Here is a 288,358-nt window from a genome sequence, read left to right as displayed (position 1 = left end):
TGATTTTGGTAACACTTGCTTTTTCTGAATAATGTTCGGTTCTGACTGCTGGATGTGGTAGTTGGTTTTTCCGTTGGCTCCTTTGGGCCACCGGCTTTATGGGGGGAGGTGTGACGGCCCTTGTGTGATCTGGTGGCTTGAATTCCCAGCCCAAATACAGCCAAAGCATAGCTTTAATCGGACGTTTAAGCCTTGAACTTTAATATCCTGGATCGGAAGGGTCCGATATTGGCCAGTGACAGACCGGCATGTGTACGGTATCACCCTGAGGTGAAATGAGTCTGACTTAACAGGACGATTGGTTTTTAGAGCAGCTGGAAAAAGAGTCCCAAAATGGCTTGAATTCCCAGCCCAAATAAAGGCAAAGCATAGCTTTATTCGGATGTTTAAACCTTGAATTTTTATAATCCTGGATCGGAAGGGTCCGATATTGGCCAGTGACAGACCGGGATGATTACGGTATCACCCTGAGGTGAAAAGAGTCTGACTTAACAGGACGTTTGGTTTTTAGAGCAGCCGGAAAAAGAGTCCCAACATGGCTTGAATTCCCAGCCCAAATACAGCCAAAGCATAGCTTTAATCGCACGTTTAAGCCTTGAATTTTAATATCTTGGATCGGAAGGGTCCGATATTGGACAGTGACAGACCTGGATGTGTAGGGTATCACCCTGAGGTGAAAAGAGTCTGACTTAACAGGACGTTTGGTTTTTAGAGCAGCCGGAAAAAGAGTCCCAACATGGCTTGAATTCCCAGCCCTAATACAGCCAAAGCATAGCTTTAATCGCACGTTTAAGCCTTGAATTTTTAAAATCCTCAATCGGAAGGGTCCGATATTGGACAGTGACAGACCTGGATGTGTACAGTATCACCCTGAGGTGAAAAGAGTCTGACTTAACAGGACGTTTGGATTTTAGAGCAGCCGGAAAAAGAGTCCCAACATGGCTTGAATTCCCAGCCCTAATACAGCCAAAGCATAGCTTTAATCGCACGTTTAAGCCTTGAATTTTTAAAATCCTCGATCGGAAGGGTCCGATATTGGCCAGTGACAGACCTGGATGTGTACGGTATCACCCTGAGGTGAAAAGAGTCTGACTTAACAGGACGTTTGGTTTTTAGAGCAGCCGGAAAAAGAGTCCCAACATGGCTTGAATTCCCAGCCCAAATACAGCCAAAGCATAGCTTTAATCGGACGTTTAAGCCTTGAATTTTAATATCCTGGATCGGAAGGGTCCGATATTGGCCAGTGACAGACCTGGATGTGTACGGTATCACCCTGAGGTGAAAAGAGTCTCACTTAACAGGACGTTTGGTTTTTAGAGCAGCCGGAAAAAGAGTCCCAACATGGCTTGAATTCCCAGCCCTAATACAGCCAAAGCATAGCTTTAATCACACGTTTAAGCCTTGAATTTTTAAAATCCTCAATCGGAAGGGTCCGATATTGGACAGTGACAGACCTGGATGTGTACGGTATCACCCTGAGGTGAAAAGAGTCTGACTTAACAGGACGTTTGGTTTTTAGAGCAGCCGGAAAAAGAGTCCCAACATGGCTTGAATTCCCAGCCCAAATACAGCCAAAGCATAGCTTTAATCGGACGTTTAAGCCTTGAATTTTAATATCCTGGATCGGAAGGGTCCGATATTGGCCAGTGACAGACCTGGATGTGTACGGTATCACCCTGAGGTGAAAAGAGTCTGACTTAACAGGACGTTTGGTTTTTAGAGCAGCCGGAAAAAGAGTCCCAACATGGCTTGAATTCCCAGCCCTAATACAGCCAAAGCATAGCTTTAATCAGACGTTTAAGCCTTGAATTTTTAAAATCCTCGATCGGAAGGGTCCGATATTGACCAGTGACAGACCTGGATGTGTATGGTATCACCCTGAGGTGAAAAGAGTCTGACTTAACAGGAAGTTTGGTTTTTAGAGCAGCCGGAAAAAGAGTCCCAACATGGCTTGAATTCCCAGCACTAATACAGCCAAAGCATAGCTTTAATCGCACGTTTAAGCCTTTAATTTTTAAAATCCTGGATCGGAAGGGTCCGATATTGGCCAGTGACAGACCTGGATGTGTACGGTATCACCCTGAGGTGAAAAGAGTCTGACTTAACAGGACGTTTGGTTTTTAGAGCAGCCGGAATAAGAGTCCCAACATGGCTTGAATTCCCAGCCCAAATACAGCCAAAGCATAGCTTTAATCGGACGTTTAAGCCTTGAATTTTAATATCCTGGATCGGAAGGGTCCGATATTGGCCAGTGACAGACCTGGATGTTTACGGTATCACCCTGAGGTGAAAAGAGTCTGACTTAACAGGACGTTTGGTTTTTAGAGCAGCCGGAAAAAGAGTCCCAACATGGCTTGAATTCCCAGCCCTAATACAGCCAAAGCATAGCTTTAATCGCACGTTTAAGCCTTGAATTTTTAAAATCCTCAATCGGAAGGGTCCGATATTGGACAGTGACAGACCTGGATGTGTACGGTATCACCCTGAGGTGAAAAGAGTCTGACTTAACAGGACGTTTGGTTTTTAGAGCAGCCGGAAAAAGAGTCCCAACATGGCTTGAATTCCCAGCCCAAATACAGCCAAAGCATAGCTTTAATCGGACGTTTAAGCCTTGAATTTTAATATCCTGGATCGGAAGGGTCCGATATTGGCCAGTGACAGACCTGGATGTGTACGGTATCACCCTGAGGTGAAAAGAGTCTGACTTAACAGGACGTTTGGTTTTTAGAGCAGCCGGAAAAAGAGTCCCAACATGGCTTGAATTCCCAGCCCTAATACAGCCAAAGCATAGCTTTAATCGCACGTTTAAGCCTTGAATTTTTAAAATCCTCGATCGGAAGGGTCCGATATTGGCCAGTGACAGACCTGGATGTGTACGGTATCACCCTAAGGTGAAAAGAGTCTGACTTAACAGGACGTTTGGTTTTTAGAGCAGCCGGAATAAGAGTCCCAACATGGCTTGAATTCCCAGCCCAAATACAGCCAAAGCATAGCTTTAATCGGACGTTTAAGCCTTGAATTTTAATATCCTGGATCGGAAGGGTCCGATATTGGCCAGTGACAGACCTGGATGTGTACGGTATCACCCTGAGGTGAAAAGAGTCTGACTTAACAGGACGTTTGGTTTTTAGAGCAGCAGGAAAAAGAGTCCCAACATGGCTTGAATTCCCAGCCCTAATACAGCCAAAGCATAGCTTTAATCGCACGTTTAAGCCTTGAAATTTTAAAATCCTGGATCGGAAGGGTCCGATATTGGCCAGTGACAGACCTGGATGTGTACGGTATCACCCTGAGGTGAAAAGAGTCTGACTTAACAGGACGTTTGGTTTTTAGAGCAGCCGGAAAAAGAGTCCCAACATGGCTTGAATTCCCAGCCCAAATACAGCCAAAGCATAGCTTTAATCGGACGTTTAAGCCTTGAATTTTAATATCCTGGATCGGAAGGGTCCGATATTGGCCAGTGACAGACCTGGATGTGTACGGTATCACCCTGAGGTGAAAAGAGTCTGACTTAACAGGACGTTTGGTTTTTAGAGCAGCCGGAAAAAGAGTCCCAACATGGCTTGAATTCCCAGCCCAAATACAGCCAATGCATAGCTTTAATCGGACGTTTAAGCCTTGAATTTAAATATCCTGGATCGGAAGGGTCCGATATTGGCCAGTGACAGCCTGGGATGTGTACAGTGTCGCCCTGAGGTGAAATGAGTCTGACTTAACAGGACGTTTGGTTTTTAGAGCAGCAGGAAAAAGAGTCCCAACATGGCTTGAATTCCCAGCCCAAATACAGCCAAAGCATAGCTTTATTCGGATGCGCCAAAGTCGCAAAATTGCGACATGACGGCGTACTGAATCAAACAGCTGTTTTTTACACAAAATAATTAGGGACAGGACGCGGTACTGAATCAAACTGCTGTTTTCTCCGAGAAAAAGTTATACGAGGAGCGGGTGCTGCCGTGAGCCCCTCCCCCGTCCAAAAGCCCTCACAGGCGGTCAGTGTCTCAGTAGCCTCGCACAGCAGTCACAGCCTGCCGTAAGAGCAGAGAGGAGACACACACCACTCCACGTCCAGGCTGCACATGAACAGCTTTCTGTTTACATGTATATGCTACTATATGGCACAGTAGTCATAATTTTGAACTGTTGGTTTTACCATATACAGTTTTCCTGTCCATTTGTTAGGCTTTGTGGTTGGGTGGGGGGGGGGTCTCAATATTGTTCATATTGTCTCTGTACTGTATAATAATAATGATAATAATGAAGAAGAGAAGAAAAAAGAAAAGAAAAAGTGTCCTCCATTAGCGTGGTGGTGGGTAAAAAAAACAACTAAAAAAATTAAATAACGCCTACTGTTTACATGAGTTTTGTGGTGTAGTAATAGTTCTAGTTTACGACTGTTGGCTTACAATTTACTTTTTCCCTGTTCATTTGATATGTGGACAACATAACAAATGAATGGAGGGCGGTAAATCTGATGAAATAAGTTCAACTATCTTCTAAAATATCAGGTATTTCATGGAAATTACATAATCCAATATGGCCGCCGCCATATGACGTCATAATATGCAAATTAGATGGGAAAATTTACTCCCGAGATAAACGTTAGGTCATTCTCAATATTTGTCTCATTTACACTTTGTCTCTATCTCAAACCACTTTCAAGCCAGAGCCTTCTGAAATTTAGGTGTCAAAATCTATTTTTTTCATTGTTTTAGGTTTCACAATTCTTATTTACTTTTAAACAAGACATAGTTATGTTTCCTCTCTGACCTTATTATAACCTAATATGATAAGTATTCAAGTGGTAACCCTTCACTTTGACACAAACTGGCCTTACACCTTTGATGAAAATGTCTAGTAATACCACAATGAAGCATGTAATGCTTCACTATAACTAATAGTCTTCCATTCTAAACTTTACTTGAGTAAAATAAATTAATAAAGTGTTACCAGTACAATATACTTTAAGTATATAAAATAGTCAATTATTGTTATTACATTAACATGTAAGCAGCATGTTAACATCTTAATGGAGCTGTCGAGGTGGAGCTCATTTTAACTGCTTTACTGTGTATATTACTGTTGGAGAATTTAAAGGCCTCCACTGACCACCCACACAGGTCCTTTGCTCCGGCGTCCTCTCAGGACTGTGTTAGTGTGTACGTGACAAACAAAATGAGCAAACAGCTCCATAGTGCTGCTAGAGGTCCAAAACTCCACAGGGAACCTTTAATCATTCTCATTTTTATGTGATTTGAATATTTTATTACATTTTCTATGGCTTCATTTACAGTTACACTTTGACACAGTGGAGAATGAGAAGAAAACATTACATAAATAGTCAATGAAAAATCAATATTCATATACAGCTACATAAAACAGTTATCCTAGGTAAAACAAATACAATTACACTTATCCCTTTAGAATTCATGGATTACAGGTCTGTGAAAACTACTTGAGTAAATAGACAGTATTTAGCTACTTTCCACCATTGCTAATTATTCAGTCAATCAAGAAAAAGAAACAAAGACAGACCATAATGCAGAGACATTTTATTGCTGAATGTACAGTTCAGGGCATATCGAGATAAGACACACCTGTCAGCCTGTAGATATTGTTCAGATATGAAGTGAATGTTTTTTGTTTTGTTTTTTTGGTGCCAGAGGGACGTACTGGTGAGATCCACACCCATCCTTTCTGTTGCACTTGTACTACGAATGATGTCATCTTTGACCGGTGAGGGGAGGAGGACCTGGGTGAATTCAGCGCCTGCAGCAGCTCCGTCAAGTTGGTTAGAAGTAACCATAACAGCCCCGGAAATACAGGCAGTGGCCTTCAAAATAATAGTGTAAACTTTTTGTCACTTCAGGGAAAACATTGTTTAAGTATATGAGTGTACAACGCTAAATTATTCATATTAACTACTAATATAACCAATGATTAATAAATTAATCAATTTTGTCACAGCAGCTGTTTTTTTCTTCCTTTTGACAGCTGATATAAAAGTTCTGTGACATCAATCATAGGGGTGTGGCCACAGAAGTGCAACATCATGCTTGAAGGTTTTGTGAGTCATTTCTAATTTAAATGTTTATTTATGTGTATATTGATGGACTGTAACACGGGGGGGAGTATTTGTAAGTTTGTTTGTTTTTTTACTGAATAGATGTTTATAGAAAAAAAACAGGAGATTGGCACATAAACAATCACTGTGTGACACAATACATACTATACTAGTTATACAACCAATTTTCCTGTACTTGTTTACTTACTTACCCCAGGTTTTCTGTGAGATTGTGAAACACAATTGTATGTAGGGAAATGCAATGTGATCACAATATATGGCCCAAGATTATTTATCCTAATGATCGAGAACCCTGTTGATATTATACTTTAGTGGTACCAATTTGCAAGTAAGTATCAAATTACAAAGGAATATTATTATTATTATTATTATTATTATTATTATTATTATTATTATTATTGTTGTTGTTGTAATGACTGGAGGCTCTGAACTACTCTCTTGTTAAGAAGACTGTGATGGATTCTAACTTTAACGACCTGCCCCTTTTATTTTGAAAGTCCTAAACGGAAGCACGGTTATTTAGCCTAGCCTTGCATGTCGCTGGTGTCGGTGGGAGGATCTTGCTCGTCTGCCCCGTTTCTCAGCACCCTCTCCGTAAAAAATAGCGAATACTGCAGCAAGAAGTAAGTGTATGAGTGTGTATGTGTGCGTATGTGTTTGCCAGGATTAAGAGGAAAAGCGGGGATTAATATATAAAAACCTCTCATCGGGTTGCTGACAGGTAATTATGAAACGGAAGCTGTAGTTTGACTAAATGTTCTCATTTGACACAACTTAGCAGTCTAATTATGGCTCACGTTACTTGGGTAAGAGAACAAGGTGGTGGCTTGTCCTCACAACGTTACTGACATTCGCCTTTTTCCTGCTTTGGTAGTAGTTTAATTCCTGACTATAATTAAGTATATATCCAGTGTGAGTGTAGCTGTCAGGGCGTGTTTCTGTACAACTGTTGATAGCTTCATTGCTGGTAGTTTCAAAGTCGAAGCAGCAGATCAGATCCGGTTGGTACGTCTGTCCAACTGCTGCGACCTCAATAAGCAATTCCACATGGCAGCTCTCCTAATGAGCCTTTTCTATTCCTGGGAACACTTCATTTCCTCATTATTAAGACTCTCATCACTTAGAGGGCGTTGTTTGAACTGCCCACAATGATTTGCAAACACACAACAAAACCTGCGGAGGGTGACATTTGGTGAGTTATACTGAAACGCCCAAATCGGCTTAATTATAGTATGTTGAAGAAAGAGCTTTTAATGTGATTTAAATATGAAGGTCCCATTCATGATAACTTAAAATCCACATAATGACAATAGGCTATGTTATCCTCATCCTCCATAATGTTTATTGAAAAATCAACCTACATGTGGCATTCATGCAAAATATATTCTTTATACCATTGCAGATATATGTTGACAGCAGAACTGTGAGTGATAGAACAATTAAGTCAATTCATTGGTTAGTGATTGGCAGAAAATGAATAACAATTTTGGTAATGGAGTTATTGTTAAATAACTTATCAAGCAAAATTACATCATTCTTCGGTTCCAGCTTTTTAAATGTGAATATTTGCTGCTTTTCTCTGTTTTGCATAATTATAAAAATGAATATATTTGGGGTTTGCACTGGACAGAAGAAGAAATTTGAAGATGTCAAAATGGGCTTTGGAAATATTTTAATGCACATTTTTCACTGTTCCTTTGACATTTTAAAGACTTCATTAATGATTCGACTGGATAATCAATAATGATCATAGTTGCATTACCGAAAACTGCTAAATTGTGTTTTCAAATGCTCAAAATATGTTTTGAAATACATTTCATCACCATGTTCAACTACACAATTGTGCATTAGTCTTGTCTAAATGTTTTGCTGCTGTATATTAGAGCTACATCTAACAATTGTTATCATTATCGATGTTAATATTAGATTTTTTTGTCTATAAAATGTCAGAAAGTAGTGACAAATGTACATTTCACAGAGCATACAGTGACATCTTCAAATCGCTTGGTTGAAATGAATCATTAGTTTCAGCACTTGTGCTTGTCCCTGGAGGAACAGACGTGTATTCGGGCTGAGGAGATTTGTCTGCTGCTTATGACCTGAGTTATTGAACAGAAGTTAGTCATAAGGTGTCGGTTTTCACAAACCCACGCGTTGTATCCTCTGCCTCCTGTCTTTGAGTTTGGTCATCATCATGCTCCGGCTGCCACCAGCTGACTCCACTCTCTTGTCTTGCCCTACTTCCTCTCAGTAGGCTTTAAGAGCAGGAGTATTTGTGGCTGTATTCCTGTGGTGTACTGTATTTATAAATTGCTGCTTGACGGAAGCTATGAAAGTGACCAGGCAGGCGGTCAGTAAATAATAAAAAAAAATAGCCAGCCAATACATTGATTAGATAAGCTCTAGTTGTGACCCGTCTAGTTGTGGATACCACCATAACCACATGAATTTAAAGGAATAGTTTGCCATTTTCGGAAATACGCCTATTTGCTTTCTTGTGGGGAGGGATGAGAAGATTGTCCGCAGGTCTATACATGACATGTAAAGCTTAGCTTAGCATAAATACTGTAAACCGGGGTAAACTAGCCTGGCTCTCCTCAAAAGTAACAGAATTCACCCACCATCAATATGTAAAACTCATTCATTTACATTTTATATTTCGTCTGTTCAGTCCATTTAAACCTGAAACGACAAGTTGCAGTTTCAGGGCAGCCTTGCTGCCAATTTGTGCCAGCTGCCACTCGCAGTATACTGGCCCAAAAACATTGTCCCCTAGACCAGTGGTTCTCAACCTTTTTGAGTTGCGACCTCCTAGAATAATGAGGTTGGTGTTCGTGACCCCCACCTCCTCGACAACGAGAAAAAGAGCTGCAAATCGGTGTAAACAGCTGTGTCTACGTGTCTCCCCCTGCTGATTTTGAATGATTATTATGAATGCCGTGATTAATACATGGAAACAAAAAATGCTTTGCTTTAATGACAGTTTAGTTTAGTTTTAGCAGCCAGCACCTATCCTTGTCCAATGTTTGTGACTTTTTCTCCCCCCCCCCCCCCCGACCCCTTTCTGTGTTTCAGAATCTTCTGATTTACAAATGAAGTTCTGAATATAACACATGAAATGTACTAAACTTCACACAGTAAAAATCATACCCCAGTCTAGAATATGTTATAAGTTTTCTCCACAACCATCTGGCGACCCGACCCCCAGGTTGAGAGCCACTGCCCTAGACCACCATTGTAAAAGAGACGTCTGTAAAACAAGTTGACTTTGTACTATGAATTTTTAATCCATTAAAATGTTTTGTTTGTAAAACTTTCCCAGAGCCTAGAGAAGAGATTTTTTAAAGTGAGTGATGTCATCCCAGAGTCTATGAACTGAGTGGGAATGCTCGGCCGGGGCTTGTGAGATAAACACTAATGCACTTAAACGCTTAAGATAAAAAAGACATTTTCATTCAGTTGAATAGGCGCCGCCATCTTTAAGTCCGGTATCCAGTTCTTATAATACATACAGTACATGTGGGTTATTTGCTTGGCTATTTCTTGGCTGGGAGCAGTGACTTCCTGGAGTCAGCTGAGACTTCTTTATGCTAAGCTAAGCTAACTGGCTGTGGCCTTATACTGTATTTACTGAACATATATGAGAGTGGTATTGATTTTCTAATCTAACTCTCGTCAATAATACAAATGTAAAATGTATTTCCCAAATGTCAATATATTTCTTTAACATGAAAATCGTATTTAATATAGAAACATCTAAATTATTTATCTATGTAGGACTGCACGATATGAGGAAAATATGCGATAACGTTGAATACGCGATAATAATAAGACATTACTTGCGATCAATAAACCGATATTAAATTGTACTTAGTTCTGCATTTCTGCTGCTTTCAGTATTTTGCTAAAATTCAACAAATTGCTTGTTGAATATAAAACAAATGAAAGGAAATCATTTCCAACATTCTTTTATTGAACACATTGAACATTGAATTGAATAAAAAAGGCACCACTGAAAAAGAATGAGTTAAATTTTTTTAATTTCTTTTTTAAGATTATTTTTTGGGCATTTTCAGCCTTTATTTTTGACAGGACAGCTGAAGGGGAGAGAGAGGGGGAATGACATGCAGCAAAGGGCCGCAGGTCGGAGTCGAACCCTGGCCCACTGCGTCGAGGAGTAAACCTCTATATATGGGCGCCCGCTCTACCAACTGAGCTATCCGGGCGCCGAGAGTTAAATTTTAAATTTTAAAGTGCACTTTTCAACTGATGTTTTTTATTTTCAACTAACACAAAAATCTCAGTGTCGCAGCCTTTCGCGATATGTCGCAGCCGCGATGGGTTTATTGCGCAAGTTCATATCGCGATAACGATAAAAAAAAAAACCGATATATTGTGTAGCCCTAATTTTAAGTACCTTTTTATTATCAATTTAGAGTCCGATTGTTTTTCTTCATATGGATAAATAGGTAATTATCCTTAGGAGGTCTCAAGGGAAATGTCATACCTGGTTTTATTTCATGGGCTGGCTAACCTTTGGTCATTTCCATGGGTGTACCAGTAAAGTCATGACTCAGTGTAAGAAGCTGGTGTGTTTGTAACATACGCCCAAAGAATGTAAGAGGCTGACCTGATCCTCTGTTTATACTCCTGCTGTTGTTTAAGAAAGCTCAGCACTTACATTTCACTTTCATGCACTTGAGTCCACAGCTTATACTCAGGAATCTCCACATTGTATCCATCAATGCCTGATCTGAAACAGGCTAAAGCTTTTTTGTAAGATTATTTGTTGAGTAGTCACCCAACATCTGATGCTGCATGTGATTCGATGTGCTTCCTGTCAGATTCAGTCAGATAAGATTTGTAGTTAATGGTGATGTAGACAGCCGGTGTCGCAGGATGTCTGCTCTGTCTCAGCCACAACCTCGGCCAGTTTATGGACTTTAGCCCATTTCTCAGACAGACAGACAGACAGACTCGCAGAGGTGAGGCAAATTCTTGCGTGCCTTCATATCTTAAAGCGTCTTTCTTTTTTTAAAACAGCCAGTTAGCTTGTGTCTCTTGAGAAAGATAATTGTACAAACACTTATTTCATATTAGAAATAAGTTGTAGTTAGGTAGCCAAAGATTCTGGAGGACATTCCTGTAAAAATCATGTCCCTGAAGTACTTTAAAAGTCCTTTTTTTTTATTCTGTAGTAAAATAAGTTTTACATTGTTGTTCCATAGAGAGTTAGGCTCTCTGGGTGAATGTTTATCTGTCAAACAGTCAAAATCCAGCCTTGTTTTTATTGCTTATGTTAGTTATGAAGCCAGAGTTTGACTGAGCTCCTTGACAACTCCTAATGGCAACACAAAAAAAACAAACAGGAAATAACTTTTCAATGTTGATGTCAGCTGATCTGTAACTCCAGGCTCTCTGAGTTTAGTTTAGTGTAGTGTATAAAAGAAAGAGGTGCAGCCCTGGAATGCCTGTTAGAGGAGCAAAACTATCCTACTCGGACTCATTTCCTGTAATATGTTTGCTTGTTTGCAGGACCTCAGAAGTGAAAAAGTCATCATCTCAGGAACAACAGGCCTTTTATTGGTTGGATATTTGTCTATGTTCAGCATTGTTGTTGATTTAAAAGTCATATGAGGATTGAAAGGTAGCTCTACCTCATTGGTCAGGGTCACGCTCTGCTCTGGGCTAACTCTGCTCAGCTTGTTGCATAACTCCTGTTGGGCCCTATAAGCCTCAGGAAACCTTAGAGAAAGAGAGAGGTGGTGTGTTCATTAACCCGGACCATTGCTCAAACAGTTGTAGGAAGTAAGGGTGCTATGCTTTATGTATTTTAACGGCTCCTTATGTTGTTTTGGATCAAGTTTTATGTTTCCAGTCAGAGAGAGTCTGCTTTATTGCTAGTGACACAGTGAACTCACACGTACTACGACGGCTTCCATACTTAATTTGTTTGTATACTTTTGGTCTGCAACTATTGTTTACAATTTTCATTATTAATTATTCTGCGGATTACTTTTCGATGAATTGTTCAATCAATAAAACACCCCAAAATAGTGAAAAATGTTCACGACTTGACGTCTACAATTTACTTTTGTCTGACCAACAGTTCAAAAAGTACTCAAAGTACTTCCAAAATACTACTATTATACTACTATACTACTACTATTATTTTTATATATATATATATATATATATATCTATCTCTGTCTCAAGTCTTTGAGGGGCAAGTTCAAGTCAAGTCTCAAGTCTTTTGCCAAGAGTCCAAGTCAAGTCTCAAGTCTCTGGCTATCTGATCTGTCCCTAACACTGTATTGTTAAATCTTATGAATTCAAAGCATGTCCTGTAGCTGTCACATCATATGGATACAACTATAAAGATACTATTTGCCTGTTCCCAGCATTAGCACAACACTTTGCAATGGTTAGCTTGTTACCTGTGACGATATATATGCTAAATGTAACGTCTCTTTCACATTAGTGTGTGAGTGACTGTCCTATTTGGAGACGTGTTTTGAGACGCCTGATAAAGTCCGACGACGTTGATCCGGCATTATTTATCTTGGTGCCACACACCTTGCATGTAGCTGTTCTCTTACTGCCACTGTTTATGAAGTTATTGAAAGCAAAACTAATGACAAAAGGCACAACTCCAGGAGGACTTGGTATTGCCATCTGCAATGCATTTTTTGATATGTGCGCGCACATAGGCGCATGCGTTACGTTGCACATTATGGCAAAGGGCAGGGGACATACAGCTCGTCATACGTTTCCCCGTATATGCGCCAATAAAAGAAAATAGAAATACATTAATACATTTAGATTTAAAAAGCAATAATTGTATGAAAACAGGTTGTTGACGAGTCTCGAAGCTCGAGTCCGAGTCAAGTCTGAAGTCTTTTGGGTCGAGTCGCAAGTCAAGTCTGAAGTCAGCTGTTAGTGCAACTTAAGTGCGACTCGAGTCCGAGTCTCAGACTCGAGTCCCCATCTCTGATATATATATATATATATATATATATATATATATATATATATATATATATATATATATATATATACTTTTTATGATAGAAGAGGAAAACAACAAATCCTTCTCATTTAGAAGCTGGAACCAGCAAATGTGGCAAGTTTGCTTCATAAATTACATGATTAATAAATTATCACAATTGTTGGTGATTGATTTTCTGGTCAACACTTTTTTGTTAACCTTAATCTTTGTACAAATTAAACAAGCAAAATAAAAGGTGGTAATCTGGGAGCTTTGGGTGTGCTGGTGTGTGGATTTTTAATAACTTTGGACAGTGTCAAGGCTTGCTATATGTTTTCCCCCCCAAAATGTTTTTCTTTATGCTAAGCTAAGCTAACCAGCTGCTTGAGGTAGCTTCATATTTACTGTACAGCCTTGAGAGTGGTATTGATCTTCTCGTCTAACTCTGGGCAAGAAAGCAAGAAAGTGTGTTTCAAACTAAACCTAACCCGTTTTTACCCAAATCTAACCCTATCCAATACGAGAAAGGAAAATAACTCCTTGGTTGAACTACACACCATATAGACAAATGCAGTATACAAACCCTGTGTTTAAACAACGCAGAGGGTTGCGTTGGTCGGTGTTGCCTATCAGTGAGACATGAAATACAATCCAGAAAGTTTCAGTAAGAGATCTTGCCAAAACACTGCACAGCGGTTTATAAAATATTTTACAACTTTGAAAAGTTATTGCGGCAGGAATTATCTTTCGTCACAAGCTAAAAATGTTGGAACCACTGCTCGAAGATATATCACTAAGAATAGATCACTAATATAAGTAGCTCATATCACTGTATCAGGTTGCATATTTGTTCTTCAGCTTTTGTTATAACTTTGTGCAGATAAAACATAAAATGCAGGCTTTTATTACAATAAAAATTAACTTGACTAAAAAAGACCAGTTAAAGTGTCTATTTGTAACTTTCAGTTTGTGTTGATTCTGACGGCCGCTTCGGACAAAAGCGATACCTGCTGTCGTAAAGATCTTTTCTTTACGGTGCTGTATTACCCACTGTAGATTACTGAGTTAGCGTTACCGGGAGGTCGTATAGTTGCAATGCATGTTTTTCAGAAAATCCTTCATTTACAATAAGAGAGTACGTTACAGATAGTCAAGTGTTGCATACGGTAACTTTGTTACGTGTCGTGAGTTAAACCGGGTGACGTTACCACTGTCACTGTGTCACGAGCCAAAGCATTAAGAGTTTGTTGTAGCAACCAACGTAAAAATAATAGCTTATAGCGCATTTCATGAAACCCAAGGACACTTTACACAAGTACAGGGGGACAAGGGAAAAGAAAATAGTAGGCCAACACAAACACGGAATAAAACGTCTGCGCTAAATGAAAGGGGGACGTAATTTAATGCCGGCTACTGACATACAACCACATTGCGCAATCTAAAGTTATTTTATGAATGAAATAGACATATTACATACCTGAGGGTCAATTCGGGTTTGGTTTTGAGTAATTTACATTCCCATAATTGTCTCCATATGTTGAAAGCCAGACCGAGTGTGACTCGGGGTTTGATGGTCCTGCCCCAGTATCAGCCATAACTACAACAGATCAGAACTTATTCAATTAAAATACAATTAGGCCTATATAAAGAAATCGCCTGCTACCTTTTACCTGCATACTCACTAACACAGGCTTTTCCGGTGTTAGGCCGAAATCTGTGGCCCGTCAGAATGTGTGCTCTGTAGCGCCGTCTACCTGCCATTATTCATTTTGTTACTTTGCGGAAAAAATCGGATCCGGGAAAAGGCATTAATAAAAACTATATAACAATAGCGTTCTTTTCACTTGGTCTCGTTTGCTGTTACAGGTGATTTATGATCACCAGATTAAAAATTACACAGTTTCAGAAACATTTAAAAGTTACATATAATCACTTTAACTAAAGGGTAGCTCAGCATTATTCTGTATGATTTTGTTATATTTGCTTACAGTATGTCTCTTTGATGTTTTAACCAGCAAGTAACACAGTGTTCTAGTTGTCTCACAGTTATAGACTATAGTTGGTCCTCCGTCAACCTCAGAATGATTGAAGACTTTATGAATATGTTGTAGCATACCTCTTTGCACCACTGGATAAATCTCAGTTGTGTTGTATAGAGTCACAGTGACAGGTAAATGAAAATGTCTGCACCCTGAACTGAGTGATGGTTATGGAGAGCTGATGGAATGATGTTGAACCATTCCTGCTCTTTTGTCACAGCTTTCACAAGGACGGTTAATCTCTCAGTGACACCTTTGCTTTCATTCAGTAGCGTCAAGGTCAAAGGTCAGCCAGCTGATACTGGTTGCAGATAAGTGGTGCCCAGGCCCCGATATACAGCGCTTAGCCCCTCTGCTGATTTTGTCTAGTGGCCACTTGTGGCGGTATTGCAACGAAAAATCCCTCTGTGACCCAGAAAGGATTTTAACCATAGACCACCATTGCAAAAGAGACTAAAACTGCTGCCAGAACACCTCCAACTACAAACAAGGTCTGGTGTGGCTCTTTGTATTTTGTAGTTTTAATCCATGGACTTTTTATGTTTGAAAAACTTCCCTAGAGCTGAGAAAAGCGATTTAAAAACATGTAACGTCACCACGCAGTGGGTTGCATATCAAGTAAACCCGGAAGCTAAGAAACTTTTTTGGCGGATGCGCCACAGAGCAACTCTCAAAGAAATGAACAGGGCTCTGCCAATAACGTTCATCCAGGTCTTATAAGACATCCATGGTGGTGCCCATTTACATGTTGTGATAGCATCAGGGTGAGATCAGGCTTTGATATGAATGTGGAGAGGATGAATGCTGGCTGAGACATGATAAACAGGCTTGATCTGGATGACATCACTTGTGAAATCGTTGACTGGCAACCGCATAAACTTCATCCTCAGTGGTCGCTGTCATTAGTATGCATTAGCGCTTAAGTTTGGGGCCATCAGTCATAGACAGTCTGGGTATTGGGCACAGTTTGTGACTATATGGTACATTTTCACGCATAATTTCCTATTGTCAATGTGTCGAGATGTTCCTTCGTCGTCTCCCAATATCTCTGCCAGAAAGGACAAGCTATCATTGTGCAGTGCAGAGAGAGCCTGTGTGTGTGTGTGTGTGTGTGTGTGTGTGTGTGTGTGTGTGTGTGTGTGTGTGTGTAAGCATGCTTGCGTGCTTGCATGTGTTGCGTTGCCTCTGGCAGCCCTCTCCCTGTCCCGGCTCTGCTGAGGCCTGTCCAAACAGAACTGCAGCCAAAAGCTCCTCCCAGGCTGCACAGAACAGGAAGTGGATTGTTTTTTTTTTTTTTTCAAAGGGTGAGCCTGTGAGGCCTTGGTGCTGCTGTCTCCCACTTGTTTTGGTTTTGATCCCATCATTTCCCTGGAAATCTAAAGATACTGTGTAGTTTCTCTGAAAGCAGTCTCTGTTCAAATGAAATATTCTGTTTTTTGTTGAATATAATCTCATAATAGTTGAATATAATCTCATAATAGTTGAAGCTTTGCAACGGCAGCTGAAGTAAATGATGATGATGATTTGTGGTCGACATTGTACAGTATATTTAGGGGATTTGCTTAACTGTCTTTCAATACATATTTAACATGTAGAAACAACAGAAGTGCGCACACTACCAGTATTTGCTAAATCTGCCTAAATTAAAATTGAGTCTTTGGCATATTTTGGCAAAACTTGTGCAGCTGTAACTCAACACACTGCACCAGAGGGAGTGGGCCTTTGGACCAAAGTGAGAAAATGGGAACAAACCATGACCAGAATTCCCAGAAGAAGGAATAGACTCAAGATATTAATAAAACTGCCAAACAAGCAAACACACCCACAATTTCCAGTATGGCTACTGGTTATGCCAAGTGTAAATATCCATGGAAACATGGCTGGGTAGCAATTTCTTCTCTTATATCACCCCCCCCCCCCTTCACTTTGCGATTCAACTCATTTTTTATTTATATATTTTGTTTTAATAATATATATATATATATATATATATATATATATTGTTTTAGAATATGTATAAATGTACACATGTATGTGCTTTTGTATCTTATTCTGTTATTATGGCACTACAGAGACAATTCATAAGTCAAATATTTCCCTGCTAATGTGTGCAAGGACTTTTCTTATTCAACAGTTTTCAGTGTTTTTTTCTTATCCTTACAGTTTGGAGTTGAGTTTAAAATCCATAACAATTTGAGTGTAGTAGTTAACTTCAAAATGTTAAGTAGAGCTGCAACAGTTAGTCCATAGGTCGATCTTTTGAATCGTTGTTTAGGAAAGTTTTTGTTTGTTTACTCATTCACTGCCAGCACTCTCCCCGTTTCCAGTCTTTGTGCTAAGCTAACTGGCTGCTGGCGGCAGCTTCATATTTACTGTACAGACAAGAGTGGTATCAATCTTATCAATTAATTCTCTGCAAGAAAGGATATATGCATATTTTCCAAAATGGCAAACACTTCCTTTCATAAAATCCATGTCATATATGGTGTCCTTTTTATTTCTTCATAAATTTAATCTCAGTTGGATGATTTAAGACTTTGCAAATGTTGACAGGTATTAGCTTTAAAATGTCAGAAGATTTTGCACAAATCCCCCAGCCCTGCATGGAAGAAATGATGTTTTGCAAGTCAGCTAACTAATCCACTGATGTGTTATGAAACCAATCAAACAATAGTTTGACTAATAACTTCAGTCCGTATTCTTGATGAGTCTTTATGGTTTGATGCTACTTACTGACAGTTTTGGTGTTGCTATGCATCCAAGCAGAGTGGGTGTTGGGGCAGACTCAATTTAAAAGTTATGCCAGCAGCACTGAAAGATCCATTTCCCCTGATAAGTGGGTGCCCTCATGAAGAGGATTGCTGTCAAGACTGTCTGGCAGAAAGTGGATGAGGTGAGCAGCCAAATGACTATATGCACAGCTGCTCCCAGGCAGCAGGGCTCCAGCTCATCCATCAGCTGCACTGCTAACTCATCCCCACGCAGCCTGCACTAACTACAGCAGTCCTCATCTGGCATTATTGCAGAAATGTTTCTTGGTTTTATGGATTGTATTTTTGTGCACAGGAAACCTGCAAAGCTACATCCTTGCAGGCCTGAAGTGTAGTTGTGAAATTGAACCCTGTATCCATCTTTGTTTGACATGGTTTTGTTTTGGTGGTAAATACTTGCCTGGTATTTTCTTTCTTCTGCAGTTTGTGCACATGCTTACAACTCTGTAAACCCCATGTAAGCAATTACAGCGTAACACTGGAACAACATATGTGCGGCAGGTTTAGCTGTTGTTCCTCTTTAATGCAATGTCATTTTGAGAGAATTAGTATAATGTCTACAGAGTGTTCCTGAAGAAGCATCTGGAGAGATCAAAAGCAGGGCAGTGTTTTGTCTGCTTTAGGACACCACCAGTACTTTAGCAGCTGCTCTGATTTCCTGGACGCTTTTCTTTTCCACACACGTTGCAGAGGGAAACAAACAGGGCGGAGCAGGAGCATGATAGCACATTCCTTCATGTCCCAGCTTGTCTCACCAACATCCCCACACACACACACACACACACACACACACACACACACACACACACACACACACTCGCTCTTTCTCTCTCTCTTTCTCTTCCCCATCACTCCACTATCTTCCCCCTCCTCCTCTGTTTTTTATGTAGATTTATAGACTAGATTCGTCATCGGGGATTCAACGTCTGTGACTGCAGTTGTCTGTGACAACGTGCAGATCAGAGAGCACTCCCTTTGGCATAATGTGATGCAGTACTACTGAAGTCAGAGATGTCAGTGGTCGCTTTGGAGCCACACAGCATGAGCAGAAAGTTTTTGTACAGCATTGTGTTCCTGTTTTATCTTGTGTTCCTGTGATCTTTTACAAATAACTTAAATATCTGAAACGTACAAAACGAGACAACAAAGTGTGACTTTGATGTTGACAGGTGAAATCTCCCTTGACGGGGAAAAGTTTCTTTTGTAGTGATGGTTTTGACACGCAACTTTTTATTTAAATTTTTTTTGACTTCCTGTAAAAACCCTTCTCTTGTTTCCCAGCAGAGATGGCAACCATTCGGAAGAAGCTGGTGATTGTCGGGGATGGAGCATGTGGGAAAACATGTCTTCTCATTGTTTTCAGTAAAGACCAGTTTCCTGAAGTCTACGTCCCGACAGTGTTTGAGAACTACATCGCTGATATCGAGGTTGACGGAAAACAGGTTTGTAGATTTGAGCAGTCTAGAAGAAGTTGTCTGTTCCATAGGAAGTCTTTCCGTTTGTGTCAGAAACCAGCACTGTCCTTAAAGTAATAACATGAATGACCTATCTGACCATTTGCTTTAAATGAAGGATCTTGTAAAAGAGGTCATAAATGTGAACTTGCTGGCTCCATACAGTACGTGATATTTTGCTGAAAGACTGAGGCTAAAGTTGTTTGTCCCAGCCGCCAAAGAAATCAGTATCTTGTGTCAGTAACATTTGATGATCCATGTAGAAGACGTGAAATTACAGAAACACCATTGTTGCAGTGTAGCGCTAGTTAGTCCCAGTATTAATAGTCTGATACTACATACTTTATTGTTGTACTGTATTTTAACATTTACATATAAGTGTAAAAGAAACTCCCAAATCCAGCCCCATGAACACCTCTTTAACGTGCATAATTCCGAAGTTGGACAGACCTGCTGGGCCAAGTTACGGTGCTCAGCTCTGATTGGACAATCACTGCTCAGGGGAGGGGTTTAGCAAACGGTCAGTTACATGTGGTGTGTCCGAGCCGAGGTCACTCTTGTGTTCACTGATTCACTACTTTCTAGATGAAAGAGTAGTTTACTTTACAGCCATTTGAGATGTGTAGCTCAAATACAATGGTTGAGGGTAAATAAAATGCATTATTATTTCAGACACACTTATGAATCCAACTATGTTGTTTGTGTGTTTGTGTGACATCTTAAATCTGAGTCACAGGGAGTTGGTCAGCGAGGGCTGAGTCTGAGCTGCAGATGGCTTGTTATGTCAAAGGGTTTTGTTCTCTTGAGCTGACCACCGCTGCAGGATCACCACTTGGCAAAACAGGAAATGACTCTACTTCCCAGCTTCCTGTTCAGACAGGGAACAGGGATGTCTCCTGGCAATCCCTCTCCTCCCGCTAGGACCCTCCTGCCAGATAAACGACTCTCATTTCCTGTCCTGGTCGCACTCGGATGGGGGGAGGAAAAATAAAGTTAGGGATCCATGATGGACATCGGTCTAGCGGGGGATAATTTGGGAAGAATTAGCCCGTTATACAACCAGCTGGATTAGGTTTGTTTCTCAGACCCTAAATTTGAGTGTCCCTTCCCCTCGAGGACAAAAACATTTTCTTTCTCTCACCTTCAGTGGATTGAGCAGTCTCTAAAAATAGCTGTTTTTCCCCTCGTTCTTTTCCTCCCCAAAGTCTGCAGCTTACAACAAGTCCAGTGGGAACATAACCGCTCTGGTTGCTCATGCAGTCTCAACAGTGTGCAGCCACCTCCCACCCTCTGCCTCTGCGAACTTCTATTTCGGGCTGATGCTTGCACTCTCTGTGGGCATAACCAGAATCTATTGTCATTCAGTAAAAGTTCCAGTATTTAAAAGTTTTCACATAAAAAAATGCCTTCCCCCTCCTGAACACAGTGAGTCAGCTAAAGAGTGGAGTCGGGTAAAGACCGACTGTTAATGCCCCTACAGGGACAGAAGGTATCTGCTTTGATGCTTGCTAATGTCCCACTTTCCCTAAATGAATGAATCAGTGGTGTGATGGGATGAGGTCAGTCCCTGAGATCATTTCCACAACGCTGAGAACATAACAGACTTATGAAGCTGATGAGGTCAGAGCTGCAGTAAATATCTAAACAAGGAATGCAGCTGGGGTAAAACATACCAATCGCAAGTTATGATCAGGATGAAATGTATTTGTGACAGGAGGAGATAAATGTCCCAAGGTTAAACAATCTTAACATTATTTACTTGCTGGTATTTAAAGCATTGGCCTTTTGGTGGGGGGGGGGACTAAAGACGCACCACATGTCTCAATGTTCAAACGTCATTCTCCAAATAGTCACGGCTCTCTGACGATGAGAAGAAAAAAAAAACTTCATCACTAATGATGTCGTGACTGGTTAAATGTTTGTGTATTCATCCGGAACAATGAGCAACATTACTCTGGGTAGACCACTAATTTTAATTTTTAGCCCTTAAGAATGGTTCAAATTACAAAACTTTGAACAAAATGACATGAATGAATGAATCGTGGAGATAAAAAGGAGTATGAGGAGAATCACTCCGTTTCTAAAACCAAGATAAATCCACCGTTCTGTACAGTGTGTGTATTTTGTTTGCCTACTACTTCTTACAATGTTTTTCTTGTGATTTCTCCCAGGTGGAGTTGGCGCTGTGGGATACTGCGGGCCAAGAGGACTACGACAGGTTGAGGCCTCTCTCTTACCCTGACACAGATGTCATCCTCATGTGCTTCTCCATCGACAGCCCAGACAGTTTAGGTAAGGAACTGCTGACATACAGTAGCCTATATTAAAACATTTGTATATTTAAACAAGTCTTAATTAGATACGCCTGGCTGAGACGGCAGCAGCACAGAAAGCTGTCTGTGTCAAAATTATAAAATACATGACTTTATACTGTATAAAAGTGCTATTGTTATCGTGTTTATCTTCACAGAATAAAGGCAGCTCATATCAGCTAAGCAAGCTGTTTGTTAAATGCCTTAATTGACTTGATGGAAAGTAGGATTAGTGCAGCTAAAAACATCTTTGCCTCGAGCAGTCTGCAGAGCAATCCATCATGAGAAGTGTTCTGTGCTGTGACTCTGCACTGCCTCTCTCTCTGCACTGCCTCTCTCTCTCTCTCTCTCTCTCTCTCTCTCTCTCTCTCTCTCTCTCTCTCTCTCTCTCTCTCTCTCTCTCTCTCTCTCTCCCCCTCCCTCCCTCCCTCCCTCCCTCCCTCTCCCTCTCCCTCTCTCTGTGCCTGTCTATCTGTCTCTGTCTGTTTCTTCTCACTTCTTGTCTCTCTCCCGGGACAGAAAATATCCCTGAGAAGTGGACGCCTGAGGTGAAGCACTTCTGTCCCAATGTTCCTATCATCCTGGTGGGGAACAAGAAGGACCTGAGGAATGATGAGCACACACGGAGAGAGCTGGCCAAGATGAAGCAGGTACAAATGCCCCGGAGGGTCAATGAGCTGTGGATTGGGGTAACCAGGCACAAGTACGCACCTCTTGAATACTCAGGCACCAACGGCCTGGGGATATGTGCAGGGTTGAAACATTTCATCAGGTTCAAGTTGTGAAGCTTTTATCTGAATTATTTATGTTCATATTCATGACAAATATTGCTTCACCGGGAGTTCAGAGTGACAAAAGCACTGCATTAAAAAACAAGGGCTGCTTTGTTGACATGTTGCCTCAGGTACTGGTAAAAGTGTGGTCACACACACACACACAACTCTATATATATATATATATATATATATATATATATATTATTTTTTTATTTATTTTTTTTGTCTATATATGTATATTATTTAGTCTATATATGTATATTTATTTTGAAAAGCAGAATGTCAATATTACGTTGATAAAGTAAAATCATATGAAAACTATTGGTCCGAGAAGGTGTTTTTCTAAAAAGCCAAAAGAAAGATGGAACATTAATTGAATACTATCTCCCTTTTCATTTTTGTTAACCTGTCTGTTCCCAGAGGAAAGTTACCTTTCAGTGACAAACAGTGACAGCACTCTGAAAAGGCTGCTAGTGGCCTTTCACTCTTACTATAATGACAGCAGCATGTTGGTTTATTGTGTCACAGCATGCAACTATGGCCCGTTCTCTGTCTCCAGGTCCAGCTAATATATATAATAATAGCAACATGTTGACAAAGCTCTCCAGCTCTTTTAAACGCCACCGTCAGCTTTTCATTTCTGTTGAAACTAAGAGCTGTTTGACAAAGAGTAGCAGTAAGTCATTAGTTCTGTGTTTTGGAGTTTACATGGTTCACACAGACAACAGAATGATGTGGCTGGGAGGGTTATTGAAGTAGTGTGTATAGCTCTGATTTCAAGGTTTACCTGTTTGATAAATTTGTCATTATTTGGAGAAGGTGTGGACGGGCATAAAAACACAGGTGCATCACATTCAGCTTATTTGGTTTTATAAGGGACTGTACAAAAAATATTGGGTTGGGTAGGTAGACTGAACATGTTTAGGGCTGATACTAACAACATTTTAATTATCGATGAATTTGTCAATTATTTTAGTGATTAATTGTATGGTTTATAAGTGTATATTGTATAAACGGAGTTAAAAACTGCCATTTACAATTTTTCAAGTCCAAAAATCAAAGATATTCAATTTACTGTTGTATATGACAAAGAAAAGCACCAGCTCCTCTCATGTAAGAACTAGAGAATATTTGGCATTTTTGCTCGGGAAAATACCTCGAACGATTAATCACAATAGTTGCTGATTCAGCTTCTGACTTATTGAATAGACTAATTGTTGCAGCTCTTTTCTTTTCACAAAAATAAAAGTTCACAAAGATTTTAAGATATACTCCCATTTAAAGCTATAGTGCGTAGTTTCTGTCTCCCCCATGAGGAATTCTAAGTAATGAAAACAATACTGTCGGCGGGTCCACATGATACAGCCTTCCATGATCGCGGACGCACCCCCACCCCTCCTCTACGCAGTTGCTAGTAGCCAAGGAGAACACAGAGGATTAAAAAAAAAATGATGGACTCTTCAGAAGAGGTTATCTTCTTCACTCGAGCTTCTGCGCGGGAAAGTCACCGGACGACACAATCTTCTGAACATAGCCATACTGAGAAATACAGAGAGAGTTGTGTGGAGCTGATAGTCTTAATTAGCTTTGTAGCAACTCATTTGGCAATGACTTGAATGTAACGGATGTTCATTAATATCAAAAAGTTACGCACTAAAGCTTTAAACCTTAAAATATTAATATTGTTTGCATATCCACAGTAGTTAAATTAGAAGCAGTGATTGCCAAAATTGTGGCAAACAGAAAAATATTTTCTAGTTTACTGAATATTAGTCATTTTCTAAACTTTTGAACCAAAAGCTACTGTCTACTACCTACTGTCGTTCAGCTTTTTGTTGAGATGCAGAATAAAGTGGTGGGAGCTGCTATAGGAGACTGATAAATGACGTTTAATCACACCCAAAAATGTAAGATTATCTTTGCTTCAGCAGAAAAACATAACTCAACCCCCTTTTCTGAACACCCCTCCATACTAATACTAATAATACTTTTTGTACAGTTCTTAACGATCTCTGTTCTAACCATGCAGGAGCCGGTGAAGACTGAAGAAGGCAGAGACATGGCCGGCAGGATCAGTGCTTTTGGCTACTTGGAGTGCTCTGCCAAGACCAAGGATGGCGTGCGGGAAGTGTTTGAGATGGCCACTAGAGCAGCGCTGCAGGTCCGCAAGCGCAAAAAGAGAGGCGGCTGCACGCTGCTGTGAGCAGTCGACGCGCCATAAAATCCACTGACCAATAGGAGAGAGAAAAAAAAATCACTTGAAAAGGACTGACCTTTTACCAAATTGCATCTTTGTACTGTATCTCACATTTCACAATAACAGGCAGGCAGATGAATCGAATGCAAACAAACCGAATACAGGAAATTTACTTATTCTATATTACAACCGTGGTTAGAAATTGATGTTTAAAGTTGCTCGTTGATTTGCATTTTTTCCCCTCCCAAACTCTGTCTTTACACAATGTTTTCCTATTTAGTTTTTCTTTATTTGTAACATAACGAGGCAGTGACAGATGCACATATTTGTTTGCAATATTATTCTTCACGAGCTTGAGCAAGCATTATCCTTCCTAGCTTGTATAAAGTCTTCATGAGTAAGGTCCAGACTGTCCTGTTAGTATCACTTCTGTTTATCATGGTAGTCCTGATCTTTGGATCATAAGAGCTAGTGCCTTTTTCTTTCTTTCTTTTAAGTTTGTACGACACTGTACTTCTCATGCTTGTCAGCTAGCTTACGTTTCAGCTGAGGGGCTCTCCATTGTACTGTAGCTAGTGCTGTCATTGTGAAACCTGAGCAAAGCCATAACTAGGGTTTTCAGTAGCTGCCTCATGTAAAAGTAATTAGAGATAAAATCGGATTATTCACATGCATCCTTCATAACTATTGTTAATCTGTGCAGTGGAATTAGATGGGGGGTGAGAACTGGCCAATCGAGACACAAAACCAACATGACTCAACTATGCACAATGGCTGTTAGGACCGACAGGGAGCTGAAACAGAAATAAAAGCCAAAGCCTGGTGAAACTTCCCTTGTTTTTTATTGCGGTAGTCTGAGTTCAGATCTTTTTCTGCTACGATTCAAGTGAAGCGCTCACGCCCGCTGTTGGAATCCGTGTGTTAGACGGGTTAGAGCTGATAGCTTCGCGTGTGGATGTTTCCAGTCGGACGACATTCTCTACATGTTTGAGAGGAGCCGAGTTGTTTGAGAGTTTGTGTGGGGGAGTTTGTTTTTTCCCCGGTGCCTTCTCTGTTGTGTGCCTTTTGGTTGTTCTCTCCCAGACCAGATGGACCAGCTGCTCCATGCCAACCTGATACTGACTGACAAGGTCAGGAGTGACCCGACATGTTTCACAAAGCTCAGTTCTTTGAATGGCTTCAAACATAGGCTTGATTCCACATGTCATTAGGTTCCTAATCTTTCAGTCCTCATAAATGTTAAGATTTAATCTAATAATGCAGTCTCGCCTTGAGTATCTTGGCAGATATAAGATAGATTACACCAATTTACGTTATGTTACTTTACGTGAAGAATGAATCATGGGAAAATGACGTAACTTTTATAATGTGTTTCTTCAACATCACTGGAAAAACATCAGTCTGCAGCCATAAAATAGTCTTTGATGATTTAGAGTAATGTATTACAAAAAAAAAAGTCAGTACAACTGTGGGAAAATAGAAAATGGGTTTATTTATCTTGTCTACATTGGTCTTGATCTTCGCTTCCTGGCAAGATCCATTTGATATTTCACATCCCAAGTCAGCAGAATATTAAGGGTACACACTGAATTGTTAAAGCAGCCTTTGGAGACATGCAGAGACCGTCCACTTGTCCTCTCTTAATACTTGATTGTGATTTTCTCCTATAAAATATAACGGCGTGTTATACAATGCTTAAAAGGCCCAGCAACCATCCTTGGGCACAGACTCTTCACGGCATTCCTTTTCTTCTGCCTCTGTTGCTCATTCATGTACTGTACATGTCCCTTGGTTGCATGTTGCTATCGGTCTAGAAAGAGGTGTGACATGTGACGTGTGATATCTTTGATGTTGCATGCAACCTTCTTACAATGCCAGACAACTAACCTACCCAGCTGGCAGGACCTGTATCGGTTATATTGTAATGCAACGTTATACCCTCTACTGGCCAAGCACATAATAATATAATACACTTTTAAAAAAGCACTTTTCAAAACAGAGTTACAAAGTGCTGTACATAGTTGAACCAGGATTAAAACATTTCAGGACTTAGGCAATTTTAGTAATACAGAAATTACATGGAAAATACAGAAATAAAAGAATAAAATGTCCAATGATGATATAAGACAAAAACAAACAAATAAGACATGTTGAAAATAAAACTGAGGTTAAATTAGTAAGTCTTTTTGGAAAAAAACAACTAAGAAGTGATTTAAAAGATGTCAATGATTCTGCAAGTCTCAGACCCACGTGTGCTTTAACTGAATGATCTAATCGAGACTAATAAAACTAGTTTATATATATATATATATATATATATATATATATATATATATATATATATATATATATATATATATATATATATATATGTATGTATATATATATATATATATATATATATATATGTATATGTATATATATATGTATATGTATATATATATGTATATATATATATGTGTATATATATATATATATATATATATATGTATATGTATATATATATGTATATATATATATGTGTATATATATATATATGTGTGTATATATATATATGTGTATGTGTGTGTGTATATATATATATATATATATATATATATACATACATATATATATATATATATACATACACACACACACACACACACACACACACACACACTAGTATATTCCACAGCTCAACTGAGGCGTTGTTTCCTGAGGGACAGGGCATTGATTACAATTACACAAGCACCATATTAATGTTACCTCAAATCTTACTAGAGTGGATCCTATGTTTTACTCTGGACTTTGTGGAATTCAATATAAGCACACTAACATGACAAGAGTAAACTGATTCAGATCCTTTACGACTAAGAGTTTTTAATCAATGAAAACATGGGCCTGAGTTACTCGATTAATAGTGGCATGATGTGCACGAGTCTCAACAAGGTTAACGCCGAGGAGTTCTTGGCAATTGGAGGTTGGCGGAGATGGTCAAATAAGTTGCACAATTGGAAGCGCAGCATCATGATGAAAGCATAAAATATCACTAAGAGCATGTAGAATACTGCTGTTAATGTGTATACATGTTGCGCTATATCAAACGTCCTTATGATGCATGCATGAGAAAACCATGGGTCTGTGCAACACACACGTCTTTGGAAACAGCTTTTGCTCAGTGTTGTGCAACTTTTTCTTTCTTTCTCTGAAAGTATTTGAAACAAAGGATCCAGATTTATATAAAAGCTCATTGTAATAATGCTTTGTAAACAGAAAGTGGTGTAGTGAATGTTTGATCTGAAGTAAACATGAACAATGTTAATAAACTATTTTTGAGACAAGACTGACGTGCCCTCCATGGTCAATTCTTCTCAGATATGGTTTATTGCATGATGCCATTGAAGGTGAAGATTAATCAAAAGGGAAAGTTATGACATGAAAATGTGCAGTACTCTGCTCCTCATTTTCTCACGCAGAAAATGAATTGCTTGTGTGCAGTGAGGTTCATGCTGATTGAACTTGCTGCTAAGTGACAGCTCTATTAAAAAAGCCACTGAAGAGAGGAAAAAGTTCACTGGTTCATTTTGGCATTGTCATCACAAACCGAGCGGTTTTATTGCACCAAAATATGAACACTGCTCTTAGAAAAGTTAATAAAAGTGTTATATTCTTAAATAATAGACACCAATGTTGTGTTTAAAACTAATAGAGAGGAAAAATGAAATGCTGATACTTGATACGCATCTTTAAGTGCTTACATTTAATAATGTTTTAAGGATGTCACTGCAATGGTTCTTTGTTTTATGTTGGTTGTCTAAGGGAGGTGTTAATGCTCATGTTTCCACTCAGGGTCCAGATACTGCTGGAGGGCACTCTCCTCTTCTACAGGATCTATGACAAATGCAGGAAGACAACATTTTAGAATATTTCATGACTGCTTTGTGCAAGTGATATTAGCTTGAATAGATGATAGATTTTTTTTTATAGATGCAATTATAACCATTTCAGCTATAGCTGGTGATGATGTAGCCAAGTATCACTTGAAGATTTAAGTTAAACTGAGGTATAGCTGCACTTACTGTCAGAATCCACGTTGATTTTCAGGGTTGCCAGTCTTGACACAATATCATCCTCTCCTTCTGCGTCTTCAAAGTCAAATCCAGTGTAACCCTGCTCCTCCACACAGTAGCTGATGAACCTGCAGATGGAAAATCACAAGGTTAGCAAACAAAGGAAACTTAGACATCTAAAACAAAATGGCAACTGGGTAAACTGAGGCAAAAGTGTGTGTTAAACTCCAGTATAGCAATGAAATAAACCTTGTGGTGAGATTGTTTTGTCAACTACAATCACATTTCCATACAAGGCACTTAAATCAGTGTCTGTAACTGAAAGAATACTCTTGTTGTATTTTCAGACAACACTGTGCCTCCCAACACTGCTACAACATCTCCTGTGGTCTGCTTTGCCTTACTTCTCCCAGTGGGGGTCCTTGTTGAGGATCACAGGGTTTCCCACAACTATCAACAGGGACCTGGCTCTGGTCAGGGCCACGTTGAATCTCTGCAGTAGATGAATACATATAGAAAGAGAAAAGAAGAAGAGATAAACATGTCAAAGATCCTGCTGGTTTTATCATTATTACAGCCGGCAAGGGTGTTTTTTTCGGCTCGGTTTGTTTGTTAGCAAAATTACAGAAAAACTACTGGTCCGATTTAAATTAAATTGGTGGAAGGATGTAGTATAGACCAAGGAAGAATCTACTGAATTTTGGAGCAGATCCAAATCCCGGGGCAGATACACAAATTATTTCTTAGTTTAACCAGTGAAGTGGAATGACTTATACACTAGGCGGGCTACGGCTTTATGGGTAGCTCTGTGTATTTTGTCCGTCACCGCTATGCTAACGTTTGCAGCTGCAACCCGGGACGCCACAGACAGACACTCAGTGGCGACGTTTAGATAGTGAGTTTCATTTTATATTTGTGTGATTGATTATCACGTTATATTTATAGTATTAGCGTTACACAGTGTCACCCTTGAATCGTGCAATATGCAACATAAGTTTAATAGTTAGGAGTCACAATAATGGTAACCTGTGGCTGTCTGTGAGTAATTAACTCCTCGCTGTACAATGGTTGATAATATGGAGGTCATATTATGTGCTGTGTGTGGTTTGCCTGCACTACAGCAGCCATGTTCATGATGTGATTTCAGTCTAAGCATTTTCATATGTGTACACATGTACATAATGATAAAGTGTTTTCTGGTTTTCACAAATGGATGTTAAGTATGTGAAATATTTCCAATTTAGAAGTACATAATACATACACAGTTGAGATGATGAGGCTTTAGCTAAGCACAACCATATTTTGACATATTTCTATGGTGGCTTACAGGTTTGCAAATTATAGAAGACTGGAATATTGGCCTTGGCGGAGGTCTGCGCTCTCAGAGTGCCCTTTGAGTTACTTTATATGAAGGAAGGGATATAACACACCTTTTCATTCGACAGGAATCCAATGTTGAAGTCTTTGTCCATCTTGACATAGTTGATGCTGCTGCGGACGGTAGAGACTATGATGATCTTCCTCTCTTGTCCCTGAAACTCCTCCACAGACCCCACCTGATACCGTGAAGAGAAACAGCCAAAGTACAAAATGTGATTTCAAATAACACAGTTGTGAATGAACAGAATGAATGTATTTGTGAATGTATTTAATTCCACTTGTGCGTGGAAGCAAACAAATATTTTTGAATGTCCTTGTATTGATTCTGTGCAGAAGAGACTTTGAATGAGCATCCTTGTATTTCTTTCCGAGCACCAAACAAGATGAACTGGTACAGGCTGATGTGTTTACGGCAACATCGCTAACCTTGAGCTCTGTGAGATCACTCCATCGCTTCAGAGCTGAGACGGACTTCAGGGCTTTTTGGATTTTCTCGACCTATTGAGAAGTGAAAAGCAAACATGTTATGGATGACTAGTTTTACCTGTTCATCCACAATTCTAAAAACAAAAATAAACACCGCACAGACTCACTTGTTTCCTGTAGGGGGCGATTATGCCGATGTCTTTTGCAGAGAGTTTGGGGAGACCCTTCTTCCCTTGTGTTTCAATCAGCTTGGTGAGGTAGTCAACCAGAACTTCAATCTCAGACACGTTGAAGAAAGACGGACTGTTGGCCTCTCTCTCGTCTTTCCCCATCACCCCGTGGAAGATCAGTGGGAAACCCTGTGGTGGTGCGAGTGTAAGCATTTGTCAGTTATCCAAGTTATCCCTGTGGTGTGCATGCTATTTGATGATGTCAGTGATCTGTATACTTTGTTTACACTGTGTTCCGTTTAGTTTGTTTTCATCTCTGCTCAGTTTGGCTTTTGTTTCATGCTCGACTGAGAAAGATGCATTCCTCTTTAAACGGCGCCTTTCCCTTTTATCCTAATGAGAGTTTAGATTTTTTCTATGATTTCATTTCTGCCCCACTTTGTTTCCAAACGAGATTTTTTTTCCTCTAAGATCTAATTTGTCATAATGAATGACAACGAATGATTTGTGTCTTGTTTTCTGTCACAGTCCAAGGCTGGTTTCTGTGTTCAATCCATTAAGATAGTATGTTGTTGACACTTGAAACTAAGAATCATTAAAGGGACACTCATGCAATTGATTATCAACAGATTGGAAAAACATTAGTGCAACAGAGGCAGACATATCTGGACTTTAACTCCCTGGAATGTATTAAGTGTCAAAAACCTGGATCCTACACTAGAGTTGTAATCGGGCCTTAAAAGTTCGGCCCGACAAGGCCCAAGCCCGACAAGTACATTTTGATTTGACAGCTTTTTATAAGCCCGAACCCATTTACAGCCCGACGTTATTCAAATGTGCGCACGCACACAGCTCTTTTGCCAAGAATGAGTCATTTATAAAAAAAATTCACATAATTTATTCATGACTAACGTAGGCTATAGGCCACTTGGAAGAGTCAAATGTTTTCCACACCTCAGACTTTGCTTTCTTTGCCGGTGCAACCAAAACGTAATCGCCAGAGGCCAGCCTCCGTTTCACCTCCTCAGCATTCATTTTCGCGCTAATCGAAACGCATCACCTGACCGCTCATTTACCGCACAACCTGGAGCGCAAGCCTGAGCCCGGCCCGAGCCCGTGTAAAATGATAGAAATTAAGACTGAACCCGTTGGGTTCGGGCAAAGATCTTCAGCTCTATCCTACACTTCCCATAATGCAACTCAATAGCATCGTTTGTATTCTCTCAGTGACTAGTAAATTAACTTTGACCACCAATCAACTTTGGTGGAGTTTCCAATGGATATATAAACTGTAGTTGGTCAGAAATATGGCCAGCTATTTTACATGTAACCACTGTAACACTTACTTGCTGCGTATCAGGAGGATATCGGTATTGAAATCAGTTCAGAAGTTTTGAGAAATAAAAAATGTCTTTGCGGACACACCTTTTTGGGAAGGTGTTCCCAGTTGCAGTAGATCTCCCGCTCCCACTGGTCAGCAAACACCTGCAGTTCATTCTCATAGAACAGCTCATTGGGGATTTTCAGAATGGCAGCATGAGACCTGAGTAAAGAAAGCGGAATAATTATATTCTAAACAAGTAACTACAACACGCAAAACGGAGGTGAAAACTGAAAGACGTACCTGTAGTTTCGCAGCAGTTTGGTGACAAAGCGGGTGTCAAAGTGTCCGGAGTCTGTACTTTTCTGATATAAAGTGTTGTGTCTCATCAGTCTCTCAAGCAGAGAAAGCCCTGAAGGATATCATTGTCACAGCATTACATTTATATATCCTTAAATCATGTGGAGACACAATGAAAAGAAAACCCAGCAGAAGTGACGGTTTAAGTTATTCTTACACTTTTAGCAGTAAAAACACTGAAATAATAATTACTATCATAGTGTGCGATAGACTGCATCAAGACAAAATAAGGTAATCCTCCTCGTCTCACCGAGTCCATACTGCAGTGCGTAAGGTGATCGAAGGATCGGTCCCAGCTGCTTGGGATCTCCTGCCAACACCAGCTGACCATTCTCTGCACTAAGGAGACCTGTGACACAAAGTCCAACCAATCAGTAACAAGATGCATCCCTTCCACCACTGCTGTAGCTCTTACAAATGGTTACATTTTGACCTTTAATCATAAGACCACCTTAACTAAAACAGTGCAATGCGTAAGGACAGGTGGTCTAGCCTCGTTAAGGTTGATATATACTCTCTGAGAAGGGCCGTATGGAGTCTGGAAGCAGTGAAAAGCTTCTCTCAGACTTCTGGCCAATGCGTGTCCTAATTCAGACTTTTTTTTATTTAAATTTTTTTATTTAAAGCAACACCAAAGCACTTTTCCTCTTCCGTCCCCCTACAGGCTGGAATTGTCCATTACTGTTCTCATTTGAACTACAGATCCGCTACCCGATCTGGCAAACTTGCATAGTGTGGTTTTAGCCGATAGAGGGCCGCAAAGCGAATGCAGAAGTGCTGTTCATCCTGTTATGAGTTGATCAACCACTGAAACATTATTTTAAGGTACAAAAGAATCTTTCAATCTCATGCTCAGTTTCTGTGGCTGTTGTGAAAAAAACAGCTACAAATGCTAAAATAATGATAAAATAATAATAAGAAAGAAAGAAAGAAAGAAAGAAAGAAAGAAAGAAAGAAAGAAAGAAAGAAAGAAAGAAAGAAAGAAAGAAAGAAAGAAAGAAAGAAAGAAAGTAAGTAAGTAAGTAAGTAAGTATGTATGTATGTATGTATGTATGGGAGGAGGAGTGCAACTGACATCTGGATCAGGTTCTGTAAAATGACTGAGGAGAAATCTGTTCAACTCTTCCTCTTCTCGATCACAAGGCCAGTATACTCTGTTCTTTAAAGTGTGACAGAAATTGGGCGATATACACTAGATTATGATGCAGAGATGAAATATCCTTCAAATTTGATCAACATTAGACCCAGAACAAATCATGCTTGATTGATGAATGGAAGCCAAGATTATGTACTGTGCCTCAGTTTTTGACTCTTTCAACAGGATTTCTCCTAAAAATACTTGTTGTATTATGCTGATAATTCAGGAGTTTAACATCAGCATATACCTGCAATGGCAATGACGCACTCTGGCTCCACTGCCTGGCCTCCTTCATCCAAAAAGACATGGGAAAAATGGCCAACTGGGATTCCTCCAGACACCAGTCTATAAACAGAAACACACAGCAGATATTGTGCAGGCGCAACATGGCTCATGGTGTGTACCACTAAATAATGATGCCAAAGCGTCAAATCGTGTCAAATACTGATTATTTACTGTATACACAAGCAACCTACCTGCCGGCTGTGACCAAAGTTGTAACTATGATTGTGTATTTCATCAGAATTTGTTTCCCTGGAAACACAAAGGCCTCTTGTTTCTGGTCCCAGTTACAATATTTCTGGAAGAGCCAAAATATGAAACAGGTAAGAAAAATAATGTTTTAGTAAACAGGCAACACTTACACAACAATCACTGACTAAGTGCAGAAAAGATTCTGATCTTTACTCGGTTAAGTCAAGTCACCAACTTCTGGATCAACAACACATCAGGAATTGTTCCAACCAAACTGGTAAACTCACGGATTTTACGCACTCTAATGAGGAGTTACTGTGACATGTACAGTAAACATTTCAATTTCAGTTTTATTTTGAAACTCAAAATGTTATTATTCCAATATACACAGGGTTACACATTTAGTTAATTAGATCATTAGGGTTCATAAGTGTACTGAATCACAGGATATCCAAAGCTTTGTTTGTAGAGAATTTAACAGCAATAAGAGCTACGGCCAGTAACCAGATTATCCTGTGGATGTAAAAATGCCGGCTGCTCACCAGCAGGTTCTTGGGGACACTGTTTGGGTTTCGGCTGCTGGCGTACACACGGTAAATCCGATGAGGATCCATGTGTACCATCAGTCTCTCACAGAGGAGGTCACATGCACTGTTTGAAGGTGCACAGGCGAGGATGCGGGCTGACTTGTCTGCCCTGCTGACCTGTTGATGGAAGCAAAGTCAAATTCATCACTTATAATAATTGACACATCATTTTGACACTTTGCTTTTTTTAATTTTTTTATCAACAACAGTGTCGGATAAGGTAGCAATTTGTGCGTCTTGGAAGCAACACTGAAACTTAAAATTAAAGTTGTGCAATACTAAAAAACAAGTTGTGCATTACTAAATTTGACCAGTTATAGTCAATTATGATACCTGCGCTGTTAAAATCCGATTAGAAGGTGGATATAAATGGCATCACCTTTTTTCCAACAAGACTAAGAACTTTGTTTTATCTAATTTGTACTAAGGTCAACAGAATGGACTTTAGCCTATGAATGAGTGGAAGACTGCTCCACCCTTAAAATACCCTGGCTTTGAATAGATTAAAGTCATGGATCATAAGGACCTTTATGATTTGAAAAAGACAATCATGGACACAAACAACCCACAGACCTTGATACTGCAATGTAACCTGGTTTCTTTTCATTTCCTGTTTTTCATGATGTCCAGCATTTCACCTTACCTATGATGGCCCTGTCTGTTATCTTTTTTGTCTTTTTTGTTCTTGTCAAAATAACAATAAAAACATCAGAAAACAGTAAAAACGGACATCACAATATCCTAGTATCCAACGTCATCAAATGTCTTGTTTTGTCCGAGAAACAGTCCAAAACCTAAAATGACTGCCCCGTTGCGCATTGTAAGAGGCTGGTTAAGTTAATTAGTTGTCAGTTGGGGTCTTACTGCAGACTAATAACAGCACATCCTCATCACCTTATACCTGATTCATAGCTTCAACCAGAGTGATTGTCTTTCCAGTTCCAGGAGGCCCAAACACAAGATGAGGAGCGGGCTTTGATGATCCGGCTACAATGCGCTGGACCGCAGCATGTTGCTCCGGGTTGTTCTCCAGCTGACAGTTGAACATCCTGGAGAGTATGTGAGAAGCGATCTTTACACCTTGCACATTGATGAAACACTTGAATGTTCAAATGTGGAGCAGAGGTTACAAATAGGGTTGAATTAAGAAAAACATTCAAAATGAGTAGATAAAAAAATATATATATATATATTTTTCATACGAGTTTGTTACAATTCTATTGTTAAGTCTAAGCAGATAACAGTGAACTTTGTCCGGTGTGTGTCCTCAGTCAACATAGTCTACTTTGGGCAAGTGTATTGCATTAAACCAAAGAGCAGCCTGTTCACACAATATGATGGATGAATGCCCAGAGAGAGCTGAGGAGAAGGCTGCTGAGCACACTCACTCATCATTAGGAGTTCATACGCTCTTATCACCAATGCCAGACAGTTTTAAGCTTCTCTGCACTACAAGTACATGAGACATAGCCCTTTAAGTTGGTTAGGTTTGCGTGTTTGTAGATGATACTACATCTATGAGTGTTTTTGGTGTTCTGTACGCATGAACTGTATGTGTATAGGCACTGAACCTGAGTTTAGGCATGGAGAGATTAGCCACTGCTGCACCAGATGGGAACAGCACCTCTTCGAGCTTATGTGTTACTGCCAAGTCCACCGCCCGATGCTGCAGCTTCAAGGAGTACCGGTTGATTGTAAACTCCACGTCAAACTTCATATTGCTGATGAAAATCTGCAACAACCTGAAACAGGGGCGGAAAGTGAGAGCAGTTCTTCATTCACCGTCGGAGACATAAACTGGGTTTCAACCAGACAAGTATCTGTAGTCCAGCTCTTACCTCTTCGAGAAGCCCAGCTTCACACTATCCAGCTCCACTCTGTGAACATATCCGGTGTACACGGTCATGGGCCGGGCCGGGTCTCCAGATTTGGACACCCTCAGACAATCTCCTCGTAGTACAGATGGTCGATTCTCAGCAACACCAGGCACCTGTTGGAGAATATTAACGTTGGCCTGTTTTCTGCCATGTGTTTATATTCATTTCAGACACTGAGCTTGCAGTGGTTCAGCAAGCTTCCAGAGGACAACAACAAAATATAGAAACAATATAACATCATACAAAGCCAGCAAAGAGAAAAGATAGTAGCTGATTGGATCAAGGAAACACCTGTTCAAGACGAACAAGGAATTGACTTCTTGTTGCTGCTATTTTAAAACAGTAGATGTGTGCTGTGAGAATTCCTTACTCTGAGTGTAAGCAGTTTTTTGCTGCTTTGGTTTTGAGTCATGGTTTGATTGTGGAGGTCATACTTCCTGATGTCCACTTCCATCTGTATCTCTTCCAGGTGCAGCAGGAGGTGAAATCGATGAGAGTACGTCTTCATCTTTAAGGGGGAGTTGAGGAGACCCCTGGACAAACAGTACAAACACAAACATTGTGATGATGAGGGAGTTAAGTCCAGAAAAAAAAACATGGTCAGCTGTAAAAATTAGGTCTTTCCCGCACTTCACTGATGGCAGTTTCTGCCTGGCAGCTGAAGAGAGGTACTCAGAGTCCTCCATCCTTTGTTTTGCCAGTTCCTTTAGGTACTTAGGGTAACTATAATCTCCTAATTTCACTTCCATCTTTAGAGGCTGGACAGAACTGCAGAGGAAAAAAACACAAACACATCATGCATGAATTAAACCCAATTTCAGTAACTATTCTGGGTCAATTTTAATTACAACTGAAGAAAATTGCTTCAACTAGCTCCTAATCAAATTGTACTGAAATCTGTATTAATAAATGTTCATGCTGCTGGGGAAAAATGTCTGCACTCATTCTATTTGGAGATGGTAAGACAGTGTGCTCTGTGTATATGTTACTCTCTACAACAGTGCTGACACCAGCATGATTTTAGCACCACACTCATTGTAGCACTCACAATGGACAGTTAACAAGTATTAAAATTGAGGCAGAACCAGAGATATCATATTTTTTATTCCACACCTTATTTGTCAAAAGCTGGCGTCTACATTACCCACAATGCAACTCAACCATCGACAGTGTTGGTTGCAAATTCTGGTGTTATGTTAGTAGCGGCTAATGTAGCCTTGGGTCACTAGCCCCAAGGGTCTTCAGCGCACTGCATTTATCAGGCTTCACACATCCCTCTGGAGCAACAACAGACTTGTGCTGCTGTAGCACTCTCCAAGATGTGTAAAATCTATGGAGTTCCCCTTTAATAACCAGGCATAAATGTGCATTTCTATTTTGAGTCTTGAACTGGTTAACAATCAGTTCTTAATAACTTACCTCTCAGGAGGCACTCCGTCCACTATCACGCTTTCGACACGCTTGAATATGACCTCCTTAGATGGATTGTAAGGAGACACGGGCCCCAGCTCCACAGCCAGCGGGGTCCTGGCTGTTGCTTCCATCTCCCTCACAATGCAAAAGGGCACCGCTCCTTGCAGATCCTCACAGAACTCAAAGTACATTGTGGCAGGGAAATATCCATAGTGGTTCAGCGTGTACCGAACCACAACCTCATAGCTTTCTCCTGTGAAAGAAAGAAGGACGCAGAGAAGAAGCTGTGAGCATTAATTATTTCTCTTCAGTGTTTTTGTTAATGAAAACAGAGCAGAGGAGTGTTAGTACTCTCACCAGGACAGAGGAACAGCGGACAAGCTCTGGTCACTCTCCTCTCATCCTCCAGAGTGAAACAGCGGATCTTGTGCAAGGCAGTGTAGTAGGTGAAATGGATGCAGTTTGTGCCCTTGTTTACTATGTGGAACCGGAGGATGAACAACTCCTTCAGGCGATCCACAGTGAACTGAACCTTTCTGCCGCTCGCTGCGGGGTCTGAGGTGATCTCAATGCCCCCTTTGTCAGCTGTCAACTCTTTCCTGTTTGAGAGAGAGAAAGAGACCAGATCAGGCTGCAGTTTACAACTGTAAGGCTTGTAACTGTAAGAGGGTGTAAAATACTGCAAAGTGAGTGCATCTTGTAACTTTCCCAGTTTGATATTGGTCGTGGACCTATGCATGTCAACACTTGGAAAACTGCCATTCAAATAATAAACATTTCATTGAGTATCTTCAAACTCAGAGTGTTCTTAGTGGAAACAGTGATATCATTGGGTAGAGCATTTATCTGAGTTCCATTATTTCTCTCTAAGGGTTAAAAGAGAGAGGGGGAATGCCATGGTACAAAGGTCTCCGGCAGGATGCAAACTTGGGACACAGTTCATGTTTGGTGCCTTGACCCCAAATCCAACAAGACACCCCGACACAGGTTACCAGTCTATCACAGGGCTGACACATATAGACAGACAACCATTGACTCTCGGATTCACTCCTATGGGCAATGTAGCCTGCTCGTCTTTGAGGAAACTGACACAGACAGGAGAACATGCAAACTCTGGGCAGAAAGGCCAGGTTTGAACCCAGAACCTTCTTACGACAATGCCAACCTCTGCACCACCATACCACCTGTATCATAAACACTGCATGTGAAAAGTCTAAACGATTACCTCCCTGTTAGGACATCACATATTTCCACCCTGATAAAGAAGGATCAGCAACAGCCATACTTTCTAAGGAAACTTAAGAAGGCAAAATTCCTAAAGTTATTGTTAACTTTTACAAAGGAGCTATAGAAAGCATCCTGACTGGAAACATCAAACACTGGCTTGGAATGTGCACGGCCCAGGACAGGAGGGCTCTGCAGCGGGTGTTTTAAACCGCCCAGAACACCATTGGTACCCATCTACCGAGCATCGGTGAGATGAGGTGCCTGTGAAGAGCCCAAATGTTATTGAAAGATGATACCCACCTAAGCCACAGTCTGTTCACACTGCTGCCGCCAGGCAAGCGATACAAAAGTATCTGCTGCAGTACCACCAGAATACAGAGCAGCTTCTTTCCTCAGGCTGTAAATGAGACTCCCCAATTTCACCTCATCCTCCGCACACCACCGGGAATAAATGATTCTTCTCATAAGCTTTACATGGTATACCTGTTTCTAGATGGCACACTAAATTCTTCATTGCACTGAATCTGTGAATTTTACATGGAACTACTCTGTATGTATGTTGGTCTTCTTATGCACATTACCATACCATTAAGTTGTTTGCACTATAACTTGCATATTTCATATATATGTTTGTATACATTACTGTGTATCTTCCTTGTGAATACAATTTAGTTTTCCTTTTTTCTTTCTTCCTTCAGTGCTACATTTATATACTTTGTTCTATTTTACAGCATATTTTATTTTAATCTATTCTAATTTATAATATTTGAGAATGTGTTTACATATTGTTTGTGTGCGTAGCAGGGAGGGGGCTACAACAGCATTTCATTATGCAATCCTGTATTGCCTAATGAAATGCCGGTACAGCTTGTTCCTTAATGCAGTCAGACTCAACACATGGTTTCCTCCCAATATTCACATACAGTGGTGCTCATAAGTTTATGAACCCATACTAAAGTTGACTAAAAAGAGGAATAAAAAAAATCATCTTTTGGAAATTGATCTTACTGCCTTAATTAAAAACAATTAGGAAAAATCCAACCTTTAAGGACACCAATTTTCTTTGTGAATGAATAATGTATCGTAAATAAATAAATGTTATTCCTTAAAATACAGGGGGCATAAGTAAGTACACCCCTATGTTAAATTCCCATAGAGGCAGGCAGATTTAATTTTAAAGGCCAGTTATTTCATGGATCCAGGATACTATGCATCCTGATAAAGTTCCCTTGGCCTTTAGAATTAAAATAGCCCCACATCATCGCATACCCTTCACCATACCTAGAGATTGACATGGTTTTATTTCAGTTAGCCTAATAGCTGGTTTGATTTGCATTGAGAGATGATTTTATGGAAAGTACCCCATGCCAATCTCTAGGTATGGTGAAGGGTATGTGATGATGTGGGGCTATTTTAATTCCAAAGGCCAAGGGAACTTTATCAGGATGCATAAGGGGCTTTCCGACCAGAGGGATTTTTGCAGTTCTTAGAACTAAACGTTCCTAGAACACTTTTTTCGTCGTGTTCCGACAGGAAAAAGTTTGGGATTTTTAAGTTCCTCTGGCCGCAGTAGCGTACTTTTTTAGCTCCTACTTCAGAACAGGGTCTTTTCCCTTTTCCCTTTTCCTAGGTGTACTTGATTGGTCGAACTTATAAGTCCCGCCGCCCACTGCCAACTCGGAATTTGCAACAACCAACAAGGGGGCATTTTTAACAATTATCACCATCTTATTCATCATTAAATTCACTTCTGACAACGTTTTAGGCGAGAAATTAACTGTTTAGATTTCTAATATAGGCAGTCTTGTGAAAATTGATGCCAAATTGACAATTTGCTTCAAAGTTTTCGGAGTTGAGGAGCTCCATGAAGTGAGGCGACAGCCAGCAAGCGCCTGCCCCAGCCTCTAGCTCGTCGCTCGGCCAGTCATGCTGCGAGACACCTCGCGGTAAGCTGGAGGTCTCTCAGACCGCTCTCGTAAATAAGAGGCTTTTATTTCACCGTTGACGGTTCGTTTGTTTAAATATCGCAACACATGTCCATCATAAGATTAACGGGAACCTGTGGTTAACTGTCTTTTCGGAGTTAAACTCCACAAGTGTGTCCTGCGGCTCACAGGCCTTCTCACACACACACACACACGTCCACAGCGCAGCAGGCAGAGGCGGGGTCTGTTCCGAGTATAATAAAGCCCCGTCTGTGTTAAGCAAAACATTACGTTACAAATATACTCGTAGTTTGTTTGCACATACGTGCACTTGCTAAAAGTTCATACTTCCTCCATGCTGCTTTGTTGTATGTGGCGCTAAGGTCTAGTGACGATGCTATAAAGACCGTTGCCGTGCTTGCATCGCTCCCTTACCCCTCCTACCAGTCCCTATGGCCACTTGGCCAGTGGGAATGCAAACGGAAAAAAAGATTTTGGGGGAGAGTAGTTCTTAGAACTGCTTAGAAGTGTACTTTCCCTCTAAAAAGTACAAGTACTATCCGGTCGGAAAGCACCTATAGTATCCTGGATCCATGAAATAACTGGCCTTTAAAAATAAAATCTGCCTGCCTCTATGGGAATTTAAAATAGGGGTGTGTTATGCCCCCTGTATTTTAAGGAAGAACATTTATTTATTTATGATACATTATTCATTCACAAAGAAATTCGGTGTCCTTAAAGGTTGGATATTTCCTAATTTTTTGAATTAAGGCATTCAGATCAATTTCCAAAAGATGATTTTTTAAATTCCTCTTTTTAGTCAACTTTAGCATGGTTTCATAAACTTATGAGCACCACTGTAACTGCACCTATTGTTGCATGTTATAAACTTGAACATGTTTTGTTATTGTCACATGGTCCTGGTCGAATAAATGTAATGTCTCTGCATATAGACGGGCTGACAATAAAAAATGTACTTTACTTGACTCAACTTGTCAAAATTTGTCACATAACTAAGTGAAATATTTTACAGCAGTGTACAAAAGGCATACTAAATCAAACCTACCAGTTCACTTTTAACTTGCGAAGGATTTCTGTAGCCAGCTTTTTCTTGGGGGTCAGCACAGGGGTCACGGGGGTAGAGGGGACAGAGGAGTCTGACTTCTGAGGGCTAGCGCTGGGAGGCGACTGAGGGGCCCGGGGCCTCCTCCACTGGTCACAGTAGACTCGAACCTACATCAGGGATAAAAAAAACAACATGATACTCATTTTATTTCTGCATTTTCACAAAAAATGCCCAGTCTTGTTCCCTCACAGCATTAGAGAAATGACAGCTCATCTTACCTGAGGTTTGACATTTATGTAGATGTTCCCTTGTCTTATGCGGGCTTTGTTGAACTTCACTAGGGCATAGAGAACACTGGAAAAGGAAGGGTCCTTTATTTCTTTTCTGTGAACATAAACATGCAGAGAGGGAGTGGTATTATACACAGCCTGGAATTAAAAAAAAGGGAATTAACTGGTGATATACAGTATTTGTGTGTTACACCCTTCGAGTGCAGACAGACTCAAGGGGGTGACTTAGTTTTAAGTTTTCTTATTCTGAAAAGAATAATAAAAAAATGTATCGGTCTGTTGGCTGGTCTTTAGTGGCCAAACGTTCATTTAGATGTTCCGCCAGCTGTACTTAGTTGGAACAATACCAGATCTGGGCAATACGGATACATCAAATACTACGATATTTTTGACCAAATACCTCAATGTCAATATTGGGATGATATTATAGGGCTGACTAGTGGTGCTTTCCCAAAATATTTACACAATGTGATTTTTTATAAATAATCATCAGTACCATAACTACATTGGTAAAGGCAAATAATAGAACAGCTAGAACAGTCTGGTAAGTTCAGAAGATGTCATCACTTTACTGTAATGTATAGCCTTTAAAACCAGGAAAAGACAACACTTGTCATATAACGATAAACTGACGATATCCAGCCTCATACATCGACATAATACAGATATATTGCCCAGCCCTAATATATACAACAATACAAAATATAATATTGTTATATTGAAAAGCATTGTTAGAATACATTGTAAAGCTATCAGTGGTGGAAGAACTATTCAGATACTTTACTGAAGTAAAAGTATGAATACCACACTGTGAAAATACTCCACTGCAAGTAAAGGCCCTGCATTCAAAACCTTAGATATGCAAGTATGAACCTTAAAGTATGTAAGTATTATTATCAGCACAAAGTACGTATAGTATGAAAGTAAAATTATTTATTGTGCAGTAAAATGTTCCCTGTTAGTGTTTTACTATTATATCTTAAAGTTTGTGCTAATTTTAACTTCTTTACTGTTGGGTAGTTTAATCTTTAGTAATGCATCATATTCTATAAAATCATTAAGTCCGTAGCATCGTTGTCCTGTGAGAACTTTTAATGGCGTCATAAAAACAGCCCCGTTTTCAACTTTGTAACGATGCATTTTCCAGCTGATCCAACAGGCTTTTTAAATACTTTATTTAGCTTAAAAAGTGGGAGGATTATCTTAACACATACTGACAAACTTAATCCTTCAGTTTATCAGAAATATAAAATCAACATCTGTTTTCACTGGACAGGAAGCGAATTAAAAAAATCTAATCTGAAAAGTACCTCAAACTTTCAGATCATTTTGATAATAAAAGTGGAGTAACAAGTACAATGTTTACTATTGAAATGTAATGGAGTAGAGGTATAAGTAGCATTCAATGGAAATACTCAAGTAGGCTTTAACAATAGGCCTACACTGAATATGTAATTAAGTAGCCTAGAGTAACGTTACTTGAGTATAGAGAAAATGTTCCTGTTTTTCTGTCTAGACCAAAATAAATGTCCCAGCAAACCCGTTCCTGTAATGTCTCAAAAGATACAGACAAATGGATGTGATATCAGAATGTTTATTTCCTGGTTACGTTAGTTAACGGCCACGACTCGGCTGTCTCACAAATATTTTGCACACCGGGCGAACAATTACATGTGACACAGTAGCCTACCTGCCCTTAAATTCAGAGTTGTAGATTTCCCGAAGTTCCGTTTTGCTGGTGTTAGATGTTCTGTCTCCCAGAAATTCAATGAAGTCAAGTCCGGATTCAAGAGCGTCTTTAAGCGACATGTTGACGTGCCGATGCTGCTGACTATCGACTGACTCATATGAGGAAGTTCATCGGCTCCCCAACTATCACCTGAAGTAATGCAGCTGTTGAATGCGCTGGACATTTCCACATGCTAACGTTACGTATTTTGCGCGACATGTGCGTATACAGCATACAGAAACTAAACTTTTACCTGCATCAAATGATCATTATTTTTTATGTTAAAACGCCGATCATGTGATATATTAATCAGCTACTTCGCGCAGTTTAGCGCAAAATTTGAGCTGGTGAACGGTTTCCAGCATCTACCGGAAGGGAGCGTCTACAATTGTTGTACACAAGAAAAGCGAAAACACCTCAGCTACAGAACAAAATACATAGACAAAAACGAACAACTTTAGCTTATTCTGTCTTTAAGCGTTCTGTCTTTATATATCTTACACAGTTTAGCCGAAGTTTAAATTTCCCTCCCCAACTTTTATGACGAATACTTATCCGCAGAGATTCTTTTTTGTTGACACTCCCTAGGCTGTTTTTTTTTTTAGGCTGTAGTTACTTCATGTATTCATAGACTGTTGAGTCATGTGAGTGGGTGTTTCCATCGATTTCAAGTATAGGCCTATAAAATATTTTATAATACAATATTTTTGTCCACAATCCTCAAATACACCTAACTGTATAATGATTCATTAAAGTTTTAATGAATATTGACGACTGGTAATCTTGGAAATCTCATGCCAAAGGATAAATGATTTGTGAAAAATGACTTGAACAAGTAAGCGATTATCAATGAAGCTTCTGTCGAATAATTATCTATGAATCATGTCATCGATAAATCAACTAATTATGTCAGCTCTAATTAAAATTAAATAGGGATAGAATCTTCATAATTCCAAGTTCACAATAGATACTAAGTCCACAGTGCACATAGAAATGGCAGAATATTTTTCACTTACATACAGTTATTGACATGAAACATGAAATGTAAAGCAAATACAGATGTAATTTACCAAATGCAGTGCATACTGTGCTTCATTATAATGAATGGAATTTGGTCTGCAACACACAGCTGAATTTACATATTTTGATAATGCCACCGCCAAATATATTTTTACAAAATGTATGCATCCAGGATTGAGGTAATTGGTCTAAATTACCCCAGCACCACCCCAAGCTCCTAAGAACATTCTGACAAGCTGCCAAACAAACTCAGTGAGAGTTTCTATTAAATTCACAAATATTATTTATGAATCTAACATTTTAAATACACATTCTGGAAATTGTATCTCACTACATTATTATCTGGTGTCAGGTATGTAATTTTAGTGGGAATACTAAATTTAATTTCAATTCAGTTTGTTTTTCCTAAAAGCAGCCAACTTTAGTCTAAAGAAAGAGAATGTGTTAGACTGTAAACTTCTCCTCATGTCAATAACCCCCTCAAATTTCCAGAAGAAACATGATGTAAAACACAAATTATCACCATTGCTTGAAGATCACAGTTTTATTTCATGAATAATAAATGTACTTACAGTTTGTATAAAAAATATAGCAAAAGCTAAAGGCAAAGAGCGGGCACATCAATACTTTATCAGTCCAGGGGGGTAAAGAAGAATTATCACCGGAAATGTCTCTCAACAACAAAGAAAAGTGGAAGAACTAAACTTCAAGAGGGAAGACAAAACGTGAATGGGAAAAGAAAAAACATTTATGCTTTGGCTACAACCCTGGGTCAAGAGGGATGCATACATATAAACAGATTGTGTCTCTCAGTCATCGAATTGCATATAGTATTTGCCCTCTGTTAATAAAAAACTATAGGAGGTATTGAAAGCTCTTAAAGAATATCAGTTATGTTATATAGAGAGTGTAAATTAGTTGCTACATAAAAGTCAAGGGGTTTTGTGAGGATGTGTCCATTTTAAAGCACTGAGGGATCAGAAACTGTGGGTTTAACATGCGACTGAGAATTTGAATAGCAGGGATGACCCAAGCTCTCACAGTGTTACTAAAGGCATTATTTGTTAAAAAATAATATGTTTGCAAATGAGCGACAGTTACATCACTCAATGTCATTGTCAATTGAAGGCATCCCCTCGTAGTGCATAACGGAAACTGTCATTCTCTGTAAAAACCCCAAACAAATGTCTCTTTTAGAAGGACATACAGTACGTTACGTTGCATCACACGTGTTAGCGCGAGCATCGGCTTCTCCCCGATTTGTTTGTCGTAACAGCCTCTGTTCTCTAAGAATTCTGCATCTCCTTGCCAATCTTGTAGCTGAGGATTTTATTCCAGTCAATCTTGGTGCGGGTGACTGGGAGCTGTCTGCGTAAGGCTTTGAACGTGGTGTCCGACATGGTCTGATAGTTCTCACTGATGGCCACCTGAAAGACAACAAAGATAAGTACGTCAGTCATGCTTTCTGTGCCATGATGTCATCTGTCAGTGCCTGTTAGTTGGATGTGTTGTTTGTGATGTTGAATGTTTCCTGTTATTGTTTACTCTGGAAGTATTGATGTTACTATTATGGAAATGGTAGAGTAACATTTTTAGTGATGAGCAAGGTATGCTGTCATGCTGATTTTAATCACATTCTAAATGTCTAGTTGACCAATCACATTGCCTGGTCGGATCAACTTGTTGTATAATTTGAATGAAGTTTGCCAAATTTGACTCAAAAACCTGAAAAAAAAGGCAATTGATCAATGAATTACTTTTCATTCTGATTTTCCTGTATCATACAGGACATGTTTTGCCAGTGATTTATGAGTTTTATTGTTGACATGTACAGTAGGGTCTAAAAAAATCTGATTGTGAGAATGATTAAAATGTTTGTTTCTTTTTGTGATATTGTTTGAAAATGTATTCACAGTAATCTGGATCACAATAGTAAAAACTTTTTATTGACATATGGGAGCCAATCTCGTTAGTCTTAACTCCCACGTACCTGGTATTCATTCTCTGCATCCTCAATAATTTTCACAAGGTCCTTTGCAGTCTGGCTCTCATTCTGCCAAAACATACATTTGTGGGTTAATTAAACAACTTAGACACACATAAATACTCCATCTATAAGTCCATTTCATTATTTACTACTTGCTTCTGGATTATCAATGCCACTTAGTGTTGTCTGACACAAACCATGGTTACAGAAGAATATTCAGCTTCCCAGAGTTTAAAATAGAAAAAAGGGAACATGTTAAATATACTTACAGACACAATCAGTGCTTCCTGTACATCTTTATGGCTCACCAGTTGCACATTTCCATCCTCATAATAATGTACCTGGAAATAAAGACAGAGGAGATGCACACAATAATGAAACAACAACTAATAATTTCACGGCTAAGCTCATACCACACCCGTTAATTACTTAACACACCTGTATTTTCAAGACTCCAACCACCTGTGCTGTAGATTGCGAGACACTGAACTTCCATTCAGACCGGCAGCGACCGTTCCTGGAAACAGAAAAAGCAGAGGAGTACACCTGAAAATCAATCCCAAACACACCTAACACAGTAACACATGACTGCCTCTACGCTGCACCAATATAACTGTCTAAATGAATTTGATTAGAAAGTTTAAAATGAGATCCGTATCCTCTCTCAACTGACCAGAAGTTTTTAGGCTCAAATTGATGACTCTCAATACAAGCGATAATGGTCTGCTGGCCATCAATTGTTTTCCCATAAACCTAAAGCAGATAAAACAGGATGAGTGGGTGATTCATTGTGTGTAGTGCTGAACATGGTGGTGCAGGCTGGGAGAGTGATCTCACAGTGCAAACTCCACTGGGGTAATGCTCCTTGACGTAGGCCCTCAGGGCAGAATCACAGGCATCTCTCCATGACCTGAGGGCTGCCTCGCCCTCATGGGGCTTGGGGTCGCTGGCTTCCTTTCTCAGGTGGTCAAATTTGAAGGAAATCTTGTTGTGAGGGTCAAAAAAGCGGCCATTACCCAGGTCTCCATGCTCTGTTATCAGAACCTTCAGGAGAAACAGAGAAACCTGCCGTTACTATACCTGTTTGGTCAGGCATGGTCGTAAATAATAAATAATTGAATAAGGATAAAATCTTGGTGGGTTCAATGAGAAACATAAATGATCTACATTTTTTTTTTTTTTTAAGAAAAAGCTTACCTGATCTTCATATCCATCAATTTTGGCAAGGGTGAACTGATCCATGTTGTACTGGGCAAAGGCACTGTATATTAAAAAAAGAATACACCCACAATTTGCATGTACATCCAGAATATCATAATTTTATTACATAAAAACATAATAATGAAACTTACTGAGCCGCGCCCTCTCTGAGAAGGTTATCATTGTTGAGCAGTATTCGCACATCTGAAAAGAAGAGTTAACGTTCAAAAAAGAAAAGCATTGACAAATTGTTTCCATGTACATCACAAATTAGGCTCACCATTGAAGACTTCATTGAACTCTCCAGGAGGAGAGTGTATCACAAAATTAGCTGCAATACGGACCTAGAAATAGACAAAATATCTTAGTAAGAGGCATCACATTATCACTAAGTACAGAGTACTTATTGGTTCAGTTCCCTTCATATTAAAAGAAATTGTGTTAAGGCAGAATAACAACAGTCTGCTCTAACACTAGCCGAATCTGCTGTATGTTTTTTTTTCTGAAAATCTAGCCAATTTTACTCTCCTTTGAGATACTGCAGGTGGTGTATATGAGAAGTGAAAACCCTGCAAGCAGCCACTAGAGTGAAGCAGAGAGCAGTCTGCTAACTTTCTTGGCCGCTTGTTCGGCTTGTTAGATCTATTTTGGCCACTCCTTAGATGGCAGGCAGGGTATGTCGCCCAAGGGCTTTTCTTAGCAGCCAGTATGCGAGTGTAAGCATGTGGTGTCAAAGCCACAGGGTGAAGAGGTTGTGGCAGGTACTAGTGCTCTCATAAGGTAAAATACTCAGTAAGGACTGTTAGGTAGCGGAGAGTTAAAAACAATCAGGCAGAACATAGAAAGGTGGAAGCAAAGTTTAATATCAATAGAGAAGTAGGAATAACCTTTAACCAGTCCTACATCCTAATGTCTCTGCCACATTATCGTGTTGCTGTGCCAGTGATGCTGTCTGTCAGGCAGACAGGCCTCCAGGCTGCAGCTGGCAGTGACCTACAAATGGGCTGTACAGCTGAAAGGGCAGAGGGGCATAACAATGAGTAACCTAGTTTAACTACACTCCCAAATAGTCGCTTCATTCAGAGCTCAGAAAGCACTCCCAGGCTCAAACTCTGATTCTCCACGATGCAGTTCAACAATCTGAGCTTGTGTCTGATAAAGAAATAGATATCTAATAAAGGTTAAAATGGTGGGTTTCAATGCTTTCAATGCACTGACTTGTTTATGTGTATTTCAAAGGTTCACCGTAGTAATGCTGGGAGGTGTAGGCTCATGTCACACCATCCGTTTTAAGAATGCAAAGCATTATTTTACAACATGTTGCAACATGAGGCAGGGGGAGCAACACCAGTCATTGAAAGCCCCACTAACACTGCAGGAAGACTGCTTCTGCCCCATGAATCTAGTGCAAAAAGTTGCAGGCATACAAGTTAAATACAAAATACCTGCAAACTCGACTAACGTGAGTAACTTCAGCTTGATATCAAGACAAGTATACGCAGCTACATTAAGTTATAGTAAACTGGGTGTGGGTGGTGTTATGCTGTCATCCTTACTGTAAATGCAGGAAGTAGCTCGACTTCCTTCCATTTAGCATTAGCTTATCATTTTCAATTATTCTAAACTCAATATTCATGTTAAATCAGACATCCAGCTCAACCGTACGCATGTCATTTTTAATCACATGGGCCGGACTCACATAAGTTAGCTAACTTACATTATGTATTTGTGCACAAGAACAACATGCAAGCTCTTAACTGTCAAATACAACACTGCCTTGGTTTAGCTCCACCAACAGCCACCTTATACGGTCCGTTTGGCGATTCATGCTGCAGGAACTAAGTGTTTCATAAAGCACTAATATGTTCAAAGAACAAATGTTAAGGCTCATAGAGTATATCACAGTATGAATTTATAAAGTAATACCTTCTCTTCATTGCTGAGCTCTTCGAAATCTGCCATCTTGGCTCACTGAAGTGTTAACAAAGCGACTCTCGGTGTTGCCAGGTATGTGTAACTCCTCCCAGCTCAACCAGACGCCCAACAAGGCAAACTGCCCTGTGGTGGGGGGGGGGGAGTTGTCCTGAATATACAATACATTTAATGAAATAGAAACGACTTAGATGAATGTTCGAATGCTTGATGACGAAAACATGTGTTATAACATGAATGCACTCATAATTTATATTATACAATTGAATACTTTTACATACAAACTAAGCTAGTCTCGCTTGCCAGACCTATCTCCACAGCACTGCGAAATAAAAATACGGTTGACAATATCCCAACCTGGCAACCCTAACGCATTCAAGTAATGTGGGATAAATGGGATGGTCGGGAATGACTTGCGAGTGACTATTCAAGACAGTTGTAGATGAACGTAGAGTATGTCGTGTGAGGGTTAGAAATACTGAATGCCATTGATAATATAGCACTATATATCCATTCAATTCGGGTGTAATTATCTTGACAAATGGAGTTCCGACCCCAACCTTTACAGTTTATGGTCGCGACTCACGTGATTTATCCATGTTTGTTTGGTTTTACGACACACACTGTGTTGATATGAATATGTAGGAACTTTTAAAAATGTGATATTTTCGTAGTCGTAAAAACGACTTGGATGTTGGGACATGAACTCTATTTACAGATGAAACTCTTAAATACGACAACTCCTAAAAGACGTGAATGTGTATGATGCTCTGGACTGATGGATCAGGTGATACACATGATGTAGCATAGCCTAGGCATGGGGAGGGCAATGCTGCTGCTCCTCCTACTTTTTATTTATCTTTGCACTTAGCCTTTCCACTGGAATAAACAAAGGTTTCTCAATACCATTATGTATTGAGGTTGAGGTCATCCAATCAAATATATTGTTTGTTTTTTTTTCTAAGAAAAGGAATTTATTTTGCAACCTAGTCATAATTTAGATGTTATGTAGGCCTATAGGAAAACCTACCAAGATACCAAGGAACCTTAACAAATATTGTTTTTCCAAATTGTATTGACCTCAGACATACACTTCAATTGTAGTTATGCCAATTAAATAAGTATATTTAATTGTATATGTATAGTGAGTTTACAATAATAAATATTTGCAATGAATCACTTCAGTATGGATGAAGACCTAGGAGAGAACATAATAAAATCTGAATTCTTTGGGTTACCTCTACACTGTGAGTTTTTGTGTCCCCCTGATGAGCAGGATTTTAACAGATGAATGTGAAACCTCAATAGAACCACAGTTGAAAGGTGGTGATAAACACTGGATGTCTGTAGAGCCTGAGGCAGAAGATCCCACCTGTGGAAAACACAGACTGTGGATTTGAGAAAAGGATGATAGAATATAGGGGTGGGGGGAAAAATCGATACAGCATAGTATCGCAATATTTCTCGTGGCGATACTGTGTCGATACACAGACGCCAAGTATTGATCTATTATTATATATGTGTTGGTCAGTTTGTCTGCTTGACAATCCCATTTTACAGCAATAAAATTGAAGTGAGATGAACAAAACAGAAATGTATCTTTTTAGATAAAACAGATGTTGACAAAGTTTCCTTTTGGGGACATAATTTGAAATTGGAAAAAAATAAATATAAAAACAAATAAAAAAAAAAAAATGCAATACATCGCAGAATATTGCAATATGTTTAAAATCGCAATAATATCGTATCGTGACATAAGTATTGTGATGATATTGTATCGTGAGGCCTCTGGTGATTCCCACCCCTAATAGAATAGTGATGCTATACGCTATTGCAAAAGAAAGGCTTGAGAAATACAAATTAGAGAGAGTGAAACTAAATCATACTTAGAACATTGAAAAAGTCTTCAAAGCCAATCGAATGGTGAGACCATGGACACTCCACATGTGGAGTTTAAGGACACATGTTGTGCAGAATCAACTCTGCTATTGTTAGGAAGTCTGAATGAGAAGGATGACCCCAAAGAAGAACAGAAGATTTGAGCAGGGTGCTGCTGCAGTTGAACAGGCTGCCACTGTATGAGCAGATTGTTGACAAGCCAATTGGCATAAATGCTCCCTGTGTGGTTATGCAGTAGAGCTGGTTACTAGTCATTCATGCAAGGCACAAGTGGCTCCACAGTTTCAAAATCTGTCCGCCTGCCTGCAGCATAACTGTCCACGCTACCAGTCAGTACAAGTTTGACATGTGATTATGCTTTGGTTGAGGGGATAATACTTTAACACAAGCTTAAGGAATTCCCTCAACTACTTCATATGGCAAACACAGATGTCGGAGAATGTCAAAATGCATTATGCACACTGTTTTAAACAATGTAGGGCCTATTTATTTCTTTGCCTTAAAAGAAGGTGTGTTCAGTAAATCGTGTGTATACATACTGTATGTGTGCTACTGTTTATATTTGCATAAACAATGATAGCAGAAATACATAATACTTGTAGCAGAAACAGTGTATGTATGAAATGTTTTTTAGGCATGCCGTGTAATTTAAGAAATTAGAATGTGGGGCAAAAGGAAACAGTATCGACAGGGTTTAACACACCAAGTGTGCGATGCCTACGTTCAATAATAGTTGTGTGCGCAGAAGAAGAGCTTATTTAAATATGTAATGAAACAGGTTTAATATCCAGAATATAACTTCTTTATAAAGTTTTTTTTAAATTGGTGTTGGTTGTGATGATCATGATGTTACACACGCATGATTTTTGCAGGATGGTAGGGGAAGAACCCGCCCTACTCTCCCTCTGAATGGCTAGTACTCGTTGCCTGCTCTGGTGGGATTGGTTATGTTCAGAGCCATGTCTTTCTCTATCACTCTGGTTATGTTTAGGCAAGAGGAGTGGGATTGGTTATGGTTAGGGTATAGATTGTCAGGGTTAGCCAATCAGGGATGAGTTCCCTAATGAATATTCATGAGTCTTTCCCTACCATCCTGCAAATAAAAAAAAAACTCGCCGCCGGCACAGTAGGTGCCGGCAAGCACAACCCGCCAATGAGAGAGAGAGAGAAGAAGAAGAAGAAGAAGAAGAAGAAGAAGAAGAAGATGGTACCCCTCAAGGTAGCGTTATAAGTCCGGTTCTTTTTAATATACTAGTTAATGGTATGTTTAGCAGAGTGGGGAAAGAATTTCGGTTTTCATTGTTTGCAGATGATGGGGCCCTCTGGAAGCGAGGGAGGAACCTTTCCTATATTTTTGGTCAAACTCAAACTGCTTTGGAGAGGGTATCTGAATGGGCTAATGAATGGGGTTTTAAAATATCAATAGAAAAAACAAAATACATGGTATTTGGACATAAGAAGAAAATGCCAACACGGCTGTTACAAATATATAATACAACTATTGAAAGAGTTAAACATTTTAAATTTTTGGGGATGTGGTTAGATGAAAGACTGACATGGAGGAAACATATTGAGATGGTTTCGTCTAAATGTGGGAAAATAATTAATGTTTTAAGGTGTGTGGCTGGGTCTGATTGGGGGGCTGATAGTGATTCTATGATGATGATGATATACAGAGCAATGATAAGATCAACTATTGATTATGGTTGTATGGTATATGGGTCAGCAGCCCCTTCAGTGATTAGTCAACTTGATATAGTCCAAGCAAAAGCCCTTAGAGTGTGTAGTGGGGCGTTTCGTACAACTCCAATACCAGCGCTATTAATAGAAACAGGGGAGATGCCGTTAGATATAAGAAGACGTAAACTGGGGTTGAAGTATTTAATGAAACTAAAAGGACAGACTGGAAAATTACCAACAAAAAACCTGTTGAGTCAGCATTGGGAGTTTATGGGAACAGCAAGATTGGTCAAAACAAACTTTACAGAAACACTTAAATCTATGGCAGATGAAATTGGTATTGTGAATTTTAATGTGTGTCCACCAATATGTCGTTCAGATGTACCTTTGTGGTTGATTCCAGATCCCATTGTTGATTTATATTTTTTGAAAACAAGCAAAAGAAAGATGTCAGAGGGGGTAGTGGAGGAGATAAAAGCCCGTCAGTGTCAAATGTGGGGAGGCTACTTACAAATTTATACTGACGGGTCGAAGGATCCTGAGAGCGGAAAAGTGGCTTTTGGTATTAGTATACCTGAAATAGGTTATAAAAAAGGCTGTAGGATTCCAGATCACTTATCAGTATTTACTGCAGAGTTGGTGGCAGTTCTATGGGCAGTAAGGTGGGTTGAAGATAACAAACAGGAACATTCTGTCATATGTAGTGATTCAGCTGCATCCCTAATTACAATTAAAGGTACCAAATCTAAGTCCAGACCTGATTTGCTTGTTGAAATTATGCAAGTGTTGTATAGAATTCATAAAGCAGGGTATGAGGTGGGGTTTATGTGGGTTCCTGCGCACATGGGTGTGGAGGGTAATGAGGAGGCAGATGAGGTGGCAAAGAAAGCAGTGCAGGAGGAAAGAGTTCAAATCAATGTGCAGTATGGGTCACCAGATTATGCAGAAATAATTAATAGGTCAGTAAAAGAAATGTGGCAAAATTTATGGGATTGTGAAAGGAAGGGGAGAACGTATTATTCAGTACAAAGAATGGTAGAGAAAGAAAGATGTGCTTATAGATGTAAGAGAAGAGATGCAGTAGTTTTATCCAGATTGAGGCTTGGGCATTGTGGGCTGAGGAGTGGGCTGGCTCTGATTAGTAAACATCCTGATGGAAAGTGTGAATGTGGAGACAAGGAAACAGTGAAGCATGTATTAGTGCAGTGCAGGAAGTACTCTCCTCAGAGGAAGAAACTGCTCAGAGAACTGGGTGCAACTGGAGAAACTGTTTTTACTTTATGCACTTTATTGAATTTGGACAGTTGGAACAAATTGAAGAAACTGATGGAGTACTTGCGACGTATTGGAGTATATAAAAATATATAGATAATTATTTTTAAGCAAGTTGTGAATAGTGATTAGTGAACGGCGGAGGGCAGCAATACGCCATAGATGCGTCTAGTCTGCCGGAAATAAAAAGAAGAAGAAGAAGAAGAAGAAGAAGAAGAAGAAGAAGAAGAAGAAGAAGAAGAGATGCCTATTGTGAGAGGAGGATAGCCGAGTCGACAGGACCGGTCTGTGGCGTTGAGAGGCTGTAAACGGAGATAAAATCCACGTTGAAGGTTAGTAAAGAGTTACTCTGCTGTATGTAATATAACGACACGCGCTGAGAAATCGTATAACGTTACGTTACCTCCGTGTAGTTGGTTCTGTCGCTAGAAAGCTAGCTGTGCGGTTTCAAGATAACAGGTATGCTAATGTTAGCTAACGTTTCTAGCTAGCTAGCTAGCTAACAGCCAACTTCAACCTGGCTACGTGTAGCTACATCGTAACCACATATGTTAGCGCACCAAGGGAAAACTAAAACTAAACATACATTATGTGATCTCTTATCACAGATCACATCATGTGATGATCTGTTACCACAACCGGTGCTGTAAAGTGAGCGAGATGCACGCCATTTGCAGCGCGACCGGTGTGAGTTCCGCCCGCCGAGAACAGCGTGGACGCTCACAGCAAAGCGAAAACCAACAGACATTGTAATTGTAATTTGTTGTATTGGGCGAATTAAGCTTAGGGGCCTTCTTGCTATTTGGGGCTTCAAACGCAGCAACCAAAGTGACATGGTGGCTTGTAAAACTTCTAGCTGTCCTTCAGACCACCTCTGATTTTTGAATGGTTTTAGTCTCAAATGTGCAATCCTGCGTGGTATAATCAAATCTGTAATGCTTCTGATCAGAAGTGCTGCAGTTAATGTAGAATAGGTATTGTGCAATATGGTACTGTAAATGAATGAATGAATTATCCAAAAAGCCTAAACATTTGACCTTTTTTATATACAGTCTATGGTTTTTACCTTAATTTATCTTATTGGTCTATTTAAGCTCATTGTCATGTGATGTGTTGTTTGTTTTTTATGCCTCCAAAACAAAAAAAAATTGTTTTTGCTTTGTGACAGTAATTAGTGAAGCTACTACAGACATCTTAGGGCATTTGAGGTGATTAATTTCCTAAACTGTTAATTGGATATTGATATTTTTTCTTTCTCCCTTTTCAGAGCTTGGGGGTTTTAAATTCTGTGGATACAGATTCCAGAGCATCCAGGTTCAAGTTAAGGTATGTAAAGGGCAGCTCCCTAAAAAGCATAATGTAAATTACCTCGGACCTTAAATGTAATGTAGGCTAACACCAATGCCTTCACTTTCTAATGTCAGTTTTTAATGTCATGTGTGTTGGGACTGAAAACATCTAGAGATTCTCTTTTGCATGTTGTATTGCAACCCGGTCTCACGGCAGTTATTTATCTTTAATCTATTGATTCGTGTTAACGGGGACGTTTTTCTCTTTTTTTTTTCGTGGTGGCCAGCACGAAAATCTAAAGTAATGTATTTCAGTGGGAAGCATATTTCGTGATCACAGCATGAATACGGTATGAGTAGTATGAAAAGCCGAAAATCTGCGCAGGGAGGTTGGTCGGGGTGGTGGATGGGTCAAACAATACGGTCAATACAGATTTTCACCCGGGAGACAGGGGATCACGTCCTGCGTGTGGCGTTTTGTTTTCCCGTTGTTTTCCTAATCACAACCGTCCCGTTATTGTCATGCGGCCATCTCCCGGCGTGTGAGGCATCCTTTCCCCGTTGTTTTTTTCCCGAAAACCAACCTCTGTATAGATGGTTTCCATCCCAAAAAACGAGATAAACGTGTTATTGTACACAAATCAATAGATTAAAAATAACATGACAATTACACGTACTGCCGTGAGACTGTGTTGTTTATATTGTGCCATGTTGGCCACTTAAAGACCTCAACTTATCCTGAAGACTTTTAAGATCGTTGATTTCTTTGAACAAAAGAAAACCTTTTGTGTTTTGGCATTTTCAAGGTGATTTTAAGCCCATGGTTTCATTTCATCACTGCGAAATTTCCTCAAGATGTTTTTACCATTTCAAGAGAAGAGGATGAAATGCCTCACTTCGATTTGTAGGAAACACTGTTGGAGAGTTGTCTGCACTGCTATTTAGTGAAATCATGCAGACCATTTTAACGTTGTGGAGGCAAGAATTTCATAACTGTTCATCACGCTGCACAGTTGACGCACTGTGGGTATCTGTGCAATTTGCTCCACTCTTTCACAACTTCAGTATAACATTTTAGATTTTGTTTTGCGTGAAATGTTCGCTGCTTTTTGTTGCATACCGTGAAATGTGTGTTTTCAACAACTTAAAGCGATTCTTTAATGGTTTCGAGGGGCATAAAATGGAAGCGTATGCTCGCTGGTTTAACATGTAAAGAGTCATGGTGCATTTAATGTCATAGTAAATCTAGTCTATACTAAAACAAATGATATAGCCAATTTAGCATGGCACAGTCTCTTGTGTGCCATTTATACAGGGTATACCACCTAACCCTAGGACAAAACATGTTGAAAGCCCAGCAAGTGCACATTTGGTCGATCAGTTGCAGGAATGGCTCATCTGCGATACTTTATGAACTTTCATCCGCGTCAAGCTAAAGACCTTGCCAAACCACAATGGGTGTAGTTAAATTGTGGACTAGTTATGCAAGGCTTTCACATCCCTGCCCACTGGAAAATCGAGACGGAAGTCCATTGCATCTCCAAATTTGCGTGGTGGATTTACATTTGCGTTTGTTAATATGCTCCGCATTAATCATACACTGATGTCCTGCTGTCCTTTGTCCCATAATTCAAGGCACACTCTCACATAGTACGTGAAGGTCCAGTTCAACGGTATATCCAATAAAAGTGCAAGTGAGCAACAGAGAAACGCAGGACACATTCAAAAAGTGTTTTTTTAACACAAGGTTTCGGATGAATTTGCGATTCACCAGCGCGATTTGTTTCAAATTTGATTTGCAACATTTGTGAATGATTTTCCCACAGCATTTCCATTGTCTGAACTGATATGATTTTGCAACTTCTGCTCTGCTAAAACTTTTCATCTTTCCAAGGGATTTGATCTCTTCTCTTAACTCACTGACATGTTTCAGGATTGTGGACGACAATTTAAAGACGCTTATTAACGAACAACCAAACTTTTTTTGAAGCATTTGAGACGCACAAAGAAAGAAACCAGTAAACCCTCTGGATCGAGTCATGTCTCGCCGAAGAAGCCGCAGCGCATCACCGGGGCGTTTTTCTCGCACTTGCAGCAGTAATGATCCGAGAGAAATGGAGAGACGAATTTTTGTTGGGAATTTGCCGACCTCGGACATGGAAAAGAAGGATTTGGAAGACCTGTTCAGCCCATATGGGAAGATAGTCGGTCAGTAAAACACCATACAAGCAATACGTTTAATTCATGACAATTTCAATCATGTCTGGCATTAAGCATCACAAGTCGTGTTTTTTTTCATGAAATGCAAGCATGTAAAATGCGTAATAATGTCCCTACTGATAATTTTGTGGGTAAATGGGTAGGTATCCAAAATGTTCTTCAAAATGATCCTAAGTCTGTACCACTTAAAATGTTCCTCTTCCAGGCGTGTCCATGTTTCGTGGGTTTGGATTTGTACAATTTGAACGTGTTGAGGAAGCCGAAGCTGCAAAGTCTGCCCAAAAGGGTCGAATATATAAAGGTTATAAAATAGGTAAGCCTTAACTGCAGTGGGTGTGATTGTATGGCCAAAGAGGATAGGATGTTATTGGTTTACAGCGAGCAACAAAACCAAGTTACTGAAAGATTGTTTTTTTTGTTTATTTTTTTTGTGGAAACTTTTGATAATTGAGCATGATAGTTGAAGTGTTAATCCTGAAGATCATCTGGATTTGTTTAATTAAAAATTCCAGCAAAGACAAAGTAGCAAATATGCAATCTTAATTAATAATCCTTACAAGTGTTTTTTTCTGTTTAGCCCTATGCTTGCTCACAAGTAACCTCCCAAAGTGCAGGTTGTGTGATACAACAAATCAAAATGAATGATTTTTCTACTTAACCTTTCTTTTTGTAGACCTGTTACATTATTGGCATACAAAGCAAATAAACAGTGCATTATTAAATGTTGGCAAAGCCTGAATCTCTGAAATCTTTTATTTGCAAAACCTGTCGGAATTTTCTTCAACATGGATTTAAATGCGTCCCTAAAGTCGAGCACTTGTAGTTTCTGAAGTCTGAATTTCAAGTTGAAATTTTACTTTAAACGTTCAAGCTTTGCTAGTGTTTAGCCAACTTTTAAGGTTAGGAAAGAACTCCCTTCATTTCTTCGTCTTAAACTCAATTCGACAGATTTGGCAACAGGATTTGCTGCATTTTGACTCTCGTCCAATTTGGATTTTCGAGCTTGGATATTGGAGCGCAGTTTCATTTGGATCGTGGAAGTATTGACGCGGCCACTCCATTTTGCGTGAAAACTTAAGCTGGTTTACATGTCACTGTTATGTTCAACGTTTGGATTGATTTATTTTCAGATGTAAATATGGCAGTGGAGCGACGACAAGCTAAACTTCAATCCCAGCAGAGCCCTCCACGAAGGTAAAGTAACGTGAAATAGGTGTGAAGAACTACCATCACCTCTGAGGTGTCCGTAAACAAAAAAACTAAAGCGTATCTTTTCCTCAACTGTGATTTCCACGAGTGGTGAAGTCTGCTTAATGGAAGCTGTCGTACCATTAGATGGGCTTAAGATCGTTCATGGGACAGTCAATATTTCACCCGTAATTTACATTTCCAGATGTTGAAATAAAGAAAATGGCCACATGAATGTAATTTAAAGTGTCTGTCTCAAAGATTCTTGCCATATGCTTTTTCAACGCTCATGTTCTTGGTGTGGTTTTGTCCCGCATTTCCTAGCTAAAATATGCAACTTTCCAGCTGAAGGAAACCTAATGTTAGTCCCACCTTGCCCCATATCTATTAGGCACATTAATGGTCTTTTAACTAATTGGGTGTGTACATGAAACTGTATTTAGTCCATGGAACAGACGGATGCAACGCTTATCCACAACGGATGATTAAGTACACGACACAAAACATCCCACACATCATTGGGAAGTTTATTTCGGGGAGTTTTGGGTATGGGGTCGGGCATTCACACACAGGATCACAGACCAATGCAAACAGTGTCACATTATGTGTATGATCCTCATTTTAATATGATTCAGTTGCATTATGTATTATGATTTGTTATGCAACACCTTAAACTGCTGAGAGGTCCATTCTTAGTTTGAATTCTGCTAGATCAAACAGTTGTGCGAGAGCATATTGAATAATGGCCTTGTGTATCCAAGCCTAAAGGCAACAGAAGAGTGAGCACCCATCCACCTTTTTTCTTAACATGAAAACTTCAAACGACACTTAACATGACTGCCACTTGGATACACCTCGGCCACTTTGCATTGTTAGGAACTCTGGTCAAAGTCTCAAGTTTTCCATTTCTACAGTTTGCTTAGAAATGTCTTTGATATGTAGAAACAGTTGAATTGTCTATGCAATTTACAAAGGTGAGATTAATAACTTGTACTAGACCTCTACTGTCAAACTTTCGTTCTATTTTCTTGAGACAATGTCAACCAAACATTATTGTAGCATTTTTCTAACCCCATAGTTGTAGCATGGAAATGTGGCTTACTGAAGAACCAACTGCTAATTATCACAAGCAAATTGTGCTAAATGCCCAAAATAAACCACCTTGTTCAAAAAAGTTAAACAGCCAAGGTACTTGTGTATTTTTAGAGCTGGATTTATGGTCAATGAAGCTCAAATGGTCGACAAATCAATACTGTTGCGTACGCGGAGCGCTGGACGTTTTCAAAAGATCGTTGTTGAAAAGACTTATCGGAATCACCTCCTGGATTGAATTTCTGTTAGTTCTCTTTGCGAACACAATAGCAGCCTTCACTTTGCTCTGCTTTGGTTGTGTGAATATTATATATTCCATCTTTTTAATATTCAATAAATACAGGGATTTTACAGTACCAACTGTAGTAGGCCTGTCCTCACCAGTCATGGACAGAGGTTCCCATTACCCTTTTGTGTGATTTTAATAGGCAGGATAAACTCCAATCGTCCTTGCACTAATTGAGAACCTTTCTCTCAGGGCCCCGTATGGCAGTTATGGGGACAGCAAAGAACCCCGACCTCGGTCACGCTCACCGGTTTATGGACGGGAGAGCCGTGAAGGGCGTGAGCCTCGGGAGAGCCGTGATGGGCGGGAGTCTCGGGACAGCCGTGATGGGAGGGACCCGGGTAGAGAGTCGAGGCCAGGTGGCCACTCTCGTGACCATGATTACCGGTACCGTAGCTCAGAGAGCAGAGACAAAGACCCCAGAGGCCCAGAACCCAGAGGCCCAGACCCCAGAGGCCCAGAGTCACGTGATCCTGCATACAGGTGACTACTGACAGCCCATTAGTTGGAAGTCCCGGGTTAAGTGCTTACATTTTTATCTGAACCTGAAATGTTGCCATACAGCAGAGATGACTATGACCGATACTACCGCAGTGGCAGTGGTGCAGAAGACTTTTATCGGAGGAAGGATGAACCCTTCAGGGACCCTTACAGAGATCCCTGGAACGGACGCCGTGAGCCAGAGGGTATGTGTATTACAGTGAACATGCCAAATTCTGTTAAGTTACTTAGTTGATTAAGTATGTAACTAGAGTAATAGTGTTAAATTGTAAAAATATATCTTAATTTTTCTTGGATAGATTGGGTTTTTTATTATTTGAATATACACAAGTTATTTCTGTAGGTTTGGTTATCACTTTTACTGCATTTTGCTAACTAGCTTAGTGTTCCCGATGTGAGGACACGGCACCATTACTTGACACAGCAGGCACAACTGAGGGCCTCGTACAACCAAACCTAAATTATTTCCTTGTTTAACCATATTATTTAAACTACATATAATCGAGATGAAGATGTAGGTCTTTTTTTTTTTTTATTGAAAAATGTTTTGCACAACTGCAGTATTTATAGTATGTCAGGGTTGAATCAGGAATTACCTTTAGGCTTTATTAGAAAGTAGATTTTTTTTTTTTTTCTTTTTTTTTTTTTAAATTCAGTTTTAGAATTGTTTTCAACTGCTGAACATTTTACTGACATTTTCCAGTCGCCTCCAACCTCTCCTCAACAGTAGATGATCGTGGTCGACCAGAAGAGCGCCGGCGTAATGAATTGTATCGACAGTACTATGAAGAACTCCAGCGGCGCTACGACACTGACCGTCCTGTTGACTGCTCTGTGATTGTCGTCAACAAGGCGCAAAAGTATGTCCACTCTCTGTTGTTTACGGGAAACGCAAATGTTGGCCCAGAAACCTCCTCTGTAAATGTTCGACCAGTACATGGCATATTTTCATATCGCTCCTGTGTTCTTGTTTGCCTGTGTGTACTTGTGCTCCGAAAACAACTGTAGGGAGTATGCTGAGACGGTCGGGCGGAAAGTCCGTGATTTGGGCATGGTGGTGGATCTGATCTTCCTCAACACAGAAGTCTCACTAACCCAGGCACTGGAGGATGTAGGCCGAGCTCGCACTCCCTTTGCCATCATCATTACCCAGCAGCACCAGGTCCACCGGTCCTGCACTGTCAACATCCTGTGTGGCACACCGCAAGGTAATGCCAGAAGATAGTATGCATTGATTGGTTGGTAGGGTCACTTTTGGTCCCTCCAATAACAAAGTGCACAGCATTTCAAAGGTGCATCTATTTTGTTGCTAACGAACTAATCTTTGTTGTGCTTTTATTGCTGTAGAGCATCGGAACATGCCAATGCAGGACGCCATGATGCTGGTTGCCCACAATTATGACACGTACAAAGTTGAAAACCGCGAAAAAGAACGCGAGGAGATTGCCAGAAAGGCTGCCAAGATGGCAGACAGTGTATTACTCAGGGAGCCTGACAGAGAGGGCCACCCTGTTTCTGTGCTCACCGCCATCACGCTGCTGTCTGAAAACAGGTATCTTGTTTAATATCTTTAAAATAAAAGTGTTGTGTAACGTCTTGAGTGGAAAAATAAAAGATTGGAGCTGTGGGTGGAGAATGTAAAATTAGGGCTGGGCGATGTGGCCTAAAAATAAAATCCCCGATTCTTTTAAAAAAAAAAAAATCCGATTTAAATTGATTTTTTTTTTCTCCCCCTACTTAAAATCAATCTGCAGATGACAAAGAAATTGTTCAAAACAAGTTTTAACTTTATTTTGACACAACACACACACACACACACACACGGGGCTATATATTCAACAACAACAAAACGGATGCGTGAGATAAAACTGTTTTCACACATGCAGGTAATTCACTTCTCGTTCGCTAAAAGTTCAAATCATTTTGACGTTATTGCGCAACCTTGCCCCTAGTTTCACCTGTTGCTGAGTAACGTACATTCACATCCCATGGTCTCTTGAACGTGTAGCATACCTGTAGCAAGCTCCTTCGTAGTAACTAGCGGTAAAAACAAACGTCGAAGAGGAGCTCCGTGCTACAGAGCGGCGATTGCTAGTTGTTTAAGCCGCTACAGACCTCCGTCACAGCTCTGCTGGTGCCCCGCATGGTGCTCCTTCAGGTCAGCGGTAGCTGGTGGTTCAGTTATCCGAGAATAGGTGACTCTGTCGCTGACATGTTGTTTGTGTATCTCTATGGCAAACGTGTGGGGGGGGGGAGGGCTGAGCCCGTTCGGAGTTACGGGAGCCCAGAGGGGAGCATCGGCGGATGTTAAGTTAAACAAATTGACGTTAACTACACATTCGAGTTAATCGATAAAATCGATTTATCGCCCAGCCCTATGTAAAATGTAATAAGTTTCAGTGATACCTCAACTTCTGTTTCCATGTTGTACTTCCTTTGGTTTCTCACGCATTGTTTTAAACAATCTCCACACACTTGTAATAATTTTTTTTTTTTCTGTGTGGTTGCTGGGTAGATTTGTAACACCAGAGGAAATGGATGGTCTCATTGCCTACCTGACGGACAAAAGAACCCGGCTGCTACGAAGCGCTGCAGACCCTCTTGCAGGTAAGATGAAAGTATCCTATTTTAAAGGATTATTATGAAATGTCCTCTTTGTCACTAGTCTTCCAATGCAGTTCAGCAAGGAAATAGTCTGCGAAAATTTAAGCACTAAAAGTAATCTAAATTTGGAAGATATCCACTTTAATTATCTATCTCAGATTGCTAAAACCTCCATTAACTTTTGCTCAACTTCACAATGCATTTTTATACAGACTCTCACATCATTACATTGGAATTGTGATCGAGATTTCTTTACTCAGGTAGAATAGCTCCTGCAGTGCAGGAGCTAATGAGGATCCTAAATAAATAAACAAACAAGCAAATAAACTAATTCTCGCCCATTATAGATATAAAATGTATTCAATGTGGATGCGAGGTTTCTATTAACGTAGACTTAAAAATGTGTACTTTGTAAACTATTAATGTTCTCCTATGGTAGAATTATTTAATTATTGCTCCCATTTTTCTCTGTTGAAAAACAGGAGCTTTGTCTGTTGAATTATTAGTAGTAGTAGTAAATTCTAACCAAACCTTTCACCTTACAGCTACAGTCCATGCTGCGGCTCCTGCAGCAGTACACCATGACGTTCCGCCCTCAGCTGCAGGACTGCCACCTGCATCCCATTCTACTCGCACACCCGCACAGACCAGCCACCTCGGCTTATCAGCTGCTTCAGGCGCCTCAGCTAACCCCAGCCATCAGCAGGAGCTGCAGGCTAAAATCCTCAGCCTGTTCAACAGCGGTAGCGGGGTTTCAGCAGGCGCTGGTGGCCCACCCTCCGCCTCCCAGCCACAGGCCTACAGCTCCCTTGGCCCACCCCCGTCCCAGAACCCAGCCCGCCCATCCATGCCTGGCCCTCCTGCAGTTGGATCCCAGGGTTATGGCACCCCACCTGGCCGCATGCAAGTCCCACCCGGTGTTCAAAGACCCCCCACCTCTGCTTCAGGTATCAATTTTGACAACCCAAGTGTACAGAAAGCGCTGGACACCCTCATTCAGAGTGGACCATCTCTCAACCATCTGGTGGGCCCTGCTGGCTCACAGCAGCCACCCCCAAGGTCTGCACCCGGCATGGGCCAGATCCCGCCTATGTCCATGTATCCCCGACATTACTGATAGGTTGTAGTGAATTCATTACTTCTCCTAATGTGAGGTCCACTTCTCCCTGTGACACAAGTAGACACCACATCAATTCTCTGTGCAGTGAATTTACCAGCTGTGAGTAGGAAGATTGGAAGGTTGGATCTTTTGTAAGCTTTTAATCCTTTTTTTATTTTATTTTTTTTTAATTGAGTATTGTGTTCAGTTGATTAAATTTGACAACTTGTCCAGACTTTGTAATGGTCTGTATTTTCAATTATTAGCCAGAAGATAATTATTCTTCTTACATGTAAGTTAAACTATGAGGCAAAGTTGCATGTGCAAAGTACACTATACTTTGGTTTATGATGGACTCCTTAGTTCTTTTCCAACCATGATCGATTGTGTTTTATAGTTAACAGTGTCTTTTTAATTTGTAACACTTTCATTGTCAAAACAAGACATGATTAAAAACTCCACACAATTGTAGTAATAAAATGGTATTGTTTATTGCATTTTGTGCTGACAAATCTATAAAATGGAACGGGTATCGCCAGAAGCCATAGAGATATAAGCATTTTGAAATGTAAGATAAAACTACTTTTTCCTCTTTTTTTTATGTACCATGAAACACAATAGAGAATACTTTTTTTTTTTTTTTTAATTTTTTGAATATTTAACTTACACTGACACAAAAAAAACACCTCCACACTAACTGTATTTGATTTATTTACACGTAGCCCCCTCCCAGCCCGCCCCCAGCAGTTACATGTACACACATACACACTCCCACAGAACTGAAAGGAACACACTACGGCTTTACCATAAGACCAGGTACAGTATCAAGGTATAGTAATGAACGGTTCTGAATGAAAAACACTTTCATATTACTGAAATTCAAAACAGGTGTGTCTTTGTGTGTATGCTGTATATCATCTATACATCCATTACATTTGTCAAGCATCCATACAAAATGTTTCCCACAACTCCAGTGAATTAAAAACAAACCTGGACAGTGACGAGATTCCTCCGTAGGGAGGTATGGTTATTAAATTAAATACTGTATTTGTCAAAGGCCATAAAGTATTAAAGGAAAATTAATTCCGGGAAATGGCTTGTTCCCAAAAGTAAAATGAGAAAATCGATACCACTCAGGTCTGTCAGTTATATATGAAATGAAGCACACAGACTGGATAATGGCTCTGTCCAAAGATAACACAATCCGAAGCTCAGTAACTAACACGTTTAACCCTTGTATTGTCCTTCGTGTCATGGGGACTTGGTTAGTTTATTTACATTTTGTATTAGCCTGTCCAAACGCGTTCGATCGCAGCACGGGTCTCTGGGACCTCCCGTGCCAGTTCACATGAAATGACATCACATAGTACATGGTCACCGGGGGTCCCAAAGCTCAACGCCAGGCCAATGCAAAAATGTCAAACTGAATGGGTCCCAGGGACCCGAAGGACAACACAAGGGTTAAACCATACAAAAACCGATGTAAAAACGGTTTTATGAGGTTATGGACCCTACTATTTCCAGTTGGGACCAGTAACCTGAAGATAAAATCTAGTAGTTAAACGACCATCAATCAATCAATTTTTGTCACATGAAATCATACAAGATACAATTCTAGTGAAATGTATGTGTATATATATATAAATTTGTATAATTTTTTTATACTTTGGTTTTGAATGGATTTAACAAACCCGATACAAGGAGTTAAATGAGCTTTAGAGATGCTGCTAGGTGGATTTTGTAACAGTTGGACAGTTTCCCCGTTTCCAGTCTATGTGCTGAGAACGTTTTTCTTTAAAGGTCTGGATGTCGACATGACTGACCAGTTTTGGTGATTGGTAACCTTGGTACTTAATACATTGACTGAATATAATTGACTGGATATAGCCTAACCCCAGTTATTTACTGAAAAGTGGGTAAATGAACAGTTTTGGACAGGCATGCAACTTCCACCAAATTGTGGATTTGCAGGCTTCCCCTACTACTTTGGCACTTTAATAGTTTTACCCTATTGACACAAACTTTTTTTTTTTTTTTAAATCTATTCATGATAATTGTTACAAAATGTTGTAAAATAGTAAACAGTATTTAATTGTCTGCATCTAATTCACGGGAGCACACATTTGCACACCATCATTTATGTAATTAACTGAAATATACTTTGGTAATCAGTTTATCTCCAGATAATATTTGATACAATAAGAAGACCTTGTCAATAAATCTACCATAAAAATAGAATCTTGTACTATAATAATAGTCATCTTGGATACAATGATTGGCCAGTCCTAAGGAAAGAGAAAAAAAAACATACTACTAGAAAGAAAAGTTCCCAACTGATATAAACAAAATACTTTTATACCACAAACACCCAATATATTTTCAATACACCTTGTTCAGGGTAATTGCATGCATGCACTGAGTTACACAACATGACTGGGACCTGGCTCTGCTTGCACTGCGTGGATAGCCACTTGAGTTCTTCTCTTTAGCTCCCAGAGAGGTCGACTGTGTGTAATGTAAGTGCAGCTTTGCCTCCAACATCAGGCACATCTGTCTGCTGCTTCTGTGAAAATATACTAAAGGGTACGATCTTATCTGAGCTACAGACTGTGTGTGCACTCTCTGCCGTAATCTGGGACTTGTTTGATATTTTCTCTGTTGGTGTCTTAACAGGACAGCCTCCTCAACCCGGTAACAGATGTGTTTCAGAGCCCTTAATATCCATTTAAGGATGGAGACTGAGTAATGATCACCGGCAAGTTTGTCTCATGCTACAGTTGTGCAGGCGAAGGATCTGATCTAAATCATGGATCAGTTGTGGGGAGAGGGGGCGTGCTGGTTTCTAAGTCGACTATGTACTTTGTGTCGTCCAAGCAGAGCCGGTGCCAGAATTGGAAGCGCAAGTTTTATATTCTTTGATCATTTTTCAGAATTATACTGCAATCACATTTAAAATACAGAGCTGGGGTGGATTTAGTGGCTGGGATGGGGGAGGCCAGGGATTTGGGGCAGATGGGGTGAGGAGAGGGGGTTGGGGTTGTGGAGGAGGGATTCTGGGAAGGCTCACCTCACAGATTGAGTGACAAGCACTATAAATTTAACAGTTACTATTCTTTTTTTTTTTTTTTTTTTAAAGAAGTTTGGCAAGAGAAAGGAAAGACGGTGATGCATGCTAAAATGTCCAAGAGAATGCTGAAAAGATAAGATGTAAACAAAATCAGCAGGTAGGTCTCTGGATTATTGCAGTTCGGAAAACTGCTTAAACATGATGGGAATTAATTCTATTTTGTAGTCTGAGCTGTCAGACCTCCATGGCTGGCTGTAATACACTCGTGTGCCACCAGAGATCACTGTGGGATAGAGTCTGTACAGAGCAGGCTGGCTCTTGTTAGGACCCCCCACTCCTGCAGACTGATCCTGTCACAGAGTACCCCCTCAGTGTAAAGTGCTTTGCTGTCTCAGCCACATTTGGGATGAACACTGTAGACCTTTATTGTCTGTAACACCTGGTGACAAACATTCTCATGAAATAAAGTGACACCTCCAGTTGTTTCTAGAAAAGAAATAACATAACTGTGACAAAATGTAAAAACTTACCAATGTGAGAACAATATTGCACATAATCTTACAAAACTCTAAGACTTTGTCCACAGTGATAGAACAGTGTACAACAAAAGACAACACTAGTAGGTTATAGTGTCTCTGACTTAAGTGATCTATATTTACAAAGGTGAAATGACCATTTCTACAGCTCATCCATTCGCAAACTCAAAATCTCCTATTGTGTTACATAAGACTATTTGAGCAAGATTGAAATATAACAAGTAACAATATAGTGAACTCATACTTTTCTTATTTTTTGCAAAAAACTTGTTTGCAAGGTTTCTAGCCATGTCGCCGGCTGAGCGGAAAACACTCCAGAGTTGATAGGAGGTGAGAACATTTGACAACATTTCACCCCACTCTGCACCTTGAACATGTAAGTCATCACTATAGAAACCACTAAAACAAATATTGCCACATAGTACCATGCAAACAGCAATTATAAAACATTTATAATTCAATAAATAAATTCATTTCCAATAAACTTCTCCAATAAACATCAGATATCTTTTCTTTTGAATACATTTTAAAAGGCTCAGTTGATGCAGGCAATGTTGTGGAGACAATCCCAAAATAGCCATGTTCTTCAAAAACTGATGTGAGCGTTAAACAACCCCTTTGTCAGAGTTAAGTGTGACAAGCATATTAAAGAAAATCTTCATGACTTGGCACCCTAAAATCTTCAAAAACTAGGAGTGGCTGCTTCTTAAGTATCACAGGTGTCAAAGGTAGGTGTGTTAAAAATTTGCAAACAGTAACGTTTAGCAGATAAATATTTATATTTAAACATTTTGGTGATTCCTTTAAATTTCTTTAAGTAAAGTACGTAAATTAATAATCTGGTACGTTAAAATTGGTTTACTTTACTTATGGGATTAAACATGGTAATAATCGAGAGCTTTTTATATTTTTTTTTAAAGAGAATAAACGGGTGGGGGATTTGCCCTCAGTTGTGTAATATTGCATCAAGGTATTCAGTATAGTTTTGTAATAAAAACAGAAAGCTAAAGCTGTCCAGAGATCTCAGGCCAAATGTTTACAGGTACAGCCTCGTCTTGTTAAACAACCACCACCACCACTGATATGTATGTCTATACCCTTTTTCACTTCATCTTTAATGTTGCTTAGTCATCTCTATTTACAGTACAAATAAATCTATTGATACTAGCAGCATTCACAACATATGGTCCGACATTCAAGCAACACTAAAAACATTAAATACTGTTTGTAAATAGTTCTAGAAACTAATTTGTTTTGCTTCCCTATATTGTATATACTGTATATATATACGTATTTATTTATATTCATATTTCTACTACAAGTGCAAATGACCAAAAACAGTTTCTTCCAGAAAAAAACAAACAGAAATAAATTAAAGTGACAGCTGTCCTTGGTCAAAGTGAGATGATTCTGGATTTTTTTTTTTTAAAGACTTACGAAATCTACATATACAAAATATATGTGTAAAAAAATAAATAAGATGATCACGAGTCCAGATTTCAACTATTGCACATTCCTTCCGAGATGCACTTTTTTTAACCTAAATATGATTTGCTTACCAGTCATTCAGTCAGGCTCAAATCTTAACCAATCTAGAGGATATAAAATCTCACTGGAGAGTCTACTGCATAGAGTTCAGTCTTGTGGACAACGTGAGTTTCCTAGCTACAGAAGCCATTGTCCTCTCCATTCATTTAGACTTGACCCTTTAAATAATCAATCGATAGATGTTCAGAGTCTCACCTCTGTAACAGCTGATATACCGGCTTCTACTCTGAGCGTCCGAACATCTATTCTTTTATCATCTATAGGGCGACTTTCCAACTACGGTGTCATCATTACCGTACTAGTTTCATGTAGACACCTCAGTTTTCCTTCTTTTTTTTTAGCACACTTTGTTCCCTCTAATTCAATAGAATTTTTGTTCACTATTTCTCTTTGAAAAATACTTTGATATGGCACATTTAATGTAATCTAAATTAGGCAAAAACAACAATATATCTTTGAGTGACAATCAAAATGACACAACTATTTCATCAATATGTGTAAGTTTTGTCTATAAACATAAATACATATTTGTTCTCTAGATGAAAAAATAACATTTAGTGTTCTGTTTTTTTTATTTAATGAATTTGATGAATTCATCAAAGTTTCACTTTGTTGCACAGTGGCGGACAGTGCAGGTGCAGTGCTTGTCGAGGTTACAATGACGGTTACCATAGTGACAGGAGCCTATGCCATCCAATAAATAAATAGATAAATAAACGTTGAAAACAGCGCTGTCCCTCTCAGCGAAGGAATGTTTTCTCTCCACTAGAAGCTTTTTAGTATGTCACAAAAATACTACACTCATACTGAACAACGCGTCAGAGCTTGTACATTATTTACAGTGATCCACACGAGAGTTGAGGGGTGCTGGCAATGACAATCTCCTCGGGGTGTTTGTACTGTCTCCCCACTGTTACACCAGCCTTCTGGTAGGAAACGCACTATTCACAGTTTTAATTACGTGTCAATCTCTACAAACTAAGCTAGCCTTGTTGTATTTTTTTTGGCACTAACAGTGGCCAAGGGGATGAACAGCCACTAAGAAATCAGTTGAAAGGAGGACAGGTAGAAAGACAGTGATGGCGGTAACACAACAAGTGGAGTAGAAACACCCGCACAGTTATAAGGACGCCATGCTAAGGAGTAATCAGGTTAAAGATAATACTGAAGGTTTGATCCACATGCCTTTTCAGTCTTCTTCGAAAACCAATGTGAATTTCACAGTTCATACTTAAGGACTCTGTTCTCCTTCCAGCTGGTGGTCCTGACCGTGGGTAGCAGTGTCTTTTTGCCTTGAAAGATAAAGCACATTGAAGACAACAGGCTGGAGCGCTGTGGGAGGTGTGCGATCACCACAACGGAACTAAACAGACAATCCTACATTGAGCTCATTTCAGTTAGGTTCTCGTTTTCCTTTTCAAGCAGAAGCTGCTGCTGTTATGCCACGCTTATATTTGAAAAATAAATAAATAAATAAATAAAAATAACCCAACAATAAGGAATGCAAAGGTTTAAACATAGACGGACACAAACATGCAAGTGCGCTCACACCTCGGCTTAACAACCCACACCCAACACCACCACCTCCTCCTTGCAGAGTGACTCCGACTCAATGCCAGTTATTACAGTACATCGAAGACTAGCGAGGAAAAGAAGTCTCTTCAAGAACAAATCTAGATAGCGTCTAAATGAGTCTAGAGCTGACAGTAGTTATAGTTGCTGAGCGTGTGATAGTGCTCATCGGTTTGCTGGGGATGGAGCGGAGGGAGAGGTGCTGAAGCTGAGCTGGGCTGTTGGTTGGGTGTGAGAGGACTATCTTACAGAAATAAGCGGTGAGAGAAAACATAATGATGAAGCAGCGTTGATGAGAGTGTGGGAGTAAGGTTGACACAGGGACAGGGCGGAGGGAGGGGCATGGGAGGGGGCTGCTCTTTCAGGAGTAGATGGTGATAACCTCGCGGCCGCCTCCGCGGACCAGGAGGACCCGGTTGAGACCGTCAGTGAGGACCTCGAGGAACTCCATGTCTTGGAGAGAAGTGTTAAAGAAACTAGAAGAAAAATGTACAATATACCTGTATACATATATAATATACTGCAAGCACTAATACTGGGTTTCACAAAACAAAATACTTAAATCAGTAGTTCAGCATTTTGGGAAAAACTTGTGACTAGGAGGTTATATGCCAAACTATTTCTTGACCAGGAGCAGCCACTTCCTGATATAAGTTGTATGGATCTTCTCATCTGTCTGCAAGAAAGCCAATTAGCGTATTGTCCAAAATGTCAAAATATTGCTTTAAGACGCATTGCATTTACCTGTAGAAAAAAAAGTCATAAAGTCATATTATAGTATTTTAAAAAAAGTCATAGAATAGTATGTCGTAAAAATGATAAGTCATAGTATAGAAAACGTCAAATAAAAAGTCATAGTAGAGTATGTTGAAAAAGGTGAAGAAAGTCACAGTATAGTATGTCAAAAAAGTCATAGTATAATATGTAGAAAAAATTGTAAAACAGTCATAGTATAGTATGTCAAAAAAAGTAAAAGTCATAGTATAATATGTAGAAAAAAATGTAAAACAGTCATAGTATATAGTATGTCGAAAAAAGTCGGAAAACAGTCAATGTGTGTCAAAAAAATTGTATCAACAACAAAGTCAGTATGTCGAAAAAAAGTCAAATAAAAAGTCACAATATAGTATTTAAAAAAAAGTCATAGTATATAGTATGTCAAAAAAAGTCATAGTATAGTATGTTGAAAAAAGTCGAAGAAAGTCACAGTATAGCGTTGAAAAAATCTAATAAAAGCCATAGTATAGTTTGTCGAAAAAATATATGAAGACATAGTATAGTATGTCGAAAAAAAGTATAAGTCATAGTATAGAAAAAGTCAAATAAAAAGTTGTAGTATAATCATTGTCGTGGTTTAGCGTGCCGTAGTAGTATAGTTTGCACCTCATAACATTTGAACCCACAACCAGTTTGGTCTTTCAAACCAGCGTTCTATCACTCTGAGCTATCTGATCCAACACACTTCACCAATGTTTCAATGTGTATTAGACTTCTTCACTTTCAGTGATAGACCTTAAACTTCACTGCTCCTTTAAGAGAATTGAACCCTGAACCTCAAATCTTGAGCACCTTATCCTGCTGAGCTATTTGTGAAGCTAGAAGTGTACAATGTTGTATTTATGGTTCACATTGAAAATGAAAAACTCTCAAGACAGAAGTAGGGTTCGATCCTTCCACCTGAGATTATGAAGTATCCGTTGAGTCAGAAGCTCATCTTGGTGAGCTATACCCAGAGCTCTTACGTTATTTATTTGTTTAAACATTTGTTGTTCAACATCAAACATATTTCATAATTAGTTTTACTGAACTGTAACTGACAAAAAATCTATTTCAATTGAAATGCAGTGTGCCAAAAGAGTAATTAAAACTACAATATCACCTCCAAATGTTATTTCAAAGGTCTGTCTTCTGCGTGCAATGACACTGTCTGCTTATAAATCCTAATTAGTTATTTGCCTCCGCTGCCATATCACACACATTTTCTGATCACAAATGACAGTGATATTTTTTTATTCCTGAAACCAAGTAAATTAACTTACCATTTATTGCTTATAACACAAAATACAGGTTTATTTATAAGTGCCTCAAGGCTTAAACTGATTTTGATTGTATCTGTAGAGCGCCACTAAAAGTTTCGATGTTTTTCACACCACCTGAATGTCAATTTACAAACAAATCCATTCATTATATTTAAAGTGCAAACATGGGAAAAATAACTTTGATCTAAAAGTCTTCTATATGAATTCTTCATATTAGTGACATAAATGTTAGCTTTTTCCTTGTTACAGGGTGATGGTTTTTCCCCCCAGTGTGTTTGAGCTTCCCTCATTTCTTGAAAGTCCTGAGGATAGTTTTCAGATAAAAAAACATCCACTAATATAGATTCACTTGACTGCACTTTAAGTCTCCAGTCTTTTTTTTTTATTCATTTTTTTAGGCCCCTCCCCCCAAACTCTGAGCTATCTCGAGCTGCCTGTGTGGCATCGTGATATTTGAAAGTTAATTCCTGGGACATAAACACTAGTCAGAATGCAAGTGACTCAACAGTAATGGAAACGCTTCCATTACTGTTGAGTCACTTGCATTCTGACTACTACTACTACTACTATTTCTTGTGTTTTGAAAGGGACGCAGCTCTGTCTCTATTAGTAACTCCTCCTAGTAAACCTTCTTCTGTCTGGGTAAAGGATACAGTTTTCGTCACCTGTCCTGTTCTTGGGTGGCCCGGGCATGTTGAGGAGGACTAGCTTGGCCTCTGAGGACTTTTTGATGATGACTTCATTCAGCCGGAGCGCTGTGTGCATACGCCGCACATTGGACTGGTTCCTGAGTGAAGATAAAGCAACAGAGAATAAGGTCAAACTGTTTTACGCTGATCAAGTGATATTTCAGAGCATGTTACGAAGCATTTTGTGATACTAAGCTGGTCGAGGTGACAGATGCTCATTCACACAACAAGTATTCCATCTTCATCTGCTCATGTGGCCAACAATGTCAGTATGAGATGTGAATGGACTGAATTAGGTTGATAGGGAGTTCAATACTTACAGGTTCTCCCACTCGCTGCAGCATGGCAAGAAGAGAAACACGTGATTATCAGTACTAAGATGGGAATGTTTTTTAGTGTACCCAATCCAAGCTCTGCTAAAAAAACAACCTTATAAATCCTTCCACAGCACTCTGGCAGACCTCTTTGGTGCTACATTGTACAGAAAAAAATAAGACTCAAGGCTCTTTTGGTCAGGAACAAGAAGGTACTTCACCTTTACAACAGGTTCAATGAGCATTTTAAAGCACTCACGGCTTCATGTTGAAGATGTCTTTGATGCCCTCTGGTGTGGCTGCGCCAGGCGGTTTGGCCGGCTCACCGTCACACTTCTCAGTCCAGGTCATCTGGATCTGCTCCCCGGGGCTCTTGGCCTCCTCTGCGGGGGTCAGCGGGGTGGCCGGGGTTGCGGGGCTGGTTGGGGTGGTGTTGTCGTGGATGAGCTGGACCTGGTCAGGGGGGGACACAGGGGAAGAGGCCGACTTTGACTATGAGACGAGAGGAGGAGAGGAGGGATGTGGATTTACATGTACATTACATTGAAGGTTGAAAGAGGCGCGGTTGAGGTGGATTTAGAGGAATGCAGGTCAAAGTCACAGAGAGCCACAGTGTTTGAGAGAGGGAGAGGGAAGAGAAGTGTGATTAAGGAGCATTACTTTGTTTAGTCTGCATATTATGTGGTTTGACTCAATCAGTTCAACGGAATACTATACCTTCTGTAGTATATTTCCCAAAATGTTGAACTATTCCTTAAAATTATAGAGTTGTAGTATTTCTATTACAACACACTTTTATTTTTAGTTGTCATTTACTGTGTGTTGTGTTCTACTGTGTTATCCAGTTTTTGTGTATCAAGACATTTTATAACTTAAAAAAAGAAAAACAAATCACGACCCCCCCTGAGTGCCTGGTTTTATCCCCCCGCTCAATCTGCTGAGTTATATAACCTACATGTGAGCACACAAATAATCTTTATACTTCAAACTGCGGTCAGCTGTGCTCTACCTCTTCCTCAGGCTTCTCCTCCTTGCTGGCTGCTGGCGGGTCCTCGGTCACACTCAGCTGGGTGGTCACGGCAGCCGGGTTCTTACGGCGGATTGACCCGCGGGATGAATCGGTGATACTCTGGATCTGTGAAGATACAGATGAAGCAAAGCAAGGTAGGAGTCATATGAGTGGAGATTTGAGGATAATTTCATTGCAAATATATTGATGTGGAGAACCAGGCAATCTTAAAGTTCAACAAAGAACTTGGAGGAGCTAGTATAACACTGACATCAACAGCTTTTATTTTCAATATCTGTCAAAACACCATCATGCTGCGATTCACAAAAGCAAAGCAGTTGCTGCTGTGGCTGCTGTGCTGTAGATATGCTTTCGTCCAGAGGGGCTTATGTGTCAAGTCAAGTCGAATCATGCCAAGCCATGCCAAGTCGGCCCGTCAAGTCATGTCAAGTTTATGTGTGCATCTTTGAGTTCATTTCAAAACAACAAAACTTTGACATAAGCAAACTTTCTTACCTCTCTCTCACGCTCAGTCTTGCTCAGGTTGATCTGTTTAAGCATCTGGGACCGTTGTTCCATCACCAGGGTCTTCTCATAAGTGTAGGCTGAGATGTCACTGTCATGCTAAGGTGAAAGAAATGAATGGTTTATTTTTCCTGAATAATTACTGTTGCTTTTTTGTGCTTTTCACATCCATTTAACAGAATATTCATCTGCTATCCCTCATGTGTGATGCTGTCTTTGTTCCTGCTGAATCCTGGATGAGATATGCTTGCAACACAAGCATAAACTAGTTGAAATGACGTGTCCACCGACCACGTCTCAAAGCAAATGTGGTTATATCTGTTCTGAATGGCCGCACCTGGAGGCAGGGTGAAAAGCGTGCCTTTCTAGAGAGGAGTGAGACATGGTGAATCATACAAATTGGCAAATCAGCACACACGTTCGGACAATCTTTCCTCAAAGGCATTCATGGTGTTGCACTGGGTTGTACACACAAAAACGTGACAAAAGTAATAGTGCGAAGAATGAAGAAAAAAAATAGGAGCTTGAAAGAGAAAATGAATTCCTTTCCCACCTCCGCATACCTATTGCTTCATCAAGTGGGCGTGAATGTCTGAATAATGGTTTTAAAAAGATTTAAAAAATGCACCCCAATTCTGATGTAGGTAAGATGAGGGGAGAGGACGTTTTTCAGACTGTTCAACCATTTGACGAGCATTTTTGCTGTAGAATACTGATGCCTTAACACACACACACACACACACACACACACATACACACACACACACACACACACACACACACACACACACACACACACACACACACACTAATTTCCCTTTAAAGCCTATAAAAAAATATTGGAGTTAGAAACTGAAAACTCAGTATCACGCAGGCGCACACGCACACACACACACACACACACACACACTGTATTTCATGCTGTATCTCACACCAAGCAGGAGGTTTACATTTATTTACAGTGCAGTGGCCAGGGCAGTCATGCTTCCGCCTGCGCACAATACTAGTCGTGTTTACTGGAGCAACTGGCCAAGCCTGAGGCATCGCTGGGTTCTCTAATTATGTAACCAGTTCCACTGAGATTAAAGTGCTTATAGATGCACTGCTATATTCTGACATAAGTGGTCACAGATATATAAAAAGTCACTCTAGTCTTGAGAAAACTCACCATTTCTACAACTTCCACCATGGCGTCAATACGGAGATGATAGAGGAATGTGGTCAGATCTTTTTTCATCTGGATGCTGTTGTCGTCCAACTGGGCCACAGTGAAGATGCGCATCTTGCACTTCCTCCAAACCTGAGCAGCAAAAACACTGCTGACATATCCTCACAGAATTGTTCTGTGACTACTTTACGTTGGTTTTGGCAAATCTACCGGTTTAGAATTATGAAACCCGCTACAGAATTCTACTACAGAAAGTATTTCTGAGCTGCATCTCAGAGTATTAAAACTGCAGAATGAACGTCTTAAAAGAACATCACAGAAAATATTTATGCTTAATTTCTTGTTTTTACTGTAGTGTACTTGAAATGTTTTTTTTTTTTTTTTAAGTAATAACTGTTGCACCGTACCTTGTGCTGGCGGAGAAGGAAGGGCAGCAGCATCAGCATGCCTCCATCATGGACAATCCACCACACGTCAATGTGACCCTCAGTGAAGCGCTCTCCATTGGACGGGAAGGCCGAGATGTTCTTCGGGACAAGCAGAGCCAGGTGAGCGGCGGTGGTTTCTCTGACCAACTCTGCAGAACACACACATACAGAGAGGCAGAGGTGTTAGCGATTACTACTTCTACAAATTGTCTTCATTGTAGAAACTATCATGACAGGATTTATTCATATTCTTTCGGATTTTGTTTTGCATGGCTTTCTTGATGTAGCTAATTGGCTGTGGTTGACCTCAATGGGGGAGCTTTGACATTGATCAGCAATGTATAATACATGTGTGTTTATGATCTGAACTGGCATGTTTCTGTTCATTCATCATTTTGCATGAGTAATTCTGTTGTCCATCGGCAAATATTAATTCTTTTCTTTCATGCTGTACTGATTTTTGTGTCACTTGTCAACAGAGAGGTTAAGCAGGATGAGCTGCTGAAAAGCTGGAGCCGGTACGAATTTTGTCCTGCTGAGATGCTTCGGCAGCGATGCTGGAGATAAAAAGCCTTCAGTTAGTGCTTAGAGAAGTGCACCACTCCAACACTACCCCAAAATCTGCCTTAGGCAGAGCCAAAGCTTTTGGATGGGATTATTGGTTTATTTGCTTTCCCAGGGACCCACCAACAAAGTTTCTCCAGGTCTGGTGCTCGTCTCCCTGCCTCCAGTTGCGTGGCCAGGATACCAGCACAGCGTTATGTTTCAGGCCTCCTAGCCCACTGGCCTGGAGGAGGTGGGAGGTGGCATCACGCAGGTTCGAGGACACGGTCACTTGACAGAAGCCCTTCACCTTCTCAGTCTCCATCAGTTTGCGCAGCGCCTAAAAAAGCCAAAGACGAAGAATAAGAATACCTTCTTTTTTTGGGGGGTCGTGCAGATTTGATAATGTAATAATAGTGAGATCTGGGACCAGTTTCAGCCCCTACTGGCTTGGCCCCTTCATCAACTATGTGCCATGTGTGTCTTTTCTGGCTTGAATGCAAATGGTCCCTCCTTCCTGTCCTTTTGTTTTTCATTTGTAATTGCGTTGTGTCTGATCACTGCCTTCCCTTACCCTTTGATCACTACTATTTACATCCTGCCTAATCACTGAGAAACATGAATACATTTTTTGTATGACATAATTTTAGATAGATTTCCAGTTCCAGTGGTGACTGTAGGTAAGTCCCATTGTTAAATAAAATAAAGTAATGAACAACAACAACAAAAAACAGGACTATAATAAAAAGAGACATGAATATTAGTAGGTACACACATGCACATATATATAAATACCCATATATACACATTTGTACACTAAACAGAACATAGGGAATGCCAGGTTAGACAAATCCCCTGATCAAGGTGACAGCCATGTCTGTTTCAGATATCCCAGATTTTAAAATAAACATTGTCTTTTGACCGTGATAAGTATAAGTTTTGTTCAAGTATATCTCTGTGGCAGCTAGCTACGCGTGGTTTCTTGTCTGTGATCCAATTTAATGAAATAAATGTTCTTCCACAGAAGAACAGAATTTGACAGAATCTGACATATTTTTTTCTTTTTTTATCATCTGGATTTTTATGCATTATCTTATGTTTGTGTTTTTTCAAATTTTAGAGCTCCCTACCTTCTCTGCACGCTGGCTCTGCTCGCTGTTCTCCAGGTAGGTGCCCTCTAGAGCTGTTCCAACAATGGTCAGACCTTTGCCTGCCTTCAGCTGGTTGGTCAGAGAGAGCAGACGAGGCTGCTCCACGTTTTGCTCTGCGTCTGTACTAACCAGCGTCAGCAACTGGGGCCTGAAGAGAGGGAAGAGAAAGCAGAAAAAAGTCGAGGGTAAAAAAATGCAGGGCAGGGAGAGCGATAAAGAATCAAATAAAGGTGTGAGGAAATAAATGGGCGAGTGGGTAAAGTACAAGTCCTAGTTGGGAAGGAGAGACAAAGAAAAACAGCATACAAGGTTGATGTGTTAATAGGAATTCACAAATAGTTTTTGTTTTTTGACAGCTGTGTGTAAAAGAATGGCTGAACATGTACAGACATTTTGTTAATTTCCATGTTAATTAGAACCACAGTAAAGCAACACAATGTGTACCTCCAGTTCTTGGTGTGCGGTGGACCTTCCTCCAGCCTCATGAGAGCGTAACGTGCAGCGCTCAGAGACAGACCTCGTATCCCATCACCCCACTCTTTCTCCGCACTGTGACACGGACAGGCGCCAATCAATATTCGTCAATCAAAACATGAACAATAGCTTTCAGCTTCATTCTAAATTTAAAAAGTGACAGTGATACAGTCAGCACAGTGAAAGAACTTTTAGACGACAGTTGACATAATGCAGTGTGATTAAGGATTAGGCATCACTGGTAAATGTCAAGTTAACATGATGTCATTCACCACAGGGAATCACAGCACTTAAATACTTGTGTCCATGGCTTGGTACTACTCCATTATAAGTGTGGATGGATTACTGAGCGGGCCGCACAGGCACTACTTTAAGAAAACAGATCCCTCCTCTCAGGATTTTTTTGCTGGTTTCCTATAATATTGGTATAGTGTGTAGTAGTGACTGAGTGTCAGTGTGGATCTGCTGTGGCAGGAAGGCTGCTATAGTTTTTGAACCTTCATCTGCAAAACATCACTGAAAGAGATGCAAATCTACTACGCAGCCACATCGTTTGTGATTGCTTTGCGTCTTTTTAAGTCTGGGGGTCTTGCTCCTATACAGGAAGGGCGAGGGGGCGTTTTACATGTCTGTGCCCATTGGCCAGTTGTCTCAAAATGATTATAAGTAGGAAGTTATGCATAACACATGGTAACTACATGTTTCTTACAGTATACTAAGTGGTCTGCTAGGACATCAGCCCCCCTCACATGAGTGACAGGAGCCCCAACAAAAAGTGGAACTAATTTCCCTTTAAAGCCCTGAACAAAAAATATTGGAGTTAGAAACCAAAAACTCAGTAACACACGCACGCACTCACTCACTCACACTCACACTCACACACACACACACACACACACACACACACACACACACAGCAAAACCCAAAGGCAGCCAGCGAATCCAATCTCTCCTGGGGTTGCGCTCCACTTACCCTGCAAACTCAATATACTTGTAGATAGAGCTGGCAATAACCATGGCGATGATGGCGTAGTACCAGGAGCAGAGGAACATCAGAGTGAGACACAAGCTCATCCCCAGGAAGGACAAAGCCCTGCAGAGAAACACAGATAGTAAGACAGATGCCCACAGAGACACATTTAAAATGTATTACCAAAGATTCAGCTGCTATTTGTCTCAGTAGCTGCTGAACTGACCAGTGGTAGAACTTGAAGCGGGGCCTCCAGTTTGGAGTCCTTAGCAGTGTCTGCAGAGCACAGGCCAAGTTCACAAACATGTAGCACATCAGGAAAAACCTGCAGGACACAGAAACACTCTATTTAAAACACTGATCTTCTTATGCCCTTTGTGCCATAATAGAGTGATTTCACCCTGATTGCAGTCCAAGGAGTATGTTGTCTTAACATTCACTGGTATTTTAGATATATTGCTAGAGCAGAAAAGCAGGCTGCCCTTTTGTGTGATGAGCTAAATCGTGAGCCCATAAAATTTGGCATTTGCAAAATTGTTTAAAGAATAGCAGGGGACTGGCTGCTCTGAAATCTCCTACAGTTGGTTTTTCAAAAATGGCAGTAAATTAGAGAGTTCAGTTCTCACATGGAGAGGATGGGAGCCACTGCATCCAGGGAAGCAATGAGGATGCCGATCTCGCAGATACAAGCTGTCAGCAGCAGGGACCATGTGGGTTCTCCGTTGGCCTTTCCATGGCCAAATATCTGCAGGGACAATGCAGAAACATATTAACACCACTGTTTTTTTTTACATATAAGAGTATGTCTGCTTAGAGTGATGTTTGTCCCACCATGTAAAGTTATTATAAAGTAAGGGAAAATTATGACAAAGTAAAAAAAGTCGACAGACTTACCCGAAGGGCGGGCACAATGCCGTCCTTGGCGATTGCCTGCATGAGACGAGGAGCTCCTGTCAAACTCTGCAGCCCCGCCCCGCAGGTGGAGAAGAAGGAGCCAATCACGATCACCCATGGTGACGGCCAAGCCAAAGTACCAATCACTAAATTCCCGTGGACTCCTTCTCCAAACCTTAAGGAAATGGGAAAAGGTTGCTTGCCATTTCAAAACACACAAATCCTCTTTTTCTTTTTTGTATTATTAACAGCAAGGAACAGCATTATGGAAGGAAACATTTTAGGGGTTGTTTCTCTCGGCTAACCAAGGATGGACTTACTTGTCCCTGAGGACCACACCCTCGATGCAGGCACCAAACAGAACCACACTGGACATGTCTGAGCAGTTATGGATCAGGAAAGCAAAGGTATTTCATAGACAGGTGTCATGTTTTTAAAATGGTGGATATTTGATATTTGTTTAGCTGGCATGAATGTTCCTTAGATAAGACCACAGAAAATGAATATAAAAATCATAAACTTTTCCCTTTGAAGATGCACTTAATGATCTGATAAACCAATCAACTGTGTTTGCTGAGAAAAGACATCAATCGATTTTGTTTAAGATAATATATCAGAGATCAATGACATTGTAACTAACCTCCTTCTGCTTTATTAACTTGTGATTGCATAGGCAGCCTGCTGATGCGATTAGATGTCCTAATCAAATTTTAGACCCCAAGCTGATTACTTTGAGATACTTGGAAGACATTCAAGATGGCTGTTTCAGAGTTAGAGGCCTGTTTCACACACCATTTTTGGTTTAAGCTCAGTAATCTTTTGTTTTACATTACTATGTGCCATAACCGTGCTAGCATCTTTTACATCTGTTCAATAATTTTACAGCAGAGGAAATTTAATATTCAATAAAATACAAACATGTTGGAGGACTCAGAAGTCTTTGAGTTAAAAGAAATTGCTCATATTGAACCTGTGACACTAAACTGATTCAGTAGTCATGCCACAATGATTTAAGAAAAGCGAGTCAACATCATCTTCCATGAATGATACAGGCATACCAATCAGACAAACAATGCAATACCCCTAATCAAAAATCAGACTGGTATTGTAGCATTTATGGCCTTTCACAGTTTAAAATGTTGGCCTTTTATTATGATGCTCCCTGCAGGCCAATCAGTGTGTTTTTGTTACAGCAGAGCAAAGCCCCACAGTGCATCATCACTTTAAAGCAGCCATATTATGCTCATTTTCAGGTTCATAATTGTATTTTAAGGTTGTACCAGAATAGGTTTACATGGTTTAATTTTCAAAAAACACCATATTTGTGTTGTACTGCAGTGCTCTATCTCACTGCTGCAGATCCTCTTTTCACCTGGTCTCTGTTTTAGCTACAGAGTGAGACCTCTTTTCTTCTTCTGTACTATCTTTGATTGCACTGCACATGCCAAAGCCCGTCTACGGAAAGCCGTTCCACTCCCTATTAAGCCCCATTGTACCTACTTTGGTTGCAGTTCCACCAGAGTTCCACTGGGGGTGATCACGGTCCAGTGCAAAATGAATGGGACCCTATGGAGCTAGACGGCTAAATTTGTCTCTTTCGCCTGATTGTCGTTGAGAAATCTCAGATTTGATTGTAGTTTTTGCAAGTTCAACATGGATTATAGGTCAAAAGTTGAATGAACGAGTACTTATGCCCTTTCGATTTGTTACAGGTTGAGTCGTTGTTGCCCATAACACGCTAGCATTCTGCTAATGAATGCTGATTGGTCAGTGAAGGACTGATTACGATCGGAGATCCCGCTTGACGGCATCCGAAGCAGAACCAGAATGCCAGAGTGAATATTTCGGCGTGGTCTTTAAAACATTAGCAAACCTCTTTCTAGCACGTGTATTGACAGGGAGAGCCTAATCTGTCAGCTGTGTTGTCGATGCCTCGAGAGAAAAAAGGAAGCGACTCAGAGCTTGCCGTAAAGCAGAATCTCTGGCCGTATATCTGTATGACGTCATTGACATTTTAAAAGGCTTTTTAGAACAAAAAAGCCACTTTAAAAAAATCTAACACCCAGCAGTGTGTATTTTCTTAGCCTCCCCTTTCAAATGCAACATTCAAATTACTAGACAAAAAATTATATTCTGAGAAAAGTGGATTTTGAGGGGTATAGCTCCATAGAGTCCCATTCATTCTGCACTGGCCTGTGAGCGCCCCCTATATGGAACTCTGGTGGAACTGCAACCAGTTCAGAAGCCGGAAGTAACGAGAGAGTGGAACTTCTTCCCATATTAGAAATTCTTTGGCACATGCCCAGTAGCTCAGATGTAGATCATGTCAGCTAGCTAGCTCCATAGACGGTAAAAGAAAGGCTGTTTCTACAACTTTGGTCAGTTACAAGGCAGGATTAGCTGGGAGACTTCAAAATGAGGGCGCACATGTAAGTAGTTCTTTTGTAGATTATGGTGAACTTGTGTGTGTTGTAGCAGTGCTTTGCTATTGAGCACGAGGTAGCATGCTAGCGTTAGCCATAGCGTTAGCATGCTAACGCTACGAGCTAATGGTTGCGGTTAGCCTGCTCGTTTCGGCTTGTGACGTCACAAGCCGTGCCGATTTTGAACAGCTCACCCAGAGACTGAAGGCAGGACACATTCAGAAACCGTATCTCACTCTAAACAGAATGGGTGGATTTTTTTCAAAGTTTGTATGTGTGTGGAAGCACCAGAGACACAACATAACACCCCAAATCCCAGAAAAAGTGATTTTTTCATAATATGGGCACTTTAAGTCCTGTCAACATTGGACCAGTGGTGTTTGACATATCATCGCAGGGTTTAAAATACAATTTGAGTGGATATCTGGCTGGAATACATCTAGTACTTTTAGATGTCTAGTATGCCTACTGTAACTGCTGCACATGTTTCATTCTGTCCATACTGTATATATCTTAGCATAGTCATACTTCTTACTATTTATTCCACATTCTATTTATTCTATGTTTTGTATATACTCTGCCCTTTACTGCTTTTTGTACTTCTAGTGCACTTCTAGTCACACTTGTTGTCTCAGTACTTGTACTCCCTTGTGCAATGGCAATACAGTTGAATCTAATGTAATCTAAACAAGGTCATAATTAGGATTTGTGTAACACAATCCTGGGAAGTATATCTAATTAATGATGTTTTCTCTGGGCTGATCGGCAGGTTTTAAAATACACTATTCCACTGATATAATATTTGACAAAAAAACTGGCATTATTTTAAATATTTAATTTGTGTGAAAAATAATCTCTCTGTCTGTGCAGTGGCCCTTGTTATCCTGCAGAGGGCAGTAGTGAGAAGATACAGACGAAAGAGGTGGTGCAGATAGCTGCAATGGTTCCAATGGGGATTGACTTCTGGGCATCACGCAGGTCTCCGGAGCGATTGGAGCCAGCCATGATACCTGAACAGATAGTTGAGAAGCAAACATTAGCAAGGTCAAGAGATTTACACAACACAGGGCCAGTTAGAAGCAACAGAATATCAATGAATTCATATACATGCATAACACAGAAACTTCAACACAACCCTTCCCCCCCCCAATGAATGAATAAGTAATTAATGAAGTACAAGTCCCAATAATCACACACACACACAGAGACACACACACACACACACACACACACACACTAAAGTTTTAAACACAGACTGTGAATATTAATGGACAAAGCATCCGGTTTGGTGAAGTGCTGCAAATGTGGAAGTGCCTCAAACCTGCATTCTATCAGAATTCCAGCAGGGGGCGACACGTGCGGTTGCAAAAGGAGGTCGGTTTCTGTAAAAGTCTATGAGAAAGTGACCCACTTCTCACTTGATTTATTACCTCAGTAAACATTTTCAGAATGTGTTTATGGTCTCAATCGCTAGTTTTAAGTCTTAAAGAATGATGTTCATTTTTTAATTATGGTCTCGTTGATTTTAAAATCGGCGAAAAAGCAGGGGTGGTTTTAGGGTGTGGCTATGATGTGATTGCCAGTGAAAGTGTGTAACGTAACGTAGAGTGTAAGGGCTCCTCCCTCACTCCTCCCTCTCGTCTAAAATCATCACATCCGCAACAAGGATGGCTCAACGACTCATAGCAGATCTCCAAAAAACAATGGGTGACTTCACACATGCTCTGTCCATTAATATTATACAGTATATGGTTTTAAATTAAAGATTTTTACCTGTCACAGAGGGGAAGTAGATGCCGACCAGCAACGTAAAGAAGCTGGTGATGTCGGCCAACACGTAGCGGTTGGAGTTGGTCAGAGGGTCATCCTGGTCTTCCGCTGACTCTGTGAACTTTTTGGCAATCAGATCCCCCTTCTCATAGTAGGTCCCAAACAGATTGTCTGGATGGGGTAGAGGGATGAAGGGAAGAATAGATATGAGAATCGGGTGAATGTTTCATGTAGACAAAACCAGATTTTAAAAAAAGGACATAAACATGCTCTCATTCGAGATTGCAAAGCAGTTAACATATTTTTAGATGTGATTTACCTAAATTTAAGATTATCTGGTTTACATAGCTATCCAGTTGTCAATCATTTTACTTTTACATAGTTACATTTAATTGTCTTACGTTTGTGTTACAATAAACAAAAAATAAATGCATTTTAGGCTCCAAAAGGCCTGGGCTTAAATTCAAGTTCAAATATGGGGTATGTTGTCTCCCACTTAAAGGTGCCATAGGTAGGATTGTGAAGATCCAGGACTTAGCCAAAAAATTTGAACATCGACAACTTCTCAGTCCCTCCCCCCTTTCCGCTAAAGCCCAAAACGGTCTCCTAAGCCCCCCCCCCCCACAAGGGAGAATGAATGCGTGTGTATGAGCAGTGATTGACACGCAGTTAGACACCCCCCCTGGCCCTGATTGGTGCATCTGAACAGGGAGCTGTGGATTTTTGCAAATCGCACTACAGGCTGTAGGTGGTGCCATAAAGAGCCAAATTTGTTGTTTTTAATTACCTGCTTCATGTAGTTCTACTGGAACATAAGGTCAGTTTCAGCAAATATGACAGAAAGTTAGTTTTATAAGGCTTACCTACTGCACCTTTAAACCTAGTGCTTAAAGCGTGACCATTTAGGGTTAGCCACAAAAACATAGTATTCAGATCACTAGTATAACCTGCGGTTAGGTTGATTATTATTATATTAATGGGACACAATTATAACTGGTGACGACAATTTGGTTTTAGTCTCTGACTAACTGTGACATTAAAGGGTCTTTTTGTTACAACAATAAAACATGAAAACTTCCAAGTTGGGTGAATACTTTTTCAGGCACCATACGGGCTCTGATATCTTGACAGCCTTCCTTAATAATTTCATTATTTACTCCCTGCCCCCCTAAAAAAAAATTCTGCAGCCGCACATACTGGAGACGGATGTTTGTACAACAGAGAATCACTCAGGCATAACCTGCTTTAAAACCACCTTTGCACAGCAGTGCAGTTTAACAAAACCGTTGACCTTTGAGGAGAGAATGACAACACCACTAATGATCTGTGATTCAGATACATATTAAGACAAGAGACAGAAAGACATGGCCTTGTATTTGTGTGCTCACTGTATGAAAAGTATATATAGGCAGATGTCAAACGACATGAACCAACCTGCCAGGATTCCACTGGTGACCCCTGGGATGCCCTGGATCTGAGACACATTGTTGGCTGTAAAGTACTTGTCGCAGGTAGCGTTGAGGAAAGGTGAGTCACAGAACATGCGCCACAGCTGGGTGGTGACTGTCCCATTAGCTGTCTCAACGGTCTTGGCACACACATCGAAGGACTTCCACACCAAAGTGCGGTTGCCCAAGATACACACACTGGAAAGAAGAAAAAGCACAACACATTTGTTTTGACTTATTGTGTAATACAATAACAATATATTAATTTACAAAATACCATTTTTGTCATTTGACCTGATTCCAAGCAATTTGATTAATTTGGTCACTCATGGTATAGTCTCGCTTTGCCAGACATTCCTCCGCAGACCTGTGGAGGAGGGTCTGGCTAGTCCACCCAGCATTCCGGGATGGGAGAAAAATGTGCTCTGGTTTTTTGGCATTTCTTTAAACCAATCACAATCGTCTTGGGCGGTGCTAAGCACTGTGAAAAGCCTTGGGTAGGAATTTGTTTTGGTGGAACGTGTACGTTCGAAAATTGTTTTAGTCGTGCAACAGAAAACTCAGATTGGACAGATAGTCTAGCTAGCTGTCTCAATTTACCATTAAATGGACCTGAGTTTAAAATTCCAACACAACATCCCCGAAGTGGACTGTCGTGGCTATAGACTACTCATGGTGCAACCGCTTTACAGAAAAAAGTAACCAAAATCATTTAAATAGCAAAAAAAAGACTAAAGACTTTAGTCAAAGAATGTTTTGAAACTTTAACCTCAAATAATATTCTCCCAAGGAAGCTTTGATTTAGTTCTTTTTGCAGGTCAAAACACGTCTGAGCTAAAAATGCCCTAAAGTGGGTTGAACGTGATGAATCAGCATTTTAATGACTATGTTTCAGTGTGTAGCAGGTCCGGCTCAGTTTTAACCTACAAGTCTAAAAGTCTCTGGACTTGGTCAGAACGTACGGTAGTTTTATTGACACATGCGGTAAAGTAATCTGAACTATACAGAAACATGTCAAAGCAGGCGGATTATTTGAATGAAAACGAAACCCATACTTTATTCATTTCCAAGCTTTCAAATCAATGCAGATGGCTTTCTAGCATCAAACCAATGTAGTAACATGTTGTCACAAACCTAGCAGGTGTTATGTGCTTGTGTTCCTACATCAGTCGTGTATTGCATGTGCCCATGTGTGTTTCTCTGTGTAAAGGTTATATTTCACAACTGTGCTTATGTTCTGTTTTCTGTCTCGGTTGTTGCTGCTTACGGGAATTCGGGAGCGTCAATGCCGGTCTTGATGACCCCGGCGTAGACGGCCAGGATGGAGAGAATGACGCAGGCCAGAAACACCAGGGCCAGCTTGTTGACGTACTTCACGCCCACAAACACCACCGTGGCCATGGAGGTCAACAGGATGGTGCCGTACACACGCATGTTGTTCAGCAGGGCGGCCTCTGCTTCGGCACCCTCCAGGCCCTCCAGGGGAAAGATGGCCGCTTTGGGTGCTATGTAGATCTGAAGTAGAAGGGTTATGTTATTATTCCTCCCCCTCTGTATATAACAAGGGATATCACACCTGCAATTTTCTCATAAAAGTTCCATACAATCGCATTGTTGCTAAAGGGCATCTTGGTGGTAGTTGTTTAGGGAGTGTTACTCATCCACTTTCCCTCCTCACTCTTCCCTAGCCTGTCTGGGGATGTAAACTGACAGATTTCAGGTCACAAGCCTGCTCCTCTAGCTCACTGTTTACTGCTGAATTTAATAAATTTCACCATGGGTAAAAAGTAAATATAATAAAAGAGAGGTGAGAAAAGTGTGAGGTGAGCAAGGAGGACAACTCTGTGAAGTGTGGAAACATGTGATGCTCACATTAACAGTCCTCTACTGGAGCTTGAAGCAGCACATATAATACTGCTCTTCTATTTTAATTCAGCTTAATTAGAGAACTCAAGCATGGTATTAATATTCCAAATTAACTGCCATTATTACACTTTAACGATCTAAGAATAGTCCCATCATATATAAAACGGTAAACCCCTAATTAGCCCGTCAGTATCTGTCATCAGCTTTAGATGATTCATGCTGAAGCTGTTACATAAGCATGGGAATTTCTCTTTTATTCAAATAACCATTTGGTTTCCACTCAAGACAGTTGAATCACTATAAAGAGGAAAATAAAATTGAGAAGAAGAAGCAGGGAGTCGGGGCTCATTTTGGTCATTTGGCTGGAGAAAGTGATTTGATGCTAAGAACAGCATTATCACTAGGCAAACAAATCTCCTGCTTCACTGTGAACTGTTCCAGCTTCCTAAAATAGCAGCATCAGTTTGTGTTCTAGGCTTGGGTGGAAGGATGAAACATATTCAAATCAGCCTTCTCCAGATCCACTTCTTACAATTCTGCAGGGATTGTTATTTTACAATGGAAACTAAGCCAGCTTTGACCCAGAAGACAGAATTAACCTCCAGGCATGATCAAACTCTGCATATCCATTAGAGGCATCCAGAAGGAGAATAACGGAAGAATACAAATAAAAAAACACACACATACTCTGGTATTCTGATAACAGTGTACCAAAGTGATGAGAGCTGTTTCAAGGAATTGTCTTGTTACTCCGCCAGTGTGTTGATTGCTCGCTAATGCAGTATTTACATAATTACCCAATAGCCCATCCAGCATGGGGGACTGCATTGGAAGGAGTATAGAATAAAAGTCAGAGGAGGAGGTAGTGGAGGAGAGGAATGAAGACTGAGATGAAAGATCCCTGCATTTCATTAACTGATCAGAACTCACGTTGAAGAACACACAGCTCGAGCAAAAATAGCTTCAAAGGAGCTTTTGACGAGGAAAATAGACTAAAGGAGAACGTTATTTAAAAAAGGCATGTGGCACATACTTTAGTACTGCTGGGTTCCCTTATTATTGGGAGCACACAGTTCACATTTGCCAATTCACCATTAATTGACGTGTCAGTCTCCGCAGCATTCAAGCTGCACTGCATTCTGCTGTCAGGAATTATCAACAACTCTTCCTGGATTATATTCTTCTTAATTACATTTTAGAAAAATCTATTTATATCATATATTATCTATGGTTTATCATGACAAACATTAAAAGAAAAGCTTGACATTTTGGGAAGGATGCTTATTAGCTTTTCTGGCGAGAGTTAAATGAGAAGATTGAAAATAAAATAAAATAAAATAAAGAAAGAAAGATTACCCATATTCTCAGTAGACATCAGTGATTGGTTTTTGTGCTGCTGTTTTTTTTGGCTCCATACTCATATTGAACAATTTCCATTTGGCACCAGTTTTGGACCGAAGCAACGTGGAACCAAATCTTTTATGTATTACCAACATAATTTCATCTGTGAGGTATATATCCAATCATGGCACTTTTGCACTTGATGCTTAATGACATTACCATCCTCTTGAGAGGAGATTTTGTGACAGTGTTATCACTATGACAAAACTGTCAAAGTATAATGTTGCAGAGTTTACTGCAGGAAAGGAAAACGTTTCAAGTACGCTGTACAAAAGACTGTTTCCTTTACTCGCATTAACATGAAGCCGCACACTAGGCTGTCATATTTCTGGTACGATTAAAACATGGAGATGTTGTCAAATTTCTCATCAATTATTAACCAGAGTTTCAGAATAAATCTGAGGTGAGAAAATACCTATAGAGAAATGCACCATTTTATATCTACAATGCCAAATTTGAATATGTGTTGTCAAGTAATTTGCAGGAGTCCCATGATCATATACACATTCGCTGTCCGGTCCGACACACTCATAGTATATTCCTCCTGATCCCACCTCTCTTCCAAGCGACATCTCAACTGTTTCTATTTGAGAGTATTGTGAATGGCAGAAAAATGTGTGAAAATGATAAAACCTCATGATGACAGTAACAGAATGAGAGAGGGGATGTTTCTCACCAGGAGGAGCTCAATGGCCCCCAGGATGTACATCGCTCCAGCGAAGGTTGTCCCCAGATAGAAACAGATCCCCACTGCTCCCCCAAACTCAGGGCCCAGCGAACGGGATATCATGTAGTAGGAGCCTCCAGCTGCACACAAACACAACAATGTTAACAGAAAGGTTTGTATGTCGGTATGTATATGGTTTAAATGCAATGAACATGAATTCTTTTAATGTGCAACTGTATAAATCACTCAATGTGCTTTTCATTTTAAGTAAAAGCTCAAGCACAACATTTGATTTATACATAAGTGAATTTCAATCAATTACATTTTCTCTGTCCATTATTTAAAACACGCATAAACTACTTGAATTTAAGCTTGATATTTGAGTGCCACAGTTTTTGGGCTACAAAAAAATCTGTGTTATTGTAGCAATAATTCTTTTTTTTCTCCTTCATATTTTACTCTATAAAATGTAACCAGAGCCCAACATATTGTCAATTGTTGAATTTCTGCAACTACAAGCTAACCCCCCCCCCCCAAAAAAATATTCAATTCATAACAGAGAAAAGCAAGAAACTCCAAATTTGTGAAAAGTAAATGTCTTCTATTTTTACTTGAAAAGATATTAATTGATTGTAACACCTGTAATTGATTATATTGATTATAAGTGTTTGTGTAATTTTACAACTTTGCTTTCTCATATTGTTTTCCAATAGTTATCATTATGTTATGCTGTTTCTGTGACAAGTCTTTTTTTTATCTTTGTGTTTTACCACAGTGCTGTTTCTATTTCCTAACAGCGTGCAAATAAATTAACTGAGCATAAATAAATAGACCTTAATCAGCACTTTGCAGCAGCATAAAGGCTGGTACCAGTTATAACAGAGACAGTTATAATTGGCTTACAGTTTCACACTTCTCCACAAGCCTGTAATTTGCTCTGACCCCAGCTGTATGCACTTCAACTGGTAAGACGCAGGCCATCATTACTATGTAAACTCGCATTATAAAATAGAGCTATACTGCGTACATTAATGTGTCTGCATACAGATACAAACGCATACATTCACTTTTACATTTCAGGCATTTGGCTGAAGTTTTGTTTTGTGTAAACGATGTGTGATGACAAGTTAAAGTGCACAAGAACTCAGACTAAAGCTTTTAATGTTTCTGGGGATATCAAGCTGCGCTGGATGTAATGTGCCAAAAGCAATCAGTGAAAAGAGAATTTTAGAAGCGGACAGACTCAAACAGTGATGACTGTGTGGTGCCAGCGTCTGCTCACCCACCTGGCACTACTCCATTGGTAGCGATGGCACTCATCGAGATGGCAGTCAGCATGGTCTGCACAGAGAGGGAGGGGAAATGACAGAGGAACATGAAATCATCATATTTACCAAATCCTGCATATAATGTGAATGTGAAGAGTTGATTGATCCATCTGTAAATGTAACAATGTTCATAATTAATATATCTTTACAATAAAAGGAAAACAAGGATTCAAAAAGAAAAAAAAAAAACAAGACTAAGAGTCTACAGCCATGCTAGCAACTATGTTGTACTTTGGCATAGCGGTGCTTTGACCTAAATGCTAATGCCATGAAGCTAACATGCTCACAATGACAATGCTAACATGCTAGCAGGTAATAATGTTTACAAAGTTAGCACAAAGACTGGAAACAGCTAGCCTTGCCCTGTAGCATCTTAATTACGCATCCTGAGAGGGGCATGGCTGTCTAAACCATGGCAATCCATCCAATAGTTGTCCATTCAATATTTCAATAAAAAAACCACAAAGGTCAACCTCATGGGGGCGCTAGAGGAAAAAATTGGAGGATCACCAAAGTCATTAGGATTCATCATCTAGAAACCTTCAATGTCTGTACAATGTGCCAATCCACCCAATAGATGGAGAGACATTTCACTAAACAAGTAAAATCTTTGACCTGCTGGTGGTGCTAAAGGAAAGGTCAAGATCAATGAAAATCTATCCAATAGTTGTTGAGATATTTCAGTCAGTGGTGGACAGACCGACCAACCACTTTTTTGTCAGATAAGCCTACCACTTTTAGAAGTTAACTTTCCACATTTTAATTCCCCCCCAGTGATGTCCATGATATCAGCGTCAGGCCTGTTGTATATAACATAAAATACCCTGTGTTGAAGTTTACGTAAGGACCACCCCAATTTAAAGCAACGCTAAATGCTGAAGTTTGGTTGTTGATTAGATATATAATAATGCCACCGGGCCTGTCAACAACTGTCAGAGCCCATTCAGACAGCCAATTACAACTCTAATGTAACTCCGGTGCTGGGAGAGAGGAGAAAAACACTGGAAGAAATGTAAGGGCATGCTAGGATGGATATCTGCCTGCAACACAAACAGCTTTTACTGCTCTGCAGAGGAAGAGAGATGCACACAGCGAGTGGAAGAATGGGCCAGAAAAATACAAAATGACAAAGTGAGAAATAGAGAGATAGTGTGTGTGTGACAGTACAAAGACAGCATTAAGATTTAATCATTCTTTCAAACGCTATTGTTGAATTTCTGAGTGTCTTTTTACATTGCCTGCACATGAAAGAGAGTGACGGAGCATGAGGAGGAGATGTGAGAGCAGGCTGGTAAAAATCTGTGCCATCTCCTGAAACAGCTGCTACGTATACCTTTTCTCCTTTTTACTGCTGTAATTATATTGTTTGTCTAATTTTATTGTACCATTATTGTTGCATTTATTGTTTTAGTCATTGTTTCAATGTTTCAAAATACGACTTTTTATAGCCCACAGTCTCTTTATACAGCTGTTACTGATTCAGCTTCTAAAAGATTATTTTTGGGGGCTTTTATGGCCTTTAATTGACAGGATAGTCTGAAAGAAAGGGGAGAGAGGGGGGATGACATGCAGCAAAGGGCCGTGGGCCGGATTCGGTCTGCTGCCGAGGACTAAGCCTACATGGGGCGCACACTCTACTGGGTGAGCTAGAGGTTGTCCCATTACTGATTGGGCTTCAACCCAGTTTATGAAAGCTTTCACATTTGCAAAAATGGTTGATGTATGTAGTCAGTGTGAGGTGGGTCTTGCCTGGGTACTAGTCATTGTAACATATTTTACATTTACAGCAACGGGACAGAAAACAAAATGTTAACCATGATTAGCCTGACTTGCAGGATCTAGACTGGGCGTAAAAAGGCCTGCCGTATTTCAGATGGAATTCTCCTCCCCTTCCGCTTCCCTCCTGACACTATTTTGCAAGGGCACCGTCGCTGCATCCTGGGCTTAGCATGATTGTGATTGGTTTAAAGAAATACAAACAACCCAGAGTGTTTTTTTTCCCCTTAGTGCGGAATTAGAGAGAGCTTATTAGAGAGCCTGAAGGATACATCCATTGATTTTAAGATCCATCCAGTGATTTTACAGATATATTGTTATTGGCGTATACATCAGCTCATAAGTAACCAGCAATTTCAGCACAGAAATAGGTTTGAGTTTGAACGTTTATTATAGTTAAAGATCCCCTCCAGATGAATCATAAAAAATTCTCTGCCTGGAATAACACTTTTTGTCTGATATGTTTTTTTCACAAAAATATTGGACCAATGACTAACTTCAGACTAGTTGTGATGTCAAAAGCATACTCGTACATACTTGTACATGTCTTAAACATCACAAAATGATCACAGAGAAACTTTCCTACTTGAGCAGATGATAGGTGAAAGGGGGACTTTAAGTAAAGTATATTACAGAAGTTGTTTTGACTCCATTTTCATGTATTTTTATTTATTTTTTTAGCTCAACTTCAATACTTTTATGTTCTGTTTGAATGTTGTTTAAAGAAAGTTTTAGTTTCCAGTTTAGTTGACTGTAAATTACATTTAGGTAATTTACAACATGCCAGTATATGTTACGTAATCACAATTTTTTTTTCAACACCCAAATGTTTGATTTTAAAAAAACAACTATTGGCCGACAAATTGTTTAATAGTTTTTACATTATTAATGCTATTTTTTATTTAGGTAACTTAGACCAGCAAGACTGGGACTTAATAATGGAAGAAAAGTCTGGTGAGTACCAGCCGGTTATGTTGGACTATCATTACGTCCGTCTCTGTAAAGACTGTAATGTGGTTAGTGTCACCTGAGGGCCCGGTGGACTGACAATCAGGAGTGAAAAATGAGTGGGACTGGGCTCTGTTCCTCTCTCTAATCTGGTCATAATGAGGCCGAAAGCTCTTCTCCCACCACAGCAGATAAGACAGTAATTGTTTAAGTGTTTTATCTGATGTGGGCAACGGCCACGCAGAGGTAGTGCGTCGCATACTTGACTCATAGAATCACCACACAACTGTACACGACTGTACACGACAGCCCCCAATTGGAATGGAATTATTCGATTTAGACATACTAGTACAGTCAAATAGGGGCAGATGTACATTAGAGGTAATATTTGGCTCTGGATTAAATGTATTTCAGTAATGGTAAAAAGGCAATATGTTTTTTTTTCTCAATATATATATATATATATATATATATATATATATATATATATATATATATTAACCATATATATTATATTAACCATTCCATAAAACACCTGAACGGTGATTGTGCATTGAGTTTGGAGGGTGGTTTCTTGTTTCTTTTTTTTCAGCCTTTTCAAAATCAAAAACACAGGAGCAGAAGTGTAAGGAATGGATTAAACAGTGTGTCTATCTCCTCTAACGTAAACTGCAAACATTAGAATACCCGGTTTACTACTATAGTAGCAAACTCTTCCTCTAAAGTACGTCATAAGCTAACTATATTCTTTTGTGTGGTTGCTATAGTAAGCATTCAAACAAGGTTATGTCCCAACAATTTTTACATTTTTTCCTTATCATACTGTGCAGTGTGTAGAGCTCATTATCGTCACCCTGCATTACAAAAACAATGCCGCTTAATTTCAATGTCTTTTACATTGAGCACCAGCTGGTAAGGATGCTGACCTTTTGCCTGGGACACTCTTTAGCTTCAGTCTTTTAGTACAATAACTTATGTAGCCTTCAAGTGCACGTTTAAGGCCTTTTCACAGGCTTCTAATTTCAAAATGAGTCAGCCTGTACAGTCTGCTAGAAATGAGAAACCTGCTTTTGTCCAACTCTGTGTGAAATTAAGGACACATTGTGTAAAAAAATCACATAGAATTTTGAGTGGTAAATCTGCCACTGTTATTTTTGTAAACTGCACGTGTGTGTGTGAGAAAAACTTGACAGGCATGAAAACTAACTAAAGGGGGTGGGGCTTAGCAAACAGTCCCTTGATCCTTTTCTTTAGATCAATTTGGATGGATTTCATTGTAATTGTAGATTTATTTTTAATTTTATTTTTTTCTGCCAATGTTAACAGTCTACAAGACAAGACATTTTTGTCTGGACCACGACGGGCTCCAGACAGGATACAGTAGCAACTTTGACCTTTCAAAACTCACTTGTCTCTGGTGAGACCGATTATTTAACTTCTGTCCATTTCCTGATGGTCTGTCATTTTCTTGACGTGCAGCTAGCAGATGAGCTTTTGTTTTTCAATTGAATTCTATTTCGTCACTTTACCTTTACTGATAGAAGTGTCCTACTTTTATTCCACATGACCCCTCTGGGCGTCACTGCAGACAGGGACATTAATAAATGGTATCAATCAGCTGCTGTCACAAACACAGAGGAACGCTCTCTGACCGTCCTGCAAAGTTTGCACTGATCTCAGAAGGTCAGACTCTAATTTGCTGCAAATGTAAATGAACTCGATGCAAATGTGAATTAACTTGACGTGTAGATTAAATTCTCTAAAATTTAAGGCTAACATTTTTCAGCTTTTTGTCTCTTATTTTTTCCCTGGTCAGATGATGGATGGTCTATATCCTTGACGTTCCACTTCCGGGATTACTCCGGTGCCGCAGGAAATTCGGCTGGATGCATGCATTTTCGCCAATGTCCGTTTCCTTCCGCTTTCTTTGTGTTGGAATTTTAAACTCTGGTGGATTTATGAGGACTATGGTTGACTGCTCCTCAGATCTCTGCATGGTCAATTGAGACAGCTAGCTAGACTATCTGTCAAATCTGAGTTTTCTCTCACAGAACTATTTTACAGTGGCTCCGTGCGGAGCTTAGCGCCGCCCATGACGATTGTGATTGTTTTTTCTCCCATCGCAGAATGCTATGTGGACTAGCCAGACCCTCCTCCGCTCCGCAGCGTGTGGATGGTCTGGCAAAGTGAGACTAGATGATGCATGGACAAAAATCCCAACTACTTTACCTGATGACCTCATGTCTGAATCAGCCCCTGATTAGTGGACTGGCACTGGAGGCAGCAGTGCTGTTGCAGTCTGCTGTAGTGAGCAGGACGTGCAGCATCTTTTTTCCCACTGACCCAGAGCCTGTGGCCTGTTTTATCGTCCCACTTTCAGGCAGTGCAGGTAAAGTAAAACTGTAATGGTTCGAGAGTTTCTTAGATAAAGAATATGCCCTACTCTGGTTTGCCAACACTATTTTCCTCTATGAAGCCTGGAGTCAGCGCCTGTATGTCCAAACTCAACATGCACCCACAAGCCCTCTGGCCTCCAAGCGTGCCAGTAGAAAACTTCAGTTTATGCCGCCTCGCCATCTGTCTTGTCACATGAGGTTCAACAGGAGACAGCCTACATATTAGACTAAAGGGACGATATCCTTCTCAGGCAGTGTGAATGCTAGCGAAACTTGAATAATTGCTAAGCTGCCATGATTACGTCTGAGCCCGAGGAATGTATTTGGCGAAGAAGCTGATTTTCATTTTTAAGAAAAGCCTGCTGATATACCCGTGATGCTGACTGCAAAGGACACTTTAGGTCTCTTTCTTCCCAAAGCTACAGTCAAACTCTGATTTGGCCTTTAGTCGACCCCAGACTTGAGCGGAAATTGGTTTTGACAGGAACAGAGTTTTGCGCTGCCCTGAGAGCGTGCTTCATTAGCATGCTTCATTACACAAATGCACAATAGTTTTGTCAAGTACAACTTCACCCATTCACATACAATGGTACAGTAGAAGTCTATTTTCAGTGAGCTGTTTATAACTTGAAATCCCTGTGGACGGTATTGCAGAAGGCAACAGTGTCAGGGGAAGGAGATGAAGGTGAGTTTTTCAGACTGACGTCGATGGATGGAAACTGAGCACAAGAGGACGAGATGCAGCTGTGTGAGAGAGGTGGAGGAGAGTGGTGGCAAAGCAGGAAAAAAATTGGATGGTAGGTGAATAGAGAGGGAGAGGAGAAGAGAGAGGAAATAATGAGACAGTAAAATGAAAAAAGGATAGGAGAAATTGAGATGAGAGCAAAAAATGAAAGAAATAAAGGGAGAATAGCATCCTTAGCATTTAAATGAGTCAGGACACAGAGGGCAGACCACCCTTCCCCTCGCAGCATTTGGATTCGAGACGTGCAAGTAATGAGGAAGGGCAAACAACAGATGACTTTCCATCTAGAATATTAAACCTCATTTTATCTTGGTGTCAAGCCTGCATTCATTATCTGGGCTAAAAATACACACATACAGCTGTATGTTTGCATACGTGGGCTCGGAGATATACTGACTTTTAAAATGGTTGTGTGTATAATTTTATAGTTAATGGTATATAATGTGTCAGCTGTTCCACATGGAGGCACATTCCTTATTTTATGGCTCCCAGAACGTGCGCGGTGGTCGACGGCTCGTTAAAATGTTCTGTCAAAATGTTGCGTGGCGCAAGAATAATGATGTAAGTGTTCGACAGTTGCAGATATGTGCTGCTGTGATCGAATATATAATGAAAAGTGCTCTGTCCCATGATATCCCATCATGCATTCATGTGAATAAAACATGGGGTCACGTTGTATATAATCCAGCTTCACAGCATGCGTGATTCCTCCCCACTTCAAGTAATCTGGATTTCACTAAGGTGGGGATCGCTGCATACATGTATGTACACACACACACACACACACACACACAACCCTGGAGGGCTGGGTGGTTATGTGTTATCTAAGGAGCTCAGGAGGAGAGAGGTTTCTCACACACCGTTCACGCTCAGGCTTATCGCCCCGGGGCTGTGCAATGAGCTTGGTGTGACTGAAAAGAAATAAGTGTGTGTGTGAAAAAGATAGAAATAGTGAGAGAAACTGAGAGAGAAAAGGAGGGAGGAACAGAATGTATGTTAAAGAGGTTAATTATTCCCCAGTATATGACGTGTGCAAGGCAAGCATGAGGCATTTAGTATAGTACAGTATCTGCGTTTGTGTGTGTTTGCATGTGTGAGTCTCTGAACTAGCTTTGATCTTAGAGCATTTTTACTTGCATTGCACAATTTCTGACTCTGATGTTCAGTATAACACTGAGCACCATATTTTTTTCCAGAAGCTTCCACAGAATATTCTCACATTCACCAATGAAACATTTAAAAATTATATACTGTCCAATGCAAGTACATTCAAAATCAGTTTTTGCACCTAATAAGCAGCCATTTTACAGTTTTTTTAATATCTAGCCTATATTTTAGAGGAAATGATGAACATATTTTCCACAACAATTACATGTTATATCAGTTTTTAAATGAGTACAACCATCAAGCAAAAGAAAAAAGAAAAAAAGATACTGCTTTCCCCCAGTACGCAGTTTTAAAGCCCTCTCTACACTGTCACAGAGAAGCATGATTGGGAAGCATATTGCCTGTGTGTCTGTGCAGGCAACTTTGCTATGGTTGGGATTTGAGGGGGCTGTTCTATAAATACACTCTGTGCTAGAGGAGAATCTAGGCTGCACAAACACACAGACATGCCAACATACAGTCCTGTCACAATGCACACTGCAAACCAAACGGACAGATTATATGCGCAGCGTCTATAATAATACAACTAGAGCGATGAAAGTGTGGCATCGTCCTTCTTTTTGCATTTCTCAAAGGGAACCTTGTTTGGTACAATGTGTTTGAAGATAGCCGTCATAGCTACTGTCATGTGACAGTGGCAGTTACAGCAACATTATACTCCACCAATGAGCAGTGTGATCAAACGGGCTAAATTAAGATACAATTTAAAACTTACTCCCTTGAAATCCTGCTTTAATAAGGCTTGTCGGGTTTGAAGCAGGGTCAATATTTCCACTTTAGCAAGTTAAAATAGTCATTATTTCCCAAAGGCAATAAAACTCAGTATGTTATTGTGTACGCCAAGAGGCTACAGTGCTACTCACATGTTTGTCCACCTGCCAGACAGTGATGAAGGACGTTATATATAAATCTATGTGTAGAATGAAAGGTAGAAAACAGGATGACTGCTGCTGTACTTCAGAGTGGTGATTCACTTATTAGCATGTGAGCATTTGAGAAGATGTTAAATTTAGGGCTGTCAATTTCGCGTTAATTTCGATTAATTAATCTGAGAAAAAATAACGCGTTAAAAAAAATAACAACGCAGATTAATCCATTCCATATTAACGTTTGACCCGGAGCCGTTCTAGCTGTCACTGCCCGATGTGAGTCGAGTGCAGATGTGAGTCGCACATGCTCAGATTTAAACTGTTTACGGCATAACGTGTCATACTGAAATTTGTGAAATCTATAAAATAATAAACGTTTCTCTTTACATACAATAACAGAAGATGGTAATCATTTCAAAAACGTTGTAGCTATCTATGACGGTTTGGTTGCTAACGTTAGCTCAAAATGCCATTCAAGTGACAGCCTTTGTTGTGTTTGATTAACTTTTAGCTAGCAGTCATTTCAAAAACGTTTTAGCTATCTATGATTGTTTGATTGCTAACGTTAGCTCATAGACTGTGCGTTAGCTCAAAAAGCCGTTAGCATCTTGTAGGCTACTTGTCGCAAAGTGACGCATGCGCGACTCACATCTGCACTCGACTCACATCGGGCAGTGACACTAGCCACCATTGGACTGTAAAATGAAGGAGGAAGACGAGAATGTGCTGCCTGGATCATTAATTGGAACATTTACTTGTAAAAATCTTCTTCCTGCCAACCCTGGCTACCGAAATCTGGTGCCATTGATATGTCTGCGCTTCTCTCTGATGCTCTGAAACAGACGATACAGACAACACAAACACCGCTGCACGTGACGCTAGTTAACACTATCCTCGACAGCAGCTAACGTTAGCCTACCACTAGCTAGTTAACACTACACTCGACAGCAGCTAACGTTAGCCTACCGCTAGCTAGTAGCTGGATTAAACACGGTTAAAATGCTGACAGCTAACGCTAAACGGTGTAAAGTTTGACTGTGTTTTACTGTAGAGGATTCAACACCGTTATGTAACAATCTGCAGCTACCGTCGGAAAAACAACACAGACGGTGCGTTCAATGAAACTGGTAAACTACAGCTTTGTGGTGCATTTGAAGTTATTGTAAATGTCCTTTTCCCATCTGGTGGTTGTTTTTGTCGTTCAACAGCAATTTACTAGTGAAATAAGTTATTGTTATTGTTATACATTATTATTAAATTATTTAATTTTGACCATATGGCCTTAGCAATAAACAAGCCGTTCTTTAATGTCACCGACTGTTGTTTAGTACCCTTTTTTTTCTTTTCTTTTTTTACTTTCTTAAAAAGTATCGGTTCAGGCACCGTTAATTATGTATGCGATTAATTTCGATTAATTAATCACAGAGTATGTAATTAGATTACATTTTTAATCGATTGACAGCCCTAGTTAAATTGCATGTTTTCCCATTATATGTGTGTATGTATGGATGTTTCAAATGTGATATTTGAGTTATATATACTATATGTGTGTGAGTTTGAGGTTTGATTTTTTTAATTTATTTTAAAGGATAAGTCAGATTCTATCAAAAGACCAAAACCAACAATGAATTGAACATTCTAACAAGTATAGGTATTGCTATAGACATTTAAAACACATCACTGAGCAACACTGTTACTCTGATTGACGTGTTCCTTCATTATCATGAAAAATACTCGCTAGCAGCTGAATGTAGTCCCAAACAAATGCACAATTTACTCCTGTTGAGTAGGTTTTGCTGAAAACAATAATGCCCAGCTGAAATTACTCAGCCTATTCTTTAATTTTTTTTTTTTTTTTTTTTTTATTAAAGTACATAATTGGGACCACTTTTTCAAGATTTAGGTCTTTAGTGGGAGTGGGAAAGCAATGGGTCAATATATATTCTAATCTAACAAAGACCTTTCCTACTGAGCAGACTAATGTTAAGAGTCTGCATTTAGAGACTCTTAAAGAGAATTTATGACGCCTTGCACTGGTCTATAGGGCAGTTAAATCTCAGCTTCAGACAGGAAGAACCTGGACAAAATCATTAGGGAGGCAAGCTTAGTGCTATGGTGTTTTTTGGACTCCACAGAGGAGGTAGAAGAGAAATATATTCATATTGACCATTTCATGATATAGCAAGGTGTTTTGTTAAACAATTATGCGTTTGTTTATGGCTACAATAACCATATGGTAATGTATGTTTCTGGCTAATCCAGTGAATTAAATACCTGACAAATCAAGGTACTTCATCACATTCATGCAAAAGTCATATAAAAATGCTGCATTGCCCACAATGGCCTCAACCAGCCACAGATAAAATATTAAAGTAATAGCCGTGGTATAAATGGTAGACAAATTGATATAATAATGCATCTATAATACATCTGGTACCTTTTACTAATGCACAGCTCATTACCTGTACACAATCTGCTGCCATGCATGCTATAATATGCTGTTCTTCAGTTTGAGGTCACTCTTTAATGACAATTTTAAATGTGTGAACTTCAGATTTCAGTATAAACCAGGTCAACCCCCAACACCCCCCCCACCCCCCACCCCCCCTCCGAGTGTGCTGCAACAGAAGGGCTAAAATAAAAGTAGGTAACACTCACTGTGGAACAGCACATGAAGACTATGAAGAAAGTCCCAATGACACCTCCGATTCCCACCAACCAGGTCATCCTGAGGAAGAGGATCACTCCGAAGATGTTCTGGATGCACGGCAGGTAGACGCCCATCAGAGTGCCGAGCGCGGGGGCCTGAAGTAGGACGAGAGAGGAAGTTATTGTAATACAAACTCTAACTTGTCATTGACCAATGAAGTTAATTCATAAGCCTTATTTGGAACATAATTGATAAGTGGTCATTTCCCAAACAGGATTAATCAGTTGGTCTGCACTGTGACACAATTTTGATGATGAAGATTAAGCTCCAGTAACACTTTATATGGCAGTGTATAGTATAATTTTGAATCTCAGACTACAGAAGGTGAATGTTTAGCTACCGTAAGTATCTCTTCCTTATTTGCAATAAGTCTGACACACCAGATGTGCAGGACCCACTGAATGACTCCTGCTTCACTTTGGGTGTCTGTGTGAATCATTGAAAGTCAACATAGCAGCCGTGCATGCTGGGACACAGTGTGCAAATTAGTCTTGGTGTCTTTTTTGTCCGAGGGTCACGTGCAAAAGAAAACACACTACAGACGGTCATACTGCCATTAAGGCAAACAGATATTTACTTGTAGGACAGATTATTACTTTCAAAGGCACACTTTGTAATTCTAATATGGTGCTTTAGGTTGAAATAGCTGCTGTTGCGACATAACTGTCTCTGTTTATTTTTATTTATTGTTAATGTGTTTTCCATTATGCCAATGTTAACAAACTCTTTTTTTTACTCTTTCTTGTAACTGTTGCAGCCTAACATGCATTTTAAACTGTAATGTTTGCTAGTTATTTAAATATTTAAAAAGTTAACAGGCTCAATTCATCCGCCCAATTGCACCTTTTAGTTGTTTTTTTTATTTAAGGATTTCCCACATTGCTTTCCGTGAAACCTTTGTTGATTTCCAATTCCAGTACAATAATTACTTTGAGTCTAAGAAACAAAGAAAACTTGGAGATCAGGAGGCAGCCAGGGGACCAATAGGTTCAATGGATGGATGGATTATTATTTTACTTCTTTACAGGCTCCTTTATTGCAGTGGATTAGTTCTGGTTGGTTTTGCTGCAGTGCTGTCCCTGGTGTGGATCAGTGGACAAAGAGAGAGCTGCTCTGTACCTCCTCATACAGCACGGAAATCGGTTTCAAGGTTGTTCCATTGTAGGCAGTTACTGACACACAGAGACTGAAGATGTATTTTGTTGTACGTCAGATTGATAAATAGGAGATTTCTTTTCCTGAAGGTTTTTAGGATGTTCTTAATGTGTGTGTGTGTGTGTGTGTGTGTGTGTGTGTGTGTGTGTGTGTGTGTGTGTATACCTATTTTTTTGTGTATGAATGTGTCCTGTGTGTGTGTGTCTGCACCAACGTGATGGCATGTATTAAATCTGAAGGACACGTCAGCTGACCCTGTACATAATAGAGAAATATAAATTTCCTGCTCAAGGACAGCTTGGCCAATGATAGGTAATTATGCCGATATCCAGCCATGACCTATTTTACCAAGTGGGAGCGCAGACCTTAACTGTCACAACAATACATCGGGATAACACATGGACGAACATTCTCTGCTGCATCTCTATGCTTGAATGCAGACAAACAGAATGGGAATGGATCTGATTAGCTGTAGTTCATGTCAGTATTTGTCACAAAAAGGTGCATATTCCTCAGATTGGAAGCAAAATGGGTGATAATAATTCATCTCACACTTGAAGGTTTAGTGAATCTGTGTTATTTACTAATTGTTATTGTTTGCTAGATTGTTTTAGTTCTGTCTACCAAATAATAATATTTTTTAGAATGGGATCATACATACCGTTGAACTACTAAATCATACATTTTGAGATTTAGTTGTGTCTTTAAATGGATTAATTACAAATCCAACATACACAAACTTCAAATAAATGGGTTAAAAAAAACCTGAGGTGCTATTCCTAAATCCAATAACCTTTCACCGAACAGAAATACATGATGTTATTGATGAAAAACATCAAAAAACAGGTCCAGCCAGTCCTATCCTAATTTAGAGCCAGCAATTTAAGTAACAACAGCAGCAGCAGCAGCAGCAGCAGTTTACAACTATGTATCTGAGCTAAATGTGCCGTATAAGCAAGAAAGTAATAGCTGGTTTTCTTTTTCCATGGCGCTGTATGTGTCTGTTTTGGGTTTTAAATCTGCACACTGTCAGAGTTTTTTCAAATTTTCAAAGTTTGTTCACAAGAGAGCACTGACAAGTTTTTGTTGTCCTGCTTGTGGTCACAATTCTTTAACAACCACATTAAAAAGGTCTTATGTTGGGGCGGCCTCTAGCTCACCCAGCAAGAGCATGCGCCCCATGTTGGCTGAGTCCTGCAGTGGCGCAGAGTGCGAATCCGACCTGCTGCCCTTTGCTGCGTGTCATCCCACATCTCTTTCCCCCTTTCTTCATGTCTATCCACTGTCACTACTTAATAAAGGGAAAAGCCCCAAAAAATAATCTTAAAAAAAAAAAAAAAAAAGGTCTTATGTTTTTAACAATATTTCATTTAATTCTCAAAGCGACATTGACATCGATCTCAAAGCCCCGTATCAGTCGGGCTGTAATCTTTTATCTTCTGTCTTCAGCTCCAACATTGCAAAAGTTTTTTGAACACTGCTTGGTTTGTCAGTGATGGTCACTAATATATTTCTTCAAAAGTTGTTATTAAATGTGCTGTAACAGGATGTACACTACAAGATGGAGGATTAAAAAAAACGCAGACACACACAAAACAGTCCTGCACTGGGAAGAGACGGCAGATGCTGAATTCATAAACCAGACTTTTAATCAAATCATGTGATTTGTTTGGAGAGGCAAGTCCAAACAGGTCTTGCATATATAATTATCTTTTTAATTTCCTTCAGATAAACAACAAAGCAAGAGCTCACACTCGGAACTGTAATTGGCAAGCTTATCACACAGGAAACCCTTGATCTGGTTGTGAAGAAACGCAAAAAACATGTTGAATCTCATCATATCATATCACACATCACATATCCTATCAGAACATATCTTATATCATATGTGTTATGTGCATCACATATTGTTTCACACCACCCAATGTGACATACAGTCAGTGGTGGAAGAAGTACTCCGATCATTTACTGAAATAAAAGTAGCAATACCACAGTGTAGAAATACTATGTTACAAGTAAAAGGCTTTTTTTTGCTATTGGCATAAAATATTCTCAAAGTACCAGTCCAGTATCAGTCGCAGCGGCAGTGCAGTGGAGGGTCACTGGTTTAAGTCCTGCACTGACCAAAGTAGAGTGTGGACTGGTAGCTGGGGAGGTGCCAGTTCCCCTTTAAGGCACTGCCGAGATGCCCCTGAGCAAGGCACCGAACCCCCAACTGCTTGGAGCACTGACTATTACTACATTTACACTGCTAGGTTTTAGTTTTTAAGCGGCATTTTGAGCCACAACATAAACCCTGTGCATACAAAAACTATTCTCCGTTTAAACTAACACACCCAAACCACATAACTCATGACCATTCACGTATACTGGGCATGCGTGTGTGGATGTAAACAGGAAGCAGCATGTTAACTCCACCTGGTTGGTGTTGCCATGGTAGGGGCTTTTCGTTGCAGAAGAGACTAGAGGAAAAGCAGCAATGGCGAAAAATAAGACGAGAGATTTCTTCTTCTTTGTATGGACCGACGACGAGGTGGAACTGTTACTGAAAGTAACACGCGACTACAAGGCGACAAAGGTGGCAGAAAACACAGACTGGAAGTCTGTCTGACTCTACTCTGCTGTTCAAAAGCATGGGTGTAAGTTGAAAATACAGAAATACTTTGGAAAAAGAGCAACAATGGTAAAAAGTAAGACCATGGATTTATTAGCTTGAACTGATGATGAGGTGGAAACATTACTGAAAGGTAAATGTTACTGAAAGGTAAGTGTTACTGAAAGGTAAGTGTTACTGAAAGGTAAGTGTTACGAGAGTAGCGTAAGTTAGATTAAGAAAGGCCGGTGCATTGAGTAGGGGACGTCAGTGCTTGTGTGGCCGAGCAAGGAAGGAGGGCGAGTGGTAAGAGTCAGTGAGAGTAGCTTATGAGTGCAGCTGTGAGGGAAAAAGAGATGCAAAGTGAATTAACAGTGAACAATAAAATACTGCCGCTTTTCCACCGGGTCTGGAAGCCCGAAACACCAGAGATTTCAAACTTATCATATTGTGCACCAGAATGAAACACTGTGATAAAAAAGAAACTATATTATCCTCATTTTAGTATCTAAACAAGCTATGCACTGTTCAACAAACTCCTGTCGAGACACACACATGAAAACATTCCCTCCACCTTCTCATAACATTGTTAAATGACGAGTAGTGGAAACTGTTGAGAGCGAAAGAAAGTACTGCACAGTGTACTGTATTACTTAAAGGTGCCCTGTGAAGTTTTTATGTAAAGAAAGTTTCTGTTTACATTCACCATGTATAACCATGCATGTGTGAGTCCTCGTATCAGGGATGGAAATTAGCACCCGCCACCTGCCAAATGCAGGTGATTTTGTGCAGTGGCGAGTGAATTTGCTTAACCTACCAGCCATGGTGGCGGGTAAATAAATGTAGCATACCAGTGTTTCAGCTATATAAATTTATTATCTGTGGTCCGCCATTACTAAATTGTCATGAAGTCGTAATTAAACGACACTGCCATGAAAACCGCGGGTAATATGATAGCTACAGTAGCTTGGAAATTAGCGGTATGCCCCCCCGCTGCAGGAGACGTTGTATTCCCCCGACACGCTGTATTATAATGTTACTGTTTAAAATGTTTATCAGATTTACTTAGTGGGGATGCATACCGCTCAAAACCAACATCAAATTGTAGTAATGTTCCATCAGCATTTTGTTTTATTTCTAAACTGTTAAACTGTTAAATCACCTGTTTCACGTAACATTGTTTCTAAGGTAAAGGTCTATGTGCTGGAGCGGTGTTTAGCTAGCAAATAAGCCCACTGACGGCAATGTTATTGTTCATATTTTGGCACAATATTAAGTAATGACAGTAGTAGTGGTCATAGTGAGTTAAAATGTGGTGTGATATCTTTAACGTTAAAGCTGAACAGACTCACAGTGGTAAAACAGATTTTATTCTGATCCAAAGACTGTAAATCCTAGTGGAAACACTGTATGCGTGTGCTAAGAGAGAAAGAGAATGTTAGTATTTTCCTTAAGACCTTATGAAATAAACATGATTGAGTATTATAGATCTTGTTGTATTATTTTTTACATGCAGTTATACAATTGCCGGTTAAAAAAAGAATGTGGCTGGTTAAAATGTTGAGTGGCTGGTAGATTTTGGAATCCACCAGCCAGAGTGGCAGGTGAACAAAAAAGTTAATTTCCATCCCTACCTCTTATGCATGTACGAGGTAAAATACAACTGGGACCCACACAGAAAAACATTCCTTCATAGTGCTACTTATGGTCAAAAACTCCACAGGGAACCTTTAACAAGAAACTGAGCTTTGATGTGAATGCTGAGGCGGTATGCAAGAAAGGGTAACGAAGACTATATTTTCTGTATAGTTTGAATGTTTTCAGTGTTGACTGAAAGGTGATAGGTGTTATTTTACAGATCCATCATAGAATCAGCTCTGACCTTTTCAGTTATTTGTTGGTATGGCAATTTGAATGTGGGAAACGACGATTGACTGGGCAACATTGTCAAGGTGGAGTTGTCAATCATTGGTGAGCAGCAGCGTTCTTTGTCAGACATTTTTTAGTTGAAACGCTAAATCCATCTTCTCAAAACCAGAACATCTTTTAAAGGAATTAGACATCCTCCCCTTTAAGACGCAATGTTTCCTTGGTTTCACAGACAGTAGCTATGTTTCCATCCACACGTTTTTATCCGAATTAAGTGATATCGAATGAAAAATGCCTTATGGAAACAGTAAAATTTGATTGAATTTCATGAATATCGACTCAAAGGAAATACGTTCGGTCTCATCGGATTTTATCTTGATCGATATACGGCTTATGCGATAAACGCTGATGGAAACATTATTTGCCGAATAAATAATGAATTGCTGATTAAGTTTTAGGTCATTTTATGGTTGCAACCTGCCACAAAACGAAGAAGAAGAAGTTTAAGTTCATTTCCGCCCAGTATTTCCGCTCTGTTTGCACACATGGCGGGTGTCAACAAAGACAGATGTAAGTGGACGAACAAGGAGACGAGAAACTTTTTGAATTTAATTTATGAGCGAAATATAACGCTGTCGTTCCCACACCACAGGCTGCCTCCGTTGTCGTCGGGCATTTACGTGCATCTGCATCATCATAGCAATGTGTCGATAGCATCGTTGTTTTCTTATTATAGCTTGATATGTCGCTATCAGCTGGCACATAAGCACTATTACAACTTGTGCAATATTGATCATTTGTTGGTAGATGGCGCGATCCATTTTGTCTAGCAAAACTTTGTTCGCAAATGTTTGCTTGAATGTTGTGCGATTCAGTGCTAAAATGAATGGAAACACCTTAAAATGTCTCAAATCAATTCGATATACCAATTTGACCGCAAAACAGCATGTGACGTCATTACGCACAGGTTTTTATTCGCTTTAAAGCCATCGGATGGAAACACACTTTCACCAGCTTTATTCGCATGAGTTTTTTTTACCGAACTTCAGATAATTCGATTGACAAGTGGATGGAAACTAAGCTAGTTAATAATTTGATATTATCCCTATTATTATTGTTGCACTTTACTCTTATAACATGCCATTTGATATCTACAATTGTCTCATTGTGTTTTTGTGTTTATGTTTTTATGATGCTTTACGGCAAAAATAATTTCCTTGTGCAACAATAAAGATCTGATATGTTCTGTGTTGCTATTATTCTGTAGATGTCTTCAATGTTATATTCAGCTACACATTTCTTGCATTTGTCAGGTGTGTATAGTTCCTTCTCTGTAGAGACAAAATGTTACCTACAACCTTGCCTCTTCTACAACCTAATCCTCGCAGCAGGGAATCTCTGAACCTTCAGCCTCATTGTGTTTTAATCAAAGAGCCACATCGTGGCCTCCACAGGTTGCTGTAGGGAGCCGCGGCGAGCAAACCTCGTCCATCTTTGTCATCTCCCCCACTATATGATAATGAGTCGCACAGTTTGTCTGTTGTCTAAGCTAATGCAAATAAGATTGTGAAACACTGTGAGTGTGCCCTTCAGTGTGACGGGTAGAGGATTTTTCATCATCTGCTTGTCGAGAATCTTAATAAAGTTTTTCTTTGTTTTTATGGATACTGAAATCCTGAATGGGCGTCAACCGATAAAACTACATTTGTATTATATAAGCAATGTGTACATTTAGTGGAATAGTTGGCTCTCTGTGCACCAATGGTACCATGTGAAGACGCTATTTAGGCTGCTGGTCCAGTATCACTGTCTAATATTTCCTGCATTAATACAAAACCCTCAAGAAGACATATGCTAAAAATAAAGTCTGCATATTTCAAACATTCAGTCAGAAAGACAGGACATATTTTAACACATGCTTACAGTTAATAATTACAAAGACATTTTTTTGTTTTTGTTTTAAACAATCACAAACTATTAGGATAAAAAAGACAAAATGTATAATTTCCAAACACACTTTTATTTTATTTTCATGACTCTACCGCCCAGTAGCAGTGTAATTAAATAGACTTGAGTTTCCATTGACGGGTTCTTCAGGGACTTCATGTGTAATGTACATTAGCAGTCAGGTGTTGCAGGAAGAAAGGTAACCCTGCCATCAGCACTTTGTTGTTAGACCCAGAACTGCTGCTGCTGCAGAAAGTGGTCTGAGGTCAGTTTGTAATAACAGGTAAGTTATTAGAAGGGAAACCTGTGAACATTTACATACAACAGCAGACACAATGCCCTGAAGAGGATGAAGGCTCTGTAAGTCCTTTCAAGGTGGCTGATTCTAATTAAAAAAAAAAGGATTTCTAAAACTACAATGACTTTGTTTTGTGGCGTTTGAAGTCAAAAAGGTGAACCCATATTTCGCAGTCTCTTTTAATAGGAACAAAAACATTTGCAGTGTTCAGTTCAAAAAGATCAAAACAAAAAGTTTGAGATATAGTTCCAGCCACGATGCCAACTTCCTAGATTGTTGATTTTTATCAAAAAAATAGATAAGAAAAAAAAAAAAAGTATGACTTTGTAAATTTAAACAGCATTTCGAGGTTAGACTGCGAAACCAAAACAGATAACATCTTGGCAGAATAGTCAAAAAAAGCTTTAACAGTACTGTAAAAAATGAAGTGAGATATTTTTGTCCTCTAATGTTTTTCATACATATCTGTAGACTCAGAGGAAGGCAGGTTTAAAAGCATGGAGCGACCGAAAATAATGATTACAGATTTTACTAATCTGACCTAAAAGGTGTATGAATACTACACAGTATTACAACACAAAGGTGTTTATGCCCCATAACACTCCACAGGAGAGTAACATAACCAAAATAAGGGCAATAACCCTCTCCAGACTGCAAGATGTCATTTTCCCCACCTGCTCCCCCAAACAATGGAGAACCACAATCAAGCAGACCTTGTATGTTGGCCCGCTGTATGAGTGTCTGCGGCAGCTGAGTGATAAATTATAATCCCCATTGAACAATGGGCGGACTTTGAAAAACAGTGTGTGACTGCTAGAAATCCTTGGTGTTACATAAGATGTACAGACGCAGATAATAGAAACTGAGAGGGCTTACACTGAGTCTGAGAACCTGAACATGATAAAACACCTCTATGGGTTTGGTACACAGCCACCAAAACAAAAAAATCAGGTGAACTAATGGATGCATCTAATGACTTTATATTGCGAAATCTCCTGAAACAGATGAAACGCTTGTGTATGCATTGGGGGGGACGTTTATTGAAAGTGCCGCTTTTCTATTTTCATTCAATTGGTGTTTCATTTGTGGACGGGGATTGCAGTCCTGAACTGCGTCTGCTCTGATAGATGCATACACACAGGCACACACACACACACACACACACGCGCGCAGGCATGCACGCACGCACGCACACATACACACACACACACACACCACACACACACACACACACACACACACACACACACACACACGCACGCACGCAGAATGGGTGTCTGTTTAATGGGCTTGGAGCCAGCAGAGTGATGATTTCCCCAGAGAGCAGGACACCGCAAGCAAAGGCAGCACTGACTGCTGCAGAGCCACAGGTTGGCCAGTGTGGCACCACTGAACTAGGAAGGAACAGCTGCCCACCGACCCCCCTGGGAAGTGTAGTGAACCCACCGAATGGATGGCTCAGGTGTGTTAGACGCACAACAGGACCTTTCAATACATCTGCCGTGGCACGTACTTCAGATCCAATGCCTCCTGCTGCCCTACCACTTACCACTAGCCTCTCACCAGGCTGGACCTCTCTCTCTCTCTCTCTCTCTCTGCTTCTCTCCAGCTTCCATCAGGAGCACTTTATTCACATGATCCACTGAGCAATAACCAAACACAATGTTATTGCATTCTTCATTCTGACGCTGCCTTTATCAGTAAAACAACAGCACTGATTATTTGTTTAATTTTTTTTTTAATCCACATGCGACCACTTGCGGTTGTGAGAGTAATTACTGTCCTCTCAAAGTAGCAAATGTGACGTTGTTGTAATGTCGCAGCACCTATTAGGAAGGAGGTTGTGGCGAATGGTTGGGTCGACATGTGACTGACATACGGTAAGGTTAGAGAAAGATTGTGTTAATGGTAAATATGATAAGAAGATAATACAAATGATAGCTTTGCAATTTCAAATTGCAAACTGCATTGAGCTTAGACTGGTGAATCTGAAATATAACTTCTCGTCCAATGTTTTTAAAAGTCTTGCTTTCTACAATATATGTGTGCATGGAAACCACAGTGTAGGTCAGTTTAGGTAAAGATCGTGGTTATGCTAAATAAATTATGGTCTGGTTAAGGCCTTTATACAATGTATAAACATTTCTTTTGTGCAATAATTTGCACATCAATATATTTATATTATTAATATATTATAACGTTTTTGTCATGAGTACTTTCACACAGAACGGGAATATTACTTGGCAATATACAAACGTAATTTTTTTCCTAGACATATGCTACACTCTATATAGTCTATGGCTACTCTGCATAACTGTTTCCCAGAGACCTCATGCCCCCACAGCCTTATTTTGACCCTCCTATAGAAATCTCCTGAATTGATGAGGCTAACAAAGGGAGGACCTTCTCTCTACTCGACGTCAGAGTTTGGAGATGAGAAGAGTTAAAAAGGGAAGGTGAAAGCAAATTCACATCCTTGGTTAGCTGCAGGGGAAGGGAAATGAAAGAGGGCCGAGGAGTAGGGGAGGAAAGTGGGGAGACTACATACATCTGAAAGGAGTTTCAGGAGATAAAAGGAAACTTCCAGCCCCCTGGGCTCTGGGACACCCTGCCAACCTGCTTAGGCTGGCAAAACCAGTGTCGGCTTTTACTGTAAATCACTTCTTACAGGAATTCTTCTATGCTCGGCAGCTGTACCAGAATCTACTGAACGTGGTCGAATGTTTAATAATCCCTTATCGGAGTTGCACCTGACTTTGTAGGCCAGCTGATTAGGTTACTGTAGAAAACATCATCCAATTGTCCCCACTTTCTACAATAGATCAATAGAAATCCACCAATACATAATCAATTCATATGATAGTTAATTCATTGTCATTGTCATTATGTCACACATTCTTGTTGGATTTTTTTCAGATCTGATTGGGTAAGAACTTACAAGAGAGGAGAAAGGGATAGAAGAGAGGCATGAAAAGGAAAGATAAGAGGAGGAAACAAAAGGAAAGCAGACAAGAGGAAAGAAAGGGAGAAGGTTGGTAAGGAGAGTTAAGGAGAGGAGGAGGAAGAGGGGATAGAAAGGAAAAAAGAAAACAAGAGAGGAGAGGCAGGAGCAGAGGGGAGAGGAGGAGGGAATTGGAATAGAAGGGAGAGTAGGAAACAAGGGAGGAGTCAAGAGGAGAGGAAGGAGACGAAGAAACGAGCGAGGAGAGGAGCACACTTTCAGTTGTATTTTTGTGGAGGCAGAGACAGAGGCATGAAGTGGAGCGGGTTAGGTGGAGGGAGAGAGGGGGAGGCTAATGACAGTAGGGGAGGCAGACTGGGAGCTTGTAATGCCATCTCCACGCTCTGCTGGCCAAACAGGAGCTGATAGGGCAAATGTGTTTCTGCTCAGGTGTGCTGAATTATTAAATAGACAGTCAGAGGAGAGGCCAGCTAACATCAGCCCCCTGACCGGCTGTGGATGAACCAGCGGTCAACACTGTGTGTGTGTGTGTGTGTGTGTGTGTGTGTGTGTGTGTGTGTGTGTGTGTAAAAGCGTTATCCACTAGTTATCTGTAAAACACTGACTGCTGTAGCTTAAGATGCTCTGTTGTGCTGAAGGCTCACCACCACGAAATAGCGTATATGTACATGTGTTACTAGAATATTCTAGGTTAAAAGACTCCACAAAGCCTCATATGTTCCCACCAGTTGTGAAACCTCTATTTAGCCGCACTATCAGATTCAAGGCTAAAAGTCTCCTTATCCAATAATGCACATGTGGGGCCGAACAGTAGATACACACTGAAATTCAGGTCAGCAGCAACCTGGCTTGGATGAAAGCAGAACAGGTGAGTGGAAAATGGTTTCTACACTGTAAAAAACCTGCCTACAAATGACCCAAAAAGTGTTGAATCTAGAGAAATGTGATAGTGTCAAACAAAGAATCTGCCAATCAAGTAAGCAAAAAAGATTTCTTGGAAATCAAGCCACTAAAAACATCTTAAAACTAACTATGAAAAAAGACTTCAGAAATTCAGGATAAAAGCTTCTAAAGCCAGATTATTTGCTTTGTAATTCAGCCCAATCAAGTTTGCAAATAAAATGCAAATGGTGCTTGCCGTGATTTTTTTTATCATGGATTAGAAAGAAAAAAATAACATTTAAGAGCCTGAAATGAGATATTATGAATTTCTTGCATTGTCCTTTTGTCAGTGTAGCAGAATTGAAACCCTTACTCGAGTACTCCATGAGTTGATGGACAGAAAAACAATCAGCAACATTTTTCAAAATCGATTAATAGTTTCGGTTATTTTTTTAAGCAGGAATGCCAGAAATTAGCTGTGTCCAGCTTCTAGGATAGGAGGATTTTCTGCTTTTCTTTATCATGTATGACTGTGTATTGAATATCTTAAGTTCAGTTAATTAAAAAAATAATCAACAGATTAATCAATGATGAAAACAATAGTTAACTGCAGTAGAACAAAAACCTCCATGTAGCTTGTTAGCCTGGTGTCTTCACTAATAGACAAAATGTGAGGTGTGAAATCTCAGTTTAGCTCCGCTGTGAACTCATATGCACGCTGCTGTAATATAACATGAATTGACATTAATCATGGCACATCCTTCAGAGGGCTGCCTATGTGAACAATGATATGATGCACCGGGCTAATGAGAGAGGGCGGAAGCGAAAAGGGGAGGGTGAGGGCAAAGATAAGAGCAGGGGCCATAAAACAACTACGAGGGAAACATTTATATGAGAACATTAATGTGTACAAAAAAAAAACAGGACAGAGATGTTCCTGTAATTCTCTGCAAGAGCACTCGTCTAGAAAATTACTTGAATAAAAGTAAAGAGCATTAGGTTTGGTCGATGCACAAGAATTTATAGAGCAAATACTAAAGGCCAAGTTAGAAGTTTGTAATTTTAATACACAGATTTTAGGTTCCGCACCCGTGTTGAAGCGATAACTAAATCAGCCTTTTATCATCTAAAACAAATAGCCAGAATTAGAGGTCTCACGTCCAGACAAGATTTAGAGAAGCTAATTTTCATCTCCAGCCACATGCACTACTAAAAAGGTTCCTTGTCTTGTATTCCCATAAAGATCATTAGACAACAGCAACGTATTCTTGACGATGCCGCCAGATTTCTAATAAGAACCAGGAGAACTGAACATATTACTCCTGCATAAATCTTCCTTTTTGGCTACCATTTGCTACCATTTCAAGTTGCTGCCGTTTCAATCCTGGCTGTCGGCTCTCTGCAGCGGGTGGGGCTACTGCTCTGTTCCCCTCGCGACTGACGCTTGCACACACACACAAACACACACACACACAGACACACACAGACACAAACAACACACACGGTGGATGCAGGAAAAAAAGGAGATGAGACGACAAGATTACCTAAATTGAGGACAGCTGCGCTCGTTATTGTAAGTGCAATGATAAGTTAAAGTCAGTACTTTATGAAACCGTATGGCAACTTTTTTGCAACTTTCATGTCTCCCGCAATTCAATTGCAACAAACATACAAAAGACATCGCAACTTTTATCGTCATTTTTCACAAAAGCTCCCGCAAAATCAGGCATTTTGGGCCGCAACAATCTCAAAAAAAGTCTGCAAAATTCTGGAGGGACTGATTAACATTTATTTGGAATCGTGTGCCTGGTCATCTGATGAATGTAAGTCCACAATTCAATCTCTTTTTAGCTCTCTAAAAAGAGATTGCATTGAAAGGGATATATGGTTCTTTATCTACTAAATGCTCAACTATGTTGACCAGCTAGTTGCAAATTTGTTTGTCTGCTGTTTGGTGCTTTGTAGTTGTAGTGTAGAGGGTATTTTAGAGGTTTTTGCTGAAAACAGATAGCGGAGAGCGGAAACAGTTATCTAAAACAGTGAAGTTGCAGTCCAGAAACCAAAACAACGAGCTGAAAGATGCTAGAAATGCTCCAAAGACGTTAAAGGGAACTGTAGTGTGGGTTTTTCACAAGTCATTTGATCCACTGTTAATATAACACATATTGATTCTTTAAATTGTCTTGTAATACATTTCTTTGCCTTAAGTAAAACACTTGAATTGCCCCTGTGTATGAAAGGTGCTATTCAAATAAACAAGACAATTCCAGCGCAAAACAAACCTAGGGGTTAATAACAGTTTATTAAAAAGATAGATTATGAAGACTTCTTCTCGTATACAGGCGGCCGCCATCTTGGGAGCTACTGTCTTTCTACACTATCTTTTTAATAAACTGTCTGTACACTTACAATGTTCTCAATGCTTCGGTTAACATTTAGGGACCCTCATTATGCTACAGTTGAAGTTTGGTGATATTTTGAGCCTTTTTAGTGGTATAAATAGCGATTTGTTTTTACATTCCCTGTGCCCTGAATACTAGCATTGTAAGCTAATCAGCGGTCCGCGCTAGTTTGGTTCAAGCTACAAACACATTTGATTAGCATGAAAACATGTCCCAGAGAGCGATCGAGTGGGTACACATCTGTTATTAACCCCTAGGTTCGTTTTGCGCCGGAATTGTCCTTTAATTTCAAATGAGTGAGGTCAAGGAAGAGAAAATTGCAGGCAGATCAGCTGCGAATGGTTTCTATTTTAACCTGTGCGACCTCCAGACTGCTCCCTCATGTCACATGCCAACCAAATCTCTAATCTTGGCTTTAACACTGCGACAAAGAAAGCCCGCTGCTTTGCTCTCCCTCCCTCGCAACTTACTCACTCACTCACTCACTCCAGGGACCGATGATGAAGGAGATGGAGAGCGAGGATGAGAGAGAGGGAGTGGAGCGAGAAATAGAGAGAGAAGGCGAGAGAGTGCGAGAGAGAGAGAGAGAGAGAGAGAGAGAGAGAGAGAGAGAGAGAGAGAGAGAGAGGGCGCTGTGTGAGCTATAAAACGCCACAGGCTTCCTTAATGAAAAGCCTCTCATGGCGATGGAGAGATTGCCTGTGGAATGGGCTGCTGATTGGGGAAGCAGCAGCTTGGTGTAGTGTGCAGACTAATTAAAGTATTGAAGGGGTTGGGGTGACAGGGGAAAGATTAGACCTGTTCCCAGGGTTAGCCGAGCAGAGGGGAGCCAGACAAATACACCTTACATCTGGGACAACTACGTAGGATAGTGGGGGAATATACCACACGCAAACAGTGAAGCCATTTTGAACCAATGCTTTAATCCCATGTGGACAATGTTGTTGTCTAATGCTGCTACCTGCAATATTTGTACGATCGCGACATAATAGATAGTAGCTTTGAAACCTGTTTAAAGGTTAGGCCACCCAAATTACATCTCTTTCTAGAAACAGTGTCCCTGTCTCACTGTCAAGGACTATTTCTTCCATAGAAAGTAGTTTGTGCTCGCAGTGAGGTCTGTGGATTATCTTGATGAGCTGAGAAAACCTGTGCAAATAAAACCAAATGTATCTGCATGGCTAGATACCACAAGAAGCAAGTGGAAACATATTGTATTATAATGTTTGGGTGAACTGACCTTTTACTGTGGTTTGATCGCATGTTTTGTGCTCAAATGGATTGATGTCAAACTGTCCGTCATCAGCAAATGTAGTTTGCTTAGTTGTCATTGAGATGGCTAAGTTTAGTTTTTAACAAGCGTAGACAGCCATGTTAGCAGTGAGGCTGTACCAATGTAAATGAACAATTTTGCAGGTGAGAAACAAGAGAGGGAACCTCACTGAGTTGAAGGGAAATAATGGAAAAGTGACTGACATGAGGAGAAAAGCAAATATATAAGGGAGAAGAAATAGCAGGCTGATTGGGCACCTAGGAAGACAGGCTGGGTCAGAGATCATAGAAAAGCTGTCAACCTGTCACTGCTGTGGCTACTCAAAATGACTAAACTGTGTTTTTACCTCACATAGTCTGGAGTTACAGAGTTTTATATGAAATATGTTACCACGTGAATCAGTCCATTTCCCACCAGTCTGTCACGCTAATTTGGGATAACTTCATTCATTATTTGCATTATCGTCATCGTTATCGTACGTCTCTTCTCATTTCAGCTTTGCAATGTCATATCTCGCCTTACTGCTAAAACCACCGTTACCCACAGGATTAATAATGTAGCTGCCTGTCTGTCTGAAGTGCTGAAGTGCTGAAAAGTAAACTCCTTCCTGCTGGCATCTCAACACCCAACAGCAGAAAATACCAGGGGATGATGTGGAAGGAACTTATTAGTGAGTGGCATTTAAGATGCAATCCAGAAACACGAACAGGGAATTTATAATATCAACAGAGAATGATTGACAAGTTTCAAACTCATGGAGATTTTCTTTCTCTCCAGTGAGTGTGTTAACAAAACAACCATAAACTCTGCTATTAGGGATTCATGATGTAATGGAAAGTACAAATCTATATTTGGGAACACTTGTGATGACCATCTCCTGGCAACAAGCATAACAATCTGTCAGGTGAACAAGTTGTCCAGGGTGCACAATAAACAATATTACAGCAAATGTGCATCCACTGCAAAGTGATATATCTATGCACACTTCATCTTAACAGCAGACTTTTGTGAGATGATTTTAGTAATTGTCTTAGAATAGCAGACAGTTTAAACAATATTTTCAATATTATTATTAATAATACTAATAATAATTATAATATAATTAATATTATTATAATAGTAATTAATAATTAATATTATTATTATTAATTGTAATCAGTATTAAACTTGTACTGCAGCAGCAGGAAAAACTCCTCTGCAGCATACATATCTGATAACAATGAGCTGCTTTAGCTCAGCAGTCACAAGCATTACAATGCATCAAGAAAACACTACATTTATTCTTATTACACACAAATGACCCCAGAAAACCAATTAGTGCTTTTGTTTTTACTGCAGCGCACTTAATCTCCAGCAGTTCTTATTGATTTATAGTAGAAATACAAGGATTTATTGAATGGAGCAGGTCAGTTTCACCTGAATTTTAAACAGATTCTACACCCTCATGCATCGAGATTGTGTTGTGTTTGCTGCTATAGAAGTTACAGATTACCATAGTTTACAGTAAATTAGTGTGGTACGGACAGCTCAGAATATGATTTACATGACAGAAAAGAGATGAAAATGAGGAGGAAATGCAAATATGCTGCCGATAATGCGCCATAGTATGCATGGAGAAAAAAAAACGTTAAACTAGAGAGAGAATTTTGTATTGTTATAGGTATTTGAAAGTAAAAAAAACGCAGATAAATTCTTTGACTTTTTTGAAAATTAAAACTATAAAAAGCCCATTTTGTAAGAGCAGATATAGATTGCATTGCATCCAATTATTATTCCTTTGAATGACTGATTTTGTGTATATATTATATATATTCTCTGCTCTAGTTGACAGACAGTTCAGCACATTAACAGCAGGGTGTAAGATGCAGGCAGGTGCAGCATACATGGAACGCCATAACCAAGTGGCTGGCATAATGTACAAGAACATCTGTGCCGAGCATGGGCGGGAAGTACCAATTTCAAAGTGGGAGGCACCTTCAAAAGTGGCTGAGGATGTCAGAGATAAGATCTTTTGGGACTTCCAGATCCAGACCAGTGTTTCCCCTATAATCGTACATATAATGAATATAGGGGAAAGAATGAATATTTGGCATACATTTTTTTTCTGACCTGGTGGGTCGCTAGGCCAACGGGAACCCCCGCCAGACAAAAAAAAAAAAAAAAGTATTCCAAAAACAATGCCAAATATTCATTGTTTCCCCTATATTCACTCTGCAGCAGCGCCATGAACTGCATCGCTGTGCGTGGAAACTGTCTGTGGTTAGTTAACGTCTGTAACAACAGGACAGTTAAGCCTGGTATCTAAACTGCTAAAGTCAGTTGAAGGATTGTCGGTAGCCTTATGGTTACAAACAGGCCGACGAAGGTGACGCTAACGTGCTGGAGTTTTTATGCTTTTAGCTGTGCTAGACCAGAGAATACTAAGTTAAGTTTAAGATTAAGTTTAAGTTAAGTTTATTAGCCATTTCAACAGTGCAGTTGATAGGAATTTGTCTTGGTGTGCCCACATATACCACCTTATTGACAACAGTGCACCGACATAACAACACATTGCACACATATACCTCACATATTGACATCAAATGCACAGACATAAACATAAAGAACACATATTGCACTTTAAAGTGTGTAAACGGGTTGTGGACCAGTCCATAAAGTGCTTGGTGGAGGAGGCACAAGCCAGAGCTCATTGTGAAATTGCGAATAGGATTGTCCCTAGTGCAGTGGGGCATTCCATAGTGCAGGGGGGGGGGGGGGGGGGAGCCATAGTGAAGAGAGGACAGTCCACAAGTACATAATACCGCAGGGAAAAACGTTAAAACGTTAAGCCATGTTTAAGTGTCGTATAGCTTGGAGGTAGGTGCTATCTCTGAAGCGTGATGTTCTGCTGGTGATGCTTCTATACCTCTACCCTGATGGCAAATGGCTGAACAGGTGATGTGCTGGGTGGTAGGGTCAGTGGTGATGTTTCTAGCCTTTCTGATGATTCTGGTGTCATAGTGTGAGGCTATGGTAGGCAGACTACAGCCAATAATCTTGGAGGCACTACTTTTTCTAGCTGTTGCTTATCCTGGCTGGTCGCGTTACCATACCAGGACAGGATAGAGAAGGTCAGCGTGCTTTCCAAGATGGCTCGGTAGAAATGAGTCATGTCTTTCAGACTAACCCCAAATTTCCTCAGCTGATCGAGGAAGAGCCTCTGATGGGCTTTGCTTACAATGAGACTGATGTTCAGGACCCATGAGAGAGACTGGTGTATGGTGGTGCCTAAGAAGCGGAAGGAGGGGACCCTCTTAACAACCTGGCCATTGATGGAGAGGGGAAGGTGCTGGGCTGCCTTCTTTCTAAAGTCAACTATCAGCTCTTTGGTTTTAGATGTATTGAGGATTAGGTTACTGTCCTCACACCACCTCACCAGCTGTACTGCTTCACACCGGTAAACAGATTCATCACCATCAGAATAGAGATAAGACCTACTACAGTGGTATCATCTGCACATTTTAACAGTTTAACTGATGTTGAGTGAGATATACAGTTGTTGGTATAAAGAGAATATAAAAGAGGAGACATGATAAACCCTTGTGGGGCGCCGGTGTTAAGAACCCTGGTTGATGACACATGATTATGAATTTTGACATATTGTTTCCTACAGGACAAGAACTTCAAGATCCATTTACACAGTAGAGCATTAACACCAATGGCTAGGAAATAGTTGTGCAACCTGACAGGGATAATGATCAAAGCTGAGCTAAAATCAAGGAAAAGAACACGTGCATATATGGACTTGGCCTCAAGGTGTTGGAGAATGAAATGTGTGCATAGTGACACTGCATCATCCACTCCCCTATTTGCCCTGTAGGCAAACTGATGAGGGTCTAGTGTAATATGCTCTAAGTTCCTACAGACTAGGCTCTCGAGCACCTTCATGACAACAGACGTGAGGTCAACAGGCCTGTAGTCATTGAGGCAGGTGATGTTATTTTTCTTAGGCACTGGGATGATCGTGGCTGATTTGAAACAAGCAGGTACTATTGATGTGGTGAGAGACCAATTGAAAATGTAAGTGAGCATGGGAGTAAGCTGGTTACAGCTCCTCAGCGTGGCTGGTGTCACGCCGTTAGGCCCTGCCGCTTTGCTGATGTTTCGACGGTAGAGCAGCCTTCTGACAACATGCTCTGAGATTGAAAAAGGGGGGTGACCAAACAACCCAGGTGGGAGAGACTGAGAGAGCTTGTCTGAGTTTCACTGGACTCAAATCTACAGTAAAAATCATAAAGCCTCTCAGTAAGGGTTCACAGTCTAGAACATGATGCTTGGTCTTGTAGTTAGTGATTATCTGTAGGTCCTGCCAAATGCCCTTAATGTCATGGACTTGGAGCTTGTTTTCAAGTTTTACTCTATAAGGGGCTTTAGCTGTTTTAACTGGAGTCTGTATTGTACTTTGTCACCACATTTAAATGCAGCATTTTTCTCCCTGCATAGGCGCCTTACTTCCTTGTTGAACCAAGGCTTGTTGTTACTGTAGCTGGTGACAGTTTTGGTGGGGATACACACAGACTCACAGAAATGTATGTAGGACATTACAGTGTACAAATGTTGATATCCTCATGTTCAGAAACACTCCGGTCAGTAATACTGAAGATAATACAGATTATGCTGTTTTGCCCTCATTGATTCTCAGTGAACTTTGCTGGACGTGATGTACTGCACTACTAATGTAGCGTTTTATGTGGAGTGAGCACTGCGCCGGACTCCGTTTTAAAAAAAAGATAGCCTTTTAAATGCTGAAATAACGGGAATGAAAGGCCAACGTATATATTTTGGTGGGGTTTCTCAAATACCTTGACGGGTTTCTTGCGCGATGACTCAGCCTCGTTGTTCTCGGCCTCCTCGTGCTCCTTGCTACCTTGTGGCAGGTTGGAGTAGTTGGCCAGGCTGCTGAGAAGAGACGCCACCATAGGACTGGTGTCCATCTCCTCCTGTAGAGACACAAACATTAACAAAAGGGCTGGAATCAGTGGGTTTATCAGGGTTTTTTTGAAGGAGATGCAATTCTTCAAAGAGTGTGAGCCCACATCTTTGGTACAGCTGTGCATTTTAACCCTCTCAGCCAGCCAGGTGAAACAGGTGCTGTAACACTAATAGTGTACTGTACTCAGATAAGTAACTATTTTAGGTAAAAAACAAAGTGCTTATACAATAAATTGTTCATTTTCTGATTTTGTTTTCTATTTTCTTGTTTAATCTAGAATTCCCACTGAGAGCACAATTTAAATACATTTGTGCAGAGCTGTGGCAAATTGTCTTGCTGAAGTTCTTTCCTGTAGCAGTGTGATATTTGCTTGCATTAACCTGAGGTTCCAACATGTCCTTCACACAGTAATTACCCTCATTAATAGATGTCAGAGACCCTATTCAATCACTGAATTGTGAGAGAGAGTGTATCCTGCTTATTACCATCATGCCTGATTGTGTGCGTTAAAAAAACCAGAGTGTGTGTGTGTGTGTGTGTGTGTGTGTGTGTGTGTGTGTGTGTGTGTGTGTGTGTGTGTGTGTGCAGAAAACTGGACCGTACCTCAAACAAGGCCATGTTCTTGCCGTCATACTGCTGGGTCTTCTCTTCAGCAGCATCACTGCTGTTGATGAAGGGGCTGTTCTCCTTGGGATTACTGTCACCTGAAAGAAACAGACACACACCTTCACTTTTAGACTGAACTGAAATAAAGAAGACCACAAAGATACCAGCAGTGTGCGTAACGCACAGACCAGACATGAGGTTCTTCTTGTCAAAATAACACTCTTGTGCGCAAGAACAGGCTGACTTTTATTTCATTATTTATTAATTTCTTGATTAAGCAAAGAAAGACACACCAGGAGAGGAGGGGAGGCTTTTTATGTCTCCATAAGTGCCCACAGTCAGAAATGCAGAGGAACAGAACCATAACTAATGGAGTGTACATTCACAATATGTGCAGTGCTATATATTCCATATGGCCAGAGGAAGAATGCAAACTGGAACATCTCAATCAGTTTTTTGCTACACTGACAAACGAGGAGATCACAAGATTGAACATGAACGCAGAGAAATATTAAAAATGTTTGGCAGCTTTTTTATCCTCGAATCACAGAGCGATAGAAACAGTGTGATGTGATGTTATTTAGGTGACAGCTTGCTGTAGGCATCATGATTCCATCGAGAAGCATCTGTGCACAAGTTCACAGTCTTAAGGCACGAGGCAAATCTCCAAAACAAACAATATTGGAAGGGCAGCATCCGACTCTTGGGGAAACAACATTTTTCAGTGTAATTTTTCCACTTATAACATAATAACTCTTCTTATTTCTCTTTTCAGTCGTGGTTAGATTTGCATTTGGAACTCTAGCAAAGCAATTTACTATCTTATTTTTTCGATGTCAGAAAATGTCAGAAAAATCCCAAAGTGACGTCTGCAAATATTTAGTTTTGTCCGACCAACAGTTCAAAACCCGATATTGGTGGATTAATTGACCCAAAGGTTTTAGCACTATACTGTAAGTATTTTATTTAGAGAGCAGAATGTAAACAGTATATACCAGAAGTAGTCATGCAATCACCATCATAATGAGTGCATCATTCTGACTCTTTAATCACAGTGTTAAAGCAGTGCTATGCAGTACTATACTATAAGTCAATCCAGACACTGTAAACAATTGCACACCATGACAGAGATTAGGAACTATGGATCAACGTCTGAAATAAAGACATTGGACCTGTTAGGTACCACCACAACCTCATGTGGATGTCTGTCATTTTACACCTTACTGTTTGGAGCCTTAGGCTTTAATTAGCCTCAGCACTTAAAGTGCTTCCTAACCAGACGTTTGCGCTTGTCTCGAAAAAATAATTAAATTCAGAACCACTTTGTTCACCAAGTACAATGAAGGTCTTGGTGGCGAAGGCTGCACAGAGTTAGCTGTCTTATTTGCGCCTTCCCCTTCAAGCGTCTCTTGAGGGAGACAGCAGATTGCTCTCCCTCTGGCTCTCGGTCCTGTCTTAGACTGAGCAGCACGAGACCCAGTTATTTATAGTCAGGATGCTGGAGCCAGGATGCTGCAGCCATGTGCCATGACGTCGGGGCACCGCTAACAGCCGGCACACTGTTCTACAGAGACAGAGCAATAGGGCCACTCAGACGGAGACGCAGAAAAATGGGGCCGTGCACAGAGATTCGGGGCATGAAAAGAGCACAAGAAAAAAGAAAAAAGCAAGCAGAGGAGAGGTTAATACAAAGAGATGGAAAGCAAGAGAATAAGGGTCCAGATGAGAAGATGGAAAGAGACACAGATAGATGGAGCGGGAGCGAATAGTGACAAGGAGATAGATATGGGCTCAGACAGACAAAGAAAGACCTGAAATCGGAACCCACAGAGGGAGAGACACTTTTGTCTCCGGCTGTAAAATGTAAAAGCTTCTACTGCACTTAAGGTTCAGCTCACATTGACCAGGCAGGTTAAAACATACACAGGCGGTTAAAAGGGAAGCTAGAGCATCCTGCAGAGACTTGTTTCTGCTACTATGCACCATGCGACTGTGCGAAGTTAGATACACTAATTGGTCTGAGTGAATTTCAATTTCATTTACTTACTGATATTTTAAATATTTGTGACATAAATGATACAGCTGATGCTAATCCGCTAATGGACCCATGACTTAAACTAAAACTGAGCTCCATTCTTTAACATATTAGCCTTTGTAAGTAAATTTAAAACCACACTTGATGGTACAAAATGATTCCTAAGTGCCTGAAGTCTCAATTCACAAACACACAGAGTTGTATATCTGAATAGCTAATGTCCCTTTTCTATCACTTATCTCTCCAGGGCCCATTTCTCCTCATCGTCTAATAATTAAAACTCCACCATCAAAGTAATGATGGATATACCCGGTTTGGAAAAATGACAGTGCCTAAAAGAGTTTTGCTCTGACCGCATCCCCCAAGCAGCTTATCCTCCTTCAATCTGATGGGATCGGTCCAACAATGGCTCTCACTATCAAAGCCTCTCCCTATCTATGGTCAAAATCCAGAGCTGTAATGCTCACTGAGCATGCGATCGTCTTCCAAATCATCGACTAAACAAAAACACTAAATATGCACTCTTCTTTCATTTTCTTGTCCTAGACTTTTTACAGTGTTAAGATATTAAAACTCATACTTGCACTGTGGTTTATAACCTACAGTGGTTAATACAATGAAAGGGTGTGCTTTACCATATGCATTCATTTATTTTGCTAATTGTGCTCACTGCATTATTGTTTCATATTCAAAATTAATTGCAAAGATGCCTTGTTTGTAGCATGGGAAGAAAAATGCATGCCGGACATTATTTTTAATGTTGTCACTGTGATGTTCAGTGCAGTTATACGAGCTACAGCAGTACACACTTCCCTGGTTTTCTGACCAGGTTTTACAGAAAAGTTCAACTAAATTCAACTTTGACGCTTAAATACGCCAACTTCCACAACATGCATCCAATGGCACTGACAGTAGAGCTGAAAAGATTACTCAAATCAAAGTCAAATGATCATTTTTCAAGAAAAAAAGCCCAACATTTTGTGGTTTCAGCTTCTTTAACGTGAGGATTTTCTGGTTTTCTCTGTTCGCAGTGCAATCTATTGACTTTACCTTGGGCTCCGGGAAATATTGATGGGCCTTTCACATTATATGACATTTTATTGACTAAATGTTATGTTAATGTGCCAATTTTAAGGCTGCAATTAATGATTATTTTCATTATCTATTAACATATCGAATGTCTTCTTGATCCACTGAATAAACGTTTGGTCTATAAAATGTCAGCAAAACAGTAAAAGGTGCCATCTTCAAATAGCAAAGTCAAACGATATTTAGTATCACATAAGACAAAGTGAAAGGCTGGATCTACACAAACACAAAAATTGATTAATTGAATAATTTTCTGTCGATCAAAATAATTGCTTCACCTCTAATTAATAGATGAATCAATACTTAAACAGGTTATGACGGCGGCAATTTCACTACGATGAAATGAAGTTTATTTTGTGCATCTTTTGATTCATTTAGTTATGTGACTTCAGAGAGAGCATGATGCTATTGTTACGCACAATAGGGTATAGATTTGAAAAAAGAACTGCGTGCAAAACTTATATTTAATAAATGAGTTATATAAGTATGATCCCAGATAGATAGATATATTTTTATTGATCCCAAAATGGGAAATTACAGTGCTACAGCAGCAAAATATCAGACACACAGCACACATACAGAATATACATGAAATAATAAATAGGATAGAGTACAAAAACAAAAATTCAAAAAATAAAGATAAAAAATACAAAGTGGAGAATGTACAAATGTATAAAGTTGGGAATAAAAACATACAACTACTTAAATAGTATTTATAAAGATGTACGTAAAACCTATGTCTGTGCAAGTTGCACTTAGTGCAGTTTTTTATGTATATGAGTCTTATCTAACACTCAGTCAATCATATATTGTGTTTAAGAAACAAAATCACATTTGGTGCACTGTCAGTGCTATCCCACTAGTGTATTTCTCACATGTTCTGTAGTGTCAACCAGTAAATATAAGTGGAGGCCTGGTCCACTGCTCTCAGTCGGACATTTCACAGTTTTCCAGCAGATATTTGAACGAAGCCACAGAGGATTAGTTGGTGAGAACTATTTGACTTTGTTTTATTGATCCTTCATGTACGACGGTGAGGTGGCAACAGTCATGGTTATTGCTCACTCTTTCTCTCTCTCTCTTTACACATACAGCCTGCTGTACTCTCTCTCTCTCTTTGACCCTTCCTGCTCTGTGTCACGCTGCCATACTGCTCTTTCTCTCTATGGACTGACTTCAAGGGGAAAAGCCTAAGCGCTAGATGTTGATTCTTGGGGAGCTGACTCAACAGAGGCTCAGGGACCACTTGTTGATTTGGTGTGTGTGTGTGTGTGTGTGTGTGTGTGTGTGTGTGTGTGTGTGTGTGTGTGTGTGTGTGTGTGTGTGTGTGTGTGTGTATGTGTGGTGATGGTGCATATGCTTGGCTCAGTCCCCACTGACGGTGTTGTACAGCAGCAGAAGAACGGATGCGGCCAATTAATCTTAGTCTGGGCTGAGATGGCTGGATTTCAGCCATTTCGTATGAAAATAGGGACATGTCAAATATGATTGAATTAGGCTTTTTTTCTTTTTTTTTTTACACATCCACATCACCATGTATTTACAGTTAATTCATGTATGAAAGTAAATATAGAAAATCCTTTTGGCTGTTAGTCAGACTCACAGTGGAGTAAACAGTGAGTACAGTACATGTGCTCGCAGAGACATTTAATTTGTATCCAGAGAGAAATGCTTTATCTGGTGGAAGAGTGAAGAATTTCAATGGGATCAGTGGGATGGAAACAAACAATCAAGAAAAGAGTTGGATTTTCTCGCTGCGTTCCCTGCAATTGTTCCTTGGTGCATCGGCAAATACAAGCAGGTCACGAGTTTACTGATTCTTGTCATCTCCGAATGTCACCACAGTTACACATTAATTCATGTCTGGCAATCAATGGCAGATCTCTCTCTCTCTCTCTCTCTCTCTCTCTCTCTGTCGTGGGTGGAGTCAGGTGAAGGATTAAGGTCACTTTAATCTAAATTCCAGTCAAATCAGGATTGACAGTGATTTAACATTTACCCAAACATATCCATGTGCAATTCAGAAAACAAAAGATTTTGCCTAAAATTGACCTACATATAAGAGCTTTCAGTTACAAGGCAGTTTAGTATTATACAGATCACAGAGGGGCAGAGAGGTACATATGTGTTGAACAAAACCATGTTAAAATATGAAGGCGATATCATCTATTAACATGATTTTCCAATACTGATACATCAAAATATGGTTAATGTACTATGTATTTTTTTATACTTTTTTTTTTCATTGCACCTTCCCTTTCTCCTCACTTCATTTGTGACTATTTTTTGTCTACAGTACATTTTACTTTTTGTACATTTAGATGTAGTATATGTCCACAATGTATAAAGTATTCAATTGTTTAAAGTTAAAAGCATCTGTTCTTGTATTTCTGCTGCTGTGGTTTGACTCATCTTATCTAATATAAAACAATCCAGGTATGTAGCTTTATAAATTATTGATTAATCTGACCTCAATTCATTGTTTGGTCAATAAAATGTCAGAAAATGGTTTAAATGTCCCTCACAAATTCCAGAAGGCCAAAATGCCCCCTTCAAATCTTTTGTTTTGTCCGACCAAGAGTCAGAACGGAAAATGATAAAAGGAGAAAACAGAAGGACTTTTTTTGGCATGTTTGCTTGATAAGTGACTGAAACAAAGAAGTGATTACTGAAACAGTTGCTGATTAGTGTTTTGTTGATCGACTAATCTATTAATCCACTCATTCTTCAAATAACTATTTGATTCATTTTTATATAACATTTTCTCAGATTTTTTCTGGACTACACAAATTTGTAAAATGATGACAAGATGTGATCGTGTCATCTCGACTCAATAAAGGTCAAAGATGATAAATGATAATATTTAATTATTGCCCAGCCGTAGACCTGTCAATTGGCTTAACCTTTCCAATTGATTGAAACTAAATACACTGCCTCCATCAGCACAAAGTCAGACAATTTGTTCAAATTCCTGACAACAAAGAAATGGTTGCCAGGTTTATGACACATGTATTGATTATGTTCTCCATCAGCCGTAGACAGCTATTAATAACAAGGTACGAAGAAGTGAGAAACTACCTAAAAATACTGCATTTACAAGTGATTTACATGCACAAAAAGCACAAACAATGTACAGAGGAAAAAATAGCAACAGCATATGCTTACTTGCCCACACCTGCCCCCACACACTGTCATAAATAGATATTCTCTCACTCTCTTCCTTCCTATCATGGCTCCAGCACCACATCAGAGACACAACAGCCTTGTATAACGGGATCTCACGTTATGTGTTTTCGCTCTCTTTCTCCCACTCTTCCCAATCTAACTCTCATTATTATTATTCTCTGCTGCTGCTGTCTCATGATGTGTTTTTATAGTTATATTTATGTGGGGAACACGTGAGTGTGGATGGATACGTAAAAACACCCTTTTTTCCCTCAGTGGGGCTGCAGGACAGGACCTGTGCCCTGATCAGTATTCAGGCTGGTGCTTCAGCTCGGTATGAAATTGAATGCAGCCTTGCCTCACAGGGTACGACATTGACACAGTCCCTTCTCTTCATCCCCCCAATATCTCCAGCAAAGAGCCTCGCTCTTGATTGGCTCCTGAGCTGAAGGCAGCTGATTGGCTGAGAGCAGAGGGAGCCAGGAGGATGCCTGTGCATGTACATGAGAGTGTAAGGCAGCCCTTAGCATGTTGACCAGGCCTCTGCACATGTCACTGTCTGATGATGAATGTGTAGGTTTGGTCCAATTACCCCTCAATGGCGCTGTCTCGCCTCTAGCTGTGCACGTCAGGATTAATTTTTGTTTAATGGCAGGCCCCTGCAATGGCTTCCCAGCAGCACCCTCTCTATCTGACATCAGGCATTGAAGGTGATTGTACGCAGGAGGAGACTGACAGGCAAATAAAACTAGCATCCCTCCTTTCTTTATTTGTTCATCTCTGCGACTACCGGCTGATTGCAGGAATATCTTGACAGAGGAAGATACGCAGATGTTGCTGGGAGCTGACAACTGCCAGACTCAGCTATGAAATGATGCAGAGAAAAGGCGGATCAAAAATGTTATTACTGTATATCATAAGGATACTTTTTTTTCATAAACTCTTATTGTTCTGTGACAGGATTCAATTTATTCCTCTGCTTCTGTTTTCACATTATCGTAGAATAATGGTCAATAATCTCTAGCGCTAATATTTTATAGATAAGAATCTATTTGCCCCCATAACACAGATTACAAAGCATACCCTTGTTTTTTTCTATTCAGATAGGAAGAAAAACAGAGTTGGCAGGCATAAAGTATCTGCTTCACTGTAAAAAATCATTTTAAAGATAATAGAACTGTGGCCTTAAACATTGGCCTTGAGATACACTTTAGTCTGTTGCATCAAGGGCTTCCTTCCACTTTTCAGAATCATACTTTTGTCCTCAGTTTCAGTTCATTTCTTTCTTGAAATCATTTCTGAACACTGTTCTTCTACTGTCCATCAGCCTAAATCCAGATGAGAGAAGCTCTGAGTTGTTAAAAAATGTTAATATGCTCATCTAAGTGGCCTTTATTACAGAATTAAATTCAGCTTCATTTTTATTTACAGATAATTCTTCTAAAAAGACATTAAAACTCAAACTCAAAGATAATGCAGTAAAAGACAGTGGCCTGTGTAGTAAATATGGATGTATAATATTTGTTTAAGTTTAAAGGTTCATTGTTGACTTTGGAAACCAGTAGATTGAATTTTTAGTTAAATTAGTCTATTAATAATGCAGCAATTTACAGTTGGGCTACAGCTACCAATTATGTTTATTATTGATTGATCTGCCAATTATTCTCTCAATTAATTGATTTTTGTGGCGTCTATAAATGTCAGAAGGTAACGAAAAATCAATCCATCAAAATCTTTCAGAACCCAATGGGATCTCTTCAAATATCTTCTTCAAAGAGCTTCTGAAAACAAACCTAAGCCCTCATGCTGCATTCACGGGAAATAACTATCACACACACACACACACACACACACACACACACACACACACACACACACACATAAGCACTTTCTCTTCTCAAAAGCTCACATTACTCCATTTTACACCCAAATGTACTTACACGCTGGCACACCCTTCAACTCTCCGCAGACATACTTTGACTTGTTCGCTTGTCACTTTCGGCATGCTCACTTGAAAAGAAAAGTGTCAGGCAGGAGGCCGCATGGTATAAGGTACAGCAAATGGCTAGCCATGTAAAGCCAGTAACACTGAGCCCCGGTGGAGCCTGGCTATCTGCATCCCTCAGGAGGTTGGCTGGCTATGGGAGAACACCGTGTGTCATGTCAGTCAGCAGCATGCCTCCTGCATGCATGGAGACTGCCGGTGGCTAGCTGCCTACTGCTGCTGTAATTGGTGAGCCACGGAGCCTAACAGGACTGGAGGGATGAAAAGAAGAGATGAAAGAAATACGTAAAAAAGAATCGCGGGGGTGGAGGTGAAGGAGTGAGAGTGCCAGGGAGGGAAAAGGATTGAGTGGGAAGAGAGGTGAGGTTGGGTAGGATTATACACTGGTGAGGTAATTGGTAGAGGAGCAAAGGTGTCCCACACCTGCTATCTTTTACTTTTTTGAGAACAGCGTAGCCAGAAGGAAGACACAGGGGCAAGACGCAGGGAGAGAGAGGGAGGTGACAGGATGGGAGAAACGATAGCAGCTGGGAGATTGACTTATTTTCATGAGGTCATGGATAACAAAATTCTCCCCAACTTATCACATGCCAGGAAACCAATTTAACTCGGAAACATAATTTCCTTTGCAGTGCTCATGGTGCCAGGTCTGGACGTGGAGCCAAGCGCTATCACACGTTTATTACATTTGGCTCATTTTTGGACAGGGGGCTCCTATAAGAGGGTTCAGCAGCCTGTGACAAGATGACGATAGAGGTGTCTTGGCTGAGTCAGAATTTGCGCACGAGAGAGAGAGAGAGAGAGAGAGAGAGAGAGAGAGAGAGAGAGAGAGAGAGAGAGAGAGAGAGAGAGAGAGGGGTTGGGGGGGATCCAATCGCTTGCAGCAAAGTCTTATAGATGGCAGGGATGGTTTATGCGATGGCTAGGTCTGATCAAAGGGGACAGGGCTATCATCTCACCAGGTCTGCAGCTTTCTGGCTCTCTGATAGATTGCTGGAGGTGTGAATGGAGGTGCAAATTAACACCTGAGTGTCTTCTCTGCTGACCGACCCCCTCCCTCAGGCTCTGGCCACGTTCATCCATCCCCACCTCGACATCCAAGAGTCAGAGAGAAAGCAATCTAGCCAAAGCCCAGAGGACAACAGGGGGAGGGCACATCCTCCTCTCCTCTCTCAGCACCTTTCCTCATTTATTTCATTCTCCGGTCTTTCTCCTCTAAGGTGTGATACCACATCCCTGTGGTTTCTTCTCTTCAACACCTCTCTCCACTTTCTCCTTCCTACTGCTTTCCTTTCTGCCCTTATTCCCAACCCTCGAGTCCACTCTCCTCCAGAAAAATAACAAAGTCAACAGGCAGGCAGGCCTGTTGACACAGAAAACCAATCTAACACACTAGGGTGAAACAGAATGGATGAATGGAATGAAATGAACCCACAAGTAAAAAGATGAGAACTAAAAAGAGACTAAATAAAGGAACAGGACACATGATGGAGACAAAAAAACAAATAAACGAACAATCAATCATATAATTTATGATAATCTGCAACCATTCCCTTGTTCTGCTTCTCAATTATGAGGATTTGCTGCTTGTCTTTGTCTTATGTAATAGTAAATTGAATTCCTTTGAGTTTTGTACTGTTGGCTGGACAAAACTTTTCGATTTTCAGTTTTCTCACATTTTCTAAACTCAAATAATTGATTAATGGAGCAAATAATTGGCTGATTGATCAATAATGTTGCAGCCTTACGTTTATCACCAGTTGTTGGGAAACTGTCCATATATGTCCCATTTCAGTAACTTGGGGATTGACTGAAATTCCTTTTACACAGTTTCATTGTATATTTACTTGAGGTGAAGTTGTAATTTTTGAGTTTTTTTTAAAAGCAGCAAATTGTTAATTTATAAGGTCTACGCTGTCTTAGATTATGAAGAACATAATCATTGAGCTGGCTGGTTATTCTTATGAAAATACACCGGGTACATAGGTCGACTCGCCTAGTGGGAAAACTCCCACAATCCTAGATGGTTTGTCTGCTTCTACTGGCCTGGTAAAGCCTTTCCAATTGCTCAAAAAATAAAGCAAAGCAGCACTCAGGTACGCAGTTATTGTACCATTGACATCTCTCACAATAACGCCAGTTTTGTTATATACTTGACCGACAGCTGAAGCTAAAACATCCTTAAATATCTCTGTGATAGTACATCACAATTAGTGGTGCTGACCTATCTGCCAAGTGTGCAGCATCATACCACTTCATGTGAAGAGACAGAAAGAGAGACTTATTATGTAACGTTGCCAAAAATAACTTCAATGGAACATTTCACCATCATCTCTGAATGTCAAGGCAAGCTGGTATGGTGGGGTGAGAGGCTGAGGGGGATACATCTACATCAAACTAATTTGCAAGGAACTAACAGCATAAATTCAGCTGATTTGCAAGGCAACAACATCAGTGAGCGGAGAGGGTCATAAAACTCATGTAACCGACTCCATCTCAGCCCTGTTCAGACGTGTGATAAAGAACAATTTCAATTTGCACCGATCCGGGACCATCACACCATGTGTCACAGTCCTGGGTCGCTAACAGATGTTTTTTGTTACTGTCATCTACCCAACATTACTTTATCCCGCAGTATAAGTTTCCAAGATGATTGCACATCATCCATTGAGTTTGTATTTTCAACATTTTTCCTGTAATACATTTCCTGAATTAAAGTGAATGAATCCCATCTGTTAAGCCCCTTCCTCAATGCAAACCTGAAACGATCTAGACATTTGCCGGCGGAACTGTATGTGTTAAAATGCAAATGTCCAAATCAGTACGACAGGACATTACCGGACTTTGCCCTGCCAGCTCCTTAGTACAAATTCTGTGTAATCTCTGATTGAGCCCATGTGTAAATAGAGCAGGTCATTGGGTGGAGAATTTGTGGCGAACGAAGGGGCTTTTTTTTTTTTTTTTTTTTTTTTAAGATTTTTGATGGGAATTTCCGCCTTTAATGATAGGACAGCTCAGACATAAAAGGGGAGAGAGAGGGGGAAGACATTCAGGAAAACCATCACAGGTCGGATTCTAACTCTGGACCTTCTGCATCGAGGAATAAACCTCTGTATATGTGCGCCTGCTCTACCAACTGAGCTAGACCGCCACACGAAGGGGCTTGTTGACGTATCTGTCGTAACTTGTGCGACACAGAAGAAAACAAACATCCAAGGGTTAAGAAGAAGGATGATTTACACGAGGACGACTGGAGAGACGGCGATATTCGGGAACTACTTTTGGATAAGGGCAGACGCCTAAAACGTCAGACAAATTCAAGGAGCGACAAGAGACTTGGTTGTTTTCTGACCAAATTATGAATGGGCTCCGTGACTGCGGTGTAATTCGCTTCATGTCCTGCCTCCTACATGCTCTACCCAGGCGCCACCCCTTGTCTAAACAAAACAGAGTATTTCCAGTAATTGAGAACACATCCGACACAGACAATCTCCTGTTGTGTGCTACATGTGTGAAAGGGAAACTCCGGACAATGCCCACACCTGATTCTCCTGACATAACACATTCTCACTCCCAATTTGTCAAATACTGATACTTGGTCAGGATTCCTTGGCGTCACTTTTTAACACTCTTGGTACCCCTTTGGCATCATTTTTCAACACGCTTGGTCAGAACCCCTTGGCGTCACTTCGTGACACTCTGAGTCGGGACCCCTTGGCATCATTTTTCAACATGCAGGGTAAACCCACTTACTTAGGGTTAGAAAAAGATTGTGGGTAGGGTTGATTGATAAACATTTAAGTGACACACGGGACACGAAACCCGGTCTTCTGGGTGACAGTCCTTTGCTATTTGACCCATCCGCCACCACAACCTACCTTCTTACACGGAGTTCCGGTCTTTAAAACTACTAGTGTCTGAGGGCCACTGACCAAGTATTCAGTATTTGACAAGTTGAGGGTGAGAAAGCCTTGCCTGACATTGTCCAGAGATCTAATGAGATGCAGCTTAACTGATACGTAGTGTAAAGGTGGATCAGGGAACCTAAACAGTAAAGTTATGGCTGGTAAAACCAAAACAATGAGCTGAAAGAGGTCGAGTGATAATTCTCTGTGGGTTTGTCACTACAAATGACGCCTTTCATATTACAACCAATGTAAATATAAAAATATTGATTAGTGCTGCAGCTTTAAGTTCAACTCCAATGTGTAAGGCAGCATCAGCACCAAGACTTGACATTTTAAAGGAAATAAAAAGAGAGAGAAAGCAAAGGAGTAGGAGGCAGCGAGGGATTACCCATATAATGAGAAGAGTTTATAGCCTATCAACTTCATTGGAAAAAGTAATGGAGTCAGGAAAGACAGACTGCAGACTGAAGCACTGCAGCAGGCGGGCGGAGAGACAGACACAAACAGAAAGACAGACAGATGGAGCCGCAACACAAAAAGATTAGAGCCTTGTTCTTCAATCTGGCCTGGCCAGATAAGACTACAGCATTCAGGGATTTATCAGGTGCCTCAGTACCTGTGCATTACCTGGACGGCTGAGCGCAGTCCCAGTCATTTACTGATAGCGTACAGTATACATGCCTTAGTGTGTGTGTGTGTATGTGTATCTCAGTTTCTAACACTTGTGTGCTCGTTTTCCAATTAATTTGTGAGTATGTGTGTGTGTGTGTGTGTGTGTGTGTGTGTGTGTGTGTGTGTGTGTGTGTATGTGTGTGTGTGTGTGTGTGTGTGTGTGTGTGTGTGTGTGTGTGTGTGTGTGTGTGTGTGTGTTTGTGTGTGACCGCTCTGCCCAGAGACCCACTCCACTGAAAGGCTAAGGCTCATCTTGTCAAAGCCCGGCAGATCTTAGCAGATATTTCTAGTCTCTGGCAGATAAATAAATAATTGAACACTGGTTTGGATTTAGACAGAGATGAAAGCTTTAAGAGCTGAGCTTTTTACAGCTGTGCCCTAAGAGAGAGAGATAGAGAGACACACACACAGAAGAGAGAAATAAAACATGACAACAAGCAAAAATACATAAGCACACACATCCATGTCCCATTACTCCAGTAATAGAACCACCTCTTTAAAGTGCACACCTTGAATTATTGTACAGTATAATATCAATGCTAAATAGGGCTTTTTAAATTCTCATGTATGCTAGTCACTGGCATTTTATAAAATATTAATGCAGCATGCAGCCTGAAAACACTTCTTTAAACTCCCACAAAAACCCCTCTCTCTTTGGATGCACTCTGGGAAAAAATGTAGAGAGGAAAGAGAAGGGGGCAAATGAAACAGAAAGTTATAGCCAGTGAGCTCGGGGAGTTTATTTCCACTCTACTGTATCTTTTGGTCTAGACAGAACTATTTTTAAGTTAAAAAAAGGGAGAGGAAGTTGTAAGAGGGCCTCTAGGCAGAGGAGGGAAGTGAAGGGGCTGTTTGAAAAATCATTCGCTTTTTCTCTTATTCACCTCATTTTCTCTCTCTGTTACCCTCTGTAGACTACTGCCTGGCTGGTAGGAAGCACTGTGCACTTGAATAGAGTTGCTGTGTGTGTGTGTGTGTGTGTGTGTGTGTGTGTGTGTGTGTATGTGTGTGTCCTGGTGGGCCCACAGACTCAAAGACTGTGGCTTTTGTCTGCCTTTGATTACTCCTATGAATTATGCATCCTGCACCTCTCTGTTTGTGTGTCCATGTGTGTCTCTGAGTGTGTGTGCGCGTGTGGAACTGAGCCAGAGACTGCAGTGTTTAGTGACAGTGACTGATACTGCTTCGCCCTTCTCAGACTCTCTCCTTTACAAGCACACGCACACAAAGTCATGCATACTCACACGGACACACACTAACACGTTTATACACACATGGAAACTCAGTTACGGTGACGGTTATTTGTCCTTGTCTCCTCTTTACTCTCTCATCTCTCATCGGCCGTCAGAGATCTGAGCCTGAACTTCTGAACACTGTGAAGGTCAAAAACAGTGTGTAACATTAAGAAAGCTGTAATACTAAGCTGTAAGTCAGGCAGGGTGTGGCGTGAGTCTGTGGTACACTCTTTTACAGGGACAATTGAGAATTTGTGGCATAGTTTAACTGTTTGAATGATAAACTTTCAAATAATAGTAAAAAAAAAAGAAGAAGATATTCTATTTACACTGATATAAACAAGAAAAGAAGCACCAAATCTTCACATTTCAGAAGCTAAAATAAGGAATATTTGTTCACTTCTGCCTGATTGAAGGTGCTTCAAGCGATGTCACGTTTTTTAGGCTACAACATTTTTTGTCACATACAGTAAACATCTCCTCACTATCCGCTAGCTGCCTGTCCTCTGAACACACTGTAAAAAAACGCGGTCTCTGTAGACAGCCCAGGCTCCACAAACGGCAACAAAAACAAACTGAACAACCTGCACCCACAAAACATAACAAACAGTGTTCCAGCCAATAACCGACAAGAAGAATTTGGGGGTGGGGGTTGGGGGGTTAGTGCGCGGAAGTAAGGAAGGGAGGGAGAGGGGACGGGATGAGGAGGAGGGAGGGACGAGCTAGCCTCGTTTTGTTTGAAAACACTTCAAACGTCAACAAGAAGTGCCGTCACCCAACATCGCTTAGAGCACCTTTAAGTATTTTTTTGCCAATTGACAAATTGATTAAATTGCTTTGGCACTAGTTTTGACATCAGATGGTACAAGTCCAGAGGGGGTATTGATATACAGAGAGTTCAGTCTACAGATCCTGTGGTCGGAAATAATCTCTGTTAGCTGCCAGCTTGTCAGATAGAAATGGAGCAGAAAATTGAGCTGCTTGATAAAAACACTGTAAACCAACACAAAGCACTTAATTAAGGTTTTATCCATCCACAATCGGATGCAGGGCTCGCTATCGGTACTTAATACCTTTAAGGTATTAAATGAAATAACCCAGTACCGAGTAGTATCGAAACTTCTCTTATACAATACCTGCATTTGATCCTTTTTTTACCCAGATCTAGAAAAAAATGACTATTTGGATGGTTTTGCTCGCAGCCAATCACCGCAAGCATTCTTTGGGCCCTATTTTAATGATCTGAAACGCAAGTATCAAACGCCGAACGCAAGTAGCTTTGTGGGCGGATCTCGGGTGATGTTGCTATTATACCAGCGTGATAAATGACTCTTGCGCCCGACGAAAATCTAATCTAATTGTATGCCCTGTTGTTTAAAATGAATTAAAAAAATTGTTAATCCCAACTTTTCACATTTGAAAGAGATGTGTTATTTCTTCTTTCAAAAGTATCTCGCTTAAAAAAATGTCTACATGCAAAACCGCCAACCTCCTTCAAGCGCCTACACATGATCCGCAGCAAAACTGCATGGTAGAGCGCAGAGCACAGGGGAAAAGTACAGCGCAGGAATGTTCTGGAATTGGTTGCGCCTTGAAATGTCAGCGGCGACGAGGTCTGGGCTGCCCCACTCTCCTCATGGGAAAACAATGAAACGGTCAGCGCAGAGCGGTTTTACCGCGGATCATGTGTAGGCAGCTTAAGGCTCTATCAGCACTGTAAGATCTTTCATTAATTAAAACCTCTGTGTGTCATACACCGAAAAGCAGCACTAATTGCCACTAGCTGTTCTGTGGGGAAAACACAAACATCAAGCAAGTGCCAGAGATTTTCTTTCAATCATGAGTTTCCCCTGGACCACATCAGAATTGGAATTACAACCGACCAGGTGCAAACTTTCAACTTCAAATAGACTGCAACACTGCGGCACTTCTGATCATAACTTATTATGAAGTGACCTTATTGCTGTCACAGTTATATTACCACATCCATCCATCTTACATCACCTCTCTCAGGCCCAGAGGAGTCCTCTTCTGCTGAACATTAAGGAGAGTCTGGAACAACCCCTTAGTCATGGCCGAGGAAATCCCTCAAGACTGCGTGTGCTGTGTATATAGACAAATGGGGAAGGCTGGGTGTTTTGAAATATGCAGCGGTTTACTCTGTAGCTGCACAGTCATACCTCTTACTGACAAGATAGCAGGTGATGCATTCAGCCAGCTGTGTTCTTTTTCTCTCTCTCTCTTTCTCCTTAATGTAATCTGACTCTCTGCCTTTCTTTTCTACAGTATCTCTGTGCCCACGGCAGGATGTACAGTGGGCAAGAGAGAGGAAAGAAATACAAAAAAGGGGAAGAGAATATTGGAAATGAAGTAAAAAAGAGAGATAAAGGTTGGAGGGGTGACTGCCGTGTTGTTACAGTTGTGGGGGAAAATGGCTGCAGTAGAGAGAGAGAGAGAGAGAGAGAGAGAGAGAGAGATGGAGTGTAGGATATGAGCTCTGAGACAGAAATTGAGGAAGAGATCAACAAAGGGAATCCATTCAGTCCAGACATTGGTTTTAACACTGACATTGTGCTGCTCTCGGGACTTTTCTTCGGCTGCTTTTTTGGATCCTCCAGAGGGACAAAGCACTGATAAATCTCCAGGTGTAATGATACAGTATCTAATCTAAACTGTTGGTACATTCTCCTATGTGTTTAACTTAAAATACTGAGGGTACTGTACAACTGCCTAATGAGAAGAGAAGAGGTGGCTCCAACCAACCCTATTCTCCTCTGCTAATACTACTGTACATCAAAGTACCTAAAGATCTTCATACTACTAATTGATGATGTCATACTGTACAGTTTGATCTCCAGGTGGCATTGTTGTTGATATTAGATTGAAATGTAAAGATATAAAAAGGCCAAAACAAGAAAAGACAAAATTATGATCAAAGTCGTTTGTTCTTGGCTGCCTGTGTGACTGATGTTCCCCGGCGGCAGCAGCAGTATTCAACACAAACCAGCAAGCGGACTGCTAATCTCTCCCCGTCCTCCCTGGTTGTGTGTATTGTCTAGTGTTTGACAAGCCACCTCTGCCAGCTTCCAGCCTCCAGCCACATGACTGGCACAGTTGCCTTTGAGCCTGGCTCAGAGAGATTTAATGGACTCCAACCAAGAGGCAGTTAACCGGGCCGCCATTTTGGGTGGTTTTTGTTGTCTCTGGGAATCGTTTTCAGGTCAATGACTCTACCAACAATCAATAGTTTTTTGTTTTTTTTTGACTGAAGTCTATACAAGACTGGAGTAGGAAGCTGTTAAGATGTTATCAATGCAGCTTTCTGTAACCAACTCATTGATGGTGGGTTTTCACTGGTAAAAACATAAACTTCTTTTACTGGAATAAGTCTGTTGCTGTTTAAATGTTTGGTTTAAAGACGTCTGCAGGAACAGTCAGTGACACAGAGTTCCTCAATATTGAATATATATTGAAATATGTCGGTTCTGCCCTAACGATCGTAATGTTTATTGAGGTAACCTTGGGGTGATACTAAAATCCTGTTTTGAATGTCTGTCATGTCACCATTTTGCCACATTCTCTTCCTTCTGTATAGCGGCGGGGCTGTGTGATGAATTTAGCTTGTCAGTGATTTGTCGTAACTGCTGAGTTCTTTCGCATCCCTCTGCTGCGTGCCTTATGAATACTGAGCAACCAACTGTGTGTGTGTGCACGCGTCTGTGGTTGTATTTTGAATACTAAGTGCTGCATAAACTGTACTGATATGAGTGTGTGTTGAGAGCCGAGTGTCTGCCTCTGTGTCAGTTTGATTCTGCGTGCATGTGAGCGCTTGCATGGATTAAGTTAGGTGGTGACTGATGGCATGTCCATGCTTGGCTATCCACAGCACATCTTCTTAGACTGTCTGAGTGACGGGAGGGAGACACACTCTAGCTGAATAAAACATTAATTCAGACACGCTGTCAGCAGACACAAGCCTCCACCGGATGATAAGACAGTTGTACATGTGCGTGAGACAAGAACAGCTCCTTCATAAGATTACATTGAAATAGTTATCATTTATCAGTTTGTGCTAAAACAGAAAAAAAAGTTGCAACTTTTGCTTGTTTACAGCTTTTAATGTGACAATGTGCTTAATTGCCTTCATCTTACGATACTTTGGATTCTATTTTCTGAAACTAATGATGAGTCTGTGCATTTAATAAGGCACACTGGGAAGGAATTGTGTATATGTTTATGCAGAACATGCTCACTTAATTCCATTCTTTCCGCAACCACCTCGCCTCAGGGAAGGGAAATGCAGCCAAACAAAAGAAAATGTAAACCCTTTATTAGACATCACACGATCTTGTCCGTGTGACACAGAGGTAAACATCATGCACAGTTGAGTCATTTATGACTAACGTATGGTACGCAATGTTCTCTCAGCCTTGCTCAACATAACCTTGTCACATCCATGAGACAACATCATCTCTCCAATATGTTTTCGAAATTTAATCTCTGTTCACTCTGACCTGATCCTTTCTTTTATTCTCTTGCCGGCTCCTTGCGTCCTCACCCCTGGCCTATTTTCCTATTCACTCTTTCTCACTTTCCTCATGTCCTTTCCATCATCTCCCTTTCCCCCTTCCAGTCTTTCATAAACAGCTGTTGGTCTACTGTTTGCCTCTATGTCAGTGGATTCCCACTGATGAGGCACTGGTTCTTACTAAACCTTGGCAGATGTGCTGCTGGTGTTAAGTACACTCCTTCTAAGTACACTTCAGCTTCACTTAAGAAAACATCTGAAGCCTTCAAAGTGCAGGGTGACCGGGCCAACTGATTACTGATTACCCCAGCCCATTTATTACTGAGGATGTAAATCTATGAAAAACTAACACATCCTCCAAACTAAAAAAATGACTTAAATAGTGCTGTCAGTTAAACGCGTTATTAACGGCGTTAACGCCGAGATTAACGTTCTTTTTGGCATAGCAAACTTTGTAGTTTTTTTCACATGCTGTTGCAACAACTAGTAACTACAACACCACACCAGATCTAGCTAGACCGGAAACAAAACAACAGACACGCCGCTCACACTTGTTTGGGCTTGCGAGCCGGCCAAAGAGTAGTAGGCTAACGTTACGTTTTGAGTGGATGTCGAGCGCGAGACGCCGAAATGGATGCCAATAAGATTCTGAATGGAAAGTTTACTTTTAAAAAGGTGCCAAATGGTTCCATTGACAAGACCAAAGTGATCTGTGTGTTTTGTCGTTGTGAACTGAGCTATCATGGCAGCACATCCAGTCTGAAATACCACTTGATGGCCAAGCACACAGCTGATGCAAATTCTCCGCTCCCTCGTCAAAGCCAGGTGACAAAAGCACAAAGCAAGCCGATCCACTTTTCCATGTTGATAAGAGCATGAGATGAGAAAAAATAATTGGACAAAAAGAAATCAAGGGACACTTAGAATAGATAAAAATGTGTGATTAATTGCGATTAATTGCGAGTTAACTATGACATTAATGTGATTAATCGCGATTAAATATTTTAATCGTTTGACAGCGCTAGACTTAAACAATCAATATTCTAAATAGTTGGCAATCTTACAGAATCCTTGAGGGGCAAGGTGAACAATATATTTTTGAGAGCAATATTGCCCTTAACCTAAAGTAATATTGACCTTAAGTCTATAGGAGATTGATGTTGGATATATTATCTCCTGAATACAAATTGAGTAATTTGTTTTGGGAAATGAACTCTTCAAGATTGCTGCCTGGTTTATTTTTGTAGGGCAGGTCACTTTCCAGTCTGACTGACATGGCACACGGTCATTGACTGAGCAGCTACGCACCGGAAAACCCTCAAACAGCCATTACAGGTCATAAAAACATTTTATGGAGAAATCTCATAGTTCCCTTATGTTTTACAGTGGCCATTTGTTGTTGGTGTTGTTGTTAGGTAACTGAGAAGGTAAAACCTTTTGTTGATGCTGCATTTGGCTGAACTTTCAATGCCCTTTGTATCGTGCACTAAGCGCTTCATTCTGCACGGCTTACTCATTCTCAAAAATTAGGCCTATCCTAATATCTCATAAGAGGAAAGGTAGAATTAAGTTATTAATAATATCTCCTATACGCAGGAGATAATATCCTGTACGTCGTGATGCCCTGATGCTCCTTGCTTTCCTCTGCTGCCTTTGAAGATGGATGCCGGTGAAATGCTAATTATTCCAGGCCACGAGGCCGGACTCGTGCACAGTTCAAAGGCGGGGCTGGGTGCAGCCGTACCTCAAAGCGCTGGGTTGAATCTGTTCCGCACTGAGGCTTTACCGAAGGCTGATGTCTCAGCGGAGGCTGCCTGCTACCTACCCCTTTCCCTACATGTGTTACACAACCCCCCCCTCCCTCCAGAATGAATGGGTATAAGTCTGTATGTGTGGGGGTCTCTGTCTGCATATGCTTTTGTAAGCATAGTAAAATGAGACACTCTTGTCCTCAGTGGCAGTGTATTGGAAGATATTTTAGCCTCCATGACGCTGCAGATTTGAAAGCTACACTCTCTTCTCTCACTGCCTCCCTGTACGTGTTGTCCTTTTGAAAGCAATATCTCCTACAATCCTTCACTTCCAAAATGTCCTGCTGGATGTTTGTCTTCTTTCTGACTTGTTAAAGTTTTTTTTTGTTCCCTCATCAATCTCTTTCTAGAGCGTTGTCTTAGTTGTTGTGTCGCAGCAATCTCTGTGGTTTTGAGCTGGCGACGTGTGCACAACTGGAATGAATAGCCATGACTTGATGGTGCATTGTACTGCAGTAACTCTGTGTGTGTATGTGTGTGTGTGTGTGTGTGTGTGTGTGTGCGTGCGTGCGTGTGTGTGTGTGTGTGTGTGCGTGCGTGCGTGCGTGTATGTGTTGGGGGAGGTAACGGTGTATGACAGGTAAATAGAGGTCACTTCCTAAAGGAGGATAACAGAGGAGGAGGACACAGGCCACATACACGCACGCACGCACGCGCACACACACACAAACACACACACACACACACACACACACACACACACACACACACACACACACACACACACAGCCTCCTCAGGTGATTTATGAAACGTGTCAGCTTTGCAAGTGTTTGCATTTGAGGGGGATTTTGATGTATCACCCCTGAATGTCCAGTTCCAACAAGTTACTGCTGGATGCATTTTCATAGCTCTTGACAAAATGTGTGTGTGTATGTGTGTTGACTACATAGCATAAGGATGTGTAGTACAGGGGACTCTCATTACAAGATGGAGCTCGCTGTGTCATCAATCAGTGCCGGGGCATAATTGCACCCGTTTGCTACTACTGACAGTTTACTGTCTGTAACCGTTTAGGAAAGTCACAAAGACGCATGCACACACAAAAACATTTGGGCTTTACGATAAAAGTAATACGTATGTTTTCACATGATTAGATGACTGAGTGCTCTAATGTCTGAAGTGGCATCTACATGATTCATCAAGGAAAAAGCAAAAAAGCTCATGGTAACATGATCACATTGCATGAACACACATACAGCATGTCGGCAGAAATGACACGTCCGTGACCAAAAAGACACACAAGTTAAACTTTTAAGCGGGTAAAAAAGACTTGACTGTGCTATTTTTGGCAATAAGTGATGATGGGATGATGAGACATCCTTTCTCGTTTCATCTCCGAGCTCCATCCCATCCGGCAGACAGGCTCTGTTCCAACAGAGGTCTGAATGAATATTTAATCATTTTACATTTTTTAGATACCTGTGTCAACGACCACTCTCTGATTAAAAAGAAATTCATCAACGTCGTCTCTACTTCCATTTCCAAACTGGAAAGGTACATTGTAAATGTAAAAGTTTTTTTGTTGTGTAAGAATAGACTGCAGGAGCTTGGGAACAGAAGGATGCATGCCATGTTAAGGACCTATGAGTACTGTTTCATATTTACTATGTTCCTCACATCTGAGTCTACACATTTTCACACTCTGCTGCCTCTGACCAGGCCAGAGTCAAGCCAGTTCAAGCCGAGCAAATTACCCATATGTCCTTCATTTTGACTGTCAGAGGAAACATGTTAAAGCAACGCCAACGATTCTTTTGTACCTTAAAATAATGTTTCCAAAATGGTTTCAGTGGTTGATCAACTCGTAACAGGGTGAATGGCACTTCTGCATTCACTTTGTGGCCCTCTATCGGCTAAAACCGCACTATGCAAGTTTGCCAGATCGGGTAGGGGATCTGTAGTTCGAATGAGAACAGTAATGGACAATTCCGCTTCCAACCTGTAGGGGGACCGAAGAGGAAAAGTGCTTTGATGTTGCTTTAACAGCCCACCAAGAAACTACGTCCAAGTTAATGTGGTAAAAATATAGTGCATACGGAAGAGGATAAAAGAGAAGTATACTGCCTGTTTTTTGTGGATCCAATTACAAAGAAGATTGGCATGTATCTTCATCTGCATCTTTATCTAACTCTGTCTTCAATTGAGAGAACTCAGCTGAAAAAGCATACTTGGTCGGCCAGATGTGTAGATAATCCAGATTCCTCTCGTTGGTCCACAACAAAAACAGCTGCTCAGCCCCATCTAGCCTGTACCTCCATTGCTCCAAAGCTAACTTTTGATTCTACTTATTAGGCTGAGCTTTGAGACGAGACAGCTGCTACACCCAAAATCACAAGTGTAAACTTTAACAACAAACTAGTGGGCTGGATTAGAATGAGGGCTAAGATAAAATGCACAGGGTCCAACATTTTTTTTTTCCTGTGCCAGTAGATCAGAGTTTTACCGGCCCCTTCTATAATTTTAATGGCCCGGAAAAAATAACATGCATTGTAATGATTTATCCAAACAACAAACAAAAAGCCTATTCTGCATCTACAAATGAGGTTAGTCAGTTTAGTTGGATTTGCACACTAATAATTCGTAGTTAGTATACAGTAATGCTTGTTTTAATGTAGGTGAAAGGCCAAAATGAGGCTATATAATTACAGCATCAAGGCCATACACTGCTGCCTTCACTCGTCGTAAACTCCCAATGTCGATGATTGTCATCATGAATCCAACCCTAACCCTTGTGTATTTTGGTTAAAAAATAGCAATGATACGTTTTGTGATATGGTTTTGGTTAAATGCATATGTTTCAGTTCTTAAATCATGCATTAAACATAGCTAGTTAACGACAATGAAGAGGAGAATATATGCTGATCAGGCAAATATCAGATATTTTAAGTAAAAGTGGTTTATTTTAACAACAGCCATCTGGTAACAAGTCTGTTTTCTCCTCATGTTCATATTGTAGTAATCTGAATATTTCCCAGCCATGTTTACTAGGCTATTTTAAGCGTTCATTTTGAAATGATTGTATAGTTTCCGACGGCAGTTGAACACAGCACTAGAGAAGCTTAGCTAACGTTAGCTAGTAATATTAGCAGACCATATCCCCGCCGCGACACTACTTCGCTGGGAGGAGAGCGGACAGCAGCTCCGGTCTTGCGCTGGCTGGGTTTGAGTTGCTGCAGCTGCTGCTGAAGGTCCACAGCATGTATGGACTCTTTGTGCTGGTTGCTGACGGTCATTTGTTTGACGTTTCTAAGGCAACGTTGCCTACTAGTGTGCACCGAACTGACTTGTGACTGTGATAGGCACACACAATGCTACTGGCCCAAACGGGCCAGCGACTGTCCAATCATCTTGACCGACATACTATTTTACTGGCCCATTTCTGATGTTGAACCCTGTTAACATCTGTGAGAGCTTAGTTCGTCTTGGACAGCCACTTAAAAAGGAACAAAGCAAGGTAAGAGCATTGTGAGGGGCTGTAGTTACTGTATATGAATTCAAAAAAGCGAATGCAAGAGGCAGTCTCCCCAGGATTTCACAATGTCACTATCGCGCCAATTCATGCGAATTCAACCAATCAGAGTTGGTGCAACTCGCAATTTTGACCAATCACCGCAACTTTTCCGCAAATTTGACCAATAACTGGAGTTTCCCGCGACTTCAACCAATCCCAGCAGTCACACGTGCCAGACTTTGCATCAGTATGTGACTCTGAGAGCCAATGACTAAGCGGGAGTGAGAACGGGTTGACGTCACACGTACATCGCCAAATTTATTTCCTTGTAAGACGAGACGTGTGTATGACTCAAACATCTCACATTTACCAACAAAACGTACAGTGAAAGACCGTGCAAAACATTTCAGACCGTCCTGCCAAACTGTATACATTTTAACATCAATGTACGCTGTAACACTAGTCGCTGAAAGCGGCTGCTGTTTCCTGTCGGCTCTCTGCAGCGGGCGGGGCTGCTCAGTTCCCCCCGCGACTGACACACACACACAAACACACACAATCACACACAGTGGATGCAGGAAAAACCAGAGATGAGACATACAGGATGACCTAAATTGAGGACAGCTACGCTCGTTATTGTAAGTGCAATGATAAGTTAAAGTCCAATAAGTAACGTTACTTTATAAAATCGTATGAATGTGTCCCAGACCAGGATAGGAAATTAACTAACAATGTAAAGATCAACAAGCCACTGACACATATGTTCAAATTTGATTCATTCAATAAATTATTTTTTGTCTTAAATCCACCAGCCATTTTCATATTATACCAACATTTGCAGCATCCTGAGCCTTTTTGGTAAGGTTATTAAGAAAACTCAGCCTAGAGTAGTTTTATTCTCCCCAAAACAAGTTTCCTTTTTGTTTTTAAAGAACTTTAAAAAAAAAAAAAAATCACAACTTTTTTTGCAACTTTCTCCATCTGCCGCAACTTAATTGCAACAAACATACAAAAGACATCGCAACTTTTATCGTAATTTTTTACAAAAGCTCCCGCAAAATCAGGCATTTTGGGCCGCAACAATGGCAAAAAAAAGGCCGCGAAATCCTGGAGTGACTGAAGAGGAGGGTGCTGGCCTATCAAACACGGCCTTGACTGCATCCATCCGCACACAATAAAACCACAGAAATGAGACTATGAGACATGAAACAGGGAAGGTGGTTGTTGACCTCTGAATGCTCAACTGCCAGGAGTGTCAGCCCCTTTTATTCATGATCTTTCAGGCAACTTTTAATCCAAATTGTTAGTGTAATCAGAGAATCTTGAGGCTAGTTATGGTCATTTCTTTCATGGGATTTGTTGCCAGCCTTCTCCTTGAATGGTATCACACTGGTAATAAGCACAAGAAGAGAAAAGATGTTCCACCGCTGCGGTACGGTGGACACATGCTCAAGGCCAGAGAATGATTAGCCTAGATGAACTAAAGGCAGAGAAGGGAAGTGCGGTGGACGGAGCAGCTCTTGCCATGACAATTTTTTAAAGCCATTGATAGATGTTGCGTTTTCTTGAATTTTGAGAAAGGAGAGGCTTGGTCCAATGAAGATTTAACAAAAAGATTTAATAACGAAATGACATGACAAAAACAAGTTTTAACGCTGCAGCAGACTGAAAAGATGCTTCTCCCTTGTGGATTCACATTTTACAGTCCCATACATTTCTCAGTTTCACAAATATATTCCCTTGAAGTTGTGGGCGGTTCCTTGGATGAAAACTCTCTCCATTGGTCTGTCGTCCCCCAAAAGAAGGGCGTACTTCTGAATTCTTAGGTTACTCTCGGTCATAGATCAAAGATTATCGCATGAGGATGTAACTTCTTTTCAAGCTACAGGAATAAGCATTCTTTTGTTCTAATTTAGTCGGCACGACAGCAGGGGTTGGATCCAAGACGGATAGACAAAAGGTTTCTTCCTGCCGTGTGACAAAAGCAGGGCTGCCCCCTTGACCATTTGGAACAAAGACCGACATGATCTAATTATCTTGAGAAACGTAGGAATCAGTATGAAACAGAAAGATATTGATTGGGTCTAACAGTATTGATACAATCCTTCTGCCTTAAATCAGCTGCAGCGTATATTGTGAATACATTAAAACATAAAAGTACATAGACATCAAAGATCAGCATTGTTTTAACCCTTGTGTTGTCTTCCCCGTCGACCATGCAACTGGTCAAAATGTAAAACAAAATCCAACGTTTTGGTCGTCTTTTCTGACACTTTTGTCACTTTTCTGTCAATATTTTTCTGTGCTTTTCAAGCGCTTTTTTTCAAACTTTTCCCATGTTTTTGTCATTTTTCCTGACATTTTTGTCACTTTTCCAGCCTTTTTTGTCACTTTTCCTGACGTTTTTGAAGATTATCCACGCATTTTTGTCACTTTTTTTTCTGTGTTTTTTTGACATTTTTTTCCTACGTTTTTCAACGTTTATTTATCAATTTTTCTTTACATGCTATAAAATTGAATAAAACACCCAAATTCAATGAAAGTAGTGAACTGATCATTTATTTCACTTGTGAAGTGTTGTATGGAATCATCCACATTATTTTGTTTTAAAATTTGGTGAAAAGAAACCCACATTTCTGATATAGAAACTTTTTGAAAATGGGTAAAATTTGACCTGAGGACAACAGGAGGGTTAACTTTTTTAAACTCAACATACAGTAGATCACTGATTCGGAGAATTCTGTGTTACAGCACTGTATAATAAATAAAATAAATACGGATTCAGTAGTACTTGCAGAGGGCATGATGCAGACAAAATGCATGACAAGAGATATTTCAATGCAGATGTGTTTGACGGCGTCTTTAAAAAGGAAAAGGTCAGATAGCCGCACACCTGTCACGACAAAACTTCAGTCACCAATCCAATCCATACTACATCTGCAAAATGTGTCAGAGCTCTTTTTTCTTCGTCTTTTCCTATGTTCCTGGCCTCGTCACTCTCTCCGCATCCTGCCCCTGCTGTTAGCTGAGTGGGAGGGCTGGAGGACTGCACACCCTCTGCATGGCAAACAGTGCAAGGAGAGGGAGGAGGTGTGACACAGCACTGATGTGAGTGATTCCATTAAAGGGCGTTGACACTGGCATTAGAGCCTATTGACACGGCCACAGGTATTAATAACATAATGAGGGTGTTAAACTGTCACAGTGTGCTTGGTTAACATGGTCTGTGTGCGTGTGTAAACGTGTAAATATATGCGTGTGTGTGTGTGTGCTCTCAAATGCTCTGTCCTGTGCAAGACTTGGTGAAGACGCTCTGAAAAGACAACGGCCTGGGGTTCGACTCCGACCTGCGGCCCTTTGCTGCATGTCATTCCCCCTCTCTCTCCCCTTTCATGTCTTCAGTTGTCCTGTAAAATAAAGGCCTAAAAATGCCCAAAAAAGTATCTTAAAAAAAAGAAAAAAAAAAGAAAACAAACAGCAGTATGAGTGTGGGCTAAGAGGGCTTTTTGTTACCTTACTTTTTGGAAAGCATCTGGTTAAGGTAATTCAAAGAGAAAAGTAAAAGTAAAAATAAAATTGTAAAAAAGGCACAAAAAAAACTTTTATTCTTTACCATGCTTGTGCCTCTGTAAATTTATTTCAGTGTCACTTAGACTAATTCAGACATTTTAAAACAGCGGCAAAGAGTTTATTATTTAGTTATTATTAGTAACCACTTTATTTTGAGCTTGTGCACAAAAAAAGGGCGTTTGGTAAGGTTAATCATAATAGCAAAAGATTGCTTGTTCCAGCCTCTCAAATGTGAATATTTGCCGGCTTTCTAAGCCTTTTAAAATGGTAAACTAAATGACTTTGGGATTTGGAAGGCTGCTCGGACCAAACAAGTGATATATGTTATATTTTCTGACCTTTCATAAACCAAACAATTAATTGATTACATGAAAGTGCTCATATTATGCTTTTTGGCTTTTTCCCTTTCCTTTATTGTGTTATATATCTTTTTTGTGCATGTTATAGGTTTACAAAGTGAAAAAGCCCAAAGTCCACCCCAAAGGGACTTACCATCTCCAACAGAAAACACTGTTCACAAACTGCTCCAAACAGCTCTATTGTAGTCCAGCCAGGGCTTAATTTGAGCTGGAACACGCCGGAACATGTTCTGCCACCTCCGACGTTGGAGCTGGAACCTTTTTTATTGGATCCGGCACCTCCTGTGTCTATAAAAAATTAATCGCCTAAATGAGAAAAATAAATTACTGTTTGTGTAGTGTTCAATGTTGTTATCTGTTTGTTAGTCTTTATTCCCCATTGAAGTTCCACAAAAATCTTGTGTTTGTATTTTCGATGCGTTTTGAGGTGAATTTTCAGGGTAAGACGGAGGAGGGAGAGGGACGGAGGGAGGGGAGGCACTTCAAGTGACACATGCAGTGCTTGTGTTGGTTGAGATTGCTGTTAAAAGCCTCATTTCACTCAGGGGAAAAATGTCAAAAAGACAACAAAGTTTGCTTAACGTTTTCAAATACCCCGGCCAGTCGGATTCCAAACAAGCAAAAACATTTCTGCCGATCAAGAATGTGGAGACCACGGTGTTTTTTTTGGTTAATTTAATAGTTCGATGGATAATTGCTACTTGTGAAAACGATCGTTGCAGTGTATTTTTTTTATTTTTTTTTTTACATCACTTTGGAACACGTTATAATGCTCACGTAGCTGTCACGTTGCTTGGCCTCCGGTATTGCTGCTTGCAGCTTTCTTGAGAACCGCTCACTTCACACTGGACACTTCCTTGGGTCCTGATAAAGTACACCTGCCATGACATAGTTGCGTCCACTAGCAATGCTAGAGTATGCGTGTCATTTGCTAACAGCTAGCTATTTGGGACCAGGCCATTTCCGGGAACAAAAGTTACATCGCTGATGTTGAAATGTTTGAGTTTGCTACAACGTAACATCTCCGGTCTCTCTTTCTTCATCTGTTTTTGAATGAACTGATTGTACTCATTCAATGGCTCAATTGCACACAAGACACACTCTCTAAGATTGCACAGTTCTGTTTGCTGAATAAATAGAAGTGGAATAACAATACAGCCTTTTTGGACGAGAGCATCTGCATGATGTGACTGTCGTGTCGGTGGAGATTGGGTGTGCGTATGCAAGATTTCCTTTCATCTGCTCCATCACCTTCTATGTGCACTGTGCTCATCAACTCTCAACATCGTTCCCTCTGAATGACGTTCTGTGCTGCAATCTTGAACCATCATTGCTTTTGAAAAAATCTACATCTATAAATCAGCTTGTCTCCTCTCGTGATTCCTCTGCCTTGTTTCCGGTTAGCTGCCATCTCTCCTCAGTCGCTCCTATCACTTCTCTCTCCCGATCTTCTGGCTCCTCCCTCCTCTTCCTCATTCCTTTATCTTCTGTATACTCCTCTCTCTTAAACCCTCCTCTATTTTGCCTCTCTCTTCATCTCTCTTTTGTATCTTTCTTCTTTCCTCTGCGTGTCTATCTTTCTCTTCTTCTCTAGCTGGAGAGCCAGCGTCACTGCAGTGTGACCTACTTAGCTGTGCTGCTGCTGCTGCTGCTGACTGGCATGGTTGAGAGTTGGCATAGTAATGTAGGCACCGGAGAGGCACCCATGATGGGCACCGCCAACAGAAACTCACTAAGCACCGAGAGACAAAAAAAAAGCTAGAGTCGTCCAACCACTCATCCTGCATCTGTGTGTCTGTCTGGCTTTGGTTCCAACATCTCATATCCACCATTCTTGATGTCAATATAGGACAAATTACTGCATTATATGAAGAAAATAATTTTCTGTGCACGGTCTGCAATACCTATGATACTTCATTGCAGGTGCAGGTCTATTTTGGAAATGTTTCCCTGAGTAATTCAAGATTCATTATATGTCCCCTGGTTTCCTAATAAGGGAAGTCATTTACTGAAGTAAGATTGTTTCATTTAGCTTCACATATTGTTGGATTCTTTGGACTGTAAATGGCAATCTGCTAGACCCATTTAGACATCCATCTGTACGCCTGGGTAGCAATTGTCATTGTTCAATCAGTCTGGCTATCACTGCTAATGCTAACTGCATGTCCTTTTTCTATCCCAAACAAAGCCTTGGTAATGACAAACTGTCGCTTCTGATAATGAGGATTGTTTTTTTCCTAGTAAAAAGTTAATAGAAACGGGTGCTTGGAACACAAAATGTAAAAGCTTTCATAAATGAATAGTATGAGTTGAATCGCTTGTGTGTTTTCTTAAACTATCAGGAGAGCAAACAGAAAGATGAATCTCTGCTTATATGAAAAAGCCTCTTCATCTGTTGAAGATGTACTGTAACAGTAGCAGGCCGACGTATGTTAGCAGTGCATATAGCATGCAGCAAGAACAGGTTTGCCAAAAAAGTAAGCTTTAACTAGCCAATCAGTAGTAATGACACATTGGTCCCAACAATGTCATTTTTCACTTTTCACCTTTCACAGAAGCTTCTGAGGTTTCTGTCATCGTTTTGGTGTGGCGTTTTCACTGGCACAGAAGCTTCGGTAGTGGTTGCAATTAACTCAATTTGCTGACTCGATGTCTGTCAGTCTACTAACAACAACCTTATGTCAACCTCATCCGTGCTTGTCATCATTTTTTGTTGTTATATTTCATGAATGTAGATTGATATCCCTCTAGCTACCTACGAAGATGGAATCTCATGCCTACAAAGCTCACCAACCATCTTACTTGCTGAACAAACCGAGGATGTGGGCAAGCTGATCTTTAACCCGTCATGTATGGTTTTGTACTTAAATCCTTAACATTGCTGATGTTTTCTCGGTCCTGCTTGAAGAACCAGATCAATGGGGACAGTTGAGTGAGAATTGAGCAAGTTGTTAATCACAGTGGCCCAGTATTCAGATCGCAATTTGAAAACTCTCTAGTAACTTTCTGGAACTCACTGTTTGGTTCCTTCGGGCATTAAATTGTTTGAAACAAAAACTATCTGGCCACTTCCTGGCCCAGGCCTGTTTGTTTCTCTCAGTACACTCCACCCACAGCGGGACCGCACCAGCAACACAAGGAAGTGAGTGTTCATCATCAAGGGAAAAACAAGTAACTCTTCGGCTGTCCACTTTCCCTGTATAATGTATCTCCTTTATCTCTACAGACGTATAAACCTATATGCATGCTGCCTTTACAAAAACAATTGTTAATCCCAGAGGGGGATTAATGAATAACACGCAAACACACTGCACAATTCTGCACTATGCCCAAATCATTAAGTGGAACGCAGGTGCTGTATACTGTAGATGACACAGTAGATGATGCTGAGCTGTTTATTGTGCTGAACTGTACCTGCACTTGTCAGTCACAGTCCACAGTCAAACATGCATCAACAATCGAGGCACAATTCCATTCGTTTCAATACAGGATGATGTTTTCTGGGTGTTCATGCATGTGTGTGTACATGATTGCGGAAGACTGCATGTTGACAAATACAGCTCCCATGTGATAGGCTGGAGTGCTTTGCTTTCTGGCAGGATTGTGTGACCTACTCCAGATGTTGTGCTAACAAACTGTGAGATTGGTTCCACCTCATCATACCATCTAAAATAATTTAGAGTAACAAAGCTTTTTTTTTTGTTTGTTTGTTGTTTTCTCCCTGCAACCACCACACAGAATTTGTATGATGCTGCACTCCAGTTCATCTACCACCCTTTTCAACATTTGTGGGAACCATATTCATTTCTTGATTTCTGCATCCCCTCCCTCTGCAAATGCTCGGTGAAATTACCTCTACGCACAGCCCTGTGCAGTGCAATTTCGTGGAAGAGAACAATATGTAAGACGATCCAATTATCCGTCCACATAGCCAAGCCATCATAGATGTTTTATTAAACAACCACGCACTGTTCCTCCATAATGCGTAATTTCAATGATCATTCGTTTCTTTCTCTTTTGATCATTCTGCAGACATTCATATGTGCATTAGATAAGTAGAGGCACTTGCATGATTGCACTGCACACAAGGAGCAGGGTGGAGGAAGATGGGAATGAGTGGATTTTATTTCACAAATCTGCATGTGAGTTTCTGTGCAAATGAATGGGAGAAAGAGAAGACTATACAGTTTGTTTTTATGTAAGTTTTTATCAGATAAATTAATGTGGACATGCTACTGTACCCCTATGCCTATAGGTGCCTGTGAATGTACATATATATATATATTTGAACATAAGCTGATATCACTGAGTAGAAATGCACTTTTACATGAGAGCCAAGCAATCACGCCTCAGTGCCTCCAGCTCAGGCTTTACACGCTGCATGCCTGGTTTCCTCATGCAGGACTGACTGTCACTTTCCATCTATATACCCATTACGCAGGACCCCGCACAGAGCTCTTCTTTTCACTTGCCTGATTAAAAACAGGCTAATTAGCACAATACCATTCCGGGAAAACAGAGTTCAAATAATGGAAGCTGTGACACATTTCACAGTTGAAATACATTATAAAGGGTGTGTGTGGCATATAATTGGTCGCATCTAACCTCTGGCAACACAATTCTTTTAGTCTTCCTCAATGTCTCCAGAGAGGAAAGGATGCCCTGTGACTCTAATGAAGGTCTGGTTAGGTTCTGACAAACACCTCTGTAATTTGTCTGTAAGACCATGATGGACTGCACTGCAGCTAAAATGGTCCAGGGACACTCCAGAGACGCCTGGCTCCTGATGAATCATTAGCTTGGGACATGATTGGCTCTGTAGGAGTAGTGTTGCCACACATGGAGAGTTCTATTCAGAATTAGTGGGGAGATGATGGTGTAGCACAATGTGGGTCCTATTTCACAATAGGAATTCAGAGTTGGTACACTCTGATACTGTGCTGTACCTTGTAGTCAGACTATATTAATTTGTATAAGGGAACCTTATGTTACGGGTATTAGAGCAAACGTGGCAGTAGTCCTCTCTGAAACAGTGGAGGTAAGTCAGCTGCAGTGGCGAGGCATTTTAGAACAAAGGAAGGTTGGCAAGGGAGAGGCAAGTGTGAGAATTGATCAAAAACGGCAGGTGAAAAGGAATGCGGTCATGTTGCTATAGCAACAAGCAACGTAGCCGAGGATAAAGGCTGGAGTTCCATGCAGTCCCTTTCTCTTTCTCTCTCTCTCTCTCTCTCTCTCTCTTTTTTTTTAACCAGAGAAATATGAGCAGAGTCACCGCTTGACCATCTGAGCAGCTTCCTTATGCTCTCGGTGAACAGATAACACGTCGAGTATACTGTCCATCTGACTGTGTCATTTCACATTTACTCCGGGGGGCTGGGGAGCACTTTAATCCCGCTACGGTGTTTTTCTTGTTGCCAAAGACAGAGAGTGTGATCCATTCCAGGATGGATCACATGCTAACCTTCCCATTTGTATGCATGAGACAGTGTTGCTGCCTATATCATTTCTAGAGGCAAGCGCCTGCGTTGTTGAATAATGGAGCCAGGAAGACTGCTGGTTGCTACAGAAGCAGTGAAACTCAGAAAAATATTTTCACTGCAGCAATATGTACCTGTTAGATAAATAATACTACACTAATAATAATAAGTGTTTGTTCTTTGGACAAAACAGATTTAGAATTCACATGGCGAGTTTTCAGTAAATGAGCCTTGAAACATTTTGGGGCAAACATTATAGATTTAGTAACCCTGGAAGCATCAGAGATGTTTGCGTAACATTTTGTTTGGTGCCATCTGTGTCCATATTTACGAGTTCAAAGAGGAGCAGCAGCATAAGCAGTGAGGCTGCAGTAATGGCCGAGGCTGTGGGCTTCTTAACAAACAAAGACTCAACAATTAACTGACTGTCACCTCAGCTTGAAAGTGTTAATCTATAGCCTCCTGCACTAAAATCCCAAATATGAATTTGATGGCCTCATTCAGTCAGACATGATTTGGCCACCAATGTACCATTAGGCCTGTCAGGCCTTCAGGCTCAAAACATACCAAGCACAGATGATTATTCCCTGTTGCTTCCTCCTCTGAAACGGAGGATGACATCTGAGGCAAAAAACAAGGCCATAGGCATACTTTTTAAATTATTTTTCTTTATCTGTCTGTCAGGGGAGTGAAAGCAGGAGACAGTCCCTAATTCATTGGCCACTCACAACAAATACTCTTCACTACTCTCCGGTTGATCAAAAGGTACTTCAAATCCATTCAAATAAAATCACTCTGATTCAAAAAGCTCAGAGAAAGTTCAAAGATCGGGAAAAAAACACTGCCCGCTACGTAGCAAACCACAAAGCAGTGCACGGACCCGAGCATGCGGCATCAACACCAACCTGTTCTTTTACTGAGGTAATTGACTAAGTTGACCCGGCAGCCATCTTGTTTAGAGACATCTGCTGAGGAATCCTTTGATGTGCTGGAGCCGTGATGGCAGCCCCCCCATCCCATTAGCCCCTCTGTTTCTTTCTCCCTGCACGTTGTGCCTGCCAAATATCAAAGGCTCCTTCACTTCCTCGCTCTGCACCATCAACGATAATGAAGTTAAGTGAATGTGTGACGAGCTGCAGCACTCACGTCAAAGAGGAGTCGCGGGGGAAGAGAAGGTTAGAGAATGAGGGAAGATGATTAGAACAAGTGGTGAAAAGGGGAAGAAGGATCATTTCAAAATCTAAGAGTTTGTTCACAGCTTTAGTGTAAGAGGGGCACACACTCACACGGATGAGCATGTGTTTTTTGTCAACACAGCAGAATCATTAGCAACTCAAAAGATCTAAAACTACGGTTACTCTAGTTGACTGGGAAGCAGCTGTGATGAAGAGCTGCTGACCCAAGGTCCTGGGCTGCTAAGCTAAAAAAGTAGCGGTCTGATGACCAAGCTGGGAGGCAGATGCAGAGTAGGAGGATGAGAGGATTACGACGTGTTGGGCTTAATAATCTAGACATCCTGGACGAAGATGACAGGGTGGAAAAGGAAGAAGACGATAGATAGCAAATGAGGAGGGATCAGCAGTGTGTAAGAAGAGGTCTAGGGATTACTGGATGGAGGTCATCAGAAGCTCTCGCTCTCACATACATGTACTCTAGAAATTTCTTTCTTAGAGACAGACATGGAGTAAATGGACTGAGATCAGAGGACTTCACTTGACAGCACTTGAAAAATTATAAAATTATAAAATGTGAAGCACCAGCGGTGATGGCTTTCTGTTTTAAGCATTCATAGAATACAGTATATGTGGCTGATGGATCATGAATTATAAGGCAAAATAGGAGAACATAAGGGCTTCTATTTTAAGAAGCTAGTGGCTTTTATGTCCCTAAGCAGAAGTCTAAAGCTGCATTATTGAATAATAAAGACGATAATAAATGCATTCATTAGGGGAGTCACAGTGGTGGGAAGTAGGGCTGAACGATTTTTGAAAATAATCTAATTGCGATTTTTTTCCCCAAATATTGCGATTGCGATTCAATTATTTTTTAAGCTCTTTGTCTTCTGTATTATTCAAAAAAGACAAACAATAAATCATTTTATAGTATGAACAACACACAGTTACACACTAGACAGTTAAAAAGGTAAAAATATAGTATATACACACACACACACAACAGTGTATTTTTTTTACAGTGCACAGAGAGGAGCTGCCTCCAGCCCCTCCCCCTCGTGAAGTTGCGTGCTGCCGAGTGCAGAGAGGCTATCGTTGCGTTAGCTAGTTGCTGGTGTTCTTGCCGTGGGATTAACTGTACTAATAAAGCTGTTGAAACACCGCGGCCACGCTGCTGTGAAAGCTCCCCGAACGTCATTTATCAGAGTCTGGTTGTTACCGCTCTCAGTGGCAGCTCCTCCACTCATATCTTTATAACGGAGCTAACCGCTAATCAGAGCTAGCTAATAGTTGCCAACCGAGCCTTCAGTTCTGCGTGTCTGTATCCATTAACTGCACGTATGGACTCGAACCAGAATAAAACCCTTCATTTTATTAAAATGGCTGTAAAAGTTTTAAACTACAACTCAGAGTTGTTTGAATGACAGAAATCAGCTCAAGGTACAGTGTAGCGTTAACGTGCTAGTTGATGCTTTCTCTACGGAGTGCAGACTGATTTGCTCTCGCAAGTCATGTGACCAAATCGCAGCCTTTGCGACTAGGAAATTGCGTTTTAACATATCGCGATATTATTGCAAATGCAATTAATCGTTCAGCCCTAGTGGGAAGTGTCACTGACAATATTTGAATGATGCTGCAAGAACATGTACAAGAAAAGACAGCATCTATTCAACTCAGTCTCAATGTGTCGTGTGAGTGGAATATTTCACTTGAGTTAAAATAACATGCAAACAACAAAAGAAATGTGATGGAATGTGAGCCTCATCTAATGTTTCCCAACCTATTTATGCCCATCAAGATAGATAGATGGACAGAGATAGACAACTTCAGTTATCTTGCCATGTTAGGATCCATGTAGCCATCTTTCTGACAGTCTGAAGTCAAGTCAGGAGAATGATCCAATAATTCTATCTTCAGATTTGTGTACTGAGGGTTTTCGATGTTTCTACTGCTGCTGACGTCTCACACGGTTATCACAATAAATGAGGCACTTGGGAGTGCAGTTTCTTTTGATTAAACATGTTTTTGTATGGAAATTGCACCTACAGTACAAGAACGTCATGGGTAGAGTGTCACACAACATTTCATTAAAGAAGCCATAATTGAGTTAATTTGGTGACTTGCCGGCATCAGTACAAACTGCAAACACAATATTTATCACCTTTTATAGCTGCTATGACGAACATGTTAGCAAACAGCTGTCAATTTACACGTCGAGCAGATACGAGCAGTGAATGTAGCCACGTTAGTGTTCATTTGAAGTCGCGTTTTGGCCACCTGGCGAAATAAAGGTAAAATATTTACTCTCTTTTTATCTATGTTTTTGATATCCACCAAGGGAAATATCTGGCTCTCCAGCTGCCAAATGCTCCACTGTGTTCAACAGCTTGTTGCTAACTTTGTCTGTCTGTTGTTTAATGCTGGGCAGCTAGCATAGAGCAGGTTTTAAGGAACTACTGAGTCAGGTGATAAAATCTTTATTGTAAGTTCACCACTACGAGTGAGCCCTTTTACATTATACACGTAGTCATTTGACCCATTGTTAATATAACACATTTTTTATTGCTTTAACAAAACATTACCTCCAAGTACAAAAAAACATCAACTGACAGCCTGAAGTTACAATTGGTAAAGCGAATCAGAGGCACAAATGTGACAAATTTCATCTTGCCAAGTACCCAAAAATTAATAAAACTTCTGTAAATTGGGAATCCATAGAGACAGAATATCCTCTAATCCTGCTTGCTGAACATAAAACATCAAACGCTGAGAGCGCCTCTAAAAATCCACGTATTTAGGCTGTGGCACACACCACACCAATCCCAGAGCTCTCCAGTTAAGTTGCTCCATTTCCTGTGTGACAATAGCTAAATGGGTTCCTATTGAGGGCCGAGATGGGACACGGGGCAAGTGGTATGGCTCTCCGCCGCCTGTGGAGAGGCCCGGCTGACAGATGGTTTATTTCCATTTGCTGAGGATGCTGATAGGCTCTCTGGGCCGTGGCGAAATGGGAAATACTATTCATACAGGCATATCAGCGCTAGACACTCGGCTGACTGAGAGTTATGCAGACATGTCAACTAAGCTGCCGTCAAAGAGAAAGAAAAATAGAGAGAGAGAGAGAGAGAGAGAGAGACGGTGAGCTAAGTGATCGGCCTAGCCAAAGGCGACACTGTACTCAGGGGAACAGTGCATGAAATACATACCTAAAAACATAAATATTTAATTGTGAGATTATACTTTACATCCATATGTCCACTTAGCTGGGCTGTGTTTAAGTGGTGGGCTGAAATGCAATGATTGGATCAGATGGCATAGAGTGGCTGCTGTGGGGTGTGTAAGTGGCATTTGATTGCATTCTGTGTGATCGGGAGAGACCAAATTATGTAAAATGTTTAGAGATGCACCTGAAACATGAACGTAAGTGGTTGTAAGTATGGTACATTATTAAATGAGCTGAAATCATACTGTATGTACCATGATGAAATATTTGTGTTGGTGTATTTGTGCTACCGTTCACATGACAAGATATAAAGCAGTGTGCGTGTGAAATAATCACAGAGGCTATTAGCCAATAATAACATATCAATCACAGTCTGTCTGCCTCTGCACATCTCTCTGTCCTCTTCCATCTTCTCTGTCATGTCTGTTTCATCCCTAAAAAAGACACCATCATCAAATGGCACTATGACATGAAACAGCCGTAACAACATCAAACAGCTGTAGGTACCATAGACTGTTAAAACCAAAAGCATTTAGTGTGTGTGTGTGTGTGTGTGTGTGTGTGTGTGTGTGTGTGTGTGTGTGTGTGTGTGTGTGTGTGTGTGTGTGTGTGTGTGTGTGTGTTGTATAAAATTAGCTGTCTACAGTTTGTTCTGGGGGGAAACATGTACTCTTTCTCTTTCTACAATGAATGACTATTTTCCCAAACAGCTCCACTGATAGCCCCGCCATTGAAAATGTTCAAATTATAGTGTTGCTCTTTGTGTCCCGGTCATAATGGCCCTAATCCAGTAATGTCCCTGTACATTTATCTGTCACTTCAGGCAATGTGTGAAGGGGAAACATGATAAATTGGTACGTTATTAACTAATGCAATAGGTTGTTTGACTGTAGGTATAGATTAATGGGGATTTACCTGTTTATCATCATATTTATTTACAATCAACTCAATTAATTTTATTTGTCACGGCACATTCCAAATAAAGAAGCTTCAAATCACCCCGTGGATGGTTAAAATGAAGTTAAAAACAAACTGAGGCTCCCCAACTGTTCTCTGCATTAGAGGCCTTAGAAAGAGACATTTCATTATGCTTCCACCCACACACCCCCTCCCAAACCCCTGCCAAACCATTTCCACTAAAAAACCTTAATATCCTCTAATGACCCTTTTGCGTTTCCTAATGGCCAGGAACTAACTGGAAAACTGGAAAGACAGCAAAAGCTAAAACTTCATCACCAGTTCTGTCCATTACATAGTTAAAGCCAAAATTACAAACGGACCATTGGGCTTTAATCTGGTCAATCACGCAAATGAGGAGATTTATAATCAGTGTCTTTATAGGACTGTGGCATCTGGACAGCAGGTTTTCATCAATGGAAACATCCCTGTCAATCTTGATTACTGTAGTTAGCAGGCAGTAAGCTAAAACAGATACATCAGTATACAAGTCTTTATAGAGTAACATACAAAACATTAGGAACAACTCAATTTTGTCAATATATTGCATTTTTACTCACCAAACTTCCCAAATCCATAATGATTTTATATGAATCCTGTCCCTGTTAACAGGTACAGCTGACGTGGCACTAGGGATGGGTAATATGGATAAAATCCTATCACCGTATGTGTAATTTAATATCCCAATATCGATAATTTTTTTGGATAAAATAATAACAGAAATGTCTATTTCAAAGTATACCTAAACAATCGATGCAAAAATCATATAAAAATTCAATATTGCCAGGAAAAGGTCCTGGCCATTGATTGTCCCCATCACACACACCTTATACTAGTCACCACAATATTAACAGTATGGCAAAATGTCTAGTCAGTAATTAATAGATTAGTTAATTGGCAGAAAATGTATTAGCAAAAATGTTGATTGTCAGTTTATCGTTTAAGTCGTTAAGTCAAGCAACATTTTAAATAACTGCTACTGAAATTTGAGGATTAACTGCTTTTCTCTGTTTTTTTGTATCATTTTAAGTTGTTGGCTGTTGGTTGGACAAAATAAAACATTTTAAGAAGACTTTCAGACCCTGTGATGGGCATTAAAAAAATGTTATTTCATTGAATAAATGATTCATTGTTTAATCTCTCAATTCTATGTCTCTGCCTTTTATTAATTAAAAGATAATAGTAAGTTGCAGCCCTAATGATGCATCTCCCAACCCTGCTTGGTAGCATTGAAAGTCTATAAACTCTGTCTACTTTAAAACGTATTTTAGGGTAGACATGACCAACATCAGGATGAAATTAATGTACTGTAGAGTTACTTTCTTCACTGATGAAGAAAAACTAGTTTCCATTTCTGAATCCATGATGAAGGGAAGGGAATACCATTTGAATTTGCTTTTATTTTTCCTTTTTTCCTCCTCAAACGTGTCCCTGCCTTTCTGTGTGTTCCCACTGCTTTTAAAAGTTGCCTCATTAATTTAACTTGTTCACTACACTTTGTCAGTAATTAATCAGTGGTAACTGTTTTCATCATCTAAGTTGCATCAGTTGCATCATCTGAACTTCAGTCTGTGCACTGAAGTTCTTATGCAAAAGCATGATGTTGGTGCCGTGCCCATCAGCCTCATTAGCAATTCCAGGCCATCCCAAACATTATGTGTGTGTAAAGTGAGTCCAGTGGTGTACTGCTGGCCAGAGTCCTGACGATGAAGCAGACTGTGAGGGATTGATCCCCCTCTGTGCCCCTCCCAGACCCCCCTCCCTTGCCCAATTACAAGATTGTGTGTTTGATTTCCGCCAGGCGGTGTTTCTCGCTTCTACAGAAATGCCCACCACTGGCCTTGCAGTCCCTCTGCCCACTCACCCACCAATTAAGCAACTTTCTAGTTTAAAGACACAACAATCCCACAATACCATGCTGTACAACAGAGGATCCTCCCACAGACACACACACACACACACACACACACACACACACACGCACTGGGGTTTCCACAGCTGAAACTGTACATCCACATCACCCCACCCCACACACACAATAACGAGTTTCTCCACTGCTGCTGGCTGACTTCAACACCAGCAGTTTAATTTTCCGCGAGTCCAGCCGCTTATATTTGTTGTGCCAGTATAAGCATATGTGCACATACATTAAAAGAGATCACATGCATATGTATGAGAGTCACAGCACACACACACTCATGCTCAGGGCAGGAAGTACACACGTGATGGCAAAGCGCATACTGCATAACAACTACTCTCAAGATGAAAGGAAGAAATATATTTTTCAGTTGGCTGGTAGTTACCTATTAAATATGGAGCTGAGAGGATTGTTTAGCTATCCTCGGAGAGAGTGCCGTGACGCAGAGGTACGCGTGAGCTTAAAATGAGGAAAACGTGACTTCTCTCTGCTCTTTTTGAAATGCAAATGATGTATCCGCCAGGGAAATTCCCCAACCTAAATACTGTCTATTCCAAATGAAAGTGAATCTACCACCGCTGCAATTTACCTGTAGATACTAATGAATGGCAGGAGAGAAGCATTTTGTTTGTCATGTTTAACCTCAGTAGAAAAGGTTCATACTTAGCAAATATATGGAACATTTCCAACAGCCCAGACTGTAACCATGGCAATCCACATTACCTACTTGGTTATTTTTCTCTCCTGAGCCAAAGGAAAACAGCTTGATACAATGGGATGAAGCCAGGCTGTGACACGCACACACAGAAACGTAGTAGCAGAGGTTCTTTGGCTTTATTTTCTCTCAAGTGACAGACCAGAAGTCTTCATGTACAGAGTTGATACGACTGATTGCTGTGCTACAGGGCCGAGTGTGTATCATGGTTCTGAGGCCGGTCTCAACCACACACCAGCCAAATCACCGCAAATAGGTATATGAGTGAGAGCAAATCAATATGAGGCTTTTCATTACAGTTCAATCTCCTGGCACAGGCCGGTTCACAGTAATGTCAGATAGGGTGGAAATTGAGAGACTCATCAAGGACTTTGGTCTCTTCAATAACGAGCTGCAGGAAGGCAACGTTGTGTCACCGGTGTGGAATGTGTCAGCTTCACCGGACTCGTTTTGACTTATGTGATCTAATGTGTGCAGATTAACACAAAGTGCTGCACCTGAACCAAGTGGATTTCTTTCGATAAGAAAACTGCACACATTCAGGAAAAGCTCACATCTTTAAGACCATTAAAGGAAAAATCCTCCTGCAGATAAAGTGTTACTCAATCAGTTTTTAATAATGTAGTCTCGCATTGCCAGACCTTCCTCCACAGCGCTGCAGAGGAGGGTCTGGCTAGTCCACAAAGCATTCTGGGATGGGAGAAAAACATGCTCTGGCATGTCTTTATTGCTTTATAGCTTTAGTGCGTAACTTTTTGATATTATTGAACGTCTGTTACATTCAAGCCATTGTCAAATGAGTTGCTGCAAAGCTAATTAAGACTGTCAGCTCCACACAACTCTCTCTGTATTTCTCAGTATGGCTATGTTCAGAAGATTGTGTCGTCGTGACTTTCCCGCGCAGAAGCTCGAGTGAAGATAATTACCTCTTCTGAAGAGTCCATCATGTTTTTTTAATCTTCCGTGTTCTCCTTGGCTACTAGCAACTGCGTGGAGGAGGGGTGTGGGTGATGCTTGATCACGGAAGGCTGTATCATGTGAACACGCACAGTGTTGTTGTCATTACTTAGAATTTCTCATGGGGACGACAGGCACTACGCACTATAGCTTTAACATGGGCTGTATTTTTGGGCCATGCTTTAAGCATTGATACATTGTCTAGTAGGGTTTCCTGCAAAATAATGAAGACTACAATTAACTACTAGAAAGTAAATTGTTCTTTAATAAATCTGGTTTAAAATATTTTGGTAGATCATTTGAGAGCTACTTTTCTTTCTGATATTGTCTGATATACGTAGCTGTAGCCCTACAAGGTTACAAATCGACTGAACCAGAACTCTGAATCTGGTTTGGTAGTAAAGGGGCCTGCTGTTAAACAAGTCAGTAATGATATTTTATTTTAAAGATGCATTTTTTTCTACTTTGAATTCTAGTTAGGTAGCGTTGTTGTTGTCCTTGAGCGTTTTTAGCTCAATGGTGTTTTAAGCCCCCAACGTCTCCTTCCAGGCAGGGCTGTGACTGTGTACTTCAAGGCACCTAACCCTAACGTTAACCCTAACCCTAACCATTGCCTAATCCTAGTGGAGACGTTGGGGGCTTAAAACACCGATAAACGCGTTTTTAATAGCTAACAACTCTTTCACCATAAATTACCCGCATGACACCATTTGCTTATTCCTGCTTTTTTTCTTCCTCACTACAAAAGATTAGATATTCTACATGGTTTCTCTGTGATAATATATTGCTTCTTTATTAAAATGTTCATCCTTTATATAAATTTATAATATATAAATGCCTTGTATTCATTATTTTGCCTTATTGAAAAAAATTGTCTTACTCTAGTCTAGTCAGATATTTTGACTTGTAGTAGTTGTTTCATACAGTGGGTATAATGCAGTTATGAAAGTTGTGAGAGAGATGACCATGGTTCCCGTGTTCAGCTTGGTTGAGCTGCTTCTGACATGATTCATCTCTTTCCTTCACTTCCATTGACCTCCTCTTCCCCTCAATAAAACTGGCCATCTATTTCTCTCTAAGACTATCCATCCATTTGAAATATTTTACTTCGGAAACCCTTTGTCGCCCGTGTGTTCCTACCACTGTTTCTGTTGCTGTGCAGAGAACTAAAGTCATGTAATCAATGTGTTCATGTGTTCCAAATGAAAGGCTGTGATTTTGCTTTTGTCTCACCTAAATGCAATGAAAACTTGTTTTCCATTACTTATTTTCATGAAATTGCACACGCAATACTTTGACACCACTAAAGTTGAAGGAAGTTAAATGCTGAATAAATGTTTTTTAGACAAGGAAAGTAAAACATGTAGTAAAGCATATGTGTATGACTAATGGTGGTCTCTTGGTACTTGCTTTTGTGTGAGCTTTTCATCACAGCATGAGTCGACAGCAAGCTTTGGGAAAGCAGACCCCTTCACTGCTGATTATACTCTCTCCTGCTTATTAATTGACAAACCAATAAATGAATACCCATCCATTATATATAGACACCCACTACTGATGGTAACCATACTCTAATTAACAAGAAGACTATCTGCCCCATCGTTACGTAAGCCATTGTATTCATGTTTCATTACTACCTTTATTAAATTGTATTATAAATTAAGTGATACATAATTATAATCTATATTTGGACTTCAGGAGCCATTTGTAGAATGGTGGTTGGTACACTGATGAAAAATAGCTCTGACTCATAATGTGAGTTTTCATGAGGATGGCATTGGATAAGATAGAGTTAAAAATGAAGCTAAAATAGCTAGAAATAGCTATAAATACAGGCAAAACTACCTTATTTGCACACAGAAAACAGTATACTGTATTTTTGCACAATATTAAATTCTCCTTCTCAAAGACACTGCTGAGGAATACAGTGTAAAGCATTGTCCTTTGCAATTTACATACAACACGGCAATAAAATATTATTAATAATAATAATAATAATAATAATAATACATTTATTCAGAACACAATGGAAGGTCAATAGTACAGTAAATAAATTAGGACAATATACTGTGTACAAAAATGTAGCAATAAATATATGGTACAATTCAATTATAAATATTACTAGTCAGTATTGAACTTGACCTATACAGTATTTATACTGCAGGTTACAACAGGTCTATGTGTCAGTCTACTCATGTGGAGATGATATATTTTAGTGCTAAGCTACTGAAAATGCATTTTTATTTGTGTAGCCAGAGAACTACCTTTTCAAGTAACAAGTTTCTGTGGTCTTGTATTAGCCAGCAATCTCTCTCACTTACAGTACATTTCTGCTGTCTCTCTCTCTCCATTCACAGTAGATAAGTCGCAGAGCAGGTAGACAGAGAATAATGATGTTGAGCATGCACAACAACTGCCGCCCTAGGAGGGCCCCAGGGAGCATTTTGCAGTATTATGCAGTCAGCCATAACTAAAACATCATTACAACCCTATTCACAGCCCTGACCAAGAGTACAGACTGGCTGGAAAGAGGGGATGAGTGGATGGATGGATGGATGGATGTATGGATGGATGGATCCTATGATTATTGTCATCAAGTAATCCGACGGCTTTTTCTCAATTAATTCGTACATTTCTTAGCAGGTGAAGAGAAAGTCATTCAACAGCAGCAAAGTAGCAGCTTTTCAAGTGGATTTTCTAATTAAAGGTATAATCTGTCAAGATTCTTATGAAATCAAATCCAGATTTGGTTACTATTTATGGTGGCATTTTTGTCAGCAATACCCATTCAATGTATTTTTTTCTGGACATAATTACCTCTCTATATATTATTCATCATTGTTAGTCGCCATTCCTATGTGGTATTTAAATTGCCTTTGAACGCACAAGGGTTTCACAGGAAATGTGTGTAATGTATGTTTGTAATCCAGATTTATGGTTTGTAATTTCATCTCACTGATATCAGCCTGATTGCTTACTGATCACTCTCCTAACGCCGTATCAAAGCTGTGTCAAGTTACTGCTAAAGCTAACCGGAAGCTACATTGCTGCTTCACATTAAAAGAGTTCAACTGGCGAAACACAGGGCGCCAATTTATTGTCAAGCAATCACAGGAAACGCAATGTACTGTTACCAATGCTAAGCTCGATTGTTCATCAAAAATGCGCCTACAAAAAGAGTCAGTTTTAAATAGAGGAAGTAGAGGAAGAGCTGCAGGCGACATGCGGCACACCTTCAACTCCTCAGCGAGGTAAATCACTTTGCATTCTTCAGTTTGAAAACCACTCTCACCGTGTGCAGCATGAATTTGAATCATGGATGCAACTACTTTTTGCTGACTTCTTTATTAAAGCCATGTTAAGTTTGTTTGGCTGCACTGCAAACAGATACACTAGTTGCTTATCTGTTGTATTTCTGACTAAGTAGCTGCTCAAAGAGTGCTTGCTGTAATAATTACCAAGACTGAAATATTAAGAATAACAACTTTAATTTCGTATTGCAACTTCCATGTCTTCTCTTTTACAGTATAAGTGAGTATTCTTGTCTCATTACCCTTTATTGTACTATTAATGTTGGTGTACAGTATATAATATTAAGTACTATTTTTTTCATGCTTTATTTGTGTACAGCGAATGTTAATAATGCGTGTGATATTTTTTTCTTACTAAGGTGTATCTATATTGTGTATTTGCTCTTGTACTTATACTGCTGTGAAAATTCACTTTCTCTAAAATGTATCTTATCTAAAAGGCAATAATGTTAGAAAATATTTTCTTAAAAAGACTTCAGAGTGTGATTTATGTGGAGCGAGCTGGCTATCAGCAGTCGATTGACCTGCTGAGCCAAAGGCTGTTCAGGCAGAACTCATGAGCAATATTCAATTATGCATACCTTACAAAAACTACTCACTCATTAAACTGGAGCGAATAAACTGAACTGGCACATTAATAAGCAACTGAATACATAAATGAAAAACTGCAGACAGCAACAAACGTGTAGAAAAGTAGCATGAAATCACTTTTGCTTGCTAACAAGAACCCAGAACAGCTCCTCTTAATGCTGTACAATAATCAATGAGTGTAGATCAAAACTTTACATGATTCAGTAGATGTATGAAAATACAAAATGGTACTCTCCACATTTAAACACCAGTAAGCGAGACATAAACCACACTCTCACCTCAATGTCCGCTAAAGAAAAATGTGAAACACATCCATCACTCAAACAACAAGAACTCTTCACTTTAGGTGTCCACCATACTGCAACACTACACCTTTCAGACAGTAACAGCTTGCCCTGTTGTGCTTAAAAAATACAAGACATGCTCTGCCATCAAACCTTTTCTGTGCTGCAAATGGATCACTAAAACTTCATTTTCCCTTCAACTCGTGATTGCATCCCACCTCCTTGCACCGCTCACACTCCACTTGCTCCAAAGAGAAAAATCTGCACATAATTAACAATATGGTGGGAGAGCAACATGATGAACTTATGAATATGGAAATCAGGCTTTTACTCAACATGCATCCACTTCTTCCCTTACAATCTTTCTTAATTTCCGTGAGAATTATGCATTTCATCTTTGCAAGCTTATAAAAAGGTGCACAGTACAAAAACACAGCCCTACAAAACACACACACACACACACACACACACACACACACACACAAACACCTTCACCCTAAAGCTGTGTGTAACCCTGTGCTGTCCTCTCCCAGGCTGTGACCCGAATCGTGTAATGAAGGCTATAAATTAGCACCTTGGACAGCACTAGGCAGCCCTGAGCTCCTCCTGGATGTACATACTACTACAGTCAGGCGAGGGAGAGGGGGGGAGCCTCTTTTAGCACCGAGGGAGAGCGGACAGCGACAGCCTCTGAAATTCCTACTGTAAAGAGGCAAAAAGCCCTCCCTATCTGGAGCTGCCCTGCATAGTACTGATGACTAAACAGACTTATTCAGGTTGTTGCACAGCTGTGATTCAAATGAAAGGGATGAGAGGGGGAGGGGGTGTGTGGATATGTGGGTGTATGTGTGTGTGTGTGTGAATAAGGTCCTATCCTGAGAGATGCTGTAGCAAAGTGCAGAGTGACAAAAAGAGTGAGATAGGGAGAGAGTGACACAGGGGGAGGAACAGATATGTTGGAAGGAGGTGGTGGCGGACACTTATTCACCTCTCTGAGGGTCTGAGGTGTTTGTGCACATTACATGCATACTCTTAAGTTATATCTACGCATTACTATGGAACACATAAAAAGGGAAGCCTGACCAATGAAACAGTCTAACATCTACACATAGCAGGAGAGACGAAGAGCTACAACCACACACACTTCTCACACACATTAGCATATAGGCTACCTAGTATGAACATGCGGGCCAACTTTAAAACTCCATTCGGCACACACTTGGATGCATACACATGAATGTAAATCAGACGGTAAATTCGACAGTGCGTAAAGGTAGAAGCACACAGAGACAGCAACGCTCAAGTAATCTTGTTAGCTTAACACTTCTGCATGCACCGTTATGTGGCTTTATGTCACGCCTGGTAACCTGTCCTTGATCGTTTCAATTCGTCGCACTTATAAACTCGGTCATGTTTCAACCCTGTCGCCAACCTCTTACAACCGCTGTCCGTGCTCTTAGCGCACCATTGTAATCCCCCCCACCCACAAAAAAAGAGATGCCCGCATTAAGTTAAATATTCATGTTCCCAGCGCTGATCTATTTTTATCATTAAGCCCTCACAGGTAGGAGAAGAGCAGCATAGTGACTGTTCTCTCATCCGCAACCTGTCTCCCCAGTGCATCCCTGAGAGTCCTGACAACCACAGGAACATTTGTGTACCGTAACGCAGAATGGGAGACATGAAGGAGTGAGAAAAAAGCTGTAGCGAGAAATGTTGAGAGCAAAAAGGAAAAAAAGGGCAGTGAAGGAGAAAGCTAGGCCTTGAGAGAGAGAGAGAGATAAGTATGCAGAGCTACAACAATCTTCAATATATATCAGAGGAAAAAGAAATACTGCCGGTGTGCAGCTTCTGCAGAATTATCCTCTGTTTGAATGAGCCGATGGGTTGGCCAAACCAAAGTTACCTGGGACTTTAACGGCATTGATGATTTAATACTATTCCAAAATAATTGTGCAGTGTCTGTCACTAGCACAAGAATGGGTTCAATCTCTGTCCGGGCCTGAGAAGGTATGTGCTCTTTGGTGAACAGCCGGTATAAAAGCACTCACAACACAGCTCTGCACAAACCAGCAACCCACAAGTTTTTTCCAAAAAGCCTGCAGAGACTGAGGACTGGTTTGAGCGATGGGGATTGGATGGAGGGCTGATTTTTGACAGCTGGGGGTGACGGGATTAGCAGCAATGGTGGCTTGGTATCCGTAAATGTGAGTGGTTGTGTATGTGTGTGTATGTGTGTGTGTGTGTGTGTGTGTGTGTTAGTGTGTGTTTGTGTGAGCGTACACTTGCCCATACCGCCTGTCCATAGAGTGCCATATGTGGTGGGAGCATTTACATTTGCCATTAAGAATGAATGAACCATTGGTCATTTGCACCAGAAAACGTTCTGTGTTGCGCATGCACGTATGCATGTTTGATTGTGTGTGTGTGTGTGTGTGTGTGTGTATCAGTGCAAGTGTGTGTGCGTGTGCTGGACAAAACTGTAATGCCCTTACACTCACCATCCATCGTATGGAGTAAGCCCATTACTATTCCTGTCACAACAGCCTTGCAGTAACAGCAGCAGAGGAGGCAAGCAGGCCGACCACCGTACAGTGCGCGCGCGCACGCACACACACACACACACACACACACACACACACACACACACACACACACACACACACACACACACACACACACACACACCTCCTCTTCCAGTGACAGCTCACTCCCATCAGTGTAAACCAAAATTGTGCACGTTATGTGCTTTATGAAGCACTTCTGTGCAACGTATTTGTGTGGGCAGATGTAGAGTACAGTATCTACGTGTCTTGCATTGCCATATGAATGCCCCTGTTTTTTGCATATCTGCTTGTGTGTGTGTGTGTGTGTGTGTGTGTGTGTGTGTGTGTGTGTGTGTGAGACTACATGACACATCCCATCACTCACCCTGGCTTTGCGCTCCCCCGTCCCCCTCCTCTGTGTCGGTCAGGTTATTAAGCATCCCGGCTCTTCTACAGTACTCTTCTGCTGCGGAGCGGTGTCACCGATCGAGCTCTCGGCGGCTCTCCCTGCGCTCCACCCACTGTGATACAGCCACAGAAATCACGGGGAAGCAGCGTAGAAAATATGCCAGCCGGATCCTCCTCGCTCCTCGCTGCCCGTAGGATGCGCGAAGAGAGGCAGCAGAAGAGAGAGGAGAGAAGGATTTTTTTTCTCCCTCTGTAGATCCTCCTCTTGACGTCTCTTCTCCACTGGCTTGTAAGCCTGACTCTCTTGCTCTCTCTCTGTTGCTCCCTCTATCTTTCTCTCTCTCTCTCTCTCTCTCTCTCTCTCTCTCTCTCTCACTCTTCTCTCTGTTGCTCTGTCTCTTTCTCCAGGAGGAGGAGGAGGGAAGAGGGAAGCTGCAGGAGTTTGGTGGATGATGGAACGCCTCAAAGCTGCACACTTGCTCTCTCCCTCCTCCTTTTTCCTTCTCTCTGTCTCTTTTTTTTTGTTGCCTTTCTCACTCCTGATCTCATTCTCTCCCACTCACAGATACAAAAAAAACTCACTCTCCCCTGCTCAGATGATGTTGCTCAGTCACTATAGCTGCCAAACTGATTGCATATTCAAGCAGTAGTGTGATTTCTTCTCCATCTATTTCTCCCCTCCCTGCCTATCTCTTCTCATCGTGGCTGTCAGACAGAGAGGTGATTGTGGAAGTGGAATTGATGTTGTTAAAGAGAGAGCAGGCGGTAGCCTCGCCACTCTGATGTTTTCTGTCCACAGAGGTGCATTATGCATCGGCTTTTTCTCCTGCCAGCTTTGTAATAAGCCGCCGCGCTCATTCCCTACTTTAATGTCTGATGCAAATAGAGCTACTGTTTCCTTCAAAGGATGAACAAGCCCTATCAACATCATCTGTATGCAGTTATGATAAACATGGAGAGCCATGTACTCATGGAAAGACAAACTGCATCACCAATACAGTCATCAGTTTGGTTTAGTATATGCACAAAGGCATACACACACACACACACACCTGCCTCTCTGCTCTCAGCTAACAAAACAGAGCATGGTTCTTTATCTTTTTCATTTTCTCTTTTAATCCACCCTTTAGAGTGTAGATGTGTTTGGTTCCAAACAGAGATGCTGCATGGCGTCGGCACAGCATTGAAGCCTCGCTGTCAATTAGGCCCGTCTCATTTTGATGCATGCAGATTACTTTTGATCTGGTACACTGTGTACTGTGTGCAAAAAAAAAAAAAAAAAAAATTGTGTAGTATGTATGAAGACAATTTGCGCGCTTGTGTGTGTTTCTATGTGTGTCCCAGTGGTTGTGATCCCACACCAGAGATATGAAAGCAATTAATCTTGGTTTTAGTCATGGTAGCGCTGATGCACAGAATAGATTTTCTTCAAAAAGAGGAGGAAAAATGTAACTGCACGCTCTGTTTCAGTGAATACATTTATTACCAATGTTTCAGACAAAACTGGTTTTGTCAATGTACAATTACCCTGACAAAGAACTAATACCTTAAAGCTTGGCAATACATTTCTCTACTGAGCTGTGTGTACTGATACATTTATCTCTCTGTGTTCATTAGTAATCACACCATAGCCAGCAGTTTGTTTATAACAACAACAGACACGCACAAATTGAATTACAGTATCCACAAGGGGAGAGCCTTTGCATTTAGATTCAGTTGAAACATTCGGTCCGTTCAATTGTGTCCTGAATGACTTGCTCATCATTGCTTAGTGTACAAGCAATCTGATTGGTTAAATGTGCATGACATGAAATCATGCTGATTATTTCTATGGTTGACTGGTTACACAGAGACGTATTATATATAAAGACTTAATTATAAAAAAATTATAAAATTATAAAATATTAAATAACAAGGAGGTAAACAAGCGCATTAACTCTAATAATGGGTGCCTCCCAGGTAAAGTACTCCATTTCATGCATTTCTGTTTTAAAACACCAACTGATGTATGTAGATGTACTACTGATCCATACTAGACATATACTGTAAATGAGAGTCCCGCCCTGCAACAGTCACTGTCGGCTAGTCATTGACCCCACAGTGATTGTGGTCATTACTGCTGTCATCTGGATGGATGGAAGGCTAGTAAATGGTTAACTTGATTTGTGCTGTGGATGGGTGGTGATGGTGCAATGGATATGACACATACCTTTGGTGTGGGAGATCTGGGTTCAATTCCCATTGCGATACATCAACCAACGTGTCCCTGAGCAAGACACTTAACCCATAGTTGCTCCAGAGACATGCGACCTCTGACATATAGCACATATAGCAATTGTAAGTCGCTTTGAATAAAAGCGTCAGCTAAATGACATATAATGTAATGTAAATACCAAGCTTCTGTTAACCTGCATAAAGGACCTAGTATAATGTCTACTCAGAGTTTAGGTATTCATTTAAAGGTCCATCTCAGGATTAGCATTGCAAGGCTATTAGGGGTAGGGGGAAAAAATCAATACAGCATAGTATCGTGATATTTTCCGTGGCAGTACTGTATGGATACACAGATGCCAAGTATTGATCTTTTACTATATATACAGTATGCGTTGGTCAGTTTGCTCGACAATCCCATTTTGCTGCAATAAAATTGAAGTGAGATGAAAAAACAGAGAAATGTATCTTTTTAGATAAAACAGATGGGACATCATTTAAAATTGGGAAAAATCTGAAGTTGGAAAAAAAGGTAATAAACTGCAATATATCGCATAACATTGCAATTTGTTTAAAATCGCAATAATATTGTATCGTGACATAAGAATCGTGATACCGTATGGTGAGGGTGATTCCCACCCCAAAAGGCTATTAATGCGGTGGTATACCATAAATAAAGGGTGAAATAATAATAAATAAGGGTGAAATACATTTGCACCATCATGTTTCCCTAAAATTTACTTTTGTGCACATTTTGAACCAAAACATTTTCCACTGTTGGTATTGGTGCTAATGTGACAAACAGTGCAAATATTTAGGTCTGGAAACTGGTTTATGCACATTATTTATGTTGTTTACTATTGACATCATGCCTCTTGAAATTAGTGTTGGTGTACAATCTTCGGTATTTATTTTAGAAAAAGGGCGACTGTGCTTTTTTAGGAGGCCCAGTTCACGTCCTCCTCCATCATCCTGATAACTGTACAGTTCACAGTGCCACTTATCTGTGTTAAACTTGACGAACAAATTATGAAAAAGCAAGTTGATCTGACAAAAGTTGAGCAAAACCTGCCAGACAGTTATTATGGACAACTCCACAGGTAGTGCAGATACACTCACGTGACGTAATGGACTCTCTGCAACACATATCCAACACACCCTTTTAAATCAGGCGATCTTTTTAAGCTCTCAATGCACAGCTCAGTCCATTGGTCTGCCTATATGGTGCTGCTGCTACTCTACAACACTGCATCATCACTGCAGCTGCTTACATAGAGCATTAATTCAACCTACATCCAGTGCAGCATCCACCTGTAGACTCAAATCTTCCTCAAACAGAGGTGAACTGAGGTCATCATCACTACCAATCTCTGACTGAGCAGGTTTAAATGTCACAACCTGGACATCAAACATTAACTCTGCAAACTCTAAACTCACATATTGATATAACCGTTCCATGTGAGCTGGCTGAATGAAATGAAAACATATTTGTGCTCACAACCAAACCAGCTGACGTGGGCTAACACACTGCCAAATCTCTGCAATATTTTGATTAAGGGGGAAACAAGGTCGGGAAAGAGCCAACAGTAAATTTAAGCAATTTGTTGTTTTACATTTTTGAGCGATATGATATCTTGTTTGACAACACTGAGCTTGAAATAGGGCTCCTTTATAACATAGTGCATGGATTTGCATGCCACCCATGTACCAAAGTATCTTCTCTGCTGATTCACTTATGCCATCATATAATGCTAAAGCATTGCATAAAACATCTATTATGTAATCATCTATTGTTGTAATGGTCCCTGTGCTGAGCTATGTATGTAGGTAGAAGAAGAAGGGAGGGGACAGGGAGAAGGTGGTCTATACATCCCCTAAATAGAACAAGGGACAGGTGAGAACAAGTGCCTGTCAGGCAGATCATGGCAAAGACATGCGTTTACTTCAGGATGTCTGCAAACCATTTAGAGAAAGTGGTCATCACCACTTTTACACCAGTGTGCTGGATGTTTAAAACTGACTTGCCTTTTACCCAGATTTTCAGAAACACCCAATACAATAAACACATTATGGCATCGGCAAGATTACAAAATAGAGCTGGTGTTGGAACCTCAAATGTCTTGATTTGACATCAAAACTGTTGTTTTTACACCAATAATATCTTCATATGTTGGGTGACAAGAATATATTGTGCTTCAATGCAATGACAAGGAGGAATGTATGAGGAGGACAGCAGGCAAGCACCGAGTGCGCTGGAGCACAGGGACCTGCTGGCACAGCAGCTGTTTTTCAATAGAGGGCAGGAACAAACAGAGAGCTCAGTTACACATTTCAAAATCAAAGAAAATGGATTGATCAGTTGGAGTTATATCAAAAAAGAAAAATATTTAATCAAATTCAAAAATTCCAATTTAACTTTATTATCCAAAGAAGAAGATGAAGTGGCCAGAGATACAAGATGGTCTTCTTGTGCTGTGCAGTGCAACAAGAGCGGTTTATTTCAATCACTATTTCAGTATTCCGAAGGGGTTTCTGGAGACAAATGTAAACACATTTCCTTTTATTTTATTTTTTGCCTTATTCGGTTCAATTCAAGCCATCAGAAAGTCTAATAAATGCAATTCAAATGTTCTGTGGGCACTATTCTGTGCATGTATTGCTAACTCACTCAGGCATCTGAAGACTTTCTTATTTCTTAAGCAGCATGGCTTGCAAACAACTGAACAGTGTCTTGCCTACCAACAGCGCCCTGTTATTGGATTAGCCCAAACTCTCACAACACTCAGACACTGCCAAAACCAACTCCTCAGCTACAGTATGGGAGTAGCAGAGGTGAAAACTACATCAATAGTAGATGCATGAAATACAACAATGATATTAAATTGGGACCTTTTCTTGAGTGCCTGTACATGTGAGAGAGAGTGTAAAAATACATGCACTTTTTCCAGAGTCGTTGAAAATAAAAAATAATATATGGTGCAGCTTCTACAATTTGTGGGTATGGCAGTGTGTGTGTGTGTGTGTGTGTGTGTGTGTGTGTGTGTGTATGTGTGAGATAAAGGGGCACAAACAGAAAGACAGACTGATGGGGGGGGGGGATGCATGAGTCACACATTTTCCTGAAGTTGTACTTGTTATCTGTGCCTGATTACATGTATGTGAGCCGCCATTCATGTGTAAACGTGCAATTTGTATGTCACGTTTTCCTCAGAGGAGTACTCTGACCAATGTAGCACCTCTGAGAGAACAATTTTCAAAAGGGTTTTTGAAAAAGACAAAATTTACATTTTCAAGAGGTTCAATTGCAGGCATTTTAAATGTCATGAATGTAGAGCCGGGCTCTAAACAGGACAATCTCTGTTGAGTAATGTTTTATGAAATGTAGCCATGCTAAGGTCATATTGACCTGGTTTGCTCTACTCAAAAGCCTACTTATGAAGTAGAGGAACTCTTTTACTTTTACTGACGACAGACCATGCTCAAAAGAATTTCAATTACGTGTCTGAGCAGGGCTTGCTGACTTCTTGTGACCCTGTGTCATCAAAAGGAGCAAGGGTGGAGGGTGCTGATTTGCAAGAGATACAAGGAGTAAATGGAAGTCAGTTGAGACATAAAACAAAGAGAAGAGGGAAGAACTCAAGTTCTCCAAGTGACTTTTCAAACATGTTCAAAAATTGCAAATGTCTTTATCTGTAGAATGTCACAGACATACAAAATAGATACATATTTATTTTTAACTCAAAACTTCCTGTTTCCGTTTCATAATAAAAGCCCTCCAGAGTTTCGGTGGACAAAATCTCTTAATTTGTTAACACAAGGCTTTTATTGTGAAATATTTGCAGGACCGTGTTGTGGAAAATGCACACGCTTCCTAACCTTTTTCTGACAATAAATTTAAATCACTTTTATATTGACATGAAATGAAACATTCCAATATTGATGGCCATTATCAACTGCAAACTCAATGTAGGATGCGTACTCTCTCTCCAAAGACACATCTTAAACCATAGAAATTCTCGCGTGCTTTGCATCATCTGATTGGCTCTTCTGATCCGCCTTTATAGAGACTACCAATCAAACTATTTAGAACGAATATTGGCAGTTAATGACTGCGGTGGCGTGACGGTGGCTGATCAATTGGAGCACCCTTAGTGGAAACATATAAGGTCTAACTTTAACTTTAACTTTCACGAATCAATTACTAGAATCAAAAACCTGTTTAAATCCCTAGGTCTTATAAATTTGCGACCAGTTCCAGGTTCTTTCAGTACCAGACTTTAGGACATACAGAGGTTAAACTGCTACACATTTTCTCACTGCACAACATTATAGGATGAAATAAAGCAAGAGAACAACCACTTCCAACCTATCAGTAGCAGAGCTTCGTCTACGCATGTATTGTGGTGTCTTGGACCAGTGGCGCAAAAAGTGGGTATGCGCTATATGCGGCGCATAGGGGCGCAGCACCATGGGGGGCGCCAAAGTGATGGTAAAAAAAAAAAAAAAAAATCTTTTTTTGGTATTTTCAATATGTAGCTGCTGTTGTGCGTTTCTAAATCATTTCTACATTTCCTCAATGTTATTATATAACATTTTAGAGGACTAACAGGCTAGAGTAGGCGCCCTGTCTCATAAGATTCCATCATCATGTTGACATAGAAGTCGGAGGGGGAGGGGAGGGAGCGGGTGGGCGCCGTGTGAGTGAGCAGGTACGAACGTACGAGTAGTAAGTTGCCGTCTATGGAAAAAGAGCAAAGCAAAACAGCTGTTGGGGCTAAAAAATAGAAAAAGAAAGAGGGAAAAGGAGATGTGTCCATGGATGCGACAGCAGTTAAATAAGTGGATGGTGAGAGGCAACAGGTAGGATTTAAAGTGTGACGTCTGTGCTTGGAGGCTTGCAAATATTAATGTAAACAGACTAGCTAGCGTTTGCTAACACTGGGAATGTAGCAGCCAAATGGGGGTTTACCATGGAATCATGCATAGATTTGCTACCAAACTTGGAGGCTTGCAAATATTCATGTTAACAGACTAGACTGCTAGTGTTTGCTAACACTAGCAGCTAAAGTGGGGTTTACGGCTAGCTTACAATATGCAAAACCAAGGTTGCTGAGCTGAAAACTGATAAATATAAGGTAGCATGTACAATAAATGACAAGAATCTGGAAAACATAACTAATGCTATAACTCTGGTTTATCATTGAATCATGCATAGATTAGGGGGGGGGGCGCCAAAATTGTTGCTGCATACCCCTCTGACACTGGGTAGTTGCGCCACTGTCTTGGACTTCTGCCAGATCATTATGGTCTGTCTGAGCACCTCCAAACGTTGACAAGGGCATGCAGCATTTTACAGCAGCCACAAAAACTAAAGCCCTGGACAGTTGAATTTCACGTGGACACAAAGACAAAGCAAAACAAGAAAGAAAAATTCCTAGGAAGCTTTAAAGGTAGTTCATCTCCAAGTGTGCGGCGAGAGGAGCGTCAAGTTTTTCAATGAAACAGCATCCGTAATATTCTCTCTGGGTTCCCTTAGTGTCTGAAATCAAAACATATTATGAGTAAGAGGAGGCACTTACACCTAAATAATGCAATACACAGACTTTCTGTCAAAAATTGCAGCCAGAAAAGGTTCAGTCAGCATTGATGTTAGACACATCTAAGCCACCAATTTGAATGTGCCGTTCACTATCATGCTATATGTGTACAGTTTATAGTTAATCACCCCGTAAGTCAAATCTTTACATGACAATGGCTGCATGAATCTAATTGAAGCTGCATTGTAATAATTAATGCATTCTGGTTTTCTGTCTCAACCGATTCGGGAATGAAATATGCAAACATTAAAATGACTTCCATAAACATAAAGTGAGGCTGATGTGCAGAGAGTGTTATTGCAGAGCCATAGTGAAACAATTTGAGAATGCAGTTTGTTAGCACAATACCCATGCACTTCTGTTGATGAGTTTAGCTTGATTATATTTCCCATGTGTCTTATTCTCTCTCTCTCTCTCTCTCTCTCTACTGTAAATCTGATCAGGCTCTGCTCAAAGAACAGCCAGATATCCTCCTACGGCAAGCCTGAGGACAGACACATACATACACGCAAGCACAAACACTAAAGGATGCCGTTATCAGTTTTATTTGTATGAGATTGTGTTAAGATGGGCTCAAGAAAATTACATGGTAACTGTTTGAATTTAGCCCCGGTCTCCTGAGGGGTAATTTACAGAAGGCTGTGGACGATAATGGATGTTACTCAGGAGAGGCTGGATGGATTCCATCTACTGTCCATCAGTTTACCTGATGCTGCCAAATTGAAAAACAACTTTACACCCACTGTGTAAATTTGTCTTTATTGAATCGACCCACTTTTTTATTTGTCCTTCATAAACAAATCTAATCATAGCTTTGTACCTTGGAAATGGATTTGCTTTATGAAAGAACATTCTCTGACGTCAGTAACGAATATGAGTGTTATGTGTATGTGATGTAGAGACAAAGGGAAAGAGAGGGGGCAGTAATCAATTCAGAGCACTTGTGTCAAACCTTTGGAAAGCTCAAAATGTGTCCTCAGTCCTGTTAGCCCCTGCTGGTAGAACAGAAACTTATATTGTTCATCAGAGCACAGAGTCTACAACATGTGTATGCTGTCAGAGATTTGTTAAGTGTTAAGAAACCTGCAGGGCTGGCAGAATCTCTTGGCCCTCAGAGGGTTGTGAAGTAATTACTCTGAGAATAGCCGGGGCAGTCCTGAGTAACAGGCCCCCACATCTGACGGGGCTTTGATTGCGAGACAGGCATCTGAAGATGTGAGGGAGATTCTTGTAGCCTCGGCTGGAAAGAGCGAGGAGATCAAAGTGGTCTGGCGATGTTCCGACTCAGCAGATCCGGACTTTTGTTTGCTCTAAACACGTTTTATCTTTTAAGGCCTGCTGGCCAATCTTAGAGTGTTGTATTTCTAATCGCCTAATCCTTCCACAGCAGCCGCTGCCTCTCAGAAAGAAATAAAACAACTGACAAATACTGAGGTCATCTTCTCTCTCTAAATGCTGAGCGTGTTAAAGGTAGTAGTGTACTGTATATGTGTAGACAGATGTGTGGATGTTTATGTCCAGAACAGTTGCATTTAGTCCAAAAGACTTTTGCGAGCAGCAGAATGATAAAGCTGATGGCAATTTTAACCTGTAATGTGACAGAATAGGCAAAAAAAAAGAGAAAACAAAAATTACGTCCATCTTTAACTTGAATTTTTTGATTTTATTTTCATTTCCAAAGTGGTTTATTCAATGAATCTAAGTTCATAATGCATAAGAGATGCTATTAAAACAGGTGAAATCATTATAATTATAAAAGGTATAATTATAAGGCTGTTGCAGAACATGAATAACTGGTTAGATTTTTTATATTAAACATTAATCACCGAGTATGAGCAAGCAGGTTAAAAATGATATCAGGTCCACAGGACGATGAAACTGCTGTTATGTGTGTGACTGTAATGTCGCCCTCAGAGTTTCATATACAAAAAGCCGTTGCTCTGGACTCTAACTATGAGAAGAACAGAAGAAACATAGACTGACATTCTAAGCCTGAATAGCAGATAAATGCAGACAGCTCTTTTACCCTGAAACTCAACCCTGCACACGTAACTAATGTCTAAGTGGTGTCTAAGTCTTTGGGTAAGTTTGAAGTCTGAATACTGATGTACCAATTCTGGTACTAACTCCTTGAAAGCACACTAAACTTTGAATATGGTGCAGTATTTGTATGTGTGTTGCCACCAAAGAGGATAGTCAAATTTAGGGGGGAGACAAATATGTTGCGGTGTGTTCTCTTGTGATAATACTGGAACTACTGGAACTGTGATAAGTGTCACTGCCTTTTATGATGTATTACTTATATTACTTATTAATTTAATACTTAGTAGTAATTTGCTTAGTAAGAGTATTCAGTTTGTTGCATTTGAAAAAAAATGTTTCCACTCTTTAGCAGCACAAATGTCACAGTAATCATAAATGATTGTCTTACATACGTAATTTAAGGCATTTCACAAAACTGCATGTATTGTACTAGAAAACTGTAGACGATATCTACTTATTCAAGTACACTGCTATTACTGCACAAGTAACAAAGGAATTGTGGTACAGAAATGCCAAAGATGTGTTCAAGTCATTTAAAAACAGTGTCGCCATTACATTGATTGTTTACTCGAAAGCACTGACAGCTTAATTTTTCAGCTGCAAAGTGTCCCGCTCATTACATATTTTGGTCACAATAAAAAAGAAAAGTGAAGCAGCCTACACATGATCCGCAGTAAAACCGCGAGGTTCGGCGCAGAGCAGTAGCAAAGCGCTGCGCAGGTATACGTCCGAGCGGTGCACGACGCCAAGGGTAGCGCTCCGCCTTGTTGGCCAGCAATGCTTTCCCCAAAGAAAAGCAACGGAATGGCCAGCGCAGAGCGCTTTGACCGGAGATCATGTGTAGGTGGCTTTAAGGTTAATATATGATATTTGAGAGTTTATAAAATTGGACAATGATATATTGATATCAGTATCAGCCTCAAACATCCAGTACTGGTCAGGCTATAATGTATTGTATCATCATTGTTATGTGCAACACAGTAGAGTATTGTGATAGTATTGTGTTGTTAGTAATCTTGTGATTCCACTACTGTTGAAGATATTGTAGCATGTGTGTAGCTTATCTGTGTGTGTGTGTGTGTGTGTGTGTGTGTATATATATGTGTGTGTGTGTGTGTGTGTGTGTGTGTGTGTGTGTGAGAGAGAGAGAGAGAGATGAGGGAGACTCTGACATCTTCCCACATTAAAAAGGTGAACCTGACAGAACTATTGAGCTGTGGATTCAGGCAGTCAACGCTGAAACCCCTGAAATGTTAGATAAAGACATAGTGGGAAGAAAAGCAGCAGCGAGATGCACCTTGTAAGAGAAAGAAAGAAGTGCACACACTGGTGGATAAGTTGCACTGAGAGAGGAGAGATATGTTTCAAGTGCTTTTGTAACGAGTGTTGCTATGTGCGAGTCTCTGCGTGTACAGTACGTGTGTTTGTGAATGTGTGTGTGGATGACCATGCCTGTACTGCCTCCCATACGTCTTCATCTCCCCATACATCAACCAGCAGCACTGCATTATTTCACCCTTTTTTCCCCTATGCATTCCATTTAAGCCACTGAGGAGGAGGAGGAGGAGGAGGAAGGAGGAGGAAGGAAGGAAGATATGACCCAGTTTCATTTCCTCCAAAGAAAACAGACGGAGCAACAGAGAAAGAAAAATTAAGTGAGAGAAGGAGAAGAGGAGTGGGGAGCATCGCCCTGAATGAGAACAGAAAGTAATAAGGGCTCATTTCCATACATGGCTCTACATCTTCTGGCTTAACTGCAATGATCACCACCCCAGTTTGGTCAAACCAAAGGCAATCACTCCTCTGAAATCTGTTTGCATACAAAACTCACAGGGACAGATTTACTGAGGCTTTTGCGTTTTAGTTTTTCAATGCTGATGTGATGCATTCTGCCCCAAATAAGTATTTATTGCAAACAAAATTGAACCAATGAGCTATTATTAATGAACACAACACAAACAAATAGTAGACAGATGTTGTGGTACATTATGTGGCCATCAATGATGTAAATTCACTACAGGATGTAACAGAGGTTTTAGGTCACTAAAACTGAGATTTTACAAAACGCCTTGCCTTTTAAAACTCTGGTTACTTTGTATCGTATGGACATGTAAGACGGAGCGTTTGGGAAATAATGATGGCATCTCCTCAATTTGTGCACGCCCATTGCTTCTTTGTGTAATGAGCATGTGCCAGAAACAACAAAGGCTATCGGTATTGTAAGGTGACGCTAGGCTGCAACTCCACATCAATGTCCGTCCACACATATTGTCGCATTTCGGTTTTGCCATTGCACCTTGGGCCGTGTACCAGAAAGATATTAAAGGGGCTGTACATGACATTCAGATAAAATAAGGGCTTTGAGGTTGCCTCCACATGGCAATACATAAAGAAAATCTGCCAGTGTGCCAGTACTGAACCAAACAACGATAGCATAATGCCGCCCCAGTGTGTGATCTTAGATAGCGTGCCGGCATTCCGGAAGCAAAAGAGGAGCGAGTATGGCGTCAGGTTTATGTCATATATGGTATGGTATATCTATCGTGGTGGTGATGGCGCAGTGGATATAACACATGCCTTTGGTGTGGGAGATCTGGGTTTGATTCCCACTGCGATACATCAACCAATGTGTCCCTGAGCAAGACACTTAACCCATAGTTGCTACAGAGGCGTGCAACCTCTGATATATAGCAATTGTAAGTCGCTTTGGATAAAAGCGTCAGCTAAATGACATGTAATTAGGGGTGGTACGGTTCATGAAAAAACATCCGAACCGCTCGGTTTGCATGTCTCGGTTTGGAGCGTGTGTGCGTCGCACGGTTCGTCAGTACACTGTTAATGTGCACTAATCACTTACTGCCGTAGTGCCCACTTTCGACACCTATGTTAAAACACTTAGTGGAAACGACCACTATACCATAGTATATAAACGACGAGGGGGATGAATGTGACGAACGCAACACATGGCAGCTGATTGGACGAACGCGTCACGTGGTTCTTGCTGCTCCCGAATTTCAAAACAGACTCTAATGGCGTCTCGTTCTGAATACGATCTCGTATTTTACAAAAATAGTTCACCGAAAAGTGTTTCTGAAAACATTTTAAGCGAGAAATAGGCCATACACTTGCTGAATCTGTCTGTTTTTTTGATCGACAAAGGTCAGTTTAAAAGATTTTCGTCAGATTTTGAGAGGCACCGAGCCGACCGCTCCTCAGGTGGAGTGTGGAGTGCTGCTGCTGCTGCAGGTCACGTCACATGCAGAAATGGTAAGTGGGAGAGATAAGGAAGGCTGCTCGGAGTTGGAGGATGCGCCAGTGTCGTATATAGTCTGGTGTGTGGGAACATTTTGGATTTCATGTTACCTATGATGACAGCGGAAATAAAACAATAGATAGAACTGCCACTGTGTGTATTGTGCAACATGCATTCAATATACTAATTTTAGCTATATATCATGTGCTGAAGTATATTTCTGGAGTGTTAAAGATTAAAAGAAAAAATAACAAGAACCGTAAAGAACCAAAAACCGTGACCCTAAAACCGTGATATGAACCGAACCGTGGATTTTGTGAACTGTACCACCCCTACATGTAATGTAATGTAATATCTTGTGAGTATGATAAAACATGCTCACGAGCAAATTATATTATTTCATACGTGCATCTTCACACACCAATTCAACAATCAAGAGTCGTACAGGCAGCTGTGAGTGTGAAAAAAAACATAGGGAGAGGATTAATATCTATGTGTGTGAAATAATATAATTTGCTGTGAAGCATGTATTATTGCACTCACCAGATATGACATAAACCTGATGCCATACGTGAAGTGTAACAAAACAGCGTCGGCATCTAGTGTGTGTGTGTGTGTGTGTGTGTGTGTGTGTGTGTAGTCACGCCATACCGGCTGTCACTTTTAGACAGACGTCGATTCGACTCTATTACTACCTCCGCTCCCGGCTTAACGGCAAAACCCTGTCCCCCCATTCCGTGTTCGTACCTTTTAAACAGAATGTCGAGGCGGAATAACAGCACAACATTCCTGCCTTAAACAGGCTGAGTGATATGGGTTCATGTCTCTCTCTCTCTCTCTCTCTCTCTGTCTCACTCTCTCTTCTCTCTTCCTCCCTCCCTTTCTCTGTCTCCCTCTTCTTCTCTCTCTTTGTCTCTCTCTCTGTCTCTCCCTCCCTCCCTCTCTCCACCAGTTGCAGAGCAGTGTGTATTCCAACCTTTGAACTGTGATTATAAGCTCTTCTTCACTTACAGAGTGCCCCATTTTCTTAGTAAATCTGGCCCATAATGTTTAATTGGAACACACTAATGTACAAATATGGCTATGTATGCACTTGACCTGAATTTGTGACCATCTATACCACTTTTCCTATTAATACAAGAGTATACATGTATACAGAGCCCTAATTAAATGCCCTAATGGTAGTTTTATAATAGGAACCACTCAAACACTGGATCAATAAGCTGGTACATGATGTCAAGAACACAGAGGTACTGTAGGCAGTTCCTTCCTCGGAGCAACATACTGAAGGTTTTTGTAGGTTGCTCATGTAAGCTGCATTAGAGCACAGAACATCTGTTTATGTCAGAAGGAGACACTTGACTGAGATGGAAAAAGGGGGCGATTCATCCAGTGTAACACAAATCAATGTTGGGTTTAGGCTTCACAGAAACATGATCAGAGAGATTATCTTAGTAAGGAGCTGGCAGCTGTATTTGGTAAATTTCAGGAAATGAAATGCAGTGGATGTTGTATTAAAAATAGCAAAGAAACTTACATAGGTTTCAGCATCCAAAATAAGTAAGTATAAATGAAAGGAGAAGTGATGTTGTTGGCTGAAATCTATTTTTTGTATATATTCATTTGGTTCTGTTGTGTAACATTTAAAGTGCCCATATTATGAAAAAAATCACTTTTTCTGGGACGGCCACTAGCCGAAACGAAGTGGCTAACCGTTCTGAATGGCAAAACTGCTACAACACTCACTAGTTCACCATAATCTACAAAAGAACTACTTACATGTCCCTATTCTGCAGGTATTCCACGCAAAGTTGGAAGTGTGCCCTCGTTTAGAAGAAGTCTCCCGGCTAATCCTGCCTTGTACTACTGAAATTGTAGAAACAAACAGCTAGCTAGATGATATGATCCTTACCTAGCTACTGCGCATGTGCGACTGCCAACAAAGATGTTACAGCAGTGAGAGGTCTCACTCTGTAGCTAAAACAGAGACCTGAACACAGGGTGAAAAGAGGAGCTGCAGCAATGTGTAGTACAACAAAAATATGGTGTTTTTTGAAAATTAAACCATGTAAACCTATTGTGGTACAACCTCAAAATACAATTGAACCTGAAAATGAGCATAATATGGCCACTTTAAGAATATTCTGCCTGCATGATGAAGCAGTAAGGTTTTACAGGGTTATTGTAAAATGTGTGGGCTTTAAGATGTTTATAGACTTTCCACTGTTCCTGTCACTAATTTTGTACACACACACACACACACACACACACACACACACACACACACACACACATATATCTAAGCAGAAAGAGTTGTTTGGCTGCTTGCATATAACTAAACACTGCTGTTGTATGTTTTAATTGTTTGTCCCTGATGCCTAGTATTTTTTAAAAGTACATGCCTTCAAGTTGCTAGTCGAGAGTGAGACATGACATAGTCTAAATAAAACAAAGTCCTATAAGTTTACTACATCTTTACTCCTTCATCCCTTTAATGCTCATAAGTAGTCACCATCACTTTGTGAGTGGTCAAATATGAAAAATGTACATTTATAAAAGATTAACAACTGCCAACAGTGATGGCAGAGATTGTCAAACAGGTGTAGTTCCATTAAGACATGCCAGGGCCAGCTCCCTGCTAATGTGCATGCAGGCTCATTGGCATGGCTTACTGGCACACCTAAATGGAATGAAGCCATAAATGTTGTTGGTTACACCTGTGTTTTCCCATCTAAGACAAGTCAACATGTCCGCAGCGAAAATGGTCAATTAGGGAAGTTTCTAAGGATAGATAAAAAGCAACTTCATTTTAACTTAACTTCTCACCTTGCTGCAGTGATGTAGAGGTATACTCCAGGGTGTGTCAGTACACTGTGATATCACCAGTGGTGGGGGTCGTCAGCAGGGGCGGACTGGGACAAAAATTCAGCCCTCGCACTGTAGTCACACCAGCCCACATTACCACGCCCATGCAGCCCCACCCACCCACGGACACGTGCATTCACTAATTACATTTGTGTACAGATGGTGAAATAATAATAATTTAATGTAACTGGCAAACAATGCTTACTACTTTTTAAAGAGCACACATTTATAAAAAAAATTACACATACTGCCTGTTTATGCTGTTTGTATGCTGTTACTGTCATTCTCTACAGTATGTTGTTCTTTGTTGTCACTGTCTGTCTGTTCGATTGTCCGTATTTCTCTCTGTTGACACTGTATATATTGTCTGTCTGGTTTTCCATCTTTTCATCCGTTTTAACTCTCTAACTCTGCAATTTAAATATTTTTTATGGCTGTCTATGATTATACTTCAGGGTTTTTCCTTGCTCAGAATTGGCCTTTGGGGGAACACATAAAGCAGGGGGGTCTGTGGGTCCTCCCCCTAGGAAATTTTGAGGGTAAAAGACTTCAATTCCTGCATTCTGATACATTTTTAGGCACCAATTTATGGTAAAAATGTCAATATTTATTGCAAGTGTGGTATATTGACATTCTATAACATTCTATACACTTTGACTTAAGAGTTGGTATAAGGAGGATGCATGAACTTTACTCTACATTCACTGAGAACATCTGGAAATTGTTAACATGAGCAGAGGTCCCCCCAAGACAGAAGATACCTTTTTTGGAGTTGTGCCAGATAACAGGCATCGATTGGTCAGTTATCCATCCAATGGTATACTCACACATATCACGTCCTATGTTGATACAATGCATAGGATATATACGTTGTTCACAAAAAAAGGCAGAACGACTTTTTGGAAGAATTTGGGTTGGTCGTTCTCCAAGCTCTCTGCAGGAGTTTGTAAAATTGATGCTGAATCTTTGCTTGTAATAAACCTTTTTATAATCAAGAACAGTGTCGGCGGATTCCTCTTCATACAGCATCACAGCATTACTATTTAAGACACCACACAAGGAAATCACAAAATTCTGGTGGCAGGTAACAATTCAAAATACAAAATATAATGGAATATTATTATATTCAGTAGTCCAGTAAGGGGGCTTTCACATCCGGGACGACAACACTTGACCCCAAAGTCCAGTTGTTTAATTAGCATGAACAGGGCTTTATGGTCACTTTTTTTCCCCAAGGAGCATGTTTTGCTCCCAAGTTGAAAAATGTAGGATTGACTTAGGCTACTTAATCAGTGATGTTGAATATAGCCTACAGTGTAACGGACCACCACAGTTCATGCATACATGTGAACCGCGGATTAATTGCAGAGTTTAACCTACATAGTGTAAAACTACTACGTGAATGGGACACAGCAGAAAGACAGAGCAAAACAATGCTGCTTGTTCAGGGTTTTCATGTGTACGTCCTACACTTCGCATCAGGCATTAAAACCAACTGTACTGAATTGGACTACTATTTAACGCGATAACGAGACGTTTTTAACCGGTAATGAAACTGTCTCAATTTAATACTGATGCTGTCAGACGGCCGCACAGACAGACAGCAGTCGGAGTTCCGGCAGAGCTCTGCACCCGTCAGCAGCAGCTTCTCGCTGCGCAGCCGGTCCCCCAGAGCAGCATGATCACCGGGAGGGGCCGGTACAGCCTGAACCCTGCAAACAGAGATCCCATTTGAAGGTGACATGCTTAATTCTGACTGAACGTCCCAATTTAAGTAACCTCTGATTGGGTCGGTCGGCCCATCTCGGGACCAGGCCGGCCGTTGCAGACTGGCCAAATGCTTAATATTACACAACAAGACCGGCCCACATTTAAAAAAAATGGCATTTGCCAGAAATGCCAGATGGCCAATCCGCCCCTGGTCGTCAGAGGCAGAACCATACATTAGAGAGAGTTTGGCCAACTAGGGAATCGAATGTTCTGAGCTATCCCGTTATGCGATTGGTTCCGAGGTGGTCACATGTTTCGTGAAATCCATGTTGGATACCAACAATTATCTGATTCCCATTGACATAGTACAGGGAATAGTGGAAAAATTAAAAAAAAATTTTTAAATGACATAAATCACTGAAAAAATGCCCAACTGTTGCACGTTTGGCTGCAATGAAAGATAGGGAAGCAGCAAAAGATTTCACAAGTCCCCCGTGAACCAAAAAGGCAAAAAGTATGGGAGCTGAAGGTGAAACGAGCACTGAGGCTAAGTGACTACTCATTATTGTGTGAGGTAAATGTCAATTTCTCTCTTCGACTTATGATAACAAATTACATAGGACAAATATAGTAATACCATCGTTAATGTGTACCATGCTGTCAAAAAAGTTCTAACACTGCTTTAGAAATGAATGAAGTTTGAAGTTAGCCATGCCTTATGCTAGCGTTAGCTTTTTCCGCTAGCACTCCATGTACCTAAATGCTTGTGATCTTGCCATAGTCATATGGCTTTTGGTCTCGACCGAGTCCATGTGTCTTTATTATGTTTATAATAATATTGGAGGGAAAGTGAAACACAGCTTGGACGGGGATGTTGTTTGGCTTTTCACAAGTTTAGACAGCTAGCTAACGCTACACTGACGTTTGCTAACAGCTTTAGCCTACCCTGCTAGGTAAATATTACGACTGCCTTTGAGTTTCCTATATCTGCGTCCACGTTGTCAACATAAGACCTGTGGCGTTAGTGCTCCTTTTGTACCATAATTTTATTGAATGAAATATTAATCTACAAAATGGGTGGGATTTTGTTACGTTACACACAAAGCTAACTGGCTATAGTTAGCCTGTACGTATGCTCGACATTAGAAAGGTAAACACTGCTCAGAGACTATTTAAGCGACATGGTCACTCACTACAATGGGCATTTTTTATAGGCCCATTTATGATATAGAAGGTAAATATACACTGGAACATTTCCGTAAGAGCCTTTTACATATTAACAAATGTTGATAATAACATGTATATGCCTGTTTATGGTGCAAATAAGCGATTTATTTCAAGATAGCATATTCGTCCCATAGGGTTACACTGTAGAGTCATCTGATGATGGTATCCAATATGGCGCCCATGATTTGAGTTGGCCAAACTCTCTCTAATATACGGCGCTGGTCAGAGGTGCAACACACATTAAACTTTCAACCAGCCTGCGGTTAAGTTAAAAAACAATTACGCCATTATAGACAAAATTTGCTATAATGTATGGATGGTGATGGTTAACCAGCACAGATCAATATATTGTTACAAATTTAAAAATAACTGTAATGTGAAGCTGCTAATCATGCCATAATCATAGAGAATTAACACCCAACATTGCAGTTCTTTAAAGATTTTTCTTCTTTTAGTTTATTGTTTGGATTTCACGATGAGTACATTTACTGTATGCTTGAGTCTGAGCCGCTCTCACCTGACTTACATTCGTGAGGTTACCAAAAACACAATTCCAAAATAAACGTCTATGATAAACGCTGATGCTTGATTGCCCCCTAGTGGCCATAAATCAATTAATGCGTGATAGGTTACATGAAAGTTTCTTTTCTGCCATCATTCATGTGCAATATCAAAATGTCACTTTCCCAGTAACAATTACTAAGGGTTGAACCCCAAAACTATCATACCAGGCCATCATGCCACATCTAAATGTCAAAGGTAGGTATGGCATTTAGTAGCACATGAAGTAAAGCACTTTTGTCTAAGTAATGTATTAAAAAACCAAATGATTTATACAAATCAACTCATGGTAATGGTCTGATTGCTTGTAAAGTATGTTGTTTGTTTTAGTTTTAATGTATTAGGTAATCTAAATCCAAACAAAATAATAGGTAGGTACTTTTAAGTTAAGGGCACTTTTTTCATGGGAGTTGTTTTTGTATCAAAACATTTAATAGTATGTTGCTAAAAACGGAATATATAAATGCAAAGGTATCCAACCGTACATATTTAGCAGCCAGGTGTGATCTCTGCCTGGTTTGTAACGCACTATTTCTCATAAAAAGGCCACAGGATATGAGGTCCAGATCTAGTGAGCTTTAAAAAGGCCATCGTGTATCTGCTTTGCTCCTGTGCAGCTGTACAAACTTATGGGGCATGCACAAACAGGTCAGCGATTACAAGAGAAAATGTTTTGCTACCAGAACTACAGAAAAGTGGCATTATGCAACACGCCACAAATTAAAAGGCAGTTTAACCTCTTCTATTGTCTGGGTGTGTGTGTTATCGTTCTTTAAAAAAAGATAAATAAGAAATAATGCCTCACTCTTGTTTTAAAAGGTCTTACTTGGTATCTGGCATATCTGAGAAACCATTCCTTCATCCATGTGCTTTTATCTGCTATAAGCTCCTAAAAGGTCACCTCATTACTGTTCTCACATTAAGTCAATTTTATGCGACATTGACCTTTGTTTCTATTTCTGTCTGTTCTTCACAGTGCACATACAGTATAGGCTAGTCCTAACTAAGCTGACATTTCCACCCAAAATACTCAACTGTACTCAGGGGGTGGGAGGAAACACATAGTTGGTAGAATACACCACGTTATGTATTTGAATTTTTTTTATTTTGCACAATAAAATCAAGACAACACACAATAAAAAATAAAGATTGTGCAGGTGAGATTAAGAAAACCCTTAGGGGCTTATAGAAGGAGTTTCACCTAAGGAAGAGAGAAATAATATAGATAATGAACAATTACAATTACAAGTGTCCTAAACAAAAAACAACAAATTGAACACAAGTAAGCACTGGGAAAAAAAAGACATTTAAGCCAGTTAAAGTCACACAAGCTATTTTCCGACCAATCTGCAGACCTTTACGACCAGCCGATTTGACATGTATAATCGGCGGGGCGGGCACTGCCAGCAGTCGGACTCAAATGACCCATCTGATTGGTAGAGTGCTAACCCGGAAACGAGGAGCGGAATGAACGTGACTAGAGTCTCTCAAAATCTGACGAAAATCTTTTAAACTGACCTTTGTCGATCTGAAATGAAGACAGATTCAGCAACTGCATGGCCTATTTCTCGCTTAAAATGTTTTCAGAAACACGTTTCGGTGAACTATTTTAGTAAAATATTCTGAACAAGCCGCCATGACAATCTGTCTTTGAATTTCCGAAGAAACCAGACCAACGTGACGCGTTCGTCCAATCAGCTGGCGGTTTTCATTTTTGGGCGACAATACAGATTAGCGCCGCCTGCTTTTATGGAGACGTATTACGTCTCGTCGCTTTGGTGTGTTCCGAGGCACTTTTTTTGACCAACTCGGGGACACTGATCAGTCCAACTGCCTTTTCTGCCGAGGGTCAGCCGTCTCGTCGGTGTGTCTCGACCTTTAGTCATAGGATGAGATGAAGCTGACGAAAAACTCTTTTGTCTGTGTTTGTGTTAATGCAACATTGTCCCAAAATAAACACACCAATGTCCTGACTTCTGAGACCTAATTATCCCTTTAAAATCATGTTGCTTTTATCCAGCATACATTTATATCTTTCTCAATGTGGATTCAAGTAATGTGGCAAAAAGATCAAGTTGACAAGTATACCGAAGATGTCCACTGGGAGTAGGTGTTATTTGTTAAAATAAACCTTTTATAATCACAATTATATCACCTTTTCCTATTACTTTTGGCTATTATTTATTTTTATTTCTCTGGTTATATTACAATTTTTTTATTTCTACACCGTGGTGCAAAGGAAAATTATGACATAATGAAGCATAACCAAAAAAAACTCTAAGAAAAGGGGTGTGTCTGCACATGCCTGCTTTGTTTAGGGCTATTTTTTGCTGATTTGGTATCCAGTTTTCAGCTACTACAACCTACAACCTAAGACAGAGAGTATATCAGCATGTGGCTGATTTCTCTGTAGTTTCTGTATATTCCACTAGGGCAATATTTCAGCATGACAGGCAATCAAACATTAAATGCTCCTTTGTACCAAAATGGAACTTTTTTTTGCACATTAATGTTTTGTCATTTATTCTTTCTGTTGGCAAAATGAGCATCAATTATTGATTGTACTTGGTGTTTGTGGCCACAAAACTGGATAGGAAGCCAAGTGGAGATGGCTGATCAATAAGGAAGGGGATGCTGCACACTATTTGAAGCTCACCACAACATCTTGTGGGAATACTTGTTTATCATCTGTGGTGGCTTTTCCGTCACATCCAACCTTTAAAATGGATATAATGGATACAATGAAAACATTTTAAGCGAGAAATAGGCCATGCAGTTGCTGAATCTGTTTTCATTTCAGATCAACAAAGGTCAGTTTAAAAGATTTTTGTCAGATTTTGAGAGGCTTAGTCATGCTCATCCCGCTCGTCATTTCCGGGTTAGCACTCCACCAATCAGATTGGTCATGGAGTCTGACTGCCCGCCCTCTGACGCAACAAGTCAGGTCGGCCAAAATGAAGGCCGACAGCTCCTCCAACGGACAACGGCATTGAACACACCGAACAGACTCGAATCACTGACCTTGCTAGACTGTCCGACGGCCGATTATCGGGTTGGTGTGTCGCTACCTTTAGGCCTAATAGAGTTTCAGCTCATTATTTAGCTGTCTGGCCCACAACTTTACTGTTTTAATTCACTCTCACGGCTCTCATAAAGTCATTTTCGGCGGTAGCAGGCAGCTGTTTGTAGTTGTAAGGCTCTAAAAGCCCACTGTACACTACCTGCTCAGCACCAAACAACAGACAGACACAGTTTTGCAGCTTTAAAACTTTTCAACAGGACTTTTGCATTTTTCAACAGGGGTTGCAGCTTATTCTCATAATTATGGTCATTCTGACTTTGGGTCATGTAACTTTCTACTTGCCACCTCTGTTGTAGACATTCTGGATATGCAAGTCTGACAAAACAACATATATTGGAGCAAGCAGCACTAGCTCTCAAATAAACGTTTATTTTAAATAAATCCATTCAAATGCTTGTCTCAAATGAAAGTAAACACAGAAAGTGGTACCCTGGATCAGGTGCAAAGGGATCTACTTGCTTGATCCATTAGACAGAATTGGGACAATTATCAAAATAATACCCAGTTTGAAAAATGCTGGAAAGGCCCTTTAAAAATGTTGCAAATGGACATCTTGTATAAGATTACAAGGGTTCAAAATTGTATGGCCCAAAACAACATTTTAAATGAAAAGAATCTGTCCAAGTATTAAAGATAAAGCAGCACATAAATATCTGATTGATGTCAATCAGATAAAAAAAATACTGAAAGACTTGTTAAAGTGCTCATAATATGCTCATTTTCAGGTTCATAATTGTATTTAGAGGTTATATCAGAATAGGTTTACATGGTTTAATTAAATAAAAAAAACATCATATTTTTGTTGTATTGCACATTGCTGCAGCTCCTCTTTTCACTCTGTGTGTTGAGCTCTCTGTTTTAGCTACAGAGTGAGACATCTCACTTCCGTTCCATTTTTGTTGGGAGTCGCACATGTGCAGTAGCTAGGTAAGGACTACTACCCAGTCAGAAGCAGAGCATGAGGGAGTGCCACGCTAGCAGCTAGACGAGCATTATAACGTGTGTTACAAAGTGACGCACAGTCGTCACGGAAATAAAGGCTGGACTACAATAGAGCAGTTTGAAGCAGTTTGTGAACAGTGCTTCCTGTTGGAGATGGTAAGTGCCTTTGGGGTGGACTTTAGGCTTTTTCACTTCGTAAACCTATAATGTGCACAAACAAGATATATAACACAATAAAGGAAAGGGAAAAAGCCAAAAAGCATAATATGAGCACTTTAACAAGGCTGAGCTTTATAATCTATTGATAAAAACAATCATGGCTTTCCTGTTAGGAGAACAGCACCAGCTTGACCCACTGAGCTAAACTCTCTCATCTTCTCTATAATTAACTGGCAATGGGAGTGGCCTGCATCACTAGAGGGACAATCTGATTGGATCAATTGACACCTCTGGCTTGTGATAGGTGATAATGTCCTATTCTGAGTGGATAATGCAGAGGTAATCTGCCCTGTGGAGATCCCCATCACTGCCAAGCCCCCACCCAACCCCAACTCTGTTAACAACAGATAACAAGATTACAGCTCGGCCCGTCGCTGATAGAATTAAGACTATATCAGGGAGGTAGATCATTTCACACTATAGCATGCATGCCACTGGATTCAAGTGTACACGTGTGTGTCACCTCACCTTTTTTCAGTATTGGACATGTGCAGCCTGGATAGTCAGATAGCCTGCATAGACATTGTGTCAATATCATTCCACACTTTTCATAATTTTTTCATTTTTGTTTTTGTGTATAGGTTTTTGGTGTTACTCAGAAAGAATTGCAATTAATAATTGTTACCACAATGGTATTGGCAAAAAAAGAAAGAACACACATACACACGTGTGTTCTTTCTTTTTTTGCCAATGCAAAGATCACTAAGAAGCTTGCCAGCATCTATTTCTTACAAGTTCTGTACTGTACAGGCCTATGTCGGGTTAAATGAACAGTATCAATGGAAACTTAATAATTAGATGTAGTAGCCTAATTTAAAAGTCACATACGTTTGCAATACTATTACCTACTAGTAGACAGTGTTGGGCAAGTTACTTCCAAAATGTAATACATTATAGATTACTAGTTACTGTCATTTGAGAGTAATTAGTTATATTACAATATTACTGTCTCTGAATTGTAATGCGTTACACTACTTTTGCATTACTTTTGAGTTACTTTCACCAAAATAACAGGGGAAGTTTGATTTGGCAGCTAGCTTGTGAATTTCACCACCGGATCAATAAAGTCTCCTCTTTATCCACTTTAATACATCATAGATTATTCATATTTTGTATAATCAATATAAATATACAAAGTAACTAAAGCTATAAAAAATAGATAAGTAAAACGTATAACAGGCAAGTAGGAGAAAATGAAAATACTCAATTAAAAGTACGACATTGTTGTAAAATGTTTGTTTATAGCACTTGAATAAGAAATTCATGTTGTTTAGTTTAAAACACTCTAAAGGAAATGTTCAATTATAGTGTGATTAAAACTCACTATTTACATTATTTACAGTACTTGATTTACAGCTGATTTGTGAAAAGGTAGCCTACACAACCTTATTTAACAGTAATTTAGTTTTACTGCGAAACGTCACAGGAAGTGCTTTTATTTTGAAGTAGGTTACATGTCCGTCAGGCTCCAGTTGTTGACTTTCTTGTTTGTAAAACTGCAACATATTGAACAGTAAATGGTCACAGTAAAAGACAAGCGTTTTTGGTCGTCATTCGAAGCCATTCCACTACAGGCATAGTTACTCTCTACGGCTGATAAAATGCAATGATATTTACGTGTAGCAAGCCTCAACATTAATTCCCGACATGTTTATATCTGTCAGCCGCTGACGTACCGTCACCTGTTGGGACATACATGCTGTCCGTACCGTCTCTGGTTCTGGCTCTGACCACGGGAACAGAAACAGGACAGCTCACTTCAACGCAGCGTAATAACTCCTGAAAATGTCCATATCGCAAATGTATTTGTCTCTGCAGTCATCTCAACCATCGAATACAGCGACAGGAAAATAATACGGCTTTTTTTTTCCTGTGAAGAAATGTGCGGTGTTGGTGAATTCTTTAAAAATACAATGCACCACTAAATGTTGCGTTAAAATGCGTTGTAACTCGCGTTACTGAGATTGTAACGAGTATAATATTGCCGAAATTTAATTAGTAATGTGTTATATTACTGCGTTACAGCAAATAGGAATAAATTACTGTAATTGCGTTACTTTTGTAACGCGTTACTCTCAACACTGCTAGTAGACTAATACTATTGCATGAAAACTTTATATCATTTTATTATTATTATGATATTTGAGGTGGACAAGTCATGAAAAAGCTAATGAAGAAATCCTCCATTGCATGCTGGCTTTTGCTGTTAATCTGCTGTAAAATAGTGAGAAGGCCCCATTCTTTCTCTGCAAAAGCACCCAAAGATTTTGACTTCTTGCTAAGAGAGGATGATGGAAATAAGTTAAAACCTGCTGGAAAAATTACTTATGATTACATTTTTATCCTCCAGTAAGGCAAATTGAAAAAGGTAGAGAAGGTGGTGCCAGGGAAGGGAAGGACAGGGCAAGCAGCAATATCTTCTTTATGCCACAAAGAGGTTCAGGGGAAACATGGTCTTTATTTTGAGCTAGTGTATAATGTGTAGTTTTGCTTTGTTAAACCAAATACTAAACACGGATTGATCGCCGGAGAACTGGGACTCAAACTTGGGGCACCCGCAAAAGAGTCTGCTCCCTCATCACTATTGTACCTCTGTAGCCTAAGGCTGTACACACAATGGGGGGTTGTTATATTTTCTAGAACCAATAAACTGCAAACACAGTCAATACAGTTGCTATGTAAGCAGCAGCTAGTCACACACACGGAGAACTGGAAATACAGTAAGACACTAAGCATCATGTTGTTGATATAGTGCTGCTGAAGTTTTCACAGGTGCAAACTTCAGCACATAAAGATCTAGTCAGCTTGAAGTGGGAGAATGTCTGTCTTCTAAATCTAATCGTATCTGCCCACCGGAGCAGGAAGCAGAGAGGCACTAAATTCCGTTGTGGTGAAAACACACACACACACACACACACACACACACACACACACACACACACACACACACGTTTCACTGGTTCTACTTCTCTAACTTTGTAATTTAGAGTGAAGATTACGACATAAAAAAAAGAAAGAGCTATTATCTGCCTGAAAAGGTTGTTTTGCTGGCTGGCTGGCTAACTTAACTGGCCGGGTTACAGCAAGGCTGGCACATACCTAGCATACGTATGTGCCTCACAAGTTTATCGCTTTCTCATTTACACCAGCTAACATCACAAGAACTACTAATAATTAAAATACTGCAGAAATGAACATATTCTCTCATGTATACATTGTATACATTGATAGTATAAACACAATTTTATTTTGATCAATTTATAGATCTTGGGACTTTTCAATGCCCAAAGGTATGATCAGTATTTATTTTACACATCAAAGTCTGAAAATGAAAAAAGACTTACAAGCTCACTTCTTTCGAAATTCAGACCCCTTGACCTCTGTAGCATCTCAAGGCCACATAGGCCGCTACTAGCATAGCACAACAAATCTCCTACTGAACTGGCAACGGTTAAGTTGCCTTATGGGCAATGTAGGCAGATGTTGTAGTGCTGAAGGAGGCATCAGATCAGAAAACACTAATGCGTCGTTCTGGAGGGTAATTACAAACAATGGCCCTCATTTATCAACCTATCGTAGAAACCAGCGCAGATATGAGCGCAGAAATCCTCTTACGACAGGCTTCACGTGTGATTCATGAAATGTTCGTATCACACCAATCAGAGCGTAAGAATGGGCGTACATTGATAAATGCAGCGGCTGGAAACGATCGTAATTTAAATATCACGCCCCAATATATTCTGGGTTTTGAGGCCTCGCCCCTACAATTTACGACATGGCGACTTGCCGTAGTAAATCGGACTCCAGCTGAAGTTTATTTAATTTATACATCCTTGACATATGCTATAGTCCCCATAGTAATATCCAGGCTTATATTGCAATCTCACAGTTCTGACTCATATGAGTCAGAACTGTGAGGGAGAGCGCGTGTCCTCCGCCCCCCGTGCTGGACCACCACCAACAGAGGGGCTGGAAAAACAAGCCGAAATATATCAGTCAATGGCAGAAATAAATGTTGTGCATTGTCATGTTTCCTGTATTGAGTATCATTGCCAAACATAACACTATACCTTTTAAAAGCGAGGAATAATATCCTGTCTCCTTCATATAGCCCCAGTTGGGGCTGTGCTGGACACTGCTCTCTGGGCATCGGGTCATCTGGCTCCAGAAACCCACAGGCTAAAACAATGTTGCAGAATTTTTCTGCCGTGTATAGTAGGGTCTCCCCCCCCCTGCTGATGCAAGACCATGAGCCATCTGCCCTTAATCAATCCGATGGAGCGCTCCACCGTGGCCCGTGTGCGTACGTGTGCACTGTTGTACCCGGCGAATAGAGGTCTTTTAAAAGAGCCAGATCTGCCATTGCTGATAAGTGATCAACTGATGACTTCTCCTTCTCCTGATAAACTTTTTATATGCTGCACCGCAAGTCCACACTGACTCGAAAACTTGCGTACACGAGTTCAGACCAGACGTGAGATTTTATCGCAGCCTACGCTCACGTTCAAATTGATAAATCCCTTGCTTTGCGTAGGAATCGGCGTACGCCCGTCCTACGCCTGTTTTAGGTTGTACGCACGTTTCATAAATGAGGGCCAGTGTATTTTGTGTCCTTTAATTTCGAGGACTTGTTGCCAAAAGAAATCATCATCCTTGGCTTGACAGCTTATTACAAATGTATCAAATGGCATTGCATGCTGTAAAATGATTTAGTTGCTAGTATCAACAACAGTATTGAGGAAACTGAAACCTCAACACAGAGAGCTTTAGCAGAAACACCTGGCTGCGGCCTTGATAAAAACGTTTTCGGAGCAGTGACATGAGGTAAAGAATGAAAAGTGTCTACTGAAGAAATGTTTTCTTTTGGGTTGGCGGAAGTACATCAGAATTCCCATGTTGATGCTTCCAATCTCCTGTGTGCACTAATGGGCTCCCTACTGTACCCAAGCGGGGCTTCAGCATATCAAGTGGTAGTAAACAGCTTCAGTTTACTGTTGATCACTAAGCAGTGTCTCGATAAAATAAGCTAGCTTACAAAAAACGTCAAAGGTTTTAACCATTGCCAAGGAGGTTGTGTTTACCGTCCAGTTTCTCTGTCTATAATTAGCAAGATATAAAAAAGAACGTTAAAAATGTATTCAAATGTGTTGAAATGTTGTGTAAGGTAAGTCTATGTGCCAAGGAAAAAGAAATTAGTTTTTGTTGAAAATCAGTATCCAGATGGGGATTTTTTTTTTCTTAACACTGTAAGAAAAGTAATTTTCTGAGTTCATTTCCATTTTCTACTAAACTACTGCACTTGCTTGAAAGAAGAAAAAAAACTGGCACATGACACTCAGTATTTTTTTTATCACTGTGGGTATTTGGGTGCAGATCCAGATTTAAAATTATAATTTTCTACAGGCTATTGTACCACAAATTTTGGCTTTATTGACTGATCTTTTGAAAAAATGAAAACAGCATAACTAAGCAGGGGGCAATTATTAATACCAGGTATCAACCAAATTTAGAGAGGATGAATGTTTCATGAGGAGGTGAATATAATGTAGCGCTAATGTGAATGTTATGGCATTCTGTTTTACATTTGACTCTGACACTCAAGGGAAAGATTGAACACTCCCTGCCTCGCTTTGCTTGTTAGCACTTACTCTGTCACCCTCCCTTATCTACGTATGTGTCTGTGTGTGTGTGTGTGTGTGTGTGTGTGTGTGTGTGTGTGTGTGTGTGCGCGCGCGTGCGTGCGTGCGCGTGCGTGCGTGTGTGTGTGTGTGTGTGTGTGTGTGTGTGTGTGTTTAGTTGGTAACAGGGAGAGGTCAAGACAGAAAGAGCAAACAGACATTTCTACAGCTTCTATCAACTTATAAATCCCAAATCCTCTTAGGTGAGAAGTTGTGAACGAAGCTGTTGGACCGCTTTTGTCTATATCAACGCTCAGTATCCATCTGTGTCTTGCTTTTAAGGATTATACAACCATCAAGATTCACACATCAATCAAAGACTGCACATCACAAAACAGGCTGCATGAATTCAAAGCAGACATACAGTAAGTCTTACAGTGAGTGTGAGTATTATCTGCCTCGAGCTAGCTTTTTCTGCTTTTCCATGCAGCTCATACAAGCTTGAAAGGAGCCTCAAGGAGAGAGGGCGGCGTCTCAAACAAACTTGATAGTGAATTGGAGTGAAAGTGACACAGTGAGGTCAGCCTGCACCCTGCGGCGTCACCTGTTCCCACCTGACACACACAAACTGGTACAACCTCTGAAACCAGCTGCTGAGTCAGTGGGTATGGGGAGACGGGGGTTTGAAGGAGCAGGCCGATGTGACAGCACAAGTGACGGAGCCAAAAGAAGAGAAGGTAAGTTAATGTGAAGTGTGTTAGGTAGAAAGGACATAGGAAGACAGAGAAGAGGAGGGTAGCAGCGCAATGAAGGATGTTAAGGAGAATTTAATGTCAAGTGGACAGGAAAGGCTGACAGTGGCTGAGAGAGCAGAGGAGGAAAAAAGAAAAGAGCATCAAGGAACAGTGATGATGTAATGTGTTAAGAGGAGAACATCAGACCCAAAAGCCAAAAGGGGTATCTTTGTCCCTGTGTTTAGCCTCCTGGGCAGATTCTCTTTTCAGACTGTGTATCAATCCCTCCTCCTCCGTCAGGATTTTCAGACCCAAATTCTAACCTTCTTCCTAACTGTGACCTTAAGGGTGCTTTTTATTTTATTTTATTTTTTAGATTTCTTTATTTAAACGGGACAACGCACATTAATCAACATGATTACAGAGTCCAACATGTAAATGTGCCAGATTTAGCCATACAGGCTAATTTCTGCATCTTAAGTCCCTAGCAGGTTGATGGCTTAAAACAATAGATACGCTACAACAATCCAACACATACACATAAAACAAGAAACACATAGACATAGACAAGTAAAATGACACAACCACTATTCCAGATCACTACAACTGGCAGGTTGATGGCATGAAAAAACATAACACAAGTATCACACACAGTAGACACAGGTAAAAGTGCATAGACACACATTAGAACGCATCAACAACACAAAAGCACACACAGAGACACTACTATAGCGACAAAGACAAACACATTATTCTGGATTATGGCAGCATATTTGATTCGTCAATAACCAATGTTTTATGGACTTGGAGAAGGATTTGATAGACGTGATGTTCCTTTGTTCTGTGGGTATTGTATTCCATGTATGGGCTGCTCGAAAGGAAAAAGTTGACTGTCCAAAACTACTTTTTCTACGTGGTATTTTCACACCTGAGCTGTTTGGTCCGTTTTAACCCGAACCCTGGAGCATTTGGTTGGATAGTATGGTTCGTTTGGGGTGGTCTGAGGTTCACTTCCATGTGCACTAGACTTTTTTTTTTTTTGTTATTATTATTATTTTTTTAACATAAGTTTACAATGTTTGGTGCGCTTGATAAAGTGCAGTGTGAACGCTGACAGAACCAAATGAAAAACGCAAACATGTTGCAACTTCACCCCCGAATTGCACCGTGTCTACCGAACTATTGGTGTGAAAGCACCCTAACAAATAACTTAACACTCAATCCACTATTTTGAGTTAGTATAATACTATATATGTACAGTCGCTTTTAATTCTGGTCCCAGTCTATAGCACTGATTGCAACTGTTGCCATTTTCCAAAAATAATTCTACACTGTAAACCGAATAAAAAATCTGCAAAAAAACTATGACGTTCAATTCAATTCAATTTTATTCATAGTGTCCAATCACAACAGAAGCTATCTCAGGACACTTACAGATAGAGTAGGTCTAGACCAAACTCTAATTTACAGAGACCGAACAATTTCCCCCAAGAGCAAGCATTCCGTGCCTTGTTGCCATGTAGTCTACACCCACAAAGTATAAAACAATGCCACAGTACAAGTAGAACTACTACTAACCCGACTATAATAATAATATAGTATGGATATTTTCCGTCACATCAGGAAATGTTAGGAACCATATAAAGAGTAAATAGTGCAAACTAGTTGGCGGGTGGGAAGTTTACATTGATCGTCATTTCATCAATCAATGTTATTTGGTTGGAGGCACAATAGATCAATGGTCCTGTCAGCCTCCTGTTAATGTGTTAGTTCACTTGTTCTCAAGAGAATATATATTGTTATTCAAGATCAATAAAGACTCAAGGCCCAAACGCACTGAAAGCGATAACTGATGCGTCTTTAGGACCCTAAAGATGCTCTTGGCAGCTGCCTGTCAGAAATGTTTGGCCTGGCATCCAAAATAAGGACTCCCCTAAAAACAATCAAAAAATCAATATGGCCATATCTTGTAAATTTATTTGTTCATCTATTTCTTTAGTATAATTATTATTATTAAATATTTATTTAATAAAATATTGTCCTCTGAGGAAAACATTGTTACCTCTGTATTCATTTTAGCCCTCTCCGAACAAGTATTGCGGCTGCAGAAAAACCCGCTTTGGTCGCTGGGTGCTCATTTGACGCTCCGAAATTGAAACAAGGATGAGTAGGTGCATCAGAGCAGTTTGACGTGCCTCATAACGCTTTGGGTGTGTGTCTGGCCATTTAAAACCAGAGGTGTACTTCAAAACGCGTGTGTCAGACGCTTTTTGTGCATTTGGCCTTTAGGTGATAATTCTGCATGTTCTATCAACAACCTTTTAGATCTGCAGCTGTTTTCCGATTAAAAAGCAAACACTACTTTTCTCAGTAGGCCGCTTAGTAACTACAGCTATTTACAGTATCAGCTCAGTGTGCACAATATCATATACCTCCATTAATCTTAAGTGCCGGAGTGCACTTAGCATTCAACTAAATACATTTACACATTTGAGAAAAACAAGTTGACAACAGGTTATGTTCTGCAAAGGTTCGGAAATAGCACAAATATGGCTACCAGAGATTGTTTTGAGCTCTTGTGGACGTGCACTACCTTCAGATGAGTTCACCTCATGGCTCTTATAAAATATTAACTTTGCCACCTTAGGGGGAAAAGGGCTTGAATGGGAAATAAAGAGACGTTTTGCAATAGCCTGGGACTCTGCAGAGGAAGCACCTCATTGTCTCTTAAAATGTTTTCTGAGACTGCAACATAACGACCAGTAAAGAGCCGGCCCTGTTTATTTGATCAGGGATAGGGAACTCATTGGAAATTAAATGACATGGTGGCCTAGGACTGCGTTTATGTGAAAGTGTCTTGAAGGACGACTGTCACTAGGGCTGCATAAAGGCCAGCAATTCAGGAATTTCTCTCATTGAAAAAAACAATTTTACTAACTGAAATAACTAAGGTCAAATATATATATATATATATATATGTATGTATATAAATTTGATTGTACATTTGAGCACATTTGCGTGTGCACATCACATTTGCACACGTTCTGCGAGTTCAATCTAACCGAAGTCAACTTAATAAATTTGAACATGAATGGACAATCTGCATCCATGTGCATGTTTGTAAGATAGTCTATAGCCCGTATGCGGGTATGCAGCATTCTGTACATAAACAAGTGACTCTCTGATCTCTGATTATAAACAAAGGAAATACGTTCATTAGTCACAGAGTAAACAAGAGGAGCGAGAGGAGGAGACATACAATATGCATGCCTTTGTTTGAAGGAGCCATCTAAAAGATATTAAGCTTGACCAAACAGTATTTACATGTTTTAATCTGCTAATTTTTTAAAATACACGCAACTTGCCTTGGTTGTGATTGTTTCACGATTTTGACGCGCATTTTTTCCCCAGCTTCAAGTCTCTAATGTGAAGTCTAAACACATATGCTGCACCAATGAAACTGACCTTATCTGACCATATTTACAGAAAATAAACTATTTCCTAAAATGTAGGAGTGCATGACTCCCAGGCAGAGAGCAAAACAAGGACCGTCACTGTTTGTTTTGGTTTGTGTGCAGTTTGTATCCTGCAATTCCCTGTTGGAAGCCTGGTTATTGTTCTTATAAAAAAACAGAAATAAAGAGTCAGTAAAGCCAAAAGCTTAACTTCAAGTCCTGCTTGGGAGCACAGCATGTTTTGGAGAGAGGATATCATAAAAGTAAAAGGAAAACCACCTTTTATCAAATAATGCATTTTCACCTCTTCATTTTAACTGTCTTCTCGTTTACGTTATTGTCATTCATGAGTCAATGTGTGTGTTTATTACAGTGCATACTAAGTATAACTACAGCATTGTCCTATCATATTCAAGCCTACACACTGCACCTTCTACAACTGGCCTATTTCAGGGTTCATACGTATTTTAACCAATACCTTTCCATGACTTTTTGGCAAATTTCCATGACTATGTATTCCTGAAAATGTCAGTCAACATTATACAATAAGAATAAAAATCTGTGTTAAAGTTTACCCTCAGAGGTTTAACAATTAACAATTTATGTGGTTCATAGTGGGATTTGTAAATTAAACACATATTATTATGCTGTGTTAAAAATTCCATGACTTTTCCAAAACTTTCTGGGTCTTTTTATTTTTCCAAAACCTTTTTCAAAAAAACTATTTTATTTTTTATTTTCATGCTATTGGGTTCAAGTCATGCTGTTACCAGCTCAGCAGGCGATGACTGCACTCTGAAGAGATGTGTAGTGAGTACTCCCAGGGGACTAGGAACACTAATATGAATGATTGAAAGACATAAGAGAGAGGACAGGAGTGGAGAGTCAGGGGGGTTAGTGGAGTGGTGAAGAAACAGAAGTGGGGATAAAACGAGAGATGGAGGGATGTAAAGAGAGAGGGGGGGCTCAGAGGTACCAAGAGAGTAGGAGAAAGGGTAGGAACCGAGGGATGTAATCCATGATCCAGATGGAGGGAGGCTTGCTGTTGGGAGCAGCAGGGGATTGGGGCTCTCAGTTAATGTGATGGGCATGCTGGGTAAAAATAGCTCGGGGAAGCAGGGCAGGAGTCCTCTATGATGAATAATACACAGAGGAGGAGGGAGGAGGAGTGGGGTGTGGAGAGTAAGGGGCACCGGTTCACTTAGATAATAATTTAATTAATTACAGGATTTTTGCTTTCTCATTAACAATCTAGTCTGTAAAATGACAATGACATATGATGTTGGGTCTTTTTTTCTTTTCTTTACACTTGCACAAGTCAAAAACGTGCCATAACTCATGTGAGACCACAGAACAGAGAGCGTTACAAAATCATTTGGGTCTTAGAGGAGTGAGAGGAGAAACGTGGGGCTTTTAACCCCATTACTGTATATCCACAGAGACAGGGTAATGTAGCTCTTCCTATCAAATATTCACACAGGGAAGAAATGCATTGTATAACAGATCCCCGCACATCCGTCTAAGACACTCTGTACTGTGCATCAAATACAGGTACATTTTGTTCTATAAATTCAGGCGGAGCGTACGTTCATTTTTATTTTCTGTCAATGTAAAGCTCTCAGTGCCTCTATGTGCATCACCTTTACCTTCATACCTTCATTCCTTCATACTACAGACATACTACAAAGGATGTTCCAGACAAGCAAGTATACATGAAGAAAGTGTCAGTTTGAACAAAAACACAATCAAAAACACAATTTCTTGTCCAGAGTTACATGAACAAATATAACGCTGTGTTTGAGGTAGAGCCCTTTTTTTTATCACTTCCTACAACCTTTCTTCGAAGAATGTACTGTATGTGTCTGGCCACACTCCACGAACTTCAGCACACAGTAGAAAATATCACTCCAGAAAAATTGGAAACCTAATCCATGTCAAATCCAACAATGACAGTGTGTTTCAGTCAGAGTTCCGTATTGATAGCAGCAGCGGTGGCGGTGCATTGTTTGAGCTTTACTTGTGAAACATTGATTGCCACGAGCATTATGTTGCTGAATGAGTTTGTTTACCCTGCTCAGTTTACAAAAATGATGGGGAAGATGTTGCAGCCACTCAGTTCTAAACTAATCACCCTGTCTCTTGACAAGACAACAAAACAATGTTGAGTGCGTCTCAGTGAAAAAGGTAGACGAATCACGCTTGACTGACAATCTCACAGACTGACCATAATGTCTTGCCAATTGACCTCTGCAGAGTGGAGAGCTTTTACAACCATAATACAACCGTCTGTACATATCTACGAAAGTGGCTCACAGTAATCGTAGGGTCTTTAATAAAACTATTGTCTACTGTTGGTATGCGGGTCTTTGAATGCAGCGTCTTGAATGAGATTATAAAGCACATGAAGTTGGACAGAATCCCTTTATCGTTATTCCTCTTCTTCCTTATTCCTAATTATTTTCTGGAACATTGTGTGGCTTATAGACTTCAAAGTAGGGCTGGATGATTAATCAAAAAGTAATCAAAACCGAAATTCAGAACCTCTAACGTAATTTTCCCATGTCGTTTTTTTTTAATTATTATTCTGTTAATACTTTCCCCACTGTGTGTGTTCATGTACTTTCCCATTAAAAACATACTACAGTGTGTGTAGTCACCTGACTCAGCCCCATCCAGTCTGCGGCATGGTATGCAACATGGAGGAGAACTTAAACAACTGAGCATCAGGAGCAGCTTGTACCAAAAACAAACGCTGTGTCCGTTAGTTGGGCACATTTTGACTTCAGTAAAGTCGCTTCAGCGGTCGTTCAGTTAAGTTTAGCCGACAAATTGTGACCGCCAGTGAAAAAAAAATCTAAATAATAATAATCGTTCATTAATCGTAATCGAGGTAAAATGTTTAATTAATTAATCGTGATTTTGATTTTAGGTCATACCGTCCAGCCTTACTTCAAAGGCTGGGATAAAATCTCTTCTGCAGGTATACAGTACAGTATATAAGTATGTGTGTGTGTGCATGTGCCCTAGTTCACACACAGGGGAAGGGAAAGTGTGTGTGGCGAAGGATGTTAAAGTGGTGCAGATCTACAACCAGAGGCTAGAAATGGACTCAAAGTGCTTGTCGTCCTCCTTTCCTGCTGGAAGTGAAACCATCATTCAAATATTTAAATGACAATGCTGGTGTGACATTGAACCCTTTTAGCAGATTTATCAACTGGAGTAGAAAGAACGAAGGGAGCCAAAGTGAAAAGTTTACACCAGTGAATAAAGGGGGAGAGACACAGATAGAAGAGTGTTTGCTTTGAAATTTAATAAGCTATTTATTTGAAGTTCTGTTTAGTGAAGCATGCCCTGCACAGAAAAACATCATTACACAAATATATGAAGCTTGTTTATCAAATCGCAAAGGCTACAAGGCGATGTTATAAAGCTCTGCAGTTGCTTTTGTGGGCACAGCGGGAAGTGTGTGATTTCAAAATTCTTTTTTTTCTAAAATGGGTGTTTGGGTTATTTGTGACTTATCTAAACCTACGTAACATACCCTTACCATTAAAAAGGGCTGTTTTCAGTCTGCCTTGTGATCACTCAGAGATGCGGGGTGTAACAAAATAAGATATAGTAAAAGATAAGGTTGGTGTTACTCATCTATATTTTTCTCATTGTAAAAACGACAGGAAGAAACCAAAACCAACAATGGGTAAGTACCACAGACTGTATAAAATATGGACATAGTCTCTGTGACCATGTGATCATCCATAGGTTTCTGAAGAGCCAAAATGAAATGAAGTGGGCGGGTGAAGACACATTGTACTGCAAAATAGACCTTCAGAAATCCGCTTTTACAGCTCTGAGGGTTCGGCTGATTCCAGCTCTGCATTTGGAATCACTCTGGTGAATAAACCAAATAACACCATATAGCAATGGAGCTCTCACCCATCTGTTCATTGTCTAAGGAAACATCTCTTCTTTTACTCACACAGCAGCCCAGGTACACACACTTAAAGCCCGAGACACACCAAGCCGATAATCGGACGTTGGACAGTCTGGCGAGGTCAGTGACTCGAGTCTGTTCGGTGTGTTCCGTGCCGTCGTCCGTCCGAGGGGCCGTCGGCCTTCATTTTGGCTGATTTGACATGTATAATCTGGCACTGCCAGCAGTCAGACTCAAATGACCCATCTGATTGGTAGAGTGCTAACCCGGAAACGGGGAGCGGGATGAGTGTGACTAGAGTCTCTCAAAATCTGATGAAAATCTTTTAAACTGACCTTTGTCGATCTGAAATGAAGACAGATTCAGCAACTGCATGGCCTATTTCTCGCTTAAAATGTTTTCAGAAACACGTTTCGGTGAACTATTTTAGTACAATATGAGATCGTATTCTGAACAAGCCGCCATGACAGTCTGTCTTTGAATTTCCGGAGAAACCCATAGACAGTATATAAGAATGGACCAACAGATCCCGTTGCTCTGGACAGAGACCAGTGAAGGATATTAGAAGCACTTTTCCGGTGAGCACCGAGTATTACTGCGCAGCCTCCAACTGAGAGATACGACGTAAATGTGACGTGAGCAACCTGTCTGAAAGTTGTAAGTCTTCTGGTAGCTGTGCCAAGAGAAATCTCAATCATTCCCAATCTTACAGAGAAGGAGAGCGTAGGTATAGATAACATGGACACAGGCTAATTATTGCTAACTAAAATGCTAGTTAACATTAGTAATTAAACTTAAACAGCTAATGTAAGTCGAAACTGCCTGCGTGCTTCTCCTGTACTATACAGTAATTCCTCTACTATGCGACAGTAAGTCGCGTGGTTATGACACAATCGTTAGCCTATTTTTACAAAAACATCTGCTACGGAGCAATAACGTGAGATACAAGGTAATGGAGCCTTTTATACATTGTTGTGTTTCTTTAGAAATAAACAATGGAAAAATAAAGTCTTTAAACGCTTCAGATGTAAAGTTATTCACTGTCAAAGTGACGTCAAAATGAATGGCAGTCAATGGAATGCTAACGGCGGGTGATCGTTTCGTAGCATCAAAATGGCGCCATAGGAGGTTCGAGTTCTGAAGCGAAGCTTACCCCCTTGGAGAAACCAGACCCACGTGACGCGTTCGTCCAATCAGCTGCCGGTTTTCATTTTTGGGCGACAATACAGATCAGCGCTGCCTGCTGTTATGGAGACGTTGGTTACGTCTCGTCGCTTTGGTGTGTTCCGAGGCACTTTTCTGACCAACTCGGGGACACTGATCCGCCCAACTGCTTTTTCTGCCAAGGGTCAGCCGTCTGGTCGTCTGGTGTGTCAGGGCCTTAAGACTCAAAACACATCACACAGTAGACAGAAAGAGACAAACTAATTTTCCTTTCCCTTAAAATAGATGGTGGGAGAGAATAACATTATGAAAAAACATGTTCTATTCAACACAGCAACTTCTACACAATAGTTACTCTTCGCTTTTATGTTGCAAAATCGATAGTCATGCTTCACTGTGTCGAAAAAATGCTCTCTGTGGATAGAACGCTGTCATATTTTATCAGACTAAACAAGAAGCAACCACATCTCTGAAAGTTGTCATACAAACTGTAATTGTGTGTATGTAACTGTATTTCTACTGTTTTCATTCATATAAAGTCTGACCTTGAATTTTTGCAGCTTTTAAAAAAATATTTTTTTAAAGAGCCAATAATAGGTGCTACCCTGAAACCAGCACAACACATGCTCCGTTTACATCTGCCAATCCAACATTGTACTTGGCAGCACAAACATCTGTCAGGATGAAGAGAACCGTTGGTTAATCTGGCACTCGGTGAGAGATTTTAACGGCGGTGGCTTCAGGTGCCAGCCGCTGTGTCCCAAACATGGGATTGCGAGCGCAGCATGGAGCCAGCAAAGGAGTAGCTGATTGTAGCACCATATTATCTGACCCCAGATGTGTACTGAACATCAAATCCTCTGCAGTAATTCCACTCGTTGCTCCAAATACCAATCGAGGGCTGCCGGTTGCCATGGCAACGGCACTCCTGTCCCATATAGCAGGCTGTGGGTCTGCCAGTCTCTCCCTGTATCTCTCTTTCTTCGCTTTTTCCCTTCTCTCCCTCTCTCATCTCCCTCGCTGTTTTATCTCTGTGTCGCATGTGTAAATACCACAGCATCCGTTTGCTGCAATGTTTGCTTTTTTTTGTGGCTGTTGAATGACTGGCCCCATGCTGATAGCCCATATTTATGGACCGTGTCTTTAATGTACTGTAAGTAGAGGTTGAGGGATTTTTTTTTTCAGATGCTATTGAGTCCTGCTGGCTCTGATCATGTTTGATGTGATCCGACAAGATGAAACATTAGCATTTGACTTTCAATCCCAATTTGCGAGGTTAGATTTGCGAGTAATCGGATATCTGTTAACAGCCCTTTACAATGAGTATGATCCGCTTTTCGTCTGGGGAGCAATGTGGGTTCAGCTGCACTTGCACTTTTGGTATAAAATGGTTACTGATAATTCAGAAAATGTATATGGATCATTGACCAAATAAGATCCAACTGCATTATGTATTTACACACAGAATGAAATGGGATGTTTGTGTATTTGCAATAATGATGTTCAGTAGTACAGCACAATCATTCCTTTTTAACATTCGTTAACATTCGTTTTTGTTCCACTTTTTCCATCTCTTGAGAAGACTCTACTTTATGTCATTTACCAAATGGTGCTAACCTATTTGTGCTGGTGCCTTCTTGAATCATTCCATTATACATCACTGCCCAGCTACAGATTCACCAGACTGCCCTTTTCCGCTTGGCTGCTCATGTGCCAGGCTGTGGTGCCCACTGCCAGAGCTTTGCCCTCTTCCAGTCCACGGCCCCTCCTCCGCCTTATGCAGCCTTCACCAGGAATGCTGCTCTCACCTCGCCTGCCTGACAGTTAGGCCCCTGGCGCTCTACTTTATGATAAAACTGGTCAAAGGAAACAGTCTGATAGCGCAAAATAGATATAGGCATAATAGATAGATAGAGGCAGCTGTTAGTCGTTGTTGGTTGCAAGGTCTTTAGTGTATCTATCAGTCTGGGACAGATGTGCAATGTTTCCGACACAGACTTTACTTGGGCCACCCAGGTATATTAACGGCTGTCAAAGTATATTTGGCGACCCATTTTAGCATATTTATATTTTGTATGTAGATTGATGCATATAATGTGGAACCAAAGTTCACAAGTGTGAGTTCCGCCCAAAGGCTGATATTGGCCGTACGCTGTTAGCAACATGTACTGAGGAAACGACAAAACGGCGGAGCTGGAAGACCCGCCTGCTGGTTCCTGGTCAGCTACAACAGCTACAGAGAGTTGTGTACAAGATGTAGAGTTATATGTGAGTGGAAACTTATTAAAGCACTCCTCCTTATGCACAAGTTTTATTTTATTTTATTCTATATATTTTGTATTTCCAGCTTCATAGCATAAGAGATGCTTTTCAGTTTTAGAGCCTATTGTTACCTGTTGCCTTTAGGGAAAGTGCTGTTGTTGAAGTAAGTTAAATTATTAGCAAGCAAGTAAGGAGCCTAGAAAACAGCTTATATAGGGAATTATTGACATATTGGGTATATTTAAGCACAAACACAAATAGTCTAAGTCTGTGGGAAACACTAATATGACATGCTGCAGAGCTATTTCAGCGTGTTCTTGTTTATGGTTATAGTTGACATTTAGCTGATTTTTGTCCAGGCCTATTGCAATTATCCCTGATCAGTTGTGACTGCAAATGATTTGTAATTAGAACTGCATCTTTACAGGTGCAGAGTTTTTTTTATATCCAATATTACATTTTGGCAAATCTACACCATGAAAAGTCACGCTGCATTAGCTGCAAACCTTTGTACTGAAACAATGTTCAGACAATATCAGCTGGATTACTTTAATACTGAAGAAAATGTCTGAATCTAATAATTAGGAGGCAAGATCTGAAGTCATAAGTGCCTTTTCCCCTGAAATGAATAACAATAACATGAGTAATGCTCATATTTATCATACTATGGGAACCTGCATGCTGCCTTGATCAAACATCAGCCTTGGGTCATGTTTAAACACAACACTGGACAGATGTTTCAAAGCTCTTGCTTAGATCACCCAGGCCACTGGGAATATCTGGCCAAGAAAACACAGCCATGTCTTAATCTGCTTTCACAGCTAAGCATATTTAGCCAACAGGATTACAAGCATGACCATCACAGCGTGCACGTGTCAGCAGAGAATATCAAATCAATGTTTGGCAAATGCATAAGCCTCTTATACATCCACAAGGGGAAAACATAAAGCAAATTATTCTGAGGTGTGAGGACTAGCGGTCCGAGTCGGACGAATGCACTTTCAGAGATTTTAACAGCTCGCTAATTAGCGTGGCTAATTATTCTTTCATTAATTAACTTGTGTTTGTTCAGGGGTGATAAAAACGGCCTAAAGAGGGGCTAGTGGAAGGTCTGAGGCATGACATGTATGGTTCTGTATAGATGTGCCACAAAAATAGCATGGGAGTATTAATTGCAACATGCAATATTCTTGAGCAGCAGCCGAGGGCACACAATTATAGACAGTACGCAGTATGGAAAAGATAAGAAAGAATGACAAAAAAATCTGGTTGTATCATAACTTCACTTTTTAAGATTAATAAAAATAAATATCACATTAAAGCTGCAAGCAGCGATGAACGGGCCCTCGCCTTCTTGCAGTCGGGGGTATTGGCAGACGCAACATCACATGTAGACCACACATTCTAAGCTTCATGTAAATCGGAATATCTTTTGCCAAGATACAACCGTTCATGTTTTAACAGCCACCTACAGGAAGTTGTTCCTCCATAACTTGCGCATTGTTTTAGCTATCAAAATTCTTTTGATAACTTTTAGTCACGAGGGTCCACCAAGTCTATATCCAAGTTTTCATGCAGATTGGACTCACGGCCCAGGAGGAGTTAGACCAAGTATGTTTCCCATATATCACGATGTGGCTAATTAATAAGAAAAATTCTAACAGCGCCATCTAATTGCCGGTTCTCTCTAAATTTGGCATGGATGCTCAAGCCCCTATGCCGAACAACTGTGTCATGTTTGTTTCAATCGGAATAAATCTTGGTAAGATACAACGTTCCTGTTTCGACACCCACCTACAGGTAGTTGGTCCTCTGTAACTTGCGCATTGTTTTAGCTATTAAAATTCTTTTGATAATTTTTTGTCACGAGGGTCCTCCGAGTCTATATGCCAGTTTTCGTGCCAATCGGACTCACGCCCCAGGAGTAGTTAGACAGAGTAGGTTTCCCATATATCAATATTTTGCTGATTAAAAAAAATTAAAACAGCGCCATCTAATGGCCGATTGATGCTAGACACAGATGCTAAACCGCCCATGATGAACAACCTTGTCAAGTTTCGGGGCAATCAGAATAATTGTTGCCAAGATAACGCAAATTCCTGTTTAGACAGGAAGTTGCTGTAACTTGCGCATTTTTTCAACTATCAAAATTCTCTGGATAACATTTCGTCATGAGGGTCAACAGATACTACCTGCAAAGATTCAAGAAGATTGAAATCACAGCCTAGGACGAGTTCGAAAGAATGTAAAACACATGAAAAATGCATAATTAAAAATCTTCCGGTTGGGCGGAGCTAATGAAGGTAAATGGGAAATATGTTCGTAATGATTAGAGCAATATGGGTATTAAATCTGGTGAAGATCGAAGCAACTATGTCCAAGTTAAGGCCTTCCAGGCATTAGGGGGCGCTATGGAGCCCACTTACAGGTTTGGGCCAAATCGCTGTACAGTCTCGCAAAGCTCCCAGGTGTTTATGTGGGCACCAATTTTTGTGAGTTTTCGTTTTGAGGCCATCAAAAATGTGCCCAAGGGCTAAAACCAATTAGGGTCCCATAGGCCACGCCCACTTTGACCAATCAGTACCTTACTGTAGGGGTGGCCTCATGAGTGGCCCTAGATGGTACCCAACAAATTTTGTAAAAATCGGATTAGCTGTTCATGAGGTATAAACTTTATGTACTTGTAGCGCCCCCTAGTGGCCAATTTTCGTAACATGTGTGGGGCACCTCCAGAGGGTCATGGCAAACAAGAATCTTAAGTTTTGCGTTGAGAGCAATTATTTTGGTCGAGATATGGCAAAGTTGGCGTTTTCATACTTAGCTACACAAATTTCTGTATGCGTAATATGTGCAATTTTTATCCTATAAAAATTCTTTGGATAACTTTTTGTCAGGGCCGTCTGGAGATGCTACCTGCCAAGTTTCGTGCAGATCGGTCGCACGGTCTAGGAGGAGTTTGGCAAAGTAGGTTTTCGATAAATCGCGATTTTTCACGTATAAAAGTCTAGACGGAAATGGGCGTGGCCTATATCAGGAGATTCAGCTGGATCCAGGGAACACGAAAATATATGGTTTTTGAATGTGAGATGTACGGTTTGGGAGTTATAGGGCCAAACGCTTTTTTACTGCAATAGCGCCACCTAGTGGTGGATATGTGTACATTTTTTGAATCTTTGCAATTTTCACCAGTTGTGACATGTGTGCAAATTTTTGTGAGTTTTCGTGCATGCTAACCCCCTCAAAAATGCAACGAGGAATTGGTAAAAATAACCTTATGAAAAACAATAGGTTCCTTCGCACTTCGTGCTCGGGCCTTAATTAAATTATTTAAAGTTGCAACATTCCAGTAACTTAAAAAAGAAAATAATTTACCCATTACAATTTTTCACACCCATAGCTTTACATTATGTATTATATGGCTTATATATACAGACAGAATATCTGTATATATATATATATATATATATATATATACATACATATATACAGACAGAATATCTGTCATTTGTTCTGAAGGTGCAGCTCTCAGAGTGTGACGTTGGAGACAGGATCCTACACACAGGATGAGAGTAGGCTAGTTTGTGTACTGCTGCTCCATGAGCCAGATACCACAGTAGTGAGATGAATCACTGTGATTCTCCCACATCTCATTTGCTAAGCCAAATCAGACCGGCAAAAGTCAGAGGCAAAAGGAACTCCACTGAACCCTGTTAAGCCATCGGGCGCTTATGAAATCTTCAGGAGCTCTTGTGAAGTTGTTTTTTTATTTGAGCATTTTAAACATAGAAATAAAATGGATAGAAAGGGCATTGAACTGTTTCCCATGGTCATTTGAGTGGTACACAACAAAATGGCGATTGTTGTTAGTTGTCATAGGGACAATTCGCGTCAGTGGGGCCGTAAACTGTGTCGCAGCTCGCTGGAAGGAGAGCTGCCCGACGCAGCTCGGGAGACGTTCTCCGGGGTTGTGGGGAGTGAGGAGGAACAGTTAAACCAAGCGGCAGTGGGTCAGCGGACTGCTAACGTTACACCCAGCCTGCTGTTCAGCTCATTCTCTGTAACCGATGCAGCATAAAAGCATGGCGGAACCAGCAAGCCAGCCAGCCGGTGTTAGTTGGCTAACGTTAGCTTGCTAACTTCGCCTTAATGTTACCCATTGACATATATAAAATGGACCAACAGATCCCGTTGCTCTGGACAGAGACCAGTGAAGGATATTAGAAGCACTTTTCCGGTGATGGCTGAGCGTTACTGTGCAGCCTCCAACTGAGAGAGACGACGTAAATGTGACGTGAGCAACCTGTCTGAAAGTTGTAAGTCTTCTGGTAGCTGTGCCAAGAGAAATCTCAATCATTCCGAATATTGCAGAGACGGAGAGCGTAGGTATATGTAAGGAGATAACATAGGCACAGGCTAATTATTGATCACTAAAATGATAGTTAACATTAGTAATTAAACTTAAACAGCTAATGTGAGTCGAAACTGCTTGCGAGCTTCTCCTGTACTATATGGTAATTCCTCTACTATGCGACAGTAAGTCGTGTGTTTATGACACAATCGTTAGCCTATTTTTATAAAACCGTCTGCTACGGAGCCATAACGTGGGATACAAGGTAATGGAGCCTTTTATACATTGTCGTGTTTCTTTAGAAATAAACAATGGACAAATAGAGTCTTTAAACGCTTCAGATGTAAATGAATGGCAGTCAATGGAATGCTAACGGGAGGTGATGGCTTGTTAGCATCAAAATGGCGCCATAAGAGGTATGCGTTCTGAGGAGAAGCTTACCCCCTTGATGTTACCCCCTTGCCACACCGTTCACAGAAAACGAGCCAAATAAAGCTGTCACTCGTGGATTTGTGTGGATGTAGCATGAAGTAAATTTGACTCATTTAGCAGCTGGCTCTCGGCCTCGTAACGTTACTACTCCACTGCTCATTTGTCCGTTACTGGAAAACCTCAGCTCCGCGATTTGCCAGAATTCAGCTTATTATGGGAAGTTTATAGGTTACCATGGCAATGGTACACATAAAAATGGCAGCTGCTACGTTGATTTGAATGGAAATGGCCTTTCTATCCATTTTATTTCTATGGTTTTAAATATCAAGATAACACAGTTTAACAGATTTACATTTTACTTGCATCACTCAACTCAGTCCTACTCTGGACACAAGGAAACCTTCCTTCTGTAAAAAATAAAATAAATAAAATATTTTAAATGGTTTCCTTGACTACCCGGCATCCTAGGTACATCCATTAATAGCACACTGTGACGTTGATATTGGTTTCCTTTTCTGAATAATGGGTGAGAAAAGCCGAGAGGAACAAAATGTGAGGGATGTGAGGGATCTTTTATTTTTTTTTCCTCTGCCAAAATCTCTCACAGGAACAAGAAAACTAAATGTTTGACCACTATTGGGATTTCAACTGTCCAATCCATAGCACAGGGCTGTGTAGGAGATTAAGGCTGACAAGACCTTTAGCTGTGAAGAAAGAGCGGTTTTGTGTTGAGCTCTCTTAGGTGTCAGGGTGGAAACCATCAATGGCATCAACAGCTCAAGTGGCAGCACCCATGGCACTGATATTTTCAGTTTCAACCTGCTTCTGGAAGCGTTACAACTGGTATGAGGAAGAGCAAGTGGCTTTCTTTTCAGCGCAGCAGGAAAAGTGATAAATACACTCACCTCCACATCTGACTCAATAGAAAGCAGTTTGGGGGCTCAATTGGTCTGGTTCAATTCAATTAGAGGTGCACACAAACAGCCCGGACAATTGCACTCGGCCAATCTAAGCCTAATGCCAAAGGACAAGCCTCCACGCACTTCAACGCCTCGTCACTACTTTCTCACTTGAAGAGACAGGAAAAAAAACTGATACACACCTACACAGACGGTGAATAGTCACACTATAAAGAGAGACTGAGGGACATGGGGAGACTGAGGAGAAAGGTAATAAAACCAGAGCAGTGAAGGAACACTTTAAGCTGAAATAATGGCTTCATTACAGGTTCACACAACAAGCGAGGCAAACAAATTATATACATTTGTGGCAATGAACATAAAATGCAATAGTTGTAGCTTCATGAAGGATGTATTTGGTGCTCTAACATGCATCTGTGGGTATTTTTCTGCCTAGAATTCTGTCATAAGAGCAGGTTAACAAGAGAGGCTTTGTTTTGTACAATTTTAGACTTATGAGCCTTCAAAAACCATTAGGACGCAATGGGAGATTTGCAGGCAGCTATGCGACATATTACAGCAGCTTCCATCGCTGGAGACAAAATCAATTTCAATTAAAAGCCAACCCTGGCCAAGACAGCCCCCCACTTCTGGGCCGAGAGACGGGCGGAGATAGGGAATCACAGCTTCAACATAAGCTGCCGACAAGCACACGGGGCACGTATTAACTTGACCCAGAAGTTAGAAGCAGATGAACACTTGGACCTGCTCGACAGCATAAAAGCTTCAGACGATCCATTGATCAAAGCTTACATAATCCATTTCCTCATGGGTGACCTTTTGAGTTCTGTCTTGAATTCATTTTTTGTGATTTTTAAATCACATCATTTTTCATTGCTTTGTCTCATGTCAACAAATGTCTACAAAATCCATACAGTTAGGGGAAAAAATTCAGACTTTATCCACCGCTGCCCACAATGTTTATATCCCTTTTGCAGACTGCAATTGCAATATAAACATTTTGGGCAGTACATGCCTCATTAGTCATTTAAGAAGACAATGCATGCGCAGTAACACAAAGCAGCTAACACTACTTGGCCCCAAATTTCTCCTGGTTTAAGGCAAAACTAAAACTGAGTTGCTTTGTTTTTTATGTGCTGTTAAAAAAGTGCCCTGAGGTGTTTTTCTTGTATAGACAAAAGTTATGTATACATATACTGTAACTACTTTCCTATTGTAAAAGTCATTGTTTGTATCCTGAGGTCTGAAATATTTGTTGAATCCATGTCCTTCCTTATAAAGCATTAACATTAACATTAAGATCACATTAACAGTTTGAATCCTGCATTTTTGACATCCATGTTTACTCGCTAGCAGTCTTCTTCTTCACTGCCTTTCTTGACGCATTGATACATTTCTTGGCGTGTTACTGCCACCTTTAGATCAGTGTGTGAAACCATAGGCACAAAAGTGTATGGTGTCACCCTCGTGGGCATGCATGACAAGACAAACAAAACAGGGGCCTACTTATTAAAAACAACTTCTCCATAGTGCTGCTAGAGGACAAAAACTCCACAGAGTAGCTTTAAATGGATGACACTGAGCAGGGAACTGAGGTAAATGATACCCAGTCTGCACCATTTCAGTGGAAAATGTATCCTCCTTGGGGACTGACTAAGAAGATTCCCAGTGTATCACTGCCCATGTTTACTGTTGTTGGTTTGGCAGGAGACTAAATTATCTAGGGTATTTCAGACTCTGTACTTAAAGTTAAAACAATATGAACTACTACTGTACTCACTGTTAGACCAGAAAAACAAGTGATGTCATATTTTACTTTTACATTTTACTCACTGAATTTTGAACTTCAACAAGACAGGATGTCTGAATAATTCACAAGAAGAAACAGGACAACAACACTTTGTGTACAACAGCACAATTCTACTTTGTCATCTACAATAGTGAGCGACAACTCTTGGTTAATAGTCTCTACTCTGCTTCAATTTGTGAGCCTTTCAGTCAGAGCACATAACATGTCACATATGTCAGCTGGCATAAGTGGGTAATCCGTGCAAACTGTGACAGGCCATTATACAGTCTTCAGGGAAGACAAACCCTGACCTTTCATGGTCGTTGTTGTCCATGTTGTCATGCTCCTCATGTCAAGTGCACAGGATTCCCCACAATCTCCTCCCACTCCCACTCACACACGTGAGCAGATACAGACACACATACAGTACACTCACTGCCCACACAGGCATGCACACACAGATACGACAAACTATTGTTCACTGACACGAATACACACACACATTGACAACCAACCCCCCAATCATGCAATCCCCTTCATTAATAAACTATGCCTGTGCCTGGAGAGGAGTTCAAGCATTAAAGACAAAAGCATTACATAACGCATGCATGGAATTCTAAATCACAGGCTCGGCTTTGGGTTTTCACAAGTGGGAGTGTTAGCCTTAAATAGCTCGGATTATAACAAGGGATGCTTCACAGGGTTTGCTTCCTCCAGTCCTGCATGCCTCGGTGGCAGGGGTGGGCTAATCTGCAGCTAACTGCCTTAAGAACTTGACAAATAAACTGATTCTAGATCATACTTTTAGAATAAACAATATGTGCCCGGCATATGCATCAGCAAATAAAATAACAATCACCATCAACACGTTTATTCTGTACGACAAACACAAGATTTATTATTTAATAAGTATTTATTTTTATATTTTATTTTGTTTTGCTTTTCTAAATGTAATATATGTTATTACATTTAATAAATGGTTTTGATGTGTGAAATTTCATAAACTTGTATTGAATTTGTTCTCATTCAAAGATAGTGTAATGAAGGGCTGAATGACTTTAAAACACACACTGAAGTTATTTTTTTTACATTGAAAAGTTTTTTTTTCCTCTGGCACAAAAGGGGCAATAAATAACAAAAACAAAACAAACAACAAAAAACATTAGTGGGCTATCGGCCAAATTGTTATTTTAAATCGATATTGGCCCAGAATTTCGGTGAAGCCCTATAACTTATTCCTCTGCGCAAAGACCTTCGTTGTATCAGTGAGCCACACTGTTGCACTGTCTGATGTGTTCATTATGATGAACACAACCACTGTAGTTTGTTCTGAGCTGATCCCACATACTGTACATCGTCCTGCTGCTGGAAATACTCACTAGAGCACCAAATGTGTATTAATTCACGGCTGAAAATAGTCCCCAACAATTACACTATTCTTTATTATCATAAAAAAATTTTCTAACTGTATCCCCCCTTGTCCTTTTTGTTGCTATAAACATGTATGGGGACAGGTGCCAACAACTAGCATAGCTTTAGCTCAACAGTCCGACCAATAATTAGCCTACTTATATAATTACAATTTGGCATATCTTAACAAAATCAACAATTACCCTCAACAGTCATACCCCTTAAGACCTTAGCTAATGTTAATTGCGGTTTTACAAAGAAACCGCGATTACGTAAAGGAATTGACAATTAGACAATTATGTAATAATTGTTACAGGCCTAGATACTGGAGAAGAATCCCTCATCAAATGTATGTTTAATCAGTGCTGGCAGATCAGGAATGACAGAGAGCTGAGCTGGGATTGATGCTATGACACAATAACAGTTACCTCCTACAGTGCCCGTCGCTTGGTAGTCTATTCAGGTGTGATAGATGACACAAACAGCGAATCTTACAAAGTCTTTGTCCTCCCAAGATCTATGAAGTGTCTTTATTCCCCAGAAATCAGAGAGCAATCCATCAAGTGAAAACTGAAGAGGTGGTTGCTTTGCAACCGTTTGAGAAGCACAGGGCTTCTGAAGGCTGGTGTGTGCATATGGAAATCTACAAGTCTTCCTAGCAAGAATGAGGGCAAAGGACTGGGTTTGTGCCTTTTATTTCAAATCTTGTGCAGCGTTTTGATATGGAAATGGTTGGTTACTGTTCAGCTCATTCTCAAGGCTTTGTCTCTTGCTCTCGATAAGCCTTGAGAGAGTACGAAAGTGAAAGAGATGGGAAATTGGGGCTAAAACAAGAGAATATGAAGTGTGTGTGTGTTTGTCCGTGTGTGTGTGTGTGTGTGTGTGTGTGTGTGTGTGTAAATGTGTGAGAGAGAGAGAGAGAAAGAAAGAGTGAGAGAGAAAGTGATAGAGAGAGAAAGAGAGACCTCGTTTGCCAAGGCTGTTGTGTCTCCAATGTGGTGGTGGAGCCACTGCAATGCACCAAAACCAAGGGGAGAGAGGGTGTAAGAGTGAGGGGGTGGGTAGAGAGAGAGAGAGAGAGAGGAAGATAGAGGCGAGGAAAGAGAGGGAGTCAAAAATGTAGAGGGGGGTAATAGCAGAGGCAAAAGAGACTTTATCAAGAGGGAAAAAGAGAATAAGAAGGATCGCAGAGAGACAGATGGAGAGAACGAAGAGGAAACCTCGAGTGTGACGGAGTGTGTGGGAGAAAGGCACAACAAAACCTTTTTGACATCCATCTAGCCTTAGCTCACGCTGCTGACAATTGGGGTGGGAGGTGAGAAGGGAGGGAGGAGGTAATGGCTAAAATCCAAGATGTCAACATTTCACTTTTCCTTTCACCTTTTTTATTCGCAGAGACAATCCTGATCCCTGCCGTTACGAGCAACACACATCTGTTCACTTCTTTGACTGCACTCACAAAATGCAGGCAGAGCAGTCCTACCTATCATCCTCTCCACACACCATTAACAAAGCAAGCCAACCAAACACCCATTCACACACTGGTGATTTTTGCCATCCATGGCCAGACAGGCAAAGTGGCCACAAGCTGAATGAACATAATACGAGGAGAGAGAAAAAGAGGGAGGGAGAGAGGGAGGGAGAGAATTTGGATGCAGGTGAAAAAGTGTGTACGTGAAAATCATAGTTAAAAATGAGTGAGAGCGGGTGTTAGGTACACACATCAGGTGGACATACAATAAAGATTGATCATGCACGTGGCAGAGCTGTAATGTCTGCAGTTTGCCTGGATGACAACAAGCACATGGTTGGGAAACAAATGACTGCGGAGACAGAGGATCATGAAGTGTATTCTCCAAATACTCGTTGTTACAGCAACTCCAGGCTTTTGGCAGGCAGATAAAGGGAAGGTCACAGTGACATGAAAAGAAAGGTGAGAAACAAAGCAAACGACAGAGAGGGAAAGAAAGGGAGAGGTTTATTGGGTTGTCATGATTCAATCCACTCTGGGAGCAACTGTGGGGCTGATTACCAAAGTGGACAGTGGCTAAATAAACTTAGTGCACTTGTAGTAAACAGATGGATGGATGAATAGAAGGCAGGGCAGAATAAAGAGGTTGCACATCTTTCCACAAAGGCAAATTGATTTTCGCTGTATATATCATTCTGAATTTATTTGTGTAACAAAAAAAATCTAAATATATCACCTTGGAGTGAGAGAAGTTGCGAGCTGCATTTTTCCACTATGTCTGATATTCTATAGAAGATGCAATGAACTGACAATAAAACAACGTTGCAAACGTGTTTTGGTTTTATTACTAGAATTGGGGCTGTACAAATTAGGCAGCAGGATTAATCCCAAAGTATTATTCTTTTGTTTCTTTGTTTTTTCATTCAAACTGTATCACAAGTTAGCAGGGCAAACAGATTTATTAATATCTATATCTGTTTGGGTTTTGTATAAGGTGGCCCTGAAGGCAAAACACGACCGTAATTCACAAAACACAGCAACAAAACACAACAGCTCACCTTGTTTGTGTTTTGTCATTGTGTTTTCTGTTTTGCCGTTGTGTTGATTCTAATTAATCGACTAATCCTTTCAGCTCTAACAGGAGCACAACCGAAGTGAGGGGGTGGCAAGTGACCTGACCCTAATCATTCCATAGGTGCTCCTTTCTGGCTGCCATGTTGGTGAAAAAAGTCATATAGGACATCTGTAATTTGTAGGTTGCAATAATCTTGATATCTGTTCCCAGCTTTAAACAGTTTTACATTCAAAGCTTTAATCTACTACTTCAACTAGTCACTTTGTACGGTAACTTTGCTCACCTAGAATAGGAAGGCAGACTTCTTAGATTCCAACAAAGTGTTTTGGGTGGCGGACCAACAAAACCAATAAATGTCAGCAGTACAGTACAATATTGGACAGTCTCGCTTAGTACAAAAGGTAAGGCAACACAAGGCTTTTGGACACTAAGATAAGATAGGTTAGGCCATGATCACTCTTTCTGGACAAGAAAAAGTTGACTAGGGCACTTTTGTAGTAAAACAAAAAAAAAAAGCTGGCCGCGTTTTGGTTCCAAAAAGAAGCCAAGAGCGTCTTTTGTTGCTATAACAACCGCTACTGCTACAGTATCCGTGAGCTATGTGGAGTGGTGCTAACGTTAGATAAAACAAAGCGGTGGAGCGAGCTAGAGAAAGTACATAGAGAGGAAACAGTGCTACTAACGTTGGATAAAATAAAGCGAGTTTCCCCAACCGTCATTCCCTGAACAGGGAACCCCCGGAAAGCTTCAAGCAGAAATACCAAAGGTCAAGCAATCAGCCCGTTCCAAACAGGCACATTTTGAACGGGCACTGTGCTAGTATCACAGAACTCGCTGTGCATAGGGGTGGGGGAAAAAAAACGATACAACATTGTATCGTGATATTTTCCGTAGCAGTACTGCATTGATACACAGACGCCAAGTATCGATCTATTATTATGTGTTGGTCAGTTTGTCTGCTCAACAATCCCATTTTGCAGCAATAAAATTGAAGTGAGATGAACAAACTGAGAAATATATCTTTTTAGATAAAACAGATGTTGTTGGGGACGTAATTTGAAATTGGGAAAAATTGGAAGTTTTAAAAAAGGTAATAAATTGCAATAATATCGTATTGTGACATAAGACAAAAGACGCTTTGAGCTGCAGAAAAAAAGTTGGCGGTGGCATTTAAAAAAGAGCTCAGGACTTTGCAGCTTCGAAAAAGACACAAAGTGTGAACATAGCCTTAAGGATCGCCATCATGATAATACAATTTGACTGAAGGTAAATAAATGATGTTACTGAATTAATGTCCCGCCCAACTCTAGATGGAAGAATAACTTCATAATGTTTGTGTTGTATTAAATAGTTGTATAAATAAAATCTATAAAAATTAGGAACTAGCATCTGTACTGTCTACTTTTGCTGCTGTAATTACTTTCCTTGCCTGTAAGTGGGGCATGTTGATATGACATGAACTGCAGGTCTGAAACTGCCATGGCTGAATCATACTGGATGCTACTGACCAGAGCGGTGTCTGTACTGACAAACTCCCAATGGCAAGTGCTATTTCAAATACTCTTTACAAACAAACTGTTATTCTTTAGTCTATTTAGAAAAACAAATCAGGTAATGGTGTGTGATGAGCTGTCAGAAAAGCATATAACTGATTTTCAATGATAATTGCCCAAATCTCCTTTTTATTGTCTGCCTAACATAATCAATGTATGTACTGTAAGACAATAGGTATTTGGAAATCCTTAGGACTGCTCTGCAGTCACCCTCTTGACATTGCGCCACAGCAGTGGCATGCATGGTAATGGTGATGGAGAGTGTGTAACCCCAACCGAGCGCAACCGGCTGACAGAACCTGTGGACTGTGAACAGAACTGGGCTGTGGAACAACTCCAGTGAGGCACACACACATGGGGACATGGTCCATCCTTCTCTCTCCTGCATGCTGCAGCACTATAGAACTCTGCCTGGTAGCCATCCAACCAAAAACATTACTGAAAAATTCACAACACAAAATTCAAATTGAAAGCACAACTCTTACATTATATATCTTCCTTACAGTTCACCTTTTCAAAACCCAAACTAAGCCTGCACGCCAGCCCCAGCCCTGAATTGTTTCCCAGCCAGAGAAAGGGTGAAATGGAGGGAGAGAGAACACAGCGCAGCCGTCCTGAGGGACAGGAAGGTCTGGTATAATTCCTGAATACCAGACCAGCCCCATGGGGATGCATGACCTGCATCTCTGGCCCGCTGCTCTCTGCCTCCATCGCCTCAGATGGAGCGTGCACAGCTTTCCAAATCACACCCCAACACACACACACCCCAACTCTACAGCTCTTACCAGTGATGGAGTACTCAAGTCCTGGACTCAGACTCAAGTCCGACTCAAGTCTCTATTCTCTGGGCTCGTGACATGACTTGGACTCGTGCACTGATGACTTGTACTTGGACTCGGACTCGAGGATATATAAAATCGGACTTGAGCAGTCATGAAAAAGGACTCAGACGTTGGATGAATTTTCTGACTAAATAGGTTATAAAAATTTGATATAAGATGTTATACTTTTTACGGTTTCGGGCTCCAAGACCGGCCAGGAAGCAGCTGGGGAGACGTTCCATCCAGGGCTGATGTTCTTTTGGGGGTAACACCCTTTACTTCACCGACAGTATTAACAAAATATGAAGCCACCATGTCTTGAGAAGCTTCTTGTTTAGTTTAGTGTAACGATGTAAAGTGAGTTAACAGTTAAAGGAGAATTCCGGTCGATTTCAACACGTAGCTCTGTTGTTTGTAAATTTGGAGTGCTGTCAGTAGCAAATAAAAACGAAAACAATCGGTGTTGCCTACACCGTGTTATCCTCCTGCTACAGTTTGCACCCAGGAGGCTGAAACAGGGCACATTTTAAACATGCTTTTAGCCTCTTAACATGTTCAAAATGTCATTAAAAGTGCCTACCTATGTGCAGTGATTCCTTCCGAGGGAAAAGTGAATGTGACTGCAGTAGATGTGAAAGAAATGTATGAAAGTCATGCTAATTCATCTCTGTTTAGTTCCGGTGTTGAGACGGCAGTAAGACGAGTGCTTCGGGAGCGTCTACAAACTATGATACTGAAAAGAGATACTAAAATATTTTCAGAAATAGGCATATGCAAGTGCTGTAGTACAACTAACAGGAGACAAGTTATGATGAGGTAAGTTTGGAGACACTACCTTAGTTAATCATTAAATTAATAAATATTTTTGTTGTATCTCTTTTCAGTGGTATAGTTTGTAGACGGTCCCTAAGCACTCGTCTTACTGCCGTCTCAACACCGGAACTAAACAGAGGTATGAATTAGCACAACTTTCATGCATTTCTTTCACATCTACTGCAGTCGGATTCACTGTGTTCACTCAGAAGGAATCACTTCACATAGGTAGGCACTTTTAATGACATTTCGAACATGTTAAAAGGCTAAAAGCATGTTTAAAATGTGCCCTGTTTCAGCCTCCTGGGTGCAAACTGTAGCAGGAGGATAACACGGTGTAGGCAACACAGATTGTTTTCATTTTTCTCGCTACTGACAGCACTCCAAATTTACAAACAACAGAGCTACGTGTTGAAATCGACCGGAATTCTCCTTTAACTGTTAACTCACTTTACATCGTCTTTGGGATCTCTTTTTTCTCTCGCTTTTCCTCACAGTCACACATACACTTCTCAGTCGGACACCACTACCGCTCGTTCTCCTTGCTTGACAACACACTCACTGACGTCACTCACTTAACACTGCATTCTCGCGCTTACTTTCACTACTCTCGAAACAAAGGAATATATATTGATATATGCAACTGTAGTGAATGATTCGCGGGCTCCCTACTACATGTTCACATTTGGAAAATGCAGAGAGATGCGCCCCGGATCGTGAAGTTCACCTACGCGGATTTTACATCCAATGCTAGAAAGAGCAGCGCTAAATGTTGTTTAGAAAATTGTTGCAATCGTGACAGTGGTTTAATGTAGACCCTCTTTTATTAATATATCAGCTCTTTAAAGGTGCCAGAGTGGAGAAATGTAGGAAATGTCTTGGAATTCAACACAGACTCAACCTTGAGGACTCGACTTGGACTCGAACACTGGGGACTCGAGACTCGACTCGGACTCGAACTCAGGTAATGGTGACACGACTCGGACTCGACTCGGACTCTTTTTTGGTGACTCGGACTTGGACTCGAACACTGGGAACTCAAGACTTGACTTGGACTCGACAGTTAGTGACTCGACTACAACACTGGCTCTTACATTCTTGGGGCAGTGATTTATTCTGGCAACCTATGTCTAATAAATTATCATACTGACCCATTAAAAATAATCTTCTCCATAGTCATAGCACCATTTAGTATCTCCAAAAAAGGAAGTTGATATAAGCAGTTTTTTTGGTGGGTAATGTTAGGGCAAACTTAGCTATACAACACCCCCCACCCCCACCCACTGGGTTCAGCTTTTAAATGTGAGCAGAGTCATGAGAATCTTGGCTGCCCACAGATCCTGACGGTGCTGAGCTGACAGAAGAAAGATCCCACAGGTCTAATAAATACATTCAGAATGATGAAACTAACTGCAATGCCTTGATGTGCCGACTGTGACACATGCAATGCAAAAATCCAATGCACGATACAGACAAGTCACTGATAGGCAATGGAAATGGAGGAAAGATAGGGACTGAACTGTCGTCACTGTCGTCACAGGAATTACATATAGAAAATCTACATACCATTCAATTTCAAATTTTATCCAGCCCCCCAAGCCCCAAGCAACCTCATACAGAGTATTATTTTTCTTTGTAGGCTTTTTGGTATAATCTTGTTGTTAGACAACATCAGTTATTTTATTTAGTATTTTTTATTTTATTGTCCATGCTATCTATGTGGATTTGCTTTTTTATCATCCTGTTTGTGATGTATGTGTATGTTGTGTGTGATGTCTTAAGCTACTGGGACCTTGAATTTCCCCTTGGGGATCAATAAAGTATCTATCTATCTATCTATCTATCTATATATATCTATATATATCTATATATATCTATATATATATATCTATATATATATATATATATATATATATATATATATATATATATATATATATATATATATATATATATCTATTTTCATTATCAGTTAGTCTGCCAACTTAAATAATCAATCAGGAAATTATGAAAAATGCACGTCATAACTTCCCAGAATCCAAGATGCCGGATTTTAAATGTTTGTTTTGTCCAATCAGTGGTCCCAAACCAAACAATAATCAGTTTACCATCACTGAAGACTATAAACAGAGCAAATATTCACATTTTAGTGGCTGGAACCAGTACATTTTTGCCATTAGTGCTTAAAAAAATTGTCTCTCTTTCGGGTTGACTTGATCAACTAATTATTTTATCTATAGTAAATATTATGATGAATATGCAATATGCATGCCAAAGTTACTCTCTAAAACAATGTCAGAAAACATCCCCACCATCTTTTTAGGTAAGAATAAAGAAATACACATTATTTAGAACACTTCTGTAAAAGAAATTTCCGAAGACATTCATGGCCATTTTTTTACATGATGTTCTAAACTAGCCTGACACGCTGAATCGATGTGGGATGTTAATGGTAGTCAGTATGTGGGAACGCAGGCACGATAGAAATCTTGAGTGTAGAGGTTGCAGATCAGGCCGTGTGCCACAGAACGAGCTGTGGTTGTCCAAGTTACTGGCTCTGTGGACCTGTGATGGATGTGTCATCCGAGTTGCGTGGTAGAGGAGAAATGCTCTACCTCTTCCCGCTGAGGCTCTCCCCCCCGTCTCCCCCCCTTCGTCCCATGATGTTAGTATCACTGAGGTCTGCCCTGCAGCCTGCCTGCATGTGAGGAGGATTTTGTCACTTTCAATCAATTGGTTCCAATCCCCCACCACACACACATATACACACACTGCATATTTACACACCTCCTCCATTTGCAGACACAGTTACATAACGGCACGAGGATTTCTGGGCTAAGGGAGGTTTACTCCCCCTCTTGTGCTGTTACCTTTTTCTCTCCCTTACTTATTCTTCCTCCCATCCATCCTCACACACACACATACATTTTCTTCTCACTTGACATTTGCTTAACACGCACCTTCGGTCACACACACACACACACACACAACACAGACAGCGGTGTAATTTGCTGGGTTCCTGATCCCCTCTCATATATTAGCTTTTTCTACCACATGATTCTGACTGAAGGGAATATACGTAGATGCTGGCAGTCTTGATTAGGACACGACTGCCCCCTGTTGTCTCAGCAGAGAAAAACTTGTCTGGGTCACTGCAGAGCAATTCATTTCTCATCATATTCAACCTTCCAATTCACATTTGCTGTAACAGGTTTTGTATGTGCAAGAAGCAGCTGTTAAAACCACATTTGTCTGTTGTATATTAACTATGTATGTCAAAACCTAAACCTCTTGACAAAAAAAATGAAAAGGATTACTTAAGCACCCACACGCACACAGCATCAGTCTTGTGTGTCTCCACCATAAAAACCTTAAATTGGCTGCCCTCTGCTGTCTGGTCAATGTCACCACACCGCTCTTTACAGTGTCCTCCCCCCTCCCCTGAAGAAGCCTCTAATCATTTTATTCCACTTCCACACAGAAAATTAGATAGGGACTGGACATACATAGGTAATGGTGTATGAGTTGTATTGATCTGCACTGTATTGATGGCCCCCTTGGACAAGAAAAAAGGAATAACGGGGTGAATGATGGCAAAGAAGCCCTGGCATTTAATGGCTCGCTAGATTACAAATCAATGGCTCTTCTGAGGTAGAAAATGTCGAACCATTTAATGGCATTACAGCAGGAGGGGAACAGATGGGCAAGAAGACAAAGAAAGGCAAGTGGAAGGTTAATGAGGTTTCCTGGGTCTACAGAAAATTATATAAGGTGAAGTTGTAAACATTTCAGACTTATCTTCACAGTTTATTTTTCTGGCAGTTGATGTTAAATAAACCAAGGTACTGGCTGGAAACATAGACTGTATATAAGAATGGACCCACAGATCCCGTTGCTCTGGACAGAGACCAGTGAAGGATATAAGAAGCACTTTTCCGGTGATGGCTGAGCGTTACTGCGCAGCCTCTAACTGAGAGAGACAACGTAAATGTGACGTGAGCAACCTGTCTGAAAGTTGTAAGTCTTAGCTGTAGGAGACGCTTACCCACTTGGCTGGAAATGATAGTGTTCCGCTAACAGGTGTTAAAGGGACAATTAAGCGATATTCAACCTTATCTCTATCCATCAGGGTTAGAGATATGGTGTGAAAAAGACTGCCGTTCTTTCCATTGTTCTCTGTGTCTCTGGGACTCAGCCGGCCGCAGCGGCAAAATCTGCTCTACTTCCGTACACCAGTGACGTCATTTCCTGTTGCTGGAATTCGATGGTTGAGATGACTGCAGAGACGGATACATTTGCGCGATGGACATACTCCCATTATTTTCAGAAGTTTTTTATGCTGCGTTGAAGCGAGGTGCTGTCCTGTCGCTCTTCCCGTGGTCAGAGCCAGAACCAGAGACGGTATGGACAGCATCTGTGTCCCGTCAGCGCGGACAGCGGTGTGACCAAGCAACTGACAGACATAAACATGTCGGAAAATGAATGTTTAGGCTTGCTACACGTAATATCATTACATTTTATCAGCGGTGGAAAGTAACTATGTCGTACATCAATACAATTGTAAGGTACTTTTAATTAAGTACATTCACTTTATACTTCTACTCCACCACAATTCAGTCAAGTAGGCCTATTGTACATTTTACTTCATTATTTATTTTAAAGCTTTAGTTACTTTGCAGATTCAGATTTATAATACAAAATATTATGAATAAATTACGATGTATTAAAGTGGATAAAGATGAGACTTTGTTGATCCCGTGGTGAAATTCACATGCTACCTGCCAAGCTTCAAACTTCTGCTGTCATTTTGGTGAAAGTAACTCAAAAGTAACGCAAAAGTAGTGTAAAGCATTACAATTCAGAGACAGTAATATTGTAATATAACTAATTACTCTCAAATGACAGTAACTAGTAATCTATAATGTATAACATTTTGGTAGTAACTTGCCCAACACTGACCAGCACTTTGATATGTGTATTTTCAAAGCAACACAAGACAGATAACCAAGTCCAAATAACCTTGGCTGACATCGCAGGTGCATATGTGGGGGTGGGGATATGTCTATGTCTGGATAACCATCAGACCACATGCCAAACAAACTGCACTGAAAACCGGTAAATTGGTCTAGAGTTAACACCAATAAAACAAGGATCTTGTAGCAGAGTTTACACTTCCCTTTTCATTCAATGTTTACATTCTTTTTGCACCCCCTGCATATCAAAAGAGGAAGAGAATTTAGCTTTTATCCAAACAAAACCTCACATCTCAAACCTAATCTTCTTTTTGTGTGAACAGACGGCCAACAACAACAAATGCAATGTTTAGTATCACATTTCTCCCTTCATGACAAGAAAAGCTGTGATTACACAATGCTTTCCGGGGGTTGATAAATAATCCATAAAAATCCTAACCAGGTCCACACTCTTCCCAGGAGTAAACAGTAAACAGCCACCCCACTATATTAATAGGAGTCATCCACAATAGCCCTTTGTGACTCAATATCTGTGTTCACCATCGGACTGCACCTCTATATCAAAGAGGTTCTCTATTATTGGCATGGCATTCATTACAGCACATGCATGGGCAGAAATGCCTGAATAAACACACAAACAATCCTCCGTCTGGTCAGCCAACAGCCCATTATCATGGGAGCACAATCACTGGCAGCCACTGCTGGATTACACTTCAGTCGAATTTGAGTGAATAATAATAATAATAATAATAATATGCTGAAAATAGTCCTCAACAAATACATTATTTACTCCTGATTGAGTAACCTTTGCTAAAAACTACAGTGTTCAGTGTGTTTTAGGCAATTATTTAGCCTAATTTAAAAAGAAAACATTAAAGTATATATTTATGGCCCGTTTTTTTGTGGAAACCAATGGGCTTGGGGCTGAGAGCTACAGGCTGGGAAAGGCAGAAAATACTGGGGATGGATTTTGTTGACAATAGAAAAAAAATAAAAAATAAAATAAAAATATTGCCAGCATTATCCTTAATAATCTGACCATGTCTGCTCAGCTCTGCTCTGGTGGAGAAATAGCAGTATATAGACGATAACAAACCAAACAACAAGCCCATGTAATACGCTGTTTAAATTAGAGTGAAAGGAAGTGCATGGGGAATTGCACACTCCTGTTATGCTATCCATTTATTCCTTGAAACACATAGATAGTTCTGTATAGATTCAAAATAGAAATTCACCTACACATATGTAGTGGCAAAGACAAAAGCCCAAACATTAATTGAGATAGACTATCAAAATCTGTTTGCTGCTGTCATGAGGTTATTAGGTTGTGCTGTTGTTGTGATTATGGGTGTTTTTGTCGCTGTGCTTCCATGCTGTGTTATTGTCTTCTGGATTATATTTGCTTACAAGGAAACAGAACATCCTGACAGTGACCCGGCTTAAACCTTAGCTAAGTCGGCCTCTCTGCTCATGTACCAAAACACCGGGGACAAATTGGGTTACAGTTATTAACGTCAAATGTCTGTGTTTTTAGATCCAAGCCCATCTGCTACAAGAGTTACTGTTGACACATTAATAAAACTAAACCACAAGTACTGTACATACACACGCATGCTCTTACACAAACTTAGAACCTGTTTGAGCGATCACAGCTTGGCTGGAAAGCACAGGAGTCGAGGTATACAAGGAGTGCATCAGTAGATGGAGTTATAATAAGAGACCAGCCAAATTCACACCAAATATATAGTTCAGACATATGGAGGTCTGCTCACTCATGTAAAATTGCATTTATTTTGGGCAGCTACAGAGAGCAAGCCAAAGGATTTCAGCAGCTTACACTCTTATCTTAAAGTTGCTCTAATCAATATTTTTAAATTTAAAAATGGATCAAATCACCCAATGTGAAACCTACATAGTATTTGTTAGGGGTGGGAATCGATTGGCACCTCACGGTTCGATTCCGATTCAGAGGCCATTATCGATGCATCTCGATGCAACAATTTTTGTATGTACATTTCCATGCGTGATTTTTAAAAATATACATATAAATCTGAGTTTGTTACTCGAGAAAGGGGAGGTAACCTTCCAGATCAGCCCATCTGAGCTTTCATTTTCTCAAAGGCAGAGCAGGATACCCAGGGCTCGGGTTACACCTATCGCCATTTCTAGCCACTGGGGGACCATAGGCAGGCTGGGGGAATGTATAAAGTTAAAGTTAAAAATATATAACATTTAAATGCACATTGTCCCTGTCCAATAAAATAATAATATGACAAGGTTGTGTTTATAGCTCACTGTGCTACATCCAAATTGTCAAAAAATAATAAAAAGAATGTTGGAAATGTGAGGTTTCTGAATGATTTGGTAGTTTCAAAACCTCCCTTGCCAAGTGCAACATGAGAAATACTGAACTCATCTGCAGCCCATCCCACTGAGCCCGACTGATCTGATGGAGATATATCCCTTTACACCACTGCAAGGTCAAGGGCAGGCAAAGAGTGCACTTCGCAGCCAGACATGGATCTTCCTTCCTACTGAAGCCAGTCATCATCAACCACATTGGCTGGCTGAGCCGAAAGAGCTCACACCTCCCTCTGGATCAATAGAAACAGGATCACGGGTCCAAGCCAAGGGGGAAGAATTTAGATATTGCTCTGGTACCGCCAGCTGAAATAAGCACAAGACTCAATGGGCATTGGTAGACACTGCAATTATTACGCGGCAGCAAAATGCCAACAATGTCATAATTCCATTGACAGATTCAGACTTGAACACATTCACAGTCTTATTCTAAACACTCCATACATCAAATATCGAAGGATGTTTGATGCCACCTATACTGCTTTATCATTATGCACTAGAACTGCAAAGATTAGTCAATTTAATCGTTCAGTCGGTCGACAATACTTTTTTAAAATAAAACTCCAAATATGTGGTTTCAGCTTCTCAAATGTCAAGGTTTTTGCTTCTTTGTCATGTATGATAGGAACACAAAGACCTTCAGGGAGCGTCACGTGACCTAATGGTAGACTAGTTGGGCGAAGAGCTCCGTATAGTGCACTGCTGTATTTATCCTTTTGAAGATACTGACCAGAGATATTTGTGCTCAGCCGGGTCGAGAAACACTCTGGATGCCGAAAAATGACAAAAATTAAATGTTAGCGGCCAATGGAGATATTAAGCAGCATATGCTCCGTGGTGGTGACGTGGCTGAAAAGGGTCAAAATGACGCTGCTGCTGTTACTGTAGCAGAAAAGCAACAGGCTAACGACATGTCGCCGACGGATATTGGTAAAATATTTGCAGCACTACAGAAAATCTCCGCAGAGCTAGAAGGTCTGAAGGAAATCCGCCGCTCCATTGTTTCGATGGAGTCGAAGCTCTCTGGCCTGTTCACCAGAATGGATGAGGTTGAGAGTTTAGAGGCGGCTGAGAGGGAGAGACGGGGTGATCACGCCGCTAGCAAGAGAGAGGAAGACATGCTATGGGGAAAAATTTAAGCTTTTGAAAATCAATCCCAACGTAATAATGTCAATTTTCTGGGCATCCCCGAGGGTAAGGAAGGAGGAGATACAGTGAAGTTTTTGGGGAGCTGATTCGTGAGTTGCTGGAGACTGAAGGAGAGATGAGATCGAGCGTGCAGAAAGAACCACCGGCCAACAGACCCAGGACCATTCTGGCGAGATTCCTAAGATCATTGGACCGGGACCTAGTGTGGCGGGCTGCGAAAGGCAATGGCAACTATCCTGGCAGAATAACAACATAATGCTATTTCCAGACTTCTCTAGAGCCACACAGATAAAGCGTGACAAGTTTAACGAGTGTAACGAAAAGCTTCATGAGAGAGAGGTGAGGTTCAAAATCCTGTATCCTGCCAAACTTAAAATAGAAGCTAGGGCTGCCCCCTCTTAGTCGATTAGTCGACTAATCGGTCGTTTTGGTCTTAGTCAACTAAGATTTCTTTAGTCGATTAGTCATGTTTTATGCTTTTTTTCGTGCTGAATGACTTATTTCCAAGAAACGTACAAGCACATCTCTGGTAAACACAAGAATTAAAGTGGTGCTTTTGCATGACTCTTTGCGGAGAAACTCAGATTTACATATCTGTCGATTAAATCAACTAATCGATTAGTCGATACAACTGAATGAGTGTTAGTCGACTACGAATTCCTTCAATCGAGCACAGCCCTAATAGAAGCCAAGGCTGGAGTTTTAATGCCCCTGAAAGGTGATGGCATTCATAGAAAATATGGAGTGATTTGTCGGCGACTTATAATGATGTCCAGCCTCTGCTGATGGATTACCTTTTTTTCTTTTTTCTCAGCTTTCTCATGGGCCGGACTAGCGCAAATATGAGACACCGGCTGGGATGCTACTTGGACATATTTATTTTTGTATTACTCTGGTTGGCCTTTTTTTTCAGTAGCGGTGCACGGGAGACGGAGCATGTGAAGTGAGAACGGATTACGGACCGAAAAGACAGACTTTTAAGGGAGTTGAACTGTGCATTGTTCAGGTGCACATGGACTGTTCTGTGAGTATTTGGGATTTAGTTGTGTTCAGTCATCACCACTTTGTACAGTATTTGTTATGTGCTCAGAAGATGGCTTTCATATTTTGATATAGTTATGTCGTCTAACTTAAGCCCTATACGTTTTTCCACCTCGAATATTAGTGGAATGGGGAATCCCATGAAGAGAAGGAAGGTTATGTCCAGTCTTAAAAAAAACAGGCATACACAAGAAACGCATATGTCGATTGTGGAATTTGAAAAATTGTGTGGAGGATTGGTTGGATATGCGTTTCATAGTGTGGGGTCTAGCAGGAGTAGAGGGGTCATTACACTGATTAGCAAGCACCTGCAATTTAAATTAATTAAACAAATTGACAAATAATTCTGGAAGAGCTATTATCGTTCTGGTTGAAATACAAGGGCAAGAACTAATTCTGGCTAATGTATATGCACCTAATGTAGATGATCAGTCATTTTTTATATAGATTTGGAAAAGAAATTACGAGCTGTAGGGAACCACAATATTGTGGGGGTCATTTGATAATGGATCCAGTTCTGGACTACAGTGGGGTTGCAGCATGCAGGGCCCCCAGAGCCTCTCTCACATTACAGAGGATGTATAAGATTTTAGGCTTGGTTGATATTTGGAGAATTTTAAACCCAGCTGAGACTAGGCCTGTCGCGATAGTCAATAAATCAATTAATCGCATGATAAATAAAAATGAGGTCGATAATTTTTCCGGCCGCGATAATTTCCATTTGCATGCTTGTTTGTTTTCCTCGTCTCTCCCTCTCTCTACCAAAGAGACTGGATGACCACTCTCGGTTCCATAGCGTAACGAGGAGTGAACCCTCTAGTCACTTGTCAGCCGCATGATCTCTGTGTGGGGAGGCGGGACTCCTGGCGTAGCGTACCACAGAGTGCAGCAAACGAGCCGTGTGAGGAGAAAACGCTAGTTGGGAGTTGGAGGAATAAAAAAAAAAATGATGGAATTGGTTTCAAAGCCAAACGCGACAGCTGCAGTGTGGGACCACTTCAGATTCAAACCGAATGACCGTGGTGAACCACTTAACCTGAGCGAGCCGGTATGTCGCATTTGTTGTAAAACAGTAGCAACTAAACACAGCAACACAACAAACATGCAAAAGCACCTAAAATCAGCTTTGTGCTGGAGAAATTCTTTTTAAAAAGCTTTTTGCATATGGTCTGTTGAGGCATCTGCTTCATCTCTTTGGCACTCTTTATGAAGTGCAATTTTGTTTACATCCATTTTATTTATTGTTTTGGTTGTGTTTGGTTTTTAATTTCCATTTAATTTATTGTTTTTGATTGTGTTTGGTTTTTATTCCAGTGCATTTTTTGTTAACGGAGACTGAAAGTCCACTACAATATTATCGTTCATCGCAATAATTTCTGGGACAATTTATCGTCCAGCAAAATTTGTTATCGTGACAGGCCTAGCTGAGACTATACATTTTTTTCGTCAGTGCACAAGACATTTTCTAGGATATAATTTTTTTTTAATGTCCAAATCACTGGCTCCCTCTGCTATAGGATGTGTGCTAGGAAATATCGTCATCTCTGATCATGCGTGGGTGTGCCTAGACCTGCTGCCTCAAAGTGAGAGAAGCTGCTCTTATAGGTGGCGCCTTAACTCCTCCATTTTACAGGAGCCAGAAAATATAGACTGGCTTAGGTCTGAGCTAAAAGATTACTTGGCGATCAATTGGTCCTCATCTCAGAGGAATAGTGCTAAAGCACTGTTAGAACTAGAAAGTAAAATCAAACATGCTGAAAGGGAGATTAAGTGAAGAATGTCACAGGATGGCCTGAGAAACCTAACTCAATTAAAATACCAATATAATAATATTCTATCTCAGAAGATTGAATTCTATTTATTCAGGGCAAGACAAAATGATTTTGAATCGGGAGACAAAGCAGGAAAATGACTCGCTATATGTACATAAGACAGTGGGCATCGGCTTCTACTATTTCTGCAGTAAGATTCAATTCTGGAGATGTTTTTACAGCAAACAGATATTTAAGATAGATATTTAGATATTTAACAAGATTTTCTAAGAATTTTACACTGATCTCTATTGGTCATTATCTACCTCTACTGATGAAGAAATGTGTTTCTTCATAGAGCCACTAGGGATTCCCAAACTGACAGAAGAGCAAAGAGAACTCCTTGATGCGGATTAGATTTTTCTATAGAGGAAATGAAAGAGGTAATAGGGTGGGTAAAGCCTCATATGTTCATGTTGGGAATTGTATGTTTTGCATGTTGTTTAAAAAAAAAAATGTTAATCAAAAAAAAAAATATGTCCCCTTTCAGTTCTGGGAAATTGTGATGGACATTTTTCACTACTGCCTTTAGCATTTTACTAACAAAACAATTAATAAGGAAAATGAGAAAATATTAATTGATAATGAAAAGAATTGTTGTTAGTTGCAGCTTCTTAACAGTAGCAATCAGAAATGTCTTATAGTTAAGCTATAAGCCTCACACCTATGGTGTACAAATCTGATGTTCAGCTACAGTATGGTTTGTCTTGATTTCAAGGCACGCAGAATAGGAAACAGGAAAGAAAGAAATATCACACCATCCCAGCAAGCGATTGATTTCATATTGCTTGATCTGAAGGGTTTTCACCTCAGTGCAAGACCATTTGTGAGACAGCTCTGGTGAAAATGTACTGTGTCACTATGGCAACCAGCAAAGTGGATGAAGAGATGCAGTCTCCACAAGGCTCCAGCTCAGTAAGAGCATAGCCTACTGTATGTGAGAGGAAGTCCCTCAATAAAGCTTTCCCTATCGCTTAAGGGGAACATAAGGAGATGGTGATGTTTGTTCCTACTGTCCCACACAACCATCTTTCATGTCCACAGGAATGATTGATATACGCTGGGGTTTTCAACTGGAGAAATGCCGAAGAGGCATTTATATGTTAATTCACCTGCATGGGAGGAGATGGTGGCATGTTTTGAACCTCCAAGGCTTTCTGTAGCAATGAAGTAGAGTGCTGGACTGGTAATTAAGAGCCCTTACTTCCATCTTACAGGCCGGCTGATTTAATAGTGGAAATCTGTCAGCACTGCTGAACCTTGGCGCAGCAGGAAAGATGTCAAGACAAGGCGATGACATCTAATATATCCAATGAGAAGGTCAAGTACCATCTAGTGTAAGAACTGAAGGTAGTCGTGTAACTCAAGAAAAGACATATTGTGACAAAAAATGTAACTGTTAGTATATTTTATAATCTGCATTATTGTTGTTTAAACAATGCTGGTCAGAGTGAATAAAGGATTCGACTAGATGTCTAACTCTCCATAGGGTAGGAGGAGACTTCAGGCCATAGCACAGAAACCAAGGAGCAGCAAATCTAGAGCTGAAATAAAGGCATTTATGGGAATCTAGGGAGCCTGGCCAATTAATCTGAAATGTCATAAATGTGGCAGCCTTCATAAGTTAAATGCAGTGTGAAATGTATTGATTAATTTGCAGATAAATCTTTATTTGCACATGACTGGACCTGAATAATTGCACGTTTTCCAGCTTCGATTCCTGGCCCGATGGGAATTTTTGCCACCATTTCTGCACTGCTGCATTGAATTCAGACAATGACTGACAGGTGTTGATTATTTCACTCAGGTTAGTTGGTGACACAGGATTGCACAACAATGGCTCCGGTTCTCAGGGTTAGGGTTACTCAGAGGGGAACTGGAGGAAATTGCCATAACCTAACTGTAGAGATTAAGGTTTGACCAGCGATGTTTTTATTCACCATGGATTAAATTCATATTTATGGTGAGCACAGGAATTGTCCTGTATGCACTAACTGGGATACAATTCAACTGCGATAAAAAGACAGCCAGATAACACACTCTGCAAGCTATCACCTAATAAAATATGTTGCTAGTACAGTAAAACCAAAACCAAGCTACAAGGTTGAAACGTACTTGACATTGACATCTCCTTTTCATCATCAGGGAATCAAGTAGTTTCCCTGCTCACATGCAGTGGTTTCAGGTGGTATGTGTGGAGGGTGAAGTATTGACTGCCTGATCGTAATAAACCCTATAAATCAGGCCACATAAAGTTAGGTCTAGCCTATTAGATGGAGAGATGAAGAGCCTCTGGCTAGTGTCTGACAACGGAGGGGTTAAGGAAATTAACTGATGCCCTTCAGAGTGACCACTGATGACTTGTGCAGTAAAAAATGAACACATTTAAATGTATGCAACAGTGGGAGCAAACATACAAAATAACAGACCATTTGAAAACCAAGCAAAACATAGCCCCATTTTTTTTACAACATAGACATGAACATACATGCAACTTCCAATAGTTTGCGCAATGCAACTGTAACATTACAAATATTTTAGGGGGGAAAGGAAACGGTGTGTCCTTTGCAGTGCCTCTGTTATATTGGCCAGACCGTGCCTTATGTGGCCATTACAAATTCAAGTCACACATATTGGTCCGTAGACAACAGGAGTCAAGCATCAGGACTGCTAGCATATAGCCCAACGTTCTAGCTAACAAACAGGATGAATGAAGCCCGGTTTAAGTATCTCCCTACCTTTCAGCACTACCACCACCTCGGTACCGGCAGCATCCTCCCCCTCCGCATCGCTGCTGGTCAGGGGCTCGTCTCCCTCAAACAGTTGGTTCACCTCCCCCTGGATGTCTGAGGGGCGCCGGTCGCCGTCGCTCTTGGAGACGATGAACCTCTGGCTCATGGTTGTCGCCGATGAGACAAGCGACGGGTCTTCTTGCCACGGTGCGGGTTAACGGACAAAGACAGCGGGAAATGCTCTCGCTTTTATCGTTATTGTAGTCCACCTTCACCGTCTAGTAAGTTTACCTCCGACTACTACTGACCGGCGCGAACATTCGCTCTTTGTCGTGTAATTGGATGTGTAATGCCAACTGGACCATCTCATCAACCGGTGTCTGTTGGTTGGATGCTGCACCTGGGTCCTAGAGCCGGATTTTCTTCGATTGTGGCGCCGTTTTAAGTAAAATGTTAACAATTTTTTATTTTATTTTTTAATCACGCTTTCTTATAGCCCACTTAACTTGAAAAGCGCATTGTGCTAACTATTTGTATTTAGTGTTATTTTTTATATATTTTGAAATCATAGCATTACAAAGCAATGCAGCCATCTACATTTGAGTTGAGTTGGCGTTGCTAGGCAACCACGGTAAAGATCAACTGTCCGTCAACTAGCAGCCGTTGATTATCTGCTGTAAAGTTAAAGTAGCTAAAAAAAAATAGTATAAAAAGGTTAAAGGTTTTATAATGTAAAACGATGAGTGGAGAACATGTGTAAAAAAAACAAACACAACAACAAAAATCTAATTGGTTGCTGTTAGGGCTGGATTTCCAGGTAGGATTTCCCCATAGGCGGGGGATAATAATCACTGGTCAGTGTAATCCACCCCAAAAACGTATTATAATTTCCTTTACATAAATTAAGACAATTGCACCATAACTTGATGCAGAAAAGGCACAAATTGTTACAGAAAATTCACCAGAATGCAGGAAATGAAGTGTTTAATATGCTCAAAATTTCAATTTTGCTCAAAAGTGGAGACCTCAAACCCCCCAATGTTGAACCATAAGTTATGCTCTTGCACACACACTCTCTCACACACACACACACACACACACACACACACACACACACACACACACACACACACACACACACTAGACAGCCACATCACTACACAGCCACACATTAACGGCACAGTCACTGTTTGTAGGGAGAAACCATGAAGATTTGATGGAAATAAATGAAACCACTGGTTTAACTGCAACGACTTGGACTTTGATAGATCAAAACAAGGTAAAAAGGGCGTCAATTATTCAACCCGTAGTACAGCACCTGGGCTTAAAGCTTGGGCTTAGCCTCTGCAGTATCATTATCAGAAATTACTGAAAAGGCGTTACTAATGACATTTAAAAAAGGCTCTGTTCTATTCAAGTTTCTCAGTAAGCCATGACAGAGACAGGGACCTAAAGAAGCAAAATAGAATGAATCATACATTCATTTATGTTTTGTATACTGTGAGAGATCAAAATCTCCTCTGTGAAAAAGGCCTATTTATTTGTTAGGTCCAGGATCAAACCAGACACCGTCCCATCACTAGCAAGTTTCTTACCAGCAAATATGTGATATAGCTGAAGCACATAATAATTTTAGCTAGATTTTGTATTTTGCCGTTTTTTGCACACTGTCTTTTTGACAGATGCAAGATCACACAGTAGAATCAATTCTTTCAACAGTGTACAACTTTGTTTTTATAGCATGAAGGTGTTTAGCTCTGTAACATTATTTTATTGTGTATCAACGTCAAACATTCCATATTTCCCTAAATGCACAGGCATAGGGCAGGAGAAGGGCATACACTGAGATTTAAATTCATAGCTTTTTAGCTAAATATAATGCAATCCAATACCACATATCTGCAATAACACAAAGCTTATCAGAATAATTTGTTGTGTCATAGTGGCGTTAATCCAATTCAAGGATGATATGGAGGCTGTTTGTGCTGTGAAGTATTATTACACTGTTGAATGGTGTTACTAATATGTTGATATTACATATTTCAGTGATTCTATACATGGGGATAGCTGAAGTGTACATGGTGGTTTAAGCAGACATTATATTATGAGTTAGTGTTTAGTAAGTTAAAATGTTGTTTTTGTAAAAAGGGTCTAAGTCTGCTTACCATTCAGCTTTGGAATAATAGGAAATTACACAAAATAGCTCTGTGCCATTGAGCAAACATCCCTCGAACAGATACAAATGTTGATGCTTTATATAACCTCTTTAACTTTAATTAATCATTATAAAACACAAAATCTGATAAAAACACTTTAGCACAAATGCAAATGATCACACCTTGTCTGGTTCATTTGCAAACATGAACAAAAATGAACCAGACAAGGTGTGATAATCAAATATTTGATGTGAAATCAGAGAAACTTTTAGTCTTTTCATCAAAACTGAAGCAGGCTGAGTTGCTGCACGGCTGCAGTTTAAAGCGTGATTTATGCTTCTGCGTTAAATCTACGCCGTGGCTACATACGTAGGTACGTAGAGACACGGACCCTATGCTGTAGCCTGATGTGGACCTCTCGAACAACGTAGCTAAGCATCGCGGCGACGCACGTCGGTCGGCCGTGCCTTGGTAGCGTTGCATTTGCCCCTACTCATTTCCTGGTTCTCCATCTCCATAAACATTTTCCTACTATAGATTTCCCACTGTGGTCAGAAAGCACAGGGGAGACACTTTGTTGACTCTAGAATCGGTACTCGCTCCGAAGCTCTACCAAACACCCCACACGCACACACACATGCCGGCCCTGTTATTTTCTTAAAGTGATCGACGCACACACCAACGCACAAGTATAAACTTCAGGCCACTTATGTAGGCTGCGTTGAAAGCTCTGCGTGGAGCCTCCACACAACCATAAATCACGCTTAAATGCTGGCTCAATGTGTGCAGTGCAGTGTGTGTTTTCTGTCTGCATTGCAAAAGACTTTTATACTTCAGTGGTCATTTATTTATTAAAAAAGAAAAGAAAAAAAGAGGAAAAGAGGAAAAGAAAAAGAAAATGAAAAAAAGAAAATCTATGTAATATTAAGTACACTTATAAACTCATTCAATTATTATTAGTGATGATGACATTGAATTGTCTGAAAGAGAGAATATATTGTCTTTGCAGTAGAAAGCGCTGCAGATTACCACTAAAAAAAAGGTTGTTTTGTGGCATTTGAGAGTTTTTAACAGTAGTCGATTCCCTTTAAATAATTTATCCATCTTGGGGTTGCACCATTTCACAAAAATAAGATTGTGTGAGTGAATATTTATTATAGCAGTGCCCTAGCACATTCACCAGAAAGTAGCCCACTGTTGCTGAACCCACTCAAAGTATTTTTGAATGCTCTCTGAAAGACACTCGAGGGGCCCTGTATACTTGTTGTGCAGCCTTTGAAAAATCAAGGATAATAATTCAGAATTTTCAACGTCGTCATCGTCCAGTGACAGGCAGTTTTCAATATCTGTGAAAGGAGCAAAAACGAAAATTGGAATATATTACTGACAATATAAATAACACCAACCCCACAATACATTTTACATGCTATGTATTGCATACTACATACATTTGGCACTAGTGAATAAATTCATCAGAAATGCCGGCTCTGTTCTGGTAGCCACTTTAGAGCCATTAGAGGTAATGGTGGAGAAGAGGATGCTGCACAAACTAGTGTGCATCATGAAAAACACCTCACATCCTCTTTATGAGCTCCTGGTCAAACAGTGGAGCCTTTTCAGTAAGAGACTAGTCTATGGGTACATCCCATGTCCCTTATTTCAGGGATCTTCAACAAGGGGTCTGGAACCCCTAGGGGTTCCTCGGAGTCAATGCAGGGGGGCCTCCAAATAATTGTTAATTTTTTAAAAGTATTTTTCAAAAATGTTTAGTCTTAACATGAATCCAACATATTATTAGCATATATAAATCCCTACTGATGATCATAGGCTTACTGGCCTATAGGTAAGATGGTCACTAAGGTAGCGATCCACAGATACAGTTAATCCTAAGGATTCACTTTGCTACATGTATGTTTTAACATTAAAAGACATTTACTCCTTTTTTCAAGTCTCACCGTGATCTGTGTTTAGGACCTCCGGTTTGGCCCAGCCGAGGCACTCTGCCTGTTTCTCAAACTCCTTCAGCTCAGCAGCAGAGACATTCTGCCTCCTACCTGTTGAAGAGATGACACATTTCAGACACATTTCAGTCTTAGAATATCTACAGTGTACACCAATTTAACCCACACCACTGCATTCTCACTCACTACAGTAATACAGAAATAATTCAGTGATAGTTAGCAATATTTTTAGCCGTGCCACTAGAATGGCTATAAGATGGATTGGCATGCAATTTTGTGCAAACATTCATGTCCCCCTCAGGATGAATTGTAATAACTTTGGTGATCCCTTTACGCTTCCTGGAGCACCATCATCGAGTAAACATTTCAATTTGTCCTTCATTTTGTGGTTTATGACCAACTACCTGCAAAACTAATGACATTCCCATCAGTCTCAGCTGTACTTTGTGTGTAGTGCTACTTAGCGAATGTTAGTATGATAACACGCTAACCTGAGATGGTGAACATGACAGCTTGTTAGCATGTGTTAGCATTTAGCTCAAAGCACTGCAGTTCCTAAATACGCTCAACCTCACAGAGCTGTATATCTGTCTTCCTGCAGTATTAGTGTCATGTTAAGATATGTTACTGTATACCCCCCATCATGGCAAATATCATTACATAGTTTCTTATTTTATCCCTCTGTTGTCCTTACTGAAGAGCAAGAGAATGTTGATGTCCTTGTCCACTCTCTTTACAACGAAGCAGTCAGAACAGCCACTCTGCAGCACCACGTCTGGTTCACCAACTGGGGCATCTGTTGAAACATATGAAGAATGTGAATGGTAATAATACATTAAATGGTTAACATTAAAACTGCAATATCATAATCACATCAACACTACATCTGTATAAAACAAACACATAAAATACAACAGAACTGTTTCAGTGTCCTATTTCAAAGCCTGCCATAGGGCTTAAATTTGATCATAATCAGTGCATTGTAGGGGTGCACCCTTAAGAAAATGTCACGATTCGATTTGATATCGATGTTTAGGCTCAAGATTCGATTCAAAATCGATTTTAGATTCAAAAACGATTCACAGTATGTAAATGTAGTTACTTTCCCCATGTGATTGCAGTAGACATACAATTTAAAAGAAAAGAAACACAACATATTTGATATTACTTTATATGTCTTCATACAAAAATAAAAACTTTTGCAACTAAAAACTGCAAAGTGCCAAGCTTTGGCCAGCTTTCAAATACATTTAATTCAAGTATAAAATAAAACTGTTAAATAAAAAGAGCTTTTTGTTCAGAGTTCGATTGGAGTTTAGAGCATTGAAAGAGAGTGCGTTGGTTGACTGGCATGTTAGGTACTTTAGGTTGTTGTTCGTCCACGTCTTTAATGTTAATCTCTGGGTGATGGCGTACCATGTGAGTTCTCAAGTTTGTGGTGTTTCCAAAATACTTAACTTTCGCTTTGCAAAGCCTGCTTATAGCATGATTCCTATCAAGTTCCGTCTTCCCCTTGAGGTTATAAAAGCCTAAATGTGCCCAAACTCTCACCTTCAATGAGGATGGAGCAGGTTGAATAATTCTTTCTGTGAGGTTTGCCATTGTTTGCGCCGACTAAACTACTTCTGCTGTACTTCTTCTTCTTTTGATTATAACAAGAGTGCCCAGGCATCAGGGTGAATTTGACGCAGCGCCATCTATGGGAATGGCGAGCTAAACTCATTTCAGGACAATAGTACACACGCCATTACAAAAAGAAGAAAAAAAAATATGAATCGATTTTTGGAATTCTATGAATCGATTTTGAATCGGTAGAGCTTGAATCGCGATACGAATGTGAATCGATTTTTTTGCACACCCCTGGTGCATTGTTAAGAATATTTTTTGTGGATGATCACACAGAATCAGTAGGATAGACTGTAAGAAATGTAATACATTTCTTTTCTTTTTTTTTACAGTCTAGCCTGCAGTTTAAAAGTTTAAAATAGTGATTAAAAGAAGCAAGGACAAAGAGACAATTAAACAATTAAACACCAGCGCACACAGAAAATGAAACAAAACTCTTACTGTTGATGTCGACATCAAAAATCTTGTTGTTCTCAAGCAAAAAATCTTCTGAGTCAGTATCACAATAGCCATACCTGCAAAAGATTTATTAAAGATTTAACAACTAAAAGATTGTAGGATGCACAAACACTCTGACGGTGTGATGCATAAGATTCTTGCCAACAAATTAACCATCATTCCAAGTAACAAGATTGCTTACATTTTAATCCTATAGTTGCCCTCATAGACATTGGGTGTGTTCTTGGAGGTAATATTTAGTGAAATACTTGGCCAAAACACATAATTCAGCAATGTTGCAACCAAACAGGTATCCGAGGTCATGGCAATAAGATACCAACTCCCAGAAAACTGAAATAACAAAAAAGGGAATATTGTTTGGTTATTTACTGTATTTATTTAGATGTTTGGCAATAATCTGAAACCTTTTAGGTGAATTGTTTTTCACAAAACAAAACATTACAGAAAAAGGAAACATATGCACAAATGGATTTGAAAAATACAAGTTACAAGTTAGTTATAAATGTGGAAAGAGACTTACGTCTGGAGCTTTGTCCACTGGCTTCTGCAGCTTTTCACAGACCAGCGGCGCAGGCTGGCACACTGAGGTGAGACTCAGCACAACAACAGCAACACACAAAGTCTTCATCATGGCTCTGATGCCTCGCTGTCTCTCAGGTCGGTCTTATAGCAAAAACACTGACCAATTTTTTTTGTGCCACATCTACCCACCCCTGCCTGAGTTTATATAACACCAACTAACCCCAAATGTTCCATTTCCAGTAAGCCTTAATATTTACTTTTCAAACAAACACAAAGTACAAAATGCAAAAACAGCAGTTGCCAAACTGGAGGAAAAGGGCCGGGGGTCTGTGGGGGTTGTGTGCACTAACACTTCCTGGATCAATCCATCTAAATGTCAAACACAATTAACAGCGTGTCACAAATCTACTTCACACTGATTCTAAGGAGGTTTTGGAATATGCAAATTCAACACAGAAATGTTCTGCCCCGAACTGGAAATCTAACCCAGGACCCAGGGCTGTGAGTGGCGTCTACTCGATGGATTGGCACGAAATTTGGTACTCATGTTCATCTTCATCTTCCCCTCAGCATGAATTGTAAACACTTTGCTTATCCCTTTACTTTTCATCAACTACAATAATCAGGTCAAAAAAAATGTACCTTGCATTTGCATTGTACATGCAAATATGCTAATGATGGGGAACATGGTATATGTTAGTATTTCCATTGTTAGCACTCTAGCGCACTGAAGTTAACATGTAGCTCGAAACACCACCGTGTCTCAGTAGCTTCACAGAGCTGCGAGTATTGTTGTAGACTCTCAGTCTTGTTTGATGATACATTGTGAATAAAGATTTTAACACACTTGGAGACACAAAAGCCTATTTTTTTGTGAATCACAACCCATATGTAATGGCGTGTGCTTGTGTGCAGACCTAGTACCCTTTTTTTGATAAGGATCCTTAATTGTACAGCCTTTGTTATTTCATCTTTGTGCTTATTTATTATATTTGTTGCATATTACTTAATCAATTTGTGTTGAATTAAATTAAGTCACAGCAAACCTGGGTCCAGGAAGTAGTGCAGGAATGGGGGGAGTTCATCTGGGCCCACTGACTGATATTTTGTCCCAGGGCCCCCCTACCAGGTTAAGTAGTCTCGCATTGCCAGACCTATCTCCACAGCACTGCGGAGTAAAGTCTGGCTACACCACACATACATTCTAGGATAAGAGAAAAACATGCTCTGCGTTGTTGGCATTTCTTTAAACCAATCACATTCGTCTTGGACGGCACTAAGTCCTGGACACAGCAACCATGGCTCTGCAAAATGGTTTCTGGAAGGAACTTGTTTTGGTGGAACATTTGCATTTGATACAAAGTTAAATGTTATTCGCTCTTACCAGTGTATCGCCATGTGTAACATTACTTCATCCACAGCAATCCAGGCCAATTTGCCGGAAACGTCCCAGTTAGATGCCGTAAATATTTTCTTTGTAAATCTTTACAGTCATTCACTGACACAACCTTCCCATTTTCAGCGTGTAGCTTGCAAGTGTGGTATATTGACAACCTATAACATTCTATACACTTTGTTTTAAGAGTTGGTATAAGGAGGATGCATGAACTTTACTCTACATTCACTGAGAACATCTGGAAATTGTTAACATGAGCAGAGGTCCCCCCAAGACAGAAGAGACCTTTTTTGGAGTTGTGCCAGATAACAGGCATTGATTGGTCAGTTATCCATCCAATGGTATACTCACACATATCACGTCCTATGTTGATACAATGCATAGGATATATACGTTGTTCACACAAAGAAAAGGCAGAACGACTTTTTGGAAGAATTTGGGTTGGTCGTTCTCCAAGCTCTCTGCAGGAGTTTGTAAAATTGATGCTGAATCTTTGCTTGTAATAAACCTTTTTATAATCAAGAACAGTGTCGGCGGATTCCTCTTCATACAGCATCACAGCATTACTATTTAAGACACCACACAAGCTCAAAGGTTGTTGTTCTTTCCCGTAGCTAAGGGATTTTGAAAACAGCAACACACAAACAGCGGAAGCTGGGGGGCCACGCCTGACATCAAACTTTATCCTTGAAATGTATTCCCGTTGATCGAGTCGTTGTTGCAGTGGTTGGCACCAAAGGTAGTGGTGATCTGCTTTTGACCGAACATTATATCATTGAAAAGAAGTGTGGAGCGAGGCTATAGTGATGGACTGCTGCCCAGTACAACCAGTCTGATCTGCTGGCCAGTTTCAGTCTCAGGGGCACATCAGTGGTGGTAATTAGAGAAGGGCAAGTGTTGCTCTTGAACATTCCCCATCAAATATGCCTTTTTCACGCGTTATTATGGAACCCACGCAACTTCGAGACAAGGCCTGGATGCTTGATGACTTCTGGGCAGTGAGGGTGAGTTCAATGTTTCTAAGGGATGTGGGAATCATTCCACAGATTATCACAATACATAATCAAGGATAGCCACATATTTGGGTAGGCTTAAGCCCACATTGCCTGTCGCCCCTGTCTTGAGGTCAAAATCTCAGTTTGCCTAATACTTTGGTTAATTACCAAATTGCTAATACAACTTTTAAAACTGATGACATTCCCATCAGCCTCAGCTGTGCTGTGTGTTTACAGCTAATTCAATAGCAATCGATAGCATGTAAACATGCTGATGATGGTGAACTCATCCATTTGGTGAGCATGGTAAATGTTTGCATTTTTTATTGTATGTTAGCATGCTGAAATTAGCATGAAGCTCAAAGCACCACCGAGTCACAGTACAGCTTCAACAGAGCTGCTATAGACCTTTTTCACAGCAGATATTTTGACTTTTGTCATAGTAGGAAAAGCACAGCTGAAATTGATAACCTTAACGATGGCTCAATTCCATCAAGTGTCCCAGTAAGCTATTTCAGTGAGTCAGCATGCACAACCCCAGGGCCTCTCCTAAGTGGAATACAGCCATCATTAATGGTTTTGAATACACCTGTGCTTTTCCTACTATGACATGTCAACATGTCTGCCGTGAAAAAGGTCTATTGCTGTAGACTCTCAGTCTCATTTGAAGATACATTTTGAAGAATCATTCAAACACACTTGGAAACACAAAACACCATGTTTTATTGTGAATCACAACTAATAGCATATATATATATATATTTTTTTTTTAATCCAATTCAGTAATCAAAAGTAGCATTCATTCAGAGGTTTGAAGTCAACCTTTCCCTCAAGCTCAAAACATTCAAAAACGGAACTGTGGAGGTATACATTTCATGATATCTAGAACTTTGGTTTTCAACCTTTCAAGCCCTTTCAACATGACTTCGTTCATATAAGCATTAGAGATATCATCCTCTCTTAAGCAGTTCTGGTAGTCTGTACAGGAGGCAGAAAGGCAAATTAGAAAAAAGAAAATGACACTGAGAATATAATTACTGCTTATATTATTGCATTCTCTTAGTACATTAAAAGGATGGCCAATGCCCATTGTTTTCATCACTACTAATTACATGCATATTTAAAATTGATATGATTTTTAAGTCCTTAAAAATCTGGATAGGAGTAAAAGTCTCACCGTGATCTGTGTTTAGGACCTGCGGATTGGTCAAGCCGAGGCACTCTGCCTGTATCGCAAACTCCTTCAGCTCAGCAGCAGAGACATTCTGTCTCCTACCTGTTGAAGAGATGACACATTTCAGATTAAAAAGCCTTAGGATGATATTCTGTTTTAGAATATCTACAGTATACAACACTTATTTCATGGATCCAGGATACTATGCATCCTGATAAAGTTCCCTTGGCCTTTGGAATTAAAATAGCCCCACATCATCGCATACCCTTCACCATACCTAGAGATTGGCATGGGGTACTTTCCATAAGATCATCTCTCAATACAAATCAAACCAGCTATTAGTCTAACTGAAAGTACCCCATGCCAATCTCTAGGTATGGTGAAGGGTATGCGATGATGTGGGGCTATTTTAATTCTAAAGGCCAAGGGAACTTTATCAGGATGCATAGTATCCTGGATCCATGAAATAACTGGCCTTTAAAAATAAAAATCTGCCTGCCTCTATGGGAATTTAACATAGGGGTGTACTTACTTATGCCCCCTGTATTTTAAGGAAGAACATTTATTTATTTACGATACATTATTCATTCACAAAGAAAATTGGTGTCCTTAAAGGTTGGATCTTTTTTAATATAGGCATTAAGATCAATTTCCAAAAGATGATTTTTTTTATTCCTCTTTTTAGTCAACTTTAGCATGGGTATATTCCCTTATGCTGAGCACTGTGTTTGAACCCCACACACACACACACACACACACATAGTTATAGTTTTAATTAAGTATGAACAGTCTGAAGTCATGCTAAAAAGGTTTCTCTCTGATGCATATTCTTGCTGAGTGTTATTCTCATAAGTAATGTACTGTATATCACCATTATTGGAAATATTATCACATATTTCCTCATATCATCTCCAATGTTCATCTTACTGAAGAGCATAACAGCGTTAACAGCATTAACATCCTCCTTTAGAACGATGCAGTCAGGACAGCCACTCTGCAGCAGCACCATTGGTTTACTAGTTGGAGCATCTGTTGGGTAGTAATATTACATTAAATGGTTTACATCCTAATCAGATTTACACATCTGTGTCAAAATGTTTAAAATACAAATAATATTAACACAATCACATCGGCAATACAATCAAATCTTTAAATAATTACACTGAAGAATATATCAACATTTTTATTATGAAGTGCAACAGCTGTATTTTAGAGTGTCCTACAAATGACGTCTCTATCAAAGGGTTACCACTGTCCAGTGGCGCTGCCAAGGGGTAGCCAGGGGGTATGCGATTCCTTACCATATTATATTATATATGTATATATTATTATATCATATTAGTCTGGATCAACTGAAGTACATTTCCAGGATAATTGCCGGTGTGTGGCTCACGCTTACTTCAAGATAGCAAGCTACTCGCTGAAAATGGCATTATTTGAAGAAAATTTGGATAGTGCAATAAGACACCCAGCTTGGTTCTTTCAGGGAATGATTGTAAAGATATACAAATGATATGTTTATGGCATTTACTATTAAATATTTTTTCGGAGCACATAACTGTTGTGCGGACTTTACCTTAAATGAAAGCAGTACACACTGCGATATACTGGTAAGAGCAAATTACATTTAACTATGTATCCAGCTAATGTAAAATGCTCATGTTACTGTATTGTGTGAACAGTTACTCTTCATTTGATATTGTATGTGTTATTTTTTTTGTGGGGTGCAAATGTTTCAACAAAACAAGTTCCTTCCCGAGACTATTTTGCAGAGCCACCGTCGCTGCGTCCAGAGCTTAGCGCCGGCCAAGACGATTCTGACTGCTTTAAAGAAATGCAAACAACCCAGAGGTTTTCCCCCTCACCCAGAATGTATGCGTGGTGTAGCCAGACCTTATTCTACAGTGCTGTGGATATAGGTCTGGCAATCCGAGACTACTCTGAAATTGACATAGTTTTCAACTAGCATATATCCTACAAAAGCATGATAGAATTTCTGAAATTAAGTTATACCCCTATGAAAGATTTCTGGGGGATCACTGTGAATAATTTGTAAGTTATTTTGAATTTTTTGCCATCTTCTGTGAAGTTGGGCACAGCAAGTTTTTTTATTGATTATGATAATAACACAGAATGAGTCAGTGCAGTATAAAAATAGTGACTGGAAGAAGCAGAGACAGAGAGACAATTGAAAAAATAAACACCAGTGCACACAGGATATTAAATCAAACTCTTACCATTGCTGTCAACATCAAATACGGTGTTGTTCTTATAGCCAGATTGCCTGTCTGATGTTGATTCGTTGCGGCAGTAACCATACCTGCAAAGGATTTATTAAAGAGAACAACTGAAAGATCAACTGTACCGCACATAGCACAAATACTCTTGACAGTAACGGTGACAGTGTTACGCATCAGATTCATGCCAACAAATTACTGTAACAACCATATGTGATTAGTAACTGATTGCTTACATTTTAAATTTTGTGTTGACAGTGTAGATGTTCGGTGTGTCCTTAGAGATAAAGTCCACTGCAACACTTGGCCAATAAATAGCATTCATTATTGTTGTAGCCACACAGAACTCAGTAGAGAAGGCTATGCAGTGCCATCTCCCAGACAACTGAAATAATAAATATTGTATATAATATTATGATACTGTGAATATTTTCTTTTCCACAACACGTACAAATCAGTTCAGTAGGTTCAATTCAGTTATAAATATGGAAAGAAACTTACATCTGGAGATTTTTCCACTCTCTTCTGCAGCTTCTCACAGACCAGCGGCGCAGGCTGGCACACTGAGGTGAGACCCAGCACAACAACAGCAACACACAAAGTCTTCATCATGGCTCTGATGCCTTGCTGTCTCTCTCAGGTCGGTCTTATAGCAAAATCACTGACCAATATTTTTTGCGCAACATCTACCCACCCCTTGACTGAGAGGCTACAACCCAGATTAAAGCCAACCAAATATTTACTCTGAAGGTTATTCCACTAAGCCTTATTGTTTGCTTATCAAACACACTGGAGTTAAAGGGCATCCAAAAGTACAAAACGAAGGTCTCATGTCTATAAATATCTAATAATTGTATCTGTCTGAAGAAATCACTGGCTTACAGTTCACAAACTGTACACAAATTAGATAAATCTTTTAGAAGCAAATTCCATATGTTATGTTTTCCTAGTTGTGATTTTGAAACATTGGGTCAGTGACAAAGGCAGGCTTCTCAGCTGAAATGACAACTATTTATACTTCTTTCCCACTACATTTTTCGACAGCTGTAGTTAACTAATAGCCAGTACATTTGATGAATTTAGATAGCTCTACAATGATCTTGTAAGATGTAGTTTTGTCATGCATGAAACTGCCCAAATTGGCTTGACCAGCTGCAACATTAATTAATGTGTATGTTGCCTTTTTATGTTGCAGCTGGTCGAGGTGGAGTTTCATGCATAACAAAAAAATATATATTAAAATATATGTTGCCTATTTTTGTGTGTGAAATCATCACTAGTAAAGTTACTAGTAGCTATAGCTGACAAATTAAAGTAGTGGGATAGAAGTATACAGCAAAGTGGCAAAAAAATGGGTCAATGGGCGTGTGTGTGTGTTTTTAGAGTAGGTGTTCAGATCTTTTTCTTAAGAAGCAATACTATGGTATACGTCATATTTAATAAACAGTTCCTTAGAACTAAACTTTATAAGCTCATAATATTTTTGCGGTGTGAAATCATCTCTAGTCAAGTTACTAGTAACTATCTCTGTCACCTACAGTAAAATGTGTGTCCTGGGGGATGAAACACATCTGGAGGAATCTCATACATACACATGGGAAGCACATGTCTACACAGTGTCTCCAATGAGAGACAATTTAGAGGATCTTTGCATCAGTGAGTGAGACACTTTTGCAATACACTGTATCCTTGTCACGTTCTCATTATAGAATAGTCCCCCTAAAGGTCTGATCCTAGAATCGCCCTTGATTGCCTGATGTCCCTCACCTTCTTCTGTGTGTTGCCGTTCACAAAAACCCTTCCTTCGGGAAACGACAGCAAACGAGCTAGCAAGCTTAGCTTAAGAATGGCAAGTTTTGGAGACAATTTGGATTGTGCAACAAGGCAGGCCTGCTTGGTTCTTTCGGGAATGATTGTAAAGAGTTACATCACATACAGTATAAGAATATGTTTACAGCATTTACTATCTGCTGGGACGTTTTGATTGCTATGGACGAAATACACACAGCATTACATTGGAAAGAGCCTATTATGTTTAACTATGTAATGTTATCCAGCTAATTTAAATAGCTTATGTTACTGTGAACAGTTCATCTTCATTTAAAATTGCACGAGGCGTTTTCTTTTGCGGGCTGCAAATGTTCCACCAAAACAAGTTTGTTGCCCAGACCATTTGGCTTTAGCAGAAGAATTATTTTTTTTTTCCTATTTTTTTTTTCCTATCCCAGAATGTATGGTGTAGCCAGGCCTCCACAGCGCTGTGGAAACTGGCAATGCGAGACTAGACTAGGGCACCCATATGAATAAAATATAAAAAATCTATGACGGGAACCCTATTAACTGTTACACCGCCGAACGGCATGCTGGGTAGAGCTCGCTTTCCGGCGCTTGCTACGTCTTGCGCTACAGTTAAAAAAAAAACTGATTCAGAAAAATAAGAGATTTTTTTTATAAAGAGACCGGAGTTGTTTGGATGAGCAGTTCTTTAGAGAGCTGCAAGCAGCATTACCGGAGGTCAAGGAATCGGTCCGTTACGAACAGCCACGGTTTGAACGGACACGGCACTTCTGTATTTTATTTCGTAGTCTATGGTTAGTACAACGTTACAGTGATGTTTCTGGCAAGCTTTAACACAAAGTTAAGTAAGCTAACGTTGAGTATTTTGTAACGGGAGCTCAACGTTAAAAAAATTAACATTTGGGTGTTTGCGACAGATAGAGAGTCATAGCTAACATTAAAGTTATCTGTGATGAATCATGTGAGCAATATCTGGTTATCATGTGGTGTCTTTACAGCCGTGGCCCTGTTATCAGTCGGCTAAAGTTCAGGCAAGCACAGGAGACTGTTTATAACACTGTAAGAACTAATAGAAACTGTAGTTGTCTGTACAGTTGTATCTCTTAATAAAAATGCAGGTTTAATACATGTTATAAATTGCAAACAGCAAACGGTTGTCATAAAGGGATATGATATTTGAAACTCAACTCTAACTTTATGTGATAGAAAATCAGTGAATGATGAGGGTTTTGGCTTTTCAACAGCTGTGACAAATAATTAGATTATAATCTAATTATTTTTCTAATCTGATAATCTATCCATCCATCCTCGTCCGCTTATCCGGGGTCGGGTCGTGGGGGCAGCAGCTCCAGCAGGGGCCCCCAAACTTCTGATAATCTAGTGAGGATTTTTTGATTAATATTCAAAAGTCCTTTCTTAAACATCTACTACATTGATGCACACATCTCAATTTTCTATATGCAGATCTTACTGATTACATTTTTGTAGGTTTGTGAGCTGACCTAATTCAAACATATATACTTTTATCTCATCAAGGCCTTAAAGGGATAGTTCAGATATTCCGAAGTGGGCTTGTATGAGATACTTATCTAAGTCAGTGTATACCTTCAGCAGATGGCGCACGTCCCCAGTTTGGAGAAGCAGACCGGAGTACCGACACGGAAGCAAAGCAATGTACTGCTGTGTACGGGGACAGCAGCTAAATGTATTTTAGCCAACTAAAATAGGCCCACCTAAAAATAATATCAATTTAATTGGCAAGGCAAAGCGGTCAAATATTCTGAATATACTGTACACTTAAATTGATATTGTTTTTTTTAAAGTGGGCCTTTTTTGAGGTGGCTAAAATACGTTGTTCTGTTGCCCCCGTCCACAGCAGTACATTGTTTAGCTTCCGAGTCGGTTTCTCCAAACTGGGGGTGTGGCGACTGGCATCTAATGTAAGCAATACACAGACTATGGGTAAGAACTAGGGTTGGGTATCGTTTTTTTTTTTCCGATACCGGTGCTAAATCGATACCTTTAAAAACGGTGCCGGTGCCTGAACCGAAATATATTTAATATATTTATAATGTATATTATATAAAATATAAAAAAGGAGCACAAAATGACAGTTGGCGAAATTTAAGAATGGCTTGTTTATTGCTAAGGCCATATGGTCAAAATTAAATGATTGATTAATAATGTAATAACAATAACTTATAACAATGACTTATTTCACCAGTAAACTGCTGGTAAACGACGAAAACAATAACACCAGATGGGAAAAGGGTATTTTACAATAACTTAAAATGCACCACAAGGCTGGCGAGTTTCTAGTGAACTCACCGTCTGTGTGTTGTTTTTCCGACAACGGCAGCTGCAGTCAGATGGTTACGTCCCGGTGTTGGAATCCTCTACAGGGAAATACAGTCATACTTTACACCGCTTAACGTAAACTGTCAGCATTTTAACCATTGTGTTAGTCCAGCTACTAGCTAACGGTAACGTAGCGTCCCGTGCAGCGATGCATCTGAAAAATATAAAAAAGTCAGGCACCGAAATGAGGAACTGAAATTTTCGTTTTTATTCGGTCTCGTTACTACCATTTACGTCGGAACAGTTGCCCTATTGGTACCGCGTTTCGGTACCCAACCCTAGTAAGAACCTAATACAAGTTAACCCCATGGCAAGATATCCCTTTAAGCCCTAGTTCTCTGTACATAATTATGTCACTCAGAAATTCTGTGCAATCATGCAACATTATGATTGTCCTAAAGAGCATTTGAGGATTGAGCTTAAGTGCAACAAAGATGTAACATGTGAATCCTTTATTTGATTTCCCTCTAGTTCCTTCTGGTCATGCAGCTGGTGATCCGCCGGTACCGTCCCTCAGACAAGGACGCAGTGCTTGCCCTGTTTAGCATCAGCATCCGGGAGCACATCCATCCATGTTTTCACAACGCCATGACCAGCCCTCTCTACCTCGCCATCACCCTGGCTCTGTGTGTCACTGGCTACCTGCTCGGCTCCGTGTTAGGGGCTGTGGTGTTACCGGGAGCCTGGGTGGGCCTTGTCTACTACTGCTGTCATGAGCTATATGCCAGCTACGGCAGGGAGAAACTCCGGACAGAAATGCAGGACATCCCTGGGAACTATCTGAGCAGACCGGATGACTGTTTCTGGGTGGCAGAGGCTGAGGTTGATGGGAGGGCCCAGATCATGGGGATGGTGGCTGTAGTGGCCAAACAAAGTGGGGAAGAAAGACACGGGGAACTGTTCAGGATGATCATCTCACCCTCGTGCAGACGGGTAGGTCTGGGCTTCAGGATGGCTCAGACTGTGATTGACTTCTGTAAGGAACGAGGCTTCTCCAGGGTGGTGCTGGAGACCAGCTCTCCAGCCACCGCTGCTGTGGCCCTGTACAAGAAACTAGGGTTCAGCCACGTCCTCTCACACACCGAAACACAGGCTCCTGTTTGGTTTGTAACGCTGGCCAAGGTGTCAATTTTTAAAATGGAAAAACACCTGCAGACCTAACATAATCTTAATTAGCCACTATGATGTTTCATTTATATTCCTCTGGATCAGTGCTTCAAGCTTTTGCATCGTTAATAATTAACTGAAACCATTATCTGTAAGCTTTGTCTTACAAACACACTAGCTGTTTTAGCTATGACCAAAAAAAAATACGAAGTCTCAGGTAATCCAAAGAGCAAGAGCCTTTTACTTGTTCTGTACGTAGGATCAACTTATCTGAATGTTTTATACATGACGCACTGTTGCTCCAGTTTTACTGGACCAAGATTCACAGACCAATCATTGAGGTACTAGTACTTTTTTAAAAAATTTTTATAAATACTAGTTTCAACTTCTGTGATTTTATTCACAGTACACAGATCAATTACAATTCATTTTTTTCAAAAATGTTATTTTTTGCCAAAAATAATACCACCCCCAAATTGTTTGTATTGTATGTTTTGCTTTAACACACCATCCTCTTTCCAACAGTCACATGCATTAACTGCAACCTTTAATGGCACTGTACACCCACACAAGAGGAATGATCAAAAATTGTAATCAATATATTGTGGCTATAAGAAAAACATATCCAACCAGCAACCACTCACACTAACATTTTACACACACACCCTGGTGCAGACACCAGAGCTGGTGCAATCAGGAAGGTGGAGGTTGATGATTGTAAATGATAAACAGTAGAGGGTGCCATTTATCTACGTAACACTGAAGCACCTGTCTGTGATCCAACTCAGTAGTTTCTAGAGTCTTGTATTTGCAATTTTTACAGTACATGATTGGGAGTCATTTGCAATATAGTAATAGTACTGTAATGAGTATTAAAGCTCTCAATGTTGTGGGAACTATGGTTCAGTCCAAATGTTTGGGTTGAGTTTGAGTTTGTGCCATCTAACGTTAGCTTGCTTCTTGCTTTAGCCACGACCTACGGGAGGTTAACTTAGACTGTTGCTAGATGTTATGAAACAATAAATGAGAAAACGTGGTAGTAGATTTACATAATAATTTACATCCCGCTGGCTGCAATGCTTTGAATTCCTTATATATAGCTATGTAGTGCTCCGAGCAGCCTGAATGGAACGCAGCAGGTGATACAACACTCATAACTACAAGAGACTTGAGACTTGACTTGGACTCTAGCTCAGAGACTTGTGAGCATCTCTGGTGGAGTTTCATGTATAAGAAAACTACATGTTTATACACAACACTCACAAGAGCATTTTTTTCAGCCTTATGAGTAGATTTTGATATGCTTATTTTCAGGTTCTACTTGTATTTTGTGTTTCTACTACTAGAACATGTTTACATGCTTTATTGTTGAAAAAACATTTTGCTCATACTGTCAGTATGAATATCTGTATTCCCCCTCTGTCTGAAACACTCAGTTTTAGCACTCTTTAAAGCCCATGTTGCAGGTTAACCACCACTGTTGATTAATGGATACATAAAGTACTCAACATATGTATATCATTATTAAAAATGTCACCAAATAGTGTTAAAGGCCAGTTTTCGCCGTTTTAGTCCTTTAGTGGGTTTTTTAACGCAATTCGGTGATGACGTCACGTTGGGGAGACGTGCCTCAGTCTAGTACTAGAACTATGGTGACCGACTGGGATGAGGAAGAGGTGGAAGAGGTGTTTTTACTGTCAGTGAATAGCACCGAGTGAAAGTCAATGTTTTCTTTATATTTAGTGACAGTGATCATGTCGTTAGCTAGTTCAGATAAGTACTGGTAATCTAGCTAGATCTAGAAATAGAAGGCATCATGCTAGCTATGGGCTAACTTGCCAGTCAGTCCTACCTGTGAAATCCCCCGACGTTGTAAACACATTTTCGATTAGATATCTCACGTTTTGATGGACCCTACTAGCTCCAGTAACAACATATTTGCCTAGTGTTCATTTATTACTTGGATGGGGATGCTGTTTGGCTTTTCACAAGTTTAGACAGCTAGCTAAAGCTACGCCGACGTTTTGCTAACGTTAGCGCAACAGCGTTAGCCTAGACGGCTAGGTAAATATTACGACTGCCTTCGTTGTTTCCTATATCTGCGTCCACGTTGTCAACATAAGACATGTGGCGTTAGTGCTCCTTTTCTACCATAATTGTATTGAAAGAAATGTTAAGCTTCGCTCCTACGAGATGGGTGGGTTTTTGTTAGCTACGTTACACACAAAGTTAACTGGCTATAGTTAGCCTGTGCTAGCGGAATTAGCTAATGTTGCGTAGCCAGCCAGCAGCTTCGGCAGTAGTTCCGGCGAGCTAACCACGACAGCTAACACATCCACAAGCGTCTCTATTTCAAACATCACTGCAGATTGACTGCTTTTAGCAGCAGAGGTTGATTGTGGGCGATAATACTGTCGTGGTTAGCTTACCGAAACTACTACCGATTGCCGAAGTTGCTGGCCGGTTACGCAACGTTAGCGAATTCCGCTAGCATACAGGCTAACTATAGCCAGATAGCTTTGTATGTAGCTAACAAAAACCCACCCATCTCGTAGGAGCGAAGCTTAACATTTCATTCAATAAAATTATGGTACAAAAGGAGCAGTAACGCCACATGTCTTATGTTGACAACGTAGACGCAGATATAGGAAACTCCGAAGGCAGTCGTAATATTTACCTAGCTAGCAGTCTAGGCTAACGCTGTTGCGCTAACGTTAGCAAACGTCGGCGTAGCTAGCTGTCTAAACTTGTGAAAAGCCGAACAGTATCCCCGTTCAAGCTGTGTTTCACTTTCCCTCCAATATTATTATACACATAATAAAGACACATGGACTCGGTCGAGACCAAAAGCCATATTTTGCAACACCAGTGGCACATAGACAATGAACAGAGACGGGGCTTTCGTCTGTCGTCTCCCCAACGTGATGTAGTGCAATGCATTGTGGGGGAAAAGAGAATCATTGCAAACCGCTGTAAAATAGTACTACTTTTTTGTATTTTATTCCGTTTTGTGATATCCATTGTATTTGATGTTGTTGGGTAACAGTTTAAATGTTTATTACCAACAAGCAAATTGCACAAATTCATTAGAAAATAAACCCTGCAACATGGGCTTTAATCTACTCTGATTGGTTGGCGTTTCTGGGTCTTCCGCATCTGCGCTTTCTGCACGGTCATCGCAGCCGGGGAATGACTGTAAAGACACTGTAGGGGTACCTTCTACCTATATATAGTATACTGTAGATACAGCACAACTAGACGGAAGTCCAGGCGGCATTTCTCTGTGGATTGAGCGTTTTTGATACTTTTACAGTATTTATATAGCACCATTGACCTCCCTTATAACAAAAAAAAGACTTGGAAATCTCGCTTTTGACAATATGGGACCTTTCTTTAAATTAGAGATGCACCGATTACAACTTTCTAGGCCGATTCCGATTTCCGATTTTCTTTGAGTTAGGCCAGCCGATACCGATTTTAGCCGATTCCTATTTCACCACCACTTTACAGCACACACAAATATTTATTTTCTATCTTTTCTTTAATAGAAAATGTTACATTTTGCATAGAACATAGAACATTTTTTAAATAGATAATCGATCACTATAAAATAAAACTATATAAATGACTCCTGGTGTGGGAAATTAACACACATCTAAAGTGCAATGTTATGGAAGAACCATTTCCTTCTTTTCACATCGAATATCCAACTAAAAAAATTTGATATATTTAGCAAACTAAACTTCTGTATGTATGAAACAGGGAAAACCGGTAATGGCAATAAAATTATATATAAATAACAAATAAAAATAGAATAAATATAGACTTAATGCAGTTTAAAGCTATTTCTCAAAACACACAAACAGGCCTGTTTGAACGTCAACAGTAACGTTACCTGAAAACAGCGTGTAGTTACTTTTTTAGCAAGTTTGCTTTATGTGTCATTGTGCATAAATATGAACGCTACCGTTGCTGTCGTTGGCTAACGTTGGCTTATCTGCTAACGTTAGCTACCGACGGTTACTTCGGAACAATCCAGCAAATAGACGGTACCCTAGAGTGCCGACCTGAAACAGATGATTTAACGTCACCGCTCATTTTACACACAGTTTAACAACAAAACTAAACTCTTTAAAGATTACTACGTTTTTAATGTTGGTTTTGAGCGGTATGCATCCCCACTAACCTGGAAAGCGTTTTAAACAGTAACGTTAATACAGCGTGTCGGAGGAATACACAGCGTCTCCTACAGCGGTCAGCGGGGCGTCAGAGGCAGAGGTGTCTCATCTGGGGTCTGATAAACAGTAAATTTATCAAATTCAGTGTGCCCAACGCTATTTTCCGATAAACTGTACCTATCATATGTCACGGAACCCGCGTGAGTGCGGTTTTCATGTTCCAGTTTTTCAGCCTCAGAGGGGAGAGAGTGAGAGCAGCTGACTGTTTGAACCGCGTATAATTACGACTTTATGACATTTCATAAACAGCTGATTGAGCGGCAGTGCGCCGCTGCTACATGTGTACAGCGGAAACCCTGCATGTGCACGTGTGGTGTTGCGCAATGTAAATCATGCGGCGCCTGAGTGCATTTCACCGGCATAAAATCGGCATATATGTCAGTCCGACCGGCAGGTCGCCGGTCATGGCCGATGACGTGAAAATCGGCCAATTCCGGTCAATCGGTACATCTCTACTTTAAATAAATGTCTGTTAAGTCACTTTCCATCACAGAAGGAGGTAACACAATGGCGATTGAGCCAATGGCCTACTGATGCAAGTATTACAGTTTTTCACAATTGTAGGCCTATACACACAAAACATAGAACTATGCACAGAATTCTGAAGACTTGAAGCTCATGTATCAACAAGACTCCAGACCATAGAAATAAAAAGAGATTCATTCTTTTTCTATGCTCCAGACTGCTAAACTCTCAGCACAATTCTATTGTTCTATTAAATAGAAACTCAAAATCAACCAGACTGGAAGGACTGCCACTTTACCTTTTTTTGGTATAAAAGTTATGCATTGTTGCTTAAGTAAGATTTAGAACGCAGGAATATGCACCCGCTGCAAATATTATCATCTGATTGAATGGAATGAATGGAATTATCAGTTGTTTATCATTACCATACTGTAGATATGATGGAGTGATAACATTTGAAATGGGTGGGAATAGGCCTATATAGTGGTTTGCACTGTGTCCCCACAATTATTAACATTTCTGCACAGACTCTGCAAGTGGCGTTATCTACTTTTTCACTGTACTTCGACCCGACATAAAAATAAAAAAAATGTCTTCAAAGATCACTTCTTTGTCAACGCCATCATTACATGAACTTCACCCCGGTAAAGTTAACTTTCAAAAAGGCTCGTCATCGTGTTTCCTCTCATGTTCATTCATTTGAGCCGCTACGTTGGACTGTCCTGATCCCCGGCAAGGACCAGTTTCACAAGTTGTCTGAGTAACGTAAGTTAACAGAGTGTCAATCTTTTTAAGTTATAATGTAGCCAGCAGACAAATTAATAAAGCATTAGTGTGTTTTGCAGAGAATTAAATCTAACTAACATTGAAGGAGTCTCTGTCTGTCTGTCTGTCTGTCTGTCTCTCCTTCGATTTTCTCGACAGTCGTTCATTTGATCTACTTCACACTTGGTGGGTGTATGCTGAGGACCCAAGGAAGTGCATTGTCCAGTCATTCTATCTAAGTCATAATAGAGAAGTGCCAATCTGTTTAACCTTAACATAGTGTATGGTAGTTATGGTATGGTGGTAGATTACCTCTCACTCCAGTTTACTGGGATGATAATTAACTTTTTCTTTATGAAATCCTCTTGCCTCTTAGTGTATGTTTGTTCTTTTGTGCATTTTTATCAGTTTCAGTGGAAATATTTTCATTAGATTTGGAAACACAGCAACTCTGCTAGACACAGCTTTACAGTGGAAGGTGTTGTATGCAACCCTGTGAACAATGTAACAAGCCACGTGTTTAACCACATTACAGTAGCCTATTTAAACCACATCAAAGGTGGACAAGGCTTTGCATAGTTACCTCATACTGTTGTAGGCCTACTGTAGTAACTGCACTTCCAAATATGTAGGCTATTTTAGATGCCTGTTCCTTTTGACTCCATTGTGAAGCTTTCTCATATTCTGCTTTAAAAAATGACTGACTGAATGAATTAATGATTTATCGGTAATTGCGAAGGAATGTGTCGCCCTGGTAGCCAACTCGTTGCCTCCGTTGTTTGGATTGGTTAGATTGAGATTAGTTAAGAATATCAGGGTAAGCCAATCAGAGGCAGAGTAAGGCAGACTATGGGCGGGACATGCCTTCGCCATCCTAGAAAACTCAAATTCGCATTCGGGAGCTCCGTACGCTAGAAACTTTCATTGAAGAACGGATAAAGAAAGAGATAGCGGATCTGTTATATTGCAGAAAGCGCTGTGTCGAGTGTGATGTTATTTGGATGAGCGGTTCAAACTGCAAGCAGCAATACCGGAGGCCAAGCAACAGCCACGTTTTGAACGGACACTGCACTAGTTATTTTATAGCCTACAGTCTATGGTTAGTAGGCTACAACGATACAAAGTTGTTTCTACACACAAGATAATTAATTGCAGGCTTGTAGACCTACTAAAGTTAGTTAGCTAACGTTGAGTATTTTGTAACGTGAGCTCAACGGTAGAAACTTAAAGTAACGGGGTTTCCGACAGAGTCTGAGCCAAGTATCTGTGATGAATCATGTGAGCTCTATCTGGTTATCATGTGGTGTCTTTACAGCCTTGGCCCTGTTATCAGTCGGCTAAAGTTCAGGCAAGCACAGGAGACTGTTTATAACACTGTAAGAACTAATAGAAAACTGTAGGATAGTTGTCTGTACAGTTCTGTCTTAAACTGGCAGCGGGTTTATTACATGTTGAAAACTGCAAGTAGAATCAGAAAACGGCTGTCATGAAGTTGATATTTGAAAGATGATTCAACTCTAACATGTGATTGAAAATCAGTGAATGATGAGGGTTTTGGCTTTTCTCAGACACAGCATGGAAGCAAAACAGCTGTGACAAATAATTAGTTTATAACGATTATTTCGTTGATCTGTTAATCTAGTGCTAATGTTTTGACAAACAGATTACTTGTTTAGTCTAAAAAAAAAGAGCCAGAAAATAGCCAAACATGTCCATTCTGATTTCCACTGACATCTTCATAAATCTTGTTCTGTTTCTAATCCGAAAATACTCAGTTGGAAACAAGGAAGAGAAAATGAGTAAATCCTTACATTTGATAAGCTGGAACTAGTGAATGTTTGGTATTTTTACTTGATATTTGACTTAAATAGGTAATACATTTTTCTGTCATACAAATAAACTACATGAATGCACTTATGTCAAGCTGTTTCCATGTTCACATCTTACTCATTCAATTTTTGTGAGTTTTTGAGTCTGAGTTCAGGTAATTTTAAACATACTGTATGTTATTTACACATTTTACACATTGTTATTTACAAGACATTTATACAGTGTCTTCCTCAGATAAACCAATACTATAAACACAGACTTCAGTGAGTGACACAGATGCAAATGTGTGTGCAGCAACATCTGGCCCCCCAAAATGAATGAACACACTCCAATAACTTATTGTAAGATGTAACATGTGAATCCTTTATTTGATTTCCCTCTAGTTCCTTCTGGTCATGCAGCTGGTGATCCGCCGGTACCGTCCCTCAGACAAGGACGCAGTGCTTGCCTTGTTCAGCATCGGCATCCGGGAGCACATCCGTCCATGTTTTCACAACGCCATGACCAGCCCTCTCTACCTCGCCATCACCCTGGCTCTGTGTGTCACTGGCTACCTGCTCGGCTCCGTGTTAGGGGCTGTGGTGTTAGCGGGAGCCTGGGTGGGCCTTGTCTACTACTGCTGTCATGAGCTATATGCCAGCTACGTCAGGGAGAAACTCCAGACAGAAATGCAGGACATCCCTGGGAACTATCTGAGCAGACCGGATGACTGTTTCTGGGTGGCAGAGGCTGAGGTTGATGGGAGGGCCCAGATCATGGGGATGGTGGCTGTAGTGGCCAAACAAAGTGGGGAAGAAAGACACGGGGAACTGTTCAGGATGATCATCTCACCCTCGTGCAGACGGGTAGGTCTGGGCTTCAGGATGGCTCAGACTGTGATTGACTTCTGTAAGGAACGAGGCTTCTCCAGGGTGGTGCTGGAGACCAGCTCTACTCAGACCGCTGCTGTGGCCCTGTACAAGAAACTGGGGTTCAGCCACATCCTCTCACACACCGAAACACAGGCTCCTCTATGGATTGTAACGCTGGCCAAGGTGACGGTTTTACAGTTGGAAAAACTCCTGTAGACCTGAAATACTCCTGATCAGCTACTGTGACGTTCCTGTTATGTTCATCTGTATCAGTGCTAATAAGCTTTTGCATCAATAATACTTTACTGAAACCATTACCTGTAAGCTTTATCTCAGAAACATGAATGTTACCTACATGCTGGTTATACATGTTTCACAATAAGTTTACTGGACCAACATTCATTGATTGTTTATTGTAGTACTGTTACCAATACTGTAGTGGGGAAAAAATACTAGTTTCAAATACTGTGATTTTATTTCACAAATGATCGATCACATTTAACTGTTTTCAAACAAAAACACGCAAGAAATAAATCCACCCGCAAAGGTTTTACACCGCTGTATGTTTAGCTTTAACACAACACTCACATCATGCGTGCATATTGGGGTTGATCAGACCTGCTCAGGTTGAAGTTGGGAAAAGCTCTGATGGTATTACAGGAAGTCACAAAACCTAAACCAATATGAATGATAAAGGTGTAGCTTCTCCTACACAAACAGGTGCAACAAAACTAACAGGGTCAAAGACAGTCAAACACAGTCTTTCACTCATCACGTAGAGTACCTCCTTGTTTAATTATTCACTACTCCCTATACAATAGTTTACTGAGTAGTGTGCAGCAAATTGAGATTTTGAACACATCATAATTTTGTGTCCTCACTAACATCTGTTGAGTCCCTGGTAAACATTATTTATGATCACCATCAAAACAACTGCTTTTTAAACACTGCTACAATATATAATAAGTTTACGGTTATGCCAACGAGTATGAAGTACCTTGCTGTCCACATCACTGAGGGTCTGTCTTCATTTGATTTTATTCATCAACACAGGAGACTAGTGTCCATGTAAATGCAGTCACTATGTCTGCCACAGTGTGTGTGTTTTGTATTCTACCACTGAGAGGTGCCAGATGTTTGGAATCCAAAACATTATAGCTTTAGACACTTATTACTTTGCTGTAAGGCGTAGACTAGAAATGACATGACATGAATCAATATTGACAGGGAGTTGGAGGCAATGTGTGGGCATGTGCTTCTCCCATTGTGTATATTGTATGGGATTCCTCCAGATGTGTTTCATCCCACATGACAGGCATGTTACTGTAGGTGAACGGACTGGGGACGGAAGGAAGCTGCTTCAATAGCTGTATTATCCAAAAACAAGCTCCCGCATTCCCAGAACAACAAACAAAAACAAAAACAAACCCACACCAGACAATGTCAGTATAGCATATACTAGGTGGTAAGTACAATTAGTCAAATAAAGATTTTTAGATTATAGGGATGTATGTATAATTAATCTTTTTAGGTACTTTACTTGAGTACTTACATTTTATGCCACTTTATTTTTCTAGTCCACTACATTTATTTGAAAGCTACAGTTACTAATTACTTTACTAGTGATGATTTTACACACTAAAGATATTATGAGCGTATAAAGTTCAGTTTATAAGGACCTGTTCATAAAATATGACACATTGTTTCAGCATAAAATACCCAGCGGTGTATAAAGCAGTTAAAATTAGTCCCATTTAGTCATCTAGCCTTTTGTTACTTTAAGTACATTTTGGTGATAATGCTACATTTTCAATGCCGTAGTATTGCTGCTTAAGTAATGGATTTGAATACTTTTCACCAATATGTTGTTTTTTATATCAGAATATTTCTTGAATGGTTCGTTTTTTTGGGGAGAAAACACGTGCATGCACACACACACACACACACACACACACACACACACACACACACACAACATAACTGTGCTGTAATAACTTATATTCTTATTAACCCCTGATATGATCCAGTCAGACTTTTAATTCACGTTTCATTTGTAGTTCAAATTTTTCATTCATTTTGTTGCTTTTACTTTAAATGCCATGCAAAATTATTTTCTTTATATCAGCCTACCAGTGTTGTGGTTGAGACCATAGACTGTATAATATTTGTCAAGCTCTTCTGATTTTTGTGCAGATTCCCCACTTGAAAAGGATTTGATGCATCCACCCCGGAATAAAGAACTGGATTTCACTCAATGACCAAACACTTCCTTTCCTTTTTTCCTTCTTTTATTTTGGCACACTTCAGCAGTTCAATTTGAGTTATTGCTTTAGCCAAAGAAGGCATTTTGGATTTTTTGTAGGTCCTTAAGCTGCTTAACAGTTTTGTCTTTTCTATCAGTAGCAGTAGCAGTAGCAGTAGCAGGTGAAAAACCTTTAACACAAAGAAAAGAAAATACACATTTTTATCATATTTTTTAAACCCATTTTAACATTTTTATAGTACTTTTTACCCATATATAAAAGTAGTAATTAAACATTTTATCATACTAATTTAACATATTTAAAGTTCAATTATTTAAACCAACACCATACATTTTAAATTAGCTCATATTAGCCCTTTATCTCACCATGTTTGCTACAAACCCCAAAGCTGTATGCACTTTTAACAGTTACCAAACACTACCTCCCCATTGTTTAGTTAACAAATATTTACAACAGTTGAAACACGTTTGAAATCAATATGGTAAGCAGACAAGTCTCTCAGGCATTAAAGGGTCAAATGACACTAGAGTCTCTGTATCGCTGCCGACCGTGTAGCTACAGCTAAGCTAACGTCTATAACAGCAGAAGCGGTTTTCAGCAGTCTCAGTTCATTCAGATTCCTATCTTTACTCAAGAGCGCATTCTTTCAATTTGAGAGCATTTCTCACTGATATTACGTTCAGATTTTGTAATAATTTCCCTCAAAACCTTGCTCTCACACTCAAATAGTCACTGCTTGCGCTTGGATTTGCTCTGCTTGTGCTCAAACTTTGTGCTTGGACTCAGATATGTTGTTCTGTGGACAGATTTCCTGCTCTCAGCTTTGGCCCTTCTCCTCGCACTCTGATTCTGCGCGCTTGCAAATCTTCTCTTCTCGGATCTCTCCTGCGCGCTTGGATTTTTCTGTGTTACAACCATAGACATAATTTTTCTGTGTTACAACCATAGACATATATCAGAAGGTTACAACACTATTAAAATTCCACAACCAATAGAATGCCAGGTGTAGTGTTGACCAATGAAATGATCCCTGCCCCGTTGAGGGTGCGTTCGTTTTATGTTAGAACATCCGTTGCGGACGGCTCCTCTGTAACCATGGGTCTGTAAGCCAAGTTCATTTACCCCCGCCGTCCATCGCTTTATTATTAGTATATGTCAATAATGTGCACAGAATGGTCGACGCTCTTTCACCTGCACCCATCAGGAAACGGGAGAAAGCTTGGAAGTGGGACATATCAAGTTACCTACACAACTACGAGGGTGAGTAACATCAATTAAGCACATAGCATATGGCGCTAGCCATAGCTAGCCTAGCTTGATGTCCGTAAACAAATAGCTTTTCTTTATACCGGTAGTTTAGCTAGCTAGATTGAACGACATATGACGGACAGTATGTGTGTATTTACAACTGGTATTTAATGACCCCACTTTGTATTTTTTCCTTGTTTGGTTAACCATGTTCCTGGGGATTTGGCTAACTTCAGACATGTTAGAGGCAATAGTAAAACCTAAACTGTAATATAACTGAAAAACAAAAGAAACTGGATTGTTTGTATCAGTTTTTACATCACTGTTGTATGTTTTTCAGATATTGTTCTAAATTCTTATAACATTATTTTAACAATAACATTCATATAAATATCTGTATAGAAAGTTGTAAGTACAATTTCACTCCTATAATAAAACACTATTTAAAATAGCAGTTATTTATTTTTACCCTAATGAAATCAATACAAAGCAAACTGAACAGAAAAAAACAAGTATTTTGTTTCAGTTTCCCTTCTTCCAGATGGAGCTGAAGTACCCCTGTTGAGCTGCATCACAGCTGCACCGTGTGCATGGACCAGTGTTGTACAACCACACTACTGTGTTGTTCCAGTCAGTACATTACTCCAAACGCAAAATCCCATTAATTCCCCCTGTACTCACCTGTGTGCAGAGGGCAGGCAGTAGTGGCACAAATCAAGAACGTTGGCAAGTCTGATAATAATTTAATTGTAATATCATGTTACATATACTTATCATTTCTTTATCTTGCTTAAATTCACAACAATGCCCGGGAGAGAAAATTACTGTCATGTCCACAAATCCAAAGCAGAGAAGGTAAGATAGTAATGATGTTAAAGAAAGCTATGTACACCTAATATCTTATGTGTTGATGTCTATGAATTTGTCTTAAATAGGAGCACACTATACAAAGACAACAGTGGAGAGTTGCTGGATCTGTCTGTCCTCAAAGTGCCAGAGATCTACAAGGACTTCACCTGTTTCTGCACCATCACCTGCATAATCCAAGTGATAAAAGAGAACAAACTATTGTGTTCTCTGCTTACATGAATAGGTGCCTGTAATGTTTGCCCACATATACAATCAATTCAATAAATGTTGATAAGTATCAATGATATTTCTTAAATCATTGTAGTTTTTCAGAGCAATAATATATATTATTAAAGCCATGTTCATATTTGCAACAAATTAAAACCCTTATCAAGGCAAAGGAAAGTTTTTCATGTTCTGTAATATTTATTAAAAAAAAAAACAGTACAATTAAATTTACCAGAGTGGACACTTCAAGGTTGTTAAACTGCTTTAATTGACCTTGTCAAAACAATGAGTAATTCATAACAAACTGCACAATATTTGACACAAAACCTAAAAAGCATATGGTTCATACTACTGTGAAGCAGTACACTTTGCCTGTAGGATTTACTGTAGCAGGAACATTGATATTGGCAAACAGATGACCCAGGTACAGGTGAGTTTGTGAGCAGGGTTATGATATGAACTAAAATAAAGATAAGATAAGCCTAGTGTTCACAATAGGGATAATTCAGGTATTGCAACACAAGTTAAGAATAACTGAATTAAATAGGAGGTATATACAACTAGTAGAAGATAAATTAACTATACAAGAGCAATTAAGGTAAAGTTATGAGGTAGTAGCAAGCTAAAGTGACGTATAATCAATAGCAGCGAGTCAAGTCAACAGTGTACACCAGAATAAAATATACTGTGATTAAGTAATGATTCTTAGTTTTGTCTGTAGCCTACTAATATAACAAAACAGAAAAATAATATAGTGTATGATGCAGTATGGAGAACAACCGAGTCCCATATGACCCCAAGAGACTTGTGCAGTTGTTGATGATGTTGCAGATGGTTGTAGTCTGTAGTCAGTCATACAGTAGGTATATCTGGAGCAGCAGGGTGACTTCTAGCTTTCATGGGTTGGTGATAAGACACTGTGCTGCTATGATGCAGCATTGGTCGAGCCCTTCAGCCTCAACTGGAAGAAAAGAAAAGAAAACAAAAATGCTTGTTTCTTTTCTGCTCAGTTTGCTTTGTAGTCATTAAAAAAAACCCTGCTATTTAAGGAGCAAATCATTAATCCTTAACATTACATTTTATACAGACTGATATGAATCCATCATTTTCAAACTAATGTTATATGAAGGAATGAAGACTAAATTCTGATGAACAACACACAACAGTGATGCAAAAACGGACACAAACAATCCAGTTTCTGGTGTTCTTTCAGTTATATTACAGTTTAGGTTTTACTATTGGCTCTAACATGAAATTAGCCAAATCCCCAGGAACAAGGTTAACCAAACAAGAAAAAAAACAAAGTGGGGTCATTAAATACACACATACTGTCCGTCATATGTTGTTCAATCTAGCTTAACTATTTTTTTTTTTTTTTTTTATAACTTTATTTCAAAAAAGTAGTTTACAGAAGTTCAGTCATTGCAATACGTAAACAAGTAAAATACAAAAAGATATACAAATAATATAATATAAAAATGAAAATAGTCTAAATAAAAGGAAATAAAGATATAAAGGGGACAGACTTTCAAAAATCGTTAATAATGTAGACAGCAGGAGCACTTAAACAAAGAGATTAGAGTAGACATCAGATATTAATATAGCTTTTTTATTGGATACCAACTTAAGAGACTCAAAGTACAATGTCAAATTCAACCTGGAATAGTTTGAAGCACGGTGTTGATCTGGAAAATGTTGCCTTATGAATATGGAACCTACCTAATAAAATAAAGAGATTTACAATATTACATAACTTTCTATCTTTACATTCAAAATAAGTAATATGTTTCCCTTCAAGTGTGATTGTATGTTTTGTTTTAGATACCATATAATCTTCAAAGCTTTTCCAAAACGCAATACAAAATCAACCACCATAAAAAAGATGGGTTAACGACTCTTGTTCTGTTTTACAAAAACTACAATAGTTATCAAAAGGCATGAATTTCGAGACAAATAGGTTTGTAGGGTATATATTATGTAATATTTTCAAATGTAATTCCCTAACTTTGTTTGTGATACAATATCTAAAGGGAACAAGCCACGCCCTATGCCAGTTAACATCAGTAAAATGAAAATTCCAGAAAAATTTCCCACGAGGTGTTATTTTCTTTAAATTTAGAAAGCATTTTCTAATGTGCTTATTAGTACAAGTGCTGCTCATAATATCCATACCGTTTATATAGAGTAAAATTAAAACCAGTAACGTCATTTGGTTTTTTATAACTTTTCATAATATGCCATTAGGTATAGATTTGAAAACTGAATTATATTCTTTGAACGTTATTGGGAATGCTTTCTCTCTGAGAAAAGATTCATAATTAAGTAATTGACCATTACAATCAAAAAGATCTTTTACGAAGATAATATCTCTATTGATCCATTTTTGCAAATAGAGTGACTTGTTCCCTCTAGTGATGCATTCATTATTCCATAAGATAGACTTGTGTGGAGAAAATTTGTGAGAATGTTGATAAAATTGGGATAGTTTTAACAGGAATCTTGTAATATTGTAGTTACATTTCAATACAAATTTAAGACCTCCTACACTATTAAAAATGTTATTGGGGATAAAGTACCATAAAGACTCTGGTGCTCTCAAACATTCCTTCAACTATTTCACCTTAAAGCTGTAATTCAAGTCCAAAAAGTCCAGAAGTTCAAATCCACCTTCATCCTTACAACCAGAGAGCACCATTTTTTTAAATGAAGGTGTCTGTTTTTCCATACAAAATTCGTAAATATGGAATTTATGTCTTTACATGTTGAATCGTGGACATTGAGAGAGAGGACAGGGTAGCCAAATCTTGAAATCCCTTCTGCTTTAGTCAAAAGAATCCTACCTAGAATAGAAATGTCTCTTTGAAGCCATAAATTCAGTATTGTTTTAGTTTTCTTCAATTTAGACGAAAAATTAAGTTGTTGGCGTTCCTTGTGGTCCTTGCAGATATGAATACCTAAATATTTAACACATTTCTTAACAGGTATATTAAACATTTTTTCCTCTTCAGTCTGATACAAATATAACATTTCACATTTAGATTTGTTAAGTGTTAAAGCCGAAGTAGCTGAAAATTGGTCAATTAGGGATATTCAATCTGATGTTTGTCACTCAAAAAGAGAGCCGTATCATCCACTAGTTGAGTAACTCTAATTTCCTTACCAAAAATAGACAAACCTTTAATAACATGATTATGTCAAATATGTAATGACAGTAATTCAACCACCAGCAGGTACAAGAACGATGAAATAGGGCAGCCCTGGCAAACTGATCTCAGTACAGGAAATCTTTTTGTGGTTTTTGGATATAATATCACAGAACTATCAATATTTTTATAAAACATTTCAACTGTAGATATAAAATTTTGTCCGAAATCAAAAATTTGAAGTGCTTTGATTAAAAAATATTGTTCTACCGTATCAAATGCTTTATAAAAATCAAGAAATATTATCAGTGCGTCAGTATTGATGTTATCAGAATAGTCCAGCAGGTCGAGAACAAGTCTTATATTAGAGCTAATGTGACGGTTAGACATAAAACCTGTTTGTGTTTCACTTATCTCATGAAGACCTCTTTTTAATCGTTTAGCAAAAATGAATGATACAATTTTGTAGTCGATATTTAAGAGAATAATAGGTCTCCAATTTTCTATCAATAAGTGATCTTTATCAGGTTTAGGAAGAAGACATATTAAACCTTTCTTCATACCTGTGGACATTTCCTTTTTTAAAGGGCATTCTTTGAATAAATCGAATAGAGGATTTTCAATAGCTTCCCAAAAATGCAAATAAAATTTGACTGAAAGCCCATCATTACCCGGAGATTTCCCTTTTTTCATTGAGCTAACAGCCTCTGAGATTTCCACTTTAGTAATGGGACGTTCGCATGCCATTTTAAATTGTTCAGATATAGTTGGTGTAAATGCTTTAACTGACTCGATAAATCTATCACATTCATCAAACTGAATATTTGACATATACAGTATATTAGGGCTGTTGGAACGAATTCCGAAATTCGAATATAATTCGAATATTAAAAAAATCAATAGTATTCGAATGCTAAAATTATTTTTATAAATAATTAAAAATAATAATTAATAATTTTATTTTATTTTTATATGCAATCTTGCCTTTCTCGTCGCCTTGGCCTACACGCATGTGAAAATGAAATGCTTTTGTTTAGTCTGATGAACAATAAAGTTTTTGAATCGTATCACAATCGTACACGTTCCCTTAATACATACATCCACGCGGTATCATCATCACAATACTATCAAAAACCTGAGGGCACACCTGACAACACCCTGACAAGCTAGGCGATCTGTCCGAGGAATTGCCTCTAAAAACAGGCAAGAATTACTATTTTTCTGCCTCTTTCCTCATCACGGGGCTTACCAGCTGTCCGCCAGGCGATAACGGACAAACTGACACGGTTCAAATGTAAAGATATGAGACCGATCAACATCACGCAGGGGTCTGGATTTAAATATTTTATTCACGAGCTTGAGCCAAGGTACATTAAAGTTGACAAACTAAAGTCATTAATTTTGTCCCGCTGTTTTATTGTTAATAAGAAAGCGATCACCTGTTTTCAAAAGTTTGTTTTGTACTGTTAGTAGTCCCTCTAGTGGACAGAATGTGTAACAACAACCACATGCTGATATTGGCATTGCTGATCCATAAGCCTGTGTAATATCGTAAATATTAATAACAGGATGAATTTGAGCATTTAATATTCGAATATAATTAATTTTTTTATTAATATTATTAATATAATGTTCAGCTTCGGCAGCTTTACCTATGCGTTAAAATATACAATGACGAAGCCTAGTGACAAGTCCATAGCAACCAGTGTTGAATTGGTTAGCCTATATCCCAGTGTCCTTTGCTGAATGGTCTCAATGTTTTATTGTTTTATTTCATGTGAATACTAGTTTACTAGAGGAGTAACTTAGTATCTGAAATAATGCAGGAAGTGTGCATTTAGTTTCCATGCTTATTGTGTTTCCACAACAATGTTAGTGAGTAAATCTACTGAAATGGCCACCACACCATAACAGAGGAGTGGGATGTGTAAGATGAGAATGCAGAGATTAACTCATGTACATCATGGTATCTGTACTTCTTTGCTAAGTGCAAACTTGCATGCAAGGGGAGGGTCATTCCTCTTTTTCAAATCATTTTGGAGGGTCATAGGAAAATTATTACTGACGAGGGAAGGGTCATGTCTTTTTAGGTTAGAGGCCACAAAATTCCTCCGGTGGCCCCTTAATTAAATAACGAACAGTCCCTAACTCAAATACAAATGCCCCTTTAGCCATTTCAATATACATATTATATATTTCCTCTTTCAATTTTTTCAACGTTTTTCTTCTTCCTCTGAAAGATTATCCTTAGCCATTAAAACATTCAATTTATCCATAATATTTATTTCTTTAGCTAAGTTATATTTTTTTAATTACTTTACTTCGTTTCATTGCTATTTCTCTAATTTTAAACTTGAAATATTCACATTTTTGTATGTGATTCCCTTCGTTATTACCAAATATGCTTTTGGCTGTTTTTTTGACTGAATCACAAAACTCATCATCTTTTAATAAATTATTATTTAGTTTCCAATAACCACGTATATTACCATTTTGTTGTTTTGTTCCTACTAAGTGGATTGAAATTAATTTATGATCAGAAAGTAGGGCATAGCTATGTAATGATTCTGACACAAACTGCAGACAAGAGGGAGATATAAGCCATAGATCAATTCTAGACTGTAAGGACCTACTGACGTTGCACCATGTAAATTCCTTAATGTCAGGGTTTAAAAAACGCCAAATATCTATAACCGCCAGTTGTTCACAAATATATGCAGTACTTTTGATTCTTGAATGTGGAATTAATCTTACAAGTACTCTATCTACAAGATCATCTGGAGCATCGTTATAATCTCCAATAATCAAGTGTGCATCCTTATATTTGTTTTTAAAGGCTTCAAGTTTCATACAGAGTTGTAAAAACATATTTTTTGCTAGAGCTGTATTATTATAGTTATATACATTGCAAACTACTATAGAAGGAATTGTCTAATTTGAAAACCAAGATTATCCATCTGCCCTCATTGGAGATCATTGATTCAACTATATCTCCTTTAAAATTGTTAAGGAGAATGGCGACACCTGCTGATTGTTGAGAGGCATGACAAAAATAACATTTATCACCCCATTGAGCACTCCAAAATTTCACATCACTGTCCACGGAATGAGTCTCTTGTAAAAATATCAAATCAGCATTATTTCGTCTACTGAACAAAAAAATTGATTTCCTTTTGGTGCTGTCACGTATACCCCTGACATTAAAAGATATTATTTTTAAGGAACTAAAAGGGAAGTCTGTCATAATCAAAAAAAAATCTGAACTGGATGTCTGTTAAGGTTATAAGAACTAGTTAAGGAAAAGATACTCTGAGATAGGGAATATCAGAGATTAACTCACCGTCAAGTGGGAAGCTCTGAACATGAGTACCTCAATTAACTCCTAAAAAAATATCTTATTTTAACTAGTGGAGTGAACATATTGCCCTTTGAATTGTATACAGGGAGAACAAAATTACCTCTTAAGATTGGGTGGCATATTTAACTTAAACATTTTACCTCACATTAAGGGAAATTTAACAAGTTAAGCAGTGTGAACATTTTACTTCATATTAATGGAAATATAACAAGTTACGCAGTGTGTCTCACACTGTTAATGATGGCAGCAGGACCCTGCCATTTAGTTTTCTTTCCATCGGCGCGTGCTTGCTTCACAAGAGGCCAAAGTTTATTTCTGCACTGTCTCTCCTGTTGGGTTAAATCCTCAGTCATCCAAAGATTCTTTCTCTTCATGACATCAGTGTTGAGGGAAGCTCGCCATAGTGTGAATCTAAAGGTGTGCAGGGTGAAATGAATGATGGTGGGACGTGTGCTTGTATCCTCTCTCGGGCGTCCGACCCTGTGCACGGTGTCCACCATGAATCCAAGCTTGCTCTTTTCCTCTGGGATGATTTCAGCGAAAATCTCCAGCACCTCCTTCCTCACATCCTCGTTGCTGCTTTCTGGGAGATTCAGAAGATGGAGATTCCATCTCCTATTGTACCGCTCCGACTCTTCTTGTTTCTCCCTCAAGGTTGTCATCTGGTCACTCATCTTCTTCACTGTGTCATCAGTTCCTTTCCACTGGATTTCCAGCCCTTTCACATTTTCCTGCACTCTAGCAATCTCAGTTGTATTATTCATTATCATTTCTTCAAACTTCAAAAAACGGTCATTCAAACCATTAATGGCTTTTAGGATGTCAGCATTTGATACCGTTTCCTCTTCTTTGGTGCAGACCTTCTTGGGATTTGGGCTTTTCGTGGGAGTATCAGGAAGAGGTGTACATAAACCAGAGAACAAATTATCAACATCTATATCCATTATCAGGCCTCCCTTTCTCACATTCTTGGCATCTCTCTTTGACATCTTAGCACACGTGTCCTGGCTGTTAAGCTAGCAGTTTGTAAGCTAGTTGCTACTTCACAAAGTTTGACCAGTAAAAGTCCTTTTATTCGGGCGAATGAACTTACTAGATGCAAGAGCAACGTTCCACTCCTTCGTTTATCGATGATTAATTTTCAATAAGTCAATTTAAACCACTGGTACTCAGTCAGAGTCTCGGAGCTCAGAATAAGACGTCTGCATAGGTCGCCATCTTGGACCAACCCCCTAGCTAAACTATAAAGAAAATCTATTTGTTTACGGACATCAAGCTAGGCTATATGCTAGCATGTCTGAAATTAGCCAAATCCCCAGGAACATGGTTAACCAAACGAGGAAAAAATACAAAGTGGGGTCATTAAATACCAGTTGTAAATACACACATACTGTCCGTCATATGTCGTTCAATCTAGCTAGCTAAACTACCGGTATAAAGAAAAGCTATTTGTTTACGGACATCAAGCTAGGCTAGCTATGGCTAGCGTCATATGCTATGTGCTTAATTGATGTTACTCACCCTCATAGTTGTGTACGTAACTTGATATGTCCCACTTCCAAGCTTTCTCCCGTTTCCTGATGGGTGCAGGTGAAAGAGCGTCGACCATTCTGTGCACATTATTGATATACTAATAATAAAGCGATGGACGGCGGGGTAAATGAACTTGGGTTACAGACCCATGGTTACAGAGGAGCCGTCTGCAACGGATGTTCTAACATAAAACGAACGCACCCTCAACGGGGCAGGGATCATTTCATTGGTCAACACTACACCTGGCATTCTATTGGTTGTGGAATTTTGATAGTGTTGTAACACAGAAAAATCCAAGCGCGCAGGAGAGATCCGAGAGGAGAAGATTTGCAAGTGCGCAGAATCAGGCTGAGTGCGAGGAGAAGGGCCAAAGCTGAGAGCAGGAAATCTGTCCACAGAACAACATATCTGAGTCCAAGCACATTATTACATTAAATTACATGTCATTTAGCTGACGCTTTTATCCAAAGCGACTTACAATTAAGTGCTTGCACAAAGTTTGAGCACAAGCAGAGCAAATCCAAGCGCGAGCAGTGGCCATTTGAGTGTGAGAGCAAGGTTTTGAGGGAAATTATTACAAAATCTGAACGTAATATCAGTGAGAAATGCTCTCAAATTGAAAGAATGCGCTCTTGTGTAAAGATAGGAATATAACTCCATATTCCGCTTGCTTTAGCTGGCAGTCTCTCCTTTCAATTTTCGCCGTTTGCTGCTCGTCAACTTGTGTTTTTCTTTACTTCCGATGTCTCCTTTTTAAAGCCCCGGGCGAAACTCGGCCGGGCACATTTGTTCCACCCACTTTACCAATCGTCCGCTTGAAATAGCTGCTTGGGATTTAAGCCGTTTTTCTCCAGTTTGACATGACAATATTAATGGGAAAAGCATCCGGTTCGGCAAAGTGCTGCAAATGTGGAAGTGCCTTAAACCTGCATTCTATCAGAATTCCAGCAGGGGGCGACACGTGCGGTTGCAAAAGGAGGTCGGTTTCTGTAATAGTCTTTTTTGAATTATGGTCTCGTTGATTTTAAAATCGGTGATAAAGCAGGGGGGGTTTTAGGGCGTCGCTATGATGTCAAAAATGTCACATCCACAACCAGGATGGCTGCGCCCATAACGGCAAACTCAACAACTCATAGCAGATCTCCACAAACCAATGGGTGACGTCACACATGCTCTGTCCATTAATATTATACAGTCTATAGTTGAGACCAGCTAAACCGAGACCAAGTCATCACCAAGATAAGAGTGTATCGAGAACAAGACAAGACCGAGACTTTTAGGGTTTGAGACCGAGTCAAGACCAAGACCAAGGCAGGGCGAGACCAAGAAAAGACCAAAACCAGATTTGTGTTAGACAGCCAGAGGTTCTTCTCCTGTCTCCCTCATTCACTTTCTTGGGAGTGTGTGTAAAGGTGGCAGGGAGAGCGGGGTTTACGGTATCAAATGTCAAAATAGATATGAGTCAAGTTATTTGTTGCATTTGCAAGTTTTAACACATAGGCATGAATCAGACAATGCACAGGCAATTTAGCGAAATCCCTGCAGTTGTGGTCTTAAAATCCAGAGTCTTCTTCATCCGAGACAAGACCGAGTAAAAATGTGGTCGATTCCGAGACGAGACTGAGACCTTCAAAAATGGGTCTTGAGACCAAGACCGATCTCGAGTACTACAACACTGCAGCCTACATGATCATACTATTTTCTGCTAAAGGTTTTTCTTCTTCTCTAAGATCTTTTTACTGGATTGAAGTGGTGGAGAAAAACAGTGATAGTCACATACTTCTTTAGGTCTGAGTGTAAAAAGGACACGTACAGACGTACACTCAATGGCCACTCGATAAATGTCTATCTCCACCAAGGAGGTTATGTTTTCGGTTCAGTTTGTTTGACTGTTTGAGTTCATGAAACTTGGGACATGGGACAAGGAAAAAACCATTACATTTTGGAGCGGATCCAAATCACGGGGAAGATACACAAATTACTTTTTCACTTTTGTTAACGTTGCGAGATAGGGCATTGCCTTGGCCAATCTGTTAGTAGAGTGTTTAGTTTCTCCACCTGGGAACATAATAGAAAACTTTTTCTTAGTGCATCTCCAGTTCATCTCTCTGATCTTCCAAATCCCTCTTCTTCACATCCTTGTACCCACAAAACCAACACATGACACTTGTTTTGGGTTCACTTCCAAACACATTTCAGGTAAATGACACCTGGCAGCTCTCCAAAGCAAAGAGTGTGATTGAGAAACCAGAGATACTCCTGCCTGTGTTATAACACTTGCCGGTGTTTTTGTGTGCTCTATCTGTCCGTCAAAGGCTTTGAGTTCAACACTTGTGAAAAAGCCAAACAACATGGCAATATTGAATCTGTGTCAGTTGTTGGAGAGGCTGAGGGGACAAACAAATCAAGGTTATTACTGTTAAAGACCTTGCATGTGAGTCAACACACAGCATGTGTACACTGTGTGATATTATCCAAAGAGGGAGAAATAGTTTTTACCGATGCACTTTTACATATATGCCAGATATCTTCTGATCATTATTAATAATAAACTATTTATGTAGTTTACTATTAACACAAAAAACAAGTTACTTTAAATTCAAAATACCCAATGAAAAGGACAAAAAACTCTGACAACCATTTAAGGCTAGACAAAACCAAAAAAAGGATCACAGAAGAAGAAGCAATGATGTTAGCCGTGTGAACAGCATAAACATGGAAACACGTTACACTAAAGATTACAAAAAGAAAAAGCTCTGCAAGTGCATAATGAAATAATAAAACTTATATGACAAATAAAAACAGAACGTAAATATGTACCAAATATATATAATGCAATTCAATTTAACGTTTAAATGTGACTGTAGATTTTAATTGGTTTTATCTGACAAATGCTGAGCATGTTTGTCAAACAAAAGACAAAAAAGACAAAAGATAACAAAACAAAGGTAATATTTTCGATAAGAAAACTGTATTAAATTGGGAGAATATGTCTTCAACTCAACATCCCAAATAATTAGATATCAATATGATGCTTATAGAGTCGGCTGGTGTGTCAAACTACTTCCTACTGTGGTTAAACATTTGGAAAGCCTGCTAATTGTATCCAACCTTACATATGAATAGGGATGGAAATTAACAAATTAGGTGAATTTGCTCAACCTACCAGCCATGGTGGCAGGTAAATAAATGTAGCATTCCACTATATACATTTATTATTGGCGGTCTGCCATTACTAAATTGTCATGAAGCCGTAATTACACGACTCTGAAGAGCAGTCTGCTCCACGAACTCAAGCAAACATTCATCCACTCTCTCTCTCTCCCCTTGTTGGGTCCTTGTATATTATAGAGTGTGGTCTAGACCTACTCTATCTGTAAAGGGTCTTGAGATAACTCTTTATCTTATGATGTGATACTATAAATAAAATTTTATTGAATTGATCGGATGGAGAAATCCACTCTGTTATACTGTTAGATGCATATAAAGCCTTCCTCAAAGGGAAGATCATAACTAAAAATGTTAAAAACTGTTAAAAAAAAAAAAAAAAAGATAGAAAACAGCACTATGCAGTGGTGAAAAGTAACAAAGTGCATTTATTCACATACTTAAGTACAATTTTAAGGTACTTGTACTTTACTTGAGTCTTTCCATTCTCTGCTACTTTATACTACTACTCCACTACAATTCAGAGGAAAATATTGTACTTCTGCTACATCTATTTTTTATAAATTTAGATTATTAATACAAATTATAAACAAATAAAACATGAAATATTAGTATATTTTATACAGCAGTATATAAAGTAGTTAACATTAGCCCCAATCCAGCTGCAACATTAAAGTGATACTTTAATCTGTCAATAACTATAATCCAATAAAATAATATACATTATTCTAAAAATGGGCCAGTTTGCAAAATGAGTACTTTTACTTTTGTTACTTTAAGTACATCTTGATCCCATGCTTTTGTACTCTTTCTAAAATATTTAATGCAGGACTTGCGATTAAGAATTTACTGTGTTTTGTGCGTCTGCAAACCCTCAACATTTCCACAATGGAGTGGAATAAGATGGTCCTATCTAGAGGAGAGACATCTCATCATTTAATCTGATGATTTATTTATTGATGCTTTTAAAAATCAATAATAAAAGATATTTTCTGTTAGTTACACCAAACAAATTAAGTAATTTAAACATTGGAAATGGAATTAGAAGCAGAAATGAAATGTACGGACCTTGCTCATGTCCATGCATCTAGTCCTGCTGTGATGTTTTGTTTCAAGGATATTGGGTTTGGACATTGCAGTGACACTCCTCATCCTGTCTTGGAGATATTTGTGAGGGTAATGTAAATGTGATACTTTAGAAATCTTTGAAACACTCCTGTGGGCCTTTTTATAGACATTGTCAGTTGTCTATGCTTGATGATGACAGCTAAAGAAAGACAAAGTAATACTGAAGGAAACAAGATCTTCATTATTCTCTGACTGTACAGTATAATTAGCCTACACACTGATATTTCTTTATCCACATAAAATGGACTAGGACCTGTATTTGTTTTGTTGCCATTTTACCTTTATTGGACAGTGATAGTGAAGATATAGACAAAAGAGAAGAGAGGGGAACATAAACAAAGGTCCATTTGTTGGATTTGAACTGGGGGACCTTGTAGTTTGGCTACATGTCATCTGAACCACTGGGCCACAGGCCCTGGCCTATAGTAGCTCTCAGGTTCCTTTTCAATGCTCATTAATTCACAAGTATAAAACATTCAGTGTGACAGGATGTCCTCCCTGTATACTGCAGTGATGGAAGAAGTACTCAGATCCTTTATTCAAGTAGAAGTAGCAATATAAAAATCTAAAAATACAAGTCCTGGATTCAAAATCCTTAAAATTACAGAAGAATGATCAGCAAAAGGTTAATACTTAAAGTATCAAAGTAAAAGTAGCTATTACTAAAAGTAACTTAACTTACACAACAGATAAAAACACACACACACACACACACACACACACACACACACACACACACACACACACACACACACACACACACACAGACACACACACACACACACACACACACACACACACACACACACACACACACACACACAGACACACACACGTGTCCAACAAATGGAACAGTGGGTTCACAACAAGCTGCTAGTTGCCCTGGCAAAAATTCTCCAATTGCACAAAACTGAAGGACAAATGCCCAAGTACACACACACACACACACACACACAAAGCTGCCAAAATGTGTAATAGTTATTTGATCAGGTCATTTTGACAGATTGAGCCTTTAATGATAAACAGATGAACATCTCCTGTGTACTCCCCGGGAGGCAGCAGACTGCAGGTCTCTGACTTCCTCCGCAGGCCGTTAATAGAGAAGGGGGAGGAGGAGGGGGGTTACCGTAAATGGACAGGACGAACAAAATGTTTTTCTGACCCTGTGACCCTTTGAGCCAAAAGCTTGATAAGGCATTAGTCAGTTTAGAAAAAGGGCCAGTTCAACAAGTTTTACTGAGTTTTTGTAGAGATGACAGAAACTGATTTACTGTAAAAAGCAAAAAAATATTATTGATCTGTTCATTTTTATGTAGTTATGTATGTAGTTATATTGTTGATATGTGACTTCAGAAAGTCTTCACCTTTTGCACTTTTGTTTTGACAATGTTGGCAACTAATTCTACACATAAAAACTTATGACAAAGCTAAAAACACATTTTACCAATTTATTATAATATAAATTAAGGTGTAGACATAATAAAGAATCATCAAAGTAAATACCTGAATATGGAGTGCAGTAACAAATGATCTGAATACCTGTAAAGTAAAGAATTGATTTCTTTGGATTTTTTTTGCCAAAGATTTGCCAAAGAATAATTCTAAAAATGTGTTTATGCTTTGTCATTTATTGTTTGTAGAATAAAATGCCAAAAAAGTTAATCTAGGCTATTTTAAATTAAATATGTTTAGTCAAAGTGTGCGAAAGTTCCTGAATCCACTGTTTATTCATTTATTCTGACATTGTTCATTTTCATTGTTTTATCTACATTTCCCAGAGAGAAGAAGAGGAATGGCTGACCACGAAAAAAACATTTT

General features: G+C 40.0%; 9 protein-coding genes and 2 long non-coding RNA genes across 37 annotated transcripts; 5 read left to right on the top strand and 6 right to left on the bottom strand.

The window, feature by feature from the left end:
• Nucleotides 1–6,590: 6,590 nt before the first annotated feature.
• Nucleotides 6,591–26,694, top strand: rhoca (ras homolog family member Ca). 7 transcript variants are annotated; one of them, XM_031301876.2, is made up of 5 exons: nt 6,591–6,705; nt 19,165–19,322; nt 21,506–21,626; nt 22,166–22,296; nt 24,452–26,694. In XM_031301876.2, exons 2-5 carry the CDS (start codon nt 19,167–19,169, stop codon nt 24,623–24,625), a joined length of 582 nt encoding a protein of 193 aa, XP_031157736.1. In that variant the 5' UTR covers nt 6,591–6,705; nt 19,165–19,166; the 3' UTR covers nt 24,626–26,694. The 7 variants fall into 7 exon arrangements, with proteins under 7 accessions (XP_031157736.1, XP_031157735.1, XP_031157733.1 ...); XM_031301875.2 differs by having other exon boundaries at nt 6,611–6,705; nt 19,162–19,322; XM_031301873.2 differs by having other exon boundaries at nt 6,613–6,803.
• A 723-nt stretch (nt 26,695–27,417) lies between these two features.
• On the bottom strand, nt 27,418–44,591 carry mov10a (Mov10 RISC complex RNA helicase a). Its single transcript, XM_031301867.2, has 22 exons — nt 44,016–44,591; nt 42,314–42,419; nt 42,036–42,202; nt 38,175–38,416; nt 37,824–38,070; nt 37,035–37,172; nt 36,775–36,937; nt 36,366–36,517; nt 36,099–36,269; nt 35,429–35,576; nt 34,483–34,644; nt 33,943–34,046; nt 33,714–33,811; nt 32,579–32,677; nt 32,272–32,380; nt 32,073–32,190; nt 30,645–30,836; nt 30,478–30,549; nt 30,102–30,227; nt 29,076–29,164; nt 28,681–28,799; nt 27,418–28,492 (listed from the first exon to the last, which is right to left on the bottom strand). The coding sequence occupies exons 1-22, from the start codon at nt 44,132–44,134 to the stop codon at nt 28,428–28,430; spliced, it is 3,006 nt and encodes a 1,001-aa protein (XP_031157727.1). The 5' UTR covers nt 44,135–44,591; the 3' UTR covers nt 27,418–28,427.
• A 1,004-nt stretch (nt 44,592–45,595) lies between these two features.
• Nucleotides 45,596–50,315, bottom strand: capza1a (capping actin protein of muscle Z-line subunit alpha 1a). The gene is made up of 10 exons (XM_031302070.1): nt 50,188–50,315; nt 48,542–48,605; nt 48,414–48,465; nt 48,259–48,322; nt 47,899–48,105; nt 47,735–47,814; nt 47,500–47,578; nt 47,331–47,402; nt 47,065–47,127; nt 45,596–46,501 (listed from the first exon to the last, which is right to left on the bottom strand). The coding sequence occupies exons 1-10, from the start codon at nt 50,221–50,223 to the stop codon at nt 46,361–46,363; spliced, it is 858 nt and encodes a 285-aa protein (XP_031157930.1). The 5' UTR covers nt 50,224–50,315; the 3' UTR covers nt 45,596–46,360.
• Nucleotides 50,316–55,267: 4,952 nt separating this feature from the next.
• On the top strand, nt 55,268–65,803 carry ncoa5 (nuclear receptor coactivator 5). 15 transcript variants are annotated; one of them, XM_031301851.2, is made up of 12 exons: nt 55,268–55,376; nt 56,312–56,370; nt 58,324–58,541; nt 58,759–58,866; nt 59,684–59,747; nt 61,312–61,602; nt 61,684–61,805; nt 62,324–62,480; nt 62,599–62,828; nt 62,968–63,172; nt 64,136–64,227; nt 64,770–65,803. In XM_031301851.2, exons 3-12 carry the CDS (start codon nt 58,373–58,375, stop codon nt 65,339–65,341), a joined length of 2,010 nt encoding a protein of 669 aa, XP_031157711.1. In that variant the 5' UTR covers nt 55,268–55,376; nt 56,312–56,370; nt 58,324–58,372; the 3' UTR covers nt 65,342–65,803. The 15 variants fall into 15 exon arrangements, with proteins under 15 accessions (XP_031157711.1, XP_035858378.1, XP_035858376.1 ...); XM_036002485.1 differs by having other exon boundaries at nt 58,267–58,541; nt 61,687–61,805; nt 62,351–62,480; XM_036002483.1 differs by having other exon boundaries at nt 58,267–58,541; nt 61,687–61,805; nt 62,348–62,480.
• A 112-nt stretch (nt 65,804–65,915) lies between these two features.
• Nucleotides 65,916–244,301, bottom strand: slc12a5a (solute carrier family 12 member 5a). Of its 6 annotated transcripts, none has more exons than XM_036002476.1 (27): nt 243,691–244,301; nt 124,721–124,821; nt 123,987–124,124; nt 103,713–103,859; nt 93,112–93,166; nt 91,835–91,965; nt 89,159–89,406; nt 87,878–88,089; nt 86,447–86,614; nt 85,585–85,683; nt 82,571–82,628; nt 82,251–82,425; nt 81,983–82,101; nt 81,583–81,681; nt 81,360–81,479; nt 80,357–80,461; nt 79,892–80,060; nt 78,906–79,101; nt 78,198–78,367; nt 77,791–77,922; nt 76,614–76,721; nt 76,098–76,223; nt 75,348–75,580; nt 75,095–75,109; nt 74,739–74,872; nt 66,791–72,499; nt 65,916–66,556 (listed from the first exon to the last, which is right to left on the bottom strand). In XM_036002476.1, exons 1-26 carry the CDS (start codon nt 243,848–243,850, stop codon nt 72,408–72,410), a joined length of 3,510 nt encoding a protein of 1,169 aa, XP_035858369.1. In that variant the 5' UTR covers nt 243,851–244,301; the 3' UTR covers nt 65,916–66,556; nt 66,791–72,407. The 6 variants fall into 6 exon arrangements, with proteins under 6 accessions (XP_035858369.1, XP_031157706.1, XP_031157708.1 ...); XM_031301846.2 differs by having other exon boundaries at nt 65,916–66,507; nt 66,802–72,499; XM_031301848.2 differs by having other exon boundaries at nt 75,348–75,541; nt 243,691–243,850.
• An 846-nt stretch (nt 244,302–245,147) lies between these two features.
• Nucleotides 245,148–270,129, bottom strand: LOC116051434. Its single transcript, XR_004105349.1, has 3 exons — nt 270,118–270,129; nt 258,944–258,954; nt 245,148–245,393 (listed from the first exon to the last, which is right to left on the bottom strand). It is a non-coding gene; the product is annotated as an uncharacterized LOC116051434 (long non-coding RNA).
• LOC116051431 (saxitoxin and tetrodotoxin-binding protein 1-like) lies at nt 246,974–250,657 on the bottom strand. Its single transcript, XM_031301840.2, has 6 exons — nt 250,407–250,657; nt 250,068–250,216; nt 249,869–249,942; nt 248,496–248,597; nt 247,796–247,894; nt 246,974–247,186 (listed from the first exon to the last, which is right to left on the bottom strand). The coding sequence occupies exons 1-6, from the start codon at nt 250,515–250,517 to the stop codon at nt 247,017–247,019; spliced, it is 705 nt and encodes a 234-aa protein (XP_031157700.1). The 5' UTR covers nt 250,518–250,657; the 3' UTR covers nt 246,974–247,016.
• LOC116051433 lies at nt 253,503–256,918 on the bottom strand. Its single transcript, XM_031301845.2, has 6 exons — nt 256,712–256,918; nt 256,447–256,595; nt 256,211–256,293; nt 254,901–255,002; nt 253,977–254,075; nt 253,503–253,777 (listed from the first exon to the last, which is right to left on the bottom strand). The coding sequence occupies exons 1-6, from the start codon at nt 256,820–256,822 to the stop codon at nt 253,644–253,646; spliced, it is 678 nt and encodes a 225-aa protein (XP_031157705.1). The 5' UTR covers nt 256,823–256,918; the 3' UTR covers nt 253,503–253,643.
• LOC118492926 (probable N-acetyltransferase camello) lies at nt 258,623–261,669 on the top strand. The gene is made up of 2 exons (XM_036002309.1): nt 258,623–258,801; nt 260,837–261,669. Exons 1-2 carry the CDS (start codon nt 258,799–258,801, stop codon nt 261,524–261,526), a joined length of 693 nt encoding a protein of 230 aa, XP_035858202.1. The 5' UTR covers nt 258,623–258,798; the 3' UTR covers nt 261,527–261,669.
• Nucleotides 266,847–270,174, top strand: LOC116051432 (N-acetyltransferase family 8 member 3-like). Of its 2 annotated transcripts, none has more exons than XM_031301844.2 (2): nt 266,847–266,940; nt 269,154–270,174. In XM_031301844.2, the coding sequence occupies exon 2, from the start codon at nt 269,166–269,168 to the stop codon at nt 269,835–269,837; it is 672 nt and encodes a 223-aa protein (XP_031157704.1). In that variant the 5' UTR covers nt 266,847–266,940; nt 269,154–269,165; the 3' UTR covers nt 269,838–270,174. The 2 variants fall into 2 exon arrangements, with proteins under 2 accessions (XP_031157704.1, XP_031157701.1); XM_031301841.2 differs by lacking the exon at nt 266,847–266,940 and adding an exon at nt 267,793–268,039.
• A 3,764-nt stretch (nt 270,175–273,938) lies between these two features.
• On the top strand, nt 273,939–274,292 carry LOC116051545. Its single transcript, XR_004105373.2, has 2 exons — nt 273,939–273,988; nt 274,069–274,292. It is a non-coding gene; the product is annotated as an uncharacterized LOC116051545 (long non-coding RNA).
• Nucleotides 274,293–288,358: the final 14,066 nt, after the last annotated feature.

The sequence above is a fragment of the Sander lucioperca genome, chromosome 6 (genome assembly GCF_008315115.2).
Source record: "Sander lucioperca isolate FBNREF2018 chromosome 6, SLUC_FBN_1.2, whole genome shotgun sequence".
Classification (NCBI taxonomy): domain Eukaryota; kingdom Metazoa; phylum Chordata; class Actinopteri; order Perciformes; family Percidae; genus Sander; species Sander lucioperca.
The sequence above is the reverse complement of the archived record's forward strand: the minus strand, read 5'-3'. Positions and strand labels throughout refer to the sequence as shown.

What these genes read in the sequence shown, in the direction of transcription:
- rhoca (XM_031301870.2), top strand. Translation starts at nt 11,019, where the DNA reads ATGGACTTTAGCCCATTTCTCAGACAGACAGACAGACAGACTCGCAGA. An exon ending in TCGAGGTTGACGGAAAACAG is followed by an intron (nt 19,323 to 21,505) that starts GTTTGTAGATTT and finishes GATTTCTCCCAG; the next exon opens with GTGGAGTTGGCGCTGTGGGA. An exon ending in CGACAGCCCAGACAGTTTAG is followed by an intron (nt 21,627 to 22,165) that starts GTAAGGAACTGC and finishes CTCCCGGGACAG; the next exon opens with AAAATATCCCTGAGAAGTGG.
- mov10a (XM_031301867.2), bottom strand. Translation starts at nt 44,134, where the DNA reads ATGTCGCTTAAAGACGCTCTTGAATCCGGACTTGACTTCATTGAATTT. An exon ending in AACTCTGAATTTAAGGGCAG is followed by an intron (nt 42,420 to 44,015) that starts GTAGGCTACTGT and finishes TTATGTTCACAG; the next exon opens with AAAAGAAATAAAGGACCCTT. An exon ending in CTCTCCATGCCTAAACTCAG is followed by an intron (nt 35,577 to 36,098) that starts GTTCAGTGCCTA and finishes CATACTCTCCAG; the next exon opens with GATGTTCAACTGTCAGCTGG.
- capza1a (XM_031302070.1), bottom strand. Translation starts at nt 50,223, where the DNA reads ATGGCAGATTTCGAAGAGCTCAGCAATGAAGAGAAG. An exon ending in TTGATGGATATGAAGATCAG is followed by an intron (nt 48,106 to 48,258) that starts GTAAGCTTTTTC and finishes TTTCTCCTGAAG; the next exon opens with GTTCTGATAACAGAGCATGG. An exon ending in TTTGAGCCTAAAAACTTCTG is followed by an intron (nt 47,579 to 47,734) that starts GTCAGTTGAGAG and finishes TTCTGTTTCCAG; the next exon opens with GAACGGTCGCTGCCGGTCTG.
- ncoa5 (XM_031301851.2), top strand. Translation starts at nt 58,373, where the DNA reads ATGTCTCGCCGAAGAAGCCGCAGCGCATCACCGGGGCGTTTTTCTCGC. An exon ending in ATATAAAGGTTATAAAATAG is followed by an intron (nt 58,867 to 59,683) that starts GTAAGCCTTAAC and finishes ATTTATTTTCAG; the next exon opens with ATGTAAATATGGCAGTGGAG. An exon ending in CAGCAGAGCCCTCCACGAAG is followed by an intron (nt 59,748 to 61,311) that starts GTAAAGTAACGT and finishes CCTTTCTCTCAG; the next exon opens with GGCCCCGTATGGCAGTTATG.
- slc12a5a (XM_036002476.1), bottom strand. Translation starts at nt 243,850, where the DNA reads ATGAGCCAGAGGTTCATCGTCTCCAAGAGCGACGGCGACCGGCGCCCC. An exon ending in GTGGCTCCCATCCTCTCCAT is followed by an intron (nt 81,682 to 81,982) that starts GTGAGAACTGAA and finishes TGTGTCCTGCAG; the next exon opens with GTTTTTCCTGATGTGCTACA. An exon ending in AGACTGAGCGTGAGAGAGAG is followed by an intron (nt 76,224 to 76,613) that starts GTAAGAAAGTTT and finishes GTATCTTCACAG; the next exon opens with ATCCAGAGTATCACCGATTC.
- LOC116051431 (XM_031301840.2), bottom strand. Translation starts at nt 250,517, where the DNA reads ATGATGAAGACTTTGTGTGTTGCTGTTGTTGTGCTGAGTCTCACCTCA. An exon ending in GGCAACTATAGGATTAAAAT is followed by an intron (nt 249,943 to 250,067) that starts GTAAGCAATCTT and finishes AATCTTTTGCAG; the next exon opens with GTATGGCTATTGTGATACTG. An exon ending in TTTTGATGTCGACATCAACA is followed by an intron (nt 248,598 to 249,868) that starts GTAAGAGTTTTG and finishes ATGTTTCAACAG; the next exon opens with ATGCCCCAGTTGGTGAACCA.
- LOC116051433 (XM_031301845.2), bottom strand. Translation starts at nt 256,822, where the DNA reads ATGATGAAGACTTTGTGTGTTGCTGTTGTTGTGCTGGGTCTCACCTCA. An exon ending in GTCAACACAAAATTTAAAAT is followed by an intron (nt 256,294 to 256,446) that starts GTAAGCAATCAG and finishes AATCCTTTGCAG; the next exon opens with GTATGGTTACTGCCGCAACG. An exon ending in ATTTGATGTTGACAGCAATG is followed by an intron (nt 255,003 to 256,210) that starts GTAAGAGTTTGA and finishes ACTACCCAACAG; the next exon opens with ATGCTCCAACTAGTAAACCA.